The 281,390-nt window shown below is 40.2% G+C and overlaps 24 protein-coding genes, 1 long non-coding RNA gene and 2 pseudogenes across 52 annotated transcripts in view; 13 read left to right on the forward strand and 14 right to left on the reverse strand.

Annotated features, from left to right (window-relative positions):
* Positions 1-4,328: 4,328 nt before the first annotated feature.
* LOC106933252 (uncharacterized) lies at positions 4,329-26,013 on the forward strand. Of its 2 annotated transcripts, XM_088012443.1 has the most exons (11): positions 4,329-4,534; positions 4,975-5,095; positions 7,141-7,340; positions 7,725-7,845; positions 9,307-9,506; positions 17,022-17,142; positions 19,239-19,438; positions 19,550-19,670; positions 22,416-22,615; positions 23,270-23,397; positions 25,106-26,013. In XM_088012443.1, exons 1-11 carry the CDS (start codon positions 4,462-4,464, stop codon positions 25,202-25,204), a joined length of 1,584 nt encoding a protein of 527 aa, XP_087868569.1. In that variant the 5' UTR covers positions 4,329-4,461; the 3' UTR covers positions 25,205-26,013. The 2 variants fall into 2 exon arrangements, with proteins under 2 accessions (XP_087868569.1, XP_087868574.1); XM_088012448.1 differs by lacking the exons at positions 17,022-17,142; positions 19,239-19,438; positions 19,550-19,670; ... (1 more) ...; positions 23,270-23,397; positions 25,106-26,013 and adding exons at positions 9,699-9,819; positions 9,946-10,154; positions 10,638-10,765; positions 12,472-13,380 and having other exon boundaries at positions 4,337-4,534.
* Positions 26,014-28,173: 2,160 nt separating this feature from the next.
* On the forward strand, positions 28,174-32,551 carry LOC106933253 (trace amine-associated receptor 4-like). Its single transcript, XM_015012387.2, has 2 exons — positions 28,174-31,471; positions 31,576-32,551. The coding sequence occupies exons 1-2, from the start codon at positions 31,305-31,307 to the stop codon at positions 32,381-32,383; spliced, it is 975 nt and encodes a 324-aa protein (XP_014867873.2). The 5' UTR covers positions 28,174-31,304; the 3' UTR covers positions 32,384-32,551.
* An 8,363-nt stretch (positions 32,552-40,914) lies between these two features.
* LOC106912735 (trace amine-associated receptor 13c-like) lies at positions 40,915-43,944 on the forward strand. 2 transcript variants are annotated; one of them, XM_088012455.1, is made up of 2 exons: positions 40,915-42,314; positions 42,376-43,944. In XM_088012455.1, exons 1-2 carry the CDS (start codon positions 42,118-42,120, stop codon positions 43,184-43,186), a joined length of 1,008 nt encoding a protein of 335 aa, XP_087868581.1. In that variant the 5' UTR covers positions 40,915-42,117; the 3' UTR covers positions 43,187-43,944. The 2 variants fall into 2 exon arrangements, with proteins under 2 accessions (XP_087868581.1, XP_014835016.2); XM_014979530.2 differs by having other exon boundaries at positions 42,110-42,281.
* A 1,285-nt stretch (positions 43,945-45,229) lies between these two features.
* On the forward strand, positions 45,230-46,711 carry LOC106912733 (trace amine-associated receptor 13c-like). Of its 2 annotated transcripts, XM_088003928.1 has the most exons (3): positions 45,487-45,495; positions 45,598-45,761; positions 45,904-46,711. In XM_088003928.1, exons 1-3 carry the CDS (start codon positions 45,487-45,489, stop codon positions 46,709-46,711), a joined length of 981 nt encoding a protein of 326 aa, XP_087860054.1. The 2 variants fall into 2 exon arrangements, with proteins under 2 accessions (XP_014835014.2, XP_087860054.1); XM_014979528.2 differs by having other exon boundaries at positions 45,230-45,761.
* Positions 46,712-50,444: 3,733 nt separating this feature from the next.
* On the reverse strand, positions 50,445-51,561 carry LOC106912734 (trace amine-associated receptor 8a-like). Its single transcript, XM_014979529.2, has 2 exons — positions 51,389-51,561; positions 50,445-51,255 (listed from the first exon to the last, which is right to left on the reverse strand). Exons 1-2 carry the CDS (start codon positions 51,559-51,561, stop codon positions 50,445-50,447), a joined length of 984 nt encoding a protein of 327 aa, XP_014835015.2.
* A 1,390-nt stretch (positions 51,562-52,951) lies between these two features.
* LOC148160542 (trace amine-associated receptor 13c-like) lies at positions 52,952-54,081 on the reverse strand. Of its 4 annotated transcripts, none has more exons than XM_088003931.1 (2): positions 53,968-54,081; positions 52,952-53,759 (listed from the first exon to the last, which is right to left on the reverse strand). In XM_088003931.1, the coding sequence occupies exons 1-2, from the start codon at positions 54,048-54,050 to the stop codon at positions 52,952-52,954; spliced, it is 891 nt and encodes a 296-aa protein (XP_087860057.1). In that variant the 5' UTR covers positions 54,051-54,081. The 4 variants fall into 4 exon arrangements, with proteins under 4 accessions (XP_087860057.1, XP_087860056.1, XP_087860058.1 ...); XM_088003930.1 differs by having other exon boundaries at positions 53,878-54,081; XM_088003932.1 differs by having other exon boundaries at positions 52,952-53,765; positions 54,001-54,050.
* A 2,977-nt stretch (positions 54,082-57,058) lies between these two features.
* On the reverse strand, positions 57,059-58,748 carry LOC148160543 (trace amine-associated receptor 13c-like). Of its 3 annotated transcripts, none has more exons than XM_088003935.1 (2): positions 58,699-58,748; positions 57,059-58,461 (listed from the first exon to the last, which is right to left on the reverse strand). In XM_088003935.1, the coding sequence occupies exons 1-2, from the start codon at positions 58,746-58,748 to the stop codon at positions 57,648-57,650; spliced, it is 864 nt and encodes a 287-aa protein (XP_087860061.1). In that variant the 3' UTR covers positions 57,059-57,647. The 3 variants fall into 3 exon arrangements, with proteins under 3 accessions (XP_087860061.1, XP_087860060.1, XP_087860059.1); XM_088003934.1 differs by having other exon boundaries at positions 57,059-58,455; positions 58,666-58,748; XM_088003933.1 differs by having other exon boundaries at positions 57,059-58,455; positions 58,576-58,748.
* A 4,791-nt stretch (positions 58,749-63,539) lies between these two features.
* Positions 63,540-64,704, reverse strand: LOC148160544 (trace amine-associated receptor 13c-like). The gene is made up of 2 exons (XM_088003936.1): positions 64,457-64,704; positions 63,540-64,338 (listed from the first exon to the last, which is right to left on the reverse strand). The coding sequence occupies exons 1-2, from the start codon at positions 64,627-64,629 to the stop codon at positions 63,540-63,542; spliced, it is 972 nt and encodes a 323-aa protein (XP_087860062.1). The 5' UTR covers positions 64,630-64,704.
* A 3,008-nt stretch (positions 64,705-67,712) lies between these two features.
* LOC106913047 (trace amine-associated receptor 13c-like) lies at positions 67,713-68,874 on the reverse strand. Of its 2 annotated transcripts, none has more exons than XM_088003938.1 (2): positions 68,717-68,874; positions 67,713-68,508 (listed from the first exon to the last, which is right to left on the reverse strand). In XM_088003938.1, exons 1-2 carry the CDS (start codon positions 68,797-68,799, stop codon positions 67,713-67,715), a joined length of 879 nt encoding a protein of 292 aa, XP_087860064.1. In that variant the 5' UTR covers positions 68,800-68,874. The 2 variants fall into 2 exon arrangements, with proteins under 2 accessions (XP_087860064.1, XP_087860063.1); XM_088003937.1 differs by having other exon boundaries at positions 68,627-68,874.
* A 3,594-nt stretch (positions 68,875-72,468) lies between these two features.
* Positions 72,469-73,580, reverse strand: LOC106930965 (trace amine-associated receptor 8b-like). The gene is made up of 2 exons (XM_015008843.2): positions 73,373-73,580; positions 72,469-73,267 (listed from the first exon to the last, which is right to left on the reverse strand). The coding sequence occupies exons 1-2, from the start codon at positions 73,540-73,542 to the stop codon at positions 72,469-72,471; spliced, it is 969 nt and encodes a 322-aa protein (XP_014864329.2). The 5' UTR covers positions 73,543-73,580.
* A 1,609-nt stretch (positions 73,581-75,189) lies between these two features.
* Positions 75,190-76,780, forward strand: LOC106930958 (trace amine-associated receptor 13c-like). Its single transcript, XM_015008835.2, has 2 exons — positions 75,190-75,870; positions 75,970-76,780. The coding sequence occupies exons 1-2, from the start codon at positions 75,698-75,700 to the stop codon at positions 76,778-76,780; spliced, it is 984 nt and encodes a 327-aa protein (XP_014864321.2). The 5' UTR covers positions 75,190-75,697.
* Positions 76,781-77,995: 1,215 nt separating this feature from the next.
* Positions 77,996-89,031, reverse strand: LOC148160545 (uncharacterized). The gene is made up of 6 exons (XR_015765268.1): positions 86,562-89,031; positions 82,894-82,963; positions 82,431-82,502; positions 79,675-79,746; positions 78,884-78,945; positions 77,996-78,249 (listed from the first exon to the last, which is right to left on the reverse strand). It is a non-coding gene; the product is annotated as an uncharacterized LOC148160545 (long non-coding RNA).
* A 2,452-nt stretch (positions 89,032-91,483) lies between these two features.
* Positions 91,484-96,779, forward strand: LOC106930959 (uncharacterized; annotated as a pseudogene). Its single transcript, XR_015762369.1, has 11 exons — positions 91,484-92,339; positions 92,998-93,225; positions 93,309-93,392; positions 93,599-93,839; positions 94,285-94,441; positions 95,202-95,289; positions 95,379-95,382; positions 95,817-95,971; positions 96,062-96,307; positions 96,399-96,561; positions 96,687-96,779. The product of XR_015762369.1 is annotated as an uncharacterized LOC106930959 (transcript).
* A 2,968-nt stretch (positions 96,780-99,747) lies between these two features.
* Positions 99,748-101,331, reverse strand: LOC106930967 (trace amine-associated receptor 6-like). 2 transcript variants are annotated; one of them, XM_088003939.1, is made up of 2 exons: positions 100,944-101,331; positions 99,748-100,692 (listed from the first exon to the last, which is right to left on the reverse strand). In XM_088003939.1, the coding sequence occupies exons 1-2, from the start codon at positions 101,011-101,013 to the stop codon at positions 99,881-99,883; spliced, it is 882 nt and encodes a 293-aa protein (XP_087860065.1). In that variant the 5' UTR covers positions 101,014-101,331; the 3' UTR covers positions 99,748-99,880. The 2 variants fall into 2 exon arrangements, with proteins under 2 accessions (XP_087860065.1, XP_014864331.2); XM_015008845.2 differs by having other exon boundaries at positions 99,748-100,691; positions 100,850-101,331.
* Positions 101,332-102,040: 709 nt separating this feature from the next.
* Positions 102,041-103,439, forward strand: LOC106930960 (trace amine-associated receptor 13c-like; annotated as a pseudogene).
* Positions 103,440-106,613: 3,174 nt separating this feature from the next.
* LOC106930961 (trace amine-associated receptor 13c-like) lies at positions 106,614-107,959 on the reverse strand. Its single transcript, XM_015008838.2, has 2 exons — positions 107,662-107,959; positions 106,614-107,427 (listed from the first exon to the last, which is right to left on the reverse strand). Exons 1-2 carry the CDS (start codon positions 107,823-107,825, stop codon positions 106,614-106,616), a joined length of 978 nt encoding a protein of 325 aa, XP_014864324.2. The 5' UTR covers positions 107,826-107,959.
* On the forward strand, positions 107,576-110,634 carry LOC106930968 (trace amine-associated receptor 8a-like). 2 transcript variants are annotated; one of them, XM_088003940.1, is made up of 2 exons: positions 107,576-107,625; positions 109,818-110,634. In XM_088003940.1, exons 1-2 carry the CDS (start codon positions 107,603-107,605, stop codon positions 110,632-110,634), a joined length of 840 nt encoding a protein of 279 aa, XP_087860066.1. In that variant the 5' UTR covers positions 107,576-107,602. The 2 variants fall into 2 exon arrangements, with proteins under 2 accessions (XP_087860066.1, XP_014864332.2); XM_015008846.2 differs by lacking the exon at positions 107,576-107,625 and adding an exon at positions 109,471-109,637.
* Positions 110,635-112,647: 2,013 nt separating this feature from the next.
* Positions 112,648-114,423, reverse strand: LOC106930966 (trace amine-associated receptor 13c-like). 2 transcript variants are annotated; one of them, XM_088003941.1, is made up of 2 exons: positions 114,364-114,423; positions 112,648-114,143 (listed from the first exon to the last, which is right to left on the reverse strand). In XM_088003941.1, exons 1-2 carry the CDS (start codon positions 114,418-114,420, stop codon positions 113,331-113,333), a joined length of 870 nt encoding a protein of 289 aa, XP_087860067.1. In that variant the 5' UTR covers positions 114,421-114,423; the 3' UTR covers positions 112,648-113,330. The 2 variants fall into 2 exon arrangements, with proteins under 2 accessions (XP_087860067.1, XP_014864330.2); XM_015008844.2 differs by having other exon boundaries at positions 112,648-114,147; positions 114,257-114,423.
* Positions 114,424-118,328: 3,905 nt separating this feature from the next.
* On the forward strand, positions 118,329-119,502 carry LOC106930964 (trace amine-associated receptor 13c-like). The gene is made up of 2 exons (XM_015008842.2): positions 118,329-118,501; positions 118,680-119,502. The coding sequence occupies exons 1-2, from the start codon at positions 118,329-118,331 to the stop codon at positions 119,500-119,502; spliced, it is 996 nt and encodes a 331-aa protein (XP_014864328.2).
* Positions 119,503-131,817: 12,315 nt separating this feature from the next.
* Positions 131,818-134,652, forward strand: LOC148160546 (trace amine-associated receptor 13c-like). 6 transcript variants are annotated; one of them, XM_088003947.1, is made up of 3 exons: positions 131,818-131,828; positions 133,409-133,567; positions 133,833-134,652. In XM_088003947.1, exons 1-3 carry the CDS (start codon positions 131,818-131,820, stop codon positions 134,650-134,652), a joined length of 990 nt encoding a protein of 329 aa, XP_087860073.1. The 6 variants fall into 6 exon arrangements, with proteins under 6 accessions (XP_087860073.1, XP_087860074.1, XP_087860068.1 ...); XM_088003948.1 differs by having other exon boundaries at positions 133,409-133,473; positions 133,832-134,652; XM_088003942.1 differs by lacking the exon at positions 131,818-131,828 and having other exon boundaries at positions 133,314-133,567.
* A 2,574-nt stretch (positions 134,653-137,226) lies between these two features.
* LOC106930963 (trace amine-associated receptor 13c-like) lies at positions 137,227-138,611 on the forward strand. Of its 4 annotated transcripts, none has more exons than XM_015008841.2 (2): positions 137,227-137,526; positions 137,792-138,611. In XM_015008841.2, the coding sequence occupies exons 1-2, from the start codon at positions 137,354-137,356 to the stop codon at positions 138,609-138,611; spliced, it is 993 nt and encodes a 330-aa protein (XP_014864327.2). In that variant the 5' UTR covers positions 137,227-137,353. The 4 variants fall into 4 exon arrangements, with proteins under 4 accessions (XP_014864327.2, XP_087860075.1, XP_087860076.1 ...); XM_088003949.1 differs by having other exon boundaries at positions 137,227-137,457; XM_088003950.1 differs by having other exon boundaries at positions 137,227-137,432; positions 137,791-138,611.
* Positions 138,612-139,240: 629 nt separating this feature from the next.
* Positions 139,241-146,717, forward strand: LOC106930972 (uncharacterized). The gene is made up of 10 exons (XM_015008854.2): positions 139,241-139,923; positions 141,899-142,332; positions 142,409-142,543; positions 142,650-142,858; positions 143,220-143,378; positions 143,889-143,976; positions 144,236-144,441; positions 144,545-144,631; positions 144,937-145,024; positions 145,918-146,717. The coding sequence occupies exons 2-10, from the start codon at positions 141,912-141,914 to the stop codon at positions 146,178-146,180; spliced, it is 1,656 nt and encodes a 551-aa protein (XP_014864340.2). The 5' UTR covers positions 139,241-139,923; positions 141,899-141,911; the 3' UTR covers positions 146,181-146,717.
* Positions 146,210-174,135, reverse strand: fer1l6 (fer-1 like family member 6). Its single transcript, XM_015008852.2, has 46 exons — positions 174,025-174,135; positions 171,222-171,313; positions 170,749-170,851; positions 169,887-169,941; positions 169,640-169,771; positions 168,990-169,052; positions 168,773-168,851; positions 168,497-168,653; positions 168,189-168,375; positions 167,583-167,684; positions 167,388-167,478; positions 167,152-167,269; positions 166,821-167,052; positions 166,378-166,483; positions 165,962-166,184; positions 165,432-165,552; positions 164,457-164,557; positions 163,541-163,643; positions 162,536-162,655; positions 162,296-162,448; positions 162,011-162,182; positions 161,278-161,399; positions 160,960-161,094; positions 160,731-160,880; positions 159,535-159,642; positions 159,392-159,454; positions 159,130-159,228; positions 158,562-158,787; positions 157,552-157,682; positions 157,348-157,467; positions 157,215-157,260; positions 155,432-155,476; positions 154,874-154,971; positions 154,323-154,451; positions 154,093-154,233; positions 153,893-154,020; positions 153,647-153,817; positions 152,703-152,857; positions 151,495-151,637; positions 149,697-149,785; positions 149,515-149,613; positions 148,962-149,082; positions 148,720-148,840; positions 148,490-148,647; positions 148,285-148,385; positions 146,210-147,261 (listed from the first exon to the last, which is right to left on the reverse strand). The coding sequence occupies exons 1-46, from the start codon at positions 174,039-174,041 to the stop codon at positions 147,081-147,083; spliced, it is 5,607 nt and encodes a 1,868-aa protein (XP_014864338.2). The 5' UTR covers positions 174,042-174,135; the 3' UTR covers positions 146,210-147,080.
* A 2,073-nt stretch (positions 174,136-176,208) lies between these two features.
* On the reverse strand, positions 176,209-184,129 carry prkag3b (protein kinase, AMP-activated, gamma 3b non-catalytic subunit). 6 transcript variants are annotated; one of them, XM_088012477.1, is made up of 12 exons: positions 183,670-184,124; positions 183,521-183,602; positions 182,918-182,976; positions 182,780-182,825; positions 182,255-182,309; positions 181,663-181,789; positions 181,406-181,571; positions 180,928-180,965; positions 180,694-180,840; positions 179,687-179,780; positions 179,133-179,289; positions 176,209-176,603 (listed from the first exon to the last, which is right to left on the reverse strand). In XM_088012477.1, the coding sequence occupies exons 1-12, from the start codon at positions 183,790-183,792 to the stop codon at positions 176,543-176,545; spliced, it is 1,155 nt and encodes a 384-aa protein (XP_087868603.1). In that variant the 5' UTR covers positions 183,793-184,124; the 3' UTR covers positions 176,209-176,542. The 6 variants fall into 6 exon arrangements, with proteins under 6 accessions (XP_087868603.1, XP_087868599.1, XP_087868607.1 ...); XM_088012473.1 differs by lacking the exon at positions 176,209-176,603 and adding an exon at positions 177,598-179,011 and having other exon boundaries at positions 183,670-184,129; XM_088012481.1 differs by lacking the exon at positions 176,209-176,603 and adding an exon at positions 177,598-179,011 and having other exon boundaries at positions 179,133-179,244; positions 183,670-184,128.
* A 5,648-nt stretch (positions 184,130-189,777) lies between these two features.
* On the reverse strand, positions 189,778-206,318 carry ttll4 (tubulin tyrosine ligase-like family, member 4). 2 transcript variants are annotated; one of them, XM_015008849.2, is made up of 20 exons: positions 206,026-206,318; positions 204,210-205,117; positions 202,595-203,160; positions 202,439-202,515; positions 201,442-201,508; positions 197,515-197,633; positions 197,328-197,438; positions 197,155-197,231; positions 196,871-197,065; positions 196,651-196,733; positions 196,445-196,573; positions 196,243-196,365; positions 195,779-195,877; positions 194,650-194,784; positions 194,433-194,570; positions 194,196-194,292; positions 193,786-193,996; positions 193,440-193,507; positions 192,458-192,528; positions 189,778-191,786 (listed from the first exon to the last, which is right to left on the reverse strand). In XM_015008849.2, the coding sequence occupies exons 2-20, from the start codon at positions 204,762-204,764 to the stop codon at positions 191,609-191,611; spliced, it is 3,099 nt and encodes a 1,032-aa protein (XP_014864335.2). In that variant the 5' UTR covers positions 204,765-205,117; positions 206,026-206,318; the 3' UTR covers positions 189,778-191,608. The 2 variants fall into 2 exon arrangements, with proteins under 2 accessions (XP_014864335.2, XP_014864336.2); XM_015008850.2 differs by lacking the exon at positions 206,026-206,318 and adding an exon at positions 205,455-206,007.
* Positions 206,319-207,045: 727 nt separating this feature from the next.
* Positions 207,046-221,766, forward strand: LOC106930973 (uncharacterized). Its single transcript, XM_015008856.2, has 8 exons — positions 207,046-208,577; positions 209,571-209,825; positions 211,727-211,963; positions 214,271-214,441; positions 215,001-215,132; positions 215,904-216,067; positions 218,735-218,992; positions 219,082-221,766. Exons 1-8 carry the CDS (start codon positions 208,328-208,330, stop codon positions 219,256-219,258), a joined length of 1,644 nt encoding a protein of 547 aa, XP_014864342.1. The 5' UTR covers positions 207,046-208,327; the 3' UTR covers positions 219,259-221,766.
* An 18,906-nt stretch (positions 221,767-240,672) lies between these two features.
* kalrna (kalirin RhoGEF kinase a) overlaps positions 240,673-281,390 on the reverse strand; it is a 77,985-nt gene continuing 37,267 nt past the window's right edge. Inside the window, exons 27-53 of the mRNA XM_088012494.1 lie at positions 265,484-265,684; positions 265,251-265,324; positions 263,015-263,164; positions 262,533-262,628; positions 260,867-260,979; positions 260,695-260,761; positions 260,513-260,616; positions 260,366-260,435; positions 260,206-260,292; positions 259,883-259,975; positions 259,465-259,515; positions 259,270-259,347; positions 259,003-259,188; positions 258,639-258,810; positions 257,769-257,977; positions 256,165-256,439; positions 250,663-250,828; positions 249,931-249,993; positions 249,180-249,207; positions 247,886-248,048; positions 247,628-247,749; positions 247,144-247,530; positions 246,081-246,159; positions 245,936-245,987; positions 245,125-245,273; positions 244,817-244,955; positions 240,673-244,729 (exon numbers count right to left, since the gene is read on the reverse strand). Coding sequence (XP_087868620.1) covers positions 244,172-244,729; positions 244,817-244,955; positions 245,125-245,273; positions 245,936-245,987; positions 246,081-246,159; positions 247,144-247,530; positions 247,628-247,749; positions 247,886-248,048; positions 249,180-249,207; positions 249,931-249,993; positions 250,663-250,828; positions 256,165-256,439; positions 257,769-257,977; positions 258,639-258,810; positions 259,003-259,188; positions 259,270-259,347; positions 259,465-259,515; positions 259,883-259,975; positions 260,206-260,292; positions 260,366-260,435; positions 260,513-260,616; positions 260,695-260,761; positions 260,867-260,979; positions 262,533-262,628; positions 263,015-263,164; positions 265,251-265,324; positions 265,484-265,684 — 3,932 coding nt within the window. The 3' untranslated portion in view covers positions 240,673-244,171. The remainder of the gene's footprint in view (positions 244,730-244,816; positions 244,956-245,124; positions 245,274-245,935; positions 245,988-246,080; positions 246,160-247,143; positions 247,531-247,627; positions 247,750-247,885; positions 248,049-249,179; positions 249,208-249,930; positions 249,994-250,662; positions 250,829-256,164; positions 256,440-257,768; positions 257,978-258,638; positions 258,811-259,002; positions 259,189-259,269; positions 259,348-259,464; positions 259,516-259,882; positions 259,976-260,205; positions 260,293-260,365; positions 260,436-260,512; positions 260,617-260,694; positions 260,762-260,866; positions 260,980-262,532; positions 262,629-263,014; positions 263,165-265,250; positions 265,325-265,483; positions 265,685-281,390) is intronic.

The following is a 281,390-nucleotide window of genomic DNA, read 5'->3' on the forward strand; positions in this document are numbered from 1 at the left end:
TCAGCAGTGCAAAGAACTGACCAAGGAGTTTCTGCCCTTATGCCTTTTGGCAAACTCTAGTCCAGCCTTGATCTGAGTTTTCTTCAGACCAAGAGAGACAAAAAGTGACTTTCTTATTGTCTCTCTCCCATAAAGCTTTGACTGGTGAAGCTTTGACGGTTGTCTGCAGAGTCACTCCATTGTAGCTGCTGAAGCTTGAAACTCCTTTAGTGTAGTCATGGCAAGCTGGTGTCTTCTCTCTCTGGTCTCCTTCATGGTCTCTCAGGGGACATTCTGATCTAGGCACCAGATTACTTCAATGCTGATGATGGCCTAACTGAACTCCAGGGGAGGTTCACTGTAGGCTGCATTCACACCAGTCCTGTTTAGTCTAGAAAGCCCGGTTTGTTTGTAGGTGTGAATGTATCATCTAACTCTGATGAGGACAAAAAAGGCTAAATGCGTTGTGCCTGAAACCATTGGTCTGGGTTCAGTTGAAGTAAAGTTTGGTGCGGTTAGAAAGCATATGTGAACACCAACTGGACCGGAGAACGCTCGGTGTCGTCTTTAGAGGTTTTTGTATCGCTTCCTCCAGTGGTTCTTGGTGCATTGCTTCTCAAGCATTTTAATGAGTTCACATATTACTCTTGTGCTGCACTCAACAAGTACATTGTATTACAAGAATTTTCTCATTCTATTTTTGGCCGTGGTTGATTTTACTGTATAGTCTCTGGTTACTCAGGTTTATGACGACCACTCGGTTAGTGTCAGGGCAGCTTGGTTAGTCACCACGCAAGGTTGTGTGGTGCAGAGGACATTTTGTGATAAAAAATACAAAGCAATATAGTAAAGTCAAACATATGGCACTCAATGTGCACAGGGCAAATAAGGATAGTTTGAGTTTCAAATTTTACTCAGAAAGTTCCGCTTGAAAGCTGGTTGTGGATTAGTGTTCTACCTTTACAGCAACCTATGATGTTTTCTGTTTTATTAATCCTAAGAATTGAACTTAAAGTGCATCCTTAATTTGAGTTTTTTTCCCAGGTTAGCCATGGAACCAACAGGGCAGCTCACTTTGAAGCCGTTCACTAATACAACAAATTGTTCTTATCCGTTTTATTTGGACAAGCTGCTTTTTAATGGAAGATAAAGAGAAAGACAAAGGCATTAATTTTCTTGTGTGAGGTTACATAAAGTGGCCGTGAGATTTGGAAAACTGCAGGAGGTGCAATCATAAATCTGTGGTAGTCCAATTTGCAGCACAAGATCACTTCCCTTTGTAGCATATCTGTGTAACCAGTATACTATATTTCTAGATAATTAAAAATAGATCATGACCAACAAAGTCAATGGGCTAGTTCTTAGAAGTCTAGATACGGCTCAGGAAGGAGTAGACAGACTAGAAGTTGCAGATGTGAGTGCCTTGTATTCACAGTGATTAATTATTTACATTACAATAAGAAGGGAAAAAAAAACATTTAAATGGCCATATTAAAATAAAAGGAAATAATACAAAGAAAAATTAAATTAACAAAAAAACAAATCAGTTCCACAGTTCCAGTAACAAGCCACACCATTCAGTTCATAAAACCCCCCTGAACTGAGGCGGTTCAACAGGGTCAGGTGAGTTTAGAGCGCCTGTTACAGTTCATATGCTGACAAAAGTCAGATCAGAGTGGAAACAATTTTGTTCATGGGCTGCAGGAAGCCTCCCACCAGCCTGGTGGGGAAACCAAATCTCAACACCATAGGTGAAATCCTTTAGGCTCTTGGACCTGATTCTTCAGCTCGCCATCGAACCTGGCCTGTACAATAAAGCAGGACCAGTCTCAAATATATATATATAATCAAACATTCCAGTGTGCACACAAAAAATATGATCGGCACTCATTGCACTATGAATAATCCTAATCAATGCATTTCCAAGTACAAATTTTCTAGATAAATCTTATTCATAAAAAGTCAATAAATATGTTCCATACAAACAACAAACAATGCAAAAATCATCAAGATAAGCAAATACTTTTATTTAAGGCATCTCATTATTCTCCAATTTGTTTGTTCAGAGTCGCAATAGAGCATCCGAATTGATATCAACTAACGCCAAGTCTTCATAAAATGACTCACCAATTCCGCAGTTCATAAGGCATGCAAGCGGTTTTGTGTTTCTTTATCCCTCAGCTCACGATCGGAGACTCCTAAAGTTAGTACAATTTTATCAGCATCATACAAGATTAAAGAAAAACAGAATGTTGCGCTTAACCGACCAGCAGCTCTGCTCTCCCAAACTTGTTCTAATCCTCCATGCTTTTTGCTCCAGCTAATATACCCAACAAATGAGCTGACGGTGGTGCATGTGACTCAGACGCTCAACAATGATTGGCTGCTTAGTAAATCTCGCAAGAATTGCAGTTATATAATCAAACTACCGCGAGATTTTGGAGGGCAATAGTAGCGAACCAGAAAATGGAACTCAACATTTCACTTGGGTTACACCTTCATTCCCAAAATGTCTGTAGGCACCACTGGTGTGAACCATAAACTTCCTTAATTAATAAGATAAAAGTCACATTTTTTGCACTTAAACTGTTTTGGCCTAATTTTCATGCCTACTCTATCGCTGTCGGCCAGAGATGGTACGGCTGCCCAGGTTTCTCCCTCACATCCCTGCCAACACACTTCTTATGTACACTTCCCTAATCTTATTAAATTAAACATGCATATTGTGTTGCCTCATGAGTCCAGAAGAGATACTTCGCTTTTCATGTAATATTACAGTCTAGGATACTCATAATCATGAAAGTGTTCTATGCTCTGAGAGGGAGGAGGTCGGTGTTGGCTTGACTGCTTTTTGTTCACATTGCTGTTTACATTATTAAAAAAAGGAAAACATGTATCAAACCTACCTACCCCACCAGGGACAAGGGTGTAAGAAAATGAATGGGTATATTTTCTTGGGCTTTTCCAATATATATATATTAAAAAAAGTCAAATTATTTTTGATCACGACTGATTTTGTAACAACAATCAACAGAGTAAAACGGCCAGAAACTGACACCTTGTACCTCCTGTTGAATTTTAGTCCATTCTTTTTTTATATACTTTATTTTTATTCGTTTTTAAACAACACATACATTCAGAACATGAGGGCTAGGGCAATTAGCAGATAGTCATACTGGTGACCATTACAATGCAGACATTTCATTGTATGAAGTTACACAAAATAAATACAGAAGAAAGCTCCCAGGTGTCTGTCCGAGTGATATAGAATCACAAACATCAACTGTTACCCACTTTTGGTTATAAAATAACCCCATTTTTCCCAAAGTCTCTCTCCTTTCTCCTTCTGGAGACGTATTGTAAATGTCAACATTTCCATATTGTATATCAAGTTTATGATATTCACAAGAAGCTTCAGAGTAGGGGTTCTAGGTTGGAGCCAACATTTAGTAATCACCTTCTTGCTTGCAATCAGAAATATCTTCAACAAGTATGTGTCCTTATTATCGAGTCCTTCAGGGAGTAAGTATTCCAAGGTACATAGCAGGAAATGAAAGGGCTAAAGTTATACCCAGAATTTCATAGATCACTCGATTAACATCCTTCCAGAAGGTTTTCAATTGTGGACAGTCCCAAAAGATATGAAAACAGTCTGCAGAGACCACACCACACTCCCTCCAGCAAGAGAACTGAGAATCACCCAGCTTCGATTTCTGCTTTGGTGTAATAAAAAATCTGATTAGATTCTTCCAGCCGAAATCGCGCCATGTTAAAGATTTTGTGGTGGACAGAATATTCCTCCAAATCCGCAGCCAGACCTCAGGTAAAATTAGTTTTAGTCCATTCTTGATGTTTTCTGGGGACAGATTTAAGGAGCTTTTTACAGCCGCCTTGTTGTCACAAACTTTGTACCTTATTGTGGACTCAGAGAAAAACTTCACCAGCCACTGAACAGGTTTCAACTCGGCTCTGTAGAGAATCCCTGAGGAGGAGGAGGAGAGGTTCCTTGCTGTTGTTGGGGAACTTTGGATAGGTCATCTTTGCTGACAGAGAAAGACAATTACTTCAAGCTCGTTTATTTGTCTTTTTTATCGACCTGTCTGCTAGTTAGGTAGATTTCACCTCAGTCTATGTGACGACACTGACCTGAAGTTCGCTGACTGTTTAGGGCCACAGCAACAATAACCTGAAAATGGGGCTTTCTGAACATTTAAAGCAAAGTTTGCAAGATTCACACGCTATCACTGCAAAACCTCCTCACTATCTCAGCGATCTAAAGTTCTTACTGGGGATGAAAACAACATGACGAGACAGGAAAAGGAGTCACCCACACAAACCAAAGACACCACCGTGCATCGTAGTGCGAGCAAACTCTTTACAGTCTACCACTAACAAACCATCACTGAATGATCACAGCGGAGTGTCTGTAGAGGTTTAATATATTTATTCTTTGCTACGGAGGAAGAAGATAGCACTGCTAAGATGTCACGCCTGAACTTGAACATTTTTATCTTCAATTTATTTTTTCTGACCCCAGCATTTGTCTTCAGTTATGGTAAGAAATTTACCTAATAGTTGAGGTTTGTTCACATCTTTTAAACATCTGCCTTAGATAGAAAACCTTTCAGATGAATTTCAGTAATATACAGAGCTTTATGAACTGACTCATAACTAGGATTAATTGAATATATGTGATTGAATTGAAATTACATTTTTTGATAAAGTGCCTCAAGACAACATTTGTTGTGAATAGACGCTATATAAATATACTGAATTGAATTGAAGTTGCTGAAATGTCAATGTGATCTGACGTTCCACTGGGACTTCAGGAAACTTTTTTTTTTAAACTTCTTGTTTCTTTAGAAAAAAACAAAATGCATGACGTCTTTTAATTTCAGATTGTTACTGCTGTATTAACATATTTATTCTAATATATTTGTAGATGTTGACTGACTGTAGTTCCCAGGACAAACCCGTTTCTTTTTCAACCCTCAGATTTTAAGGTGATCCAGCCGGAGGTTCAGCTTGTGAACCCAGACCAAACGGCTTCAATCAGCTGTGAACATGACTCTCGTGGATCTAAACTTATGGATGTTCGACTGTACAGAATCTCACAGTGAGTGTTATGGTGATTGCTGCTGGAACCACGCGTTGAATCAGATCATTTTTCATTTTTTATTAGACCTGAAGAGGCTGAAAATGGCTGCCGTTTATTTGTCACAGAGGGAAGAAGTCAGTCCTTAAATATGTTAGTTTCTATTTTTCAACACAACTTCAGTTGTGTTGAAAAATGAATCCACTGCCCAGACAGAGCGTTTTGTGAACCAGCCTGTTTGTGCCTCCTGTTCCACTGTGGGTTCAAACCACAGCTGCATATCATCATCATTTTCTTACCAACCGTCTCATGAGTAATTTAATCTAGATTTCCTGCTAGTATATCTCCACTAGTTACTGTTTTTTTATGTTCTTTTACACACGTTTTTCCAGCTGTTCTTCACTTTTTAATCTATTTTACTCAGGGCAGTCTTAAAAACAGAGTTGGATTAGTTTCCTTGTTGAAGGATTGTAAAAGTGTAGAGTCTGTTACTCAGATGGCAACCCACACACACACTCATGGGAAAACTGCCATAAGCATAGATGGACATAAACAGACTTTAATGAGATTCAACTGTACATCTAAAATGTACATATTGAGCGAAACTGCATTGCAAATTAGTAAAGCCAAGCGCAAAATGAATGATTGTGATTCTATTCCTGTGAATTTGTGATGAACAAACTGTCAAAACAAAAAGTTATTTTTCCCCAAGGAATGCAGCCCTGTTTGTGTTTTATATGGTTGCAGTTGTGAAGTATTGGCAAAATGTTACTGCAAATTTGTCAAAGACAGTTTTAGCTTCATATTGTCAGAATGCTGCTGGTGTATCTGAAGAGAGTGTCCCTTCTGGTCCCCATTCAGCTAAAGGCTGACATAATGTCACAATTAATGTGTTGCAACTAAACCAGAGTTTTAATTGTATTAATTGACCAAATGAAGCTCCATTCAGTAGACTGTAAAATTGATTCCATGTAGCGAGAATGCTGCAGACAGCAGAGTTTAGATATTGTTTTAATAAACTGCTTCTTACTTTAATTATCCTATCCAGTGGACGAGGCTCCGTGTCTCTCTCCACTCCTGTCAGACATTCTGCACATCTGAACCCCAACACATTATATTCACATGTCTAAACTGTTGTTGTTTTTGGCAGCCATTTTAGTTTCAGTCTTTTTTGCAAGAGTTTTTGCTTCTGAGGACGTGGAGAGGAACTGGAGGGACGTTTTCAAAAGGGCGCAGATGTTGAAACAATGTGGTGTGTCTGACTGTCCGCTCTTAAAACAGAGGTTAATTTTAATGTTAATATCAAAATTACTGTGTTTTTATACACAGTTATTCTGTTAAATAACTTTTAGCATATCAATTGAATTGAACTGTTGAACTTGTCAAATTTAACAGTGGGGGGATTTTTAGGTCTCGCCATGAAAGTTGTGGTGGCTTTAATGTTTCCTGTGTTTCCGTTATGTTTTACTGCAAATTCTGTATTTTACTAGACGGTTCACACGTTCTACACGTAAGACTAACGCACATGAGCTAATGAAGTGAGGATAAAGTACAACCAAGCAAACTTTAGTCAGAGTTTAGAGTCCACATGTGCCAGGAGATGCCATCCCAATGTTATTGCTTGTGTCTACATCCTCATGGCAGGATGATATGAGTCAACGCTCCCTGCCTGATCTTTGTCACCTCATTAGTTTTCTGCTTCCTGCTTTGGATAGTTGTTTCATTAACACACGTTCTGTTTCTACTGACTTTCATTCCTCCTCTCACATGTGTGCATCTTTCATGCTTTCTCATAGTCTCTAATCAAAATATAATTTCTAAAACGGATGCATTATCTGTAACAGCTGATCTTCTTTGATTTTTATTTTTTGTGGGAATTTATTCATTAGTTCCTCTTAAATATGTGAAGACTTAACATATTTCCACTCCTTAAAACGTGTTGTATTTCCTCATTTTGTCTTCATGGGTTGCATGAAAAACGTTTGCATTCAAATTAAAGTGCAGATGAATACTTTGCTCCAAATTTGTCAGATCTCTCAGTATTTGATTTATGCTTTGACTTTTAGGAATGGGAAAGAAGAGATGCTGTGTCAGAAGGGAGCTCCCTGTAAGGATGTCAACCTGATTCTGAGTTCTACCAAGTCTGTTTTCACTTTACAAAACATTGGACCAGAAGCAATAAGAGCTGCCTATCAGTGTGAGATAACAGTGGAGTATAACGGTGTGGATTACACCAGGAGAGGAACAAAGACCACACTGGTATATGGTATGTAACCCAAAGCAAAATAAATACAGAACGTGTTCCTTTGAAAATACTTTATTACTTAACAATCCCAACATAATACTTTAGCAATGGCTCATGGAAAAATAATTTATTATCCACCTTTGCTTAAGGAAAATCATTTAATTGTTTAGATTTATGATTGTAGCACAATCATTAACATTCTTTGAAATAAATGAAAGTAATTATTTAGATTTCTGCCCTGAAGTGTCATCTCAGCAAACAGAGCAATGAAGGATGAAACTTCTTCTTTGTTGTAAGGAGTCAGTTTTCATACTGTTTTGGTATAAATCAGTTTCATTCTATCAAAATGAACCAGCGGGTCGTACCTGGCTCTGTGTTTCTTTACCAATCCTTTTTAACCTTCAGATTTTAAGGTGATCCAGCCGGAGGTTCAGCTTGTGAAACCAGACCAAACGGCTTCAATCAGCTGTGAACTTGACTCATATGGATCTAAGCTTCAGGATGTTCGACTGTTCAGAAGTTCAGAGTGAGTGTTCTCCTAATGGCTGCTGGAATCACGCATTGAGTCAGATTATTTTTAATTTGTTTTAGACCTGAAATCAGTGCTGTTTATTTGTCACAGCACTGACAAACAGTGCTGTGACAAATTGTGTTGAAAAATGAATCCACTCACCAGAGAGAGTTGTGAACTTAACATTATACTCTCTAAAAATGTTTTTGGCTGTAGTTCATCTTATAGACCTATTTACATTAATCTCACTTCACTCAATGTGGTTTAGTGATAACTTGTTTTTTGTGTTCAATTAACTTAAAATTTACAAATCTAACAAACCTAAATTATCTCAATTAACTTAAATAATCTTTTACTTTGACTTTACTTGAAACAACTGAGTTCAATGCCAGTTTTGTTTCCTACGTCTGACCAACTCAATAAGATTTACAGCTTATCTCTTTAAGTGTGTTTAACATTACAAATTTGTCAACACAAACTTTTAAGTTGTTCCAAATTGAAAAACTACAATATCCAAAGCTAAATTATCACTCGCATTGTACTTAAAATACAACTTGAATTTAAATAATTTTAAATGCATGTTTTAACATGTTACTTTAGTTTTTCAAAGTTCCTGTACACTGAAAAAGAGAAAATAGTTTATCCAACTTTATTAAGTTGCTTTAACTTAATAAATAAGACAGGAAATACACAAGCATAAGATCATCAGGCTGGAAGGGAACCTGCCACTGCCACGTCGAGGACTAAGGCCTCCTTATACCCTTGTTCCTCCACCCAACAGCATCCTGGTTGATACAGGATCTGTCCCTGGTGAAGCTTGCATCACGACATCAGACAGGTTACGAATGCGGCATTGAACTTAATTGTTTCAAATTCACTTTTGAGAATATTCTTTCAAATGTGTATTTTTAGAGTACAGTTATTAGAGTGCACTCTCAAAAGTTCAATGCAGTGTTGATTTTTTTATCGACCTGTCTGCTAGTTAGGTAGATTTCACCTCAGTCTATGTGACGACACTGACCTGAAGTTCGCTGACTGTTTAGTGCCACAAGCAACAATAACCTGAAAATGGGGCTTTCTGAACATTTAAAGCAAAGTTTGCAAGATTCACACGCTATCACTGCAAAACCTCCTCACTATCTCAGCGATCTAAAGTTCTTACTGGGGATGAAAACAACATGATGAGACAGGAAAAGGAGTCACCCACACAAACCAAAGACACCACCGTGCATCGTGGTGCGAGCAAACTCTTTACAGTCTACCACTAACAACCCATCACTGAATGATCACAGCGGAGTCTAAATATGTGAAGACTTAACATATTTACACTCCTAAAAATGTGTGTTGTATTTCCTCATTTTTTCTTCATGGGTTGCATGAAAAACTTTTGCATTCAAATTAAAGTGCAAATAAATATTTTGCTCCGAATTTGTCAGATAAGTTCATTCAGTATCTGATTTATACTTTAACTTTTAGGAATGAAAAAGAAGAGATGCTGTGTCATAAGGGAGCTTCCTGTAAGGATGTCAACCTGACTCTGAGTTCTACCAAGTTTGTTTTCACGTTAAAAAACATTGGACCAGAAGCAATAAGAGCTGCCTATCAGTGTGAGATAACAGTGGAGTATGACGGTGTGAATTACACCAGGAGAGGAACAAACACCACACTGGTATATGGTATGTAACCCAAAGCAAAATAAATACAGAACGTGTTCCTTTGAAACAGAGCAATGCAGTATGAAACTTCTTCTTTGTTGTAAGGAGTCAGTCTTCATACTGTTTTGGCATAAATCAGTTTCATTCTATCAAAATGAACCAGCGGGTGGTACCTGGCTCTGCGTTTCCTTACCGATCCTTTTTAACCCTCAGCTTCTAAGGTGATCCAGCCGGAGGTTCAGCTTGTGAACCCAGACCAAACGGCTTCTATCAGCTGTGAACCGAAGGCAGAGGGATCCACCATTCAGAAAGCACGACTGTATAGGATTTCAGAGTGAGTGTCCTGGCGATGGCTTCTACATTTATTTATCAATAAAGACCAGCAGTCATTTGCTATATTAATAGACATTTATCTGTGCATGTAGTTGACTAAATATTTCATTTATGTTTCAACTTTTAGAGATAACTCAGAACAGATGGTCTGCCAGAAGAGCAGAGCAGATTCCTGCTCGCCTGTCTCCACACATCAGCGGAATCCCAACAAAATTGTTTTCACTTTTCAAGACGTTGGACCAGAAGAAATGAAATTTACCTATCAGTGTGAAATAATAGTTAAAGAAAATGATGTGGTTTACATTGAAAGAGGAAAACTAAAAAAACTACAGAAAAGTAAGTATTTACAAATGCAGAAATATTCATGTTGCACACGTGACGAAAAAAAAATCTAAATCAAATAATCTCTCACAAGCTAATGGAGCAAAACCTGATAAAACACTGAAGTTTCTCATGTGGCAAAATAGACTGAGTTCCTTATAAATACAGTCATATTCAATAAATCAGAATATATGTGCGCATGAGACCCAATTGGTCAGATTAAAAGTACCTTCTGAAAGTAACTATTAAGAAGGCATTAAACGAGCCCACATGAGAAGAATGAGGAGGAAGTCATTCTTCTCACAATATGATTCCTTCTCACAGAAAGGAGCTGCACAATTTGAAATGATTGGTTCTTGAACTAAAATGTAGTAACTAAAATAATGTGTTGTTACTAGTAATGGGACCACATAGTAGATCTGTGTCTGTACAGTTAGAATATTCCAAGATGAATTCATTTCTAAGGTCTACTTTCACGTTTGTGTTGTTTGTAATCAGGTGAAATGGACTGTTCTCCTTTTGATAAGTCTGAGCTGGGATGGATTCTGATTGGCCTGCTGGCCCTGATGTTCCTGTACAGCTGTATAATCACCTGCCTCTACATCAAACGGACAGCCACCATCTGGGTAACCGATTTACTGCTTTTACTCATTTTAAAGTTTACAGAAACTTTTTCATGAAGGAAGAATTTATAGCAAACATTCCAGCATGGAGACTATCAATAATATTTATAATTTAGGGGAAAAAATCTATTAATACATTTAATTTATTTCCAAAAAATACACATAAAAATCAAATTCTTAACCTTATGAGGAAAGTGTTGCATTAAATAGCTCCACTGCTTTGTTTTCAAACTAGTTATGTCTCCACATTCAGCCTCTATCTCTAGATGCGCTTGGTGTGATGCTGATGCATTTTCATTTTCAGCGCTGCTGTGGGAGGAATTTCAAACGCAGAGCCCCTTCAGAACAGAAGGGTTGGGTTGCGTGTTGTAACAGCTCCCACTGTTGGCTGTCAGAGAGGAGGAAATTATTTATTTCACACTTTTCACCTTCCACCTTTCACACCATGAAAAAAAATTGAAACAATAGAAAATGTAGCTGAAAACCAAGCAGAGGTGATTTGAAACAGATAAAAACAACACGTCACGCTCCACTTTGAGCTTCTCGTAGAGTCACGCTGTACCAACATGACGCATGTTGGAACACCGTTATCTTTGCTGTCACTTCTCAGCAGACTTGTGATTTCACTGTAAAAACGTCTAAATATGAAATTATTCCTCTGAAACAAAATGCATAGAGTTTGAAAAAAAAAAAAAACAGGAAATAGAAATAGGGCAAGACTGGAAGAAATGAATCGGTGAATAAATCTCTAAACCACACCTGGTGCTAGAAATAAAGACAAAGGAAGTTTGTGGTTAGACAGACTCTGGTGTTTATCAAGGTTTCTAACTGGGTCCAGTTACACTGAAAGGTCTGAGTGACTGAAAATACATCAGGCTGATGCTTGCTAACGTCTGCAAGAAAAACTTGATTGGGTTTATGTATTCATGAAATTCAATAATCTATTTCAGAAGCTACCACTGAGCTGTTTCTAAGGAAAAGAACATAAAGAAGATTTGTGTTATTAAAAGAGATGGCTCATGTTTTATACAGTCAAGTTCACCGTTGCTACAATTTAGATTTGAAATAATTTAAATTTAACCAAACAGGTGAATGTTCAGTTCCACACTACCAGCTGCATGATGTGAAAATAGGCTCAGATCAAGGATGTAGAAAAGCTGAATCATCAGCTGGTTGTTTGAGGGCCACACATCAACTCAGCTAAGAAATGTGAACTCTGACCCAGCAGAGGATATGTGGGTCGAACAACAGCTGGAATCAACACAAACTGCTCTGTCCATTTAGACTTAAACTAATCTAAAGAATAATAAACTAAAAAAGAAAAAAATGATAAACTATTATTTAAAAAGAGACATTTCTATGATGAGGGTTGATGCCTTGAATATTTAGCTCATTAAATGTTTTGCTTTATCATAACTTCTGGTTTCTCTCTAGAGTTGAAATAAACAGAAGCTAATATTTAACCCTGTTATTGATAAGCTTGGTCTTAACTGTTTGCAACTACAGTGATCCTCCATTTTTATTCATTGTATTAATATTTTTGACTCTTGAATAATGGTTTATTCATCTTTTCTTTCCCTCCTTTAAATGATGCAATAAGCAGAAATTGTTCTTGAGAAATGAGAAAAGAAACTAATTTCAAATCTGACTAATTCAGTCTCAACACAGACTGAATTAAACTCCCTAAATAAATCTCGTTTTTGTTCCAGAGAAGCACCAAAGCTTGTGAGAACTCCACCTATGTGGTAATGAAGCCTCCAACCCACAAGGGGCAGCATGAAGACATTTACCAAAAGATGTCGTCTTAGGCTGAGTGATTGAAGAGTAAACACCTCACATGAACAGGCATTGATAAACCCTCAGTACAGCTTTAATAACGGTGTTCTACCGAACGGAACCAGCAGGAGCAGCCACAGACTGCCTGAAGAGATTGTTCACATTCACACCAGAAGAAGCTACCTGGTCACGATGACCATCATGACAAACTGTTTAGTAATAAATGTCAGGTATATACATTTGAGAGAAGCTTTCAGAGAGTTTTATGTTTGGATGGAAAATCTGACTTGAAGCTGTTCAAGTCAGAACAGCTTGACTATGAGCCAGTTTTTATTATTTTTTTCCTTTGTTGCTGGGTTAAGAAATTGCAGATTCAGTTTACCCACACACATTACGACCTTTAATATCACTGGTACTAAAGCTATTTTATGTCTTAGTTTTTTTTTTTACTCATTTGTGTTGGTCTCTAAATTCCCTTCGAGTCAGTTTGATGGAGCTTCAGCTGCTCCTTTAAATATCAGGCTTCAGGTTTTACAGAGTTCAAATGATTTTAAAGTTTTTCATTAAACTCTGAACGAATTTAATGGATGTAAATATTAAACACAAATCAAAAAGGAATTATGAAAATAAATCCCCAAAATCTTTCGCCATGCTTGCCTACCTCTAGTGGACAGAGAAAAAACTGCATGCATCAAGATTTATTAGATTGCTTTGTCTTGATTTTATTTTTAAATCACTTTTATTGAAACGGATATTATTTGTAAGTGTTTTATGTTTTTATTGTTAAGTTATATGCTTGTGATCTATCTTTGTCTTTCTCAATAAAAAAAATACGTAAATAATTCCCAGCAGTATACTGAGGTTTTCCTAATTTGAGTCCCACGTTTTGATGTAATGAACATAATAGTCACAGATGATACTCCAAAAAAACAAAATCCTCCGGGTTTTTCTTCTTCTTCACCCTTGTTTCTTTTTCCCCCATATTTAAATGGTTTGGCACGAAGCCACACAAAGGCCCAATTATTGTCAGATGTGTGGAATGAAAAAGGCCCTGGTTTAGAGAGGAAGAACGTTTTCTCATTGGGCCAGGTTTGCTCGGAGAGATTTTTACTCCATAGTAAATAAAATAATTTGGAAACAGGAAGGAGAACAGCAGGAATCGTTTTCTGCCAAACCAACACTGGACAGAAGATGGCAACATTTTGAAAAACCGAAGGGATGAGGTCAATATTTTTCACAAAGCATTTGGTTTAAAATAGAGCGATGGAGTTTTAGTAGGAGTAAAACGCAAGAAACAAAACAAGAAATAAGTACAAATAAAACATTAGTAACTCCTCCACATCACAGGGAATACAACAAAATTAAATCATGAAGTGTTACAATGTCTGCAAAAAACAAATGGATATTTGAAAAAAACACAATGTGCAGAGATTACTGTGCAGAATGTGCTTTAGTGAACATAGCATGTAAAGAGCTCAGCTTTTTTATGCCAACATGTTTGAAATATGCAACACTGGAAGAAATAATATCCTCCAAAGTCACTTCTGCATATGTCCATTTCCTACTTGGGTTACAGACAGACCAGGCTACTGTTGTGTGTGTGTGCGTGGTTCATTACCGAAGAACTGCACTCGCAGTCAATCCACAAAGTTCAGATCAGAATATTTAATGTAAAAGGGAGATTTTGACTTTCATAGAAAAATAAACTTGTGGAAGTATTATTATCCAAATGGATAAAATAAAACATTTCTTGTTATCTCTCGTGTTTATTTTCATCTATTAGAGAGTAATAAACAACTCCAATAACACAGATTGGTCCCCTGCCTTCCCATCTTTTCAATAAGAGTCACAGGCCTGCCATTCCCTTAGTCTGTGACGTCTTTCAGTTGAGAAATGGTTTGTTTTCCTTCAACAAACATCTCTCGTTTTAGAAGGATCAGAGGTTTTATGCTATGTTGAGGATGGGCCATCTTGTCACATTTCATTTTTAAGGCCTTTCCTGTTTACCCACATATTTATGTACTCAGATCCACACGATGGAGCCCTGCCCTGAATAAAATCCATGCTGTTCTGGGAGAGTGCAGTCAAATGAGATAGTGATGATTTAGAGCAGGGGTCCTCAGATCCAGGTCTGGGACAAATAATCAGGTCATTATCACCACTCTGGAGAACGTGACTGCACTGAGGAGGTGATTTAGCCATGTGACTGAGGTGCGTTGAACCAGGAACCCAGCTAAAAGTTGCAGGACACGGGGCCACCTCCACCTTGCTGACATGCGAGATGAAGTGGAGCTCTGCCATTACTGATCTGCAACTTAAACCAAGAAAACAATTTGTACACCTGAAACGGTTTCTCATTTCTTCATGCTTCAACATTTACCTTACTAAGAATCAAAAGGTGTTGGTTGCCAATCTAAAATTTTAACAACTTGCCACGATTTGTGATGATGGATTTTAGTTTTGTCAACATGTGAAGGCGACTGCAGACGTAGCTGCCAAGAACACGGCAGCATTCGGCCCCTCTAACAAATGACAGGCTGGCGAACGGCTGTTGGAGCTTTTGTGTAGACGCAGTCATGTCCTGTTTAGAAGAAAAACCGTTGAGGATGTCGGCTGAAGAACCAGTTACATTCCTATGTGGCACCAGTTCAAACAAAGAAGGAATGATAATGTATGTGGAAGATCCAGCTAAGGGTGTGACAGACGTCTGTCAAGAGGCATCAAGGCCACAAAGAAGTCCCAGACAAAAGTACAGGACTGATGCAGACCGCAGCTGACTGTCAAACACGGGATCTGACGCTTCTGAGGTGCAAAGTCATGATAGAGGGGTGTGAGCTCTGGAGTATTTTTACTGTGTCAAGGGTTTGAATAATTTTGGGCTTACTTGTTTCTTCCCATCTCTGCTGGACATGTGTAGCAAATTAAAGTGCCTCTGTGTGTGTGTGTGTGTGTGTGTGTGTGTGTGTGTGCGTGTGCGTGTGCATAGTTCATTACCAAAGAACTACAGCACTCACAGTAAATCCACAAAGTTCAGACCATAATATTTAATGTAAAAGGGAGATTTTAACTTTCATAGAAAAATAAACTTGTGAAAGTATTATTATCCAAATGGATAAAATAAAACATTTCTTGTTATCTCTCTTGTTTATTTTCATCTATTAAAGAGAGAGTAATAACTCCAAGAATACAGATTGGTCCCCTGCCTTCCCATCTTTTCAATAAGAGTCACAGGCCTGCCATTCCCTTAGTCTGTGACGTCTTTCAGTTGAGAAATGGTTTGTTTTTCTCCAAATCCGCAGCCAGACCTCAGGTAAAATTAGTTTTAGTCCATTCTTGATGTTTTCTGGGGACAGATTTAAGGAGCTTTTTACAGCCGCCTGGTTGTCACAAACTTTGTACCTTATTGTGGACTCAGAGAAAAACTTCACCAGCCACTGAACAGGTTTCAACTCGCCTCTGTAGAGAATCCCTGAGGAGGAGGAGGAGGACAGGTTCCTGGCTGTTGCTGGGGAACTTTGGATAGGTAATCTTTGCTGACAGAGAAAGACAATTACTTCAAGCTCGTTTATTTGTCTTTTTTATCGACCTGTCTGCTAGTTGGGTAGATTTCACCTCAGTCTATGTGACGACACTGACCTGAAGTTCGCTGACTGTTTAGGGCCACAGCAACAATAACCTGAAAATGGGGCTTTCTGAACATTTAAAGCAAAGTTTGCAAGATTCACACGCTATCACTGCAAATCCTCCTCACTATCTCAGCGATCTAAAGTTCTTACTGGGAATGAAAACATGTCGAGACAGGAAAAGGGAGTCACCCACACAAACCAAAGACACCACCGTGCATCGTAGTGCGAGCAAACTCTTTACAGTCTACCACTAACAACCCATCACTGAATGATCACAGCGGAGTGTCTGTAGAGGTTTAATATATTTATTCTTTGCTACAGAGGAAGAAGATAGCACTGCGAAGATGTCACACCTGAACTTGAACATTTTTATCTTCAATTTATTTTTTCTGACCCCAGCATTTGTCTTCAGTTATGGTAAGAAATTTACCTAATAGTTGAGGTTTTTTCACATCTTTTAAACATCTGCCTTAGATAGAAAACCTTTCAGATGAATTTCAGTAATATACAGAGCTTTATGAACTGACTCATAACTAGGATTAATTGAATATATGTGATTGAATTGAAATTACATTTTTTGATAAAGTGCCTCAAGACAACATTTGTTGTGAATAGACGCTATATAAATATACTGAATTGAATTGAAGTTGCTGAAATGTCAATGTGACCTGATGTTCCACTGGGACTTCAGGAAACTTTTTTTTTTAAACTTCTTGTTTCTTTAGAAAAAAACTAAATGCATGACGTCTTTTAATTTCAGATTTTTACTGCTGTATTAACATATTTATTCTAATATATTTGTAGATGTTAACTGACTGTAGTTCCCAGGACAAACCCGTTTCTTTTTCAACCCTCAGATTTTAAGGTGATCCAGCCGGAGGTTCAGCTTGTGAACCCAGACCAAACGGCTTCAATCAGCTGTGAACATGACTCTCGTGGATCTAAACTTATGGATGTTCGACTGTACAGAATCTCACAGTGAGTGTTATAGTGATTGCTGCTGGAACCACGCGTTGAATCAGATTATTTTTCATTTTTTATTAGACCTGAAGAGGCTGAAAATGGCTGCCGTTTATTTGTCACAGAGGGAAGAAGTCAGTCCTTAAATATGTTAGTTTATAGTTTATATTTAGAAACAATGTGGTGTGTTTGACTGTCCGCTCTTAAAACAGAGGTTAATTTTAATGTTAATATCAAAATTACTGTGTTTTTGTACACAGTTACTGTGTTAAATAACTTTAGCATATCAATTGAATTGAACTGTTGAACTTGTCAAATTTAACAGTGGGGGGGTTTTTAGGTCTCACCATGAAAGTTGTGGTGGCTTTAATGTTTCCTGTGTTTCCGTTATGTTTTACTGCCAATTAGGGCTGAAACGATTCCTCGAATGATTCGAGTACCTCGATTACTAAAATTCCTCGAGGAAAATTTACCTGCCTCAAAGCTTCGTTAATTTATGTTTTTTTAGTTAGCGCACCGTGTTCCGGCCGGGACTTCATTTGCGTTGCGCGGAGCTCTCACTTCCGCCTCTGAGTTGTTGACAAAAGCTAAGTCTCAGCGGCATAAAGTCCAATCTTCAAGATTGGCCCGTGGGGATTTTATTGATTGATGATAATGCCCGACTTTTTAGCGTTTTTGGGGAACCAATAAGCATCCTTAAAATGACTGGGGGAATGCCTGGAGTACGGCAGCATTTCTCCTCCGGGGCTGCTGGTTGAAATCGAACGGCGGGAAGAGCGCTGAGGTGAGCGGATAGCCTGAACAGGGCGGGCGGCTGAGTAGCTGATGCTTACCGTGTAAATGTAGCTTTACCGACGAACCGCACAATACATTTCATATCCCGGTCTGAAGAAACGGGTGGCGGAGCGCATCGTACATGGCTGGTAGATGAGTTTCTGAGTGTGACCAGTGAAGGTGTCGTAAATATCCCGTATTGCTTCCCCCCGTGTTCGTCCCCCGGTCTAACGGTTCGTCAGTCCGCTGGTCCATTTCCTCCCCTCCACCCCATGTTCGTTCATTCGCCCTCTCCTCCCACTCCAGGCGACATTTCCTGTATTTTCAAACCCAAAGCGTGACAGGTTAGGTGGCAAGGTGAGTTTAATTAATCTATTAAACTCACTGAAGATGAATACATAAACTAAAAGCTGGATTGTAGACATTTTTTATAAGCATATTTGTGAGCCTGCCTCTTTGTTATTAAATTCAATATAATTTCAGATTTTTCTATAACTTTTCTTCTGGTTAACTTAGAAAGTGAGCTATTATTGTTACAGGTTAGTTTTCTAAACTACAAAAAAGCAACTGTTAGGGATGCTCAAATATGAACAATTGGACTGATATTGATATCTGATAGTAACATTGGTATTATGCCAGATTTACCAATATTTCATTTTATAATTTTTTTTTTATCCGATTACTCGATTAATCGTAAGAATAATCGATAGATTACTCGATTACTAAAATATTCGTTTACAACAGCCCTACTGCCAATTCTGTATTTTACTAGACGGTTCACACGTTCTACACGTAAGACTAACGCACATGAGCTAATGAAGTGAGGATAACCAAGCAAACTTTAGTCAGAATTTAGAGTCCACATGTGCCAGGAGATGCCATCCCAATGTTATTGCTTGTGTCTACATCCTCATGGCAGGATGATATGAGTCGACGCTCCCTGCCTGATCTTTGTCCCCTCATTAGTTTTCTGCTTCCTGCTTTGGATGGTTGTTTCATTAACACACGTTCTGTTTCTACTGACTTTCATTCCTCCTCTCACATGTGTGCATCTTTCATGCTTTCTCATCGTCTCTAATCAAAATATAATTTCTAAAACAGATGCATTATCTGTAACAGCTGATCTTCTTTGATTTTTATTTTTTGTGGGAATTTATTCCTTAATTCCTCTTAAATATGTGAAGACTTAACATATTTCCACTCCTTAAAATGTGTTGTATTTCCTCATTTTTCTTTATGGGTTGCATGAAAAACGTTTGTATTCAAATTAAAGTGCAAATAAATACTTTGCTCCAAATTTGTCAGATCTCTCAGTATCTGATTTATACTTTAACTTTTAGGAATGAGAAAGAAGAGATGCTGTGTCAGACGGGAGCTTCCTGTAAGGATGTCAACCTGACTCTGAGTTCTACCAAGTTTGTTTTCACTTTACAAAACATTGGACCAGAAGCAATAAGAGCTGCCTATCAGTGTGAGATAACAGTGGAGTATGACGATGTGGATTACACCAGGAGAGGAACAAAGACCACACTGGTATATGGTATGTAACCCAAAGCAAAATAAATACAGAACGTGTTCCTTTGAAAATATTTTATTACTTAACAATCCCAACATAATACTTTAGCAATGGCTAATCCTTTTTAACCTTCAGATTTTAAGGTGATCCAGCCGGAGGTTCAGCTTGTGAAACCAGACCAAACAGCTTCAATCAGCTGTGAACTTGACTCATATGGATCTAAGCTTCAGGATGTTCGACTGTTCAGAAGTTCAGAGTGAGTGTTCTCCTAATGGCTGCTGGAATCACGCATTGAGTCAGATTATTTTTAATTTGTTTTAGACCTGAAATCAGTGCTGTTTATTTGTCACAGCACTGACAAACAGTGCTGTGACAAATTGTGTTGAAAAATGAATCCACTCACCAGAGAGAGTTGTGAACTTAACATTATACTCTCTAAAAATGTTTTTGGCTGTAGTTCATCTTATAGACCTATTTACATTAATCTCACTTCACTCAATGTGGTTTAGTGATAACTTGTTTTTTGTGTTCAATTAACTTAAAATTTACAAATCTAACAAACCTAAATTATCTCAATTAACTTAAATAATCTTTTACTTTGACTTTACTTGAAACAACTGAGTTCAATGCCAGTTTTGTTTCCTACGTCTGACCAACTCAATAAGATTTACAGCTTATCTCTTTAAGTGTGTTTAACATTACAAATTTGTCAACACAAACTTTTAAGTTGTTCCAAATTGAAAAACTACAATATCCAAAGCTAAATTATCACTCGCATTGTACTTAAAATACAACTTGAATTTAAATAATTTTAAATGCATGTTTTAACATGTTACTTTAGTTTTTCAAAGTTCCTGTACACTGAAAAAGAGAAAATAGTTTATCCAACTTTATTAAGTTGCTTTAACTTAATAAATAAGACAGGAAATACACAAGCATAAGATCATCAGGCTGGAAGGGAACCTGCCACTGCCACGTCGAGGACTAAGGCCTCCTTATACCCTTGTTCCTCCACCCAACAGCATCCTGGTTGATACAGAATCTGTCCCTGGTGAAGCTTGCATCACGACATCAGACAGGTTACGAATGCGGCATTGAACTTAATTGTTTCAAATTCACTTTTGAAAATATTCTTTCAAATAAATATTTTTGTAGTACAGTTATTAGAGTGCACTCTCAAAAGTTCAATGCAGTGTTCGTAGCCTTTCTGCTGTCATGACGTAAGCTTCACCAGGGGCAGATCCTGTACCCGCCAGGTGCTCTGGTGGCACAGTGGTTAAGCACAGCTCACATAAGGAAACCTTAGTCTTCCATGTGGCTGTCGTAAGTTTGATTCGAGCCTGATGACCTTTGCTGCATGTCTTCTCTCTCTGCCATCACCCACTTTCCTGTCTGACTACTCTCAAATAAAGGGTGCCTGAGCAGCCTATATCTGCTGCTCAAATAAAGGCAGCAAACATTGCGGTTACATGTTTTTGCGGTTAAAACATGTAACCACAAAGAAGCGGTTACATGTTTTACAGTCATCTGAAGTCATCTCGGTGGTTGCCAGGCAACCATCAATTGCCTCTAAGTATAAGCTAAAGTACCTCTCTTATGGAAGTTGGTCCACATGGGAGGGCGAGCACACAAAGGTGTAGTGTTTTTATTTTACAGCAAAAATGTACAAAGGATGATACAAAGAGATTGTATGTTAGTTTCCTTCTTTATTTGAAGTAAACTAAATGATTTGAGAAAGACTGACTTAAATTTGTCATTTTAAACACTTAATGATTCAGTTAAAAAAAAAAAAAAATTAAGTCGGATTAAATTAATTTAATTACTTGTTGCCAATTGGAGCAATTCAATTAAGTTGGTTCAACTAATTAATTTCTTTTTACAGTGCAGTCCACAATACTTGTAATCATGAAAGTGTTCTGTGCTCTGAGAGGGAGGCAGTCTCTCTTTTTCTTTTTGGTTCACATTGCTGTTTACATTATAAAAAAAGAGAAAACGTTTACAACGTATATTTGTTTTTCTTGGGCTTTTCCAATATTAAAAAAAGTCAACTTATTTTGATCACGATTGTAAAAACAATCAAAAGGGTAAAACAGCCAAAAACTGACACCTTGTACCTCCTGTTGAGTTTTAGTCCATTCTTGATGTTTTACTTAAGGAGCTTTTTACAGCCGCCTGGTTGTCACAAACTTTGTACCTTATTGTGGACTCAGAGAAAAACTTCACCAGCCACTGAACAGGTTTCAGCTCGGCTCTGTAGAGAATCCCTGAGGAGGAGGAGGAGGAGGGGGAGGAGGAGAAGAGGTTCCTGGCTGTTGCTGGGAAACTTTGGATATTCTGAAACCTTCATAACAGTGGAACTTCTCACTGATATTTTCTATACATTCCAGTGTGTTATGATTTAAAGCGATGATGACCGCATTCTTTTCTTTGTAGGTTATCATTGCTGACAGAGAAAGACAGTTACTTCAAGCTCGTTTATTTGTCTTTTGTATCGACCTGTCTGCTAGTTAGGTAGATTTCACCTCAGTCTATGTGACGACACTGACATGAAGTTCGCTGACTGTTTAGTGCCACAAGCAACAATAACCAGAAAATGGGGCTTTGTGAACATTTAAAGCAAAGTTTGCAAGATTCACACGCTATCACTGCAAATCCTCCTCACTATCTCAGCGATCTAAAGTTCTTACTGGGAATGAAAACAACATGATGAGACAGGAAAGGGAGTCACCCACACAAACCAAAGACACCACCGTGCATCGTGGTGCCAGCAAACTCTTTACAGTCTACCACTAACAACCCATCACTGAATGATCACAGCGGAGTCTAAATATGTGAAGACTTAACATATTTACACTCCTAAAAATGTGTGTTGTATTTCCTCATTTTGTCTTCATGGGTTGCATGAAAAACTTTTGCATTCAAATTAAAGTGCAAATAAATATTTTGCTCCGAATTTGTCAGATAAGTTCATTCAGTATCTGATTTATACTTTAACTTTTAGGAATGAGAAAGAAGAGATGCTGTGTCAGAAGGGAGCTTCCTGTAAGGATGTCGACCTGATTCTGAGTTCTACCAAGTTTGTTTTCACGTTAAAAAACATTGGACCAGAAGCAATAAGAGCTACCTATCAGTGTGAGATAACAGTGGAGTATGACGGTGTGAATTACACCAGGAGAGGAACAAAGACCACACTGGTATATGGTATGTAACCCAAAGCAAAAGATATACACATCACAGATAAAAACTTTTATTTTTGTAGTTAAAACAGAAAGTGTTCCTTTGGAAATAGTCTTATAACAGACATAAATGCTTTGTACATCTGTGTGTAATTAATCTATATAACATGTCTCACTTAGTAATAAAAATCCTGACATAATTGGACTTCTTAATATTCTAATTTATTCAATGAATCTGTACCTTCAGCAGAAACACAAGAAAGAGAAGGAAAGAAAACTTCAGCTGCTGTACAGATGTTACTCTGAATGTGGTTTTATTTAAATGTGTATAATTTGATACCGATTTTCTTATTTGCATATATTTGCAGAGCATCCACTCTTACCACCTACCGTAGCCAGCGTCACCATTTTCATTAGCTAATCTCTGCCTGCATTAGGTAGCAGAGCTCTGACAGCAGTCAGCGAGGAGGAAGTCATTCTTCTCACAATATGATTCCTTCTCACAGAAAGGAGCTGCACAATTTGAAATGATTGGTTCTTGAACTAAATGTAGTAACTAAAATAATGTGTTGTTACTAGTAATGGGACCACATAGTAGATCTGTGTCTGTACAGTTAGAATATTCCAAGATGAATTCATTTCTAAGGTCTACTTTCACGTTTGTGTTGTTTGTAATCAGGTGAAATGGACTGTTCTCCTCTTGATAAGTCTGAGCTGGGATGGATTCTGATTGGCCTGCTGGCCCTGATGTTCCTGTACAGCTGTATAATCACCTGCCTCTACATCAAACGGACAGCCACCATCTGGGTAACCGATTTACTGCTTTTACTCATTTTAAAGTTTACAGAAACTTTTTCATCAAGGAAGAATTTATAGCAAACATTCCAGCATGGAGACTATCAATAATATTTATAATTTAGGGGAAAAAAAATCTACTAATACATTTATTTCCAAAAAATACACATAAAAATCAAATTCTTAACCTTATGAGGAAAGTGTTGCATTAAATAGCTCCACTGCTTTGTTTTCAAACTAGTTATGTCTCCACATTCAGCCTCTATCTCTAGATGCGCTTGGTGTGATGCTGATGCATTTTCATTTTCAGCGCTGCTGTGGGAGGAATTTCAAACGCAGAGCCCCTTCAGAACAGAAGGGTTGGGTTGCGTGTTGTAACAGTTCCCACTGTTGGCTGTCAGAGAGGAGGAAATTATTTATTTCACACTTTTCACCTTCCACCTTTCACACCATGAAAATAAATTGAAACAATAGAAAATGTAGCTGAAAACCAAGCAGAGGTGATTTGAAACAGATAAAAACAACACGTCACGCTCCACTTTGAGCTTCTCGTAGCGTCACGCTGTACCAACATGACGCATGTTGGAACACCGTTATCTTTGCTGTCACTTCTCAGCAGACTTGTGATTTCACTGTAAAAACGTCTAAATATGAAATTATTCCTCTGAAACAAAATGCATAGAGTTTGACAAAAAAAAAAACAGGAAATAGAAATAGGGCAAGACTGGAAGAAATGAATCGGTGAATAAATCTCTAAACCACACCTGGTGCTAGAAATAAAGACAAAGGAAGTTTGTGGTTAGACAGACTCTGGTGTTTATCAAGGTTTCTAACTGGGCCCAGTTACACTGAAAGGTCTGAGTGACTGAAAATACATCAGGCTGATGCTTGCTAACGTCTGGAAGAAAAACTTGATTGGGTTTATGTATTCATGAAATTCAATAATCTATTTCAGAAGCTACCACTGAGCTGTTTCTAAGGAAAAGAACCTAAAGAAGATTTGTGTTATTAAAAGAGATGGCTCATGTTTTATACAGTCAAGTTCACCGTTGCTACAATTTAGATTTGAAATAATTTAAATTTAACCAAACAGGTGAATGTTCAGTTCCACACTACCAGCTGCATGATGTGAAAATAGGCTCAGATCAAGGATGTAGAAAAGCTGAATCATCAGCTGGTTGTTTGAGGGCCACACATCAACTCAGCTAAGAAATGTGAACTCTGACCCAGCAGAGGATATTTGGGTCGAACAACAGCTGGAATCAACACAAACTGCTGTGTCCATTTAGACTTAAACTAATCTAAAGAATAATAAATAAAAAAGGAAAAAAATGATAAACTATTATTTAAAAAGAGACATTTCTATGATGAGGGTTGATGCCTTGAATATTTAGCTCATTAAATGTTTTGCTTTATCATAACTTCTGGTTTCTCTCTAGAGTTGAAATAAACAGAAGCTAATATTTAACCCTGTTATTGATAAGCTTGGTCTTAACTGTTTGCAACTACAGTGATCCTCCATTTTTATTCATTGTATTAATATTTTTGACTCTTGAATAATGGTTTATTCATCTTTTCTTTCCCTCCTTTAAATGATGCAATAAGCAGAAATCGTCCTTGAGAAACGAGAAAAGAAACTAATTTCAAATCTGACTAATTCAGTCTTAACACAGACTGAATTAAACTGCCTAAATTAATGTCGTTTGTGTTTTTGGTCCAGAGAAGCACCAAAGCTTGTGAGAACTCCACCTATGTGGTAATGAAGCCTCCAACCCACAAGGGGCAGCATGAAGACATTTACCAAAAGATGTCGTCTTAGGCTGAGTGATTGAAGAGTAAACACCTCACATGAACAGGCATTGATAAACCCTCAGTACAGCTTTAATAACGGTGTTCTACCGAACGGAACCAGCAGGAGGAGCCACAGACTGCCTGAAGAGATTGTTCACATTCACACCAGAAGAAGCTACCTGGTCACGATGACCATCATAACAAACTGTTTAGTAATAAATGTCAGGTATATACATTTGAGAGAAGCTTTCAGAGAGTTTTATGTTTGGATGGAAAATCTGACTTGAAGCTGTTCAAGTCAGAACAGCTTGACTATGAGCCAGTTTTTATTATTTTTTTCCTTTGTTGCTGGGTTAAGAAATTGCAGATTCAGTTTACCCACACACATTACGACCTTTAATATCACTGGTACTAAAGCTATTTTATGTCTTAGTTTTTTTTTTTTACTCATTTGTGTTGGTCTCTAAATTCCCTTCGAGTCAGTTTGATGGAGCTTCAGCTGCTCCTTTAAATATCAGGCTTCAGGTTTTACAGAGTTCAAATGATTTTAAAGTTTTTCATTAAACTGAACGAATTTAATGGATGTAAATATTAAACACAAATCAAAAAGGAATTATGAAAATAAATCCCCAAAATCTTTCGCCATGCTTGCCTACCTCTAGTGGACAGAGAAAAAACTGCATGCATCAAGATTTATTAGATTGCTTTGTCTTGATTTTATTTTTAAATCACTTTTATTGAAACAGATATTATTTGTAAGTGTTTTATGTTTTTATTGTTAAGTTATATGCTTGTGATCTATCTTTGTCTTTCTCAATAAAAAAAATACATAAATAATTCCCAGCAGTATACTGAGGTTTTCCTAATTTGAGTCCCACGTTTTGATGTAATGAACATAATAGTCACAGATGATACTCCAAAAAAACAAAATCCTCAGGGTTTTTCTTCTTCTTCTTCACCCTTGTTTCTTTTCCCCCCATATTTAAATGGTTTGGCACGAAGCCACACAAAGGCCCAATTATTGTCAGATGTGTGGAATGAAAACGGCCCTGGTTTAGAGAGGAAGAACGTTTTCTCATTGGGCCAGGTTTGCTCGGAGAGATTTTTACTCCATAGTAAATAAAATAATTTGGAAACAGGAAGGAGAACAGCAGGAATCGTTTTCTGCCAAACCGACACTGGACAGAAGATGGCAACATTTTGCAAAAACCGAAGGGTTGAGGTCAATATTTTTCACAAACATTTGCTTTAAAATGGAGCGATGGAGTTTTAGTAGAAGGAGTAAAACGCAAGAAACAAAACAAGAAATAAGTACAAATAAAACATTAGTAACTCCTCCACATCACAGGGAATACAACAAAATTAAATCATGAAGTGTTACAATGTCTGCAAAAAACAAATGGATATTTGAAAAAAACATAATGTGCAGAGATTACTGTGTAGAATGTGCTTTAGTGAACATAGCATGTAAAGATCTCAGCTTTTTTATGCCAACATGTTTGAAATATGCAACACTGGAAGAAATAATATCCTCCAAACTCACTTCTGCATATGTCCATTTCCTACTTGGGTTACACACGGACCAGACTACTGTTGTGTGTGTGTGTGTGTGTGTGTGTGTGTGCGTGTGTGTGTGTGTGTGTGTGTGTGTGTGTGTGTGTGCGTGGTTCATTACCACTCGCAGTAAATCCACAAAGTTCAGATCAGAATATTTAATGTAAAAGGGAGATTTTGACTTTCATAGAAAAATAAACTTGTGGAAGTATTATTATCCAAATGGACAAAATAAAAAAATTCTTGTTATCTCTCTTGTTTATTTTCATCTACTAAAGAGAGTAATAACTCCAATAACACAGATGGGTCCCCTGCCTTCCCATCTTTTCAATAAGAGTCACAGGCCTGCCATTCCCTTAGTCTGTGACGTCTTTCAGTTGAGAAATGGTTTGTTTTCCTTCAACAAACATCTCTCGTTTTAGAAGGATCAGAGGTTTTATGCTATGTTGAGGATGGGCCATCTTGTCACATTTCATTTTTATTTTCATTTTTCATTTTTAAGGCCTTTCCTGTTTACCCACATATTCCAGTACACAGATCCACACGATGGAGCCCTGCCCTGAATAAAATCCATGCTGTTCTGGGAGAGTGCAGTCAAATGAGATAGTGATGATTTAGAGCAGGGGTCCTCAGATCCAGGTCTGGGACAAATAATCAGGTCATTATCACCACTCTGGAGAACGTGACTGCACTGAGGAGGTGATTTAGCCATGTGACTGAGGTGTGTTGAACCAGGAACCCAGCTAAAAGTTGCAGGACACGGGGCCACCTCCACCTTGCTGACATGCGAGATGAAGTGGAGCTCTGCCATTACTGATCTGCAACTTAAACCAAGAAAACAATTTGTACACCTGAAACGGTTTCTCATTTCTTCATGCTTCAACACTTACCTTACTAAGAATCAAAAGGTGTTGGTTGCAAATCAAAACTTTTAACAACTTGCCACGATTTGTGATGATGGATTTTAGTTTTGTCAACATGTGAAGGCGACTGCAGACGTAGCTGCCAAGAACACGGCAGCATTTGGCCCCTCTAACAAATGACAGGCTGGCGAACGGCTGTTGGAGCTTTTGTGTAGACGCAGTCATGTCCTGTTTAGAAGAAAAACCGTTGAGGATGTCGGCTGAAGAACCAGTTACATTCCTATGTGGCACCAGTTCAAACAAAGAAGGAATGATAATGTATGTGGAAGATCCAGCTAAGGGTGTGACAGACGTCTGTCAAGAGGCATCAAGGCCACAAAGAAGTCCCAGACAAAAGTACAGGACTGATGCAGACCGCAGCTGACTGTCAAACACGGGATCTGACGCTTCTGAGGTGCAAAGTCATGATGGAGGGGTGTGAGGCACACCATGTTGAACGCCTACAGAAATCACAAATACAAGTCGCTGTGTGCCGAGTTCTGACCCAAACTGATTCATTTTTTATAGTTTTATTACCCCGTGTCATTTCCTGCCAGAAACAAACTTCCCGATTGACTGTAAATAACATTAAGAATAACTCTGTCAGGGGTTTGAATAATTTTGGGCTTAATTGTTTCTTCCCATCTCTGCTTGACATGTGTAGCAAATTAAAGTGCCTCTCAAAAGGCACAACTTTTAATCCTTAAAGCCATTGTTCAAAGTTTTTATGCATAACATTTCAATCAATGAAAAATTATCATGAAATTATGACTTTGGTTATTTTATTTAATTTTTTTTCACAAGTAATGAGACGTTCATCCTGTTCAAAAGCATCAAACCAGAAAACCAGTGGTGGGTTTTAACTGAAAGATTACAAAACAAGCCAAATTAAATTAGTGCTTCTGAATTTAGCAGGTAAAGTTCACCTAGGGGAAGCTAAGTGTGCTAAACATTTTAAAGTTAGCCAAATCGCTAAATGGAAAAATAGCTCTGATGTTAGTGAATGCATGCCTACCACTGCAAAAAAAACCCAACAATATGTTCAAGTACCTCAGAGTTTTAAATTCATGATTTGTTCAACCACCGTGACGTGGTGACACCGTTTTTGTGCCAAAGTTGCCTTGTGGATTTTTTTCGTTATTTTCCTGATTGATGCGTATTTACAGTGAAATCATTCTGAAACTTTCAAGTGTCTCGTCAAGCTGTGGTTTTAGTTAAACGATGTAAACTAGCGAACGTCTGGATAATCCCGCATGGACATGAGCTTTATTTCAAGTTAGTCAGAACTGCTGTAAATGGTTGATGTAGCTTTGGGATTCTGATTCCTTTTCCCCTAAGAAATGTCTGTTTCTCACTTGAATGGTACATGATATATGTGATGGTCCATAAAAATGCATCTATCAAAGTCCCTTTATTTTACCTCGCACAAAACTTCAGACTTTTGAGACCATTGTGTTTGAGACCCACATCACATGTCTCTCTGGGAATCTAATACTTCACCTTTGTGGTGTTTACATAGTTCCAGGTGTTATCACAAGGACAAACCAGACCTTTGAGTTTCTGACCAAGCTTAAGAAAGAGAAAATATTGTCTTTCGGTAATCTGATCATTGCCGCCGGATAAGAAGAGCAAGAAAGTACAAACTTTGTGAACCTTCCGACTTATTGAAAACATAACAGATCGCATTGTGTTTCTTTTCACACCGTTTGCATCATGAGTTGATGTGTGGCACTGACATCATGTGTTTACCGTGGAAGCCAAGATTAGCTTGCCGACACCTCTGATTGGAAGGATTCCACTGAGACGATGGTTTAACACAGGAAGGTGTGAATCGTGGACAGGAGAAACTCATCGGAGAGCCATTAACCTCATGTATGTTTGTTTTGTTTGGCTTCTAATGAAAGTGTTCCCCTGAGCCCAGACAATGGACCTGAGTTTAAAATGTGTGTGTGTGTGTGTGTGTGTGTTGTGTGAAAAGAAAACCAGTGCAGTAAAACATATTAAGTTTTTATTGGTATAATACTCACATACTTGTAAAACTTTCAGCATATGTTCAAATCCTCCTTTTTCTTTTTGGTTTCATTCCTTTTTATGTCCACCAAGTAAAACTCTTTTCCTGCTTTTTTTTATGTGAATCAGGTATCAGTCAGAGGCTGCCTTTTTACTTTTACTGAATAAAACGTGCAAGTTAAGCGCAACATGGTGTATGAATAAAGCATGGAGTGTCTGCGGTTTCCTGTCCTAATTTCAGAGCAAGTTCAAAGTTTGTCTTTTGAGACAGGAACTCTTTACCTGCTCTGACTACAGTTCTTCAAGGTTTTTGAACAAACAAGAAACACGCAGACAGACAGGCTCCTGCAAGTAGAAAAGACAATAGCAGCAGGGCCTGAACAGCATGTTCCGACTGATGGGATCAACTGGCACATTAACAACGCCTTAATGCGAAGAGAATCGGACCTATTCAGACTTTTCACATCCTGTGAAAACTCACAAGCCACGAAAATCTGAAGGAGAGCAAAGCCGCTGTTGTAACAAGAGGTTCAATAAAAGCCATGTGGGGGACATAGCAGACCAAATCTGAACCTCTGGACCTACACAGTACATACACAGTGACCCTGAGTGCTCTACCCATATTAGTCAGTGAATGCAAAAAGTGGCAGCATTGTGCTGGGGGATGCTTTCCCTCAGCAAGCAGGCCAGACTTTAAATGGACAGAACCTGGTGGAGGCTGCCAAAGGAATGAGCCTGAGCCAAAAGGTCAGCAAGTGTAAGCTTACAGCCAGAGAACCGCCATCTTCAAGTTCAGAGAGGACATAATAATGTGCAACATTAGAGATTGTAGTTTTTAGTCACTCTCACCAACCTCCTGCAGAGAAAAGCAGTTAAACTGCCCACAAAGGATGATTAGTTTGTACGTTTTAGAAATGTGTGTCAACTGTCGTCCAGAAGGGGTTGCTGCAGCTTCATTCACTCCCCTAAAGGATTTTTGTATTTTATACATGGGCCTCACACTCTTCAGATTTGTATTTCAAAAAAGAAAATGTTGAAAAGCCACCCATCAGTTCCCTCACACTTTAAAAATATGTATGTACTTTACGTTGATCAATGAGATAAAACCCAGATTAAACACTAGGAAGTTTGGGGTTGTGTGCCTGTGTATGTACTATTGTTAGCTGAGCCTTTGTTTTCCTACATGATGGTTTGAACACATGGTTTTCTGTTAACCGACTTTTCTATGATCATACATATAATTTACATATAATACATATAATTATATGTACATATAATTTTTTTTACCTAACCTTGTATGGCAAATTTAATTAGCTGTTGAAATTTCTTTCTCATTCCATGATCGTATCTGTCATACTGTATTGTCAGTTTGACATCTAATAGATGAGAAAAGACCACTTGGTTTGGAAGAGTTACATGTCACTCCAACACTGCCTAGAAAAAAGTATTGGAAAGAAGCCAGATAACCTAGAGTGGAAGCTGTTGAAGCTAGACATAAAAAAATAAAAAAAACAATCAAGAAATGACTCTACATCTCTATGGAGCATGTTAAACAGCTGAGGCGTGGAGACAGGAGAAGAGGGTGGAGATAACCTTACAGGTTGTCAAAAAACAAAAAAAAAAACTGAGGTCTCCACAGTTTAGAGTCGCTTTCCACCAGAGATGATGCAGGAAGCTGAACTCTGCTTCCCAGAGTTCTTCAACTCCTCCTGCAAGAGGCTGACGCTTCCTCACTTTGAGGTTGTACTCATGTACATTGTGCTGTCCTCTATCGCTGTCCTAACAGCCTTTCTAAACTTGCTGGTCATCATCTCTATCTCACATTTCAGGTGCTCACCCAGCAGTTTTTAAGAATGTCTACATTCACCAGCCTTTGTAATTAATGTTAAGTCACATGGATGTCTAAAAGTATTGTTGTGCTCTTCTTCCACAGGCAGCTGCACACTCCCACCAACCTCCTGCTCCTCTCGTTGGCCATCTCAGACTTTTCTGTGGGCCTCCTGTTGTTTTTTCAAACTGCTCTCATAGACGGCTGCTGGCTTCTCGGTGACATTATGTGCACGGTGTATCAGTATCTAGCGTATGTTATCACCTCCACATCGATAGGAACCATGGTGCTCATATCTTTTGACCGATATGTAGCCATTTGTTACCCCCTGCATTACTCCACCAAAATCACACAAGGCAGAGTCAAGGTCTGCATCTTCCTGTGCTGGATGTGTTCTTGGGTATTTCAAAGTCTGATTCTGATTGAGAACCTGAAGCAGCCAGGTAAGTATAACTCCTGCATCGGAGAGTGCGCCTTTGTCATTAGCTACATCGCAGGATATGCTGATCTTGCATTTTCCTTCATTGTTCCCATCAGCGTTATTGTGGTTTTGTATCTCAGAGTGTTTGTGGTAGCCGTGTCTCAGTCTCGAGCCACGCGCTCTCACGTCGCAGCCGTCAGCCTCCGACACTCTGTGGCGGCTAAAACTTCCCAGGTGAAGGCAGCAAAGACTCTTGGTCTTGTGGTGCTGGTGTTCCTGCTGTGCATGTGTCCATATTACTGCGTTGCTCTCTCGGGGGAAGGCAGCGCTATGAGTGCTTCATCCGCCGCGTTTGTCATATGTTTGTTCTTCTTTAACTCTTGCTTAAACCCAATCATCTATGCCTTTTTCTACCCCTGGTTCAGAAAATCAATTAAGCTCATATTTACTCTTCAGATATTCCACCATGACTCCTGTGACACCAGCATGTAGTCGCTTGCCTGTAAAAGACACTTAATGTTTGTAGATGGGCAACTCAGTTGAAGACGTTGAGCTCTGTAAAATGGAAATAAGCTTTTTTTTCTTTTCATACAAAGTTTAATTATGCTGTTTTAGTGTTCTGTGCACATTATACCATAAAATAAAGAAACTGTAGTTTGATCCTTTTTTTTTTTGTCATTTCCATATCAGGTTCAACGTCACTTAATTTACTTTCATTTAAGTTACAAAAGGGTTGAGATGGTTTAGAAAAGTTCTTCTCTGCCAACTTCCAGACAAATGATTGAAAGGACTATTCGCGATCAAACCAGGGATGGAGTGAAGACCAGTTCTTCTGAAGAACAGGTCTTGGTCTTCTGTTCCAAGCATTTGGTCTAAACAGTGTTTAGAACTTTGACAAATATTTCAGGACTTTGCTTCACCTACACCACAAAATGCAGAAATTAATGGAAAGAGAGATAATTACTCAACCAAAGCTACTTCTTGGTATCAAACTAACAATTGTTATAATAAACTAATACTTAGGTAATTAAATGCAGCCACACATTGATACATATTTTCTAAACTTAATTAATCAGTTTATACCCGCACAATAATTGTGTGATACATAAAAAAATCACTGAGCGAGTAGGATAATAAAGATTTGTCATATTTAAATAAAACCTTTTTCATATGATTTTCTGAATAAGATCAGGGGCATCGCCAGGAATCTTGTTCTCTGTGACAAAAAATTAAATTGGGCCCCCCCTTTGCAGCTGCTGTTACAATTTCTTGAGTCTTTTTGACCCATAATAAGCGTCACAATTTTAAGGCTTGCAACTATCTTGCTTTCTTTGGTCCGACACTCATTTGCGTAACTACACATTATTCAGGTGGATGCGAAAACATAAATCGCATCCACCTGATGCGATTCATGTTTGTATATTAAAGGTTTAATATAACAAAAACAACCTGGTGAGAAACGTAACCCCAGAAAATATTACTGGTTGCTATGGCGATATCAAAAATGATTAACTTTTCCTGAAGTTTTCCAACTGTGAATGGTATCTCTGCTACAGAAATCCAAAGATTTGTTGCTTCTTTCATCAAAATGACACCAAAATAGTGTATCTTTGGAGATGTTATGCTTTCTACATTGGCACCATCAATTAGGGACATCAGGTGTCATTTCTTGCATTTCAAGCAGCACAAAATTTTAACATAAAACAAAAACATAAACCGGTGGAGTGGAGTTTTAAATAAACATGCTCTACAAGCCTCTCTGGGCTGAAACATCTGCTGGGAAAGCAGTGTTTGAGACACTTGAACTGAATGTAAACAGTGCAAGGAAGAAGGGAAGGGGAAAGAGAGAGGGGGAAGAAGAGAAAAGAGGGAGGAAAAATCTGAAGCTTCTACACAAGCACATGTTTCAACAGCATTCATGTCATTGTAGTAATAATACCTGTTTTATGCTCCACTAAGAATATTTTACACTAATTTCAAGTTCAATATAGCATAACATCCAAATTACTGTTAATTCTGAATTACTATACTGTTGATAGTATCACTTTTGAGAGGGCCAACAAAATTATAGAACACACAAATAAATGATCATTGACATTTATTCACTTTCACACAGGGGTGAAAGTCGTTTTAAATTCTTGGGGGTACTATGACAAAAAAAAGAATAAATAAATAAAAAAATCATATATATATGCATACATTATTATGCACAGAAAGGTAGCGAGCATTTTACTTACACACACACACACACACACACATTTGTTTTGCTATCTTTGTGGGGACTTTCCATTGACTTCCATTCATTTCTACAGCCTAAACCTTACCTTTACGCTTTTCCTAACCCTAACCATCACATACCTAACCCTAACCAAAACTCAATTCATACCTTAGCCCTAAATCTGACCCCTGACCCAAAAACAGGGTTTCCCCTCGTGGGGACCGGACCAGGCTCCGGTCCCCACGAGGAGCAATTGGTCCCCACAACGTAGTATATGTCAGGAAAATCGTCCCCACAAGGTATTACAAATAAACGCACGTGCACACACACACACACACACACACACACACACACACACACACACACACACACACACAGTTACTAAGGCATGCTACTCTGTGTTACTGACATCGTGGAGATTCTTTCACACCTTTACATCCTGGAATAGCACCTGACCCAAACTCTTGTCCGAGTTGTTTTTGAAATCTGCCTTTGAAATACAATCATGAAGCCCTTTAATCCCCAAGGCTCCTGAATGAAGCAGTACAAGAACTTGTGGGTTCTGGGTTTCTTATGTTTGGTAAAATAGTCACAGCATTAAATTGTCTGCGAAAATTAATAAAAAATAAATATAATAAGTCACAGACTGTTCCTAGCACTGTGCAATGATTAATACATGAATAATCCTAATGAATTAATTGTAATTAAAAATAATAGTGGATAAAAGGCTTCAGAACATTTATACCACAGCAGGTATGGAAAACCACAAAAGCAAAAATTAAATCATATACAAATCTATTAATCTCTCCATGTTAAATAAATAAATAAAAAGTATAATGTTTTATTTAAATATGTATGTCAGCTTGAGTCATGCAGAGCTGAGCTGATCATTTCCATAGCAACAATCAGAAGCAAGACTTGCTCCAGAAGTCCAGTGAGCTCACTGATGATGTCATAGACGTACATCACAGTAGATGAAAGAAGTTCTAAAGCTTGAATTCTGTAATCTCTAAGCATCAGTCAGGATCCGGACATTTCTTGGAGTTTCAGATTTGGATACAGCAACAATGTTTGGTTTTGCGACGGCGATTGTTCCCCTGATATTCCCAGTTGGTTGGGGCATTGGATATGCCGTGACCACCGGGATGAAGAAGGTATGTGATCATTTCTTTCCTGGGAAGGATGGCAAAGAAGAAAAGAATCAGACTGAAGAGGAAGATCTATTTTGGACAGGATTTTCATCCAGGTCAACAAAACAAACCGACCCGGCTGGGGAGGTTTGTCCTGAAAAGACTTTGGATGTTGGGACCTCGGACTCCATCTCGTCCTCTGTACAAGACAGTACAGAGGACGACTGTACTGTCTCTGGACAAACTGACCCGGCTGGGGAGGTTTGTCCAGAGACGATGGTACACCATGGGGGTGAGACAACAGTCGCAGAAAAATCTGACCCGGCTGGGGAAGATTTGTCTGCGGCTGATCTCGCAGCCAAAGCTCTGGGTAAAGAGACAGCCAAAGCTTTGGTTTCCCTGGTCCCAACCTTAAAGAACAGTCCTCTGAAGGGGACGTTCACAGGGACCCTTGAAATACAAAGTTCCCCGGATGGGGAACTTTGTATTTCTGATGGCAACAGAGCTGCTCCTTTGCCAAGACAAACAAGTCTGAATTTAAAGATTTCCGTTGGAGTCGAGGTTTCAAGTTCCCCTATTTCAGTAGATGGCATTGGCTCGGATCTCCCAGATGTAGGGAGGACAGCATCTGCAGGACCCGGACAAGCTGAGGATAACTTTTTCAAGTTCTCCAATGAGCTCCAGAACAGCTGGGTGAACGTTGCTTTCCAGAGCGTCCTGAACCTGAGCGTCACCAAGCGGTGTCTCGCTCAGGAAAGGATTTTTCTGGAGGCATCGTCCATCCCCAGCTGTGGGAGGCTCATACACTCAGCTGTCCGTCAGCCCGGCAAACATTTTTGTCAACAAGACCTTTCCCCTGTTCTGATGGAGCTGACGGAGAGGAAGCTACCGTCAGATGTGGGGAAGGACTATGATATAAAAAGTTTGCTGGAGTCTGTTCTGGTCTGGTTGGACTCGTTTGGCGGCGACACAGATAGAGAGATGTATGACAACGACTTCTGCTCTAACTGTGGAGCCACTTCCCTCAGGCTCCTGAACAACGGCGCCATGATTGCTCTTCCACCGATACTATTTTCAACCAGTATATCCATACTGCTGGAGTACTGGTTGGATTTAGCATGCAAGCGCCGTTGTTCAGGCTGCGGGTCACCCTGGCAGAAAAAACACTGTCTGACCGATAACAAGGTCCTGGTGTTTTTTCTGCACAGGGTGACCAGGAGGTACCAAACAAGAGCCACTCAGACCATCGAGGTCCCTGCAGAATGTGGGACGGAGACGTACCACCTGTCCTCCGTCATCTGTGGGGATCCGAAGATGACGGAGTTCTACTGCTACTTAAATAAGGGAGAACAAACCATGAAGGCAGAAAACGAGCATGTCTTCACTGCAGACAGTGACTGCAGTGAAGACATGTACAAGAACGGCTTCATTTATATTTATGAAAAGAACTGAGAACACCAGAGGTTAATTTCTCCAGCGCCTCCTCTGGAAGATGGTGAAGGGCCCTTTGGAGTGGAGTGTTAAGGAAGATTTTTTTGAATTAATTAATTTTGGAAAAAGTTTGGCTCTCTCTCTTCCTCTTAGATCCCGGCTCCTCTCGCGACGGCCACGTGTAGTCACTCAGAAGAAAACAGCAATGCGTGTTGACGTCACAGAATTGCAGTTTAATCCAATAGAAAAGGCATAAAATTACAACAGAAACTGCAGAACAACAGAGACATGCATTTGTTTACCTGACAGAAATGGAAAGAAGAAGAAGGAAAGAAAGAAAAGCAAAGAGGTCCAAAGACGTCTTTGGAGAATTGCAAGAGCAAATCTGATCTGTTACTCTGTATTGGAAAGTTTTATCTTCTTTTCTTTAATTTATTCAAATAAGGCATATCTTTGCTCATCCAATCCAGGAGCTATCTCTGACCCTTTGTCTGAAGCCAGAAACTCCTGCTGTGTTTACAGCTTTTCACAGATGAGTATGAAAAGCTACAACTTCTCCTGTATTGTTTTCCACACAGACAAAAGGCAGTTCAAACGAACCTAGCAAACCATCTGCTGTAACAACAGGTAAAATAAAGGTCAAAAAGCCAGAATACATTACTGATTTTAAAACTACAATTAGGCCATTTGAATCAAGACATGTTAGGTCTTAAAACTAGATTATTTTAAATTTATTTTCTCAACAGGAGCTAAAAATATTAACATCGGAAGAAGAAAAACATCCTAGAAGACCTAATTAGTAACCATTTTGAGGCTGGAGAAATGTGACTGGGACCAAACATGTCTGATTTAAATTTAAGGGGCAAAAGGTAAAAAGATTTGACAGGTTTCCTGTTTGCAGGTTTCTCTCCGGGCACTCCGGCTTCCTGCCACAGTTTGAAATCTCCACTGAAATGATCCAGTAGGCAGAAGTGGACCCGTGGAGGCATCCACCTATGCCTACTCTATATATATATGGTCTTCACCTTCCAGGCCTTCTCCAGTTCCTCTCTGAGGCCCTGGTATTTCTCCAGTTTCTCATGCTCCTTTTTCCTGATGTTGTGGTCACTTGGTATTGCTACATCCACCACAACGGCTTTCCTCTGTTCTTTATCCACCACCACAATGTCCGGTTGGTTCGCCATTACCATCTTGTCTGTCTGGATCTGGAAGTCCCACAGGATCTTGGCTCGGTCATTCTCCACCACCTTTGGGGGTGTCCCCCATTTTGACCTCGGGGCTTCCAGTCCATATTCTGCACAGATGTTCCTGTACACTATGCCCGCCACTTGGTTATGTCGTTCCATGTACGCTTTCCCTGCCAGCATCTTGCACCCTGCTGTTATGTGCTGGACTGTCTCAGAGGCCTCCTTGCACAACCTACACCTTGGGTCTTGTCTGGTGTGGTAGATCTGAGCCTCTATTGCTCTGGTGTTTAGGGCCTGTTCCTGTGCAGCCAGGATGAGGGCCTCTGTGCTGTCCTTGAGTCCAGCTTTCTCCAGCCATTGGTAGGATTTCCTGATATCAGCCACTTCAGTTATTTGTCGGTGGTACATCCCATGTAGGGGCTTGTCCTCCCATGATGGTTCCTCCATCTTCTGTTCCCCATTGTCTGAGACATTCGCTGAGCACATCGTCCGTTGAGGCTTTGTCCTTGATGTATTTATGGATCTTGGATGTTTCATCCTGGACAGTGGCTCTCACACTCACTAGTCCTCTGCCTCCTGATGATGATGATATCATCAGGAGGCAAGTATCTCATCATCTATCTCAATGTGAGATATATATTTATATATATATATATATATATATATATATATATATATATATATGTATATTTTAAACTCCTGCTCTGCTCGTTATTTTGTAATGGAAACGCACAGAATTGCGTAACACCTTATTGAAACAATAATCACTGAGATTACTATTATTGTTGGGTCATTAATATGAGCACGTTTTGTTGATTTTTTTTCCTTATCATTTAATAAAGTTGCGAATGTTTTCATAAGCCAGTCAGAGGAGGACGTGCTGAGCATCCTGGCAGCGTTCAGTTTGTCACCCACCGCTAGGGTTGCCACCTTTCAGAAATAAAAATAAGGGACGCCCACCACGGCACATGTTGCCCTACTCTCATGGGGTACTGCAGGGGCCATTAGGCGGGATGGCTGCTGCGGTGATAGATAATATTTTATGGCAATGTTTTGTTTTTAAAAAGTAATCCAAAAAACAATCATTCATACATAGAGTACTCCAAAATTGTACTCCAATCAGAGTAACACTCCTTAAGCACATTTAATTAAGCAATTGTAAAAAGTATTTGGTAAAGTGCTCAAGTACTGAGTGACTGATAATTATACCTAATTTAATAATCAAATGTGTCCTCAAACAGGGCTCCAAAAGCATATGTGAAATTTCTGGTACTGTAAAGAGTATGACTGAAATATTTATACAAATAAGGAGAGTTAGGTTTGGAGGCTGGTTCTAGACCAAATTTACCACTATGGGTAGTCAGTGCTTTTTCATGGGGACACTTAAAAAAAAAAAAGAAACAAACAAAAAAAAAAAAATTTCAACATTTGATATATTAAGTGAGCCAAAGAGCAACTTGTGTCTGCAGAGATCCAGGCTGCAGATCCCTGGCAGATGGAAAATCTGATCCTCTCTCAATATAACAGCTTAAAGTGCAGCACTGGAATATTTAATTAAATGTTACAGTTAAATTGTGAATGTTAAAAAAAATCCACCACTGAGTATTAACATAAGACATTTATTGAGTATAATTTCTTCTGTACCCCGTTGGCCCCCATCTAGAACCGCCCATTGGCAGCAGGTCTGTGTCTGAGATTAATAATACATTAAATAACCACTGAACACTAAATTAATATGTCAACATTACTTAATAAAACAAACAGAAAGCCCTAACAAATCTTTTTAAAGTAGGAAATATTTACATATTTACTGTTAATCTCTCAGTATGGTTTGTTCTCTAAATGACCATTTATATTATTTTGGCTGATTCGATTATACATTAAATAAGCAAATAATCAACTCATAACAGTCGATTAAAAGCACAATAAGAAACTTAATAATAAAATGTTCTACCATATGAGCCTCAGGAGATGACTGATGGATGAAGAGATGCTGATTTCTGTTTTTTTAGGTTCTGTCGGATCTGCAGATCCTCCCTTGATCTATTCTGTGTGGTAGCACACTGTGCCAGGACTACACACTTCTTTTGTTTTTTAAAATGACTGTATTCATCCAGTGGCGCAACTACACAATATTCAGGTGGATGCGAAAACATAAATCGGCGCCCCCCCCCCCAATGGAAGGAACGTCAGGGTGAAGGAGCGACGCTCCCCCCCCCCCCCCGTCCCCCGAGGCGACGCTACATGAAGTGTAAAACTCGCTACATGTACCTCGTTATGTGCGAGAGGTGAAGGAGCCCAATGTCATAATCGGCGCGTCGCCCCCTCCAGACGGGGTTTTGGCGCCCCCTCTGGTGCTGCGCCCCTATGCGTTGCATAGGCTGCATACCCACTTTTTGCGCCTCTGCCGACACTGATACTAGCACAATATTTACTGCTCATGAATTTTACATGCAACAGTAAAATTCAGTATGCCCGTAGGTTGCTTAATTTTTTTTTATTAGTTCATTAGTTTAGTAACAGTCACAGGCAACGTGCAAAATATACATGAAACAATCCAGACTTCTCAAAAAATGCTAGTTGCATTTTATTCAAGCTGCAGTATGTAACTTTAATAAAATATATGTTTTCTCCATATTTGATAAAGTTGTCACCATGTTGTGATAGTTTGATATGAGACAGATAATCTCCACCTCCTCCCTGAGCTGCTATTGCTAACTAAAGTAATGCACCATTCCCACCAAAAACAACCAATCAGAACCAGTAGGAGGGTCTTAGCGCTGTCAATCATCCTCATTCACTCACTGCTAAATGTGCTAATGGTGGAGAAACAACCTGTAACTTACTGTTACAGGAAAAGTGTTTATTTGCCTGTTAGTTCTGTTGATTGTTTTCACAAAAAAAGAGAAAATGATTGTTTTATATATTCTATGCATTGTTGGTAGTATCATGTTTTCATAAAGAAATCTTGGCTTTTTGTGAGCTTTAATAATTATTTGCAAGTTAAATGTCTCAGTTTATAGTAGTTTAGTATTAGACAAGTGTAATAAAGGCTAATAAAGAAAATTTAGCTCGTCAGAATATATTATAATAATCAAGACATTATCCATAACAGAGTTAACATATTGGAGTTAACCAGAAAGTTTCTCTGGTAACCCCCCATAACCCCTAAAATTAGTATGTAGCTAATGTTAACATGTTTTCAATAACATAGATGAATAAAAATGATAGGAAATGAACCTGTTTTTTAATTAACTTCTTGAAATGCCAAATGTATCTGCATATATAGAATCACCCACATGCTTACGTTTGATAAATGGAATCAACTGCAATTGAAATTGTGTTTTTCTTTTTAAAGTTAAGTAAGTAAAGATGACATTTGTAGTGCAATTGGTGCAATCCCTGTGGACGCTGGACTACGTCACGTGTCGCCCACATTATGGGCCGTGTCTGACATGCTAGTCTGTAGTACGGTGGCCCTCAGGGACTTATGCTGGCCCCTTGGTTCTTCGCTGCAGAATCTTTGATGAGCCATCTCATACTGTCAGAGCTCTGGTGGAGCCAGCTGCACATTGACACAAACAAAACAACCCAACTACTCATTTGGGCTTTTCTGCCTGTAGTAACATCTGGCTGGTGATCACGTGACTCGTGTGATGCAAAAAAAAAAAAAAAAAAAAAAATAAGTGTTTCCATTGCAGTTGTGAAATACATCTATTTCAATATGCCCGAAAAACCACCTCATCCTAGAGCAGAAACATTTAGTCATTTAACACCATTTCACTTTTAAATTGAGCAAATTTATTTTCATAATTTCAATTTGCATAATTCTGTGGTTAATGGAAGTGCAACTACTGGCTGGCTGCTGCATCTGAGAGGCACGTTAAATGAGATGTTGTCTCTTTTTTTTTTTTTTCTCTTATCATGTACTTTATATTTTTATATTCACTGGAATTTTCCCTGTAGCCAATCAATCAAATCAATCAGTCAAATTTTATTTGTATAGCACATTTCAGCAGCAAGGCATTTCGAAGTGCTTTACGTCATAAAGCCAATGAAGAGATAAAAAGGAAAATGAATTTTATGTAAGAAAAATAGAAAAAACAGTTCATTAGAAAACATGGGAAGATGAACATGCTTCATCCTCCCAATCAATAATTCATTAGAATAATTGTAAAACTCTCAAAGCATCATTTCCATGGGGAGCAGCATGAGGAGGAGGAGGATAAAAAGCTGGAGCTGCTGCTCTCGTCGACAGCGATGGAGGAAACTGAACTCTGTTTTCCACGAATGTTCAACTCCTCCTGCAGGAGGCCAAAGCGTCCCTACTTTGAGGTCATGCTGGTTTACACTGCGCTGTCTTTTATCTCCGTCCTCACTGTAATTCTGAACCTGCTGGTCATTATCGCCATTTCTCACTTCAGGTGGGACACTTTCCAGGTTTTGTCATGTTGTGCGTTTTCAATTTGGTAGCTGATGTCTCAGTTAACATCACGTTCCTCTGGTCTTTCTCCACAGGCAGCTGCACACTCCCACCAATGTCCTCCTCCTCTCTCTGGCTGTGTCAGATTTCCTCGTCGGTCTCCTCATGTTCTTTCAGATTATTCTCATAAACGGCTGCTGGTTCCTCGGTGACATAATCTGTGTTTTGTATCAGTATCTGGCTTATACGATCACTGCAGCCTCAATAACAACCATGGTACTGATATCTGTTGACCGTTATGTGGCCATTTGTTACCCTTTGCAGTACTCCACTAGAATGACACAAAAACTAGTGAAGCTCTGTGTGTGTGTGTGTTGGTCTGGCTCAGTGATCTTTCAGTGTGTGATCCTGAAGGACGACCTGCAGCAGCCGGGCAGGTATAACTCCTGTTACGGCGAATGTATCATTGTCATCAACTACGTTGTGGGATTTGTTGATATGACCTTTAACCTGATTCTCCCCATCACTGTTATTGTGGTTCTGTATGTGAGAATATTCACGGTGGCGGCAGCTCAGGCTCGGGCGATACGCTCTCGGGTCGCGGCCCCTGCGCTGCACGGCCCCCTCACCAGAATGAAATCTGAGTTGAAGGCAGCCAGGACGCTCGGTGTAGTCGTTGTCGTGTTTCTTCTGTGCATGTGCCCGTACTTTTGTGTTGCCATCACAGGGCAGGACCAGTTGCTCAACGCGTCATCGGCAACTTTTGTCATATATTTGATTTACTTTAACTCCTGCTTAAACCCTATTATCTATGCCTTTTTTTACCCCTGGTTCAGAAAATCAATCAAACTCATTGTAACACTTGGGATCCTGCTGCCTGACTCGTGTGACATCAATGTGATATAGAGAGGTAGTGACAGCTGAAAAGATAAGATCAGGTAAAGTTTAAACTCCACAGTTTCTACGTGAGTTTAATGAATTAGCCTCGACTGTTTATCTTAGTTAGCAAAATCTTCTGAAGCCGCCCATATGCATGCAGCGATGCACATTCAAACAGCCAAACCCCTTTGGTGAAGGTTAGAAACTAAAATTACAATAATGTTTTTAAAGGTACACCGTGTCTCTTACCGTACTTCTGTGTAAAATTTACAGGGTTACCCCTTTTTTAAACTCTAAAAAACCAAGAGAGATTTCTGAGCTTTCAGCAGATCCAATATGGATGAAATATTATCACATTTATCGAATAATAGAATCTTTATTAAAAATATATATATATATATTAATCTAGTTTAAAAGGTTTTAAATGTTTTTACAAATTTGATCAAATATCCCTTGGTGTATTTTTTCTGTTTAGTTAAATGAAATATCCTAAAAACACTACGTATGTGTATGCTTGTATGTCGCCATCACGTCTGTTCAAACAGAGGACATACTGAATGGGAAAGACAAAACTTTGATTAGAAAAAAAATCTCACTCCATGCTGTTTTAAAAATATGTGGCCTACTGTTGTTGAGAATCACAGTGGATGGTTTGAAAAGATTTTTGCTCGAGTCGTACAGTAAGATTCTGTAACTTAGAACGCTGCCTGAATAGTTTTTAATTGGTTGTTTTTAGTTCACATATAAATGTTAAGTGAGTAATTATTAAAGTCTTTTTAACTCTTGTTGTGTCTCCAGTCTCCACATTTATTTACTGAACTCCACAGAATGTTCAAGGCCTTTGAGATTTTTTTTGTATCCATCCCCTGACTTATACTTTTCATTAACCTTTTCTCTGATTATCTTGGAAGTGTTCATACTGCAATGGTTGCTAGGAATACTGATGAACCAGTGAATGGACCATCCAGACTTTATACTACAGTCACTGGAGACACACTCACTGCACTCAACTCAAATCAAATTAAATCAAATCAAAAATACTTCTTTGATCCCAAAGAGAAGTTAAATGAGGTTGTAACTCATATTAATTTAAATTCTTCAAAGAGTTTTAGTAGATAGTGATGGCTGTTGGTGGGAAAGATATAAGGTCTACAGTGCAAGGAAACACACACTGTGCTTCTAGGTTTTCCACTTTGTAACTTTTTCTTGCACAAGTGCTACTTTACTTCTTCTTTTCCTCTGTTTTTTATTGAGCTATTTCTCTTTATCATGTTTAATCAATTTTATTTTAGAATTGTATTCAAAGTAGGCAGAACTGAGCAGACTAAAATCTCATTATCTAAGAATAATTTTTAAAACAATGCATCGAACATGTTCCGTTTATCCCGTGGACGTGTGCTAACCTGTTCAAAAGGTCATTGCAGAGCACAGAACTGACCAGTCTAAAAGTTCAGCGTTTACTGTTCTGTGGTGTCGCTCGCAACCGTTCTATGGGGTGTTGGACTGAGTAGCTTGTATGATGAGTTCAGCAGACACCCAGTTGCACCAGGCGTATGATCATTTCTGCTGCCGCTGGTCTGGTGGAACTGAGCAGAGAAGGTGAGCGGGAGGAGTCCTCTGTGGGGCGGAGCTCAGCGAGGGCCTGAAGCTCTAAGGTACAGCGTTGGGTAAACAGGTGGCGCTTTGTAAGAGCAAGCGTTTAGACAAGCCTGAATGGCTGCCACAGGTTTACTCAAACACACATGAATGGATCAAAACTTTTTTTTTTCTTATGAGGGAATTATAACATGATATAAAGCTAAATAAAAAAAAAAGCTGATAAGAAAACTGAACTAGAACAGCTGAACATCATTACAGACAATTCAGAATCCCCGTGGCTGAAGTTCGTTGTGAACCCAATCAGCCTGAATGCTGAATGTTCACACCCATGCAGTCAGATTGTTGGAGCTTCTTGATTGGTGTTTCACTCAAGTCAAATTTAAATCAAGTAAAACGTTTTGAAAATATTTATTATAGTCACATTTTCTTACATCTCAAAAAGACGGACTTTTAACAGGGTTCAGCTTTCAGAGTTACTATACCTGTCACTGCTCTGCATGTCGACAAAGATCTCCTGGGTCATCCAGTACTGGATCGTTGTTTGTCAGTGGATGAGTGTGTGTCTCAATTTCTTGCTTTATAGTTTTTAACAGTTTACAGTAACTGTGATTAAATACGGGTCAAATTCTTCATCGCTCAACTGATCAGTTTTTTTTTTATTTTCTGTTTCCACAAGTGAGTATCTTCATAAATCCAGACAGCCGATATGTTGTTGTCATGAGGTCACCATGGAGACAGTACAGTAGGGGTAGCATTTGACCGGAGACCAATACCTTAAAGGTGTGCCACAGAGTTTAACAGGTTATATAAACTGGAGTTTGGTCTGAAAGTCATCAGAGATGGAAGGAGCTGAACTCTGCTTCCCAGAGCTCCTCAACACCTCCTGCAGTAAACCAAACTATTCTCCCTCTGATATGATGTTCTTTTCTATTATTGTTTGTCTTTTTTCTTTTCTCACAATGATTCTGAACTTGCTGGTCATCATTGCCATCATGCACTTCAGGTAAACATTTGTTTGAATGTAAACCTAAACATTTCTTGAAAAATCACAGCAGAGGGCCGTGATTGTGAATGGAATTAAATATGTGACAGATTTTGATGAAATGAGAGAAGTCTTTATGTGTTTGTGTTTTTAATCTTTCCAGGCAGCTTCACACCTCCACAAACGTTCTCCTTCTCTCTCTGGCTTTCTCAGATTTCATCATGGGTTTCCTGTTATTCTTTCAAATTTTCTTGAATGGCTGCTGGTATCTTGGCAATATCATGTGTGCTTTGATTACTGCTTTAGGTTTTATTGTTGCATCTACCTCAGTGCAAACTATGGTCCTCATTTCAATTGACCGCTACGTAGCCATATGTGATCCTTTACATTATCCCACTAAGGTCACTCTAAAACGAACCCAAGTGTCTGTTTCTGTGTGTTGGACTTGTTCTCTTGTTTATTCCACTGTGATTTTAAAGGAGGATCTGCAACAACCAGGCAGATTTAATTCCTGTGTTGGAGAGTGTACATTTGAGATAGGCCTCACAGGATTTATTGTTGATCTCTTATTTGCTTTTCTTCTTCCTGTTATTGTCATCATTATTCTGTATGTTACAGTCTTTGTGGTGGCTGTGTCTCAGATTCGGACCATGCGCTCTCACGTTGCAGCCGTCTCACATCAGCGTTCAGGAAAACCGAAGAAATCTGAAATAAAAGCCGCCAGGACTCTTGGGGTTGTTATAGTTGTGTTTCTGCTGTGCCTTTGTCCGTATTTTTGTGTCTCAGTTCTGAGCCCAGAGAGTATATTCAGTAGTTTATCAGGTGCTTATCTCCTAATACTATACTATGTTAATTCCTGTCTAAACCCTCTGATCTATGCATTATTCTACCCCTGGTTTAGAAAATCTATCAAAATTATTGTTACACTTAAAATTCTCAAGTCTGGCTCCTCAGATGCAAACTTACTGTAAACTTCAATAATGTATATTACTTTGTTAAAGTATAACTACTCATTTTGACACATATGACCTTAATCTTCAATGTATTTCAATGTAATGTTCGTAACAGTGCTGACATATGAAGAGACAGTTAATGTCATGTTTCTGGCCCGTCTGCCTGCTATGTTTGTCCCCGCAGTTCCCACCTCTCATCAAGCTCATCTGGTTCACCTGCATGCTGAGTGCAATCAGGCTCATGTTTCCCACTTGTGCACAGCAGTTATATTCAGCTCTCAGGCAGGCAGACGGTGCCAGATTTTTGAAAGCCTCAGAGTGAGTAGATATCCAGCATTTCTTCCTGACCTGACCCCGTTCTGAACTCTTTTCTGCCCCTTGGATTTGCCTGCCTTGTCTAGCCCACGTCGGATTCTCCACTGGCTTCTGTTTTCTGGACACGACCCTGTTTCTGTCCTCTGACCTCTGTCTCCTGCCTCGCCCTTTGGATTTTGTCTGCTAGAAGTTGCCTGAACGTGCTGGACCCTTTTTCTGTGCCCTGACCACCGCTCTCTGCCTGACCCTCAGACTAGTTTTACTCTGTCCTGCCTGCTCCTAGCTCCGTCCCTCCTTGGAGCTGCCACTGGTTGCCAGCCTTGGTGCTACCTGGACCACTCATCCTCCACAAACGCTAAGTAGGTTAGTGGTTCTTTTCTGTTCAGCTTTGGCCTCTCCCCCAAGTATACAACCCTCTAACCTTCCTCTCTGTCCTCAGAGGTTCCTGTTCCTTTGCTGGTGGCTGCCTGTCCCTTACCCCGAACTTCAATAAAGAACTTATTATTTTGTACTTTGTGTCTGACTGAAATTTCGGGTCCTCAGTTCTGATCATTACAGTTAAGGTTTTGGTGACCGGACTGAATCTTTATAGCACTTTTCTTGATATGTCAAATTTATAAAGATATCATTAATTTTAGCAGTCTTTTGTCAACTGTCAAATAGTGACTAAACTATACTTAGATCTATTTAAAAAATATAACAAACCAGGAACTTCTTAGGTTGCATAATAGAAAAATAAAATCTTCAGGAGTGCTGTCTGTGGTCGCTCTCGAAGGAATGCTCAGACGTCGCTCTATGAAGTGCATTATCTCGTGACAAACCTCAAAATTGCTTATTGGCATCATGTCTTTTTCCATCATGTTATAATTTTGTGCCCTCTGCTTTTCTGTCATCACATTCTCGCCTTCACAGCACATCAGTCATTTTTGGTTGAGAAATTTAAACTGCTCCGTCATGGAGCTCGGCTGAATCAGCACTATGAAGGTAAAACTTAAGGAGCTTGTTGAGTGTTTCAATTTTGAAAACAGAACCACATCTAGTGCATCTTGCATCCCACACTGGATGCTGCTTGGACCATTTCTTTTTCCCGTTCTGGTATGGTCCCGCCATCTTTATTCTTGTATCAAATGGCTCTGCTTAAGAATGACCAGTGGTGCCCTCTGTTGGATAGCAGCTAAACTACAACACTAAAAGAAGCTCTTACCATGACACCCAGTTTTTATAGTTATTGTTACATTTTCTACATTCATAACTCGATTGCTTAAAATGTAAACACCATCAGATTACCAAGTGACACAGTGTCTGATATAACAGAGAAAATACTGATCAGGTCGGATACATGAGGCTGAATTAAAACTGGCATATTGTTTTAACTATGATTGCGGTGCTTTTGCTTTGCAGTGTAACTTTTCTCATCCCTTTTAATCTTCAGTTTAAAATTTTCCAATGATTCCGAACCTCTTTGCTACTCACATCCTGTAATGTATCATCCTCATCATGCAAAACATATTTTTTAATATGGCAGCATATTAAAAAACTTATTTTTTTTAATATGGCAGGATACACTGCAAGATTGAAAACAGTCTGGCAGTAGCTTAACTTTTTTCTGTATTGTTGTTATTGATAGTTAGCCACAAACATGATCGTCACAATGAACATATTTGTTTAATTTCTTTAGTTGTTAATGTTCTATTTCAGAGCGTATTGTTTTGAGTTTTCCTTCCTGACATTTTGAGGTGTCCTTGGTCAACAGGATGTTCACAATATTTTGATCCGCTTTGTATTCTTTTTAAATATTAGACACAACTGACAAAGACTTTTTACTGCAGTCTAGCTTAATTTACTTTTTTCAAAAAGTTTTAAGTTCTTTTCTTATTGTTTCAGCTCATAGCTCTGTTGTTTCTCTTTCAGTTATCCAGGTAGCTAATTCTAAGGTCTGCAAACATTTTAACTGAAGGCCTGCTTGCATGATGAGACTTTTCAAGTTTTGCTGCAGAAGGAAACAATTAACGGATCATACTCTAGCACTGGTAATGCAGTTTCATTTATCATATCGCTGATCTGTAAGTGACTCGTCTTAACACAAAACTAGCGGCTCTGAACTAAAGCAGCCCAACCCAAAGCAATTTTGTTGTATAGAAACAAAGTTGGGGAATTATCAGGTGAGATGAATTATGACCATAGATGTTTGGACTTTTTGTTTCAGTTATGTTTCTGTTTTGCTCCTTTCTTCATTGCTTATTTCCTCATATCTTACCATTTTGTGTCATCCCTTCTCACTGTTATTCTCACTGTTTGTTTCTTTAGATGAAAGTTTATTTCTGTTTTTGTTTGTTTGTATTAGGTTCAGGTTTATTTCCCCTCTTTTCATTCTCTTTGCTTTCACCTTCCCTCTGCCTGCCAGCTCTTGTCTATCATCTTATCTCTCAGCTGCATTCACTCACCTCTGATTAGCCCCTGTCATTTCCATACTCCTTCCTCAGTAAATATACAGCTTACTCAGTTCATCGTTCAATTCACTTCAGTTTATTTATACAGCCCCAAATCACAACAAATATCATCTTGAGGCACTTTACAGCAGAAGTCATTTTACATTCTAGTTTATTGTAGTTATTAAAGAATATGTTCAGCTTATTCATATTAGTTTAAGACATTCCCATCTAAGGAAACCCAGCAGAGCATTTATTCAATGACTTGCAGCTTTCTCTCCTCCTGGATGACACTGTAGCCACAATCGCTTGCATTCTGTCGTTGACTTTACAGCGATTCTTCACACCAAGCATGCATGCAGCGACAGTGGAGAGGAAAAACTCCCCTTTCACAGGAAGAAACCTCCAGCAGAACCAACGTGGCTCAGTACATGCAGCCGACTGGAGGTTTGAGAGAGCAGAGCAGAGCCGTGTTTGTGTTGCCTTTCTTCTGGTCTTCGCTTCACGTCTCTTGTCTTTCGTTCTGCAAGTCATTCTGCTGCTCTCATTAAACAGTCTGTGCACGGTGCTCACCCTGAAATAATTATGTGCACTTAATGGTGTACTCATTTCTAATAGGATATTTTTTCACACAAATAATTTATATGTATGGGCATTTTTCTATTAAAAATCAAATCTGTATACAGGCTTGAACTAGAGATACTGTAATAACTTTGTGTTCATTAACTGTTCAAATACACATCGAATAAAACCAGGTTGGACTAAAATTAGCTGAGATTTAGTCATTCAGCTCCTCAGTTTAAACAATGTTCACACGATGAGTCAATATGAATATCTTCTACCTAACGTTGGTCCAAAGTGCAAAATGTTGCCTCTCCCAGTAAAGAGTGACCACAGAGAAGCTTAGGTTGGGCCAGCATCCAACATGACAACAGCAATACCTCAGATGTTTTAATTGTTCTGTTTTCCTCCAATAAAATACGTCTTTAGATCAGAGGCTAATTTCTTTACATCACAAAAGCGTCAGATGAGTCAGACTTCAATATCTGCAGTGTAAGAATCAGTTTGACTGATTTCCTAAACCAGGGATAAAACAGGGCGTAGATCAGAGGGTTCAGGGTGGAATTAAAGTAAAACAGAAGAAAAGTCACAGATGAAGCACTGACCGCTGCATCTTCTGCCATAAGAATAACACAGAAATATGGGCAGGTGCACATCAGAAACACAACGACGACAACCCCAAGTGTTATGGCTGCCTTCATTTCAGACTTCTTAGCTGTGACTTTCACTGAGCCCTGGAGTGAAACCGCTGCAACGTGAGACTGCATGGCTCGAGCCTGAGACACGACCACTACAAAGACTCTGACATACAGAATGAGGATGGCAGAAACTGGACCGATGAAAGACAACAAAAGATCCACTATTCCTCCAACATAATCTAGGACAACTACACACTCTCCAAAGCAGGAATTATACCTGCCTGGTTTTTGCAGGCTGTCTTTCAGGAGAAGGCTGTGACAAAGAAAAGCAATCATCCAACACAGTGAAACGCACATCTTCGCTCGTTCTGTAGTGACTTTGCTGGAGTAGTGCAGGGGGTAACAGATGGCCACGTAACGATCAACTGAAATGAGCACCATGGTTCCTATTGAGGCAGCAGTGATGGCATAGTCCAAAACAACATAGAAGGCACACATGATGTCCCCAAGATACCAGCAGCCATCTATCAGCACTATCTGGAATGAAATGAGGAATCCCACCAGGCAGTCTGAGACAGCCAGAGAGAGCAGCAGGATGTTGGTGGGGCTGTGGAGCTTCCTGCAGAAATGAGAAAACAACCCACTTGTAATCTAATACAGCTACGTTTGTAATTTCAAACAAATAAGGTCAGAGTGACACATCCACAATCTATTGTTTGAAACTGTTTTTGAAAGGCAAAGTCTGTCATTACTTAAAGTGGGAGATGGAGATGATGACCAGCAGGTTGAGTGTCACAGTGAGGAAAGAGATGAATGACAGAGCAATGTAAATCAACAACGATACTGAGGGAGGATGCATGGTCTTGCTGCACGATGCATTGAGGTGCTGTGGAAAGCAAAGCTCAGCTTCTTCAGAGTCTTTCATTGTTAGACAGCAGAACAGAAGCTACTGAAGTCTGTCTTATGAAAATATTAGACAAATCATCTCTCTCTCTCTCTCCGGCGCAATGTACCAGAGGCGGGACTTAAACAGTGTGTTACTCAGATTCTACTGTGCAATGAATTTATGCAAATTAGACAGGCCTATTCTCTGTTTTCAAATCACTTCTTAGAAGTCAACTTGTTACCTTGTCACTCTGCTCTTTGACTGCATTTGAGATACTTTATTTAGTTTTTTTGTGTTTTATCTGTATGGCTGCTCTTATCCCTGACTTATGTTTCTTAATGGCCATACTTATAAAGATTTCCTGTCTAAATGCAGACTATTGACTCATTTTGGTCTTTTTAAAATACATGGCACTTTGATTCTGTGTGACGTTTGAAATATCTTTATATATGAAGCTGGATTGTATTATACAGCACATACAATTTCACATCCACATTTTGTGGGAACCGTTTGGGGATGATGCCCCCTGAAATAATAGCAGGGTTCTTTTAATCAGCTGCTGTTTGAACTGATAAAATATGCTGGTGAAAACCCCAGCTAGCTGGTCCTCACAGTCCCTCACATTCTCTGCCCTCAGCATTCTCCGTACAGTGATGGTCTGGCTATGGAGGGATGACCGCTGCAGTATCTGGGCTCTGCTGGTGATTCAGCCGTGAGAGGTCATCGACTCCGACACTTCTTTAAACACCTTTTTGTTGTGAGTCTTTTCATCTAGCTCTCTCTTAATGTTGCCGTACGCCACCAAGCACAAAGAAAAAGCATTGGACCACGGTGTGGGTTTCGGTGTTGCCATTATTGTTTTTAAAAACTTCAAAATGGGTTGAGTCCCTCCTCTGAGTTCTTATTAACAAATTTGCCACATTAACAAATGGCAAATTTGTGACTGTTGCAACCAGTAACTCCAGTAAGCAATCAGTGACAGTCTTCTGATGTTGGGTTTTCAGGTCATCATGGTACACTTGGAAACACAGAGCTCGAGAAGCACAGGTGGAAAAAGATCATTCCAGTCCAGTTTCTTGATTCTTGTATGGTTGATTATTTTTATTGGCTTTATATTTTACCTTTAATAATGTTCAGATAAATGCACCTTAATATGTAGTATAGCTTCCTGTTTTTGATAAGGATCTTAGCCAGTCATAACTCAATGCTATATTTAGCAATCCCTGCATGTTTTAGGATCCTGAAATAGTTTATACAGAATTAAAAGGCTCTCTGGACACAATGAAATCTGTGCTGACACAAAAGGTAGAAAAAAAATGATCCACAATTGTGTAATAATTCCAATAACAATGATCCATTAAAAAAAAGGTGTTGTCCCTTGAAAGATTTATTTCCATCCATGACCTCTATGAAAAGATTAGGATTCTCTTTACATTATGATGGTTTCACACGACTCTGGCTTCAATATCTGCAGAGTAATAATCAGTTTGACTGATTTCCTAAACCAGGGATAAAACAGGGCGTAGATCAGAGGGTTCAGGGTGGAATTAAAATAAAACAGAATAAAGGTAGCGGATGAAGCACTCACTGCATCTTCTGCAATTAGTGAAACACAGAAATATGGGCAGGTGCACATCAGAAACACAACGACGACAACCCCAAGTGTTACTGCTGCCTTCATTTCAGACTTCTTAACTGTGACTTTCACTGAGCCCTGGAGTGAGACCGCTGCAACGTGAGACTGCATGGCTCGAGCCTGAAATACAACCACTACAAAGACTCTCGCATACAGAATAATGATCACAGTGAAAGGACAAATAAAGGATGTCAAAAGGTCAAAAACTCCCCCAATATAATCTAGAAAAACGACACATTCTCCAGAGCAGGAATTATACCTGCCTGGGTGCTGCAGGTTGTCCCTCAACAGAACACAATGATAAAGAATGGAGCACATCCAAAACAGTGAAACACACATCTTCGCTCGTTCAGTGGTGACTTTGCCGGAGTAGTGCAGAGGGTGACAGATGGCCACGTAACGATCAATGGATATGAGCACCATGGTTCCTATTGAGGCAGTAGTGATAATATAATCCAAAATTAAGTAAATGGCACACATGATGTCCCCAAAATACCAGCAGCCGTCTATCAGCTCTATCTGGAAGGAAATGATGAATCCCACCAGGCAGTCTGAGACAGCCAGAGAGAGCAGCAGGATGTTGGTGGGGCTGTGGAGCCTCCTGCAGAAATGAGAAAACAACACCACACTGTTAGTGTCTGTAAAGTTTGCCACACATAAATTCATACAAAATCATCTTTACAAATGTTTCCCTTTCAAGAGAGGCCAAAACTGTTTACTTGAAGTGACAGATGGAGGTGATGACCAGCAGGTTAGAAAATACTGTAAGTAGAGAGATGGAAGATAATGTTAAGTGAATAATCAGGGACACAGAGGGGGGCAGCATGGTCTTTCTGCAGGATGTATTGAGCAGCTGGGGAAAGCAAAGTTCAGCTTCATCAACAGTTTTCATAATTAGACAGAGGAGGAGACAAGAAGCTGTTCAGTTCGTTTCAAGCCTCAATCACTTTGCCAAACAACTGTCTTATATATATTCACCTCTCTGTCCTCTGTTGATGTGAAGGTGGGGCTTAATAAATATTCATGCTCCTGTTCTGTAGCTTTTATAAAAATTAATTATATCTGTAACTTATTTTATGCTTTGCAAAAATACTGCATAATGTGTGTATTGGTTCTAATTAGTTGTACATTTGATGCAGGTAAAATATATCTAACCTACCTGTTCTGAGTGTCAAACCTGTAACACGTTTTATGATAAAATTAGATGCTTTTTTATGAGAATTTCACTGATTCTCTCGGTGGCTTACAATAAAAAGGTCCTGAATGAAGATGCCAAGAGCAGCTTTTTCTTATCAAACTAAAATGATGTGGATTCTTTTTGCTGCTATCATTTTAAAAACATAATATGTTTCCTGAGGTCAAAGGTCAAACAGCCGCCCACATTTACAAAATCAAAATAAAAAAATCAATCGCATGCTAACATTTGCATTTGTACTGCTTTTGTTTTGGAGATATTAACAAAAGGTCCCAGAGGTCAGAGGTTAACCAGCCCTCCCACATTTATCCAGATCAAGTTAAATTGATGTCAATCAATTGTGCTACAATTTTGAGCTGGTTTGTGCTTCAAGTTTTTGTTTTGCTCCTATCTCTGAAAATTTTGTTATGTGTCAGCAGCATGTCATCGAGAGCGGCCAGAGGGGTTGCCGGCGATTTTTAATGTTGACTTTGTTCAAACCCCAGTAGTCAATGAAGGATTGGGACCCCCATCCGTCGTTTTAAAGAGGAAACCAGAAACCTTCGGGGAGGTGGTGAGTCTAAAAAACTTGTTAAAGAGCCTTGGTGTTCAACTTTTCCATGGTTGCATTTTTCTTGGGGGATAGGAAGAACAGATAGGGGGATGTGAGGATAGGGAAGATGGAGTCTCCCCTCACAGTACAGTAAAACCTGTACTGATCAACTTAGACCCATCTTCACTCACATCTTTAAGAAATCTCTCAAACTTTGAGAAGTTCCCACCCTCTTGGACTGCTCCACCATCATCCTAGGTCCCAAGAAAAACCCATTACAGGATCAAATGGCAACAGATTGAATGTGCTGTGATGTCTGTGGTCATGAAATCCTTTTAGCACCTGGTTCTGAAACATCTAGAGGACATCACAGGCCCCCTGAAGTCTGCGTACTGGTCAGACAGGTTGGCATGCGATGCACTTAACCTGACTCTACTCTTCATCCTGGACCACCTCGATCATCCAGGGACACAAACCAGGATCATGTTTGTGGACTTCGGCTGTGCCTTCAACACCATCAACCTCCACCAGAAGCTCATCCAGCTCACAGTGCCAGCCTCCACCTGCCATTGGATCACCAAAATCCTCACTCAGTGGCAGCAACATTTGAGGCTGGGAAGCATCTAATCCAGCTCACCAACGATCAGCATCAGTGGCCTCCAGGGGTGTGTTCTGCCCCCTCTCCTATTCTGCCTGTATACAAATGACTGCACATCAATGGACAACACCATGTACGCTGTGGATCACTTCTCGTTCTTAGGAACTACACTTACTTGTGACCCGAGATTGTCGTCGCGCATTGCCTCCATCTAAAAGAAGGTTCAGCAGAGATTACAACTCCTGCTGCCACTTAAGAAGTTCAACCTTCCACAGAAGATGCTGGTCATCTTCTACACTGCCATATTACAGTCTGTCCTGTCTTCATCCATTCTGTGTGGCTTGGCTCATCCACAAAACAGGACAGGTACCAACTGCTGCAACATACCACTAGGTCTGTGGAGACGATAATCGGGGCTGACCTTTCCCTCTATTCATGACCTCTATATGTTGAGGACCAGCAAAAGGGCAGCAAAAGTTATTTAGTCTCTCAACCTGTCATGATTTATGGTGAGGAAGAAGCTGAGGACCCAGGTTGAAATGATGAATATGATGATTTTAATGATGATACAAAAGCACAAAGTCCAAAATGGAGGTGATGCACAGAGTGAACGGAAGGCTAAGCTCAGAACCGGTAGCAATTGGTAAAACAAAAGACAAGGCTAGACGCGACAAGACGACTGACGAGACGGTAAGACAAGGACCACAGGTGGGTATAAATACACAGGGAGACAATCAGGAGAAACAAGGGGGACAATCAAAGGGTAGACGGGACGACCCAGAGACTCCACAGAACACAGAAACCAAAATAAACACACAGAAAAACCCAAATCACTACACAACCTCATGTCTACAACTACAGAGCCCTAATGGCAAAAACTAGAAGACAGACAGTTTCAGTACCCTGACCGTCTCTCTGCTGAACACAATTTATACCTCATATGTCTTGACTATAAGAAAAAAGGCTGCTCAAAGTCTTGTAAATAATAATGTCCTTTCTTCTTCCCCTGGCTGTTCCTTACTAAGTGCTTTTTGTTTATGTTGTAGTTTAAGATTTGTGACTGTACCTTGATTACGATTGAACTGATTATGAAATTCCTTGTTTGTACCCACAAACGTGCCGAATAAAATTCATTCTGATTCTGATATACTGACATATTATCATTCTGTGCAGCAAAAATGATGCACTCTAACGTCTCTTACTGATGAAGTTACGCACTAATTGAGACAACACATTTACACTCCAGTGTAATTATTTGTCTACATTTTTAATGCGTCTGTGAATAATAGAATTTGACATGTTAAAATCCCAGCCTAAAACACATGTAAAAATAATTCATATGTGTGTAAAAGTCATGTATCTGTGTTGTGAATGTAAGCATGTGTTTGTGAGTTAAAGTGGAACTGCACACAAACACATTTTATGTCATTGGATTTTACTGCAATCCCTAAATGTATCACACCAACAGAAAATATGCACGACCTTTGGTCTATTGGTTGGATGTAACAATTTATTGGACATTTGGACAGATTTTAAGACAAAACTGAGTTTGTGCTATTCCAATAAATTCTCTCACTAGCGCATTATTCTACTTTTAGTTTCCATGTCACCAATTTAAAGATTCAAATAAATTTTACAAGATTTATGACAAGACTATCAGTGTGAAGTGTAACATTTAGCTTATATGTTTGTGTTTGCACATTTCAAAGCAATATAGAACAAAATGTAACCAGATATTGTTAGCAAGTTAGGTTAAATTTGTACGCAGGTAAGAATGTTTTATTACTTGTTAAAGTTAAACAATATTTTATAAGATAAAAAAAATGTAAAAAAAAGTTGAGTCCTGCCAATAAGCTAAATATAAATAGAACTTTTTTTTTTTTTTTTTTTTTTGCCATAGGCTGGTATCAGTTTTTATGACAATATTTCTGATATGTTTTACGATTCATAAATGTTTATGTAAATTTATATAGTATTAAATCTGTAACAGGATTTGTTGATCAATGTAATCTGTGCTGTTGCCACAAAGGACATGGACAATCCAGACACATCTGAGACGAGACCAGAGCAGTTTCAACACTTATCATGTAAATTCTCTTCAAGGATTTATTTACATCCAGAGTTTCTTGGCCAATTAAAAAGAGTTGTGTTACTTAAATTCTCTTTACATCATGATGGTTTCACATGACTCTGGCTTCAATATCTGCAGAGTAAAAATCAGTTTGACTGATTTCCTAAACCAGGGATAAAACAGGGCGTAGATCAGAGGGTTCAGGGTGGAATTAAAATAAAACAAAAGGAAAGCCACGGATGAAGCACTGACTGCATCTTCTGCAATTAGTGAAACACAAAAATATGGGCAGGTGCACATCAGAAACACAACGACGACAACCCCAAGTGTTACTGCTGCCTTCATTTCAGATTTTCTAACTGTGACTTTTACTGAGCCCTGGAGTGAGACCGCTGCAACGTGAGACTGCATGGCTCGAGCCTGAGACACAACCACTACAAAGACTCTGACATACAGAATAATGATCACAGTGAAAGGACAAATAAAGGATGTCAAAAGGTCAAAAACTCCCCCAATATAATCTAGAAACACGACACATTCTCCAGAGCAGGAATTATACCTGCCTGGGTGTTGCAGATTGTCCCTCAACAGAACACAATGATAAAGAATGGAGCACATCCAAAACAGTGAAACACACATCTTCGCTCGTTCAGTGGTGACTTTGCCGGAGTAGTGCAGAGGGTGACAGATGGCCACGTAACGATCAATGGATATGAGCACCATGGTTCCTATTGAGGCAGTAGTGATAATATAATCCAAAATAAAGTAAATGGCACACATGATGTCCCCAAGATACCAGCAGCCATCTGTCAGCACTATCTGGAATGAAATGAGGAATCCCACCAGGCAGTCTGAGACAGCCAGAGAGAGCAGCAGGATGTTGGTGGGGCTGTGGAGCCTCCTGCAGAAATGAGAAAACAACACCACACTGTTAGTGTCTGTAAAGTTTGCCACACACACACATTCATACAAAATCATCTTTACAAATGTTTCCCTTTCAAGAGAGGCCAAAACTGTTTACTTGAAGTGACAGATGGAGATGATGACCAGCAGGTTAGAAAATACTGTAAGTAGAGAGATGGAAGATAATGTTAAGTGAATAACCAGGGACACAGAGGGGGGCAGCATGGTCTTTCTGCAGGATGTATTGAGCAGCTGGGGAAAGCAAAGTTCAGCTTCATCAACAGTTTTCATAATTAGACAGAGGAGGAGACAAGAAGCTGTTCAGTTCGTTTCAAGCAACTGTCTTATATATATATATTCAGATCTCTGTCCTCTGTCTGTTTGGAGGTGAGGCATGTTGTGCAGACAAACTCCCTCAGGAATTGCTGTTCACCACGTTAGAGAACTCCTGTAATAAACCAATAGTTATAATAAAATAGTAGTAGTAGCATTCTGTGTAGTTATTGGTATTTATTTAAAGTTTTCTCTGGAAAACCAATACATTAATAGTTGATATTAGTTCAATATATGGAAGCGAAACCAACACAGACTGAATGGCATCATTCACTGCCTTCGCTGCCTTTGCTACAGCTACAGACATGCTGCAGTTCTAAAACAGCACTGGAAATCAACGCCGTCGTTCACATCTTCTCCTTCTGTTTGCTGGTTCACCCATTAAAAAAAATCTACCGGAGAGAATCCAGTCCAGACTGCTCTGAGTCCTGAAGGCCGATGCAGAGCAGCTCTGTGTGATTCTGCAGCACCTCTTCAACCGTAGCCTGGTAAATCTGCTCGACTCAAACAAGTAGAAGCCATGGCTAGAACTTGTTAGTTTCTTCAGAACAGGAAGATCGCAGTCCCAAAGGCCCATGAGATCATGACAATGGATGTCAAACGCATTGAAAGTCTCAGTTCACAGCCAGGACAAAATGTAGTGAAGCTGGCCGGGCAGAGGACAAGATGACGTTTAAAGAAGTACAGTGAAGAGACGGCAGGCCTCCCGTCTTTGACTCTGCAAAGTTTCTTCAAGCAGCAACAGAGTCTGAAAGACAGAATCTTTACAACGGTTAGCAAAGTGCAGGCCAGTGTCACAGCCAGCAGAAAAGAGACTGACAGCAGACTGCTAAAGCAAATGTCAGTCCTTAACCCTGACAAGTGGGACAATGATGATCCCAGACATGGAGAAGATGAGGTCAAGGCTTTGTGCCTTCTCCCACGTGTTCATCTGAATGAACACGAGCAGGGGCGGATCTACTGGGGTGGCAACATGGGTGGCACTTGCCACCCCTGTTGCCACCCCAGCTAGCGACAATGGATTCAATAAATAGTTATGGCAAATCGGACATTAAGCGCATAAAACTCGTTTTTCCGACAACATCGAATGCAACACAATGTAACCTGACACCCACTGCTAAGTAGTGGGAAGTGCGAGAGAAGGACAGAGCGCGAGGCAGCAGCATTGATGGATATTACTGGACTGGACATTAGTGATTTATCGTAAGTCACACTTGCGCCATTCCTGTCCATTGAGTCAGGAATATCGGTGGTCAGGAAAATACTACAATTACGCAAAGAATCAGAACAACGGACGCAATGTTTAGCAGTTAATTCAACCATAGATAATGGTAATAAGGGCTTCAGATTTCATAGGTGAGGAAAAAGTTTTAATTTAAAGAAAATATTGAACAAGTGAGCAGTGGGTCAGTTATACTAGCCTAACTGTTGTTAGTGTGCTATTGATAACCTTAGCGTGTGCTGCGCAGTTCGGTGTGTTTTGGTTCCGTTAGCACTAAATAACTCGCCAAGTCATCTGTAGAGCAGCTGTTTAAATCAGTTAATCAACCGCCGCTGTGTTCAGACGAAAACTTATTAATAATCACAATATAGACATTAAGTCTGACAACATAACATAACAGACCGGATGTTCTGTTTTAGTGTTTTTGCTACTTTTTTGTGTGGGAAATGTTTGTTTTTGGTGTTGATTCCCCTGATCGGTAATCTCTGCTCTGTCTGCTCGTTGACCTGTCTAGTTTGGTTCTTCACCTGTTTATCAGCTTTATTGTACCTTTATTGTGGCGCTCTGCAGCCGCTGTAATTCCTAAAAACAACCGACAAAAACTGAGCTAATCCCCTGTGTTCACAAAACGTGGTGATATTTATGGGTGCGTTCACACTGCAGCCTGAAGTGACTCAATTCCAATTTTTTTTGACATAATGCGACCTGTATCCGCTCTTTTCATGGCAGTGTGAACAGCACAGGTCGGATTCTTTTTCGAATGTGACCCATATCCGAAAATGCGACCTAACGTCCAGGTCGCATTCATCCAAACTGAACGTCACTGTTTCTCAACAAATCTCACTATTCTGCGTCCTGATATGCGCAAGTGGGAAGAAAAACAACAACCATGACGGATTATATGAGGATGAAGTTGTTAATATGCAGCTCCGGCCGGACAACAACTTCAAATATGTAAGCTAAGCTCCACCGTTAGCCTCCATGTTTAGGGCAGTTGGCAGAACACTGAGAACGCTGACTATTGCGCCCTCTACTGCGCATGCGGGACACTTTCAGGTCATACAGGTCGCATTTACTGGCAGTGTGAACGGCCCTGGCAAAAAAATCAGAATTGAGTCACTTCAGGCTGCAGTGTGAACGCACCCTCTAACAGTCATCAAACTACGGCGCCTACAACATATTTAAAATAAAATGTTTGACCAATATAAATAGAAATTCGCCCCTTCTTGCATTTTGACAGAACTAACAGAAACTAAACTGTTTATAGATTTGTATCATGGAGAATTTATCAAACATCAGTTTTCTAATCTTTATTTTAAGTCGTATTTAATAGATATATCTAATAACAAATGATGGCGCTACTAATATTTTCGTGACAGATTTCTCCTTGTCCTGTATTGGGATAAAATGGTTTTCTGAACACAATGAATCACATAGCGACCAATAGGCGCTGTCCAGTCCAGTAATACATATCAATTAGCAGGAGTATGAAAGACGTAAAAATAATTAACTATACTACATTAAGAAATTGTAATTAAGCCTCAGTGCTGCATGAAGCTCATTTTGAAACAATGCAAGTTAAACATATATATATATATATATATATATATATATATATATATATATATATATATATATATATATATATATATATATATATATATATATATATATACTGCCACCCCTGAATATATCCCTGCCCCCCTCTTGCCACCCCATAAATATTTTCCTAGATCTGCTTTGGATTCATTGAGTACAAGGCAAGTGGAGGAACAAGCTTCCCTAACAAGATGAAGAAATTGCTAAATGTCCGTAACGCCCTGATTTCATGCCCAATTTCTACTAATGTGGCTTAAATTAAAGCTTAGAAAATTGCTGATGTTTTGATATGTAAAATATGTATTCTCCCCGCATATAAATAAATCTATAAACAGTTTGGTTTCTGCCAGCTCTGTCAAGATGAAAAAGAGGACTAAGCAAATTTCTCCTTTTTATTGGTCAATATTTACATTTTAAACAATGGCTGCTGTTAATATTAGCTAGCTAACCACGACTCATGTGTGTTGTGAACTATTTCATCCTATTTCATGATTGTTACAAACATCTGCATGTTCTACAAACAAACAAACCAATTAGTCCAGTTTTTGTCATTTATTGCAGTTATAAAAGTTACAGCGTCTGCAGTCTGACACAGTAAAGTGAGCATAGCGCTGAGGAGGTGAACAATGTGTTTACTGTCTCTTTCCAGCCACCCGTTGCCATAGCAGCGACTGACGGCTCCACAAGCCGACACAGCAGAGATTATGTTAAAAGTGGAACATTCAGTCTGTTATGACTTTATGTTTTCAGGCTTGATATGTTATTGTGATTATTAACTGATTAGCTAGTTTAAAACACCTGCTCTCCTGATCATTGTTTTGGATATTAATGAATATTTTGATTGATATTTGATTGACTTCCTAAGATCGGCCAGTCGATTGCGACCACCTGGTTAGACGCTCCAGGTGAACGTTTAAAATATTCACAAGTAGATGTGAGTTTTGCCAATGGCAAAATTAAGCCCAAGTCCAGGTGTCAGTGGAAAAGGCTTCTTTGGTATAAGAGCAGTTTTCGCATTTGGCATCTTTAAAAATGAATCTTTTGAAGGAAGCCAGAGAAAAGCTTAGCAAACAAACTGAAATAAATAAATAAATATATACAGTATTTCACCAGGAAACCATGTCTTATAAGACCATTTTTACAGAGTGCAAAGTGATGCAGCACAAACTCAAATGAGGATATAAAACTTACTAAACAGCACAACATGTTTTTCTACTTTTGAACGTTTTTTTCTTTTTACATTTCACAAATGGTTTTGTTGATAAAGTACAAAACAATATGTAACCATGACATTTACAGCGTGGTTAACTAAAACTAGCCATAATAGACACTTTAACTATGTTGACAGTTTATTAACTTGTCCGGCGGATGAACACTTGGAGGCGTATTTGTGCATATAAAACTGTGCAGTCAGTCAGCACTACATTCAACCAACATGCCATGTGTGGAGTTTTTGTCAGCTGGTGAATCTGATCTGTACTGAAAAGAACCTTAACACTCTTTCAACATTTATCACATCACACACACCTCAGTTATTCTCCCCTAAAAACCTGCTGCTGCTTACATGAGAAAACAGATTCGTCAACGTTTCAGTTCAAAACTGCGTTTAATCACACTTGTGCAAGTTTGTGAATAAGTTTATTGTTTATATCTCCAACTTATTTTGTAACACCTCGATCTGGTGAAGACGGGTATTGAGGGAGGGGTTTGGATATTTTGGGATTTGGATATTGACTTTTATTTTTACAGAGTTCAGGTCATATTTTTCTGAAATTGGTTCATCTATGTTCAGTTAGTTGGTAAAAGACAAAATCTTATATGTATTCCTACGGTGGAAGCACACACTTTTATTAAACTCATTATTTTATTGGGCCTTTAGTAGGAAAAGAGTTCCTCTGTATGCATTTACATCTGTATCTCATTGTGCTTCAAACCACATTTGTGTTAGAAGAACCAGTTTTCAGGATCTGCAGTGTAAGAATCAGTTTGACTGATTTCCTGAACCAGGGATAAAACAGGGCGTAGATCAGAGGGTTCAGGGTGGAATTAAAACAAAACACTAGGAAAGCCACAGATGAAGTACTGACCCTAGCATCCTCAGCCATGAGTGTGACACAGAAATATGGGCAGGTGCATATCAGAAACACAACTACGACAACCCCAAGTGTTACTGCTGCCTTGATTTCAGACTTCTTAGCTGTGACTTTCACAGAGACCGCTGCGATGTGAGACTGCATGGCTCGAGCCTGAGACACAACCACCACAAAGACTCTGACATACAGAATGACGATCACGGCGACAGGACCGACGAAGGACATCAGAAGATCAAGTAACCCTCCAACATAATCAACACCAACTACACACTCTCCAGAGCAGGAGTTGTACCTGCCTGGCTTTTGCAGGTTACTTCTCAGCAGGAAGCTTTGAACCAGAGCAGAAGAAATCCAACAAATGACAGCACAAATTGTTGCTCTCTCTGCTCTGACTTTGCCGGAGTAGTGCAGAGGGTGACAGATGGCCACGTAACGATCAATGGATATGAGCACCATGGTTCCTATTGAGGCAGTAGTGATAATATAATACAAAATAATGTAAATGGCACACATGATGTCCCCAAGATACCAGCAGCCGTCGACCAGCTCTATCTGCAATGAAATGATGAATCCCACCAGGCAGTCTGAGACAGCCAGAGAGAGCAGCAGGATGTTGGTGGGGCTGTGGAGCCTCCTGCAGAAATGAGAAAACAACACCACACTGTTAGTGTCTGTAAAGTTTGCCACACATAAATTCATACAAAATCATCTTTACAAATGTTTCCCTTTCAAGACAGGCCAAAACTGTTTACTTGAAGTGACAGATGGAGATGATGACCAGCAGGTTAGAAAATACTGTAAGTAGAGAGATGGAAGATAATGTTAAGTGAATAACCAGGGACACAGAGGGGGGCAGCAGGGTCTTTCTGCAGGATGTATTGAGCAGCTGGGGAAAGCAAAGTTCAGCTTCATCAACAGTTTTCATAATTAGACAGAGGAGGAGACAAGAAGCTGTTCAGTTCGTTTCAAGCCTCAATCACTTTGCCAAACAACTGTCTTATATATATTCAGCTCTCTGTCCTCTGTCTGTTTGGAGGTGAGGCATGTTGTGCAGACAAACTCCCTCAGGAATTGCTGTTCACCACGTTAGAGAACTCCTGTAATAAACCAACAAATAAAATAGTAGAAGTAGCATTCTGTGTAGTTATTGGTATTTATTTAAAGTCTTTCTCTGGAAAACCAATACATTAATAGTTGATATTAGTTCAATATATGGAAGCGAGACCAAACAGACTGAATGGCATCATTCACTGCCTTCGCTGCCTTTGCTACAGCTACAGACATGCTGCAGTTCTAAAACAGCACTGGAAATCAACGCCGTCGTTCACATCTTCTCCTTCTGTTTGCTGGTTCACCCATTAAAAAAAATCTACCGGAGAGAATCCAGTCCAGACTGCTCTGAGTCCTGAAGGCCGATGCAGAGCAGCTCTGTGTGATTCTGCAGCACCTCTTCAACCGTAGCCTGGTAAATCTGCTCGACTCAAACAAGTAAGAAGCCGTGGCTAGAACTTGTTAGTTTCTTCAGAACAGGAAGATCGCAGTCCCAAAGGCCCATGAGATCATGACAATGGATGTCAAACGCATTGAAAGTGTCAGTTCACAGCCAGGACAAAATGTAGTGAAGCTGGCCAGGCAGAGGACAAGATGACGTTTAAAGAAGTACAGTGAAGAGACGGCAGGCCTCCCGTCTTTGACTCTGCAAAGTTTCTTCAAGCAGCAACAGAGTCTGAAAGACAGAATCTTTACAACGGTTAGCAAAGTGCAGGCCAGTGTCACAGCCAGCAGAAAAGAGACTGACAGCAGACTGCTAAAGCAAATGTCAGTCCTTAACCCTGACAAGTGGGACAATGATGATCCCAGACATGGAGAAGATGAGGTAAAGGCTTTGTGCCTTCTCCCATGTGTTCATCTGAATGAACACGAGGCCCGCTTTGGATTCATTGAGTACAAGGCAAGTGGAGGAACAAGCTTCCCTAACAAGATGAAGAAATTACTAAATGTCCGTAGCGCCCTGATTTCATGCCCAATTTCTACTAATGTGGCTTAAAGTAAAGCTTAGAAAATTGCTGATGTTTTGATATGTAAAATATGTATTCTCCCCGCATATAAATAAATCTATAAACAGTTTGGTTTCTGCCAGCTCTGTCAAGATGAAAAAGAGGACTAAGCAAATTTCTCCTTTTTATTGGTCAATATTTAAATTTTAAACAATGGCTGCTGTAAATATTAGCTTGCTAACCACGACTCATGTGTGTTGTGAACTATTTCATCCTATTTCATGATTGTTACAAACATCTGCATGTTCTACAAACAAACAAACCAGGCAATTAGTCCAGTTTTTGTCATTTATTGCAGTTATAAAAGTTACAGCGTCTGCAGTCTGACACAGTAAAGTGAGCATAGCGCTGAGGAGGTGAACAATGTGTTTACTGTCTCTTTCCAGCCACCCGTTGCCATAGCAGCGACTGACGGCTCCACAAGCCGACACAGCAGAGATTATGTTAAAAGTGGAACATTCAGTCTGTTATGACTTTAGGTTTTCAGGCTTGATATGTTATTGTGATTATTGAGAGGTAGGTCCCTGATTAGCTAGTTTAAAACAACTGCTCTACTGATGAGCTGTCGGAGTGGGCCTGTGGGTTGCGCATTTAAATTTCTATTTTTACATTTTTCCGAAAACAATAACTACAGTGACTATTATTACTTTGTTGGATCATTACTTGGAACGTGTTTTGTTTGTCGTTAGTGAAGTTATCAGTGTTTCGGATATTAACGAATATTTTCATTTGTGCATCAAACGAGAGGAGCTAGCGTAGAGATCGACTTCCTGAGATCGGCCAGTCGATCGCGATCACCTGGTTAGACGCTCCAGGTGAACGTTTAAAATATTCACAGGTAGATGTGAGTTTTGCCAATTGGGAAAATTAAGCCCACGTCCAGGTGTCAGTGGAAAAGGCTTCTTTGGTATAAGAGCAGTTTTTGCATCTGGCATCTTTAAAAATGAAAATGAATCTTTTGAAGGTAGCTAGAGAAAAGTTTAGCAAACAAACTGGAAAAAAAAAAAAAAAAAAAAAAAAAAATTATATATATATATATATATATATATATATATATATATATATATATATATATATATATCACCAGGAAATCATGTCTTATAAGACCATTTTTACAGAGTGCAAAGTGATACACCACTAACCCACATGAGGATATATAACTCTTACTAAACAGCACAATATGTTTTTCTACTTTTGAAAGTTTTTTTTCTTTTTACATTTCACAAATGGTTTTGTTAATAAAGTACAAAACAATATGTAACCATGGCATTTACAGTGTGGTTAACTAAAACTAGCCATAATAGACACTTTAACTATGTTGACAGTTTATTAACCTTTCCGGCGGATGAACACTTGGAGGCGTATTTGTGCATATAAAACTGTGCAGTCAGTCAGCACTACATTCAACCAACATGCCATGTGTGGAGTTTTTGTCAGCTGGTGAATCTGATCTGTACTGAAAAGAACCTTAACACTCTTTCAACATTTATCACATCACACACACCTCAGTTATTCTCCCCTAAAAACCTGCTGCTGCTTACATGAGAAAACAGATTCGTCAACGTTTCAGTTCAAAACTCCATTTAATCACACTTGTGCAAGTTTGTGAATAAGTTTATTCTTCATATCTCCAGCTTATTTTATAACACCTCGATCTGGTGAAGACGGGCATTGAGGGAGGGGTTTGGATATTTTGGGATTTGAATCTTGACTTTTAATTTTACAGAGTTCAGGTCATATTTTTCTGAAATTGGTTCATCTATGTTCAGTTAGTTGGTAAAAGACAAAATCTTTGATGTATTCCTACGGTGGAAGCACACACTTTTATTAAACTCATTATTTTATTGGGCCTTTAATAGAAAATTTAATTTAATAGAAAATTAAATTAATATCAGGAAGAGTTCCTCTGTATCTGCATCTTTGCACATTTACATCTGTATCTCGTTGTGCTTCAAACCACATTTGTGTTAGAAGAACCAGTTTTCAGGATCTGCAGTGTAAGAATCAGTTTGACTGATTTCCTGAACCAGGGATAAAACAGGGCGTAGATCAGAGGGTTCAGGGTGGAATTAAAATAAAACAGGAGGACAGCCACGGATGAAGCACTGACCCCATCATCAGCCAGGAGTGCAACACAGAAATATGGGCAGGTGCATATCAGAAACACGACTACGACAACCCCAAGTGTTACTGCTGCCTTGATTTCAGATTTCTTAGCTGTGACGCTCACAGAGACCGCTGCGATGTGAGACTGCATGGCTCGAGCCTGAGACACAACCACTACAAAGACTCTGACATACAGAATAATGATCACGGCGACAGGACCGACGAAGGACATCAGAAGGTCAAAGATCCCTCCAACATAATCAACACCAACTACACACTCTCCAGAGCAGGAGTTGTACCTGCCTGGCTTTTGCAGGTTACTTCTCAGCAGGAAGCTTTGAAACAGAGCAGAAGAAATCCAACAAATGACAGCACAAATTTTTGCTCTCTCTGCTGTGACTTTGCCGGAGTAGTGCAGAGGGTGACAGATGGCCACGTAACGATCAATGGATATGAGCACCATGGTTCCTATTGAGGCAGTAGTGATAATATAATCCAAAGTAAAGTAAATGGCACACATGATGTCCCCAAGATACCAGCAGCCGTCGACCAGCTCTATCTGGAAGGAAATGAGGAATCCCACCAGGCAGTCTGAGACAGCCAGAGAGAGCAGCAGGATGTTGGTGGGGCTGTGGAGCCTCCTGCAGAAATGAGAAAACAACACCACACTGTTAGTGTCTGTAAAGTTTGCCACACATACATTCATACAAAATCATCTTTACAAATGTTTCCCTTTCAAGAGAGGCCAAAACTGTTTACCTGAAGTGACAGATGGAGGTGATGACCAGCAGGTTAGAAAATACTGTAAGTAGAGAGATGGAAGATAATGTTAAGTGAATAACCAGGGACACAGAGGGGGGCAGCAGGGTCTTTCTGCAGGATGTATTGAGCAGCTGGGGAAAGCAAAGTTCAGCTTCATCAACAGTTTTCATAATTAGACAGAGGAGGAGACAAGAAGCTGTTCAGTTCGTTTCAAGCCTCAATCACTTTGCCAAACAACTGTCTTATATATATTCACCTCTCTGTCCTCTGTCTGTTTGGAGGTGAGGCATGTTGTGCAGACAAACTCCCTCAGGAATTGCTGTTCACCACGTTAGAGAACTCCTGTAATAAACCAATAGTTATAATAAAATAGTAGTAGTAGTAGCATTCTGTGTAGTTATTGGTATTTATTTAAAGTTTTCTCTGGAAAACCAATACATTAATAGTTGATATATGGTCAAACAAGGTCTGCGTCAGGTGCTGGGGGAACCAGAGCACCTTGATGACAAATGGGCTACTGGAACAAGACGGAAATGGGCGAGAGGTGAAAACCTGGATCTGTTGGAATGCTACTACTCAAGTAACCCTAGTCAGAGGGGCTACATGCAAAGAATGAGGGAAAAATGGTTAGTTCGACATCCCCAGTCTACAATGACTGCTAAACAGTCAGACTGCTAAACGGCAACTGCTATCACAACTTGAGATTGACGAGGTACAACTCAAATGCTACGGCAAGGGGAAGGAGCCTGGATGTCAGTACAGGGGCGAGTTAACTACAACTACCCCAGAGACTGTGTATTCAGCCCCAGTAATGAACGAACCATCAAAGCTGAACGAGGCAGCAGCTGACCTGAGAGAGAGAATCATGGCCCGAATGAACACCAGACAACCCCGACGCCAACTACAGCGGCTGAGTGAAGTACCATCAGAAAGTCTCATTGAAGATGTGAATGCAGCATTGAGAACTATCCCTACCAACACCACAACAGAAACAGGCTAAGATCAAGATAACAAGGAGGGAAGTGAGCCAACTGTCAGAGCTGTGCAATGAAAAGATAAGTACCTAAGAACACATGGATAAATACATGAGCACGGCACAGAAGGGCATCGGCATAAATAGCAGAGGAGCCAAACACCAACTCCTTGTAGACCACACAGTCGCCCGAGACTGAAAAACCCGACACACCAACCTGTGCACTGCTTGGATTAATTACAAGAAAGCCTATGACTCAATGCCACATACCTGGATCATTGAATGCTTAGAGATGTACAACATGAATAGGACTCTAAGAGCCTTCATTGCAAACTCGATGGGGCTATGGAAAACCACCCTTGAAGCCAACTGCAAACCACTTGCAGAAGTGTCCATCAAATGTGGCATATACCAAGGAGATGCTCTGTCCCCACTGCTGTTCTGCATAGGCCTGAACCCCCTCAGCCAAATCATCAACAAGACTGGCTACAGATACCGACTCAAGAATGGGGCCACAATCAGTCACCTCCTCTACATGGATGACATCAAGCTGTACGCCAAGAGCGAGTGAGACATCGCCTTACTGATCCACACCACCAGGATCTACAGCACTGACATTGGGATGTCATTCGGACTAGAGAAGTGTGGTCGGATGGTTACAAAGAGAGGGAAGGTCGTCCGCACAGAAGGGGTCTCACTCCCAGAAGGAACAATAGCAGACATAGAGCACAGTTACAAGTACCTGGGAATACCACAAGCAAATGGCAACCTCGATGAGGTCACAAGGAAAGGAGCCACAGCCAAATACCTCCAACGAATAAAGCAAGTCCTGAGAAGCCAGCTCAATGGCAAGAACAAGATCCGTGCAATAAACAGCTATGCCTTACCAGTAATCAGATACCCTGCCGGAATAATTAGCTGGCCAATGGAAGAGATAAAGGCCACGGATGTTAAGACTCGGAAGCTACTAACCATGCATGGAGGGTTCCACCCCAAATCCAGCACCCTGAGACTGTACACAAGCCATAAGGAAGGAGGCAGAGGACTAGTGAGTGTGAGAGCCACTGTCCAGGATGAAACATCCAAGATCCATAAATACATCAAGGACAAAGCCTCAACGGACGATGTGCTCAGCGAATGTCTCAGGCAATGGGGAACAGAGGACGAGGTGCTGGAGGAACCATCATGGGAAGACAAGCCCCTACATGGGATGTACCACCGACAAATAACTGAAGTGGATGATGTCAGGAAATCCTCCCAATGGCTGGAAAAAGCTGGACTCAAGGACAGCACGGAGGCCCTCATCCTGGCCACCCAGGAACAGGCCCTAAACACCAGAGCAATAGAGGCTCAGATCTACCACACCAGACAAGACCCAAGGTGTAGGTTGTGCAAGGAGGCCTCTGAGACAGTCCAGCACATAACAGCAGGGTGCAAGATGCTGGCAGGGAAAGCGTACATGGAACGACATAACCAAGTGGCGAGCATAGTGTACAGGAACATCTGTGCCGAATATGGACTGGAAGCCCCGAGGTCAAAGTGGGGAACACCCCCAAAGGTGGTGGAGAATGACCAAGCTAAGATCCTGTGGGACTTCCAGATCCAGACAGACAAGATGGTAATGGCGAACCAACCGGACATTGTGGTGGTGGATAAAGAACAGAGGAAAGCCGTTGTGGTGAATGTAGCAATACCAAGTGACTACAACATCAGGAAAAAGGAGAAACTGGAGAAATACCAGGGCCTCAGAGAGGAACTGGAGAAGGCCTGGAAGGTGAAGACCACAGTGGTGCCTGTGGTCATCGGGGCCCTCGGGGCAGTCACCCCCAAACTGGAGCAGTGGCTCAAACAGATCCCAGGAACAACATCAGACATCTCAGACCAGAAATGTGCAGTTCTAGGCACAGCCAAGATACTGCGCAGAACCCTCAAGCTCCCAGGCCTCTGGTTGAGGACCCGAGCTCAGAGGATGAAAAACGAGACCACCCGCGGAGGGTGAGAAGGGAATTTTTATTTTTATTTTTATATTATATTTCACCAAGAAACCATGTCTTATAAGACCATTTTTACAGAGTGGAAAGTGATACACCACTAACCCACATGAGGATATATAACTCTTACTAAACAGCACAATATGTTTTCTACTTTTGAAAGTTTTTTTTCTTTTTACATTTCACAAATGGTTTTGTTGATAAAATACAAAACAATATGTAACCATGACATTTACAGCGTGGCTAACTAAAACTAGCCATAATAGACACTTTAACTATGTTGACAGTTTATTAACCTTTCCGGCGGATGAACACTTGGAGGCGTATTTGTGCATATAAAACTGTGCAGTCAGTCAGCACTACATTCAACCAACATGCCATGTGTGGAGTTTTTGTCAGCTGGTGAATCTGATCTGTACTGAAAAGAACCTTAACACTCTTTCAACATTCATCACATCACACACACCTCAGTTATTCTCCCCTAAAAACCTGCTGCTGCTTACATGAGAAAACGTCAACGTTTCAGTTCAAAACTCCATTTAATCACACTTGTGCAAGTTTGTGAATAAGTTTATTCTTCATATCTCCAGCTTATTTTGTAACACCTCGATCTGGTGAAGACGGGTATTGAGGGAGGGGTTCGGATATTTTGGGATTTGAATCTTGACTTTTATTTTTATACAGTTCAGGTCATATTTTTCTGAAATTGGTTCATCTATGTTCAGTTAGTTGGTAAAAGACAAAATCTTCAATGTATTCCTACGGTGGAAGCACACACTTTTATTAAACTCATTATTTTATTGGGCCTTTAGTAGGAAGTCTCAATATCAGGAAGAGTTCCTCTGTATACATTTACATCTGTATCTCATTGTGCTTCAAACCACATTTGTGTTAGAAGAACCAGTTTTCAGGATCTGCAGTGTAAGAATCAGTTTGACTGATTTCCTGAACCAGGGATAAAACAGGGCGTAGATCAGAGGGTTCAGGGTGGAATTAAAATAAAACACTAGGAAAGCCACAGATGAAGCGCTGACTCCAGCGTCCTCCGCCAGGAGTGCGACACAGTAATATGGGCAGGTGCATATCAGAAACACAACTACCACAACCCCGAGGATAACAGCTGCCTTGATTTCAGATTTCTTAGCTGTGACTTTCACAGAGACTGCTGCGATGTGAGACTGCATGGCTCGAGCCTGAGACACAACCACCACAAAGACTCTGACATACAGAATGACGATCACGGCGACAGGACCGACGAAGGACAGCAGAAGGTCAAGGATCCCTCCAACATAATCAACACTAACTGCACACTCTCCAGAGCAGGAGTTGTACCTGCCTGGTTTTTGCAGGTTATTTCTCAGCAGGAAGCTGTGGAACAGAACAGAAGAAATCCAACAAATGGCAGCACAAATTTTTGCTCTCTCTGCTGTGACTTTACTGGGGTAGTGCAGGGGGTGACAGATGGCCACGTAACGGTCGACAGAAATAAGCACCATGGTTCCCACTGAGGCGGATGTAATTGCATAGTCTGAAACAAAGTAAATGGCACACATGATGTCCCCAAGATACCAGCAGCCGTCGACCAGCTCTATCTGGAATGAAATGAGGAATCCCACCAGGCAGTCTGAGACAGCCAGAGAGAGCAGCAGGATGTTGGTGGGGCTGTGGAGCCTCCTGCAGAAATGAGAAAACAACACATATATATTAGTAACATCTGACAATTTAAAGAGAAGTTTGTTACATGTTAATATTTACATAATTCAGTTTCTTTTTAATTACTTAAAGTGGCAGACAGAAATGATGACCAGTAAGTTTAAAATCACAGTAAGAAGAGCGATCAAGGATAGCGCAACATAAATAAGCATGGACAGAGAGGGAGGACGCGCGGCCTTCCTGCAGGATGAGTTGAGGTGTGGATAGCATAGTTCATTTTCTTCAACAGCTTGCATTTTCCAAAAATACAAAGGGAGATGAGGAGCCGCTCAACTCTGCCAGCTTTCTATCAGAAACTAATTTAAATGTCTCTAGTCCTGCAGTGATATGGAGGCTGGACCTGAATATTTAGTCTTTACCCAATGGGAGGAGTTATCAAATGTCAATTAAGCAAACGATTCTGATTTCTTTATTTCGTAGCATTTTATATTGTCTTTTTCAGACTGTAGTCTCGTAAGACCCCATTATAGAGGTAAAAGGACAAGATCTCAAGGAAGATTGATAACAGGAATTAAAAATTACACCAAATTTTTCAGAAAGTTAAAAGCTTGGACGTAAACATTTGGCTTTGTGAAACAGCTGATTGAGATGTTATTTAATGTTTTTTTTTTTTTTTATCAGAACGCAAGCAGACATATCCAATCCCGACCTCACACTCTTGATCTTGTACTGACAGTTGATTGTGTCACTTTTCTTTTTCTAAGTACATGATCTTTATCAAACAGAATCGGTTCCATTTTTAGTTTCCTCGATATCACAGAGCAAAAAGACATTCTTGTGCCTGATAGTAGTGCTTCATTTTGTGTTGAATGCTTTAATAAACAAAGCCTTTAGCACATATATCAAATCTATTCTATTCTGTCACATAGAATAGATTTGATTACACGTGTTCTCAACAGACTGATGGTGTAATGGCAGTTCTGGGGTTTCTAATAGTAGAATGAGAGGCATCCCTACATCCAGTGGGTGGCGCAGGTTGCTACAATCGATAGTCGCCACACAGGCACATCCGCTAGAGGGAAACAAACGCACCGAGTATAACACTTTCATTCTGTTGGTTGAGAGGTTGCCAGGCGACTGTGCCAAAAGGCAGTTCCATGTTTCCTAAGCGAGCAGAGACTAAGTCTGAGCGCGAGGAGAAAGTTTGAGTACAATCATTACAAGTTTTGAGAAGAAAGACATGAAGTACTGCTTTCAAAATGAAAATGTAAGCAAAAGTATTAAAAATTTTGAGAACAAAACATCCGTAATCCTGCTCTGACTGAAAATGTGCTCTTGGATTATGGCATAAAAATTCCCCCGTAGTTATTGTGCCTTTTAATATAAGAAATAGAAGGCAAACTTACAAAGGAACAAAACTGGGAATGAACAGGGAGATGATGGTGGGTGTAATGGAGCACAAAGGAAGGAGTCAGTGGTGAATAATAAGTTCAGCTGGATCAGAGTTTTTCAGCCCTGGTCCTCCTGCCCTGCATGTTTTAGCCATTCTCCTGCTTCAGCAGACATGATTTCAAATGATGGCGGATTTACAGGATTTTGCTGAATTGCAGTCATCTGAATGGTCTGTGTTCAAAACACAACAGAAACAACAAGTAAAATGAAGTATGAAGTCTCTGTAAACAAAATTATCTTTCAAACGGGATAGTTGAGACCAAAATACCAGACTTGACTTTTATCATTCAGTTTTTGGTAAAAAGAGAGAGAAACGAGAAAAATGAGAAATGAAGCAAATTAAAATGAAAATGAGTCTCTTTTATGATTAATTGATTTATAGTTCATTGTGACAGGTGATCCCGAAAACTCACAGGGAGAGATTAAGAGGGAGTAGTTTACTATTTGAATCAGACCAGATGCAAAGTTTCTTCACCCTCCGGCGGTCCCAGGAGCGGTGGAATGGACCCTGTGTGAGCTTTAACTAATTTCTTTCACTTTCTTTGTATGTGTGAATTATGTAGGTTTTTGCTAGTTGCCTCGTTTGGAAAATTTAAATAAAAATTGATGTGTTCAATATATATTTTTTATCACTTTTTTAGTGACTGAATGTATACAGTCACAAACATGTCAGCTCCAATTGTAAATGAATGTCTTCAAAGTCTTGATGCAGTGAGAAGTTTCTACAGGTTAGTCAAATTGGGTGAAACAAATCCTTCCAGAGGTGAACTCACTTACTGCGAACTCATTTTTTAAAATGAACAACATCAAGACTAGGTCAGCTCCCAATAACAGCAGCACTGGAGCCATCTGCTGGGGAACCGTCCTGTGTGTGTGTGGTGAGGAGACCCCATGGGTCCGCTCAGCAGGCTCACCCTCCATCCACTCCGGTACTTCAGAGGATGATAAAGACAGAGCGCCAGCCAGAAGCTTGGCATAGCTTTCCTCCCGTCTGTGATCATGCGACACCTCGAGGAGGCTGAACTCTGCTTCCCACAGCTCCTCAACTCCTCCTGCAGGAAGATCGCGCTTCCTCATTCAACCTCAGCGCTCATGTACTGCTTACTATCCTGTGTGTCTTGGCTCACTGTGACCCTTAACCTGCTGGTCATCATCTCTATCTCCCACTTCAAGTAATTAGATGTTTGAACAGTATAGAAAGTCGTGAGAGGTTGTTTTCTTTGCTGAATAATATTTCTTCTTTGAATGTTGACGTTGTTGTTCTCCTCCAGGCAGCTCCACACGCCCACCAACATCCTCCTCCTCTCCTTGGCTGTCTCAGATTTCTTGGTGGGTTTCCTCATAGTCTTTCAGATCCTCCTCATTGACGGCTGCTGGTATCTTGGCGACTTCATGTGTGTTCTGTATTACGTCATTGATTATGTTATCACGTCTGCATCAGTAGAGAACATGGTGCTCATATCAGTGGACTGCTATGTAGCTGTTTGTAACCCTTTCCAGTATCCCACCACAGTCACACAGAAAAGAGTGTGTGTGTGCGTTTCGTTGTGCTGGATGTTTTCTGCCGTCTGTGTCTTTATAGTTTTCAAAGAAAATCTGGGACAGCCAGGCAGGTTTAATTCATGCGTTGGGGAGTGCGTGGTTGGATTTGACGAAGCTGCTGGAATAATAGACGTCTTGTTTTTCTTCATCGGCCCCGTCACCATCATCATCATCCTGTACGTGAGAGTGTTTGTGGTGGCCGTGTCTCAGGCTCGGGCCATGCGCGCTCGTGTTGCAGCCATCTCCCTCCAGGGTTCAGTCAGAGGTAACGTTAAGAGGTCTGAACTCAAATCAGCCAGGACGCTTGGGGTTGTTGCAGCTGCTTTTCTGATATGCATATGTCCATACTTTTTCCTCTCAGTTACCGGTGGGGAGACCCAGTTTAGCGCTTCATCCTTTGCTTTTTTTCTGTTTTATCTTAACTCCTGTTTAAACCCATTGATCTATGTCTTATTCTTTCCCTGGTTTAGGAAAACTATTAAACTAATTTTCACCCTGCAGATACTGAAGGCCGGATCCTCTCAGGCCAACATCATGTAGAGAGTGAGGTTACAGACTTACCACCTGGACATGTTCTGATCTGTCGATGCATTTCCCCACTGGTCATTGTCATCTCCATTCCCTCGTTTCGATATTCCAAATTCAATGTATAATTAATTTATGAATCATTCAACTCCAACTAGCCACAATTTGACCATACATTTTCAACATAATTTCTTAAGCGAGTCCTCAAACTTGAATTTCTTTTTTTATCTGTATATTTTAACCATCACAGTCATTGCAGGACCTTGTTTCCTTTACCTTTAAGTAATCCATCCTGGATTTGTTGTGTGGCTATCAATTTATCTGTGGTTCATATCGAAGCCATACGCTCACATCAAAGTTGATTGTCTTCAGCTGTCTCTTGTTTCCTTTTGATTACTCTCTGGTGTAACTAACCCCCACCTGTGTCTGTGTTTGTCAAAAGTCGTGTCTGTTGTCAGTCACAAGCCAGTTGCTACCAGCATTTGAGCTCCTTGCCTCTGCTCACCTGTGCTGCCTGGAATTGTGTATCTTGTCATTTCATCATTAAATCGTCATTTCTCTCACTTCAACCTGGGTCCACCGCGTCTACCTCACCACCTCAACCACCGCTAATCATGACAGACTCAGGTTGCCTTTGTCCAAAACGAAAGTAGTGTGTATTTAAACTTTAGCTTTTAAATATCTCTCCAGTCATAACATTTCTCCATCCTGTAAAAAAAGAAAAAGCGATGTATACAAATAAGGAGATGTATGCATATGAGTGTAGAGTATGTAAACATCTAAACACATAAATGGTGTTCCAAAATGAACACAACTTGAGCTAACACATGTTCAAACCCTGCAGTGCATCTTATCCCATTACTATCATATTTAAGGTTTAGTTGGGGGTCATCAATCTGATGACGGATTTAAAAATCAAATGCATCTAAAATGTAAAATAACACAAAAGTAGAGAGAAGTAGCTTGATACACACACACACACACACACACACACACACACACACCTATACGGGTTTATATGTATTAGCAGGACAATTTTTTCAAACCAGTTTTTTGCAACATTAAACGGACACCCCTTTCCACTTATGCTAGAAAGACGTAGTAAGTTGTCAAAAATCTTGTTTGAGCTACAGAACATAGATCTCACTTAAAAATTTAGATACACACATCAGAACTCAAAATATGAGAACCTGATGCAATGCTGTATTAAAAGGACAAAAGATAATGAGGTGCTTGGCTCCGCCCATGACACCAACAGTAATTATCAGGGCCAATTTTATTTATCAGGACCACAGCATACACATACAAAAAACATACAATTTATGTGCATTAAGAAGTCCAAACATGGAAATATGGACTATAACTGGTCCATATTTCTGTGCAGTGCATCTGTCATCCCATGAGATGTCTGAATCATCTAGGGAATCAGGAACATACTCCTCTTCTGATGATGTCACCTCACTTGAACTTTGTTCTGGACAGACCTGTTGATTAAAAACATATTTTGTATACATTGAAAGCATTTCAGCAAGAATATTTCGGTAACACTTTATTTGAAGGGGGGTGAATAAGACTGTCATGACACTGTCATAAACATGACAACACATGTCATGAACATGAATAAGCCTTCATGAATATTTATGACTGTTGTCATAAAGCGTCATTCGGTAAATTATGACACTTTTAATACAAAGTTGACATTATTCAAAATGTCTTTGTTATGACAACTTGACATTAACTAAGAAATCATTACTGTTTAAACTTACCTTTAATAACATGAAGATACCTAATTTTTAAAGTGTAATCAGTAATTCTTTGATAACAAATTTATATCAGTATATGAATACTGAATGATTGTTTCTAAAAAAAAATTAAAATAAACAATGTCTACCTAATGTATGAACCTGTCAAGTTGAGTATTACACAGGATCCATGTGTCTGTGTGCATCTAAATTTAACTTTCATTCTTTTCTACCTCTAATTTCAAAACTCAGTCTTCCACATTTCTACATCTTACATGATAAGTATTATACAAGACCTGTGTGTTTGAAGAGTACTTCATATTATTTTAGTGACTTTATATAAGAATCTAAGTTGGTTGTTGGAGAGCAAAATTACCTCAGGAGGGTTGGTTGAACAGGATCCGCATACATCCATGTCACCAACCTGACACAGTTCATCTTTGGAAATTTGAAATGTAAAGAACACTCAATAAATGTGAGTTTGTTGAAAATGTAGAAAACAGTCCTCCCTATTTCTGCACCTTACATTTTGAGTATTACACAGGACCTGTGTGTATGTGCGTTTCTAAGTGTAATTTTCTATCTTTTCTACTAGTAATGTCAAAACTCAGTTTTCCAAATTTCTGCAACTTACATGATGAGCATTACAAAAGACCTGTGTGTATGTGCCCTCCTAAATGTGACTTTCATTCTTCTTTACTTGTAATTTCAATACTCAGTCCTCCCTATTCCTGCACCTTACATTTTGAGTATTACACAGGACTTGTGTGTATGTGCGCTTCTAAAAGTAATTTTCATTCTTTTCTACCTGTAATTTCAAAACTCAGTTTTTGAAATTTCTGCAACATACCTGATGAGCATTACACAAGACCTTTTTGTATGCATGCTTCTCAATGTACCTTTCATTCTTCTGTACTAGTAATTTCAAAACTCAGTCCTCCTTATTCCTGCACCTTACATTTTGAGTATTACACAGGACCTGTGTGTATGTGCGCTTCTAAATGTAGCTTTCATTCTTTTATATGTGTAATTTCAAACCTCAGTTCCCCCCTTTTATGCAGCTTACATATCAAGTGTTACACAAGACTTGTGTGTTTGAACAGTACTTAATATCATATCAAAAACTCTATTTTAGAAAATAAGTTGGTCGTTGGAGACCAAAATTACCTCATGAGGGTTGGTTGAACAGGATCCGCATGAATTCACGTCACCAACCTGACACGGTTCATCTTTGGAAATCTGAAATGTAAAGAACACTTACTGAATATGAGTTTGTTCCCAATTTAGAAAACAGTCCTCCCTATTCCTGCCCATTACATTTTGAGTATTACACAGGACCTGTGTGTATGAGCGCTTCTTTATGCAACTTTCATTCTTCTGTACTTGTAATTTCAAAACGTAGTCCTCCTTATTCCTTCCCCTTACATTTTGAGTATTACACAGGACCTGTGTGTATGAGCGCTTCTAAATGTAACTTTCATTCTTTTGTACATGTAATTTCAAAACTCAGTCCTCCCTTTTTATGTGGCTTACATATCAAGTATTACACAAGACCTGTGTGTTTGAACCGTACTTAACAGTCATCCCCAACCACAGGACCGCGGAGTAGTACGAGTCTGTGGACCAATTGGTACTGGGTCGCACAAGAAAAATATTTACATGTTACGTATTGTCTGAGTCTGGAGGATCCATTATTTTGAAAACCCTTTAACTGGATTCTCTCGGTTACGTCTTGTGCGGCAACATTGAGCCCACAATGAGTAAGAAAGCGATGTCTTTGGAAAGTTTCTTTGGAAAAGCGGAGAAAGACCACAGACAGGAGAGTGGATTTATCCTGAACCTGTAGGTGACTCCCATGTTCCAAGCCCACTCTGCATAATATGCACTGGCTTACTAATGAGGCAATGAAGCTTCAAACTGCTTTGCCATTACACACCAAGCACCCTCTGCATTGGGTGTCATCGTTTCCCAGGTGGGATCATCTCATTGCAGAGAAACAAGCTCAGGACTCCCATTAATTTATAGTTGTGAGTTAAAATTTTCATGAAAATAAATGTTCGTTTTTGTGGCATATTCAAATCTTATTTTGAAGGGATGTGTGAACGTTGCCAGAGCGACCAGAGTCTGAGAGCATTATGGCAGTTATCGAGACGAGAGAAATAGAGCTTGTAAGTCTTAAGTCTGGTTCACACGGCATGATTTTAGGATTCAGACGATTTTCCAAACTTCTGTGACCACAGAGCTGATAAAAGTACAACAGGTTCGTGTGTCCAGCCACATAACAGGAGCAAATCTTGCCATGTGAGCAGGCTTTAGTACAAAATAATGTCACGTTAATTTAATGGATAGCTGAAAAGTTACCGGGTTTATCAACTGTGGTAGCAATTTTGCTCCAACTCCACTCCTCATCATTTCTATGGATATTCTTTGTACGAAATGCTGAATAAACATTCATGCCATTTCCACATATCTTCGATGTCCACCGGACTCATTTGTGCATGTCTGCTCAGCTCTTTGGGATTCCCCTCCATGAGCTACGTCACCGCGCTTTCTGATTGGCTACCTGTCAAGTTCAACAGGTTGAGTTCTAGCTCCCAATCAAGTAAAAACCCTACAAGTTGCTAGAATATGCCTGATTTTAGATCAGAGCAGTCCCAATGTTCCAACGACTGGATGCGATCATGCCACAGATGGCAGGATGAACAGTTACAATTATCGTGAGCAACGTTCTAAGATTGCTGTAAGGGGAAATTAAGGGTAAAAAAAGAACCCGAGCCTCAGAAAAATTGCCAAGTCTTGACCGGTCCGCGGTGATAAAAAGGTTGGGGACCACTGGTACTCAATATAATTTCAAAGACTTTATCTTAGAAAATAAGTTGGTCGTTGGAGACCAAAATTACCTCTGGAGGGTTGGTTGAAATCTGAAATGTAAAGAACACTCACTAAATGTGAGTTTGTTCCCAATGTAGAAAGCAGTCCTCCCTATTCCTGCAGCTTACATATTGAGTATTACACAGGACCTGTGTGTATGCGTGCTTCTCAATGTAACTTTCATTCTTCTGTACTTGTAATTTCAAAACTCAGTCCTCCCTATTCCTGCACATTACATTTTGAGTATTACACAGGACCTGTGTGTATGCATGCTTTTCAATGTAACTTTCATTCTGCTGTACTTGTAATTTCAAAACTCAGTCCTCCCTATTCCTGCACCTTACATTTTGAGTATTACACAGGACCTGTGTGTATGCATGCTTTTCAATGTAACTTTCATTCTGCTGTACTTGTAATTTCAAAACTCAGTCCTCCCTATTCCTGCACCTTACATTTTGAGTATTACACAGGACCTGTGTGTATGCGTGCTTCTCAATGTAACTTTCATTCTTCTGTACTTGTAATTTCAAAACTCAGTCCTCCTTATTCCTGCACCTTACATTTTGAGTATTACACAGAACCTGTGTGTATGCGTGCTTCTCAATGTAACTTTCATTCTTCTGTACTTGTAATTTCAAAACTCAGTCCTCCTTATTCCTGCACCTTACATTTTGAGTATTACACAGGACCTGTGTGTATGTGCGCTTCTCAATGTAACTTTCAGTCTTCTATACTTGTAATTTCAAAAGCCAGTCCTCCACTTTTATGCAGCCAACATATGTAGGATTATACAACACATGTGTGTTTGAACAGTACTTCATATCATTTCAATTACTTTATTTTAGAGAAAAAGTTGGTCGTTGGAGACCAAAATGTGCACTTCTAAATGTAATTTTCATTCTTCTATACTTGTAATTTGAAAACTCAGTCCTCCCTTTTTATGCAACCAACAAATCTAGTACTACACAACACCTATGTGTTTGTACTCTACGTAATGTCATTTCAATTACTTTAATTTAGAGAATAAGTTGGTCATTGGAGACCAAAATTACCTCAGGAGGGTTGGTTGAACAGAATCCACATGCATCCATGTCACCAGCCTGACACAGTTCATCTTTGGAAATCTGAAATGTAAAGAACACTCACTAAATGTTTGTTCCCAATATAGAAAACAGTCCTCCCTATTCCTGCACCTTACATTTTGAGTATTACACAGAACCTGTGTGTATGCGTGCTTCTCAATGTAACTTTCATTCTTCTGTACTTGTAATTTCAAAACTCAGTCCTCCTTATTCCTGCACCTTACATTTTGAGTATTACACAGGACCTGTGTGTATGTGCGCTTCTAAATGTGATTTTCATTCTTCTATACTTGTAATTTCAAAACGCAGTCCTCCCTTTTTATGCAGCTAACATATCTAATATTACACAACACATGTGTGTTTGAACAATACTTAATATCATTTCAATTACTTTATTTTAGAGAGTAAGTTGGTCATTGGAGACCAAAATTACCTCTGGAGGGTTGGTTGAACAGGATCCGCATGCGTCCACATCACCAACCTGACAGTTCATCTTTGGAAATCTGAAATGAAGGGATGTACACTGAATGAGTCCATACTTCTCAATAGAAAAATGAAGTCCACCTACTGTATGTGCTTGTCCACTTCTTGTTTTCAACTATAATGAAACCCTGTACTACAACTTGACATATCCTTCAAATATGTCTTCAGTGCTACTTGAATGATTTTTGATAGTATTTTCACACTTATAAGCACCTTTCTTCTCCATGGCCAGTCAAAATCACCATAATTATAAGTGATTTCTTCCCCTGGACCAATATATTTGAGTGCAAATAAACAGATGAGGTCTTCCATCCACTCTTTTAACTTTCATTTTGCTGTTTGGGTTCATCTGATCATTTACCAGCCTCCCCAATCATCCATCCTCTCTGGCAACATCAACACTAAAATATTAAGTATGAAAATAAGAATAATTATACCATGCAAGGGAAAGGATTTTGCATATTTGGTGTTTGCATGTCAGAAGGATATTCCTCTACCAACTAAAACTACTTTTACTGATGAAGCTGAAAATGTTTACATCACTGTATTTAGATGTAAAATAAAAACACAACAACCTTGAAACAGTCGCATACCAAAGCTTTTGTCCATTGAAGTTGAAATCAAACATAAGAACCTCGAGTGTATCATGGTAAACTTTCAGTCGGTTTTCTTGTTCCTTTCTACTTATGACTTCTCTGTACTCAATAAGGAAATCTGCTTTTTGAACACACCCCAACCTGTAGGTACACATAATAAGTAGGATAAACTTTAAACAATGCAGATATATCAAATAGTAGCAATTGAAATTAACATTTTTCAAAATCAGTTAATTGATCTAATTGGATGTCTTTCTGTGGTTACTTAAACATTTTTTGTCAACTGAATGCAACTCATTATTTTGTACTTGTAATTTCAAAACTCAGTCCTCCATATATTTGTTGAGGACAGTTACAAGTACCTGGGAATACCACAAGCAAATGGCAACCTTGATGAGGTCACAAGGACAGGAGCCACAGCCAAATACCTCCAACGAATAAGGCAGGTCCTGAGAAGCCAGCTCAATGGCAAGAACAAGATCCATGCAATAAACACCTATGCCTTACCAGTAATCAGATACCCTGGTGGAATAATTAGCTGGCCAATGGAAGAGATAAAGGCCACGGATATTAAGACTTGGAAGCTACTAACCATGCATGGAGGGTTCCACCCCAAATCAAGCACCCTGAGACTGTACACAAGCCGTAAGGAAGGAGGCAGAGGACTAGCAAGTGTGAGAGCCACTGTCCAGGATGAAACATCCAAGATCCATAAATACATCAAGGACAAAGCCTCAACAGACGATGTGCTCAGCGAATGTCTCAGGCAATGGGGAACAGAGGACGAGGTGCTAGAGGTACCATCATGGGAGGACAAGCCCCTACATGGGATGTACCACCGACAAATAACTGAAGTGGCTGATATCAGGAAATCCTACCAATGGCTGGAAAAAGCTGGACTCAAGGACAGCACAGAGGCCCTCATCCTGGCTGCCCAGGAACAGGCCCTAAACACCAGAGCAATAGAGGCTCAGATCTACCACACCAGACAAGACCCAAGGTGTAGGTTGTGCAAGGAGGCCCCTGAGACAGTCCAGGACATAACAGCAGGGTGCAAGATGCTGGCAGGGAAAGCATACATGTAACGACATAACCAAGTGGCGAGCATAGTGTACAGAAACATCTGTGCAGAATATGGACTGGAAGCCCCAAGATCGAAGTGGGGAACACCCCCAAAGGTGGTGGAGAATGACCGAGCTAAGATCTTGCGGGACTTCCAGAACCAGATAGACAAGATGGTAATGGAGAACCAACCGGACATTGTGGTGGTGGATAAAGAACAGAGGAAAGTTGTTGTGGTGGATGTAGCAATACCAAGTGACTACAACATCAGGAAAAAGGAGCATGAGAAACTGGAGAAATACCAGGGCCTCAGAGAGGAACTGGAAAAGACCTGGAAGGTGAAGACCACAGTGGTGCCTGTGGTCATCGGGGCCCTCGGGGCAGTCACCCCCAAACTGGAGCAGTGGCTAAAACAGATCCCAGGAACAACATCAGACAGGTCAGTCCAGAAATGTCCAGTTCTAGGCACAGCCAAGATACTGCGCAGAACCCTCAAGCTCCCAGGTCTCTGGTAGAGGACCCAAGCTCAGAGGATGAAAGAGACCACCCACGGACGATGAGAAGGATATATATATATATATATATATATCCATGTTTTCATGGATATATATATGGATATATGTGCCTTACCAGTAATCAGATACCCTGCCGGAATAATTAGCTGGCCAATGGAAGAGATGAAGGCCACAGATGTTAAGACTTGGAAGCTACTAACCATGCATGGAGGGTTCCACCCCAAATCCAGCACCCTGAGACTGTACACAAGCCGTAAGGAAGGAGGCAGAGGACTAGTGAGTGTGAGAACCACTGTCCAGGATGAAACATCCAAGATCCATAAATACATCAGGGAAAAAGCCTCAACGGACGATGTGCTCAGCGAATGTCTCAGGCAATGGGGAACAGAGGACGAGGTGCTGGAGGAACCATCATGGGAGGACAGGCCCCTACATGGGATGTACCACCGACAAATAACTGAAGTGGCTGATATCAGGAAATCCTACCAATGGCTGGAAAAAGCTGGACTCAAGGACAGCACAGAGGCCCTCATCCTGGCTGCCCAGGAACAGGCCCTAAACACCAGGGCAATAGAGGCTCAGATCTACCACACCAGACAAGACCCAAGGTGTAGGTTGTGCAAGGAGGCCTCTGAGACAGTCCAGCACATAACAGCAGGGTGCAAGATGCTGGCAGGGAAAGCATACATGGAACGACATAACCAAGTGGCGGGCATAGTGTACAGAAACATCTGTTCAGACTGGAAGCCCCGAGATCGAAGTGTGGAACACCCCCAAAGGTGGTGGAGAATGACCGAGCTAAGATCCTGTGGGACTTCCAGATCCAGACAGACAAGATGGTAATGGCGAACCAACCGGACATTGTAGCGGTGGATAAAGAACAGAGGAAAGCCGTTGTGGTGGATGTAGCAATACCAAGTGACTACAACATCAGGAAAAAGGAGCATGAGAAACTGGAGAAATACCAGGGCCTCAGAGAGGAACTGGAAAAGACCTGGAAGGTGAAGACCACAGTGGTGCCAGTGGTCATCGGGGCCCTCGGGGCAGTCACCCCCAAACTGGAGCAGTGGCTAAAACAGATCCCAGGAACAACATCAGACATCTCAGTCCAGAAATGTGCAGTTCTAGGCACAGCCAAGATACTGCGCAGAACCCTCAAGCTCCCAGGCCTCTGGTAGAGGACCCAAGCTCAGAGGATGAAAGAGAGGGTGAGAAGGGAATTTTTTTTTTAAAATTTTATATACATACGCTTCTATTGTATTTTGAGCAGTTGCTTGTCTCCTTCGGAATAAGAAAGATGTTCTGATTATAATGATCATCGATCATGATCTATGCTAATAATGTGCAGTATAAAAATAGTTTAAAAGTGAAAAAGTAAAACAAAAGAAAAAAAATGATCATTTAATAAACTCTGGAATCCTGTGCATAATATAGTCACAACTCACCTTTAAATGAATTGAGGTATTTTACATCAAATCCTTCATCTTCACCTAAGGAGCAATAACTGGAATCATGTTTGCTCTCTGAGACCTTGTTGTTGACATCTCCTGCAAAGATCAGAGAATACAACATGATACTGTACACCAGGGGTGTCAAACTCCAGGCCTCGAGGGCCAGGGTACTGCAACTTTTAGATGTTTGTCTGGTCTAAAACACCTTAAGTATATGACTGAATTAGCTTCTCAGTGCAATCAAGTTGATGACCACCCCATTTTATCCAGCCATGTGGCATCAGAAACACATCTAAAAGTTGCTGGACACCAGCCCTTAAGACCTTGAGTTTGACACCCCTGCTGTACACAATATGATTTGATGTTATTGTATGTGAAAATGTACTGAAGTACACAGTACTACATAATTGACTTTCTATTGACAGATTCTCAAAATCTTCAAATATTAAAACATTATCTTAATACTAATGATTATTACCTAGGATCATTTGTGCCTGTGAAATAATATCACTCACTGATATACAGAAAATGACCAAATACAGTTTTATCTAATTCTGGAGTGAGCCACCTTCCCTTTAAACTCTGGTACACTGACTAACATGGTTGGTAATTACTAGCTAAAATGCTGCAAATCAAATGCTTTGGTGTATCCAAGCATCAAGTAACCTACAACATTCAGCAAAATTACAAAACTATATGTACTTAAATGTCTTAAGAGATTCTGTATGAGTCTTACCTCTTTCTCCACGCAAAACAAATGAAACAAGTTCAATTAATACTAATGGCTTGCACCTGGACTTGACGGATTGTACCACGTTGACAGAGGAGGAGGGGTACAACAAAAGGATTATTCCATTTTGTTTCTGAAGCACACAAGGTCTGATTTTTTTCAGGAACAAGAAAATTTTGAGTAATATTTTGTAACTTTCATTCAATATTTCAAAGTTAAATAGTTTATCATACATTTTTCTTTAATTAAGAGGCAACAGTTAGATGGTATCTCCCACCAGCAATGTTGTCACTTCCTTTAATCATTTCTGTTCAATCAATTAATCATGTTTATTTGTATAGCACATTTCAGCAGCAGGGCAGTTCAAAACACTTTATATCATAAAAACAAAAACTGTTGTCTAATGGCAGACACAACACCTGCAGAAAAAGATTGGCTGATGTACCTGCCAATAGACAATTTAGACTACCTAGACAATCTGCATGTATGCAGAGTAGAGACATTGAGATAACGACAAAATATCAATCTTTAAATTTTTGTCTTAACAGTAACATAAATAATCATGATATTTTTGGCACTTTAAATATTTTTTAAATAAACGATTTTTATTTTTATATTTCTAATTCTGTATTACTCCATGACTGGTTATCCCTTCTTTCAAATTCAAAAATACTTCATTGATCCTTGGTCTTCACAGTATATTAGCAGTTCCCAAAGGTGTGCTTCTCTGTATCAAGAGGTCTGATCTATCTCCAGGTATTTGTTTGAGCCAGTCTTCCAGTTTAGGGGTCATTACCCCAAGGGTTTCAGTGACCACAAGCACTACTGTTGCTTTCACCTTCCACATTTTTTGTAATCTCCTAAGACCCAAACTCTCACATGGAGTGCATTATTAATTCATCTATGGGCTGATTGGGACCTAATGATTCCAAAAACAAAGAATTATTGTTTTACATGATATGTGGACAACATTTTTCTCAGAAAAATACTTATTCATTTTAAATCACCATGTTTAGCACCATGGTAAATATATGCAGTTGCTAACTTTTGTAAACTTACACAACAAAAGAAACACTGAACATCTTGAGTCTAACCTGTAATGTGTTATAATCTTCCACCACCACCAAGTCATAAAATAATGGCCTAACATGTGGACACCAGACCCCATCTAGAGCAAAATTTAGTATTGTGGACTAGACAGCCCAAAATAAGTCAACCACTCAAGTTCTAGGAGGATGATGGGGTTTTTTAGCCTTTGGTATTTCTCTAGTTTTTTTCTGTACCTTCTGTTCATTCAGGATAGCTACATCATAACAACTGCTTTGCTCTGCTGCTCAATGATCACCATGTTCAGTTGGTTTGCTTTTCCCATTTTGTCTTCCTGTATATGGAAGGCCCACAGGATCTTAGCTTGTTCGTTTTCTACCACTTTGTGTGGCATTTCCCATTTTAACGAGGTGTGTTCAAGGTTATATTCCCTTCAGATGTTTCTTCACACTATACTGGGTACTTGGTTGTGGCGGTTGTGGTTCTGTCATTGGACTTGCCTTACTATTTGTACAGTGGCTTTCTAAAGTATCCATAGCCCTTGAACTTGAATTTCCAGTTTTGTCACAACTGGAAATATATTTTCACAGAATTTTATGGGAAAGACAAACACAAAGTGGTATATACTTGTGAAGTAGAAACAAAACTAAACATGATTCATAACAGTTTTTACAAATAAAAGCTAAAAAGTGCTGTGTGCAAAAGTGTTCAGCCCCCTTTCCTTGAATGCAGCCAATTGCCTTCAGAAGTTGCCTGATGACTGCAAATGGTAAAAAAATTCAACTCCTCTATGACTGCCTCAAAAGTTGGCTAAGAGAATATTGGGGAACAAACAGCATCATGAAGTCCACGGAACACACCAGACAGGTCAGGGATAAAGTTGTGGAGAAGCTTAAAGCAGGCTTAGGCCATCTCACAGAGTACTGTTCCACGAATCATCTGGAAATGGAAAGAGCAAATCACACAGCTGTGAACCTACCAAGAAAAGGCCATCCACCTAAACTTACAGGCTGAACAAGAAGAGCACTGATCAGAGATACAGCCAAGAGGTTCATGGTGGCTCTGGATGAAATGCAGAGATATTTCTGAAATGCAGTATAGTATAACTATTAGTCATGCACTGCAAAAATGTGGTTTTATGGAAGAGTGGCAATAGAAAAGCCATTGTATAAAGAAAACTATAAGAAGTCCCATTTGCAGTTTGCCAGAAGCCATATTGGGATACAGCAAAAACGATAAGACAAGACCAAAATTTAACTTTCTGGGAAAAATGCAGAGCACTATTTGTAGTGGAGAACAAACACTGCACATAACTCTGAACACACCTTCCCCACTGACAAAAATGGTGGTGGCAGCATCATGCACTGAGGGTGCTTCTTTTCTTCAGGGACAGGGAAGATTGTTAGAGTTGATTGTAAGATGGATTGAGCCAAATACAGGGAAATCTTGGAAGAAAACCTGAACACTCCTGAACCTGGAGTCTGCAAAAGACTTGAGGCTGGGGCAGAGGTTCACCTTCCAGCAGGACAATTACCCTAAACATAAAGCCAGATCTACAATGGAATGGTATAAATAAAAACATATTTCTGTGTTAGAATGGCAAAGTCAAAGTCTAGATATAAACTCAGTGGAGAATCTTTGGCAAGATCTGAAAACTGCTGTCAAGTCAATTTTATTTGTATAGCACATTTCAGCTGCAAGGCAGTTCAAAGTGCTTTACATCAAAGGACTAAAAAGTGATAAAATTAACATACATTTACCGTAAAAAAAGAAAAACATAGAAATTAAATTCAAAGTAAAATCAAAATTAAAATCATATACATTAATTATATTGATACATGTACCAATGATTAAGATTTAGAAACAACTGTAAATTGTTGTTTTTTTGGGGGTGGGGGTGGGGGGGTGTTGCCTTGATTTAAAGGAATTCAGCTGTGTTGCAGTTTTCTGTAAGTTTATTCAAGATTTATGGTGCACTGAAGCTAAGTTCTGCTTCAAAATGCTTGGTTTTGGTTCTGAGGATGCAGAGCAGACCAGAATCAACAAACTGTTAGCAGTAGTTTGGTGAAAAAAATGGCTCTCTTATGGTTTATATTTATTTTAATCCACACACTTATTCCACACACGTATTATTCATAATATTTTAAATAAAAAATATTTGATCAAAAATATATATTAATTTCTGTATATTTTTAGGTGCCACATACACCTTTTGTCCAATGTAAGGTGGACAAAAGGACAAAAGGTTGGGTTTAGGCATCCAACTAACCTTTATAAAATATTCAGTCTTATAGCACAGAGTAATCATATTTCCAACTCATCCCCAGTGTAAGAGTTGGCAATTTACACACAATTCATGTGTGTAAACAGCGACGTGAATTAGAAAGACACTGTAGTAATTAGCGGGACCTTCCGGCAGACAACCAATCAGAACAAGAGCTTGTGTGAATATTCATAAGGTCCTGCTATTACACAGAGTTGCCACCGGGGGCACTGTGGCGATACACAAATTATACACAAAATCTGGTTTATGTGTATTAAACGGACATCTCGTTTTTTTTGCATTTTTGGGGTTATTGGACCAATAGAAACCTTTCTACGCTTTTAGATTTTTGTCAAAATTAGCAGGACACCGCCCCTGTCCCGTTAATTAAAAATGTCCTGCTAGTGTTGCGTGTATTCTGACGAAATGTCCTGCTAAACCACATATACCAACACACACACACACACACACACACACACACACGCACACACACACACGCAGACAGAACCTGAGAACTGCCTTGTTGTGAAAATGAAGGTAGTGCATGTTTGTCTGACATGTTTCCTAATGTTTGGTTTTGTTATGATTGCAAGCTTTCTTGATGTTGTGCATGAATGATTTGACCACACCTGAACTGTTCATCAGGTTTTCTTTGTCGGGTAAAAATGATCATAGACAGTAAGTCTGTCCACCACATTCCTGCCCTGCAGCATTCCAGACTGCATGTCTCATAAATTATGCTCAAGGCTTTGATGTTCCTGTTCTATGGAGCAAAATACATCAGCATTATTAACGCTATACCATATGACGAAATATCAGAACAAGTCTGCCCAAAAGTGGTTTTTATAAGGTAGCAGTCCTCATAAGATCACACATCTTATGAGGACTGTTCTGTTCTCGTCATCAGCAGAATTCAAGCGTCGCTTTCTGCTAATCCAGCTGACAGTACACAACCATCAGACCTGCGCACACAAAGAGGCATTATGAAACTTGACACCCAACATTGTCCCAGGGTAATCCTCTCCCCCAACTAAAAGTCTCTCTTAATTGCAGAGCGTTTTTGAAAGTGGAGCGTCTCCTGCCAAGAGCCAGTTTGAGAAAACACAAAAAAAGTTCAAACTATTTAAAATACTTTCGTTAAAAAAAAATAAAATCATGTCAGCATGGCACACAGAATAGTTTGAGTGAGATCCAACAGATTTACTTCATTACGTGTTTCGCTGTCATGCTCCGTTTGACATATAAAACTTTAGTAGAATCTGCCTTTGGTTCATATTAAATATAATGGAATTTAAAAATAGTGAACAAACTTTGGATGACACGTAATTTCCAGGTGTGTTTGCTGTGATTTGTTTCAGATCCACAGACATGTTGTGCTTTAAGCTCTGCCTGATTGGATTCAGCATGCTGACGGGTAAGAAGGCCTAGCTTCCTACATGTGGTGTCTATTTTAGATTTACAGTAAAAAAAAAAAGAATAACTTGCAATATGCAATTTTGTTTTATTCAATCCATGAATAAAACAAAAAGAATAAATAAATATATTTTTTGCACTTAGAACATGAATATTTTCCCTCTGGGATGGATAAACTATTTTGAATGACATGTTTAAAAGGTTTTTGTCTGCATTATTAGCTGCAGCTGGAAGTCACCAGGCTTTTACCAGCTCTGCAGAGATGAACATCTCATCTTGCCCCATCACCTACTACGGTCAGAAATATGAGAAAGTATATGTGAGTAATGCTTCTTTTGATATTTCCCACATATTGTTGCTCATTCCATGACATCAACCAGCCAGGACTATTTTAAACCCCGTCAATATTGTTTCCTTCAATCTGAATAAAAAGCTTTTATAACAATTGGAATGTTTTTTTGTTAAAGAACCCACGGAGTGGCAGAAGCTAACAAACTAGTCTAAGCTTTTGATTTGATAGTTCAGCACATTGTGCATCACTTTAAAGCAAGACACCAAACCTGGCGTTAATTTGTGTGAATGTATTTCCCAAACATTTACACAAAAATAAAATCACAGATTTTAGGCTACTGCAAGTCTTGTTTGACATAAAGAAACAACTCAAGATAAACGTAAATGCTTCAAATAACCAACATTTGTATACAGTGAAATCATGTGTGACGTTTTTCTTATTTCAAGAAACCTCCTGAAATATTCAATACAGTATTAACTACTGAAAAAGTGCTGAATTTATAATCCACACACTTACATTTTAAAGATTATCTATGAGTGCACGAGGATTAGGACCTCCGGGAAACAATAAAAAAATAAAATAAAAACATCTGACTTTTTTCTCAGAATTCTAACTCCAATACGTTTATCATAATCAATCATTTTAGTAGAGTTTTACACTCATCGTTTCTCCTCCTGCTGGACAGGTGGGCTTCGAGGCAGACAGATTTGCAGTTTGCTTTAAGGGTTTATACCAACCTGGCATCCAAAATGACTGCATTCTGATGTCCGGTGGAACGGCCGACAGGGGCGGCCTGTCTGTGCTCAGCAGAGAAATACCAACTGGATCCGGAGTTCACAAGCTTCTTCCAAACCTGAAATATGCTGGAAAATGTGTGAATGTAATCCCACTGACGGACAGTCAGCAGTCTCAGGTGAGTATGTCACTGCCAGGTGTAAGCTTTAGATCAAGACGCTCTGTTAAAGCAATTCTCTTCAGCTAAATGTGTGTTGCCAGGTTGAACAGGTGGAACTGGGAAACTTTGGGGCACAATCAATCCTGGCAATCAAGACATATTCTGGATACACCGATGTTAACGTGGTACGTTGGTGTTCTTACGCAGCGAAAATCAGAAAACCGGACACGTTAAGATATGAGTTTATCAGTAAAATATCAATATTAATTCCTGATTTTCCTGAATGTCTTTTGTTTATTTAAAATAAGTTGTTTTATTAGAACAGAGAGAACTCGGAGGCCAACCTGCAGACGGTTTGATCTTGTTCACACACTTTTCTGGTATTTTGCAGGTGGCTGATGCTCAGGTTAACGGACTCACCGTTTCCAAACAGACTTTCCAGACCTCTGAAACAAACATAGTCTGTCCCTGACCGCTGTGGCTACTCTCTGCTGAGGTCCTCGTCTCTCCCAGGCCTCCATGTGCTGGGAATTTTTAAGGAAAGACGACGTAAAGATCTGAGTTTTCTGGACCGCGTCGTCCTGCAGCTGGACAGGGAAGGTGCTCAGATTTCCTTAGGCAGCAAAGTTAAGGTGAGCAACGAGGAAATTCCTTTGTTTTCTGTCTGCATATTCGGGAAGCACACATATATTGTAAAGAAGTGCCGCTATATTTAAACGATGAAAAAGAGGCAATTTTTTCAAAGATGCTAGTATTAAAGGTTTTTTTTTATTAATGTGCATGGGCTTGTCTTCCTGTAACATCTTGTAGATCTTTGGAAAAATCACATAGAGAAACTTGAGCAGTTAATAAAAAGACAAACTTTCAAATCTTTCAAGTTTTCCCGCATTTCTGGGGAATTTTTTTTTTTTTTTTTTTGTGGAAAACTGTTCCTTCTTGATTTGGATGCTGTACAGCTAGACTGATTTTTTTTAATGTTTTAATTAAATTTGAACTGAAAGACAGTTGGTATCTAAAAGAGCAAATAACTAAATGAGGGGATCTGTCCTCTCTCTCTGCTCCTCTCTCGTTGTTAAGGTAAATGATGACTTCCTGACAGTACATGCAATGCCCCAGATGGTCCACAGTGTGGCGCTCACCAAGAGCCACGCTGGTGTGACTGCGAAGTTGGAAGCCTCCAACTACACAGTGTCTGTTGTCTTTGATGGCCACACTGCAATGATTCATCTAACAGGTAAAGCATCATGGCTGAAGGCTGATTTACTGATTTGTTTCTGTTCTGTTTTCATTCGTCAGAGAACAAACACCCAACAAAGCACAGAACATAAATCAGACTGAGCAGTGAATCAGAGAAACAATTGTTTGATTAAACACAAAAGAAAGAAACAAGTAGAATTAAATGTATGTAGAATAAATATATTTAAAATGTAAAATATAATAGTTTTTTTTTAATCTGCCATCTATGTAGCTGTTAAATTTGAATTATTATATCCATATTAAAAGAATGCTTAAGAATTTTAACAGAAAAACAGACAATAATTTTCTGTAAAAGTTAACCAGCAATAACCAGCTGACCATAAATCTTTAATCAAACAGAAAAAAAAAAAAAGTTGCAGAACCTGCATGTTTGACTGTTAATGTTCAATCTTTTGATTAAAGTTTTGTATGGAAAAGGTATTGAGTTATTCTCATAGTTGAGAAATCAGTTTTAAATTCTGTAAACAAATTCCTTACTTTGATGTTGTAAAATTACAACCAGTGCAGAATGGTGTGAAATAATCGAAGAGTACATTAAAAGCACCTTTTTAATAATTTAATACTTTTCAGAGGAAAGGTTTGGATGACTTGACACACGCTGAAGAGGTTTCATCAACCCAAACTAATTCTGCTTCCTTCTGATCATGATCTGACTGATGATTTCAGCTTTAAAAACACAGAGTTCTCCTTTAAGCTGCTGCAGCTCTGCTCTCTCATAACTCTCTCCTGCTCTCCAGGATCAAGTGAAGCTCCTGTGCAGGGTTTATGTGGCGATTCAAGCTCAGCTGTAAACGAGCAAAAATCGTCTGAATACAGCGACACAGAGTAAGGACTCATTCATGATATTTATAGGGATATCGGGGAAAGGGACACATTTCAGTCTGTTGAGCATTCAGACACACTGTGTTTTTAAGGAGCGTGACAATGTGTGGCTCCTCAGAACTCAGCTTCATTCATCAGCTTTTGTTGTCTGATTGAATTACTGCACTGTAACCACTGTCTTCTAGTATGAAGGCAACAGCCTGATATTAAGGTCAAATTCAGACCTGCGGCCGGTTTATCCATTGTGTATTTTGATCTAAGGTTGAAAACATAAAAAACAATATATTATTATTATTATTTTTTTGAATCTAGTTCAAAAATGAACAATAATAATTAAAAATAATACTAACACTTTGTAATTTTGTAGTTTGGGTTGTCAGTTGAAAACACAGCATTGATCTACAAATGAAGCAAATCACTTCAGACACTTTTGTCCTTGCCTTGCATAAATAAAATAGATGTAAAATGGCTCATTTGTTACAGGAAATACAAAGAGCAATAACAATATTTATGTTCCTGTGAACATGTAGGCAAACAACAGCCAAATCATCTACAAGAACGCCATCATGACTCAGAATATGTCCATGTTTGGACTGATCACCCGGCATGACAAGGTGCACATGGACTTCTCCTGCTATTACAGCCAGCCAGACGTGAAGACACTGAGCGTCCGATTCAGACAGAGGTCTGTGCTGCATGTCTGACTCCAGGGGTCTCGCCCTGTGCTTTTCACTGAAAACAGAAGCCTTTAACTTGTGAGTTGTCTGAATTCCAGCTCTGTGATCCAGCACATTTCTTCTGGTGAATGGAAATACAATCTGACCATGGAGGCCTACACCAGCCGCGACCGCACAAAACCCATTGATTCTGACGCAGACATTGACCTGAACCAGAGACTCTGGGTGGAGCTGAAGACATACGGACTGGAGGAAGACAGGGTTGCTGTGGTGACGGACTCCTGCTGGGCAACGGATCGACCTTCGCCAGCTGGAGGCCTAAGATACAATCTCATTATCAACGGGTGAGACACACAGTGATGCTCACAGGACTAAACTGAATCAACGTTGATCCCACCCAACCCCTGACTTCTCGGTTCCCTGTTTGTCGAGCAGCTGTCCTAATCCCAAAGACCCAACAGTGGCGGTGGAAGGAAATGGGCTGGGAACATCCACCGTTTTTTCTTTCAACACTTTCCAGTTTACTGGCAGTAGTGGTAATGTTTTCTTGCACTGCAAAGTAGAGCTGTGTGTCAGGCAAGGGGACAACTGCATCCAGGTAAGCTTTGCACATAAATAGACTTCATAACATGCATTCTCGTCAATGCAGATGCTGTTTTTAGTTTTAGTTAGATGCTGGATATTAAACGTCTGATGCCAATCTTAAATCCATCTTTTATTTAGAGGTGCGCTCAGACCGCGAGAGGCCGCAGATCTGCCCGGCCAGAATATGAGACCGTAAACCTCGCCTTCATCTCAGTGGCCTGGACTTATTAGGTAAGGGAATCCCTAACTTAGCCTTTTCTCACATTTAACCAAAGCAGATCAGTCCAAGTCTACTTATTATAAACGCAGATAACAGAAATTAAACTGATTTTATCATTGATACAGTTCTTAAACGTGACAAGACAAAACGCTAGGCATAAAATTACTGATAGGACATGTCACTCAGAAAAGGAGTAAGTAAAAAATATATATTTATGGTGGGGGAATATTTATTTTATAGACATTCTTCAATCGAATTAAGTTGGTTTAAATTTCAATAATGAGATTTATGCCACATTTCCTCCTCAGGAAACGTTACAAAACATTTGGCTCAGTTCAGTTATATTCAAGTAAATCTTCTCAGTCCATTACAATCCAGACCAGTTCCAATAATAATCCCATCATAATAATGATCCAACTCAAACTAAAGCATTTGACAGTGAGTCAAATTGTGTTTAAAATCAATGCATTCATGACTCCATCAATTTACAATAATATTTATTGTTTAAACTTCCACAGTAAAATGGTATCTACAAAAGTTTGGTTTTATTATTTCACCAGCTGTTCATTTTATGGCTTGTAATTGGTTAATTAATTAAAATAAAAGTTCCTAAAGTATTTTTAAAACAAGGGCAACTGATCAAAGTCAGGATAAAAATAGAACATTTAATGTCATCACTTCAGAGCATCTTGGAATATTTTACTGATGATTTAAATTGTGTTTGATGAAAGTCAGTCAGGATAGTTTTTTTTTCTATCCATCTTAATGAAAATCTGACTGCTGCTGACTAATTATTTACTGCATTATTTTGAAACACATAATTAATTTTCCTTCACCTGATCTGTAGAGTAAAAATGACGTAATGCATTTGATCTTTTAATATAGATACATCAAGACAAGGGCAGCTGTAACTAACATTTGTTTATCTTTGTGGGACTTCATGGAGAAACAGACTGACAGCCTCAGTCCTGATGGGATTTGATACAATGAAGAATCCACCAGGGGCTCATAACAACCGTCTGCTGAAACGTGGAACAGACTCTTTCCTTTTAGTTATGAAAGACTCGCATGTTTTTGGGAAGTGTCTCATATAGTCTGGTGGAGGAGAAATTATTTTCAATAACTGATAGGACAGTAATTATGACATTTTTAGCAAACAGCTCTGCTTAGGAGGACCGTGAAGCGTTTTCTGCTTCGTCATCTTGACTCTGCTGCACCAATTTAGCTTCAGCCTTCCATTTTGTCTGCTGCCATGCAGAAGTAGAGCAAACATCTGAAGTGAGACTCACTGCAGAGACATTTGGTGAGACATTTTTGAGTTTTGATCCAACATTACAGGAAAAGAAGATAAGTGAAGCAATTTCTAACGAGTCACACATCAGGTCTGTGAAGTTATTTGGGGGAAACCACAGATAAATTGACATTAAAGCCCCAAAGACCTTAAAGATTCCATGAGGTGCTCTAAAATGCTTTGCAAAACATGGATGTGTTCCATACGATCCCATAAAGGAAGCTTGAGGGGTGAAAGTCCCCCTCTTCGATATCTCCTTGACTCCGTGAAGGGTCCCTGGCTACTAATTTTTGTTGTGCAACGAGGCACAATTGAAGCTTAGTCATGGTGGTTTTGGTTTATTGCATAAATACTCTCAGCAGTCCGGCTGCATTGATCTGAGACATCTTTTGTTAGCATGATATGTGGAACGTGCAGCAAATGTAATCTGTGGCACTTTTTCTGGGCTTCAGACCCAGAGCATCCAGACATGATGGGGTTGATTGTGCCATCAGGTGATCATGCACTGGACTTATTAGGTTGTTCTGCAGCTCAAAATTGGCATTGCTGGGGGACATTTATCATCTACTCTATTATTATTATTATTATTAGGTTTTTAATCTCCAAATATTTGACAAGCCATGTTTTCTGTCTTTGTATCTATATGCCCCATATTGTGTTGGATGCATTTTGTACTTACAAAAGGCAGGTGAGTAAGTACTTAATGAAAAGTAAAACACCTAAATGATCAAATCTGAACCAAGTTTTGATCATATATGTCAGGCTGTTTATGAATATTTGTATTAAATGCCTGAAACTTTTTTTTTATTTTACAAAGAAAACTGAACCTATTTCTAGCCTTAACACATTTATTGTTCTGGACCCAGTTTCAGGCATTAACCTTTGATTTAACCACTAAGCATATGATGTAATCATGGCAAACACCTTCACACAGACGGATGTGGTAGTTATGCTGTTGATCACTGTTGTATTCAGCTCAAGAGATCGACCACAGGCATTTATCCATATCTTACATTTGTTTAGACTCTGTTTGGGTTTTGAAAATGGAATAAACTCTAAATGGTCTGGATAAAGTGTTTCTAAAGTGGATGTTCTGACAATGCTGAACCATTTTCACCAAATCTCTATGAGCCTTTATTTGCAAGCAAGATGTTAGCGGTCAAGCTAGCATCGCTGACCTGCTTCCACTAGCAGAATGTTTTTAATTCTGTAGCAGCAGCAGCAGAGAGCAAGAGGGGAGGATGAGCAGATTATCTGTTACAATTTCAACAAATATGTAAAAATATTTTTTTAAACAGTTACATACTGCAGTTTTAATGTCTTTAAAGGCTTTTTAATGCTGTGCAGAAACCATGATGAAACATGTTTTTTTCTTTATGAAAACACTGCAAAAAATGAAACCAGGTTCAATAATTATTTCAAGTTATTTTTTTGTCTCGAATAGTTTCTATGGTAAACAATAACCACACAAATATGTTTGGATTTACTGCATTGTATTGAGAGCGAGGCCAGGAAAACAAAAAACTGATCAAATATTAAGAATCTATCGACACTGATGTGCGAATGCAAATGTGCAGGTTTGTGAGTGGGACTGGTGGAATGCAGCTGTCATCTGAAAAGCTTTGAGTGATCAGTGAGACAAGACAAACACTATGAACATTTAGTTCAGTCCCCAAAACCATGACTCTTTCCCTTCCACTTCACACGTCAGCACTATGTGGTTGTCTATTGCACAAAATCTCCAAAAACATTGAAGATTAAGGTAGTAATGCGTCAAAACCAGGAGTTGTAGTGTTACAGTGTACTATTCATGATTTAGCTTTACAGTAAGTTTGCATTTGAGGAGCCAGACTTGAGAATTTCAAGTGTAACAATAATTTTGACAGATTTTCTAAACCAGGGGTAGAATAATGCATAGATCAGAGGGTTTAGACAGGAATTCAAGTAGTACAACGATATAATGTAGATGCCTGATATACTATTAAATAAGCTGTCTTCGGTCAAAAGTGAGACACAAAAATACGGACAAAGGCACAGCAGAAACACAACTATAACAACCCCAAGAGTCCTGGCGGCTTTTATTTCAGATTTCTTCGGTTTTCCTGAACGCTGATGTGAGACGGCTGCAACATGAGAGCGCATGGCCCGAATCTGAGACACGGCCACCACAAAGACTGTAACATACAGAATAATGATGACAATAACAGGAAGAAGAAAAGTTAATAGGAGATCAACAATCAGTCCAGTGAGACCGACATCAAATGTACACAATCCAACACAGGAATTAAATCTGCCTGGTTGTTGCAGATCCTCCTTTAAAATCACAGTGGAATAAACAAGAGAACAAGTCCAACACACAGAAACAGACACTTGGGTTCGTTTTAGAGTGACCTTAGTGGGATAATGTAAAGGATCACAGATGGCTACGTAGCGGTCAATTGAAATGAGGACCATGTTTCCGACTGAGGAAGATGCAACAATAAAACCTAAGACGACGTGCAAAACACACATGATGTTGCCAAGATACCAGCAGCCGTCTATCTTGAAAACCAGAAAGAACAGAAGGAAACCCATGATGAAATCTGAGAAAGCCAGAGACACAATTAGGACATTTGTGGAGGTGTGAAGCTGCCTGGAAAGATTAAAAACACAAACAAATTATTTTCATATTTGAACACAAACTGTTAGCATTACATAATTCATAATAAAATATAATCACTGTCTCTTTCTTCTGCACCATACTGCTTTTTTTAATACATCATTTAGTTTTACTTTCAAATAAATGTTTACCTGAAGTGCATGATGGCGATGATGACCAGCAAGTTCAGAATCATTGTGAGAAAAGAAATAAAAGCGAGAATAATGGAGAGAAGCAGCACGTCGGAGGGTGAATGCTTTGTTTTACTGCAGGAGGTGTTGAGGAGCTCTGGGAAGCAGAGTTCAGCTCCTTCCATCTCTGATGACTTTCAGATCAAACTCCAGTTTATATAACCTGTTGAGCTTTGTGGCACACCTTCCTGAACTCCACTCCACCAGGGGCAGCAAGGGATTTTTCTAACTTCTTCACTGTAAAAAAAAAAAAAGAGGGTTAATCTACACATCAACATCAAATGCAGTAAAAGCTCTATGTCCAGTCAAAACGATTGTTTAGAAAATGATAATTCCACCAACTAAACAAAAAAAAATCTCTTTAAAAATTATAAATCAATTCCATCTGAGGGGCCACCATATTTAATATTTATATGCACCCTTTAGCTAAGGTTATATATATATATATATATATATATATATATATATATATATATATATATATATATATAAATATAAAATAACGATCAGATACCATAACTATGCAGAAACCATTACTGTGACCCCATTCTTGTTTCTTTTGCCCATTTACCTCATCACATTCACCCCAAAAAGCTCTGAGGATGGTCTACGCTGCACTGATAAAGGATGAGTGGTGTCATAAAATACTGTACTTCTCAATTTCCAAAATCCATATTTTTCTCTCCATTGCTCTCCCACTTCGTCTTCCTTCAAAGCATAACATTTTAAACTTAGACTCTTATCAAACATACCATGATGATGTTAGTGATTTTTAAAGTTTTGAATGGGCTTCCTCACCACCATTAGGTCATTTTATTCATGAAAGGAATAGTAGACTGAACACCAGAGCACAAACCAGAGGAGACTGCAGCATAACTGAGGTGCAGAACACAGATTAGCCAGAAGGTGGCGTCTATATTTCTTAGGACAAAGGATGAAATTTGTGAATAAGTGTGAATTTGTCAACTTCTTTCTTCATTTCTTTCAATAATTTACAGTCATAACCCTTAAATGGGGATGAAATTCTTCTTTCTTCAACTGTTTGTTTCTTTCTCTCAGCTTGTTTATGCTGGTGCATCACAACTTTGGACAGTTTCTCTGAGCAAGTCTATCACTGTGGATATGGGATAAGAAAGGAGTGGCAGCTGATCGGAGACCAGTACCTTAAAGGTGTGCCACAGAGTTTAACAGGTTATATAAACTGGAGTTTGGTCTGAAAGTCATCAGAGATGGAAGGAGCTGAACTCTGCTTCCCAGAGCTCCTCAACACCTCCTGCAGTAAACCAAACTATTCTCCCTCTCATTTGAAGTTCTTTTTTATTATTGTTTATGTTCTTTCTTTTCTCACAATGATTGTTAACTTGCTGGTCATCATTGCCATCATGCACTTCAGGTAAACATTTATTCCAGTTGTCTCTTCTCCAGCCCTCTAGGCCCGGTGTGCCGCAACCTTTGGGTGTCTCTCTGCTTCAGCACACCTGGCTCCACTTTCACCTCATTAGCAGAGCTCTGACTGCATGCATGAGGTAGTCTAACCATTTAATTCAATGTGAAGCACAAGACACATCTAAAGTTTGCAGGACATGGGTCCTTGAGGAATGCAAAACTAAATGATGAATATAAAACTAAATGGTGTCTAAAAGAAAACAATGGTTTAGAAGATAATTGTCAATGTAACACATCAGAATGAATTGCAGCTAGTCGTTTGTGTACAAATATGAAAATAATTTGTTTGTGCTTTTAATCTTTCCAGGCAGCTTCACACCTCCACAAATGTCCTAATTGTGTCTCTGGCTTTCTCAGATTTCATCATGGGTTTCCTTCTGTTCTTTCTGGTTTTCAAGATAGACGGCTGCTGGTATCTTGGCAACATCATGTGTGTTTTGCACGTCGTCTTAGGTTTTATTGTTGCGTCTTCCTCGGTCGGAAACATGGTCCTCATTTCAATTGATCGCTACGTAGCCATCTGTGATCCTTTACATTATCCCACTAAGGTCACTCTAAAACGAACCCAAGTGTCTGTTTCTGTGTGTTGGACTTGTTCTCTTGTTTATTCCACTGTGATTTTAAAGGAGGATCTGCAACAACCAGGCAGATTTAATTCCTGTGTTGGAGAGTGTACATTTGAGATAGGCCTCACAGGATTTATTGTTGATCTCTTATTTGCTTTTCTTCTTCCTGTTATTGTCATCATTATTCTGTATGTTACAGTCTTTGTGGTGGCCGTGTCTCAGATTCGGGCCATGCGCTCTCACGTTGCAGCCGTCTCACATCAGCGTTCAGGAAAACCGAAGAAATCTGAAATAAAAGCCGCCAGGACTCTTGGGGTTGTTATAGTTGTGTTTCTGCTGTGCCTTTGTCCGTATTTTTGTGTCTCACTTTTGACCGAAGACAGCTTATTTAATAGTATATTATATCGTTGTACTACTTGAATTCCTGTCTAAACCCTCTGATCTATGCATTATTCTACCCCTGGTTTAGAAAATCTGTCAGAATTATTGTTACACTTAAAATTCTCAAGTCTGGCTCCTCAAATGCAAACTTACTGTAAAATGACTCCTTGACCTTTTGACACATTGCAACCTCAAAATGTGGGGCATTATTTTGGACTGGTAGTTAAACAGAAGTTGATTCAGATCTGTGAAGTGGAAGGTAAATAATACATGGTTTTGTTGACTGGATTCAATCTCTATTGTGCCTTTCTTTACATCATCTGCTCTAAGCACTTTGCACTAATTAATCATCCACATATATCTAACGTGTCACATAAGCGCAGACAGATTCATACATGCAGAGATTACATATATAATGCATTTTGCTGCAGCTGCTTCTTTCTCTTTCTTCTCCTGGCAGTCCCACTGGGCTTTGGTTGCTTGTAGAGCTTTCCATTTTCTGCCAACATGACCACAATAATGATCATAAATGATGATAATAAAGTATTTTTTTAAATTCTGAGTGACATTTTCTCACACTTCCACTCACTGATACAACTTTAATACTGCTGTTATGGAAGAAAATATGAAAAGAAGACAATATGCACACAATGGAACAATATCAGCAAAACAACAGTACCTACCTCGTTTTTCCATAAAAGAAAAGCTTTTTTTAAATTGTGCCATAAATTAAGTCATAGTTTCTTTTTTATTGTACAGTTGTTATTGGAAGGGGTTCTGCTTTGGGAAGCAAAAATGTGTCACAACGTAATGACCACATGAGTTCAGATAGATTATTTATTAAAATTTGAATGTTAAAAGTTCTTTATTTAAAATACATACAAAATTCAGAAAATGTATAAAGTCTAACAGACAGTAAAACAAGGCAAATGTTATTTTTTAACAACACAATCAACTTTTGTTCCATTTTCTTACACCCTCATGGGGTCTGGAGGAATGCTGGTGCCAATGTCCTGCTCTCAACGGGCGAGAGGCGGGGAAACCCTGGACAGGTCGCAAGTCCATCACAGGGCAACACGGAGACAGACAGGACAAACAACCAGCCACACACACTCACACATTTATACAGACCAATTAACCTGACAGTCATGTCTTTGTACTGAGGGAGGAAGCCGGAGTACCCGGAGAGAACCCACACATGCACAGAGAGAACATGCAAACTTCATGCATAAAGACCCCGGGCCAGGAATCGAACCCAGGACCTTCTTGCTGCAGGGCAACAGTGCTGTATCTTTTAGTTCAGTTATCAGTTCTGTTCACTGAGTTGGCAGACAACAATAAAGCTGTGAAGGATCAGAAGAGATCCGTACATCCTGGAGAAAGCTGAAGTCCATCAGTTTTTGCAGCACGATGCTGCATGTCCTCCACAGCTCTCCCTCTATTCCAGAGCTGAAAAGTTTCGTAGTCTCAGAGATTTTGAAAAGACTTGGGGTACATACTGGTTTAGCAGATTTTTGTTTCAAAACTCAAAACATGACACATAGCCAACTGAACTCGTCAAGCTTCTGATGGTTTATGACAGTATGAGGGTTTTTAAAGATAAATAACCGCACCACGAAGAAAATACTCTCAGAATTCAGAAAAAACAGTTTTTCTGTTCCGCTTGCCAAATAAATGAAAGTTTTCCCTTCTAGAATATGTTAAAGTGTAACTAAACCCCTTGTGAAAGCATGACCCCTCCCCTGACAAATTTTGAAAAGTTTCAGCAAAGTGGGCGGAGCCAAGAGACATCGAGAGTCTGGGCTTCCTGATGACCGAAGGGGCTGCGTTGGGATGGTGGTCAGGAAGAACTAAAGCACTGTTACTTATTTATAAACCGTGTTTCTGTATTTAGCAACTGTTTTTTGTTGTTTTTTTTGGATGGGGGGGGTTTATCAAAAAACAAATCAATAACAAATCAATAACAAACAATAAATCTAGCAACTTTTTCCTGTGTTTTAGTACAGATTGAAGCTGAGAACCAGTTTTTGTAGAGAAGTGGCTCCCACTAGTTCAGTTCCTTGGAATCGTTAAGCTGCTTGCTTAGTGGCAGCTTATCGGTTCCAGTAACTTGATGGAATTGCGTGCTGACCTCTGTATTTAGCTTTAGAAAATATCCAACATGGTGTCGCAGCAGAAGCACTCCAAAATATTGTTAAAATTCACAAAAAAACGATACTAGATGGTTCAAACATGCAACATGTTCAGAACTTTAATCACAATAAAAGGAGGACACATCCTCAAACAGTTGACCACACATCATGCAGCCAATTTGTACAAACATTTCATACATTGCTTAGAGCGTCGCTGCACAGTTCCACCAGGTATTTACTAATGGCTGCTGCCACTAGTCTGAAGGAGCTGAGTGGGGCAGTCATGAGGGAGGAGGCAGCAGCTTGGTTTGGGGACTGCAACTCCAAGGAGGAGCTTCATCAGGAAGGCAGCTCACCTGGAGGCAAAGCATTTTGCACCCCGGATAGTTACCATGGGAGATTAAAGGATTTCTCAAATATGTGTGTAAGAATGGGGGAATAACATTTTAACATGATAAAAAACAAAAAGAAAAAGTTGATTTTACATAATACTGCCCCCTTAAGCTTGCAAAGATATTCCAGCTGGAAATATTAAAAAATAAAAGCACTTCTCGTTTCTTACATTTATGAAAGTTTAACGTTCTTTCAAATGCTACATCCACCATGTCACGTCCTTCGTGTTGTAATTTACGCTTTAAATGTGAACTTAAAAAGAGATTATCCTAAATAAAAAACAAAGCTCAGGTGTGATGAGGTAAATCTTACACTTGGTCAATTTTCAAAATAACATAAAGCATGTTTTAGTTTTTTTTTTTGATGGTAAATTAAATGTTAAATGACTAACAAAATTATTTATTAAAATTGATAGATTGAAAGAAAATTTTGAAATGTTAACTCAGTGATTTAGGTCAGGACAAAGAGGTACAGGTTTGGACCTAGACTTGACAAAAAAAAAAAGAAGAAATGACTTGTGAACATTTCTGGTCAGCGTGTCCCTCACACACCTGTAGACTCCAGGATCTCTTGGGAACAGACTTTCAACCCAAACTGCCTTTACAGCCGCCTCCAGCTGCTGCAGATGGAAGCAACGTTTCTCCAGCAGGGAGTCAGGAGAACAACTGGGCAAACAAGAACAACGAAATGACAGACACACACGTACACACACATGTAGACACATATCGGCCACAGGTCAGAGTCTGACTTCAGTTTTGAAGCATTTGTTGCTCCACATAAATGATTTAGCCATTCCTTTGTATGTCTTCACAGCAGGCTGGCATCAGACGATCCAGACTGTAAGATCTGAAGTGTAACAATAACTCTAATAGCTTTTCTGAGCCAGGAATAGAAAAATGCATAAATCAGAGGGTTAAGGCAGGAATTAAAATAAAACAGACTCAAGACAAAGGCAGTGGATACAGTATTGAGGATAGCATCTTGATTAGTAAGTACAACACAGTAATATGGGCACAGGCACACCAGAAACACAACCACAACGACGCCTAGAGTCACAGCTGCTTTTATCTCTGATTTGTGAATCCTGACTCTGGCAGATCGCTGCTGTGTGGCAGCTGGAGCAGGAGACCTCATGGCCTGAACCTGAGTCACAACCACCACAAACACTCTCACGTACAGAACTACGATGACAGCAACAGGGATGATTAGGATAAAAATAAGATCCACAATCTGTTCATGTAAACCAGAAAGAATCACACACTCCCCTGAGCAGGAGTTAAATCTGCCTGGCTTGAAATTATTCCTCAACAACACGATGGCATAGAGCAGACAACTGATCCAGAACAGTGAAACACACACCTGGACTCGTTTCTGGGTGATTTTGGTGCGATAATGGAGAGGATTACAAATAGCTACATAGCGGTCAACTGATATGAGCACCATGTTTCCTACGGACATAGAGGTGACAATTATGTCCAAAACATAATAAAGAATACACACAAAGTCACCAAAATACCAGCAGCCATCCGCGGTCATCATCTGAAACAAAAGAAGAAGCCCCACACAGACGTCTGAGGCAGCCAGAGACAGGAGAATGAAGTTGGTGGGATTGTGGAGCTGCCTGGAAAAGTAGAGAAAACCTGTCACTTTAGCCAAGATTGTTGTAAAAGTTGTTGATCCCACAATAAATCAGCTAAAACCACAACAAACCCCAAAGCGTTAATATTACACACAGTCCCCAATATTTGATTTTCCTATGTGAACTCATTATGCTCTTAGTTGTTTTAATATAAACAATGTTTTTCTTTTCCCTTTCACAGTTTTCTACATTTAAGCTGGTAAAGTCAAATGTCACCTGAAATGAGAGATGGAAATGATAACCAGCAGATTCAGGGCTACAGTGATGAGAGAAATGAAGCACAACAGAAGGGAAATGAGCAAAGTTTCAGAGTGAGACTGTTTTAGCTTTTTGCAGGAAGAGTTGAGAAGTTTTGGAAAGCAGAGTTCCTCTTCTTCCATCACGAGAAAAGAAACATCAGCGAAGCTCTGAGAGCTTCAGCTCAAATACTCATGTTTTAACCGGGACTTTAAGCCACACCTCCTTTGTGTTTTTTTTTCTCTTCCTTAATGTATGTGAATTAAAGCATCCCATAAATTTAAATATATATATATATATATATTTAAAAGTATAATTATTTAAAGCCTTTCTGATTTACTGACATTTCTATTAATTACTAATGTCTGAGGTTGTGGACAATGTTTTTGGTTCTGGTAAACTTGACTAAACTGTGAACTTATTAATAAACAAACATATAAATGTCTATTATAATATATATATGAAAGGCCAACCTAATTTAATGGAAAGTGAAATGATGTAGCTTTCGTCCAACCACACAGATCTGGATGCAGCTGCATTCAAAATGAGGCAAGAAAATCAGCAACTTTACACGTTACTCTTTATTATTTATGTTATTCCCTCAGAAATGGTATAACTGAAGGATGGAAAAGTCAAACTTCTGTGCTTCTGTTGAACATTTAACTCCATAATGAAATATCTTTTTCTCAGTGCCTTATCCGCTAGCCTGGATCCAAAACCATGCCAGCATAGCAACACTGACACATTCAATGTTTCTTTTTTTTCTTCCTCTGTTTTATCAGGATGTTTCATTCCAACACAGATATTCTCCAGCTTCACATTTTGGGCCCCTGTTTCATCACATTGCACTGCCATTAGTGTCTTTGGTTCTGCACCAGATGCTGTTTTAATAAAATCAATTTAAACCAAATACATGTTTAGCTTTGATGTAAAGGAACTCTGTGTATCAGCATTTTTGTAATTTTCCATGTTTGCAGATCCTTATCTCCAGTATGTTGGGGTCAACAGTGACAGAACTCTGGGTTGCCGGTTCGAATCCCCGCTGTGTTTTTTCCCAGTCGTTGTGCCATTGGGCCGCCATGCACCAGACTGTCAGACTGCCACAACGCACCTGGATCAAATAACTGGCTCATTACGAGGTCAAGCTTGACTCATCGAAAACCTGCAGCGCAGTGGGGTTGGAAATGGGGCTGGAATGATTCAGGGAATTTTAAATTCCTTTAAACAAATGAGCTCAAGACTTTGTTAAATAATATGTTATTACTTAGTGCACTGTGTTCCGGTTAGTGATGCTGGTATTTGCCAGTACCAGTGTTAAGTACTTGTACTTGTAAAAGAAGTCGATTCTCCCAATCGATACCACTTTTATGATGGACTTTCATGCTGCGCTGTGTTGACTAAACACTAACTCTAAAAAGTCTAAAAAGGATTTTTCATACTCTAAGCTTGAGACTGAAATGAAGATTAGCAGAAGAGGAAATGTTTACTAATGCTTCAATTCAAGTTTTCTCTAAATCTTTCACATTGTAGGGGGGGCATTCCCAAACATCTAGTTGGTTTAGGTGATCACTTTTTTGTAAATTGCCTTGCAACAATATATGTTTGGGATTGAAAATGTATAGATAAAGTGAATTTAAACTGAATTAAAGTTCAGATGCAATGCAGTTTACATCACAGGTTTAATCAGAACACCTTTGAGACCTGATGTGCCTAGCAACACAGCAACAAACACAAGAAAGACTTGCCACAGATAAATAGTCTTTATGGCACAGAAGAACAGTTCCTTCCGTGATGGAGGACGATGAGCTTTGCTTTCCACAATTTACCAACTTGTCCTGCAGAAAACTAAACCGTTCTCAATTTGAAAAAGTTTTGGTTTCCTTTATGTTATGCTTTATTTCTGTGATCACTGTGTCTCTCAACCTGCTGGTCATCATCTCCATTTCTCACTTCAGGTAAACTAGTTTGTCATGGTGGCTGCAGTACAGGCGCAGCAAATTTGGCCTCACGGCATGCATGCAGCAAAACTGTTTAGCAATGCACATGATCAATTTTCCACCTGTTTTCATTATATTCTGAAGTACATTTAAAGTTTCACTCTTGCATTTTATGAGTGATATCTTCTTCCTCCTCAGGCAGCTTCACACCTCCACCAACCTGGTCCTCCTCTCTCTGGCTGTGTCTGACTTTTCTGTGGGATTCCTAATTCTATTTCAGCTCATGCTCATAGATGGATGCTGGTACCTAAATGACACAATGTGTGTTTTATACTATATTTTAGATGTAGTTGTTACCTCTGCCTCAGTAGGAAACATGGTGCTGGTTTCAATTGACCGCTATGTGGCAATATGTGACCCTCTACACTATTCTCTAAAAGTCACTCCGAAAAGAGCCCGTGTGTGTATTTCATTGTGTTGGATCTGTTCTCTCAGTTATGTCATCATAGCACTAAGGACGAATTTTAAACAGCCTGGAAGGTTTAATTCCTGCTTTGGAGAGTGTGTGATAAACGTTGGCTTTACTGAACAAGTCGCAGATCTTTTTGTAACCTTCATTATTCCCATTACTGTCATCGTAGTCCTGTATGTGCGAGTGTTCCTGGTGGCTGCGGCTCAGGTTCAGGCCATGCGCTCCCATATTGCAGCCGTCACACATCAACACTCAAGGAAAATAATTGTTAAGGACTCAGAGATGAAAGCAGCCAAGATTCTCGGAGTTGTCGTTGTTGCGTTTCTGATATGTCTGTGTCCATATTTCTGTGTTACACTTGTGGGACAGGACACCCTACTAAATACGTTGTCTTCTGCATTTGTAATATGCTTGTTTTATTTTAACTCTTGTCTAAACCCTCTCATCTATGCCTTTTTCTACCCCTGGTTTAGGAACTCCATAAAATATATTATTTCACTTCAGATACTGAAACCTGGATCCTGTGATGCCAATATACTTTGAGCTGACAGTAAATATTATCAAATATATATAGCTTCTTGATTGTGCTATAAAATGACACCATTTGCCTGGAAAATACAGGCACATAGTGTCTGGCCCTTTAAAATTATAGCAATAATATTTCTGTATTGGACTCTAAAGCATCAGTAATAATAAAAAAAACATGTGTATATTGATGTGGCTGAAAATTTAGTGCAAGCATTTGTTATTCTAGTGTAAAAACCTGTAGATTTCTATCTAATGTGACCGAAATTACCAGTAAGAAAACACCATGCCGATAATTATTTAGATGTATTACTCTTGCAATCATTTTTTTATTTTTATTTTAAAGACTTTTACAGTGTTTCTTTGGGAACAGTGTTTGTGACACTAACAGTTGCCACAAACTGCACAATATTGTCAGTTGTTTTCAGTCCAGGCTCAAACTGCTCAACTACATGGTTCAATATTTCAAAGCTCATAAGTCATATTCTAAAACTGTCCATCTGTTCATGACAAGTGGCCTTTGACCTGGAACTACAAAGAAGAAGAAAAACCTGAAGTGTGGATTCGTTTGCCCCAGGAGATAATGCTCAACAAGAACAAACAAGCTTCCTTGGCCATTCTGCATAGAGAAAATACAACTTCAACTTTACTATAGTCAAAGTGAAGTTGATTGTTAACTACACACTATGTTCACAAACATATTGAAGTATGCTAATGTGAAAAAGATGAGTGAACCTTGAAAATAAATATTCAAACAGAAATGCTTGGGAAAAATATATTTTTGTGTAGCTTTCAGGATATCAATTCTTATATTCAGATATCAATATATTATATTCCTTGTTGCACATAATTACAATAAGTCAATTTAATTATTCTTGAGAAGCATTACACTAAGTGACTTGTAAATTGGACTCATGTTTCTGCGTCAGTGTGACCAGAATACCAAACAGGCTTCATTTTTGTGCAACCATACGATTACTGACCAGGAGCTGGTCATGAGGTGTTAATCGGTTCTCGCTACTCCCTGTGTGCTACAGGAGGCACTAAACTCCTTTAGGTTAAGACTTGATCCGATTGCTGCATGACTGAAAAATCAGCTGAAAATGATATGGGCCAAAAACTAAAAATAAAAACAGCAGTGAATGCCTAGCTGAAATAATTTAAAGAAGGTAACTGTCTGATTCCTTTCCCCAATTAAAACTCAGTTTCCATGTATTTTTATTGGAGTTTTTACCCAAAAATGTCTACATTCACCACAATCAGCACAGTTGAGGCAAATGCAGCAGGACAAATCAACATAACACACGCGCACAAAAATAAATAAAAATAAGTTGCCAATCAAAATCCCTCCTCGCCACCCCACAAGAGCTGCCATTTTTTAAAATACATTTGTTTAAACTGTCACTACGTCATTACAGTTTGTCAAAAATATTGAGCTCTTTTGTCTTCTCCTACTGCTAACCAGAAACAACCAATCAGAGCCAGGAGGAGGGTCTTAGCGATGTCAATCATCCTCCATGTGGCGCTGTTCAGCCCCACCTCTCCTTACTTTCTCTGTACTATGCTGCAACTAGCACAGTCTGTCATGAATGCTAAGGCTACTTAGCATAGCCACCAATTACAAGGAAGAAAAGTTGTTTCTCTGCCTTAAACACACTGAGCAGCAAGCACATGAGGTTGATTGACAGCGCCAAAACCTTCCTCTGGCTCTAATTGGTTGTTTTTGGTCAGGAGCGATGCATTTCCTCTTTCTAGCTAATGCAGGAAGTGGACGAGATTCTTCTTTTCACAGATTATTTGTCTCATATTATACTGTTACGACATGGTAACAGTTTTAACAAATATGTAAAAAAAAATCCACATATTTTTAATAAAAGTTACATAAAGCCGACACATCTTTAATCTTCCATGGTGAGAAAACTTGTTTTGTTTTCTCTACTATGAGACAATGTGTTAATGATTTCAAATCTCCAAAAATAAAAAATATAGGATCTCACTTGATCACAACCCCCCAGAGTCTCAGATTTTACATTAAAACCATCAGTTCAGAAAGTACAAATGTTCCCTTTGTAGAGTCATGATAAACTTAGACCACTCCATCAATTATTCATTTCTTTATTAAGAAATGCTAAAGTATTTTGTCACTGGAAAATTCAAAAATAATTACAGGTCAATACAAACATGGCTGATGAACATCTCAACCCAAACTTAAAGGAGCATTTTGTAAACACAAATGTGTGCGTGCCTATACTTATGTATGCAATGTTTCTGTATATGAATATTCAATAGTAGATGTTGGGAGACAGAGACAGACAAGAATGGACAGCGTGCACACACACACACACACACACACACACACACACACACACACACACACACACACACACACACACACACACGGGTGGAGATAAGCAGAACATCCTGCAGCTGTTGGCTTCATTGCCTCTTTGAACTTATCTACATCTATAAAATGCTATAAATTACCTTATAATGATGTTCTTCTAAAATGCAGAAAGAATACTTTCTACTTATTTACCATTAACACAGATTCACTGCGTGGAGTTTTAAGTTCATTTGTAAAAAAAAAAAAAAAAAGGAGAAGGTTTATGATAAATCATTCACAATAATCTGTTATATGTTTGTCATTTACTTAATTGTGTGCAAAATTGCATATGGTGACCAAGAATAACTCAGTCAGGCTGCTCCTCGTGTTATCAAAGTATGTTGGCACCAGAAGAGCCGGACCTTAGCACTTCAAGTGTAAATATAATTCTCATAGCTTTTCTAAACCAGGGATAAAAGAAGGCATAAATCAGAGGGTTCAGACAGGAGTTAAAATAAAACAGACATAGAAGAAAGGTCATGGTAGAAGTGTTCAGTAGTGAACTTTTACCAATTAGTGTGACACAGTAATATGGGCAGATACAGAAAACAAATGCGACTACAACAACCCCGAGAATACCAGCTGCCTTTAGCTCAGATTTCTTCACATTTGTCTTCCTGGGATGTTTTTGTTTAACAGCAACAATATGAGAGCGCATGGCCTGAACCTGAGACAGAGCGACCACAAACACTCTTACATATAGCACCACTAAAACAGTAATGGAAATAATAAAGGTCAAAATAAGATCTGCGACATTTTCAACGAAGCCAATTTCAACCACACACTCTCCAGAGCATGAATTAAATTTTCCTGGCTGTTGAAAGTTATCCCTTAACAGAACCAGGATGTAGACCACAGAACAGATCCAGCACAGAGAAACACAAATTTGAACTCTTTTTGTGGTAACCTTGGTAGAATAGCGCAGAGGATCACAGATGGCCAAATAACGGTCAAGCGAAATGAGCACCATGGTGCCTACTGATGCAGAGGTTAAAACTCCACTGAATACATAGTAGAGAACACACAGGACGTCACCAAGAACCCAGCAGCCGTTTATAACCATGATCTGAAAAAACATGAAAAGGCCCACAAGAAAATCGGAGACGGCCAGGGAGAGCAGTAAGAAATTGGTGGGGGTATGGAGCTTCCTGGAAGAGGAACATCAACAAATTCATTATTATTATTATTATTGTTACAATGTTTTTACAATACTGCCCATTACAGAAAGCAGCCTGATGACCCACAGCGTAGAACTACCTGAAATGTGAAATAGAGATGATGACTAAAAGGTTAAGAGCAGTAGTAACCAGAGACATGAAGGACAATCCAAAGTAAATCAAAGTGTTTACTGAGTGAAGAGACACTTTCTTTTTACAGGAAGAGTTGAATGCTTCTGGAAAGCAGAGCTCAGATGCATCCATCGTCTGCAAATTAAAAGAAGAGCAACTGAGACTTCCTTTAAGACACTGCACTCTGGAAGCTGAGGCCCCGCCTTTGTTGTTATGTTGCTAAGGACATGAGGGGTTTATTGAACACCTCCATCTTTGGTGATAGACAGGTTCTCCAAACTGCATTGTTTTATTTTACACAGTTAGAAACAACGAATGCAAAACGATCGTCATTCGTCATCATCTTAAGACCAACATTAAATTAAGATTTAACGATGAAACCTACCACCAGTGTTTGCATAGACAAGCCAGACGTTACTGACAATGTAATATTGCCAGACAAAAAACTTCAACTTGCCAAGTTGTGTAACCATTGATCCAGGACTGTAAAGGAATCAGCCCACATTGGTTCTAGCTGGAGGGGCTCAGAGAGGCATTCTTCTCCTGGTTGAGAAGAGCCAGTTGAGGTGACTCGGACTGGTCAGGTTTCTTCCTGGACGGCCCCTTGGTGAGGTGTTCTGGGATGAGACCCAGAGGAAGACCCAGGTCATGTCTTTCAGCTGGGCTGAGAATGCCTTGGGATTCCCTCTGAAACAAATAATTGGGGAGAAGGAAGTCTGGACCTAGGCTTAGGCTAGGTCCAGACTTAGGCTCCCAACTTAGGCTGCTGCCCAGCGACCAAACCTCTGATAAGTGGATGGATAGATGGCTGGTTCCAGCAGCAGGAAGAGGAGGAGTTTCAAGAAGGAGACTTTGATGTCATGGGGACCTTACAAGACCATGACTAGGACAAACAGGAACTCTTTCCCCGCCATTGCTCATGAGGGCGATATTGGAGAGGACTTCTTTCAGAGATCTTCCCTGCCTTTCCTCTGAGGGAGAAGATGTGAAGACTGAAACTTTCTTTGAAACTAAGAAACAGTTTCATTAATGAAATGCTGAGGCACATTCCTTGTCTGCATGCTACACACACACACACGCGCACACACACACACATGGCTCATTGGCCATCTAAGTAAACTCATGGAGAGGATGGAAATATTACATTTTAGACACTTCAATACATCTTCACATATCTGGCACCAGAACCTCTGAACAGATGAACAGGTTGGCCTGTATCATGTACTCTATGAAGGATATTGTTTTGTATTAGTTGTAGATCAAAGTTTATAGTCATTTGTAAAGTTCTAGACGTCTCTGAGACCAAAGGTTTTGGTTAAAGTTGACTGACAAATCCGTATCCAGTTTCACAACATGAAAGGATATCAATCCCTCTGTTTTAGGTTGTTTTCTATAAATTTTAAACAATAATCTACGGTTAGAGAGGTTAGGATTAAGGAACTCTAATAAGAGCTCATCTTTAAGCTTGTTTAGCAATAAGAAAGAAAGAAAGAAAGAAAGAGACTGGTCAGAGATGGCATCCATTGGAGTGTTTCAAAATAAAATAAGAACCAAAACTTGAGCAAAAATATTTGGACTTTCCTCCAAATCATTCTGATTATCACCAACTTTTGCCACAATGTTCTGTTCTGTCCTCATGTATTCCAAGCTGTATCAGAAAGTTTAAAGCTGTGGCAGAAAGCAAAGTAGCTAAACAAACTTGTTATTATTGCATCATGTTTTTAATTCATTGCTTTGTTTCTCCTCCAGTTCCCACATCTGACTTCGCCGATGTCATCAGCTGACACTAAGGAAAACACGTGTGAACACTTCCCTCACTACAGACGTTCACAGTCAGTCACCCGACTAATGAGCTTCACACCTGAAGGTGTTGAGAGCCCAGTGGAGCTCGTAATGATACAATGTGTTTGTTTTCATGGTAGGAGTAAGAAGTTATTTTACACTGGAAAAAGCTAAACATCATTAAAAGTTTTCAGTATAATCTCTGTTGTCGTCATTGTCACAAACACGTCAACGTATGCATCAAAACCAAGTCGGATCAAATTATTACATTTGTTTAAACTCATTTTCAACTTCAATTTTCAGCTCTTTTTATGCCACGTAGAGGTAACAGCATTAAATAATGAGTGCAGAAATATTCATATTCAGATAAAAATCATAGTGGTATGGAATGGCATGGCAGCCTCGCTGAAGTCTGACTGACCAATGCAGCAGCTGGTACAATAGCTGTGTTTCCATTGACCACATAAATGCACAATATGACATTTCAAGATTAAATTTGATTAATAGAAATTCTGCAATTTTGAAAAAAAATTCTTGATTTTTGACCTAACGTTTTGGGACAGGGGTACGGTTTTTTTGGCCTCATCAAAATGGATTTATTTCGCAAACTGCAAAGGAAACTTTTTTTTTGCATCACACGAGTCACATGATCAACTACTGGATGTTGCCACTGGCACAAATCATGAATAAACTTATTAATGTGTAATTTTAATTGCACTTCTTATTTAATGGAAACATCTGTGTCTCACATCGGTGTCTCCAAACTGTGAGCCTCAGACTTCACACTAATCTATTCTGCAGGAAATAGAATATATGCATATTATTTAATGCCACGTTCCAGTCCACACTTCATGTCAGTAGCTGATGAAAATGCTCCTTTTGTTTTTTTACAACATCCACATTTTACCACCACTCTGCGGAAGCACCCCACGTCAAGCATGAAGGAAGAAAAACGCCCTGCAACCTTCAAAATAAGCTACTCCCAGAGTATTTATTTTATTTTCAGACAGTTTTGTTTCTGTTTGGAGGTTCATTTCTACTGTACTTGGAAAACTTTGAAGCAGTTGATGAACATATACTTAGAGGTTGGCTGTAAGATGTCTACTCTGTATTTTGTCACTGATTCTTTCTGGATTATGAAGCTCAACTTTCAAATTTATTACGCTTCACGAGTGACACATGTTAACACTTCTTTCCTCAGTCTCATGGTCATCAGACATTTACACACACGGTTTTTAAATTTGTTGCAAATATCAATCTGAAAACTGTAACACAGATATTTAATTAGTCTCCATCACAATAAAATATGGTCTCTATATTGACTAAGAGAATTAGTCAATACAGAATATACAATGTTCAGATTTTTATTTTGATTAATGTTTGTTATTTTCCTGCTGCTTCTTGATTATTTTTTACTTTTTGTGGGTCTTTCCCACCAAATCACAAATACATTGTAAATTTTGATTTTAATATGAAATAATTAAAGGGGCAGTAAATGCAGTAAATCCAGTCACAGTGCCATTACAATTCACAATAAAGTACAGTAATATATTAACTTCAGACGTTAAAAAAAATGATGTATATATTAAACACCACTTTAAAAAATTTTACTTCCTAATTGAACATCTTGAAATTAATTAATTTAATTTAACATCCCTACATTTCTCCTTCAGGAAGTCACCACAACATGGCTCCTTTATTAACCCTTTAACAAAATTTTTAGCAGCATTGCACTGAGAAGTAGCTCCTGTAATGAGCTCAGCAGATGAGCAGTTCCACCAGGTGTTTGCTAATTGCTGCTGGCTAGTCTGAAGGAGCTGAGAGGGGGCGTTGCAGGGAGAACTGTTCTATGAGGCAGAAGCTCAGAAAATGCAGTGCTAAGGAGGAGCTGTGCCTTGATAGAGGAGTTAGGTCCACAGATGCACAGTTGAATGGTTGCCAGGGGAGATTAAAGGATTTCTAAAACTTTCCAAAGCATCATGTGTAGCTTTAAAAGCATTGAGGTGAAACTCCAGGTATCTTTTTGATGAGAAGGTAACATCATAACATAATGCAAATCTCAAAGTCGATTTTACATAATACTGGCCCTTTAATATATTTGCACAGGATTGTAAAAAGCTCATGCTAGTCCTAACGAATTGTGTACAACACACAGAAAAAAACATGTTTCCCAGGCAATCCAGAAGGAGGGGTTTTAAGGTCCAGAGTTATAAGAGCTGGAGTCTGAGGCTTGCAGAGGTTAGCAGCTTTCCTGTCTAATGATGGAAACCCTGGAGGGAACAGAGCTGTGTGTTCCACAGCTAAACTCCTCCTGCAGGAAGCCAACACACTCTCGTTCCTCAGTGATGCTGATTTATGTTCTGCTTTCTTCCATCTCCCTCATCACTGTGGCCCTTAACCTTCTGGTCATCATTTCCATTTCCCATTTCAGGCACTTACACTGATCTAAAATTATTTGTTTGTATAAGAAACTGATTCAGTAATGGTGTGTTTCATGGTCTAACAATAAGTTTTGCTGTCGCTATTAATCTCTTTTTTTTTTCAAGCATACTGGGTGTGAGTCCTTGCTGGGTGGACGGATGTATCCTGAAGTTCTCCTCTCTCCACAGGCAGCTCCACACCCCCACCAACCTCCTCCTCCTCTCTCTGGCGGTGTCTGACCTCCTGGTGGGCCTCCTGCTGATGCCGGTTGAAATCATCTACATAGAAGCCTGCTGGTTTCTTGGGGACATCCTGTGCACTCTCTATTACATTATAGACTACATCATTACCTCTGCTTCTGTTGCGAATATGGTTCTCATTGCACTTGACCGGTACGTAGCTATCTGCGACCCCCTGCTTTACCCCACCAAGGTCACTAAGAGCACAGCGCAGGTCTGTGTGAGTCTGTGCTGGATCGGCTCAGTTTTTTACAGGCTTCTTCTTCTACACGATCATTTGGTAAAACCTGGAGCGTCCGTCTCCTGCTTCGGAGAGTGTGTGGTTGTCATTAGTAACGTTGCAGGGACAATTGACATGATTTTCACCTTCATCATGCCCATCACTGTCATCATATGTCTGTATTTCAAAGTGTTTGTCGTTGCTTTGTCCCAGGCTCGAATGCTGCGTTCCCAAATTACAGCTGCAGCAGCCAAACCTGGCCTTTTGGGTGTGAGGAGAAATGAGATGAAAGCGGCCAGAACGCTCGGTATTGTCGTAGTTGTGTTTCTGATTTGTTTCTGTCCGTACTTTTTTCCAGCCCTGGAAGGCACGGACACCCCGGTGAACGCTTCATCCGCAGCCTTTGAGATTTGGCTGGCACATTTCAACTCCTGCTTGAACCCTGTCATATATGCCTTCTTCTATCCTTGGTTCAGAAAATCTATTAAGCTCATTGTCTCTCTTCAGATACTAAAGCCTGGCTCCTCTGATATCAAAATAATGAAGCATTAAATGAAGTAGTGTTTTAACTGTGTACTCTTGATTATTAGTTTAAAAAAAACACACATTTTTATTTATGATGAAAAAGATTCAAGAGGGATTTCTTCTTCTGCTTTTGAGCGAAAAAATAATAAGTTAATAAAACAGCAATTAAACTTGTCTCCCTGTTTCAGCATATGCTTGGCTGTGCAATAGACTTTAGTTTTGACATCAGTCTGAATCCCGGCCTGGAGATTCAAACCCAGGAGTTTGCATATCCTCTCTGTGCTTGTGTGGGTTCTCTCCAGCTTCCTCCCTCAGTCCAAAACATGACTGTCAGGTCAATTGATCTCTCTAAATTCTCTTTAGGTGTGTGTGTGTGTGTGTCCCATTTTTTTGTATTATATTTGTATGTATTATATTGTATATTTCACCCTTTTCTTGTCTTCTACTGATTGGCTGCTGAACCAGTTGATAAAAGCAAATGTGAGGACAGATTTAATCACAGAATAATAGAAAACTATCATCGTCTTTTTATCTTTAATCTTTAATTAGTGGAGGAAGTGCAATCTTTGATCAGCCTCTTGGCTGTCAGCTTCTTCTCAGTGACATCGAGGTTTTCGTAACCCTGAATCTGCTCCACTGGTTCCCCTTTAATCTAATCAAAGTTCATTGAATCACTAATCTGGTAAAAACCAGCCACTCTGCACTACTCTTTGATTCATCCGGAGAGTCTGGACTGTGTTGAGGTTTGAAATTTTACCCAGCTGCTAACATTTGTCCGAGACATGCAATGCACCAGATCCACACTAAGAAGTTTACCGGAAGTTTCCTGGGCTGCAAACGTGTTATTGAGAAAATCTATTACCAAGCACTGTTAGATGAAATCACTCAACCAGGTTCATTCGCATATTGTGCACAATACAAAGAGCATATAAGACAATAAATTGTGAAACATTTTCGATTGAAAACTCTTTCAGGCAGAGACAACATGAGTTTTATACCAAGGATGAGGGAGAGACGTTCTGGTTCTCATGCAGCTAGCATTTAGCTAGCTAACTAGCATTTAGAATGAAGACAATATAACCAGCAAATATTACCTTACAACAATTTGTCCACCTCAAAAGAAAGAAGAGCCGAGCCAAATGAGGCGGCTGTTAATGTTAATTCAGTATTTGGAAGTGTGGCCAACATGGACTGAACTTCCTCCGCTGCCATTGCTAAAACTACAGGCAGACTATGATTCTCAAATAACACAGAAAATCAAGGTCATTGTTCAAACTTCTCCTTCTGTTCGCTGATTGGTCCAGTAGAAATTCTACCAGAGGAAATCCAGGTGAAGGGGAAGAAGCCCAGACTGAGCTGGAAGTGGAGTAGAGTTGGAAGCAGAACATTAAAACAATGACCAGGATATGAAATCACCTGAACAGATGATCTCTACATTGTAGTCCTCATCTCTATATGACGACACCATAGATCCACAGTGGAGCTGTCTACAAACTCCAGATGCTGATGTAAAATTCCAGTTCCAATAATCCACTGGTTTCCAGTATCTCTGACCCTTCTTCTCCAGTCTGCCACTCCAACAATTACTTCCTGCTACCAGTCTGACTTCATCGGACAGCGCTGGAAGAAACAACATTTACATGTTGGGTTACAAAAAGCAAAGACAGATTGATTTAGGATGTGTTGACAGGATCCTGCTGATCGTGTTTATTTGATCTTCTCTTAGAGGCAGAGCTATCATGGATGGTTCTGATCAAAGCTTCTTTATGTTGGAATGGCCTAGTTAAAGCCCAGACCTAAACGTTATTTAGGCTCTGTAGTAAGAACTGAAATTATTATTCACCTTTTCTATCCTTTTATATTTTATGTCTTTACTGAGACAAACCAAAGTTAAATTCATTGGTTTTACGTGAAAAGTTGTCAAATCCAACTGATTCTGATTGCAGAGTGATCATCATTATGTGCCTCAGCGGCCTGAGATGGGTTCCAGACATTCGCTTAACAACCGTCTTCCTCCAGAATGAGTCTGACCCTCCAGCAGTATGAACAAGACCCCATCTGAGCAGATCACTAAAAGACAATCTACAAAAAAACAGAAAAACTGAATGCATCAGTCTAAAATCAAACCTTAAATTCATAAACTCTCTGCCACCAAGTCACTAAACTGGTTCTGCTAAACTTAAGATCACTATCAGCAAGAGGAGTATTAGTTACTGACTTCATCACTGAGCAGAATATTGATGCTGTGTTCCTGACAGAAACATGGTTGGATATCAACCATGTTTCTGGTTGATAGAAACCAGAAACATGGTTTCTATCAACCATGTTTCTGTCAGGTGTCAATTGGTGCAATAATTGATTATCGCACCAATTGACACTGGTGCAATAATCTGCACCAATTCAATAATCTGTACTAATTGAATCAGCCCCTCCTAATTACAATTTTTAAGTGCGAATAGAAAACATAAAATCTGAGGAGGGGTTGCTACAATATATCAGGATTCATAAAAACTTTAAGAAAATTGATTTAGGTCATTTTAACTTGTAAATTCCTGGCAATTGAGGTAAAAGGCCATAAATGAGCTCTGATGCTAACTCTATACAAAATCCCATCATATGTGGAAAACAGGGGTCTCAAACTCAATTTACCCAGGGGATGCAGGAGGCGGAGTCTGGGTGAGGCTGGGCCGCATAAAGGATTCCACAAAAAACATTTTAAAAATATCCTCAAACGTCATCAACATTTAATTATTTATCCAATACACGAACTTCAGGCTTTGGCTTTGACAAAGACATGATGAGGGTGTGACAAAATTTAGTTTATTACACTTGGCGTCGCTCTTGTTCTACGTTTCACAGAAATCTTTAGCCAGCTAGCAAAGTCTCGACGCGTGACGTCAGTACCGCTTCTAGTTGTCACAACAGAGCGGCGGATGACGAGCAGATGAGCACTGATGTTGTCAGGCACGTGCAGAGGGCGGGGAGGTTAAAGAGGCTTGAGCATCTGCCCCTTTTGCTCTTTGCCCCCATGTGCCCTTTTGGTGCAATTTTTTATTTTTTATTTAATTTAATTTCCGAAGCCCTCTTCTGACACATAATAATATGTACTAAAATTATTATTATTATTATTATTATTATTATTATTATTATTATTATTATTATTATTATTATTATTATTATTATTATTATTGTTGTTGTTTTTGTACAACATAATAAGCCTTCCGGTCACCTTGTTACCTTTGACCTTTTGCCCGTGACGCATGACGCAGTTGCCTCTCGCGCAGTTAGATAAGGCGGCTAACTGGAGCTCAACGTAGCGAACGTTCCAGATTACAGATCAGTTTTTGGTGAATTAAAAAAAAAACGTTTTTGGTGAATAAAGTGGAGTAGACTTGCTGCTTGTCAGATGACGGAAAACGTTGAACGTATCGTTTCTGCTTCAGCGGTTTAAGCAGAGAGGTAATGAAATACAACAGACACTGACAGGCCTCTGCTTTTCTCTGAAGAACCACTGAGCGGGAGGAGACAGCCAGGTGAGGAAAAACTGTTCTTATCTATCGATTCAGTATTTTACCATACAGACATTAGGCTGCTGTTGTGCTATTAGCGAGCTGCTAGCTAGCGACTCTGCTAGCAAAGCAAGATAACTGAAAAGCGTCTTCCCTGTGTAGTTAATGATAGCAGTTATTCAGTATCGCTTATGAAATAGGGACACATCGCCCGTCCAAAACCGATCATCTCCATAATGGATAAATGTCTTATAACGTCCTTGGCTGCATTTATTCTAGCGTTAGGTAAATGTATCTTGAAGGAGAATAGAATAGAATTTAGAATTAAAAATAACTCGCCCTGAACTACCAAGATAGATATTATGCATGTAATATTCAATCAAACTGCTCCTGTCCATTAAAAGTGTGTCATTAATAAAGGGGATAAAACTCAATTCAGACATTAAGTAAGTTTAGAGTCTGGTTTGCAGAGTATGCAGCTAAATTTGTTTCACAATTATTCAATGAAAAAAAAAACTAACCTCAGTTAAGTAAATTGTTATCAAAACATTTGGAATTGTAATCATTTATTTTTTTAAACTAAAAGTTTTGTTTAAAAAAACTTTTTTAAAATTAACTCATTTTTGTCTCTTGAACTTAAAATGTTATTTGTAAAACATTAACTTTTATTTGCACACATCAGGGATGTTTAGGCCCTGCCCCCATGTGAGAATTGCAAGCAAAACTTTGAATCACAAACAAAAACTTTGAATAGCAAGAAAAGATTTGTGACATGTGCAAAAATGTTTTTTACTAATAATTTTTTTCACTTCACGAGACAAAAATTTGTGATTTTAATTTAAATAAGTGTTTTAAGCCAAACTTTTTTTTTGTTTAAAAAAAAATACAATTAAATGTTTTGATCACAATTTTATTTAATTGAGGTTAGTTTTTTTACAGAATAATTGTGAAACAAATTGAACCCCAAAGCAGAGGTCTCATTTTCTCTGAAATTAATATTATGTTGTGCAACGAACTGAAAAACATATTGGTTTAAACACAAGGGTAAATAATTGGTAGTGTGGTTTAGTATAGTGTTCTGATCATAATTCATTATATTTTGCTTTTTTCAATTCAAAGATGCCACATAAAGAAAGACGTCAGAAACAAAAATGAAAGAATCTGCTACAAGCAGCCAAAGGTGGTGGATTGTTGACCAACTGGGTCAGAACGAGGACTGTAGGTAAGAACATAGAAATAAAGGTTCTTACCATGATTAACATGCAGTTTTTGCTAGTGAACAATATATTTAATATTACAAAGCAGCTGTTATGTTTTTATTATGTTAAGATGTAATAACTCTACTTGTATATCTCACTGTGACAGCTGACCCTACTGTCACACAGACCTGAATGGTGATCTTTTTTTTTTGTTTATCCTTAACATTAGTTTAGATATTAATTAGTGAATTAGATTTTTATTTTTAAAAATAATTTTCATTAGTCTGACTTTTGAGATAACTATTTGCAGTGCAGACATTTAGTTAACTTCATTTGTCAGTTTTTTATATTTTTGTTAAATGCAATAAATTAATTTATTTGTTTTGAGTTACCAGTTTCCTTTGGAGCTGCTGCTGGAGGATCACAGAAGAGCTCCAGCTAATTGTCGTCCTTATATGGCTGGCAAACCTCCTCAGCAGGTCATTCCATCTGTTTGCCAGGGGACGAGGAAATTTGGTTTTCTTCAATTTAATTTGACCATTTCTTTAATGTTTCTTCTATTTGGTAGTTTCATTCTAATGTTTGTTTTGTTTAAAGATTTGGTATTGTATTGATTAGTATTTGTTTAAGTTTTTGTATGTTTAATTACCCGTTGTGTGTCAGCAGTGGTCTGATCAGCCACTGTTTAAGTTCCCCTCATGTCTTGTTTGTTAGGTCAGTTTTGTGCTTGAGTTCTTTGTGTTACCACCTGAGTTGTAGTTTGTTATGCTGACCTCAGTTTTTGGGCCCAATTCTTCATTGTTTAATTATTTTTTAACTTTTTTGTAATAATATTAAGATTATTTTTAGATTCCATTCATCGTCTCTCTGGCTGGTCAATGTAAGAACCCTCACACTCACCATCTGTAATTTATCATTGTTTATTGAGCTCCTGCCCATTTACTGGTCTCTGCACGACCCTGGATGTTGTTTAACCTGGGGGAAGCCGGGGCACCCGGAGTGAACCCACACTAACACAGAGAGACATTTCCCACTGTGCAGTCCTTCTTTTTAATATTATAATGTCCAATTAACAATAACAGCAGCTCTTTTTCCAGTTCCTGTTGTTTCCAATTCTACAGGAACCTTTCCTGTTACGTCTTCAGATTTTTCAGTGGCTGAAGATGAGTACTGACGTTGTTGAACGTGGGGGAAGCCGGAGCGCCCGGAGTGAACCCACACCTACACGGAGAGACATTTCCCACCGTGCAGTCCTTCTTTTTAATATTAAAATGTCCAATTCCCGTTCCCACCAATCAGCCACCCCCTTTTAAATCAAATTTACTAGAGATATAAGCTGATGTCTACTCTGGATGGACTTCAGATCTGTCTTTGAACTGGCGGAGACACGATGGTGTTAAAGTCTTTTTGATTCGCCTCCAGAAGAAATCTTTTTCTTGGGCCTCTCTTGTTCATAGTCATTGTTCTGCTCTGCTGACTCTTCAGCTGCTTGAAGTTCAGATTCCTGAGGTGGTGTTTGGATTACATCTTCCATTAATGTAACCTCTGTCTGTGGAGGTGATGGTCTCTGTTTTTCCCTTAGGTCATTCTACCCTTCTGTGGAAACTGTTTCTTTTCGATTGCTGCCTGTGGTTTACTGATAATTGTGTCATTTGAATGAATCTCATTTTTAATGTTAGCTGTTGGATCTCCAACTATTTCTGGTACTGAAATCTCTTGTTCACTATATGCTACAGAAACATTTTCTTGACTGAGGGTTTCCAAAGTAGAGGCAGCTTTCATTGCTGACTCTACTGTCCTGATCTGCAGATCTCTTGAACAGCTTGCTCTGCTGTTCCTGATGCTCATTTAGTTGGGTTTCAGAGGGCTGTTCTCTGAGCAATGGAAAGAGCTCAGTTTGGGTCGAAATTGTTTTATGATCCGGTTTTACATGACTGCTGGTTTCCATCACATCTCTCTCAGTTTGGGTCGAAATTGTTCGAAGGTCTGGTTTTACCTGACTGCTGGTTTCCAACACATTGATCTCAGTTTGGGTCGAAATTGTTTTATGATCCGGTTTTACCTGACTGCTGGTTTCCATCACATACATCTCAGTTTGGGTAGATATCATTCGACTGACCGTTTTTTCCTGATAACTGGTTGCCTGTACAGCCATGTCTGTTTGTACTGAATCAGATTGATGACGAACTGTTCTCCGCTCTGTGTGTTCTCTTATGTCTCTCTGAATTTGAAGAGAAAACACTGAATTGCTGCTTTGTCTTCTCTCTGAGACTCCATTCCTCATCGTATCTTTCTGATGTCTATGTTGAGCATTTAGTTTCTGATTTATACCAAACATCTCGTCGAGCTGTTTCATTAAATATTTCTGGACTCTCGTATACTCCAATTCAGACTCCTCAAATTTGGCAAGACATGTACACTTTTCTTTACTCGCTGTTTGATTATCAGGAACCTCAGTTAAATTTTCTCTTTGATTATTGTCCCTGGGCTTAGCCATAGATGGACATTTCTCCCTGTTTTTATCCAGAGTTTCCTGCGGTTTGAAGACAAAGTCCTTTTTGGTGACTGGCTGTGCTGTAGAAATCCCAGCGTTCTTGGAATAACTTTCCTTTTTCAAGGAAGCCGCCTCGTCACGTTCCTTTGCTGGCATTGAAACGTTTTGGGTTTTGATATTTTCAGGAAAAAAAACGTACATTTATGTGAGGCTCTGAGTTGGAGAGCATTTTCCAAAATGTCTTCATTCTGCTGCTGGGCAAACCTGCCTGATCACTTTGTTTTTCAGGCAGAGGACCGTTATTGTTGACATCGTTTTCAGTAAAAAATGTTAGATCAATACAAGCGTCTGACTCAGGGAAAGATTTCCAAAGCAGTGGCTTCTTCTTGATGCACTTTGTCTTTTGTCTTTGTTGTTCCCGTTTTCCTTCTGTGATTCTGTGATGGATTTGTTTTCGATGACCGGCTTTGTTGCAGAATTCACAGGTTCCTCTTTACAACGTTTCTTCTCCTTGGACTTACTCTCAGGTGGCTGTCTGTCCCCTTTTTGATCCACTGTCTCCAGTGGTTTGGTGATCGATTCATTTTCAGTCATGTTCCCAGCTGTGTCTCGTTTCTTTGATTCCATGTGATATGACATGTTGGATGCAGTCAACTGATGACTTTTAGAAATATTCAGAACAGTGACGTGCGTTCAGGGGAGGCACATTCTGTTCTCTGAAGGTGAATAAAACTTGGAAATTGGTTTAATGTCCTGGTTTTCTGTCAGTGAGCTGATTAGTTAATGCATTCATGGTGTTTTCTGAATGGAGTCTGTCTACCTTCTTTCTAATCTCCCATTGATACATGTTGTTGCATCCATTTTATTAAGAAAGTTATTTGGTTTATCAGCAACATGTTTAGTCTGACACATCTGTTTATTATTATTTTTTAAAATGTATGGAAACACCTTCCCCTTCAACAGCCAATAATGACTCACCGGGGCAAAAATCTAGTCTTGCCAGAAAGACTAAGCACTACTTCTAAAATGCTCTTTTTGTTCCACGTTATTTAATTTTTTCCTAAATATCCATCCATCCATTTTCTGCTGCTTATCTGGGGTCGGGTCGCGGGGGCAGCAGCTTCAGAAGGGAGGCCCAGACTTCCCTCTCCCCAGCCACTTCTTCCAGCTCCTCTGGGGGAATCCCAAGGCGAATTAGAAATAAAAATCTTACAATGGATGGAGATGAGCACTGATGTTCTCAGGCACGTGCAGAGGGCGGGGAGGTTAAAGGGGCTTGAGCACCTGCCCCTTTTGCTCCTTATCCCCAAGTGCCCTTTTGGTAAATTTTTTATTTATTTATTATTATTTCGTAAGCCCTCTGACACATAATTATTTTGTTTTTTGTTGTATTTTTTTAAGAAAAACAACATAATGAGCCCCTCCGGTCAGCTTGTTACCTTTGACCTTTTGCCCATGACGCAGTTGCCTCTCGCACAGTGAGATAAGGTGGCTAACTTCAGAGCTCAACATAGCGAACATTGCAGATTACAGGACAGTTTTTGGTGAATTTAAAAAAAATGTTTGTGGTGAATAAAGTGGAGCAGACTGGCTACACGAGTTTTAAAGTCCCATCACTGTCTCCCTGTAGCTCAATCAATAGACTTTAAAATGCTGTTGTTAGTTTATAAATCACTAAACGGGTTGGCGCCATACATTAAAGATCTCTTGTCGTACCAACCGTCTAGACCCCTCAGGTCTTCTGGTTCTGGTCTGCTCTGCATCCCCAGAACCAAATGAAGAGAAGCAGCATTCAGCTTCTATGCACCACAAATTTGGAACAAACTCCCAGAAAACTGTAAAACAGCTGAAACACTGGGTGCCTTTAAATCTCAACTTAAAAACCCCTGTTTTGAGTTGTTTATGGCTAAATTAAGTGGGATTTTAATGTTTTTATCTTTATTTTTCATCTCTTTATCTATTTTTTCTTATTTATTCATCTTCTTTACTGTTTATGACTCTGTGTTTAGTTTTTAAAGATGTAAAGCCCCCCAGGGAGGGCGCAGGTGCCATCCCCCCTTCTTGAAAGTGTCCCAATTGATGGCGTTTCAACTAAAGTCCTAATGGTAGAAAAGGGGTAGGGGCTTTAAAGTTTAATGTTTTTTATCTTTATTTTTTATTTATTTATTTATTTATCTTTCTTTATTTTATTTATTTATTTATTATACTTTCTCTTTTTACTGTTTATTCTATGTTACATGACTGTTTTGTTTTTAATAATGTAAAGCACTTTGAAATGCCTTGCTACTGAAATGTGCTGTACAAATAAAATTTGATTGATACATGTTAGATAACGGAAACGTTGAACGTTGTGTCATTTCTGCTTCAGCAGGGAGTAGCGGTTTAAGCAGAGAGGTGTTTATTCTAGAGGCATTTATTCAACCGTTAGGTAAATGTATCTTGAAGGAGAATAGCACTTAAATAAAAGTCCAACAAGGATATTCATTTAGAATTAAAAATAACTCACTCTGAACTATCATGACAGATATAATGCATGTAATATTCAATCAAGCTGCTCCTGTCCAATAAAAGTGTGTCATTAATAAAGGGGATAATGAAATGAAATTAACTGTATACTCTGGTTCACAGAGTATGCAGCTAAATTTGTTTCACAATTATTCAATGGAAAAAAAACCCCAAAAAAAACTAACCGTTAAGTAAATTGTTATCAAAACATTTGGAATTGTAATGATTTATTTTTTGAAACTAAAAGTTTTGTTTAAAAAAACTTCTTTTTAAATTAAATATCTCATTTTTTGTCTCAGGAACACACGTCAGGAATCTTTTGTTGCGATATTTAGGCCCTGCCCCCCATGTGAGAATCGCAAGCAAAACTTTGAATCACAAACAAAAACTTTGAATAGCAAGAAAAGATTTGTGACATGTGCAAAAAAAGTTTTTTACTAATAATTTTTTTCACTTCATGAGACAAAAAATTGTGATTTTAATTTAAATAAGTGTTTTAAGCCAAACTTTTTTTGTTTTAAAAAATGTTACAATTAAAAATGTTTTGATCACAATTTTATTTAATTGAGGTTAGTTTTTTTACAGAATAATTGTGAAACAAATTGAACCCCAAAGCAGAGGTCTCATTTTCTCTTAAATTAATATTATGTTGTGCAACGAACTGAAAAACATATTGGTTTAAACACAAGGGTAAATAATTGGTAGTGTGGTTTAGTATAGTGTTCTGATCATAATTCATTATATTTTGCTTTTTTCAGTTCAAAGATGCCACATAAAGAAAGACGTCAGAAACAAAAAAGAAAGGACCTGCTACAAGCAGCCAAAGGTGGTGGATTGTAGGGCCGTATAAATAAATCGATTCGGCGATATATATCAATATTTTCCGCCCTCGGAAAGTATCGGTTTTTCATCCGCGAGTATCGATCCGTTAAACCATGGGAGTCCATAGCCTTATAGCTCTTTATAAGTCTTGTTTGTTACGACGCTGCAGCAAGACTCGACCTCTCAGTCTCACTTTCAACTTGAGCTTAAAGTGCACATTATAAACTACACACCAGTTTTTAAATTGTGTTAATAGGCCAAGTATAACCGGAGTTATGCTAAAATGAGTAAACCATATTTTTCCGAATGTCAGAGAAATGTCAAGCGCCACCATTCCCCGACTTTTCCGATTATGTGAGAGGGAATAAGCTTCCAAATGTACAAAACTAAACGAAACATTAGATTCCCGTGTTTTTGGAAATGTAAAATCTTCAATAAATAACGATGGGCTGTATTTTGTTGCTGAGAAACGAAGTAAAGTTGCGCAAGTAATCGTGAAAGATAAGAGGAACGGAGAAGCGGTGCGAACGGAGCAGCTGCAAAAGCAGTGAGATCGCGAATTAATGCAAATTTCGACTGGTAGCATTCACTTCGTAATTAGTTTTTAGCTTAGCGGTTTCTGTTCTGTATATAAAGGATTGCCTGAAGAATGAACAAGGGTTGATAACATCCGGGCGCGAAGCGGCGCTTTGTTTTGAGCAGGAAGACGAAGAGGAAAAACCCCCAGCCGGAATCCGCGGCGCAGTGAGGATTTCCATGATAATAATTCTTGTTAGCAACAGACAAAGAGTATCAGAGACTGAGAGTACTATGAGATCCTGGCAGTCTGAGAGGCAGCTATTCAGAGATCCAAGCAGGGGAATAGCGGCGCTGCGTAGCTGCAGGGAGTCGATCACTACGTGGTGAGGCGGAGCCACTGCTTTAGCAGTTAGAAGAAAGCAGCTAACAGCCACGGCTAACTCCGGGAGCCAAGGTAGAAAAGCCTTTTTCCCCATAGTCCAAAAGACTGCATTTGTGGCTGCATTTCTACTCCAAAATGCAGCCACAGTGTCCAAAAGAAAAAACATAAGTGCAATCATTTGCATATTGAGACTCTACATAGGCTGATAATCTCCCCACTATGCTCCTGGATTACCGTTTAAACTTTTGAGTTTTATGTCAAATCCACATGAATTAAATGACAGAAACTAATTCTCTCACTGCGTCTTTGATTCATTTTGTCCAGCTGCAGACTGTTAAACTGTCCAATCAGAGTCAGGTATTGTGTAGTTGGTGCTTTTTATTAGTTTTCAGTTAACTAAATTCAAGTCTATGGAACACAAAATGTCACTAAAATCACTCTGTCCTTCTGAAATCTTTCAGAAAATCGTAAAAATCCACTGAATCGTAGCAAATTGTATTGCTCAACAAATATTGTGATACATATCGTATTGTGACCAGAATATCATATATCGTATTGTAAAATTATTGTATCGCTACACCCCTATTGGATTGTTGACCAACTGGGTCAGAACGAGGACTGTAGGTAAGAACAAAGAAATAAAGGTTCTTACCATGATCAACATGCAGTTTTTGGAAGAGAACAATATATTTAATATTACATGGCAGCTGTTATGTTTTTATTATAAAATGTAATAACTCCAGTTGTATATCTCACCATTTGTAATTTATCTTTGTTTATTAAACTCTGAAAGATGTGTGACTTCTTAATATTCTGTCTTAAAATGTGGCTAAATGTGCCCTTTTTGAGCCCCTGCACCTCTGCACGGCCCTGATCATTTATAATTTTAACTCTAGTGAATATTAGTGTTTGATGAAAGTGGAGTCCTACCTGAGCTGCAGAGACACAGAAGCAGCATCAGAGCTGTTTGGTCCATGTTTCCTCTGAATGTGGAGTGAAACTTCCTCTCTTGATATGACCAGGATGTGGCTCCAGACTCTGAAGACTTCCTACTTTAAGCTTTTTTATCTGCTACTTTTTTTCTGTCATTTTATTTCAGATTTAGCCTTTGGTCATCAGAGCAGAAAGGCTTCATAGAGGCAGAGAGGGAAATCTAAACATTAATCTGGATGTTCAGCCTCTGTGTGCTGGCGTGAGCATTCTGAGTGATGCTAATCTGGATTGAAGCTTCAGCAACATTATCAGCTTTGTTGCAACATAACGAGGTTTTTCAAGGTAAATCTAAACTTTAGATCTTCAACTGGAAAAAGTTGTTTATTTCAAAGAACTGACATATTTTAGGCCCATATAACTCAAAACATATTAGAATATTAAAAACTACCAGCTCCTTTATGTTGCTACAACATCCATTCATATCATAAAACACTGAATGAAGAGACATGAAAATCTAAAATATTAGCTGAACCTCTGCAGCTCTGATCTAAAATTCGAGCCCAGTTCAGCCACATTTTTAAAGACCAACCAGGTTTTCTGGCATAACTAATTGTTCCCTTGCACTAATTTCATTTTTTATCTTCATAATTTTACTTGGCACATGTTATTTGCATGTTTATCATATTGGGATAGTGTCACAGTTTCCATCTGCTTTTGCTGGCTGCCACCAATAACTGCAGACAATGGAGAGTAGCAGGAGAAAGTAGCAGATAGAGGAGAAGTGGTCATTTTGTCCTCCAGGAGGATTTCTGGTCCTCTATGGGGCTTCGAAGAACTGGACTGTAGGCAGTTTGGAAGATTCACAAAATGTGCCACCTAGTGGAGGAGTGCATGACTGGCATGAGAGCATTCACAATGGCCATGGGAAGCCAGTGCAAGACCTCCCATGATGGCTACAAGGCTGGAGTGGCTCTGAGCTGTGAGGACCACCAATGTCTTTTCCATGTGTATTTCTCTTCTGTTTTGTTTATGTTGCTCTTAAATAAGTACCCAGCAGTTAGAGGTATTTAATTTTTTCCCCCTTTCTCATTAGATCCTTCCATTTGGTGCCATGCTTGTTTTCATGTTTGCATGTTACCTTGCCTGTATGCCGTTTTCTGTTGTAATCACCAGAATTTGTCGAATTCCCTTTGTCCCGCTAAACCTTTGTGAGACTTGTGTTCTCTTGTTTGTGCTTTGGTGCAACATTGCCAAAACACATGTAAGAAAGAAAATCAAGTAACACAAGTATTTCTTGATGTGCACATTTTTAACCTCCTGAAACATGTGAAAGTATTCTTTACTACTACATTTAGAGTAAAAACAAAAATCAAGTTAAGGCTTAAAAAGGAATACAATTAAAATAGTTCTTTTGCAATTGTTTGTTGTGTGTGTAATTACGTCATACACTGTACTGAGAAGTGGGAGGAGGAAACTAAACAGGTTCTATAAAGCAGCATTTAGTCAGACGGTCAGCAGACCACAGAAGCAGCTCAGCTGCTGTTTTCTCTCTGACGATGGAGGCTTTGAGTGAAGCTGGGCTGTGCTTTCCACAGCTAATCAACACTTCCTGCAGAAGGCCCCGGCACTTTCCTTCTGAGAACATTTTGCTTTACATTATGCTGTCCTGCGTGTCTTTACTGACTGTGACTCTCAACTTGCTGGTCATCGTCTCTATCTCCAACTTCAGGCATTATCATAAACTGAAATAGTGAATTACTGTGTATATTGTTTCCTGCTCATTGTGTTGTCATCAGTTGGCTGGGTAGTTAATTTATGCACACAACATTTTGGCCATTCCTCCTTTCTATAGCATTATACATAGTTTTGCTCTAAAAGGGCATTTCATTGAATTGTGGAGTATGTATATTTGAAATTTATGAAAATATACAACTGTACATTCTGTATCACTTGTTGAAGTTATTGTGCTGACCTTTGCTTTTCTTTTCTTCCAGGCAGCTCCACACTCCCACCAACCTGTTCCTCCTTTCTCTTGCTGTCTCAGACTTCCTTGTTGGGCTGCTGCTGATGCCCATTAGAATCCTGCTGACTGGAGGCTGCTGGCTTTTGGGAAGCCTCATGTGTGCTCTCTTTAACTACACCTCTTTTCTCCTTACATCTGCCTCAGTAGGAAACATGGTGCTCATATCAGTTGACCGATATATAGCCATCTGTGACCCTTTGAGTTACCATGTTAAAGTGACACAAAGCAGAGTTCAAATCTGTATCTGTCTGTGTTGGGGCTGCTCTGCGTTTTACAATAGTGTGATTATGAAGGACCATTTGAAAGATCCAGACAGATTTAACTCCTGTTATGGGGAGTGTGTACTTTTGATTGATATTCTTGCAGGAACATTTGATGTCGTACTCACCTTTTTTGCTCCTATTACAGTTATTCTAGTTCTGTACATGAGAGTGTTTGTGGTGGCTGTGTCTCAGGCTCGAGCCATGAGGTCTCAAACTGCAGCTGTCAGTATACAAGGCTCAGTTCGCATAACTGCTAAGAAGTCTGAGAGAAAAGCAGCTACAGCTCTTGGTGTTGTTGTCATTGTGTTTATACTTAGCTTCTGTCCTTATTTCTATCCGGCTTTTGCAGGACAGGAATTGTTGTCCAGTGACCTCCTTTCAAATTTTGGGATCTGGTTATTTTATTTTAACTCATGCCTGAATCCACTTATCTATGCTCTTTTCTATCCCTGGTTTAGGAAGTCTATTAAATACATTCTAACTCTACAGATATTGGAACCTGCCTCCTGTGACATTAACATTCTGTAGATGTATTCAAAATTCAATTCAATTCAAAAATACTTTATTACTTCCAAAGGGAAAATAAATGTTGTTTTGGCTGATTAATTTAAATTCTTCAAAGACTTATTGAAGATGGTGATGGCTGTTGGCTGGAAAGATCTCCTGCAGCAGTCTGCACTGCAGGAGATCTGATGAAGCCTCTGACTGAAGATGCTCTGTCTTCCCAAGACAGTCTTATAAATAGGATGGTCAAGATTATCTATAATTTTTTTGATCCTATAAAGAATCCTTCTTTGCATTATCATCTTCAGAGTTTCCACAGTCGTCACCAGAACCAGAACAGAACTGGCCTTCTTTATCAGGTTGTTGAGCCTTTATAAATCCCTGTATCTGATGCTGCTGCCCCAACAGACGACAGCAGCTACAGCATCTTGGTACAAACCCTGAATGATCTCATCATCCTCAACAAGTCCAGTCTGCTCTGTTCCTTCTTATAGTTGCTTCACTGCTGCATCTCCAGTCCAGTCTGTTGTCCAGATGAACACCGAGGTATTTATATTCCTCGATCTCCTCCACTTCTTCTCCCATGATGGAAATATGCTTTGATCAAACTCTGTTTCTCCTGAAATCGACAATCATCTCCTTTGTTTTGTTCACATTCAAGATGAGATGATTGTTCCCTCCATGACACAAAGCGCTCCACCAGCTCTCTGTACTCAGCCTCTTGTTCATCTCTGATAAACCCGACAGCTGCAGAGTCATCTGAGTGTTTCTGTAGATGGCAGAAGTCAGACTTGTGCTGGACGTCTGAGGTGTAGAGAGAGAAAAGGAGTGATGAGAGTACAGAGCCCTGTGACGCTGTACTCTGCACATGTATGAGCTGCAAATGTGAAAAAAATTTGTTACATGTTATATTTGTTACAATATTTTTGTGTGTTTAGTTAGATGATACATTTCCTTCCTTTATTTGCTGTCAGTAACTTAAGCCAAGAATACCTCAAGCTGCGCTCTACAGTACTTCTTAAAGCTCTCTGTCCAAAACCTTTCAGTCAGGTGTCCGACTTATAATTTCTAGAATAAAACAAGCATAAGTCATGAAAAAATAATTTTTGACTTTTCACTTCTAATAATTTGTGCTTGTGGAAGAGGCTCAGACTAAGTACCTTAATGAATTAAAAGCAGCGATTTATAAAACAGACGGGGTCATTGTGCTATTAAATGCAGTTGATGATGATTGTCAGTATTGACTGGCAGAAGCTCGATGTTTAACAAGAAGGCATGAGAATAAAATGAAGCTTGAGGTACTCTGCACAGAAGGTAATCACTGCAGGTCAAATGCACGCAAACATCATTGCTCAATGAAAGCAAGTGGCCGGCTTTTAAACCCTGGGTGATTAATAGGATGGAAGCATGGAAATGGAAAAGTCAGAAACCAAAAGACAAACATTTACACCAACCTAACACAAACAACAATAGATGGTACCAATACACATTTACATAAGTACAAACTACAGCTAAACAATTTTGAGGTCAATTAAAAGAATAAATCTAACTTAGCATAGCTCTTCTAAGGATTACCTCTCTCAGTCTCAGTGCTATGCTCCAAGAGCTTCCTGAACGACAGCGGGAAAATGTTTCTGTTTTGCGTCGCATCCTGCTAAGAACATTTAACCAGGAAGAGGCGAATGCTTGTTGCAATACACAGTTCATTTCTTAAACTCATCAGCTAAACGAACAGAAATTTAAGGCAACATAAGTTGACATTTTTAACTGCATTCTCTATACTGGAAGGATAGCCTGTCTCTGCTTTCAAGAATGTCTCCAAACATCTGAAGACAAGGAGAATAAAGAACTGAAGTAACAAATAATCTAATTTAGTCTGTAACCCCGGTATATATTTATGCCATACCTGATTAACTTTTCCATATTTTGTCACGTTACATCACAAACATAAAAACATTTCACGGAAATTTAATGTGAATTTAATTTGCAGCTGGAATTGCAGGTTTTAATTTTTAAGTATTGACTCAGGGGGACTGAATCCTTTCGCACAACGCACTTTTCAGTTTGTAATAGTAAAAAATATTTTGAGTTTTATTTAACTTTCATTCTACTTCACACTTGTGTATTAATGTTTTACCCTTTGAACTTAGGAAAACTTCAAAGGGTATGGATACTTTTGCAAGCCACTGTAGTAAATACTCTGTCAACATCTAACATTTCATATGGGCTTAGCAATTTTTCTATCATGTTTCCTTATCAGATTCTTTCTTTTGGTACCATGCATGTTTCCCGTTAAATCTCCTGCATAACGTTCTTTCTGTGTACCATTTTGGTGAAATCACCAGTTTTGTTTTGTTTTTTTCAGTTCCTTGTGTCACTTTTCTTCATTTACTAGTTCTGTTGTAAATGCTAAATTCAAAGGGAGACTTCTGTTCTCCTGTTTGTACTTGGCTCCACCTCCAATTATTTCCTGATGTAGAAATCCGCTTCACCTCAAACAAAGCACATTTATTAACTTAATACATTGCAGGCAGTTCAAGGAGTAATCAAATTAGTTAGTTTTTCTTTCTGGTTGCTTGCATTGTCTGTAGCGATTGCATCAGTCACTATATTTAGAAAGGGGAGGACAGAAATAGAGGAAAAGTGATCTGGTTCTATAAAGCAGCATTTAGTCAGACGGTCAGCAGACCACAGAAGCAGCTCAGCTGCTGTTTTCTCTCTGACGATGGAGGCTTTGAGTGAAGCTGGGCTGTGCTTTCCACAGCTAATCAACACTTCCTGCAGAAGACCCCGGCACTTTCCTTCTGAGAACATTTTGCTTTACATTATGCTGTCCTGCGTGTCTTTACTGACTGTGACTCTCAACTTGCTGGTCATCGTCTCTATCTCCAACTTCAGGCATTATCATAAACTGAAATAGTGAATTACTGTGTATATTGTTTCCTGCTCATTGTGTTGTCATCAGTTGGCTGGGTAGTTAATTTATGCACACAACATTTTGGCCATTCCTCCTTTCTATAGCATTATACATAGTTTTGCTCTAAAAGGGCATTTCATTGAATTGTGGAGTATGTATATTTGAAATCTATGAAAATATACAACTGTACATTCTGTATCACTTGTTGAAGTTATTGTGCTGACCTTTGCTTTTCTTTTCTTCCAGGCAGCTCCACACTCCCACCAACCTGTTCCTCCTTTCTCTTGCTGTCTCAGACTTCCTTGTTGGGCTGCTGCTGATGCCCATTAGAATCCTGCTGACTGGAGGCTGCTGGCTTTTGGGAAGCCTCATGTGTGCTCTCTTTAACTACACCTCTTTTCTCCTTACATCTGCCTCAGTAGGAAACATGGTGCTCATATCAGTTGACCGATATATAGCCATCTGTGACCCTTTGAGTTACCATGTTAAAGTGACACAAAGCAGAGTTCAAATCTGTATCTGTCTGTGTTGGGGCTGCTCTGCGTTTTACAATAGTGTGATTATGAAGGACCATTTGAAAGATCCAGACAGATTTAACTCCTGTTATGGGGAGTGTGTACTTTTGATTGATATTCTTGTAGGAACATTTGATGTCGTACTCACCTTTTTTGCTCCTATTACACTTATTCTAGTTCTGTACATGAGAGTGTTTGTGGTGGCTGTGTCTCAGGCTCGAGCCATGAGGTCTCAAACTGCAGCTGTCAGTATACAAGGCTCAGTTCGCATAACTGCTAAGAAGTCTGAGAGAAAAGCAGCTACAGCTCTTGGTGTTGTTGTCATTGTGTTTATTCTTAGCTTCTGTCCTTATTTCTATCCAACTTTGGCAGGAGCGAATTTTTCATACAATGAATTTCTTTTAGCATTTAGTATCTGGTTATTTTATTTTAATTCATGCCTGAATCCACTTATCTACGCTTTTTTCTATCCCTGGTTTAGGAAGTCTATTAAATTCATTGTAACTCTACAAATCTTGCAGCCCAGCTCCTGTGACATTAACATACTGTAGATATATGAGCTGCAAATTAGCTGACAAAATGTTGCTGTTCATCTTTTTGAATGAATTAAAGGAGAAATTACAAAACACGCTAACAGTAAGTTATATCCAAATTCACTTTAGACATTTTGGACAGATCGTCTATGTAGAAAATGTATGATACTTTTAAAAAATTGTTTCATTTTGTTGTTGCATAGTGTTGTAGTTGGCAGCTCTGTTGCCTTGCAGCAAGAAGGTTCTAGGTTTGATTGCCAGCCCAGGGTCTTTCTGCATGGAGCTTGCATGGTTGTTTGTCAACCTGTCCAGCGTGTACACTGCCTCTAGCACGAACTGTTACTTTTTTTTGTGTGTGTGTATGAAAAACATAAAGAAAGTACAATGTGCCATAAGGGGATCAGGACTGTTGTGCAATAAGGATTGCAGAAATGTTTGACATATGTAACCATTATAAGTTATGGTCATTAAATTTTTTTATGAAAGTATTAATAGCTTAAGAGATTTTTATTTTTTGTCAAACAAGTCAAAGCACCATGTGATTATCAGGAATCATTAGCCATCCACAATCAGTCTCTCTCAGGAAATATTCCTAATGCTGTGTTTGTCGTGATTTCAGGGAGTTTTAGGGCCCACAGGTATGGAGAGCCATTTCAGCCAAAACTAACACAGGTGGATTCAAGGACAGACAGTCCTAGGATTTCTGGGTATGTTTGATGAGGGAATGACAGAAAGAGATGCTCACATTTCAGACTCAGACTGAGGTATTACTCCTTTTTCTCAGAGTGACATGTGTCTGTTTGTCTAGTAGCCGTTGCACTGCAGCTCAGTAGATTTTTTCTTGTCATGTTTCTAGTTCCACTCTGAAGTAGGCGGCATGGATATAAGTAAAGAGGTTTTATTTTGTTTTTTCTGGTGGACTGGGTTTCTGAAGGAGCAGCAGCTGATTGGTTAATGTGGGTTTGTAAATAACAGGCTGAGTCTGAAAAGAGGAAGAGGGTGAGTGGCGCTTTACCAGCTTGAGATGAGGGAAATGATCCACAGGGAGGCGAGGAGTAGATGTTACAATCTTGGTCCACGCTTCTTACCAGCTGGTGGCGGTAGTGCACCATTCGGTTGTTGCCACATACTTACATACCACAAGAAGAAAAAGAAGAAAAAAAAACAAGCGAGAAGAAGAATCTTTTGCACAACAGCTGATGCATGGCTATATCATTTTTTTAAAAAGCTGTCTTTCATTTATTTACAATGTTTTTAGACTAAATAAATGTTAGTGTAAGGCAGTGATTGATTAGAAGCGATAGAGCCTCTTGGTGTGAGAATATTGACGGTAAGTAAAGCTGTCGCCATTAGAAACAGAGGAAGCTTATTTAGCTGTGAGGAGCTCTAACGTAAAGGAATTTGAAAAGAAGCTTCATTTTATACATTACTTAATTTCAAAATTGCAAATATGTTTGCAGTCTGAGACTTTAAACATATTTACGACTGCAAACTTATTTATGGATACGGTCAAACGACCTTATCCGTAAATAAGTTTGCAGCTGCAAAGGCATCAATAGTACCTTTATAAAATAAGCGCAGACAGTCTCCTTTGTAACGGTGTGTTTCCTTACTGGATGGAGACGCTTCCGGGACGCAGAAATTGAACATTTCTCACCGAATTGAAACGAGCAGCTCTCTCCATGTCAACACGCCTTTCAGAAGCCTGTTAACTATCATGTTGAATATCGAAAAACGCCGGCTGCAATTATCCAAAAGCACAAATAATAAAGTTGTCAAGTATGTAAGGTGAATAATAACTTTCTCTCAATGTCTATTATTCAGAATTTCTTCATTCTGTAACAAACTACAGTCCCTTCCTGCCTGGATTTCTTTATCGTAGTTGTGTTTTTGCCTTCAGCTATTAAATTAGGTTATTTATTTGATTATCGCGCAAAAACAGATTTTGTTGGGATTCAAATTGGAGACATCGGGGGTCATTTGGAATAACGTTTTATCGATAATGCTACTGCTAAATAAGCTTTTGTAATTAAATTGCAACAAGTCTAATCCCTTTGTGGTTCATCCTACTGTATTTCAAGTACTGATAGAAATATTCTGTTAAAACTCAACGGGATGCCATTCAGATTCTGACCGCCAGATGGCATTAAAGACCTTAACTACATTTGGAGCAGGAGCAGTTTTAGGTCATTTGACCACAATTTTAAAAAGCAATCTAAGTAAATAAAAATGTATTTTTAGAGCATTTTTCATTGCAAGGTGCTTTAAAAAGCAAAAATAAAACTAATGTATATGATAACAATTACAAAGACCCTTCTTCTTCTTCTTCTTCTTCTTCTTCTTCTACTTCTTCTTCTTCTTCTGACTGAAGTTATCTGAATCAGTCATCCTTACATGTAATAATTTGCTCATAAGTTTGTAATTTAATGATGAGCGAGGAAGCACCAATAAATGAACTAGTGATTAAAATCAGCGAACAATTTATTGATTTCCTCTGACTATTGAGCAGAAGATCAAACACCTAAAAAATTAGATTTATTTCAGTTCAGTAAATACATTATAACTTTTTACTACATTTAAAAAGTAAAAGTTTTACTTTGATTAGAGTTGCTGGTTGGGAACAAATACCTTGTATTTTGAAATAATCTTAATTTGACGTTGGTTACACTTTGCTCCCAATAGAAAGGCATTTTGAATATAGATGGTTATTTGGTTATTTAAAAGAGAAATTAAAACACCTACTGAGTTCTATAGAATAGTGATATCAATATTTTATATCAGGAGGATTGTGTGCAAATTTATCACAATTTTCAATCAATCTTTTTTTTTGTAAAAAGGGGTGTTTTGGATAAGAACCATGCTCATTTATCCTCAGAAGGAGATACTTTCTCACTTAGTGGAATCATTTCTAGATTTCTGAAATCTGCATATTTGTTTTCCACCGTATAAGTAGTGGGGATGCACCGATAAATTCGTCCTGATTTCTTAATTTTGGTTGCTCGGCAGTCAAGCTAATACTTATTACATTGTTATTGATCTAATCTACCTCCATGAAGTTCTGAAAATCAGCCTCTGTCCCCTTTTGCTCTGCTGTAATAGAGGGCTGACCGGCTGACCTGCCCACCAGGTCACAACGAAAAATCTGTATTGGCTTTTTAAAGATTTGTAATCAGCCAGAAAACTGCAGCCCCGATGAGTAGACGGCCACCAAGATTACCTCAGTCATTATTTTACTTTACATGCATTCATATTATTTAACCGATGTAAATATTTTCTTTCTCCTCTAAACTGCTGTTTACATGCAGGTAGCTCTTTCAGATGGATGTGAGCATAGCCGTGTCTCTGATCCGGGGTCAGATGGGCACGGTGGTGGAGCGAGCAGTGAACACGGCGGTGGAGACGGTGCTGGCCGAGATGCTCAAAGTGGTTGGAGTGAAGTTCGAGGAGCTGAAGGCTCAGGTGGTGGTGATGAAGAGGGACGTGATGGCGCTGCAGAGGGAGAAGGCCCTGAAGGAGAAGGAGAACGACAACATCCGAGCCAAGCTGCGCTACACCGAGCTGAAGCTCAAGTACTACAGGCAGGGAGTGGAGGAGGAGCTGCAGCAGAGGGCGTCGGCCTCCGCTCTGATCCACATCCAGCCGCCCACCTTCACCCGCGTGCAGAGGGGCAAGGCAGAGCTGCCCGTGCCCCGTCCAGCTCACAGATCTGCGGAGGAAGTACTGTTTAGCAGCAGCCAAGGTGTGAAAGTGCGAGGCGTGTACGTTTTGCCTCGGCGCCTTCGGAGTCTCATCGCTGGCTTCTGTTTTGTTCCCAGAATGCACCTCGTCAGACAGCACAAGCAGACGAGCAGTCAGAGTTTGCGGTCCTTCGGATGCGACAAGCTCCGACTCATTGGACCTGCTGCTTCCACTCACACTCACCGGGGGCGAGTCTGTGGACAGCAGCGCAGGTACAGGCAGGCCTGGCACGATAACAAATTTTGCTGGATGATAAATTGTAAGTTCATCTAATGGTCAGACGGGTTCCGGACTAAAACCTCTTTGCTTCTCATGCAGTTTTATTTCATCACTCGGTGCATGATGGACCTCAGAGGGAGGATGTGGACCAGGTGGAATGGACCATCACTATGCAGCCTCCAGCAGAACGATGTGCCGAGGCTCCTGATTCCATTAGGACCCTGACGCTGTTGTCAGGGCAACAGCCAGCGCCTGTCACACTGTCCCCAGATGTTGACAGCTCCGTGCTGCCCCCTTCTGCTCCAGAGGTGACAGCACACATCCAGTAATTAGCTCATGTTTTGTTTTAAGCTGGACAGGAAAAGGTTTACCTTGGATTGAAACCAGATATTTACATCTTTAAGAAAAGATGTGGCCTTTTTTCAAATGTTGCTAATCAGGTTTGTATCAGTATATCAACCTGATTATATATATAATGATTCATAGAGGAAAGGTGCCACAAAATCCCTTATTCAGTGTTGCAGGTGCGCTTTGTTTCACCTGAGTCTGTTCTGCTCGGAACATTGTATTTGATCATACTTCTAAATTACAGTATATTATTCACAGAAATACTTAAGGATTCAAATTAGAATCTTGAAATATTCCTGAGATGTTGCCGATTGTCTTCAGGTGAAGCAGGAGGTCCAGCCGTCGCAAAAAGAAGAGGAGGATGAAGAGGAGGAGGAGGAAGTGATCTGTATTAAGGAGGAGCCAGCAGAGGAACAGGAAGTGATGGCCACCCTGCTGCTGGACTGCCAGGCACAGCGCGGTCCAGCCCCACAGCCAGAGGTGACCAGTAGTCTCTGCTCACCTGTTCACTGTTGTGGAGGAAATACTTTCCAAATCCAAATTTCATTTACATTCTGCGGCCGTAGCGCCGGCTGTGTTAGAAATCATCCTGCTTTTGTTTTTAGGTTGACACAGTCATGCTTTGGGATTCCGTGATCACAAATTTCCTGTAACTTAACAACATGTAGCGCTGTTTGTGGGAACACTCCCATCACCCCCTCCAACTGCTTACAAAGCTGTGGGAAGGTGATGGGAGGGGATTATGGGATGTGGGTAGAGGGACTAACTCCAATTCAAAGTTTGCCCCCTTGTGGTAACACTGTGTACTCCAGTAGAAAGTACATTTGGAAATAAATACCAATAATCACGTTCATACCTGGTGATGATGATGTCGCCATCTGAGATCAGTGCCGCCACATTAACACACAGACGTCCTCAGATGCGGTCCTTCGTCACCAGAGTGAAAAACAGTCAACAGGATGTAGATTCTCTTTCTTTCTGCTCCTGCAGACCCAAAGGCTGGTGGCCGAGCCAACACGACCGTCAGCAGGTCAGATCCACCTTGGGTCCGATTTCAGCCCAGCTGGATCCTGCATCTGTGAGTAGATCTGTGTGTGTGTGTGTGTGTGTGTGTGTGTGTGTGTGTGTGTGTGTGTGTGTGTGTGTGTGAGTTTTGATTAGATTAAATGTATTTATTGTCACTGCACAGTAAGCAATACAACAAAAATAATAGCACCGCTTTGCTTAGGGTATTTATAAACAGTCAGAACACAAAAGACTAGACAGAAGTATGATCTGTAAAAAAAAAAATAATAATCTTCCATAATGGGATGAACATGTTGTGTGTTCCCTCTCAGATGCTCTGCCTCAGTTGGCCGGCTCCCTGTCCTCCGCTGCAGCCTTGCAGCCCGGCGTTCTGTCCCGCCAGGCGGTGCGGCCCTGGACCAAAGACCTGAGTCTGTACGAAGAATACAAACTGCGGCGGAACGAGCTGCGGAGGAGAAACCTGAACAGGCGGCGGGAGCTGGAGAAAAGCTTGCCTCAGCCGCTGCTGGCAGACCTGGTCAGTTAGCTTTTCAATCCTGGGACAAATATGTGTTTTGTTTTGTTTTTTTTAATGCTCTGGAAACGTCGTACCGGCTTATGATGAGGACGTGTCGTTGAAGGTGCGTGAGCGGCGAGAGAAGACCAGGCTCAGGGTAGCCAGGTGGAGAGCCAAGAGGAAACTCCAGGCCTGTCTTAGCCAGACTCAGGTTAGTCCAAACCGGCTTCTTAAACTGTGACACATCAGCTGTCCTGCACACAAACAAACTTCTCAATATGAATTTGTTTATAGCATTTCCAGATTTGGATGTGTGCGTCCCTAACATTTATTTGATTTTTATCAAACTTTAAAAGCCCCATCAAAGCACATGCTCTCTTGATTTGCAGTATTGTGTAGAAGAAAAAAAAAGAGCAAAAACATTTATTGCTGCGGCAGTGCTAATTTTTTTTTTTCTCTCAACAGGAAATACAAATCAAGATGCAATAATAATTCCATGTTTTGTTTCTTTGTCAGGCTCCAGGGGGCGCTGCAGTTCTCTCTCAGGCTGGTGTTTCTGTCAGCAGGCAGTATCAGCAGCATCAGCAGCACAGCGCCCCTCGTGGTAAGATGAGACATGATTACACTTTTATTGCAGATGCAGCAGACTATTTCCAATAGGGCTGTATTAATGCTTTTTACGCTTCTACATCCACTTAGATCAGGATTTTAAATATTTGGCAATATGTACTGACATAACAAATGAACAAATCAGTCCTCTTAGGGTTTGTGATTTTTTTTTTGCAATTAAAATCAATGTTTTTGTGGGACTACAAATATTTGCAAAGAATTTTGCCATATTTTTTTCCTCATTAAACCCCTTTCAAAATCTACACACAGAGAGAAGAAAAAGAAAAAAAATAGGAGATAGATTGGACACACAAAGTATTTTTCTTCACTAAAAAACTTAAATAGCTCAATTTGTGTTTCTCTCCACATCAGCCAGGGACTATTACATGACATCAAGTAGGGAAAAGTATGTCTGTGTAAAAATGAATAAAGCAGATTTCATCTGGCGACTTTTTTTCCATCCCATTAGATGGAACATGACTTAAAAACCCTCTAAGCTCTTTCTTTAAATACATGTCCATGCATGACAGTTAGCAGTTAAATGTTACCTGTGACAGTAAGTCAGAGATGAACTGAGAGATTATATTAACATATCATTCACGGATTGTAACTACAACAAAACTCTCAAACAACCTTTTGCCTCTTCCTGACAGCATAAACAAAGTTTTATGCTGTCAGGCAGATCTTGAGTCAAGTAGAATGGCTCGCTTGAACATAGTTCTAACATATAGTAGATATAAATTTAGTGAGCAAATTACTAATGGCAGAAAAGTGATCGCTAAGTGCTGCACCACTTTGGCTCCATGAGGAGCAGAAGCAGTTTGGTGACATTTGTCTGCAGGACTGTTCTCTGAGAATTGTGTCCTGGTGACACGTCTTGCGTTTCAGCATCCAACAGCCAGCAGAGACAGAACTCAGCATCTCCTCACACCAGCAGCTTCCTCAGCGCCGCGTCTGGAAACTCCGTTCCCGCCATCCTGCCGGCACAATCAGGGAGCCCCGCACGCTCCCTGATCGTGCGGGGCCCCACTGTGGCCCCGCACGATCACACTGTGACATCATCATCATCTTCATCATCTTTCTCCTCCTATGATCACGTCAGCCAGTCACCGCGGGCCACGTCACTGACAGATGTTCATATGTCACAGTGAACTTCATGTAGAACACAGCAGAGTCAGCATGCTAGCATGGAGTTTATTTTAGAGCAAAAAAAGCACCTTAACCACGTACAAAAGCACAGGTTGTGAAACGCTTCCCTACAGGCACAATCTGTGATTCAAAGCATGTTAAATAATGCATTAAATGAACATGTTTCTAATCTGTTTTTTTTTTTGTTTTTTTTTTACAATACAGTGAATCATGGGATGCATTATTCAAAGTATCACTAATGTTACTCTGCATCAGGGATGCTCAACTCCAGTCCTCCAGAGCTACCAGGATGCAACTTTCAGATGCATCCCTGCTCCAACACACCTGAATCAAATGAATGTCTCGTTACCAGGCCTGTTCAGAGCCGAGTGACTGCTGGTGAGGGAATTCAGCCATTTGATCGAGGTCTGTTGGAGTTTAGGATGCATCCAAACGTTGCAGGACGGTGGCTCCAGAGGACTGGACCTGAGCACTCCTGCTCTACATGCTTAGTGTTGATAATAAAAAAGTTAATTCCAATAAATATTGTTTTCCTCAAACTGTGTTCTCTGTGTTCATTTCAAAAGCTTTCCCAGTGCCAACCAGTGTTGTTGTTGTTGTTATTCACCGCAATGTGGAGTTGGTTTGTACAAAACATGGAGTCGGAACACAAAAAGCAGGGCTCGTTCATTTTACCTGAGCAGAACGTCCAGCAAAAGGTTTTCACTTTTCTTCCATGACGGCTCCTTGTCATGATACTCTGAAGGTCCTGTCCTGTCCTGGCCTGAGTTGTTTGCTAAACTACATCAACAGTCAAGCAGGTTTTTTTGTTTTTTTTGCCTCTGGGTGTTTGAGACATCAGTTTACATTTTTACATCACACAAATCAGACTGACGGGGCTGAATATGTAAATGTATTTCCCGTTATCCGTTGATAATCTTCTGAGAGATGGCTCCTGGCAGCGTGTAGAACAGCAGGGCCAGGAACAGCACAGTGATCAGCAGGACCAGGGCGATGATGATGTACTTCTTGTAGTTGCGCCACACCAGGTGGAAAAAACACTTGAAAGGGTTGACAAACCAGGAGAAGGACGTGTCGGGGCGGCTGGAGGACAAACACACTCGGTTTAGTGGTCAGTGTTTCTGACTGTGCTCCTCTCTGTTGTCTACAGCAGATGTAGAAACGGCAGCGAGGTTTGATTTTTCTACCGCTGAGTCTCAATGAAATGGACGGACATCAAACAGTTCACCGGATGCCGACTGACGGTCACAAATGAAGCCGGTGGTTTCAAAGCACAAAAGTGTGGCAGAGAAAGTTTCAAAACTATTTTAAGCAATTAGGCTTTGCAATGCTCAAGTCTGAGTTACTTGATTCTAATTTACTCTGTACTCATTTATAATTTATTTATAGATTAACATATTTGCATGTGCATGCCTTTTACCTATTTACATTGAGTCATGTCATATTACCTCTTCAATCTTAGGCATATAAATGTACATTATAAACTATTTTTCTTATGGTTATTATTGTATAATTAATATTTGATACCTTAGATGGAGTAGCGTGTCAACAAATAGGCTATTCCCCCTTGGGGATCAATAAAGTCTATTCTATTCTATAAAAGCAGCAGAGGTTGGTTGTTGTAGATTACAAGTAATCCAGTACATAATCATAAATATTCCAATGGAAGGAAAATTGATTTCTTTCTTGCTTGTTGAAGACATTTCACCTCATCCAAAATGTTTCTTAAGTTCTAATAATTTTAATGAGCATCTTGTTAATTATTATTATTATTATTATATTTCAGTCCTGAGTGGATCACTGAAGCAACTGGTTTGTGGTCAGTTTTGCTGAACCATCCATCAGTCAGTCCAACTTAAGGTCACCTGAAGGTCAGCTTCAGCAGCACCTGACCAAGTTCAACTCGGGGTTGGTAGTTTGAGTGTTTCCAATCTTGTATCCTTCAGATAAAAAACTAAACTTGTACGTTTGTAGCTGTTTTTGTATTTAAATGTCACATGGACTTTTACAGGCAAAAATTAAACTATTAAGTATTTTTTTTCGTTTTGCCAAATTCTCAAATCCAGTTTTGTGGAACAAGCACACAACCTTCATCATCACTCTTACTTTGGTTTGGGCAGCGGCTCCGGCTCCTTCCGCGCTTTCCCAACAGGATTCTTCTCAGCCTCTTCAGCTGTCACCAGGTGGAACTCTGCCTCCACTTTTCCCTGCAGGATTTCCAAGTCAATGGTGAGCAGTTCTGGACTGTCTGTTGTTTTCTGTGGTTGTGTGTGTGTGTGTGTGTGTGTGTGTGTGTGGGGGTGGGGGGTACCGTGAGCTCTCCAGACTTGCTGAAAGGCCACCAGCCTCGAGCTCTCTTCTGCTGGAAGATGGAGATTCTGTCTGTCACTTCCGTCAACATGTCAGCCTTACACGACTTGGCTGTTTTTGCTCCACGGGGAAATGCATGGAGGTCCAACTCCAGCGTGCCTGAATGCACACAACCAAACACATGAGACACACACACACACACACAGACACACACACACACGTCATACCCACCTAGGAAGTCATCAGAGGAGAGCGTTTCAAAGTCCCAGACCTGCAGGATGAGGATGGCAGGAAGCTTCTGCTCCGTTTTGTCCAGAGAGAAGATGTGCTCCCTCTTCTTCACCACCACCACCTGCGGAAGAAACCAGGTCCAGACCTCTAGAACCCCACAACTCCTGGTATAAAACATCATCATCCGTGTCCCGTCATGGTTCGTTATGTGTGTGTGTGTGTGTGTGTGTGTGTGTGTGTACCTTTTCAGCAGGCAGGTAGCTAAAGGGGAACACAAAGCGCCAGTTGAAGTTTCCCTCTCCGGTCAGAGAGTTATAGTGGACATCGGTTTCCTGGCGGTCATCTTCCAGACCTTTCAGCCAGCTACACAGAAAGAGAGAGAAGCTGGGCTCAGGATCAGTAGTTCTACAAGAAAACTAACAATTTGTTATAAATTAGAAAAAAAAAATACATGAAGCCATGTATGAAAAAGAGCAGAATTCTGAATTTAAATTTTTTTTTCAAAGTCTGTCCTCCTACCAATGTGTGTGGTTGACACGTGTAAAGTGCAATAAAGGAACATTCAAAGTTCTAAAAACTTGACAGCTGATGACCCCAACCCGACTGAGGGAGATCACAGCTTCAGGATTTTCATGTATTTTTCACCAGAGGGAGAAGAAATGTCCTTAAGTTCATCAGCTTCCTTTTATAGCAGAATATTTTTGTAGAAACCACATTGCTCAACAGGGATTATAAATCTTTAGGAAACAAAGTGTGCAAAATAAAGTGATGCAGGGGGAGATGGTGTGTTTGTACCCTTTGATGTAGATGTCGCTGGACTGTTGACCGGTCAGGAAGTTAGTGTCTTCCAGAATCACATCTTCTGTATTCCAGATGATGATTCGCAGTTCGTACCTGTTAACAGATCAACGGGTTAACCTTCCCCATCCCCAACCCCCTCTGACCAGGCCTGCTGTTAGAAAACAGTCAAAGCTCACCCTTTTGGTTTTCTTGGAGAAATGTCCACTGGCGGTCCTGGATGTGGTAAGTCCATTGGGAACATGTCCACCCACATCTGGACCTGACCCTGCACACACAAACACACACAGAGAGCTTCGTTTGCTGCACACGTGAAAGTTTTTATGACCAAGTCACAGAACTTCAACTGGTTTTAACTATGAGCTTTAACTAGGCCTTCTTTTTTGAGCCACAGAGAGGTGGACTTCCTTTCGATCATCGTCCTGCTTCATAACCTGAGGCTGCCTGACCCTGTGATCACAGAGATTCTACTGAAGGACTTGCTGCTATGGCTCAGTGGTTTAAGGAAAGTCCTCCAAGTCTAGACAAAGCAAAGTTTCCCCAGACCGATGATGGCAATGATGATTGGCATAAAGTGCTCCGCCGGCTCTCTACTCAGCTTCTCGTCTGTCTCTGATACATCTGATGACTGCAGAGTCATCCGAGTAGTTCTGCAGATAAAGAGACTGTGCATTGTACTGAAAGTCTGGAGTGAAAAGGAGTGGGGAAAGTACAGAACCCTGTGGTGCTCCGGTGCCACTGGCTATCTGGTCAGACAACAACTGAGGTCTGTTTATCAGTTATCCATTGATCCAGGGGACTGCAGGGTCTTTTCTGGGTTTCTGATTCAGTAAATAAGGATGAGTTGTGTTGAATTTACAGGAGAAAAAACTCCATTATGGATAAGCTTTCATAGGTACTGAAATAAGAGCAAATGTCCTACACAGCAATAGACCCTTCTCCTGTAGTAGCAGATAGTTGTTATAATAGCAACAAGACTGGCTGACGTGGTCTGGAGCTGCTGCCTTATTCCAGTTTCAAACATCCATTTCTTTCTGTAATATTATAAAGAGTGGAATTTATAGAAGCTGCAGTCCTTTTTTTCATTCTAGTTGCAAAGATTCTCACATAAATTACCCATTTAAACATGTTTATTGAACATTTTTCAGCAACCAGTCAATTACAGTCATACTTGGTTTTAGACCACAGCTCCATTTGACTCAGTAGATCAGATCATTACGACGTCCCAATCAGGAGCAAAACGATTGACTTGACCTCTCTAGTTGACTTTATGTTAAAGTTTCTTCTTCTGACGTTTTGTTTCTTTTGAAGTGCCACGGGGCTCCGACGTTTTTGGTCCCATCATTTTCCCTTTCCGCGCCAAGCATGTCTACATTACATAAATTACACTCAGATTTACTTATAACTGCACCAACTGAAACCACAAGTATTTATTTTCTGTTTAATAAACCGTCTCTCTTAATCTGAACAAATGTCTGATGGCCTAAACAGTGATGGTCGATTCATGACGTCCAAGTTGAGAAGCACATTAGTACAGAAATGATACATAGCTTTTCATAAATGCACTCTTCTGTCTCAGTTGAAATCCGCCCCCCCCCCCCAACACACACACTTTTCAAGCCAATCTAACTTGTCCACTGTACTTTAAACTATTGGTGCTAGTGAGACAGCAGGACTATTGCTGACTGAATATTTTCATCTTTTTGAATAGAATCTTTTTATTTGTTTTCTCATGTGCAGCAGCTAGTTTTTCATAAAGTGAATAGGAAATGTTTATTTCGATTTTTTTTTTTTCACATTTTGTCATATCACTACCACAAATCGCTGTATTTCATATGATAGACCAAAACAAAGTAGGGAGTAATTGTGAAGTGGAAGGAAAATGGTGGTTGCAATATAAAAACATGTTGAAAAGTGATGGGAATATCAAGCACCCGCATTATAAAAAAAAAAAAAAACTCATTTGATTTGACGTACCTGATCCATTCCAGGCCGGGCTTTGTTGTACAGAGTTCTGGTCTCGATGTGTTCTGGTACTAGTTTGCATCCCACAGCTGGGATCTCTGCCCAGCGGTGCAGGACCTTCAGAGACAGGTGCTCGTACGACTCCACCGGCTCGTCTACGGCGTGGAGAAATGCAAACCGATTACTTGCACAGAGTGGCAGCAGATCTATCGTCCTTTACAACATAGTTTAATACCAAAAGTATTCACTCATTCATCCAAATGACGGAATTCAGCAATTCTAATCGCTTCAACGTCTGGAAGCAGGATGCTTCTAAAAATATTTTGGAAATGACTGCATTGAGCTCAGGAGCTGAGTGAGTTCCAGCATGTGGCATCATGGACTTTGTTGCTACCAAATAACCAGCATTTGGGGTGTTATTACAAGGTGATTGGAAACTTGCCCAGAGTCTTAACCACAACTCAACAGAACAAATGTGTTACGAATTAGAGAAGACTATGAATCGGGCTATTTTCTCCAACAGCTACATTTAAAACTACTTGTGGAAGAATGGTACAAATTCCCATAAACACATTTGTGGCCCATTTGCAAAGTTCCAAAGCAAACTTTTGACAATACAGTGCATCAGAGCAATACTGGTGAAAGATGAAATGCTGGTAAATATTGTGCACAACACCAGCATGCCTAATGAAGAGGGCTTTGTTATGCTAGGTGTGATTGTTTCTTGTGGACTTTTCTTCATAATGTCTTAGATTGAGACATTTGTTCCCTCTGATTCTGGATGCTGTGTAGCTGGTAGGATTTTTCCTCTTCCTTTTAACCTACAGACAGCTGTATGGTGCATAACCGTGGCAACGGTACTCGTAGAAGTATTGTTTGTACAACCAGAAGAAGATGATTAGAATCCAAAAAGCTCAAAAACAGTCAAATCTGAACTCTGACCCCAAATCCCAAAGCTGAGCTAAAACAGAGGCTGCAGTAGTTTAATCCATCTCTTCTATCCATCATCATGGCTGAGGCTCATATCCAACATGAAAAAAACACATTAAAATGAAGACTTTGAAGGTACTTGGATTTTATGAGTGACAACATTTAACCTTCCTTTGGGATGAATAAAGAATTTTTGAATTGAATGAAGACAGCACAGCATTTGTGCAAGTTCACCGATGACGTTCTAAGTCCATCTCAAAACATCCAGAACTTGTGTGAGTTGTCGTTACCGTCGTGCATGTAGAGAGTCTTCCCTGTGAAGACTTTGTCAGCCACGGTGATGCGTCCTGGACTGAAATGAGGACCGTCCACTCCGTTGTCTCTGCACATTTTTGCCAGCAGCTCTGACGGCTTCAGGCAGTCTCTCCAGGCGTTGTAACCCCCTCTGTGGTCAAAGAGAGGCGCTCAGTCACTCACAGCAAGACTTAATTCGGTGACTTGAAAAGGCTTTCATTCATCTTGAACATCCGCCACATACCGGGGATTTTTACGTGACAGGCCAACACAAGGTAGAACTTTGGGATACATTTTAAAAGTAGCTTAAACGTGACATGCCTTTTGTATTCAGTCAATTTCTAAAACCATCTTTCATTTTAATCACAGCTGAAAGTCTTTCAGATTTTTTTTTTAGAGCTTATCATATTTATACATCTAATCACTGAAATGTTTGCCAATTCTTTGCAAAACAGCTGTGGTTGTTAACTGAAGGGTCATTGCAACACGTGCATGTGCTTTTGGTCCTAACCGCCTCATTTTGCTCTGGCTGTTTGTTTAGTCACATTGCTGTACTGGAAAGTGAATGTCCATTCCAGTCTGACACCTGCTGCAGCGTCTAACAGGTTTTCTTCCTTTTATTCCTTTCTTCTCATCACTCTCTTTTATGACTTCCTTCTTTTATCTCCACCAGAAATATCAGATTTATTAAGTGTGTGACTAATGGTTGTCCTGTCCATGTGTTCTCCTACCTGAGCTGTGCATCTGTGCAGCTCCTCCAGAGTCACCATGGATCTCCTGGTTGCTCTCTGGTTAATGTTCTCCCTGCCTGGCCTGTCAGATTAGGTGGACAGCTACATCTCCGTATTTGTACCGTACTCTACGGGGCTCTAGGTAACGCTCTGACCTAAACTCCGCCCCCCACCCCGAACTGAACACCTAGGAAAGCACCTGAACTTACAGACTGTACTCGCTAGGCAGTCCACATGTAGCTCTGTGCCTGCTGTAAAAGCGGTTCTCCAGATCAATGCGAGTCTCTCCAATCAGGTCGTCGCCTCCCACCAGGTCATAGTCATAAATGAGCAACGACAGCAGAGACTCCTGAGGAAACGTGGCCTGCATTTCAAAGGACCTGGAGGAGAGAGCCGTCTGAGAACACGAATCCCAACTGGACAACGTTCAGACGTTCAACAGATCAGTCGCGTACCGTCCAAAAACAGGGTTCAGCTGTTTTGGTATGTAGTTATCTCTGTCTTTGATTTCATTTTTCCCAAGGCGAAGAAAAATGTAAGGGTCGGCCTTCCCATCTGGGTCGGCTGGATGCAGGTTGGACGCCTGGGAAGACGGCAGGGATCTAAAGCTTTATGTCATTTAAAAAAACAAAGAGCAGAACGGAGCTGGACTCACAGAGACGACGTAAACCCGGATGAGAACTTGGACTGAAGTGTTTGGGGGGATTCCTCTGTTCACCCTGTAGTGACCTGTGTCCACGACGTCTTCCCCGTCCTCCTCGTCTTCATCACTTAGCTTATAGAGGCAGAATCGACCCTAAATGAGCGGAATAAAAAAGAAATAAATGACTAGATTAACATGTATTTTAATCCATGTCTCGTAGCAGCACCTGTAGAGGAACTCACCTTGAACTTCCCAACAAATCTCTCATCAGACGTTCCCTCGTCCTCATTGGCCTTCCCCCTGAACAGCTCGTATGTGCTGACCCAATCATCAAATGGACCAAACTCTGCCTCCAGCTCCTTACTGTACAGCTGCACAGGCCAGATCACAACCACAAAGGGTAAGAAAGAAACCTACGGTTTTATGTTTCAGGACCTGAAATCTACTATTAAACACAAACCAACAGACAGAGGAACAGTTTTTACCCAGCATTCAACATTCCCCTGTTGAATGCTGCCAAGTGGTCAATTTTCCATTATTTTTTAATCAATGTTTCATTGTCACAATGACAATAAAGAATAAATAATGAGCATGGTACATCCATTGCTTTGAGGTGTGTATGTGCTGCTCAGAGACATGCACTATGCATTCAAATTCCAAGGAACAAAAAACTTTTGTTTCTGTTGATGACCTAGTATTGTGTTAAAAAGTTTTCTTTTGTATATTGTAAGTTCATTGGTATTCTAAGCATAAACTAAAGACCAACTTGGTGCTTATGTCCTTGGTGTTTTACCTGGAGTGTTGCGATTTTAGTAGGTAAGACATAGCTGAGCTCCAGTGTCTCCTTTCCTTTCTGTTTCTTCTTCTTGTCTCCATCTGATTGGCTGCTGACTGTGGCAGAGCACACAGGATGTGTTCGGTGACAAACACTGACGCAGAACACAGCAACAAACACAACGACGTGCACACACATGCATAAAGCCTCGTTCACAGACCTGCCAGTCATGTGTCAGAGTTTATACAATCCACCGCGGCTCTTCAAGTGGAAGAACAAACCAGTTTGTTTTTTTTAAACTGGTTTTTGTGGGCACAAAACTACAAATACCATGCAGATTGTTCAGTGACAGAACCACATCCAGTACATTCACATTCATAGTGCAACGGCCGAAGGCCTTGGGTGTCTACATGTGTCTGCAGCTGTACCATGGAAACCACAAAGATTCAGTCAGTCCCCAAATCCTGCAGATGTCATTCAGTGACCAAGCAGAAGATTTCTCCCCAGGAAGTGAACAAAGCCAGATGCTGGATGTGCATGACAAGAACTCCTCCAACTGCATGTCTAAGTCCTTACCCAGAGAGTCTACTCCATCGCTGAGCAAGCTGTGGTATGGTGAAGCTGCAATGCACAACAGTGTGGGTCAGGGGACCTCATCAGATATCATGAGGTTAAAAATGTGATATTCTAAATGAAACTGTGTCATTGAAGAAATGCTTCCATTCATTTTTTTTTGTTATTCTTAAATGATCCAAAAGATGTAGCCTCTAGTCTCTTGGCTGCCGCTGAGGAAATGAGCTTGTGAAGCAGTAAAACGTCATTTAAAGCTGCAGGATGGAACTTTTATCATTATATTTACATATTTGCTGAAACTGACAGTTTCTTATTAAATTATGTTTTACTATTTGGTGTACTATGTTCTGACCGGATAATTATTTGTGTTATGCAAGCCGTTGATGAATGCTAAGTGCTAATAGCAGCTGTGGAGAGAGAAGAGGAAGAACAGAAAGAACCTTTGCCAAGAAAGAGACAAAAAGTGTCAAAAGTGTTGGATCACTTTAAGCTAAATAGAAAAGATGACACACTCTAGTACTTGATGCTCCGCCCCTGGATCGCCTCAGCAGGAAACATCCACTACATGCATGGAGATTGTTCGTGACGTTTTTGTTCCCTTTGCAAACACGAACATGGGTCTGCCACAAGGTCTCTTCCACATGGGATGTGTTTGGAAAACTTCCAGCTCAGGAGGGAGAAACCGAAACCTCCTGAGCAGAAGTCTGTCGAGGAGCAACAGCTCTACCCCAAACTCCTTCTGAATGACCCAATCATCACCCTGCCTCTAACTCCTAAGGGAAGGTTCAGCCACCAAATGGGGAAAGCTCATTTCAGGTACTTGTATCTGGAACATTTTCCTTTGGAGTCAGAACATTAAAGGGACAGAATTGTGTAAAATTACCTTTTCTTAGCTTTATATCATGTTATAATATGATTCTCTCATTAAAAACATACCTGGAGTGTTGATTTGATTCTTTCATGCATGTTTTAGAAATCCTTGAACCTCCCATTTGGGTTTGTAAAACTCTTGGGGGAATCAAGCACCGCTTTCCACATGTAGCTCCTCCTGGGAACTGCAGCTTCCAAGGCAAGCTTCCACCTTACAGAGCCCACCTCCCTCCCAACTCACCCACTCAGCTCCTTCAAACTAGCAGCAGCAGCGATTAGCAACCACCGGGTGGAACCGTACATCTGCAGGGCTCATTATGTGAACCTCATTCCAGTGCGCCCACAAACGCTTGTAAACACTAAATAGAGCGATGTTAATGTGATGATTGCTGAGAACGGAGTGTCAGAAAGAGCAGGGGTAATTTTCTTAAAGAGACAGTGACCCAATTTCAAGCTGTTAAATTGCAAAGTCAAAATTTTTTAAGTTATGTTTTAGCATTTGTTTAGGTCACAGCTACTTGATAGTGCTATAAAACTATACCATATGGCTGGAAAACACATAATCCTGCCCCCTTAGTAAATTAACGTGATTAATTGATTGACACATTTTTTTTAGTATTAAAAATGATCTGTGTGGTACAGGCAAACCTTCGTCTGTTACACAGTGTTCCCTTCAGTGTTGCCCACAGCAGGAGAGAGAATTGTTTGTGAGTGATGGTAACAGTCAGAAGACCAGTGGACCAAAGCATCTGCATGATGTCAAAATGGCCTAACACATTTCTGGAGAGATCAGTCAACCAAACAGTACATGCTTCTTATATGAGCCACCTAAGAGCTTTCCTTAACAGGAGAATTTAAATATTTTGGACCTGGCAACATAAAACAAAGATACTGAGAGTGGATGAGAATTTCTTACCTTTGTCAAACACACTAGGTAGTTGGAAGCTGTCCTTCTGTTTAGCCTGGAATAAACACAGGCAGCTCAAATGGACATCTCTTAAAATGATTAGATTATGATGTTTCTGCACAAACCTGGCGGTCAGAGTCACCTGTTTGTTCACAGAAGCATAGTATTTGGACCACCAGTCAATGACGGACTCTGCAGACTCGTCAGCGATGGTTCGCCTCCTCCTCTTAGTGGACCGGTGGATGCTCTTTGAGCTCCTCTCCTATTTGAAAAATATTCAGAAAGGATCGATTTTGGAGCTGGCGCAAGTAATGTGACCACTTGTTCTTTTGCATGTGAATTTCACCTTTTTCTTCTTGGGTTGTGGCCTTGGTGTGGGCGGAGCTGGAAGCGGAGCTTCATCCTCCACAGTTATGAGGAAGTCCTGGTTAGTTAGGGTCACAGTTGAACGGGTCTCCATAGCTTCCTGAGACAGCCCTGTCAACCACAGCTCAGTTCACGTCTATTTCTACACCACTAACTTACAACAAATGCCATCTCAACACACTTAATGCAAGCAGTTATATTGGTCGACTCAATTCAAATCAGTCTAGTCCATGCAGTCAAGCACAATGGTTCTCACTGTGGTTCAGTTCAGCTCCAAAGCCTTAGAAATGGCTTCATAAGCCTTTGTAGGCTGATAGGCTTTACTGGCCGTTTCTCAGCTGCTCTTTAATGTCTTTAGACTGAATCATGATGCTTTGGTTGTTTAGATTTTTTTAAGTCATTTGGTTTTGCTGCTCCTCTTTAAGTCTCTGTCCAGGCGTCTGGTCAGAAAGCCGTGCAGAGAGATGTTTGGATATTGTTCCTACTCAATATGATGGATAGAATAAACTTCCTCGTTCTCTCTCTGGGTTTACTTAAACTAAAACCAGACCGAATGGGTTCTCTTAGAATCAATGAATGAATGAGTGAATGAACTTATGAACCTTGTTTTGAATGAAAGCTGAACTGAAAATAACACCAAAACTACAGGAGCAGCATTTATCTAAATCTTTTTGGCCCTTTTCTGATCAAATTTGGGTCATTTTTGGTCCTGTTGAAAAAGTTGAGCAATCATTGTCATTTCCATAATTGTCTTATTTTTATATACCTTTGCAGTCCTTTTTGACTAATTGTGATTTTTTTTTAATCGTCTACTCAGTCATGGAGTTTTCTTTGTTTTTATTTTGCATCTTGTCATTAAATGTAAAATCCAAGTTCTTTATCTTTAAAGTGTTACACATGGTGGCCTTTTATCATTGATGGGAAACGATAACGAATGAACTGCCTTGACAGCTAATAAAAACAGTGCACAAAGTTATAAACAATCATTACCCTTAATGCTGTGTGGCTCTGGTGTCAGGGAGGGTCTTGGGGTGTGTGTGACCTCAGGTGGTTTGTGTAACTGAACTGTGTGAGGGGGAGCGGGAGGGGGAGTGTACTTGAAGGCCTTGAGGTTGTTGATGATGTGGTTTCCAACCAGTGTGCTGCGGCCAAAGGCCCGCCAGTCAACGACGGTGATGCTGAGAGGAGGATGGAGGTGTTCGTTTTCTGGCAACTCCTGCCGCACAACAGAGTGGACAAAGAAATTTAAAGTGCTCAGTAAATGTGTCCTGTGGACAACTGTACTGTACAGACATCCTGACTGGAGGACCATATCTGCACTGCCGTGCACCAGATGGGAACACAGCCCATCTACAGGAGCCACAGTTCTGCTTGGGTTGTAATGGATCAAATTCCTATTTCACTCAGTGACATTAACTTGCTAATTTATACTTGAAAGTGATTTTGTAATTGGAACGTTTTGACATATTGCCCAACATGATGTGTTCCTCCCCGACCAGCTGAAGCTCTCCTGCTGTGCTGACGTAGCTTATATGTGTTCCAGGCGTGTTGATCTTACCAGCTCTATGGCATCTAACAGTGTGGTGAAGTTTGGGTTGGATTTGTACTTCTGGATGACTGAGGAGCGCAGAGTTTTACCCGCACACTCTATGAACACCTGGAGAAGACGAACATCTTAAAGTCAATTTTTTCTCAAAAAGCGTATTCGTTAGAAAAAATGTTGTTATACATTTAGGAAATACACTAAATGCTAAAATTATGACAGCAATGAAATATCTATGTAATTCTGATTCCCTTAAAAGTAAGAGAATTTCTCAGACCTGTGGCCGATCGACAGACAGGAGCTGAACCCTCTTTAGCTCCCTCAGCCCCCAGAACAAAACCTAATGGGAAACATCAACATCTGTTTTAAAAGGACATCCTGAAGATCCTCTCAACCCCCTTGTGATTAAAGCAGACAAACCTCCAGCCTGTAGGTGCTGAGAACTGGCCTGATGTTGGCAGGAACAGTATAAATGCCTCCTTCCTGTTCTTCTAACTCTGGCAGACTCATCTGGCCAGACTTTGAAATCTAGAAGATGGAAAAATTCATTCTGGATTAGCGTGATCACAATGATGTGAGCCAGTTACCTCTGTTGAAGTTTTAAACAGCTAAAGAGGTGTTTTTTTTTTTTTTTGTTTTTGTTTTTTTTTAAGTTCTGTCTACAGCTACATTTCCATTAACCTTAAAATTGTGCAAATTTAAATTACAAAAAAAAAAAATTGCTTAAAGGAAACAACAATTTTAGAAAAAAATACATTTGTTGATCAAATGTAGCACTGGGATGAGGTGATTTTTTTTTTGGGTTGCATTGAAATAGATGTGACACTAGTCACATCTGATTGACTTATGTGATGTCATATCACATGTTACTACTGGTGAAAACGACAAAGAAGACCAGAAGTAGTAGCACGATGGTTTTTCTGACAACGTGCAGCTGGCTCCACCAGAGCTCTCACAGCATTGCACAGTTCATAAAAAATTGTGTGTCGTTCTCACGCGTTGAATCCATAACTCTGAAAAAATTACAGACTACAATTTCCCCAAAACGTCGCATGTGTAGCTGCTCCCATGTATAAGGAGTTTGTCGCTCCAACACCTGAGTAAGACGCCGGCGTCTCCTCAGATGGCTGACAGGAAGAGCTCTACAGCACCATGACTGAATTATGAACACATCGACAGGTGAGTGTTTACATCCATCTTTGCCATGATGTTTAATGACTTATCACATGAACAAGCTTATTCACGTGTGATTTTAGTTTATTGCAATTGCAAATTAGTTGTGTTTTATCAGCATTAGCGGGAATGCAGAAAAAAGTTTACGCACATTTGTAATGGAAGCCCAGCTTATGAGACGCCAGACAAAGTTCCAGAGTGGAATTTTGTCACCGTCTGGAGTCGCTGACCCTTATTGTATCCGCTTGGGACAACTACCAGTCTCTTCTAAACATTTCTCTTGATCAGAAAAAAAGACAGTCAGATGTTTGGCTAATCATGGTGAGAAAACTAAAGGAGTGCCGCTCATTGCTGTTATCAAAGGTTCATGGAAATGAGACTCTGCATCACTATTATCACCGTTTCACACACCTTTGGCCATGAAAGTGACCCGAGAGGCTAACCTGCAGCAGTTCAAATGCAGCCAGCAGGTCTCCTCCTGACTGGCTGCCACAGTGAAGTGGGCTGTACTGCAGAAGAGGCGGGGTGTAGGGCTCAGAGGCCAAGCGCACCTCAGGGACTGCCACCGTGGCTCCCAGGTACTCTGCTTTTCCCTGCACAGAGGAGGGAGGGGTTCAGAGATGGCAGAAACTAAGAGACTCGTCTGAATCACGTGTCTTGCGGTGGGATTACCAGAGCGTCATCATCGTAGACCTCGACAACAACGTGAGGAGGCTCCTCCTGGATGTGCTGCAGGTCTCCACTTAACAGAACGGAGCTCATTGGCAAACAATGGTTCCATGTAGGACTGAGAGTCTGACTGATGATCTGACAACACACACAAAACAGGAAGACCGAGGTCAGACGCGAAGAGCAGAAATACCGCAACAGGTTTGTTTAGAACAAACTAAGCTCTTCAGTTTGGTTTGATTTTAAAGTGTTGTAAGTCAGGTTGCCATGAAAACCCCAGTCAGGTGAGCCGGGTCCAACAATACGTAAACACACACTTACATTGGTGGTTTGGCTGTGTGAGAGAAACGTGACTCGCGCAAATGGGTCGGACAGCCCCGTGTTGTCTGCGGCGATCAGACCTCGAGCCTGATACATGTGGCACCGCAGCTGGAACTTGTGCTCTGCAGAAACAAACACAGCAGGTCCAACCACAAGCTCTGCCATGCGCCGACATTCACCTGACAAACGTGAATGTCGGCGATCACGTCGAGCCAAAGTCACCAAAAGAGCAATAATCAAATGATGCAGAAATCAATCGATGCTGACAGTGGTTTTAAGATAATAGACATTCATATCTTAGTTTTTCCTTGCTCGTCGGAGGTCACGCCATGAGTAAGAGTTTATTCAGCACAAATTAAGGTTAAAATTAAAGTTTCAAACATGATGTGTGGAAGTGACATCCGTGGCGCACGGTGTGTACGAGTGGAGGATTGAAGTGAAGGTGTTGGAATGTGTGATTAAAAGACAGCTATTTGTTGAGCAGAGAGGAGTTAGTTGGTAATCAGTGGTTTGAAAGCCTCACTAGGTCCTCAGTTTAAATTGATAAAGGAAAGTGGAAACTCCAGCCTAAACCGAAGGTTCAGAGAATGCCAGCGAGGTTTCTGGCATTCTCTGTGTTTTTCTCTAAGCTTCCTTAATGGGACCAAGAACTCTGACTTCTGTCTGCTACATTCAGCTAGAAGAAATTCTGATCTACTATTAAACAATGGACATACTGGTGCTTCTTCCTCACCCATGCAAAGCAGGTAAGAAGGAGGGCTGTTGGTGTCGGCGCCCTCTGTGTCTCGACTGTATCCTGCAGGCAGGTCATCCAGCATATGGCTGGAGTCGGAGCAAGCTCCAAACCACAGGTACACGTCCAGCTTGGCTTGGACCGACAATGCTGCAGGTCGCTTCCCTGGAGGCTGCACACACAAGCACACACTCAGATACAGAACATTTGGGGGTTTGGTTGTCCCCCCCCCCCTACCAGTTGTGCAACATTTAAAGGAGCAGTGTGCACTATGCATGTTCTTACCTTCAGAAACAGTGTTACTATCTTCCCACAGAGAATTCCTCTGGCCTCCCGGTTGCTGGAGTAAAGCAGGTCTCTGGTTCGAAGTCTGGCGTATGCAACACGTTTGTTATTGCTTAGCAACCACACAAACATGTCTGGGACCGTGTGTTGGGGCTGCAATGTGAGGATGTGTATGTGATCAAGAAAAGTTAGGACACCATGGTAAACATATCAGTCAGACGCTGTTAAAACTTTTCTCACCTCCTCCACGAGGAAGCGTAGCTTTTGCGCTAGCTTAGTTGCTTCTTGTAGCATTTCTTTCACTCCTCTTGCTGCTGTTTTCCTCTCTCCCAGCATCTCGGCCTCTCCTACCATACTCTCCTGCAACACGCATGCATGTATGTGCTGTGCTCTGCTAATGCTTTGCCAAAACACTTTGCTGGAGAACACAGAGTAAGTCCATACTCACCTGTTGTCCAATAAAACATTTCTTTAGAGCCATTAAAGTCATACTTATTTAGTCTGACCGCAACAGAAGAACAAATTAATAGACCCTTTATTTTGCTCTGAACTCCTGTGCAGGTGCCAAAAGGCCCAGTGTAAATGGCCTTGGTAAACGTAAGGCATGGAGGATATCCTGAAAGATCTACAGAGAGCCAGCATAAAGTAACCTTTTTATTGATTATTGTAGCTGGAGACAGTGTTGAGTAGTTGGTCAAATAAATTGGCACTTCAGTTGATTTTCTGCAACACACGTTTTTGAAAACAATATTGGAAAATGGTTTGAAAATGACCAACTATTTGAACTCGAGCAGAGACATACCACATCCAATATTCATGTTACCGTACCGCGACTAACAGCTCTGGAAAAAATTTAAAAGGCCACTGCAGATTTCTTTCTGAAATCAGCACCTCTACATGCATAATAGTTTATTTATTGCCTCTACCAGGAGGGGGCACTCAACTGAGCCTGCTATCTGCACACTAGAGAAACTACTCTCTAACTGGGCTGCAAAAGTAATTAAGCAATCAATACTCTGAGTGTATTCTAAATGAAATATTTAACAGAAGAAAATAAAAACAAGACTTGAATAAATCTGTAAGAGGGGGAGTGACTGTTTTCCATGACCATATATGTGTTAAATCCTAATCATTGATCAGATATTAAATTAAAAAGGTATGATTCTGGCATCAGTTGATTAAAACTCAAAGATTTTCCATTGATATCTAGATGAACCTTCCCCCGGCAGGCGCTGCCAGCCTCACCAGCTCTTGTTTGCACATGGTCAGACGTTTCTTGTCCAGGATTGTCAGGTAGCTGCTCTTCAGCTCTGCCTTCAGTTTGGCCTCCGCAGTGGCAATAAAATTCCTGTAAAACGCACAACGCATCTTAAAGAACAGAACAAAACTCCTCCTCCACGATGATACTAGAAACCAATGAAAAAAAAAACAAATAAACTTTTGGTTGTGACAGCTGTAGGTGGTTTGATTGTTGATTAACTGAATGAATGTTGCAAGAAAAGCGCCTGGTTGTCGCGTTTTAATTAGTGGTGGAGCAACAGCAGTAAGCAGTGAAGGAAAAAAACAACAATGATGGTGAACAAAGATTTGGTTGAGCTTAGAGTTACATTAACCCAAATCATTGCCATACACTGGTAATGACTAGGGTTGAAAAATGCAGTATAGCATAAATGAATTGATGTCATTACAAAAGTCCTAAAGTGGGTAAAAATACAAACTTATCTGGTGATGCTTTGCCCAGGAGTAAATTGAAAGGCTGGAAGTGGATTTAATGTTATAATGTGGCAATAAAATGTGTATCAAACTTGTTCCTCTCCTCACGGTCATTTCCGTACTAAAGAAAGTCAGTATTTTCACACAGTGGTTCCATTATAATTTGAGGTGACGTCTTTGGACACGACTGTAAAAAACATCACCAACATCTGATCTTTTTTTTTTTTTTTCTTTGAATACCTGCCAGGTGTGGAAATTTGCAAGTTATAAACTGAAATCTCTGAGCATAATTTTAGAAACATTTAGATTTAGTAGAGATTATGCTGAACAATAAATGAATAGGCAAACTCTGTTATCCCAACATGGTGGATAAACATAATGAAATGATTCGTTGCTGCAAGCCTCAGATGCTCGGCTGCTGGAGCAGCGAGAGCTCTGCCGGATTTACCTGGCATCCAAACAAAAATCTCTGAGCGCGGCCCTTAAAGCTGCCTCAGCCGCTGGGTCCAACTTCTTATGCAGGTCGGCAGCAACACACACACCCTCCTCCTGTGGGGCACAACGACAGAGAATAATCACAACAAGTAGACTGCTGAATTTAAAGCACTGCAGGTTCCAGAAATTGATCATCCTTCCAGAACAGTTGATGCACCTGCTTCTTTATTTTGGGTGTATTTATGAAGTTAAGATACGTGTAAAAACAAATACATGTTTATTATTTGGGTTGGATTTTTGTTATTAAAACCTGCAGTCCCACAGATTGGTTTATCTTTGAGCCACTAAAGTCATGCATCTTCAGTATGACAAAAAAGAAATAAAGAAACCTCTCTCATGTGTATCATGATAAACAACATGATACACATGAGAGAGGTTGTGTGTGTGTGTGTGTTTAAGCATTTCTCGTGTTGTAAGGAAATTTTTTCCAGCAGATAGTACGTTAGCAGGAGCCACTGCTCCTTATTAGGCCTAAATCTTGGGTCCCATAAGGAGTAGTCATGTTTTTTGGCTCAGCAGTTAGGTTTCCACATACAGGGAAGTTCAGTTTTCAGTTGGGGTGATCCCAACACAAGGAACATGATAGCGACGGCAGCAACTAAAGCTGAAAACTTTTTGACTTTCTTCTGTCGTGTCGCACGTCTACATGCATGAACTCAACATTTCGTGTGTGAATTTTGCGGGTTGCTTGGCTGGAGAAAAGCAAACGATTGTTGTTGCATCGCCTCCCTTGTGTAAAGCGTGGTTTGAGTTTAGGTCTGGTTTAGGTTTAGGGTTTACGGCTAGTAGTTAGGGTTAGAGTAAGGATCAGGGCTGGGCCGTAGAAATGAATGAAAAAATGAATGGAAGTCAAAGCAAAGTCCTTGTGAAGCTAGAAAAACGTCCTGTGTGTGTGGAGGCGTGCGCGTGTGTATGTGTTTCCACTTACAAACAGCACAGCGATATTTTCCAGCATGTTGGAGTTGTAGAGCCGGTAGGTTCTGTCCTCCCAGGAGCTCACAACACTAGCACAGGGCTTCTTCTTCTCCAGGGGCAAATACATGTAGTGCCTGAACAGAACCACACACAGGCATGAAGCAGAGCTGAGATGAACGTCTGATTGATGTGCAGTCCACTGAATACATATTCTACAGTTTGTTTTGGTAACAATAACAAATGATGGTCAGCCATAAATCAACTGGCAAAACTCGATTCTTATTTGTCCTCTTGATCAGTTTTTCACTGTGTCAAGGATGAAGGAAAATCTTGAGAAAACGATTTTCTAATTCTTTAAGAGACCCGTGTTTACAAGAGGGGAGATTGAAATTGTAGAAGAAGCGAATAAGTCTGTTCATATGATTTAAGCAGGAACCCCAGTTGAAGCTCACTTAAGAAGCAGTCTGTTAAGTTTTCAAGCAGTGTGGATGAACTGCAGAGGACAATCTCAGCTGTTGAGCAGCATATTCAAATGAAACCCACCTGTTTCCCTCGACGATGAGTGGTTTCTCCGGAGGTGTAGCGGATTTCGAGGCTCCGCATGAATCAGAGGGATCTCTGGGGAGGAGGGGTGAGGACGGGACGGTGAGGGAGGAGCCAAAAATGTCACTGCTGTCCGGGAGGTCCAGCACCTTCCTCCTCCGAGTCACTGCAGGACTGGCAGCACTTGGCTGGACCGAAGACTCCAAGACATTGCCATGGTTACCTGAAACAAGACGCACAAGTAAAGAAGGGACCTATTGCTGACCCATCATGTCAGTGCTCACCCCGACAGTGTTACAACTGAGAAATAATCAACTGAATACCAGGTTGTTTTGTTTTTGCCCCAACTATATATTACAATGGAGAGAAAAAAAAGACTTTCATTTTGTTTTCTGAGAGGTTTTGTTGTGACTCACCGAGGGAGAACTCAAAGCTGATGGGTTTGTCTCCAATCTTACGGTCGATCATGGTGGCCTCAAACAAAGCACCAAAGAGCAGGAAGGTCTCATCATCTTCAGCTGGCTGGACATAGAACCAGAAGTACTTGCTCAGTTTAAGTAACAATATTTACACTGATGCATGATGAAGTAAATCTAAGCAAGACGAAAGATTATGCATGCCTAATTTCATTTTTTTTTCTTTAATGAGGGTCAAAATGTAAGTTTTGACCCTCATTAACTGCCTTTTTACCTAAGAGGTCTTATAAAAGGTTTTTAAGCTATTGGACCTGGTCCACTCAATATGGAGCTTCATCAATTAACTGTCAGTAATTAATTGCAGTACTGCTTTAGTACAATTTCATTTTGCTGCTTTTAAATAAGTATCTTTTTTGGAACAAGCTAAAGGTTTTTTTTCTCACCACCGGAGGAGGATCAACAGGCAGGACCTCGGCTGCTCCTGCTTTTCCTTTGTCGTCATCAGCTGCCCCTGCACCTCCTCCTGCTCCGCCTCCAGCAGAAGACTTAGCATCCTTCCCACCAGCTTTTCCTGCTTTTGCGTCTTTGACAGGTTTAATCATCCGACTGAGTTTGGAGTCTGAGCCTGTGCCCCCAGACAGGATCTCTACTGTCAGTTCTAAGTAGACCCTGCCCCTAAAATCACAAGCACACAGTCCAGGGCATATAAATCAGGTAAAAGACGGCACTTTCTTTTAGTTGCAATATGAAGCAGTATCATATCTTTCTATGAACCTGAAGGAGACTCCCTCGCCGATGCCCTCATTGAGTTCCCCTGTGTCATCGCCCAAAGAGAAGTTTCGAGCTGATCCGTACAGATTAATCCAAGCAGGACCGAAAGTTGGTAAAAACCCTAAGAACATGAAATAAACAGGGAAAATAAACAGGGAGAAAAAAAAACCTTATCATGATTAAACACTTACATTTCCTTTCAACCTTCAGACCTGATCTAGACCTTCATTTCTTCTCACCTTTGTCTCCATCTTGTTCATTGGAGATGCGCCTCAGGTCAAAGTAATGGGTTCCTATGGCAACATCATTCATGCTCCCCTCATCCCAGACCTTAAAGGAAAATTAATATAAGATTCTAGGAAATTTCTACCTGCATACACTGAAATTCTTTTTTCCAGAACTGTAAATCAGTCAGCGGTATCGAGCTTTCAGACCTGGATCTTTAATCTCTGACACAGGGGAGGAAACATCTCAGTGAAGACAATCTGCTCGTTCCACACGGGGTCCGCCGAAGATTTCTGGGTGGATGTGCGACCCTGAGACAAACGCGACTGTAGTTGATCACTGTTTTTCATTGAGACATGAGTACACCATGACTGCAACCGTCCTTCATCCTGAAGCCATGCTTTACAAATAATATTGTAAAACAAGAAGCTGCTACTTCCTGAACTCAACTGGTTCGTTTTGAAGCACCTGCAACTATGAGCTGCGTGTAGATTAGTTATGGGATTAAATGTGGTGACTTTCTACTTGTGTTGACCCTGTTTCATTGAGTCAAAGCATCTACGCTGTGACGTTGACTGGGAACTGACTGTCTGCAGACAGAAACCTTTAAAACCTTTTCTTCCACTAATCTGAGGTCTGGTAGCCAAGGTAACGGCTGACCTCAGAAGCCTGAACCGTCTCTGCTGAGGCCTTTCAACAAAGAGAAGCAGTGGCTCTGAGCCCAACTCCCCCAATCGTGGATCTTAACTCACACTCACGTCTCAATTCAAGATGGCTACAGCTGAACTTTTAAACGGAAGCGACATTCAGCTCACCACTTGTTTGAAGAAGCTGACGACAACATATGGATCAATGAGTGCTGTGTTGTCTCCTATAAAGGCCTTCGTGACGTTGGCCATGATGCTGGAGTTGTTCCGGGGCAGGCCTTCGGCTCGGTACACCTTCACACAGAAACGGGCCCAGGGCCGTTCAGAGGGAAGCCCCTCTGGGATCAGGAGGTTCCTGATGACGGACAACGTTATTCCAAACCAGTCAAACAACACAGTTAATCTGCAAAGGCAGCATCTAGCATTCGGCCCGCAGTGTGTTTAACACTGCACATTAATTCAGAGGTGCTTCATACTTTTCTATCTGTTCTTCAGCATCACTTGCTTTTTGTCCCGGCTGCACGGCGTCACCTTTAGCTGAGACGCTGATGTCACATTTAACGTATCCTTTTACACCAGTGCTAATGTCGCCAGGATTGGTCAACATTGCCCACTTATTGACAAACTGGTGACCTGGGAGAGCAAGGCACAATTATTCAGTTTATCTCTCTACTTTCCATCAGAAGGAACCAATGAGGAAGCGTTGTGACGCTCTGCTACGGACTTTCACTAAGTCATAAAACATGACAGACCCGGCTGTTTGTAGACTGTCCAAACGTCCAGTTTAAAGGACCCCACGCAGAACGTCTTCAGCATCTTTGAGTGAACGACCTGCAGAGGACCAAAAAAAACAAAAACAAAAAAAAAAAACACCACAAAATTAACCTATAAATGCAGCAATAAGAGCTGCACCCAAAATAAATCAGCATTAAAGTGGGAAGTTGCATGTACTCTCATGTTATTACCAACCGTCAGCTTGATGACTTTGTCTAAGAAGATCTCTTTATGGGCAAAGAAATCAAAGACGAAATACTGATGGAGAGAGGAGAAACGAGATGAAGCAAAAACAGTTTAAATTATAAAGTAAAACTGCTAATGACTTACTTACAGCCCTTATGAAGTTTTTCTAGCAGCTTTTTAAAACATCTCTTTCTTAACTTTAAAAAGAGAAAATGAACATGTCCACTCATGTACGTGAATAAATATACCAGCAGGGCCGTAAAAAAAAAAAAAAGTTGACATACCAACAGACGAGACAAAATGACAAGAAAAAAAAAAGACAGAGTTCAGCTTTCAAAATGCAAACATTAAGTAGAGATCTTAAATTGTTTGAGATAACGAAGTCTTCAGGATAGTACTAATCCTCTGACCAATCAACATTCAGCATGCGAGGACACACAATGAAATAAAGACTCTTTCTGGTAGCTAAATGTATTTAATGTAAGTGTCAGGATTGCAGTGATGTAATCTAACCAGTAACATAGTTGGCCAGCTGTGTTGCATTAATGTGTCGCTTGTGTTGGCAGATTATGAACCAACATGGACGCTCAATCTGACCGACTGCTCGCCCCACACAGTGTCTGGAAACTTGCTTTTCAGCTCTAGCTGTTTCATTTCACCTCATTGTAAAATGGAGCGTTTGTTCCTTCCTTGACGGACGTCTGTTTCTTCTCATCTCCAATCTCAATCACCACACTGGGGTCTATGTTTTCCCCCACAAGCTGTCTGGCTTCTGTGATATTAATGCCTATCTGCGAAACAGAACAAGAATAAGTCATTCGTCAGGGTCCAGGTAAGACGGAGTTGATCTGTTTTAATCGAACAGGTTTGCTTTTTCTGTTCTGTTTAGGCCGCTGTTGTTGTCACCTGGAAGCTCTCAGGTTTTCCTTCGCTGTCCTGAATGCGAGTTTGAAGTTTGGCTCTGTGGAAATCCACATGAATGTCAAATTCATTGCAAAACCTGTTTTGTCATCTTGCGGACAAACAGGGAAAACAGACGGAACAGAAAACATTCATCCTATCTGAGTTCTCACAGTGAAGAAGTAAACTAGGTAAATGGCTTCCGATTTACACGCCATCTTTCAAAACCTGTGAGTAATAATTAGAAAAATATATAATCACGCTTCTATGTTGTTAGTACTCTCCAAAGAGGTTCTTCCAATTTGCTTTCTCAGTCATCTTATAACGCTGGAGTCGCTGGTATCACCTCTGCAGCAGGATGTGTCTTTTATCTTGTTACAATATATAACATATGTAAGTGAGGCATCACTGTCAATGATTTGATCAGCTTAGCTGCTGCAACTTTTTAAAAAATGAAGTTGAGGAGGGTTTTCTGTACAGTAACGTTCAACCTGGGGGCAATTTGGAGGTGTGTGTGCTTCTCCACTGGTATGCTCCAGCGGTGAACCTGCAGCATACCAACGTGGAAGGCACATGAATGTGAAGATTTTGTTGTCGTGTCAGTTTACAGATACAGACATAGTCCAAATGCCGCTTTTGACCAAAACAATATCTTTTTTTATAGCTTCTGTGTGAATTATTTGAAACATTTCATTTCATTTCATGAACCTGACAATAACTTCCACTTTTGCTTTCTTTCTGCTAGTTGTAACAGGATGCATGATGCTTTGAAATCCTTTTTGACTCCTCCATAACTGAACAGTATATTACATAATAGATACACTCAGATATTGTACTCATCAGTTCCACAGTTTGATAACAGTGGTACCTCTTTGTGTTTGGTTTTATTGCTCTTCGAATGAGAGGCTGGTCTTCTGGGGTTTCCCCTTCCTGTACGAGAGATGCTTCTGAGGAAACCTCGACCTCACTGTCTGCACACACACACACACACACACACACACACACACACACACACACACACACACACACACACACACACACACACACACACGGACACACAAAACAATTAGGACCACAGTACTCAGAAGCTCTCAGTACTGAAATACCTTTTTGTTCCATATCAGGAAACATTACAGTTCAGTTTCACGGGAATGGCAGTAACAATCTGTTTTCCTAGAAAACTGAAATCACCCATAGCAACCAGGACTGCACACAGTCTCAGCCCGGTACTGACACATGCTTGTTTGACCAGGGTTCGTCTCACTCCCATGATGACAAGGGACAACTCCTCTGCTTATGATCACAGCTGAGACTCAGTGATGTTTGTTTTCCATGCCTTACCCACGGCTCCTTTGTTTGCCAGGACCAGGTCAGTGCCGTCTTTCTTCTTCTTCTTCTTCACTTTCAGGCCAAATATCTTCTTTTCCTTCCTGCTAAAGGAACAGCAAGTTTGGCATGCAATCAGTCTCTCTTTATGGATTATTTTGCAACTGAGCTATAAAGCATTAAGAAAAAGATCCCAAACGTTTGGTGAAAAACAGTAGCTTAAAATACGGACAAGCTGTTATGAACTGAAAACGCCTGTGTGAAAGTAACTGGTAATAAAATGCTCTCTTTGGAAATCAGTAACGACAAAACCTATTGCACCTAACCTAAATATATTTTCTGTGGATATAACTTTGTTTATTGTTTTATTACACTATATGTTCAATAAAGTTAAACTCAAAGTGGATATTTGATTTTTGCTTTAAAATTGAAACTATTCAAGCAGAACATAGGCAAATTTGAATTTTTATGGCCAAAACCAGAAACCGATATTTCAGTTTGTTTTGATTTCCTTATGGTGTTTCAAATAGTCCAGATTTTATTTATTTATTTTTTTCATTTTTCGAGACAGGTTCCAAATTCTGTGAATGTATGGGATGCACTGTTTGTTCTGTCCATCCCATGTGTGTTTTCACCACAAAGAATAATTAGCTGTGGATAGGATTAAAAAAAACCTTTGTTGCACTTTCATATCACAATGCGAGCCTGATGCAAAAAAAAAAAAAGAAAAAAAGTCCAATTACTGAGGCCATCAGGTGAAGCCTGTATGTTTCTAGTACAAGTTCAGGTTCTGAGTCCAAATACAATAAAACATGAAATATGGAAAGAAAAAGCAAACAAAAATTTCTACTTAATGGACAAAAAAGAAAACAAGTGGTATCCCACATATACATCTTGTATTTTATATATATGTCAGATAAGTCAGTTAAGCATAATTTCTAAAAATCCAACATGTTCCTGCCAGCATATCTTTCTTGTGATGCACGTAGATCTACGAACTAATTATATGAAATATGAACTTCAGGGACTCACCCTTGCTGAGTTGCAGGACTGCCCAATAGATCCATTTAGCTGATATCTACAGAGGTTTCTAGCAGGAAGGTTTTTCACTTTATGTATAGTCTTACTTCTAATTCTTCTCCAAAGATTACTCTACACTCTACTGTTTCCTCCTTTGCAAATCAGAAGTAAGACACAATAACCTATCTGCTGTCAGTTGTTGTGACTTTTGTCCACAACAGAACCGTCTTTCCAGAAGATATTCCTCACCTGACGTCTTCCGCTATAAGCTTCCTTAGTTCTCAGACGTCCTGAAGCAATTTACAAATTTTTCTTATTGCTTCATATGCAAAAGTAAAACTGATCGCTATGGAGCCTTAAATATACTGGCTATTCACTGTGAGACGATATTTCTGTGTCTAACCAGCTGTGGTTTCTGTTAATCGGGCTGTCACGAATACTGTGTGGTTTGTGATTGGTGAAAGGGAGCAGCCCTTCTCTTGTTAGCCTCCTACACACACTGTCCATATATAAATACTTCTACATATTTAATGTGCCGAACTGGTTCGACTCTAGCATGGCAGTACATTCAGAGTTCAACTATTTAAACACTCGGGATGCCTCATTCAATATTCAGTTCTCTAGTATGAAATGTTATTATACATTATGTTATCTCTGCAAAAGAAATAGATTTAATTTGACAAAATTGACTCATTAAGCAAAATATGTAGACAAGATACATTTTCTAGCTGAGGACCAGTTGAGGGTGTTCACATCAGGCCCCAAAGCAAAGCTTTCCTTTCTGCAAACAGCATGAGGCTTAAGCTCACAGCCTCTTTCTGATTGTAAATGGACATCATGCATCGACATGCATGATGTGTAGATGATATGATTCCTGAATGATTTTATTCATTTTAAGTGAGAATAAATGAAGGGGATCCTAATCTATTCATCACCAGTAATTTTATTTATTATTTCACCCAACTGTTTAAAATGTCTTTCTCTCTGTTTTCATTGTTTAGTTTTATTACGTCTTAGATTTCATATTACGGTCCCAGAGGTTTCCTATTTTTAGTCAATTTGTAAGAATCTCAAAACTTGTTTTTTTTTTTTAATTTGTCATAATAGTTTCTCCAAACAAAACAAGAAAAACTGTTTGTTAGTTTTAAAGAAACGTGTAAGTATTTATATTTGATTGTACTTCTTTACAGAAACCGTTACAGGCAGTTTTTTTTTACATAATTTTTTACATAATTGCTTCCAGGGTTTCACAAGAATATTTCAACACCTTCCTGACCCATATAAAAGCTTTTGTCATTTTTTTTAAAGAAGCCATGAACAAATGTACAACTTTAAGCCTTTATTATATTTAAATGTAAGACTGAACAGGGAATCTGAGCTCATTAAAGACTCAACAGCTCAAATGGCTGATTAAATCTAAGACTTTTAAAGCCAGACCTTCAGACATACATGCAAGAAAAATGGGATGACATAACTTTAGATATGTGGAATTTCTTTGGAAATTCTCAAATATCCCATAAGCGTTGTGGGACAGATTGAACTACAAAACATCAAATGTCTCCATTATGTTCTGCAATGTTTCTGTTAGGCAAGCTTGAATTTGAGACGTAAATGGGGAAATCTAAAGAAATGTAAATAAATATCAAAATAAAATTCCAAACAGTACAATAAAATACATTTTGGCTAAGTAGAAAATAAACATCATAAATCTAAAACAGCTTAGTGTAAAACCTAAAGCAACTTTTGCTTACATGCCCAATTAATTGCAAATGTTGATTACTGAGAGCCAATCTCCTACCTTGGTTTGGGATCCATTGGTTCTCTCAGGACAGATTATGTGAAGGTTTTCAGACCTGCTCCAGTTTGACATAAAGTTTAACTGAAAAACAGATCAGCTGATTGGCTGAAGTATTTGTTCAGGGAATGATGATGCTGATGATGTGAAACTGAAGGAACATGCGGTTGGCCCGGCACTCTGCATTTCAGGTTCTTTCTTTTCTTTTGTTGGAGCTCGGGGCAGAGCTGTTGGTCAAATCGTCGTTTAAACGGTCATTTCTCATCATAAAGACTCAACTCGTGAGAATTTAAAGAGATTTTATTGTTCCACAAGCTCTTCAATAACAACAAAGCTCATCAACTGCCATCTGTTTAACAGACTTAACAGATGATAGGAGTGTTTACCCTGTGTCTGTGTGTGCGTGTGTGTAGGTAGACTGGTATTCTTGTGACCAGGATGTTTGAAACTGGCAGAGCTAACAACTCCACCCCAGGTAAACAGAACAGCTTGCAGCCTGCAGGCAGAGATCATGAGCAGCCGGGTGGATCAGAGTCGCCTCAAACTGAAAAATCTTCTCCTTATGTACACTGTGGACATCCAACAGACATACAGCTGCTTTTCTTGAAGAGCCAAAGTTGCTTTGAGATTGATTTGAGAGTTGGTGTATTTATATATGCCGATTTAAGTCATACTGATGTCTGTGTTTTAATTTATTTGTGTGATAGCAACGCTGGCATGAAGAAAATAAACCCTAATTTCCAGTCCTGCAGCAAAAATGATCAGATTCAAACATGACTTTAACTTAAATGATTAAACCCTTAGATCATGGGTTAGGGTCACTTATTTTCTACTCATCTGAGGCAGAAAAAGAGTAGATGGATTTTTATTGACACGAGAAGATTAACACCAAGTCAAAAGGCTACAATTTTTTTGCTAACAAAGCTGTACTCTCAAAGATGTACCCGTCTTTTCTTATTTATTGATTGATAGCATAATTAACTAATTTTTTCATTTAAGGTTCCCCATCCTTTTGAATCGGTTGGAATGGACCTCATAAAAAAAAACTGGCTCAAAGTCAGGACACCAAATACGTGTCCTGAATAGTCATCATTGACTATTTCACCAAGTGGCCACAGGCTCACACACTGAAGACAAAGTCTGCTCCAGAAGTGACAGATTGCATTATAACGGGTCCCCAAAGTGGGTCCTCGAGGGCCGCCATCCTGCATGTTTTAGTTCTCTCCCTGGTTTAGCACACCTGGATCAAATGATGGCTCGTTAGAAGGCCTAAGAGGAACATTGACATGCTGGAAAGGTTGTTACTACCAGCAGGGAGAGAACTAAAACGTGCAGGATGCCGGCCCTCGAGGACCCACTTTGGACACCCATGCATTAAAACATTTGTGCATCAGTTTGAAGCCACAAAGATAATTTTGTAGCGAAGTTGTAGATGGCCACCCAAATACCTGGGATGAGAACCCAGATGCTGTGCTATTTGGACTTAGAACAAAGAAGCAAATAATTAAGAAGCAAATAAAGTAGGGCTCTGGTCAATCAGAGATGCATGATGCATTTAAGGGAAAAGATGCCCTTCTATCAAGAGAGAGCACCTACAAGTTATTGTACTTGGACATGAAGCAAACTGGTCCTGATATGGAACAGGTAAGAGAGGTACGACGACAATGGTTCAAATGTTAATGCTGTAGCAGTATTTTGCTAGCCTGGTCATTGCCTTCCTCCACTATTCCGCTTGACTCAAACCTTGCAGCACAGGCTGGGCTTTCTCCCATTGACTTGGATTCCCCTGGTAGAATTAGAATAACAATAACATGTATAAATAAATGTATACATATGTAGCTGTTGCCGTTGAGCTGTGGTTAATTATAGGTACCTAAATAATTTCTAATACGTTGAAAGCAGTAATTGACTTTGTGGTTCTTAGGAATCATGTTTTAATTTGCAGAATATGTGAGCATGAATGATGTGTCGAATCAGTGACAAATATTTTCAAACCAGCAGTGTTTCTGTTTTCACTCATAAACAATGGAAAATGAACTATGAACACACATGAAGAATCAATTGGTCCGTCAAACTAATTTTCCTCAACATTATTCCAATATTTGCTTAATTTAATTCCACTTCCTGAAACCTTTAGTTTAGCTGAAAGACATATATCATAAATGATGTGGTACTTAGAAACCAAAACACGGTTATACATTTATTTTTCACAGTGATAAGACTGTAAGTACATCTCAGTATAAGCATCATCACAGTTCCAACATTCAATCTTTGAATAAGAAATAATTGTTTTCTGTCACAATGTCGCACCCACCATTAATGTGTCTCAATTCAAAGGCAGTTTAATGTGTTTTCGTGTCTTCAGTTTCACTTTTCCCGCGTTTCTTCTGTTCGCCATCAGGAGGTTTTATCTGAGAAAGGGACAACCTTCAACGTGGTGTCAAAGTCCAACTTGTCTGTCCTCACTTTACACATCCCTCCCGTTGGCTGCTGTTCAGCTCTACTTTGTTATCGTCCCGTTTTACATCGTCCGCTGCCATCTTGTTTTCTTCAGACTTGAAAGGTTGGCCACTTGTAAATATCTGAAAGTTGCAGTGAGAAAACAAATGAGTAGCATAAAATCTAGAAATCTTAAGGTAACTCACTTTGAATTCAGACTAATGTCCATTGAAGTTAAACTAATGTTTGTCATGACAGAAGTTGGAGATATTGTGCACTGTAGCTGAATCAGACCCTTCAGACTTTGTTGTCTACAAAGTTATGTTGTTTTCAGATACGAAAAAATAAAATAAAAGTGTGGTGTTCAGTTTCTGAGTTATCAGATCAAAGGAACATTTTCCTCTTGGTTTTAAACGTGCAGCCGGTTGATGTCATCAGAGAAGAACTTGGATCCCACCTGAAGCTCTGTTAGCGTCAGCGCTGAAGGTTTGACCTCACTCTGATTTCTGCAGTCTCCCTTTTACTCTACAGAGTCCCAGTGAAAATCACTGCTAGTATTGTTGACACATAGCATTATCCTGTCACTATTTAAATAAATAATGAACAATTGAAGAATATTAATGAGTGCTGAGTGGCCACTGTAGATCTACCAAACCCTAGTATTAGTAATTGAGCTTGTTCTCCTCAAAGTTTGAAAAATAAAGTAAAGCTATTGCACAAATGAAATGTACATTGTCTGTTACATCAGCAGGGTCTTCTTCAGAATTGGACATTGATTTCATACAGCTGTGCAAAAGGAAGCGTCAGCCTTTTTACTTGCAATGCTTTGTAAGCTTAAAAATAAAGATAAAAGCAGGTCCAAACACCAAGAAACTTTTACAAACAACACATGACACAAAATGCAGAATCAGTTGTGAAAAGATCTCAACTGTTTTTCCCTAGACAGAATTTCACTATTGCGGTGTTTTCATTAAATAAAATATCCAATTAAAATCCCACGTGACTAAATTTGTAAATGCAATAAGTCATTAAAAAAACACATCACACCATTATTCTCCTACCACTTCCTGTCATCTTCTTCGTGTTTTCCACTGGTAGTAACATCCAGTTCTGAACATGACTTGTGATGGGAAAAAAAAGTGTTTCCATTGCAGTTTTGAAATATACACTAATTTTGATACAGCCAAAGAACCACCTCATGCTAGCGGCAAAACTTTTTATCAAAAAACATGAGTTTTTTTTTTTTTTTTAAACTGCGGTTATTTTTGTAATTCCACTTTGCACAATTATAAGGTCAATAAAAACACAGTTAGTATCTTAGTAAGGCCCACTAATCACGTGGCAAAGTAGATCTAAACTCTTGATAGAGTTGATATGTAGTGCTAGGTTATGGGCAGAATTCATACTTTAGTCCTATGTGTCCTAATAACATTCTTCCAGTTGGCCTGTCATTCCTGCTTATGCAACTTTTGCAAATCTAAATTATGGCAAACAAAGCCGTTTTCAGCCTCTTTTATTATTCTGTCATGAGCAGAACAATAACGGACTGACTGAGTCTTGTGGAGTCTGATATGGTTTTCAGTAGCCAAACTTTCTGTCAATATTGTTCACTCCTTAGAAGTGTGTCAGTTTTCTTAGATGTTTATCACTGTTTGGAAAAAGTTTGGAAATTCATTTCAGTAACACTTGATTTGAACGGCTGTGCCTAAAACTGACATGACACTGTTACACTAAAAGTTGCATTAAAAGTGTCAAGTTAAAATATTATTTTACCAAATGACACTTTGTGACAATAGTCATGAACATTAACAAGGACTCCTTCATATTCCTGAAAAGTCATGTCAGTCTTATGCACACCCCTTCAAATAAAGTCTTACCTTGATTTGATTGGTGGGCAGCAACAACTACTTGTCAAAGACCAGTGATCCATTTCCTTCTTGCTGTTGTGTGTGAGAACCAGGAGCTGGTCAGCAAACTGAAGAAAAAAAACAACCTTTGCTTTTATAACATGACTTATGCTGACTTGGGATTAGCTAATTGATGCATTTGATTAACTGCAAATGATAAGTTACCCTACTTCATTGTTTTGTCATTACTGTTGCTTGTGTATTTTATTCCCACATAGTTTTTTTTTTTTTTTTTTTTTTTTGCAATGTTGCTTGATTTTTCTGTTAAAATTAGATATGCAATGTGTTGCTTTTAATGATTTGGTAAATTTGTCGTGGTTTTAACACCTGCCAAAGTGTCAACTACTAATTTAAGAAGGCAGGGTTACTTCTTCACAATCTAAACTCAGTCAATGCATTCACCAGACCACAGGCTACATGCATGGCAAAATCCAGCCCTGCTATGACTACATGACCATTGCCGAAGCGTCTCCTATTAATAATTTTAAAACTTCGTACATCACTGGGGATACTTTGTTACTATGTCCATTACTGATGTCATGGAAATGAAGAAGTGTCCCTAGACTTGCCTGATAAGATGTGGAGGTGAGGCACGACAATGGATTAAAACCTCTTTGCTTAGAACAAGAGGAAGGTATGCAAACCTACATGTGATAAAAAACTGTTTTCTTGTTATTATTGATTTGGGGGACATCAACAGGCAGTGCTAAGCTTCAGATTCAAGCTCAGACAACCAGCCACTGACAGCTTAGATGGGAATCTTACCTGGGAAATGCTGGCTGGAACTTTGGGAGAAGGAAGTGATGACACTGGCTCGAAAAAGGAGAGATGGACTTTGAAGGTAAGGGTGTCAACGGTTCATGTGAGACTGGAGAGACTGCTTGGTGAGACATTTTGTACAAATGCAACAAAAATGTCTGGGCTGTTTGGGTAGATGTTGAAAAATGGGCAAACGTAGAAGAATGGAAGACGTTAGATGGATGATTCCATCCGTCTAACGTGAAGGAAGTGAAGGATGCAGGCACATACATGTTGACATGGCTCCAAGATAAGGTCCTCCCAATGAGGTGGAGTAAAAATAATTTAGGAAAGAGTTTTGTTGGTTGGAAGGAAAACAAGAAGAAGGCTAAGAAGAGATTCCATGGGATAAGCCAGGGATTGATAAAGAAAAAGGAAGTCCCTTGTTGTGTTCAAACAAAGATCAGTTGTGTCAGAAGGAGCAGGAGGCTTTTGAAATTGGAAGGCAGGAAGGTAAATAGGCATAGTAAGGCCTGGAGGATGATGGAAGGGTTGTTGTTAGGAGTACAGAGCATCAATACCTGCAGGAGTGAGAACCAGGGCTTGCAGAATATCAGACAGAGAGACAATCCCTCTCACCACATCTTCTCTGTCGACCAAAACTAGTCGATGAACCTGAAAGGAAAATATGAAACCATTTGGTTATAATCTTTTCAGTCACAAGTTAAGTGTGCAAGCTGGCTTTCTGCATAGTCTGGATTCATGACACCTTTTTTCAGCCGCCCTTTTCAAGACAGCAGATTATCTTGCTACTACTTTACTCAACCCCAGCACCTTCCTTTGTCACATCAACTCTCTGCAGCCACTACATCTGTAATCCTTCTCCCAGGGTCGTCCTTTTTTCCTTTTCCCTGGCAGTTATACAGACAACATCCTTTGTATGGAATATCCAGGCTCGTCCCTCACCTTTGTCTGTAAAACCAGTCCACTTCAGCTGTCATTTTAATACACCCATTTCTAACTCTGTCCACTTTGGTGACTCCCAATTAAAATCCAAAACCTCCAAATCCCACAACCCCCATACTCCCCCTCCTGGCTTTCTGATGAACAACCACTTGCTTTCAACTCTCACTACAGATAACAATATAGTTTCTTAATATGCCAGTTCACACAGACTATATTAAGCCCACCAAACCTGTCTAACATTGACTACCTGATATCACACACCGTCTTGCTGTTCTTTCCTCTCTCTTTGGCTGGGACCTCAAAGTTTTACTGGGGTGTTGGGGGTGTTAGGGTTAGGGACTTGGCTCTTAAAATAGAGGAGCCACTCGCTTCTCTATTTTAAGAGGAGTGAGTGGTTATGTGAGTGAGCTCTACAACTGTCTGAATAGATGCGCCACCTATTCAGACAGGCGGCGCATCTGTCTGCTTCGCATAAACCAGATTTCTTTTGCATATTTACAACTTGAGGGAAGACTGTTTTTTATCAGTTTGATGTCATCTTGCTAGTGAAATCAGAATGTGTGACTCGTTTAAGTTACCTTCAGTAACACCTAAGTTCTGCTGCGGCAGATTTGGGAATTACCTCAGCTTTAGCTATGCGGTCGATGATGGTCTCCAGTGTTTCGTGTGGATAACATTTAAGGACTCCTTCAACCCAGCAGGATCGTGAGGCGAGGGCCTCTTTCATTGTCATGTTTAAATTGTTGTAGTTTTTTTGGGCAGCGAGGTTCTTGAGGGGAGAAAAATAAAGTCACAAAGCTTAGTTTCCTGTTGAATACTTAAAGAAAAAGGAGGCTGACTTTTTAAATTCACTTACAATGACATCAAATCTGGAGTACAGTGCCACAACTTTACCTGAAACCGGGGGTAGAAAAAACACAGATGAAAAAGTATTTGAAATTTTACCAACTGAAATATTTGAAATCATTAAACAAATATTAACATCAGAGGAAGATAATGCGATTAAGTCTTATAGTAAAGTCAGTCAAACAAGGCATCATGATCTGGGAATCTTGATGCTGTTGTGCAGCAAGTGTACATCACTTACTGTTATTAATGAAACTATGGATTGCAGATTGTCTGCAGCACAGTGCATGAGCTCAAGCTCACTTGGACAATGATCCTAAGAACATGAACAAGTCCACCTGTAAAAGTTTACCAACTTAAGCTGAATTGAGAGGTTGTGGCATGCTGGTTAATGCTGGAAAACCCTCAAATGTGAAGTAGCACTGGTGTGGATTCACCAGGATTGTGTTGTGCCGTTAAGCCCAAATGTTAACATTGTTTTGGTATACCTTGTTCATTAACCACAGGCAGGGCTGACACTCTTCTTTCCACAAAAATAGCCAGAGCTTCATAGACAGAGGCAGATTCCTGGATTGTTGCAATCTCCTTAAAGGTACCAATCGGCACCTCGTTGATCTGCTTTTGAAGAAACCTGGGTTTAGGAATCATGGATCCCTAGAAGAGTAGACTCATTAATTTGACGAAGCACGGGCATTTCTAGAGCACAGAGTGCAATCTGGAATTACAAACATGAGTCCTTCCTTACAAAGATGTGAAGGAATTTGAGGATCCGCTTGTGAGTCAGGATGTGGAGGACATTCCCAGAAGCTGGGTCAATAACTGGGAGCCGGTGGATCTTATTCTTTAGCAGGGAGTAGATGGCATCAAACAAACTGAAGAGACAAAAATAATTTATTTAGGCAAATCATCATAAGTAACAGAAACATCAGTCGTTGTGTAATTGAAGGATATAATGTGCTACATTTTATAAAAGTGAGTTACTGAAATGTTATTGGAAATGAATGAGCCGTATTTCATATGGTTGCTATTTTAATTGTGTCCACTAGATGTCAGTAATGTTACGTCCCCTCCAGGATCCCGTTAACCAGACTTTTCGGTTTGTTCTCAGCTGAATGAGAAACAGCTGTAAATCTGTAGACTAATGAAACTATTTCATGTGAAACATTCATTTATGAAAGACAATATTATCACAGTGAAGTGAAGTTTTAAGACGTGTTTTTCTTTTACATTCATTTCTTTGTAAAATCTGGGAAAATAGAATTTAAATAGTTGTGCATTGTAGAAATAAAAAAAAAATAAACTAAGGCAGGAAATTAAAAGAACAAGTGTGCCTTTACCTGGATGCAGGTTTGATGCTGATGAGTCTGTTGACTGAATACTGGAGATATATTTCTGTACCAAAAAAAAAAAAAAAAACACACACAAAGAGAAGCAATTTTTAAACAAAAGTTTTGTGAGATTGTTCTTTTCAATCAAGTTCACTTATTTTCTTTAGCTTCATAAAGACAATACAATATAATCAATGCAGTGATCTCACTTATAAGCACACATTGCATTAATTATGGGATGGTAGCAGAACAGACTGGGATGGCCAGATTTCATCATCATCATAGAACATTAATCAGTAATTATTCTGAGCAAAGTTCTTATAATAACTCAATAAATCCTCAGATCATTTACCTGCGACTACACCCTCACCCTCATTCCAGCCAATAGCACACAGTTAAAAAAGAATCAAAGCTAGCCAGAAAAGGTTATGTGAGTCTGGTCAATAAGAGACATCTAGATGTTTCACAGAAGATCCATAAATGGATCCAGATGTTGAGTAGAAGTTATAAACTAGCAGGGTATTCTGTCCAGACCTCTCCATGTCTCTATTTTGTGTTCTTCCAGTTCGTAGATCTGAACCTGCAGACAGAACATGCATCCATTAGTCCTGCCACAGAGAAACTTCAGTCAGACTACAAATCACTCAGTGGGAGTTTAATTCTGAAGCTCACCAAGGGAGACTTGTAGTAACGATGAAGGATGTTAATAAAGTCCGTAATGGTTAGCATACCTGCACAGACAAACAGGATTTCTATAGTTACCAGACATGAAATTACACGTTGCAAAAATTTGGACATTTACATGATGAGGAAAAAAAATCACAGCGTGCATCAGTAATGTTTCCCTTCCATGGTTAGTTTGTGGGTCAAACACCGAAATGTCAAAGACTTTTCTGAGGTGGGTTAGGTTAGAGGCTCTCTGGTCTGGCCCAGTCCCTTTCTTATTGCTGAATCATGAACTCTGACCTTCATTGAGGCAAGTGAGACTCCTGACGCTTCGGTAAGTGTTTTGGGGTCTGTTGGATGAATCGCAGACGTCTTGGAGTCATTTTAGTTGGCCAAACACAACTGATAGGCCCCAAGAGAGCGGAACGGTGCGGTGGGTTAAAGTCACTCCACTTATTAAATGTCACCTCAAGGCGGGTAAAAGGTTGACACAGGATTGTGGAACCATGGAGCAGCAAATGGTTCCGGCAACTTCTTCACACAGAGTGGACACTTAGACTGAACCAGTTCAGGAATCATGAATAAATACTGAGATGTTCCTGTTCCCACCTACAAAACACTGCAGCTTGCTGTCCCACAGCGGCGCCGCCCGCACTCCGTTCGCCACCAGAGCAAAGAAAGCCTTCTTCACCTGAGTGAGACAAAAACTCGATTAATAAAATCCAAACCCATATGAAAGCAATTTGTGCTGTTTGCACCTGCAGCGTTGTGTCAAAGATGACCAGTTTGGAGCTCCTGGGCATGGCATCGTAGCAACTGTGACTCTTCATGAAATTCATGTAAATGTAGGTGTCAGGATCTGCTCCTGCAGGGGGCGCCATGGGGTACGTGGCATATGTACAGACACCTGTGAAAAAAAAAACAAACAAAAAAAAAACACAACGTGAGCTTGTAACAAAACTGAGAGCCCTTGAGAGGGCAGTAAATTCTCATGTGGGGTTTATAGAATGTAGGTGCGTGTCAAGCTGCAGGGTGGTTGTAATGATTCCCATCGCCCGTGTTTTACAGAAATTCCTCAGAGTGCAGGAATGTTCTGTCAGTGCAACATTAACTCTTTGCTACAAACAGTTTGGCTACAGAAGTGCTGCTGAGAGTGGAGCAGTTGTAGATAGAAATGATGCCCATAAACAGTCATAATGCAGCAGAGATGTGACTGGAAAGGAACGACCTCTTCCATCGGATGTTGGACCGCCGTGTAAGGCACAGATTGTCCAGAACAATCACCGTCTTCAAGCACATGGTGATTCGTGAGTGTGCTTTGGCCCAGGCTGCCTTGGGTCAAAGGTCGATGATTGATTTTTGTAATTGTATCATCAGAGCTGCAGCATTCTGTCCAGGACACTTGTGAAGAGAGGGGCTGGGCAGTCCACTGGTCACCCCCTTGACTGGGAGATGGACTGTCCAGACATTTGATTAGGAGACACAGAAACTGCACACTGACTCATGAGCGCTACACTTAGCCTCAGTGATGTCTGTTTGTCAGCAAGACACAATTAGCTAATCTTGTTCTTTTCATTTTGTGGATATTTTAGAACATTGCAACACATAAATTTACTTTGTAATGGATAGCAAATATTTTCAATCTTATATGAGTTATATATTTTTATACACGACTTAAAACATCATTTGAGTCCTAAAAGTTGCTCTGTTAAGAGAGATCAAGCAAATTTAAAAGTCAAATCAGCATCTTCTGTTTTTTTTGTTTTTTTAAAGGATTAGATACCTCTGCTCCTCACCGAGAGAACTTCTTCTTCCTCATACTCATCCATCTCAAACAAGGGGACCTGGAAGAGGGAACATGTAGCATTTACATTAGGCCTCTAGGAAGGCACACTTACATGGAGGAAAACTACTCTACTTGTTTTGTTTCTCTTTGTTTGACCTTAGGAGTCACAGTTTCTGTTCACCAAGAAAAACTCACTGCAACCTTTAAAAAATAGGAGATCAGAGATCTCTATGTTCCTGCCACTCTCCTTGGAACTGGTGATAGTTGCTGTGATTAACTTGATTTTCTTGTTATACGACTCATGAATCAACACTTTGTCACAATTATAAACCAGGATGTACTTAGATAAGAAGACATTTTTAGCTCAAGGTTTTTACTTCATAAGTAACTGAAATGCTGAATTACTGGAATCTCAATGTTCTCTGTAACGCAGCCTGGGAAATGAGCTGAGACATCCAGGGGAGTAAAATTACCCAAAATGTCAAGGAAATCTTGAATTCTTCGACTTTTATCACAGTCGTTCAGTGAATGGTTAAATAAAATAAGTAACTGCCATGCTTTATTTGATAGATGATAGATGTGTATTGAGTTCCGGTAAGAACGGCATTATAGAAATGGCAGAACAACATGGCGTCTGTTATGTGACAGAAACAAACATGACTGCATGTAGACGAAGCTATCATTACTCACATCATAGTGAAGCATGCATACCAATAAATGTTTTTTTATTGATACAACAAGCGATAAAAAACTAATCCTGCTGTAGAAAGAAAAAAACACACTGTTTTCAAAATATATAAAATAACATAATAATCTGAAAAGTGTGGCATGTCTTCAGAAGTCATCCCAACGACGAGAAGTAGCTCCTGCAATAAACTCAGCAGTTCCACAAGTTGCTTGCTAATTGCTGCTGGCTAGTCTGAAGGATCTGAGAAGAGGAGTGAAGGGGGAGGGCTGTTCTGTGAAGCGTAAGCTTGGTAGCTTGGAATCTGCAGCTCTGAGGCGGAGCTAGGTCCACCCAGGTGTTTTGCACAGCCGAATGGTTGCCATGGAGATTGAAGGATTTCTCAAACATGTATGAGCGAATCAAAGCAACACTCTAGGTAAGTTTTCGGTGAGGGAATAACATTGACATGATGTAAAGCTAAAAAGAAAATGCCGATTTAAAAAATAAATAAATGAATAAATAAATACCAGTCACTGAATACCTCACCCTCATACTGAAACATGGCAATGGCAGCATCATGTGGTGGGATGTTTTACCTCAGGAAGGCCGGTGAAGGCGATCCATGTTGATGGGAAGATGAATGGATCTAAAGTCAGAACTAAAACCTGTCAGAGGCTGCAAAAGACCTGAGAGCGAAGGGAGGAGTCGCCTTCCAGGAAGACCTCAACCATTTGTAAAGAATTCTAATAGTTTTGAATTAGCAGCCGTGCATTAGTCTGTGTTTTTCTGTTTCATATCATCCCACATTACATGTGGTCGTAACGTGATAAGATGAGAGAAGTTCCAAAGGGAAGAATGTCCTTTGCAGTACATCACATCCTGAGTGACTGTCCACTTTAGGGCCAACATTAAAACCTTTTCATGTCTGTTGCTGGTCATCAACTGGTCAACTGGTTCCTACAGTTTGGCCTGAGTGTGTTTATCTCCACATGTTGCACTTGAGTTGACAAACTTTACTCACCATGCAGATAGAAGGTGAGGAAGGAACATTTGGGACTGGACCTGTAATAGTAGCCGGCGTGTTTTCCTTTACAGCTTCTCAGTTACAGAGCCGTGTCCAAACATGGATGCCAACATTCCCCAACAAATCACCAAGGAGACTCACCTCTGCAAAGGAATCCATGGCCAGGAAGACCGGGGGGTCTGCCTCTGTGGAGACAATGTGATCGGTGAAGGAGCATCAGATCGCACACAGCAGGCTGCACAGAGAGGCCAGAGATGCCTGGCGACCGTGTTAGACCATGAAGTAATGAAGACAAAAGTGTAAAGAGAAGGTGAAGGCAGCCAGGAGAAGGAACAGGAAGAATGGAGCAAAGAGTTTGGTGAGGACCTCCTGTCCTCCGGACAGCTGGGTCCGAGTGCCTGGGAGAGACTGGGGTCTAAATCTGGACTGAGGGGTGGGAGACCTGTGGCATTTACAGAGGGGGAGGGAGGGGAAGTGGGAGTGTGTAAGCAGGGGCTGACAGAGATTCTACATGCTTGTTTAATTGCAAATCAGATGGGACATCTTCATCTGTCAGCGGGAATCGTTTGCTTGTTGTAAGTTAAACCATTGAAATGCATCTGAATGAACAGGATGTGGCTTTAAACAGAGGACAGGCTGGTGGACGGGTGGGTGGTCCCATCAGGAACGCTGGTGGCACAGAGATCACACACACACACACACACACACACACGCACACACACACACACACACACACACACACACGCACACACACGGATGTTTGTGTTGCTATCTTTGTGGGGACTTTCCATTGACTTCCATTCATTTCTACAGCCTAAACCTTACCTTTACCCTTTTCCTAACCCTAACCATCACATACCTAACCCTAACCAAAACTCAATTCATACCTTAGCCCTAACTCTGACCCCTGACCCAAAAACAGGGTTTCCCCTCGTGGGGACCAGGCTCCGGTCCCCACGAGGAGCAATTGGTCCCCACAACGTAGTATATGTCAGGAAAATCGTCCCCACAAGGTATTACAAACAAACGCACGCACACACACACACACACACACACGTTTTGGGTTTGTTTGCCTAAATGGACAGAAGCAGCTCATTGAGCTGGAGGTGTAATGTGCAGAATGTCTCCAGGTACACAGCCGCTCTAAACAGAGGAATTTATTAAACTGTCATGTCTCTATTGTCACAAGTCTGGAATTGGAAATAATTGTTTAATTTTTTTATCATCACAACACACAAATCTTAGCAAAACCTCCATAGAGTGGTTGCAAGTTGTTCAGAATGCTGCTGCTGCCTGGCTTGTGACAAAATTCCCCAAGTTTCCACACGTTACTCCGATCTTGACGAAGCTACGCTGTTTACTTTGGTATGAAATTTAAGATTATTGTATTGATTTGGAGAACTCTTCATGGACAGGAATCAGGTTGCATCAGTGGGTCCCTGACTGGTCCCTTTGATCAGGGCCTGCTGATGGTTCCCTGTCCTGTGCAAGGCAGTTTTTACCTCCACAGCTGGACACTGAAGTTTAGAGGACTTTTCTAATGTTATCAAGCTAAAGTGAGGTGAATAATTAAGTATTTGTTTCAGGTGTTGATGCATCTTCCCAAGCAGAAAGATTTAGAACTTTTTTATTTTTTAAATAGAAATGGCAATAAACTCAATGACTTGACCAGCAGTCAACATCTCGGTCCATTTCAAAGTGTTCTAATATGAATCCCAGGTTTTGCTTTCTGTCAGCAGAATATTGTTCTGCCTCAAATAACCAAATCTGAGGAGCTGTAGCTAAGTTTTGAGTGATTATATCTTTACAAGAAATAAACAAGCAGAAAAGATGATTAAAGCAGAGATGGATGAGCAACCAGAGCAAGAGACCAAGACAGATTTGCATCTTTGCATGTTTCTGCTGGTCTAAACAGAAATCTTCCAGGGGATAAATAAGGTGCTTTGCTGTAAGCTTGGGAATTTGTGCAGCCATTTTTTTCTGCACAATGGATATAGTTGCAGTTAAAATAGCTTTTGTAAAAAAAAAAGATATTTAAAAAAAAAAAAAACATAAATCTGTTGCAAACGGTGGTGTATCACTTAACCAGATATTCACCTTCTCTGTATAAAAAAACACATAACCTTTTTTTATTTCTTGCCATCTGGCAATAAGTTGGGCTAAATGTTTCTGTTTTAGGTCATTTAGGATTACAAACATAATTTCTGTTTGCTAAATGGCCTCTGATTAATGAGACAGACTGTATTCTACAAAATAAACTTCTAAATATGAGGGGAAAAAAGTTGAAGCTGAACGTAAACTGCTATCTGTGCAGAGAATGAGTTGTTCTCTTGCAGCAGCTCAGTGCTGCTATAAATAGTTAATGCTCAGTGTAACCTGAACGTCTCGCACAGCAGGGGCCTTAAAGCTGCACCGCAACCGTTTCAGTTTCTTTTATGGTGGAACTGGTTTAGAATGAACTCGGTTCAGAGGTTACAACGCATTCATTATTTTTAATTAAATCATATCAAAAAGTAGATCTCAGACATGCCGTTGTTTTCTGGTTTCAATCTAAACAAGCTGCTCACATCTCAGCTTGGTTAGATTGAAGAGCCTGTAACTTTCTCGGGTCACTTCCTGTTTGCAGTTCATTTCAGCTTTAGTCTTTTCAAACTGCAGCAGCTGATGAGCAAAAGCCTCAGCAGTCCAACAAGCTTCAGAGTTTCAAACAGTTTACAGCTGAAGTCCATCTCCTCTGATGAAAATCCACCACCATTCCTCCTGAGACGTGGCAGAAAGACGCTCCCGTCACTGCACGGCTTGCTCGGCGTTTGGTGTGAGGTCAGGGCTTCTGGACAACAGCAACGACGACATCGCTCCGAGAAAAGCATCGAGGACAGACGGAAATTCTGCAGGAATTACAAGAAGACGGCTCTGTAACGAGTTCTCCCTTGCAGAGATGAAAAGGTCTCTGGGTTTACAGCAGCAAATACAGAGCGGGACTGAAACGTTGTCCCGCTGATGCACGGATCGTCTGGTGATCGCCTCCACTCTCACCAGCCTGGTGCACCACGGTGTCGCGTGGATAAGTGATGACAAACTGGCTCAAAGATCACTGATCGTTAGGAGTCCCAGTCAGAACATTCCTCAGTTCACCGAGAACAGAAGCCAGTGAACTGATCAACGAGACGAGAACAGAACATCCGTCTGGGCTTGTTCCTCAGGTTAACAAGGTTGGGGATGATGAAGTTCAAATTACAAGAAGGTCATTTTGTATTTTTTTTACGGGAGTGTTCAAATCAAATATTTCTTTTAGTCTTACAACGCCAAAATCTAAACAAAACAGAATGCTAGATTCCGGTGCAATAGATATTTTAAAAATGTTTAAATAAATGCTCCACATATTACAATTGTATGTCAAATAACTTTTATTTGCTCCATGTCAACCTGAGCATTTAAAACATCCTTGAACAAAGACCGGTGGATTAAAAAGATCCAGAGGTGCTTCTGTGAATGCAAACAACAGAGAACGCCTCAGTATGGGGACACTGCTGTCACACAGAGGCTTAAGGCATGTTCAGTAAACCAGCAGCAGCTTCTCTGCAGACAGCTGGGGATGGACATGTTTTCAATGGGATTTATTACACAAGTCAGACTTTACAAAGTACCTGCAAGCAGAGTTCCTAACCAAGTCAAATGTTTACAGTAAAATAGCCGTTTCTCTCATAAATATGCTCCGCCTTATAACTTTTATTCTATTTTGTTCTGAGGAAGTCAAGGACGCCACACTTGTCAAATGAAACGTGTGGTCCTGGTCCCAGCCTGGGGAAGCACCGACTTTACCCATCAGATTTCAGCAAGCAGTTTCAAAATAAGCAAGTAACTATTAATTAAGCAACAATTCACTCATGTTTCATCGTCTTTCTAATCTTTCTGTAATGACACACAAGGCACAACTCTAAGGCATGTGATGTTAGCACTCTGCTCCATAAAAACCTGTCAAAACCGTTGCTGCTCTGTGCAGCAGGACCCCTGGTGGTCGTTATGCGCAGCTACACATCAACGTCAAATCACAGTCTAATCACTGCCAATTGGTTTTTGTTGTGAGATGACTGATGTCAAACTATGCATATTAAACACTGTTCTACTGAAGAGACCAGTGAAAAGAGGAACATTAGTTTAGCAGCTGTGTACAAACAGGGTTAAAAAACAAACTTCTGGAAAATACTATATATTAAATCGGCAAACGCAATACAGAAACACAGAGCGCTTTTCAGCTTTGTGCATCCTTGATTTTGTGGCAGGAAGCCCACTTCTTGTCTTTTGCATTGGAAAATCCCAGCTGCCTCCCACAGCAGCCGGGTAATGACCCTGAAATACTTGAACTACAGCATTTACTTGCTCTCATCACCATAACAGAGGTAGAACGTTAGTCCGACTGAAACCTGTTAAGAAGAAATACATGAAGCTCAAACAAACTTCCACTCAAGCAACTTGGAAACATGCGAGATGAAAACAGCTTCGGTTAGGCTTCAGCTGAGAGCAGCCCTTCAAGAAGCCTTGGACACTTTGATTCTGTGTTGTGAACAGGACCCTGCAGCCTGACTCCTGGGGAGGCAGTGAGGATCAGCACCGCATCAGCCTGGAGGGAAAAAAAGGTTCAGCTGGTGTGATGCATGCAGCAGCTCAGAGTTATCACAGTGAATTCTTGTTCTGAGCCGACAGAGCTGCACAGAACCTCAACGCAGCCTGATGAGCTCGTTTCCATGCCGACTGAAATAAATCTCGCATTACATCCCGTTCTGCTATCAAAGTTCCTCCGTAGCCGCAAACCCAGCACTGCAACAGACTGAGACCGTGGCAACCTGACAGGCCCGGGCGAGTCGGAGAGGTGCAGACAGAAGGGACACATCAGGGCCTCTGGGTGTGTCCAGCTTTCAGGACAGGACACAAAAGCTGACACGACGACCTTTCATCACCAGAGCAAACGGGGGCAGGGGCCACTCTTTGGGGGTCCCCTGGAAAAATGTCCAAAAAAAAAATTAAGTAAAAGCTTCTCTGCTTCAATTTAGCAGAAATTTCAAGATCGATTTTCTAAAGGCCACAGAAGCAGCTGCTGTTTGTCCCTCTGACGGTCCAGTTAAAGTAAACCTGAACAGAGTCCTTTGTTCTTTTAGCTCCAGAGAGTTTGGAGGACTCTGTGGTACCCAGTTTCTGTGTCAGTTCTGGTCCCAGATATCATCAGAAGGAGGAAAAGTGCTGAGGCAGCAGGTTCTGAATGGGGGTGGGCTGAGGGCTGGAACAGGCACTGCTGCACACACTGGACCCTGTACTCTGGGAGCTGAGCAGGCTGGAGACAGACGGCGACTCTGGGTCTGAACAGTCGCCATCAGAGGCGTTATGATGGCTGACCACCACCCTGAAACACAACACACACACACAAAGAGACAACTCAGGACTGTCTGCAAGTCAAACACGTACAGGAAAGGATTAGGGCCACCGGAGAAAAGAAAAAGAATAATTCTGACTTTTTAATTTTGACTTTAATCTTTCAAAACCAAAAGTCAGAATTCTGAGACTCAAGTCGGCTTGTTTTCCACTCTGTGGCCCTAATCCACTTCCATAAACATGACTCTGTCAGATTACATAATTAATAACTGCTGGTTTTACGGAGAGCTTTTATTTCACAGGTATGTCTGAGTACCAATGTATGTAGGTAATTTTGCACATTAATGCAAAATTGAGTGTAAGGAAAAAGGGCAGCATCTCAAGGCTGCATGGATAACTGCAGCCTTGAGATGCATCATGGAGGTCTAGACGCTGACTGTGTCCTCTATGAGGGTCACCATCAGACCTGGTCAATGTCAGAAACATGCTGGAAATGTTTCTACCAGTAAAGCAAATATTAAACTGCATGTCTAAAGTCATAATGGACGAATCAGGAAGACAATAACTGAAGTGAGTCAGTTTTTGTTTTCATCTCCGAAAGGTTAAATGTCAGTGTTCTAATTTTGAAAATATTTTTTGACAACTTCATGGTAGAGGAGCTGCATTGCTTGGATTGGTTTCCATGGCGCTGTGGCCGTTTACCTGGATCTGGATGGACTCGCCACACCTGGTTTCTGGGCTTCCGTCCTCGACTTGCAGCGACTCTTGGACCACTGCACACAAACAACCAAAAAAGAGACGGACGTTTAACATCTGCAGCTCTCAGCGAGGCTTCTTCCCTCTTGGTTCCACCTTCTCAGTTTCTGTTTGTCTGCTATATTCTGATACTACAGCACTGTTTAAAAAAAATAAAATTAAAATAAAAAATGAAGGAAAGAAAAGACAAACCTGCAGCTCAGTCATTGTGGCTTCAGATCTATAGAGCCCAACTAAATACAGCAACTTGAATAAAAAATGTTCTTTTACATATTTGTTGAAACTGACACTTTGTAGTAAGAGTATGGTATAAGACAGACAATCTGTGAAAAGATGGAGCTCCTCTGCTTTCTCCCAGTTCTCCCAGTGACATTGGTCACAACATTCTACAGCTTTAAGGAAGCTTTCTGTGAAGATCAATTATTATTAGTATTAATGTTGGGACCAATGTCACCATATGTGAGAGGGCAGCTGGTGTTACACCGCTCTGCAGCAAAACAGCATTTCATTAATTCAAAACAATGAAAATAGCCTTGTGTTTTTTTTTGATAATGAAAAACAAAACAAAACTGGTCTTCTTCCCTCAGCAGCATCATCTACACTAAGGAGTACAGTGTTGTCAGTCTGGTGTGTTTATGTTTACTGGACAGGATTTCTTTTTTCTAACTAGATTCCTGATCAGGGCCTCTGTGTGAACAACTGCATGGTTTCTCTGTGGGTCTCTAAGTTAGACGATGATAAATTTGGTGAGAAAAAAAAAAAAAAAATCAATCATCAAATATTTGTACCGAAAATCAAATTTTGTGATCATGTGTTTAAGGCCCATGCTTCTCTCTTCTATTTCCTCTTCCTGAAAGCAGCTGTTCTGCCTGGATAACCTAACGGGGATGCAATGGCCACTGGCAGGGCCGGCCCGGGAGCTTCTCACCATGTGAGCGGAGTCACTGCTCCCCAGATGGATTCCTTTCTGACAGAGAAGCCTCAGAAAACTGATGCCTGCACACAACACACAAAAAAAACAATTTCACCAGGTTACGTCGCTGCTAAAAAATAACTTTTTTTCCCCATGCAAGTACTTTAGTTAGACCATGGAGAGAAACACAATGCTCACTGTGTCTGGGCCGCCACTTTATAAAACATTCTAAAAACAAGACTGCAGGTTTTCTCATCTAGCAAGACAGATGCAGCTCAAACAATTCTAATCGAATGTTTCTTCACCGTAGAGCACTAAGCGTCCTGCCGGAAAACGGAGCTTATTTTGCCTGGGCTCTCACATTTGGTCCGGTCATTGCAGTGCTTCTGCTCCCACTGATCCAGCAGAATGTTGAGGTATCTGGGACACTCAAAGAAGCGAAGGTAGCGTGATGAAGACTGCGATGGGAAAATGCGCTCAAACTCTCCTCGTCGATTCAATTCGTCTTCGCTCTCGGCCAGCACGCGGACATCCTCAGGAGTCAAAATGTCCAACACTGATGATAGGAAGTCCTTTATGAGGAAGGAGACGACAAACAAGTTAAAAACTTATTTTTGTCTTTGTGAGGAGAGAAAACAGAAAAACTAGCAACATTGTGCATGTAGTTTCTTTCAAATGTTCTCTAGTAAAAGCACTTATTGAAAGCAGGTGATGTTATTTTATCAGTAGACTCACCTGCTGTAACAGAGCTGTGTGCTTGTGTTTGTTTACCTGGTCAGCATAGCGCTGTGCAAGGAAAAAGGCTCGTTTTACTTTCTCATCAGCAGACAGATCAGATTTGCTCTTTCCTTTGTTCCCTCCATGCAAACTATAAAACAGAGACACTAATTTTAATCTTATTCCTGAGAATTGCATAAAAAAACAAGAAGGTAACCAAGGCAGTCCCTTTTTTCATCTCAAATACAGAATCCCAGCGATAGGAACCGAGGTGTAGAAGCTCCTCCCTACCTGCTGGTGGAGCTGGAGGCACTGCTGCAGGAGGACACCACTTCTTCTCTCGGGGGAATCCTGAAGCCGGCCAAGTTTAAGAGGTCTCTGATCATCTGGCCTTTAATGGAAACATCCAGGGCAGAGTTGGAGTGGAGGCTGGAGGACAGAGAGCAGAGCTACAGACGCGCCTCTACAGCCTTTCATCTGACAGCAGGTGCAGCGGTCTGCGTGTCACCTGGGTGATATGTTGACCTCCAGGATCCAGGGTTTGAGGTTCTCGTCCAGCATGATGTCGAAGCCAAACAGCTCGTGGCAGCTGTGAGGCGTTTTCACGTGCATCTTCAGCAGGGTGTTCACATATGGCTCAGAACTGAGAAGCAAACACAGAAATGAAGAAACTTGTTTGATTCTAGCATCGTTTTAGCTTCCCACACAAACACGGTGTTTGGTCTATGAACAAGTCTGGGACAGATACTGTGGCTTTGACTGATGAAGCCAAAGTGATGTTAGAACAATGCTCTGTGTAGGACCTGGACTGCATTTCTAGTTCAAAGTGTAAAAGTGTTTGACAAGTCAGAACTCACTGGCTGAGGTTCTTTAAAAACAGTTTTCAGATACAGTTGTGTTCAGAATAATGACAATGTGTTAAAAAAAACATATTTGGCTGATTCTTTATGAGTTTATTCATTCTTCTTCATTTGGAACAGAAGGTTTTATCATTCTCTGCATTCTTTGTGTTTCCCCCTTCATCAACATTAAAAGCTATGTTCAACTCCTGAATTTCACTCTGACGTTCTCTAAACCAACATGTCCTACATAAGATGCCCTTCTCCTTATACACGAACCGCCTGCTTGAGTTCTGTTTGCTCCCACAATAAATGAGCCCTGGGTTTATTTGGAACACACTCTGTGCAAACCATGATTCAACTATGCTGAATCAGCATGATGCACATCGTCATTGTCGGTTTCCTGTTGCTCTACTATACCTACTGCTAAATTATTAGCCATGTAGAAATGTCACTTCTTCTAAATCTGATCTAGTTAGGGTGGATGGAATACACTTGTTTTAAACACAACTAAAAACTAAACCTTGTTTTTATTGATGTGTGATGTTAAATGTTCTTTTTATTCATTAAACAATTTAGAGTCTAACGTGGAAACAAATTTGATCTTTGAAACATCTGCTAACTTTGTGAAAATTTTGTAGTCTCCCCCCTCCCCCCCAAAACATTGTCATTCTCATAAATCCTATAAAATGTATTGCATCCTGAGCTGAATGTGTCATTAGACCTCGATAAGTGTGTTTGTGACAGATCACCAGGATCTGTAAAGAAAGTTCCCAGTAAATGGAACAGTGAACTTACGCTATAATAGTTTTGATCACAATGTCTTTAATCTTCTCCCATAACAGGTCGGTGTTGATGCCTTTAGAGCCAAGGAAGTGCCACAGAGCCTTCAAAGCCCTGAAAAGACGCAACAGAAAAACATTTGACTTTAATATTAACAAAATGGAAAAGAAGCTGTGTTTTATTGGCTGAACGTCACAGCAGATCAGGAAAACACAGAGCAGGGATCATGTTGCTAAATGACGCGATGACAATGTTTTTTGACACTTCTTCATCAAAACGTGTACAGCACCATTTCTGAGCTCTGGCATCTTTGCGATTATTAAAATATTCATCGTACGCGAGAATCGAGGGCAGAGAGAATCCAGCCAACAGGACACATGTGTAACTGACATGCAGAATTTTTATGCACAACTTACAAAAAAAATAAAAAATCCCACCAAATGCTTCATTCAAGTATCCTCTGTGATTGTGATGCGTACCATTTGTGTCCCTGGCAGGCCTTGTCATCACTGTTTGTCTGGTACTCAGAGTTCTTCTTGTTCACGCTGTAGTTGGTCAGGTGCATGAACTTGTTGTTTAGGGTCTTCATGGAAGATGAATACCTGCAGAGAAACAGAACCTCTGCCTCAGTGGGGATCAGTGCCAGTCCACATAACCCCACAGGATGTTGTTCATTCTCACTTGCAGCTGGCGAAGCGGACCAGTCCGTCAGAGAACAGGTAAATTCGGAGCGGCTCGTAGGATGTCACGTAGACGTAGATCCGCAAGTCAAACTTGTTCCCGCCAATGAGGTAGGGTTTGTGAAGGTACCTGCAGATAAGGAAGCAGAGGAAAATGTTTCCATACACATACTGACAGTGAGCTTTGGTCAGATCTGTGCTGCTTACTTCTGCACCAGCAGTGGTCTCCTGCGGGGCAGCTGACTCCATTTGTGGATGACCTGGATCCCCGTTCCTCTGGCTGATGCAGGCTGGGAGACAAAAGAACAAGATTAAGGAAAAAGAACAAGTTTTTCAAGCTACACTTGATGAAGCTACACTTTTTTATAAAAAAAATAAATAAATGAAAGATATAGTTCACATAAAATCAGAAAGGTGCAGAACGTACAGGTTTGATGATCCACTTCTTCTTGGAGCCACTATCTTCCCATGCCTTCCGCAGCAGTTTGATATCCTGAGGAAGAATGAACGTCTTTGGGAAAAAGTTAAACTCCTGCTTGCCAAAGCGATGCTGCATCTTGGACAGATTCCTCCAAAGTCGGTCCTTCCTGCCAATCTGAAAGGTTCCTGGAAAGTGGTTCAACTGCAAAAAAATAAAAAAAGAACCACCACACGTTCAATCTGGAAACTGCAGGAACGTTGGCTGGAGTGTGTGCGTATGCAGATACTCGCCTTCTGGTGCTCGCCGATGGCCTTAAAGCCAGGAGATTTCATGTGGTGTCCCCAGCAGCCCAGCCAGTTGTTGCTCTCTGGATTAACAACACAATTCACTCACAAAGCGTGACTAAACAGATTCCCATCTCACTGTCTGAAAAGTGTTCAGGTTTTGGTGTGTGATGACTCACTCTTGGTGGCTTTGAAGTGTGACCTAGCGATGGTGTGCTTGACGATGTTGGGGGTAACGGAGCTCATCTTCCATTTGAGTAGGCGTCTCTGTTCGGCAGGCAGCAGCTCCACTGCAGAACACCAGACATAAGATCAGCTGGTAAAGAGCATCTACTGGTTCTAAATTACAGAGGAGTCACTCCTGACCTTTCTCACTGGCTGTGCTGAAGTAGAGTGTGGGGCGCATGAGGGGAAAAAGGCTGGGTACAAGCGCCGGTCGCTCCTCTCGATCATCCTCTGCCCCCAACACCATCGGCTCTTCAATACTGAACAGGAAGGGATGATAGGAGAAATAAGAAGAGTTGAGCAGGTTGAAGATTCACAGGTTTGTCTGACTGCTCTCCACAGAAAGACTAAAGAATCCAACCATAATTCCAAAAAAGTTTGGATGTGATCAAAGGAAAACTGAAGAGGTAATAAAAGGAAAAAAAAAATCCACTGACTTTGCAGGAATGCTGAAAAACACTCACAACAGATTCACTCATCTGCCCTCACACTCACATGAACTTGAGACTTCCCGTTCTTACGCCATAAAGTCCCACTCTTTACAGCAACACAGCTTCAGCTCTTGTAGGAAGGCTATCCACAGGGCCGAGGAGAGGAGGGAGATGATGGGAGTTTTTGACCAATCAACATTTGTAAGATCAGAGAGTGATGCTGGATAAGAAGATCCTGCTCTAATTCACTCCAGATCGGGAATTTATGCAAGACTAGTCAGATTCTTCTACATGAAACTCATTCATCCATGTCTTTATGGACCTTGGTCTGCAAACCTGAGCACAGCCATGTTGGAATAGAGAAGGACATCCCTAAATTGTTACTGGTCTGTATGCCTATGTGGGTTTTACACAACTGTGACCATGGACATGATCACAACACTTGAATTTAGTGTTTTGGATGGTTCACCCAGGACTTCTGGCAACAGTGTTAACACAGAGTTATTTTTAAACGAGTGGCATCGCTGACGATGATTACATTTCTGTTTTCTGAGAATTGTTGCTTCATTTTTGTGGGATAATCCAGGACTCCAGCAGAAGGACAACACATCAATGACAATATATATCACAATAGACGTGATCAATATCAATAGATAATACCATTGACAGAATATTTTATTTCACTGAAATCTAATCCAGAACCACACAGCATTCTGGGAGATGTAGGCTTAATCTCTCACAACCAGAAAAGCAAGGTGTGTGACATCAACTAACTCAGTCTTTGGTTACCTAGCAACAACCTGTTGGTTGCACAGCAGCTTAAGGTTTCCCCCACCGTGCCTCAAAACAGCATAAAAATAAACAATAGCATGTGGATAAAACAGGAAAGGTCACATCACCAGCTTGGTGTTATTTCAAATATTAAAAGAAAGTAAAAAAAAAAAAAAAAACACTAATCAATAATTATCTATACCGACTTATATTATGATGCGTTTTTCAGCGCTAGGGAGGAAGACGAGCTATCTAACAGAGAAAAGTGGAAGAAAATGTGACCAAAACCAACAGAAACCATGAATTGTAATTGTAGATTTCCAGTGATCCACAGAGAGACAGCAGTGTAACTCAGAGCTTCAGAAAAACCTCTGATTCGATATGTGCAGCCAAAGAAGAACAAACAGCACACTGGATAGCATTATCTAACATTATAAAATGCAGATTTATCAACGGGCTCAAAACAGTGGAGCTTGTAATTAACACAGCAAACCACAACGTGAGCAGATTAAAGAGTAATGCAGCCACAGGCGAACTCAGTGACATTTAACTAACACTATCAGGTCACAGATTCATTTTGTAACACAAGGTGCTCTACATGCGCGTAACATGATGCCAGGTAGGATTAGGTGGCAGAGGCCTTTACACACAAAGGACAGCAATTCTGATCTGACCTACAGTCATTTAGTGGAGTATTAATACCGGCTAAACTTCATTTCTTTAAGAACAACTACAGCTCAGAGATACTCACATGACAGTCATAGAAGACGAGATGAGATTTCCAGATTCAGCTAAACTTCTGACAGGTTACTTTGGAATTACAGACAGGCTTCTAGCTATATGGAATATAAACAGGTGGAGCTCTCAGGTGGAGATGTGGAGAGTTCAGGGTGTCAGTGAGCTCAGTGAATGAGCTGAGGAACAAACCAGTTGGGGAAGGAAACAATAGTGCTCCTGATCTGGGTTGTTTTAGCAGAGAATCAGCTGTCCAGAGACAATACAGCAGAGCTTTCCACCATCATCTGCTGCTTTCAGCCTGTCCAACAACAAACTGAGAGGACAACAGGGAGACCAGATCAGCTGGGCAGATGTTTGAGGGCCAGGAGGACCAATCAGCTTCCTTTCTAAGTGACGGCAAAAGGAAGATGCTGAATATTTTGCTTGTTTCTGAAGAAACAAAAACCTTTGTGAGCACATATGAATTTGAATTTATTATCAGGGATCAGGACCTTTAAACTTTTTCAGATGTTTGTCACATTTCAAGCAAAGTATTTTAATGAGATAAAATATATTCATGTCTTTCATCGTCTGTAAATGGTTCCCTTTCAGGATTCCTTATGTTCATTAACTCTGACCAGATTACCTGTTCAGCTAAAGAGAAGCATCCCCACAGAATGCTGCTGCCACCATCTGGCATGTGTCACCATGGGGACGACGTGTTCAGAGTAAAGTGGAGAGTCGTTCTTTTTAAAAAATACTCAAGTGTTTTACTTTCAGGCCTAAAAGCTCCGCTTGGGCTCATCTGAGCAGAGTAAACAACTAACAGGACTTTTTATTGTTGTCTTCTTGTCACTCTTCCAGTAAGGCCAGACCTGTGGCGTGCATGACCAATCATTTTCCTGACTACAGATTCTTTAAAAACCTAACCCTAATCCTGCTACATGCTTCTCCACACCGTTCTGCCTGACCGGTCTGCTGGGGTTCTTGGTTGTCATGACGCTGGTTGCTCTCTAAAAGGCAGAGAGCTGTTCATCTGAAGCCGAACAGCTGACTGCTGGTGGTTTTGGCACGTTCGTATTTGCACACACCTTTCATAACACGGCGCGGACCACCTGGGCGACACCCTTCCTCTATCTGCATACATCCCGGCTCTACCAGCTACACTCTCCCTCCCTGAATCCTCAGTTTTCGGCCGACGTCACAGACAGAGCGGCACAATTTTCTGCAGGCAGCCTCCTTCGTGAACGACGACATTACAGTTTCCATCCAGGAGTTATTAACCATGTACAAGTTACTTAGTGAAGAATCTTAAAAATGTACATAATTCCTCATCGCACAAGATAAATGTTCCTCAAAGGTATCCATGTCTCCTGTGAATGCAGAAACCGGATAGTGGAAGTAGACTAGTTGAAAAGGAATATCAACGTTGCTGTCTGAGTGCATAAAGCACAGCAACAAACTTCTGACCTAGCAGACAATACTTCATACAGAGCTCTGTAGAAATAGTTTAACCAGGGACTGGAGTCAAGTTTCCAATTTTCATCATGCATCTGCGTCAATGAGAACCGATTTCAATACTTTGTATGAAGTACGTTAGGGCCATAAGGGTCTAACACACCTGTTAGGGAGCATGGTGTCAGTTAAGTATTGGTTAGGGTTGGGAATATACTAGTAATGGTTAGGGTTATAGTTAGGATAAGGGCCTGAAAGCAATAGTCTTCAGTGTATTATAAGCCTGGCGATTCACCAGGCTTTACTTGTCCCCCCACCAGGCTAAGCATTGCTTATTTATTTAAGGTTTTTTTTAATATATGCATTTTTTAAGAATTTACAGTTGGTGTTCAGGTATTAATCTTCCAAAACCACACAGCTATCAAATGATATTTCAAGTTTCCTGTCAACTTTAAAAAAAATTTAACTCAAAAACACGGTGGCCCGCTGGATGAATTGCTGCCCTAGTGCCCATCCACCAGGCTTAGCAAGTTTTCTGGGAAAAACCTTGGTCTTTACAAAGCACTCAGAACAAGAGAAGTACTAGGATGTGTGTGTGTGTGTGTGTGTGTGTGTGTGTGTGTGTGTGTGTGTGTGTGTGTGTGTGTGTGTGTGTGTGTGTGTGTGTGTGTGTGTGTGTGAGTGCATGCGTTACCTAGAGATGCAAGGAATTGATGTATCAGAAGAAGAAGAACGAATGATGGAATAACATTCTGAATCATCTGAAAATGGAAACAGAGAAAATTATTATGTCTCATCTCCATATTGTCCAGAGTTCCAGTTGAGTAGAAAATCTGGATTTACCATCAGTAAACCTCATCATGCAGGTTCAGCCCACGGAAGAGCTTTCGTGCTCGCCTTGTAGTCAGGCATCACGCTGGCTTTATATTACCTTTAGCATTATTTTTCTGGTTACACGATGCATCCAACCATACCAAATGCTTTGTCTACTTCGTCAGCCAGAGTCAGTGAGCGTGGCCGCGTAGTTTCTGTGACGCTTATTAAAAATTCAACAGACACGAAATGGAAGAGCTACTAAAGCCACATTAGCAGCATTGAATTAAATCTCCCGTTTGTTGCTCATTTCTGCACAGTGTAGCGGATTTAACTCATCATAGGGCCGGTCCAAGGCTGTATGAGGCCTGGAGCAGAATTTGACTTGGGGGCCTTTCTAGCTCCTAAAAACATCAGCACTAAGATTTTAGTGAAATCTGGGAGAAGGGAGTAGTTTAATTGGTCAACCTAAAAATCAATCACTTACAACTGCAGTTTAGTAATTTGTATTTGTGAACAAACAGAGCTTAAACTTAAAGATTAAACTCATAGCATCAGATTGTAGCTATGGTAACAAAACAATCTAACTATGAATATTGTTCTTTGAACTTTTACAAAGTACACATGCCAGCTCTTTAAAATCTTACATTTAAATGTTAATTTAAAATCTTTTAATTTATGTTATGCTGAAGTGCAATTAATATAATTACCCAGTAATATTTTTTACATTTCCTGTCTACTTAACATCTTTTAATACAAAAACACGGTGGACCGCCTCGGCACCCTGACCACCGGGCTTAGTAAGTTTTCTTGGGGAAACCCTGCTTAACTGTCTAAACAATAAATCAGGTAATAAAATATACTTTTAATGAACTCACCATCATCACTGAAGGCATTTTCCAGCTCATCTGGAAGCTCCTCCTCCATTCCATCCACCTGCATCACACACTCCAAGCTGGAAGAACAAGGCGAGAATGAGACACTCCAAGTTAAGTGGATCAAAACAAAAACAATGATTAAAACCATTGACTCACCTCATCAGCTGCTCCTCTGTCACTGATGAGGATGAGTACAGAGACTGAGTTGAAGTGGAGGAAGGCTGTCCTTCCTTGGTGAGGTGAATGGCTGATATCTGATTGGTCACTGAGCCCACCAAAGCTCCAGCAAGACATGGAGTTACACCTTCACCAGCATGGAGCCCTGTGGGCTGCAGACGTTGACCGCCACACTGCACAGCTGGCACATCGCTGCAGGGAGATGAATCCAGTTCTCTGCATGTAGGTAGCTGGGGCAACGGTGCGCTGTGGGATTTGCGGTTTGCAGCTGTAACCAGAACACCCGCAGGACCACCTTTAACTAGCCGCTGATTCCTTGAAGGCGACCGTGTTGCACGGCCATTTTGGGTCTTAGTGTGTTTTGTTGGCATCTTCGCTGAATGGCTCCTTCGTGGAGAGTTCAGCTGCCACTTTGTGCTTCTCGTTTCTTGCTTTGTGCCCTTGTGTCCAGAGGTATTCTTCCGTAACTTTGTTCCCTGATGTTTGGACAGCTTCAAGCACAGGTGAGGCACTGGTGGTGAAGAGGAACAGTCTGTAGTCTTAGGCTGAGGAATAAAACAGAAAAAGTGTCACCAGATAAACACAGTCACAAAACATGTGACACGGAAGTATTTATACTGCTTAAGCTTTTTGTATTTCATTGAGATTTTAAAAGCTAGACTTGAGTAGAATCTAAGTGTGTGGGATGAAATCTCAGTGTAATGCAGCTGCTCTATGAAGCCCTCAGAGGACCACAGCAGACAGGTCAGGAACATTTCCGGCTTACATGCAAAAAAAAAAAAAAAAAAAAAAAATGGATGTGCCAGCATCATGCTGTGGGAAAGATTTTCTCCATCTGGGTCAAAAACATGGGTATGAGGTGATGGCAGGAGAAAAGTAAAGGGCAAGAAAACTATTATAGGCTGATATTCATCTTGAAAGACAACAACCCCAAACATTCAGCCAGAGTTGCAATGATATGGTTAAAATCTGAACATTTTTATGTTCTGATTTAAACCCACTTCAGTGGTGCCTGGATCAAATGAAAGCTCACTAGAAGCCCTAAGAAGAACACCGACATGCTGAAACGGTTGTTACTACAACCAGAGAGAACTAAAACGTGCAGGACGCCGACTCCTGAGGACTGACTTTGGGCACTATTGGCCTAGTCAAAGGCTAGACCTTTAATTAATAAGGGAGTGAATTATGCTTGCCACATTTTTATTAAAAAAATAAAGAAAACTAAAGAGTCTTCCTTGCATAAAATACAAAATAAAAATAGATAAATTGATATTTCTAACATGACAAAATATGAATTGAAATTTTGGAGCTGTATGCACTAATGTTTCAATGCTTGTTATTCATTTCCTGGATAATTGACATGTGCAGCCATGGCAGACAGTCTGCATGGATTCCTGAGTGATAAAGTGGATGTAATCTCCGGTTGTGTTGCCGCCATAAAACTGCTGCTCTGTTGGTTGAACAGCGCAGGATGAGCAGTAATAATGGAGAACAGGAACACCACTGGAGCACTACTGGCCCGTGTTGTATATTTTCTATAAACCTGCTGTATATCTGCTGCTCTGGCCTCAGTGCAGGAGATGAACCCACTCACCATCAGCTTGGCGCTTTGTGGCACAGCGGCATGTCCTCTGATGAACAGGTCTTCATGACAACCTGGTGAAGACTCCAGTGGCACATGGTCAGTGGAATCCTGACTAGGTACCAATGCGGCTCCGTCTCCAGACTGAAGGGGCTGGGCTGGTAAACAGCCCTCAGTGACTCCTCTCAGCTGGACCTCCTGTACCATGATCCTGGCATTAGGTCGATTCAGTTCTGACGCTGCCAGGTTCTGATTTGGTCTCCGAGTCCGGTTCTGGTGTTCTGGCTGCTTTGCTGACTTATCTGACGCAAGGTGGTGAGTCCTGGTGTTAGAACCATTTCCACTGCCTGTCTTCCACACAGGGCACACAGATGACATCATGGATGAAGCACCGGTAGATGGCAGATGTTTGTCCAGGCTGGTAGCTTTGGGGAGCTCCGGTGGAGTGTGCCTGAAAGACGATTTAAAGGTTGCACCTGAAACCAAGGCAGCAGTGGGGGCATTATGTGTGTTGGAGCATGGCCTGAGATTCCCTCCGCCCCACGGCGATGACTGGTTGGTGGGCATGGCGGCGTGTTGCAAAGCGCCTCCAGATGTTCTAGTTGCCGTCAGAAGCACAGGTAGATGCCAAGGACTCCCTGCGCAGACTCTTCTTCAGCTGAAAGAACTTGGCAACGTCAGCTCCAACTTGACGAACAAGTTCTTGATGAATCTTCACCGACGGCACTCATCACTGGCACCAAAATGTCACCCAGGATTCAGGGCAACGTCTGAGCTCTCACACAGGCTGAATTAAGACAAATCTTCTCAAATCCTGTCAGGAGTGTTCGACTGCAGACTGGAAGTGGTGTGCTGGGTGTCAATAATTGACAGGTGAGCTTATAGAAGCCAGGGAGGCACTTAGCTGCACAGCTTCTGCCCTGAAACAATCCAAAGGATAAGAAAGTAGTACGAAACGATGCAGATGAAATGGACACATGAACTATGAATAGATAACTTTCACTGAAAAAACACATAGAAACTACTGAATATAATTAGACAGAGGATTTGAGCTCCAATGTCCATTGTTTAACAACCTACCAATGTAAACAGTGTAATTAACCTCTTTTCTTCAAATTGTGGCGAAAAGAATTAGAATGGCGTCTTCCTCTGCCACATCAACAATCTGTATATTCTCCATTACATCGAGGAATCTTTGCTTTTAGTCAACCATTCCTTCTGATTTTTATCTCCAAGCTGCTCCTGTGATTTCCTCACCTCTAATCATGCAACTCTTTATCCTCCTCGACAGGAATCCTCACTTTCTTTATTTTACCACTAACTCCAAAACACGTCGTGTACCTTCCCTTTCCCCCCTTGTAGTATGGGTCCTAATGCAGAGACCACCCTAGGGCTCTTCTGCCTCTCCACTGCCTGTTGCAGATGGTTGAGCCCGGTTCCTAAAGTCTATGATCCCGTCTACCATGTTCAGACCTCCCGTTTGTCTCTCAGCTGTCACCCACTCGTGTCCAGGGAGGGAACACTCTCACGTGCGTCCTCACCGCTAGTTTCAAATGAGCTAGTAAACAATATTTCCCACGTTGAAATATCACAAGCCCACGTCAGAGAGGCCTTACCTCTTAATAAAATAAATTAAGAAGACGACTCAACCACCGAGTCATTATCAGTTACCAGAGCAGCTTCGATATCTGGGTGTGTTTTTACCGCTTCGCCGGGAAGTTAGCTTAGCAACAATTTAACGCAGACACGAGATACTCCAATTATTGCGAGGGTTCTCAAAAATATAAAACAACAGCGTTTCAGGTGGTTAACAAAATCCCTTCCTTACCGACTTCATGTCCAGCGGTGTTTCCCAGCATTTCGGTTCGTTTCTTTGGCAGGAGGTAAATAGCTGGAGTTCGCTTAACAACAGAAAAGAGCTGTGAGTGCAGCACCGCAGCCAAAGATCGTTTATTGCGCTTAAAAAAAAAAAAAAACACCCGCTCCTGCTTCGTTCTGAAATATTACAATACTGCCACCCACTGGTAAAGAGTGGTAATTTGAAAGCCTAAATGAAAAACAAAAAAAATGTGGAAGTTTAATTTTGTTTTAAAATGCAAAATAGGACATTTAAATAAACCCCTCAGATCAAGGCGCAACTATAGTCTACCAGAAGGCATAGGGGAGACTCCATTGCAAGTAGGAATAAATTCCTTGGTCTGAAGAGACCAATGGAGCTTTTTGGCCTTCAAACACGATGCTGTTCTGTAGTGGACACATAACCAAACATCGAAGACTTTTTTTCTGCTTTTGTAATTCTTAGATTTCACCACTAGATGGCATTGCTGCATATGAACATTCCCCATTTTAACGTTCCCGTTTTTTCTTGCTCGTTGTCTTTATCTCACTATCTTAGTTTTTTTTTTTAATCTATCATCTTCTTCCTCTTGTACCCAGATTTCATTCCGCAAATCTTTGTTTCACGTTCTCATATTTTTAGCTTTATTTAGTTCTTGTCACAATTTTAATTTAAAGCATCCTTTCCCTTTTATCCCCCTTTTTTCATATGAACTTTTTACCTTCCTTTCACTGAGATGTGTTTCCTGTTTGTTCTCTTGTTTCCTTCCATCGTGTGTGTCTTTTCCTCCTTGATTATTTTCCTTTTCCTCTGTCTCTTTAGTTTACTCTTAACAATGACGGCACAAAAGCATCCAAGCACACTTGGTTTATTTTTCCTCATTCCATAATTTAATCACCGTGTTTGCTTTGCCATGTCTTCCAAACATCATGGAAGCCATTCCTTTGACACAACAACATCTGGAAAATGAAGTGTGATGACTTTCAGTTTTGACACACTGTAGTCTATTAATGCTATTTCCTGAAAAACTAGTAATTATTTGTTCTTGTGTGTTTCTGTCTGCCAGCCTCTGCTGCTAAGCCTCTGTCATTCTTCATTCTGTGGATATTTTTATTATATTTATTTTCCCATTTTCCCCATATTTCAGGTAATGATACTTAATTCTTCACCCATCTCCCTTTCCTCCCCATCTTTCCTGTCTTTGCACATCTTCATGTCACTTGGGTTACTTAACTCATGTTTTAACCTATTTTCCAGCCCTCTGTCTAACCCTTCCTCCTCTTTCCTCTTCCTCCCTCCCTCTGACTTTTTCATCGTGTTATCTCATCATTCCTCCTTCCCATCTTTGTCGCATGTCAAACCTCACAGACAGAGGAGGAGAGAAGCGTGTGTATGTGTGTGTGTGTATGTGTTTTTGAAAGAGAGGGACAGAGAGAGAGAGAGAGAGCTAAAGAGAGAAGCAGTAAAAGATAGACTAACTGTGAGCAGTAGAGGCAGCTGTGGACAACCTGCAGGACAGACAACTCTCCTTTGTAAAAGCCGAGGACTTGCTGACTTCTTCTGAACCAGCTCTGATCCCGAAGCTTCTCCGAGTCCAAAGAAAGATCAGGAGGGACAGAACCAGTGGACCAAAGCAAAAAAGTTTTCATTTTGACAATCTGGGATCTCTTTTTCTTTTAAGCAACAAGAACAAAACAGCGTTGAAGGGGAAAAGAGGAACAATTCAGCGAGAGGATGCTGCTGTCTGTTGCAACTGTTCCAAACCAAAGACAACACAACTGAGAGACGAAATCTGGTCACAAACTACAAAACATTTTTTTTTCTCCCAAGAATGAATAAAAGCTAAGAACAGAAGGCTTAAACAAAGACACAGCAGGAGAAGGACAGTTACTGCCACCCAACCATGCTGTTGGGCATTTGTCCTTCAGGTTCAGATCTGATGAAATAAAGACAAAAATAAAACAAGAGAGAGGCAAAGGAAGCATTTCAACTTAGAAGAGAATCCAAATCCATTTCTCATCTGAGATTTTCTTAATAATATATAAAAAAACAAGAAGAAAGTAAAAGGACAGAATTCAGAAGCTGAAGGAACAGAAAGTGAAAAGACAAAACATAAAGAAGAAAAGAGAAGACTCCACAACAAGTGAAGAAAATTCCTCTGGAACTGGAATGTTTAAGAAGAAATAGTAAAAAAAAAATGCAGAAATGACAGAAGCAAAGCATTAGTGTAGAAACAAAGCAACAATAAAGAAGAAAACCCATTAAGGACAAACAGGAACAGCTGAGGCTGACCATGCAGCTCCTCACGCTCCTCGCTGCTCTCTCCTCCATCCTCCACCCTGCTCCCTCTCTGGCCCCTGCGGGCAGCGTGGCCCTCAGCCGGCTGGACCGCTGGGTCCGCTCGGGGCTCCAGGTGCTGCAGTGGGACCAGCTGGACCGCTGCCTCCGCATGTCCTCCATGTCTGAGGCAGACTGCAGACGGCTCAGCCACCTGCCGCTGTCCTCTGTGGCCGTGTACATGTCGGAGCAGCGCAGTGCTGCAGGTAGGACCAGATGGAAGCATCGCACTGTACCAGACAGCTGGCATCGTTCAAACAACAGCTGCTCACTTTTACAGCCGACTGTGTTTTATTGGGCTTTTGTGTGCGGTACTGGTTTACCGTATTGCCATTACGGTAAACCAGTTATTAGTTTTAAAAGTTTGTTTCAGAAATGATCAACGAACTTCATTTCATTGCAGTTAATATATTAACTTCAATTGAAAACACTCTTGTCAGTCTGAGAAGCAAGACTGTTTGGCAGTAGTTCTATTTGTGTTAACAGAGGAAAATTATCCTTAATCCTCCATAATGGATGTACAAGAAACTGCAGCTGAAAATAGCGGAGATGAAAAATTGGTGACAGAACCAGCATTCTGTTTCCAGATTGAGTTTGGTGCACTGATAGTGGAGCACAGATCTTGAGATGACCCTGCGACTGAAATGTGAAGTATTTAACAATGTACTTGAACACAGTGGTATGGTTTTTTTGGGGGTTTTTTTTTTCATTTATGTCAATTGCTTTCTCTTTTCGCTTTTTTGTTTTTTTTAAAATAAAAAGCAACTTTTAAAAAAAAAAATTGTAAAACTGTAAAGTTAAAAACTACGTTTATGTCTGTGCAAAACGATATTTGGACAACAAAATAATTAAAAGACAACACTTTTGAATAAAAAATAGTTGATACAAATGTATGGTTTAATGTTGGCCAATGAAATTTGAGAAGCCTTTTTTTTATCTCCACTGTTATGCTTGTATTTATTTTTGGAAAGCTGTACTCTTTTTATTTTAAAGCAGCAGGTGCAGCAGCTATCTGGACCACGGGCCAGGATCTGCGTATACTCCCATGAGATAGTAACAGATGCATTAAGAATTCAAATGCATATATTCACATCATATTTATCTAATCTTTATGGATGGTGGCGATGTCATGCACAGTGAACCTCAGTCTGATTTGTCTGCTGCTTTTAAAGATCAGTAGCAACGTTCTGCTCTTCCAGGTCCCTCAAACAAAGTCCTGGCCATCCTGCCAGACTTTTCCAGCGGCACGCTGAGCTCCAAGCTGAGGGGAAGCTTCAGTGTTGGGCGGATGCTGAACAGACATCACCAGCCCCTCTACAGTTCCTCTGCCCACGATGTTGTTCTGGTTCTGGATCCATCACCAGGGGAGAACTTTGGACACCCTGTGGTTCTCTTTTATGTGGACATGAATGTGACAAAGAAGAAATGTTCCCACCTGGATGGAATTTACTTGGGTGAGTGTTGAATATCCTGGTCTTCTTCTCTGAGGATGTTTTTGTTTTCTGCATGTGAACCCAGCATCTGCTATATTGTTAATTTCTGCTTTAGTTGAACAGTTAGACCGACTGTTCAATTAAAGCTGTGACAGAATTTAACTTGTGGTTCAGTACAATGGCCTGCAAAAAGTTTTTTTCTCCCCCCCCCCCCCCCCCCTCACATCTGGTCACATTAAATTAAAAAAATGTATTGTGTTTTATTGGTCTTTTGTGTGCTAGAGCAACACAAAGCTTTGCATAACTTCAAAGTGGAAGGAAACTACAAAAGGTTTTCAAATATTTTTCCAAATCAAAATCTTAAACTTGTGTATTTGTGGTCAGTCACTCAGTGGTGGTAGGAGTTTGTCTCGTATTCGGTGGGTTGCCGGTTTGAGCCCCTGCTCTGTCCATTTCTGTGCTTGTGTAAAGACAACTTCACACACTTGGCCTGCTGATGGTGGTAGGAAGGACAGACGGTTCTGCAGCTTGACACTGTGTGTGAACGTGAATGAGAATGGCTGATTCCACTGTTATGTGTCCTCGAGTGTCCACAAACACATTATAAATGAAGTCCGATGTCAGTACTGTAGAAGCTAACCGCCTGGTGGCTAGCTAATTCAGTCATTTAATTTAGGTGGGTTGGACTGCATCTAGAAGTTGTCTGTCCAAAAACACAATCACTTCCAGTTTAGACCCTAAAACCATATGTCATGGCTTCATAGATCTGTGGTTGGGCTTTTTTCATAATTCAACTTTTTTTTTTTCTAGTGACGCCTGTAAGGGTTCTTTATATATATTTCATCATATACATTTAAGCTGAGAGGTGAGCCTTCAGTATTCAGCCACAAAAAGCCAGTTTATAAAGATCGGACTGTAGACCTTGTGAAGGAGGTAAATGAATATTTTGATTGAACAGCAGAGCACTCAAAGCACCTGAAAGGTGTAAGTGTAGCTGTGATTCTTCCAGCATGATATTCATTTATTGCTAATTTTGCAAAACTACACACTTTGTGTACGTAGTATGAATAAATTCACAATCAAAATGAAAAGCCCTGCTTCAGTCGCATGAAAAAGAAAGTAGAAGTTCAATGCAGACACTCCTCCCAGAAAGATTTATCACACTATTACATATAGTAGTCATTCAGATTATTTTTAAATAAGTTTCCTGACATTTCTGGGCTCAGTTGTTTCCATAGAAACCAGCTGATCTGGTTGCTACGGAAGAAAACTTGAGAGTCAACAGAAGACGAAGTAAGGATCCATTCCTGTAGAAGATATCTGAAGGGACACAGAGGTGTGTCAAAGTTTCTGAGCTCCTGCTGGGAGAAAAGTTAAGGCCAGATGTTAAGGTCACTTTGCCCCAGTGTCACACGAACACACTTCTGTCAATTATTCATATCTGCTCATGTTGCAAAGTACCTCCTGCTGGGTCGGCTGCGGTGAATGGGTTTGCATGACTTTCTCAATATTTGACAGACCTCCACATAAATTTACTTAAAAAAGATAGAACTATAAGCAAGAAAATAATTTTATGCTGATGAAATTCACATTCAAACCTTTCCACTTTTTTTTTTTTTTTTTTTTTTTTGTAAATTACAACCACAAATTTCTGCAATTTAAATGTTTTTAAAAACAAAAATCTGAAACCCGTGCCATGCATTTGTATGCTATAATGGGCCAGAATGTTCCAGTTTGGCCAAAGATGCCAAAGACACAGCATACTGGATGGATTTCTAAGAACAGTTCCACACTCTTGTAACCCTTCTATCAAGGATAGATCCCTGTCACTCAAATCTTTTGGAAGGTTCAAATCATATTTATTTGACTGCAGGAAACAGTGAGAAGCTTTTAAGTCTGGTAGACGTTTCCCCCACCTGTAGGAGACGAGTGTTTGACTCTGGCTTTGAAGGGTCGCTGCCAGAACCAGCTGAAGCGCCGTCAGACCGGTCCACAGAGGCTGTTTGGCAGCAGACGGGTGGCAGGTGGGACTCTGGGTGGAGGCACCGCTGGCAGCCGGCTGCTGGAACGAGCCATCGGAGGTTTCTGCGAGGTTCACTTTCTGCCACTGGTGGTTGCCATCGGAGACAGCAGTTGGACGCAGAGACTCAAATGCGTTGGTAGGTCTGCACTCTGCCATTTAGCCAACACATTTCAAATGGCTTTTTTCTGCTTAGTTTCTCTGTTCCTTGTTATGTTTTTTTTTTGTTCATATGAGCTTTCATAATTTTTTTTTTCTGTTTTATCTAGTCTAACATTCTGCAACCAAATTCCATTTGTTGTCTTTTCTAAAACGTTGCTCCTGGTTTTGGTAAAGTGCCGTTACTTTCTGCTGGGCTCTGGATCACCTTGTTCCTTCGTCACATTGAAAAAGTTCCCTCATCTACATCACATGTTCTCAAAACCAACCGAGCCCTGGGAAGTGAAGTACAAGTTCAGTTTCAATATGCATGCTGTAATCAGCATGCCATCACTTTGCTTCGTTTTGTCCCAAAGTAACAAAAAGGGTCAGAATCAGTGTAACACAGACTTGTTTGTGTTTGTCAAACTATACATATGCAGCAAAAACACAGTGTGCATATAATAAAATAATCCTCAAGTTGTAAATGTTGCAAACTAAGTGTACAAAAACAGCCAACAGATTCGACTGTGTCTGACTTTCACATAATGGATAAAACCAGAACCTGCCTGTTCCAGACTTGCTGCAGCGTTTGGGATCACGGTCCTGCTGATGACAGTTAAAGTCAAGCTTCAGCTCTTGGACAAATTTGTTTGGCTCAAGAATTTTTTTCAGATACAGAGGAATTCATGTAATTCGTTTGAATTTTATTCCCACGAATGTTAACATTTCCTCTGCTAGTCCAGCAGAGGCTGAGATGGAGCTCATTAATTTTTCGCAGTTCCTCTGAGCCTTACACAATCTGACATCAGGGAGATTTTCCTCGGATGTGTCTGCCCATTCAGTTTGACCTCTGTTTTATTTTAGACGTGGATGTTCAACCCCTTTAGACCGACGAGAAGCACCAGCTGCTTTCATTACTGATGTCTTTCTGCCCTGGTATTAATACAGAACTGACAAAACTTCGGCTTTTGTTTTGACCTCTCACTTCACGCTGATGAGGTTCTGCTAATCAAGTGCATTTAAATAAAGATGCTACTTTCTCTCTTAAATTCAAATGATTCAGATGGGTGGAGCTGAGTTTTCCCACATGTTGTCCATATAGCTTCATTCTGGATTAATACATAATTTCTGTGTGAAATAGGTGCTGTTCGTACACTTGAGGTTAGATTTTATAGCTAAACTATAACTTTAAAGTAAGCAAAGAGAATAAAAACTAACGTTTGATTTCGATATGATCTCTGTTTTATCCACAGCGATGTATTATTAATAGATCTTAAGATGTTACAATGACCAAATCCACATGAGGTCAATGTAGGGAAACATTTAAGAAACCAGCAGCCATTTTATCAAACTGCTGGTCTCTATGTTTTGCTTTTCACTCTTTAGCTTAAACTCTTCCAAGTTACTGTAGTTTTTCAAATATATTTTTTATTTTATTTTCTGCAGTTACTTTCTGTGCTCTTAAAGTTTTGCATATTTGTTTCTTATTTTTTGTATTTTCGTGTATTTTTCCAGTCTCTAACTTACTTTGAATGGTAAGTCAAAGTAAGTTTGACTTACCATTCAAGTAAGTAACTGTGTGTATATTTAGATTTGTTATTATTCAACTTTTTTTTTTTTTTAGGAAAACATTTTTTAGGAATGTTTGTGTCAACATGTAACAACACAACATTTATAACACAATAGCACTTATTGTTAAATAGAAAGCACAAAATTATACTTTGATGGAATCATTTCACTTTATATGATATATTATAAAACAAGTTAGCTACTGGCTCCCAAAACAGTGGTAAAACCAGTTGGAGTTGTTAATAAACAAGCATTGAAGGTGTGGGATGAAAAAAAAAGAAAAAAAAAAGACTATGAACATCGCCAGATATTCCAAAAAGCATGAACAACTAAGTTAAGGCAACAATGTAAAATATCAATATTCTGACTTGGCAACCTGCCAGTAGGTGGAAATTAGCCACCTGGCTACAATCTCATGTATTTATGTGTAAATGTCCATTAATACATATGGTCCCAGTTGTAAAACGTAAACTTGAACTTGAACTAGTTGATCTGCTAGTCACTACTAGCTTCAGAATAGCTTCAGGTGTAACCGAGTCCAACCAAACCAACTTCCAGGTAACGAAGGCTTTTGAGAACAACTTCTGGGTACCGAGAACTTCCAGTATGCAATCAAACAAACAAAAAACAACACACAGCTAGTATGTTGCAAAGATCAGGGTGTGTTTTGGCACTTGACAGCCTTTCCCTGTGGTGGTTCTCCTGTTCTGATCTTTTCCTCTTTCTCCTCCGACAGACAGCGCGGAGTTTGCCAGGTGTCCCCAGCAGCTTCCCATGAGCTCTCCCAGTCTGCCTGTGTCAAGCTGTGAGCTCAATAAAAACACCAGGCGCTGCCACCAGCAGCCGCTGGCCACACACCTGTCCTGTCGCCTCTATCAGACCTGTGACCATGCCGTGCTCATCTCAGGTTGGACCGTTCATACGTTTCTTCTGTCTCACACGATTAAAACATCTTTAGACACAATCGGAAATAACTTCAACAACTTCTGGGTACTGAAGTAGTTCGAGTTTTGGTGAAGTTTTGATGAATTTTTAACTTATTTCAGCATTTTGGGCACAAACACGGGGTAGAGACAAAGTCAAGATACAAAGACAACTTTCACTGAGAGACACATTAAAAAGTACCCATGCAGTTCCACTCAAAAAACGTCTGGCATCCAACACCGTCTGGGGTTTCGCCCCCTTTCTTGGATTCTGTCTGGGAAACATTCAACTGGGCCAGTCAGTGGACAGAAGGAGAAATTCGGAACGACGATGTTGCTAGTTGATAGGTACTTTAGATAAGTCGATACTTATCTAAAGTACCTCAAAGGACTGTTTCACACAAAACAAAACCTGAAACGGACTCCAGAGGCAAATTGGATTCTGCTCATTTTCCTCAATGTCATAAACATGTTATTTACTGGAGAAGTGTAGCTCTAACCATCTGCCTGTATGTTTATGTATCTATATGTGTGTCTATACAGGTGGTTGGCAGCCTCAGATGACATTTCAGCATCACGCTCAGAATCTTGAGAAGTTCTACAAAATGCTCAGAAACAATGGTTTCCATAAAAATCACATCAACACTTTCTTCGCCAGCAGTGGACAGCTTCTAGGTAGGAAATGAACAAGCTCTAGGATACAGAAAGCTACAGTATGTCAAAGTATATGCAGAGACCCAGAATCCTGTAATTAAACATTTAATGGTTGTAGAACCAGTCAGGAATTACAGGAAAAGTTGTGCAGCACAAAAAAAGGGACAAATAATACTTTATCACAAAATAGTAATAATAGAAATAAGTAAAGTGACAATCTGATGAAGTAGGGTTTTGCCTTTTCTTGGAAGCATTCGTGATCAATAATAATTTCAATCCTGATTTCAGTGACTGGACAATTTCTACACATCTTATGTTTTCAGGAAGCTCTTTCAGAACCTGGAAACAGACAGTATACATGTTTATACTGCAGACAACATTTTCTTGATCTGGAAGCACTTTTGACTTGACAATTTTGGCCCACATCAGAAGATGACATGACAAAAAAAAAAAATTCCTGAACAAAAGTCTACAAAAAAATAAATCAGGAATAGGGTAACAGAGCTACTCCAACCTCCTGTAGCTATGGGCGTTGTAATTCTAGAAAACTATTCTGGAATCATATGTTAAAATACTAGAACTCATGCAAATCAAGTTTATTTGCGCAGGACATTTCAGCAACGAAGCAGTTCAAAAACAGAAGATGTTTTTTCCTTTCACCCTGTCTGGATGGACACAGGAAGAATCTCCGATAAAGATTCTACCAAATGCAATAAATTGCACAATACACAGCAAAACCTCATAAACTGTATCAGAGCTGAACCTCTTCTTTCTTTTCTATGCGCACTGAAGACGTAGAGGGCGTTTACTCCGCAACAGAGAAGGCAGTGATCCGTAACCATGTGTCATACATTTGCCGGAAGCAGCATTGTGCCGACACTCTGGTTCTGTACCTGAACTCACCGACACGCACCGATGGGACCATGCTGCTGTGGGACGCCAACCTGAATGGCATCGTAAGAGAAACACGGAAACAACACACACACATTGCTCGCTATAGTGAGGGAGGATTGTGAGCAGCCAATGGTTGCTGCCTATAAAAAAAACAAAACAAAACAAAAAAAAAACATTAGAGGCAGGCACATAAATATTAATGTAAATGTAGAGCCACTTTGACTCTCTTCATTGAACGATTTGGCTGCTTCAGATAGCAAACAGACTGATCTGCTATGGGACGCTGTGGGCTGTCCAAGTTTCAACCTGCTTTGACATCCCCTGATGTACATGTACTGACAGCTGAATGCAAGGACATGATCTTATTACTGCAACATATTACTGCCTATTACTTTGCTGCTGATTATTGTGTTCTGTTATTAAATAAGCTCCCAAATCGAAAATGAAGCAGCCCCCCAGCTTTTTAAGAAAGATCATGTCAGGGGTGGTGTGTGGAGGTGGTGAGGAGAGACGCAGAGGCCCAGGTTGTAGAAGAAAATGATGAATTTAGTGAACAGAGCTCAAGCACAGTTCAACACGACTGTGCCTGTGCCTTTACTGTGCCTGTGTTGGACTGAGTTAGCACACAGCTAATTACCGGTAGCAACTGAAAAACAGAGGACTGAATAAAAAAGCTAAGCCAACACAAGACTTTACAGTTCAACTGTGATGGCAGGCAGACAAACGAAGGATCTGACGAGGAACACAGACAACAGGTGGGACTAAATACACAGGGAGGCTAATCAAGGAATGAGACACAGCTGGGAAGCTGAACACAGAAAAACCTTAAAGTAAATACATAGAAACACGGATCATGACAGATCAGCCTCTGCAGGTGATTGTAAAGTTCTTTATTACAGTAGCTTCCATCAGATGCAATAGATCTTATGGAGCACTGTGAAAACTGAAGGCACCCATACAGACATATTGTCATAAAAGAACATGGGATTGTAATACAAATGAAATAATAATAATAATAATAATAATAATAATAATAATAATAATAATTATTATTATTATTATTATTATTATTATTATTATTATTATTATTTTAAAAAATGTACTACATTGAATTCAGGGGAATGTAATATAGAGATATATTTTTTTAAAGGGACGGTATTATTATCTAAAAAATTTTTTTTTACTCAATCAGCTCCTTCAGACTAGCCAGCAGCAGTTAGCAAACACTTGGTGGGACTGAGCATCTGCTGAGTCATTATAGGAGCTACTTCTAAGTGAAACATTGGTAAAAAAAAATGTTGTTGAAGGGTTAATAGAGGAGCCATGTTGTGATGACATGTTTCAGAAAGAGCAGGAGTTTTTAAAGACACAGAGGCCCAACTTAAAAACGTTAAATTACAAAGTCAAATTTATTTTAAGTCATATTTGATACATATAGCACTTCTATAACAACTGAAAGTAACATAGTTACTTGGTTGTGGTATAAAGTGGCACAATGTACCAGGGAAATACAAACTATCCAACATCTTAATCCTGCTGACTAGCTGTTTTCTAGCAGTTCATGTCAGAACTAATTATTTCAAGATTTTATAAGGCACACCCCCTTCCTGGCTCTTACATCCCTGCACGAAGTTCAAAGAAACTTATTGAAAACATCAAAATTCCATTAATTCAAAAGGAGACAAAGCTCTTTTAAATAGCCAACATAATTTAAAATGTCATTTTTCATTCATTCCATTCCAGCTTTATTTATAAAGAACTTTAAAAACAACACAGTTGACCAAAGTGTTGTCCGCCACAACCAGAATGACAATAGCTGTAAAAACCTACACTCCAAGCCGAGTTAAAAGCCAGTGAGGAAAACAAATAAATAAAAAATCAAGCTTTAAGAGAAGACTTAAAAACACAAAGAGACTCAGTATGTCTGATATGTGATGTTAACCCGTACCACAGTTCTGGGGCAGTAACAGAGTATGAGCCGTCACCTCTCAACTTTCTCTTTGATTTCGACTAACATCGACCGATACGACCTAAGAGACACTGAGGGAACAAACAGCTGGAGCAGGTCAGGCAGACACATGCAGAGATTTCAAAATGTTAAAATCAATCCTAAAATGTTCTGGAAGTCAGAGAGGAGATGCTAAAACAGGAGCAACGTGCTCTCACTTCAGCATTTAAAACCACCTGGAGTCTAGAAAGTGACTTGTGACTGAGGCCAACATAAAGCTCAATTTAGCATGATCTAAGCAAATTCAGATAAAAGCATGAATATACATTTCAAAGTGAAGTAGAGAAAGAAAAGGTTTTACTTTGGCTATGTTTCTCAGATAAAAAAAAAAAAAAAGAAGCTGGATTTGACATCTGAGCTGACCTGTGCATCAAATCTAAGACTGTACTCCGGCCTTACACTGAGGTTTACTGCAACAGGTGTCATATAATTTAAAACAGTTTACAGTCTGTTGCAGACAGGACATTTATTTTTGCATCTAAGGTGATCAACTTTATACCAGACCTGAACAGGAAAATTGTCTTGTCATTCAAATAAGAGCTCTGGTCAAATATTCCCCTCTCTATGGACTCTGACACGTCAAACCCACATTTACTTTTGTACTTCTTGTTTTTAGTCATTAATCTGAAACGTCAACCTAATGCCACTGACAGAGCTTGGTGCAGTGCAGAGGTTTCAGTTTTGCTGCTTTGATGGCTGTTCCTGTCCTCTTCCTGAGCAGGCTGACCTGAAGGAGCGCTACTCGGTGAGCGAACTGCTGGCTGACCTGGCTGGCTGCAGGGCCTCTCGGGTTCTCCTGTTTGTGGATCAGAGCTACAGCGGGGTCTTGTCCAAAAGGCTAAGGAGTTCCCAGAAACACCATAACGTGGTGTTGATCCAGCATCAGTCCCACCAGACCCACAGGCTGTTCCCGGGATGGGATGATAACAGCTGGTCTTCTATCAGTGCTGCCACTTGCCTGTTAGACCACCTGGAGAAGGCAAGTTTTCGTGCATTTGCTTTATTTTTTTGTTTTGTTTTCTCTGGCATTCCACTGATCTGCTCTTAAACCGGTGCTGTTATTGTCAGGTCGATGGGATGTCTCGGCTCTTGGAGCCGTGGGCCGGCCTGTTAAACGTGACGCTGGCAGGAGCTCCGTGTAATGCGACGCCCCCTCTGACAGACAGTGAGATGCAGCGAGAGTATCAGGGCTGCCAGAACCTGCCGACTGCTCTGTGGTATCAGAAGCATGGGAGGACCAACTGAGAGACACCAACAGACTTATCCAAACAAGACAGGCCTGGAGGTTTTATCTCCAGTGTATGTTTGCCACTATATGTGTGTGTCTCTATGTGTATTTTGGCTTGGGAAGCTTATGCTTGTTAAAACTTCAGTTTAACTGTGTTAGACACTGCTGTGTGTTTATTTTATGACATAAGTCTACTCATCTCAGTGGGACGCCCTGAACACCATGTGATCTGTGTGTGTGTGTGTGTGTGTGTGTGTGTGTGTGTGTGTGAGTGTGTGTTCACGAGTTCAGCAAAAGGACAGCCTATCTCAAGGGCCAGCACCAGCTTACATTATGGTCAGAGTGTGTGTTTGTGTACAACACGTCTCCTGGGCACTTTAACATTTTAGATCCAATCATCGTCCTATTTTTGTCCTAACACCGGTGTCCTTTCATGATCTTATTTTAATCTGCCCTGAACTCAACAGTTTTTTTTCCCTTCTCCTCTGAATCCTGTTCACATCTTTTTAAATCTAACTTTTAAATTGTTGTGTCAGCTGACCACTATGCCTTTCTTCTGATTGCTCAGAACCTCTTCTTTTAAAAAGACAGACACAGTAAAAAAAAAACAAAAAAAAAACTAAAATATATGTATTTACATAGTGACTGTGGACAATTCATATAACAAAAGACATTATTAGTTTTATTCTTTATAGAGGTTTATAGTATTACTCTTGTTATTCCACCAAATATTGATTTCTGAGCTTTTTTTTCCTCCAGAGCTGTATATTTATTGGTATTTACACCAAAAAACAACTTCCACACAATAACATGAACATTTTGAATTAAATATTAGTCTGACTCATGTGAGTTCAGCGAAATGAGTATCTAGAAGTCACAGGTATTTATTGGCTCTGATAGCATAAATAATAACATCAGGTATACAAGCTAAACATCAGTAACATGTGATCTGGGCTGTAGACTGAACACTAAGGCTCTGTCTACACAGCATGTTTTGACACTCAGTAATTTACTTGATTTGTTTTCTGAAATCTGATTTTATTTGCATGGTACTGCATGATGTGACCACAGTCAGACTTCTTAGAGCCCCAAATGCACAGATGAAGAATGTTGACCTTCAAACAGCAGCAGAAGTCATAAAGTATGGAAGCGTCTATTCTAATCTGACAGAATTGGTCTCAAATACTCACTGAAGCTCTCATTTCCATACAGTTGAAACTGGACGTTTACATACATCAAAAAAAAAAAGACTTTTTTTTTTCCTGAAGTTAAATCAGACAACACTTCTCTTTATTTGAACAAGTAAAATGTCAGAAAAAATAAAATAATTAAGGGGAAAACAAAAAATGTCATAATAATAATAATCAAACTTTTAAAAAAATGTCAGTATTTGGTAGCGCTACCTATGGAAATCCTTTTTAGACCACTTCTGGACGTCTCCTCATTGCTTAGAGAGAAAGTAGTGACTCTGTATGTAAACGTCTTACTCTTTCTCTCATTTTTGTGGCATTTAGCAAATCCAAATAATTTTGATTATTCTAACTGATCTAAAACTAGAGAAGCTTGGTCTGATTTAATTTCAGTGAGAAGAAAGTTGTATGTGTCTTTCTATGTGGCTTGTGTTTGATTTTAACTGTACATGTTTCTTTCATTACATAGAAAAAAAAATTAAAAAGTGTAAAAGAGAGCAGGTCACTTTAACGAAGCAAATCAGTCTGAATCCATTGTGTGTTTGTTTTCTTTGGCTGGGCTGCGCTGAAACTAATTTTATTGTGTTTCTGTTTGATGACCGGAATGGCTGGTTCTGATTCTGCCAGTTTGACTGGCAGAATCAGGGATTACTGAAACAACCAACTTGTGGTTTCATTTTAAAAACAGTGTTTAAGAATTATGGCAGATGGGATTTCATCTCACCGAGGACAATAGCTGTGTTTTGAACTGAACATCAACTAAAAACTTGTTTACAGTTAGTCTGACTTTTGGAGAAGTGTTCAACATTCAAAACAAGTTTAAAAATGGGCAAAAGTTTCAAACCACACATTTCATGGAATCAGAACATCAAGTCTGAAGAGACAGAGAAACAACAAACTAGATGGCTGAAGAGCAACGGCAGTCCCTCCTGCAAAACAGAGTAACCACTGCATTTAATCAAATCATATGAATGTGCCTGCTAAAATCCCATAGTCCGATCACCTTGGACCTGTTCTGTGCCCTAACAGGATGTGTAATGTTCTGTCCAGTGATGTTCGTCTAAATGTCAACAGTAATCATAAAGCACATCCTCTTGTACTGTCTTTTCTTCTCGCTGTGTCACACAGAGCTGTTGTAGAAATGTAACAATTTGATGTTCAATCAGAAGATAGAAGCTGATGAAAGTAACAACTTCTGAAGCGAGAAACTGAGTTCCAGATTGTTGTCGTTTGTGTGATGACCAGTACAGTGTGTGACGTGTAATTTAGCTGAAATGTTTCCAGTTGCATGCAGTGAATCACAAAGTAAAATCAATAAAGTACTTCAAAGTGAGAGCTCTTGTCTACTTTGCATTCTTGAACAAATAACCTCTTGAACACGTCAAGAGGATATGACCATTCTATGCATGGCTAACACGTGGCAGTGAGCACATACCACAACTCAGTGTGCTGCGTATAGAGAAGCTGCGGATTACAACTGGTGACTTTCCCCTGGTTGACCACAAACGAGTTCTAATATAACCTCTATAATAAAGATTGTATTATCCCTTCAAAGCATTGAATTCAGGGATCCCACAGTCAGGTGGATCAAATCCAGCATCTATACATTGTGGACAATCAACTATTAGTGGTGATCTAACTAAAACCCAAAGCCATTAAGAACAAAAGTAACTCAGGCATAAAGAGGCAAGTAGGGTCACAGGGAGTGTAGAGGTCACCAACAGATAAACTCATAAACAGAAGTCAGAGAGCCTCATGGAAATGGTTTCTGTGGCCCATCAGCTACATATCAGACTTCCATCACCAGAGGCTAGGATACAGCAGGATAAGCCAACCATCATCAAGCTATAGAGATTTGGAAATGTAGTTTCTGGAGCGATTAGTCATACTTCTTTGTCTGGAAATCCAGTGAATGAGTCTGGATTCAGTAGTTGGTAATTGCCTCACTGCAGTGTGTGAAATGTAAAGTTTGGTGGTGAGGGTATTATGATGTGGGCTGCTAATGAGAAATTGTGCTTAGTGCCTCAGTGCCAGTGAAAGGAGCTCTTAATGCTTTAGCCTGCCAAGGCACTAAAACCCTGCTGCCATCACTGCACCCTCAGGGTAGATTTACTCCAAACAGTAACCTTTGATCCCAGCCCTTTTAGTTCAACCAGGATGTTTTTACCAAAACAAGTAACATTATCAGCTTGACCTGCAATGTTGGGGGAGAGATGTTCAAACTTAGATTTTTCTTCCGTAATTCACATTAATTGAGTGATTTATGATTTAGTGATTTGTACCAATTCACAGCAAACGTCATCTCAGGGTACTTTACAAAAGAAACAGATCCTATTTGTTTCCAGTTATGTAATTAAATAAATTTAACACAGTCCAGTCATATAGGCAGATTCCAATTTCAGCTACGTACAGTGGACACCCATCTAGAAGTTGTCGATTGGTTAAAAGTTAATAATGTATGAAGTTATTCCCTCATCCTGAGCAAACAAGTGGTGACACTAGTTGCGTTTCCATAAACATAAACTTGTGCAAATATACTACCAAAATAAATTATCTCAATGTAATCAAATGTTATCAAAATCATGTTTTTGATTTTAAAAAAAGTGTTTTTGCTCTAATGAGCAAAAACACGTCTATTTGATAGGTGTATTTTGGACGTATCAAAATAGATGTAGTTTGCAAAACTGCAATGGAAATATTTTTTTTCATATCTCAAGGGTCAACAGCCACATGTTTCTACTGGCAGAAGAATACAAGAGGAAGTAGTAGAAGGCTGATGGGTTGTTTTGTTTTGTTTTTGTTGTTTTATGGACAACGTCCAGCTGGATCCACCAGAGCTCTCGCTGCATCACATATAGTTCATAAAAAGTTGTGTGTCATTCAAACATGTTGAATCCAGAGCTCTGTTGTAAAATCGCTAACCTCTATCTCCCCAAAACCCACGCACACACACGCACGCACACGCACACACACACACACACACACACACACACACACACACTGACTTAGCTTTTATTGTGAATAACTTTATGATCTCTCTTTCATCGACTTGAAAACCGGCTCAGAGTACATCTACTTTGCTGTGTTTTCAATCGTAGATGAAGACACAAAGAAGATATAGCCTCTGCTTCCTCAGTCCACCAGTCCATCCTGGCAGATATCCACTCAGGTTCTGGCCCTGCTTTCGTCCTGTTATAGGGGAGTTTTCCTGTCCATTGTCATCACATGCATACTCAGTAAAATGGACTGATGCAATGCCAACAACACAATGCAAGCAACCATCCACTGTCGCCACATGTTCGCCTAGGAGGAGTGAATGTTGCAGGTTTACTGACCCAATGCAATCTGCTGGGTTTACCTAGGCAGAAAACATTTTAACCAGTTTGAATAATAAACTGAAGTTGACTGTATTGTTTAAATATTAGGATAACCATTTGGAGTAAAGTTCCTTGAGACTTGGCTCTATATAAATAAACTGAACTGAACAAGTGTCGAAAATACACAAAATCCTGAAAGAGGTGCATAGTGCTGAGACAAGACCTTTTAACGGAGGACAGTGCTGGGAAGTCATAACTACTTTTTTAACACAACTACTGTATGTTGATCCTGACAGGACTGAAGGCTTCACATCAGCTTGTGTCCAGTTCTAGTGTCATCCTAAGAGCAGTTGTTGGTCCGTGTCTCTGCTTGCAGGTCGACACTTTTCTGCTGTTCCCCCTACACAGCTGCAGAGAACCCAGAAATAAGACAAACAAATCAAAACAATACAGTGAATAATTATTTATATGTGTAGTGTGACCAATCATTTCACTCGGAGTTCTCCATACTAGCAAAATGACTAAGTTCCATTTCTGACACCTTGCTTAAAGAGTATTAAAATAAGAGCAGGTGGGGGAGTCGATAGGTCACTCGTAATGTTTTATGACACCAGCACTTTTTTTAAGAACAAAGTTGAGCTGTATAAAATCCTGCCTGCGGAGTTGAGCCAACTTTTGCATGAATTAATAAACACACAAGTGTGTTACTGTCTGGACTGCCAGACAGAAGGAGCCAGGGAGGGTCAGAAATAGAGGCTACAGACAGAGAGGACAGGAGGCAGAACAGGTTGGTGCAAAAGAGACAGATGGAGGAAAACAGAGAGATGGATGAGAGAGAGAGTACAGAGTGCACTGCAAGGGAAGGAGGGAAAGTAAAGAGGGGGGGCAAGAGGTGAAGAGCAGAGAAGTTGTCCTGGGGCTTCTCTAAATTATGTGTGATCACTTAAAGTCTATAAATACATCTACAACATTGTAAGCATACAGGAAATCTGTTTTTTCTCTTCCTTTTGGAAGACTAATGAGGAAACAGATCGGAAGGTAACATAGTGCTCACAACCGTGTTGAAATTCTACCTTTGTTTTATGGAATAAAGCAAGATAATGATAAATTATTTCAAAACTCAAACAAGGCAGCTATCCCATAAAGTATAAAAGAAAAACAGTAATACTTTGTTTGAAGGGATGTGCATAAGACTGACATGACGCTGTCATAATAAGCATGAAGGATTTTTCATGAATGTTTATGACTGTTGTCATGGAGTGTCATTTGGTTAATGATGACACTTGTAATACAAATTTGCATTAAAAGTTGCATTAAAGAGTCATTATTAACCGAATGACACTTCATGACAACGTTCATGAAAACTCGGTCATGTTTATAACAGTGTCATGTCAGTCTTGTGCACACACCTTCAAATAGTGTCACTGTTTTTTAAATTGTTTTATACTGTTTTGTATTTGTGTATATGTATTAATCAATTCTGTATTGTAACCAGGTTGCTGTGCGCTGCAGACTTCTGCCCAGATCCCCCTTGAAAATGAGATCTGGATCTCAATGGGGTTTACCTGGTTAAATAAGGGGATTAAAAAAAGTATTATTAGAAAAACAAACTAATTTGTTAAAAATGAAAACAATCAAAAAGTGTTTAAACTTGGTCAGTTTGTGCAATTTTAATATTCTACAAGCTGTGAACATCTGACATTGGTATTCCAGGTGCTAGGACTGGACTGTTAGTACAGGGTCACACAATGATACACACAGTGGTGCCTCAGATGCTGGAAGCATCATAATATCAGATGAAAGACAAGAGTAAAGTGGGGAAAACATGGAATTCTCAAAACTGAGAGAGTCATGACAGTATTTAACAATGTCATCATGGTATGATTTTCTAAAATCTTGCAGGCCTACCCAGTGTAGCGCAAGTAAAGACACTTAACCTCATCCGGATGCCTGGTTGATGTGCAGTCATCTTAAAATAAACCATCAACGGTGCAGAGGTTCATTGTGTTCATTTGAATCTACATTCCAAGTGTTTTTTTTTTTTGGGGGGGGGGGGGGGTGGAAACAGTGAACACTGTGTGCTTCACAATGAACATGATCTCCCACAGTCTTAGCAACAACTCCAAACGCTGGGCACACTGACAGTCCCCTTAGCAAAGCTTACCGCCTTTTATGCAATGGCAGAATCGTAAAGCAGAGAAGGTTGAACTCTTGCTGCCTCATAGTTTACGTCTTTCCCAGAGTTGTGAATGCATTTTTCAGAAACAACATTCTGAACCAGTCTGGCTGCAGTACTGACCTATGCACTGTGTACTCAATTCTGAATCCAAAAAAGCCACTAAAAGCACCCAGTGATGTTTCACACCTCAGGATGTGTTACCAGACAAGAAAGGGGAAAAAAAGTGACCCCCTGGTTGCCTTCTGGCTTGGTTTTCCAAATGCCAGAATGTCTAATAAGTGTTAAGGGAAAACAAAACTGCTCAAAGTGGTTGAATGTTTTCCATTTTTTTGAAATGCGTTGCACATATGTTGTGCAAAAATTACACATAAAATAAAACCCTTAAAAAATGTGTACTTTTTCTTCATTTTCCTTAATGTCATAAACATTTAAGATTTAGATGTAGAAGTTTAAGAATAATTTTTTTTTTATTGAATTTTCTGTTTTTCAAACTCACCTAACTAAGCAGACAGCCTCGTGATTGGACGTCAGCCACTGCCTACTTGGTGTTAGAAACTGTGTGTATTCTGACACCACAGACTAAATGGATGGAGCTTGTGTTTACATGATAGTGTCAATCAGAAGATGAATGGCTTCTGCTCAGTCTTCACTGCACATGCCTGCAGGGGAAAGTCTGTTTCTGCAGTGCGGGAGGAAGTAACAGCAACAGCACACTATCACTCATAAGTGTGTGTGTGTGTGTGTGTGTGTGTGTGTGTGTGTGTGTGTGTGTGTGTGTGTGTGTGTGTGTGTGCTCTTACCAATACCATGGAGTTACCTTTTGTTTAGTGCCTGTGTGTGACAGGAAGTTTTTATACCCAGTTCTTATATCAAAGGACTGCATGCTTCAATAGCCAATTGGCTCACAGTGTGAGTGTTGTTTTATGTATGTGTGTGTGTGTGTGTGTGGGGTGTGTGTGTGTGTGTGTGTGTGTGTGTGTGTGTGTGTGTGTAGGAGGGCTGCTGACTGTGAGAAAGATACTAGAAGGGTCACACAACAACACCCTCGGGAGTTTTGATCTAAAGATAACCAATTTGCCATCATTTAGGAGGTACACATTCATTCAGGCCTAACACACACACACGCACACACTCACTCCTTACCTTCCTCTCTCTATGATCCGTCGTCTGTGAAGCACCAGGATCTGGTCAGCACCAATAGTGACAAAACATGATGAACCTAACAGCACTGAGCAGATGAAAAATGGTCACATTAATGCACATTAATGAATCATTCTTAGTTAGTACCACTTTTAGCTATGGCACTGCTTTGAACATTTAGTCACAGTATGATTATCTGACTGTGACAACATCATCTCCATTCATTTCAAACAAATGAAATGAATGGTTAGAGGAGTCGTACAGGATCTGAACTTACCTGTAAGCCTGGATACATTTATAAAACAATAATAGCACTACAGTAACCACACACCAGAGCTTTAGCTGTTTTTTTTAATATTGTTGTTTTAATTATTCAAGAAACAATAAAAAAAAGTTTCTTGAAATGCTGTTAAAGCCGACAGAATGGTGCATTATGTATTTTCCATTTTATGCCAGGGTGAAAAAAACTATCACCTTCAGTTGTTATAAAAATGCTGCTTATGTCAAAACAACTTAAAAGAAATTTGAATTTATATTAGAGATGTGCAATATGGCTTAAATTTCACAATATGTATTGTGATGGGTGGCAGTAACGAATTATATCACGATATGTTTTTGGTATAAGATTTATAATAGAAATGAAAAAAAAATCACCTCCTAATTGAGTGGAATGTAAATATATGTGTTAAAACCTTTTTTAGGTGTTTTTCTGGAGGTTATTTGTACGTAATGTGTGTAACTGTTTTAAACAGAAGTTGAAATTGGCCTCTGTGTCTTTAAGAAATTCCCACACTTTTCACAGGCTGTATGTGTTGTCCACCATATTTGTTTACAATCAGTTCATTCAGTCAGAAAACAAGGAACAATGATCACTGCTCCTGCTTCTGCTGCTCCCGGTGGAGAATATACTACTAGGATCAGTAACGTCTCTTAAATTAAAGGTCCCAGTGACAATGAAATATCGTGGTGAAAAACAGAGTGATTCCTCAGTCATCAACAGAAACATCTTTCACTTGTGTTTGTTCTGTTACACACAGTTCAGCACTTTGTTGTGGACTGGAGAACTCTGAATGAACTTGTCTGTAAATTATTAAGGTTCATTTTTATGACCGCTCTCTGATGAGCTCCTGATTACAGACATACTCTGTGATCTCACTGTCACTCAGCTCTGGATTACAAAATCTAATATATTAAATTTTGACTGGAAGTTAAATGTTGAAAAAATAAATAAATAAATAAAAATGTGTAAAGCTGTTTACTTTCAGAAGCTTTCTTTGCATCATCAGCGTGTTCTCAAAGTAATGCACACTAGGGAGCTGAAAGAAGTAGGGTCATCTCACCTTTATCCCCATTAGGCTTTGTGCACAGTAATTTGTTTAAAACCTCAGAAAAAAAAGAAAAAGACAGATCTGCTGTTCCTCTCTGAACTGATAAGCATCACTTTTCGCTTTGGCTGAACAACCATGGTGCTTTAATATCATACAAAGCTATCTTTGGACAGCCTGCATCAATATTTGATGGAAACCCTCGGTCACAGGAAGAAATATCTCTCCCTGGAGACAGCAGATGTCCAGAGTGGTTTTATTTCACTTTTTCAGCAAGAAAGAAAGAAAAAAAAAAACATATATTGTGTTTTTACAGGCAGTGTAAAAGCATTGTAAACATCCATGTGTGCAATGTAGTCTGGGTCAGAAAAGTTGAATACTGAAGGCCATGAAATCTAAATATATATATATATATATATATATATATATATATATATATATATATATATATATATATATATATATATATATATATATATATATATATATTTTTTTTTTTTTTTTTTTTTTTTTTTTTTTGAAAATGACTTTGAAAATGAGAAGCATTTATGATAATCCAGTTTTATTCTGGAAGTCTAGAAATGTGAAAACTGAAAAACCATAAAAACAGTCTTAGTACTTTAATTTTTTATGAGGTTAGTGGTGGTTTTACTACAACACATCTGTGCCTCATATTATCACATTTGATTAACAATAACTGTTTTATCAACAGAAGTAAAACTCATCACTGTTGGTTACATCCTATGGCGTCTCATTACAGAGTCAGATTCAATAAAGTAAGAGAAGAAAACAATCACATTTCGGTTAATAACTGGGTAAGCTGTATTGACTGTACTGGGATCGTCTTCAGATACATACATGTCATCTTTAAATGAAAAGAGAGAAAAAAAATCCAATATCATAATGAAGAAGAGATTGATTTAAAGTCTGACAGTTTGACAGGCCCTTTCATTTTGTAGATATTTCAATTTAATTAAAACAAAGTAGGTTGAGCTCACAAAGTGTCCTGATCTCAAGAACAAACTCCATCTGTTGCTTCTATTGAGAGCTTAGGGAGCTGATGGATCATCGAACTGCAAGAGTATAACGTGATTAAATTAGAGGAGGATAAATAACTGAATAAGAAATTAATTAGCGTCAATGAACATCATCATAAAGAAGCACTCATATTCATAATTTAGAGAGCCACATGATCTTTTGTGTATGTCTATTCTCAGTAAAAAATAAAAAAAAAAATAAAAACTTTGACGATGGCTAAGTTTAGTAACCCAAAGTTGCAAAATAATATAGAAATCATTAGAAAGATGCTTTCAGATAGTTTCTATCTGACCAAATTATTTTACTGCTGAGGATTCATGAGTAACAGAAAGGGTTACTGTATTAACGTCTGAACTCAGGGAATAACAGGGTGGCATTTTTTAAAATTTAGCCAATATGCTTCACATGTGAGGTTGGCACTACCTGCCAGTGGGCCCCAAACAAGAAGTCTGGAACTTATATGGGAGTCAGTTCAGTGGGAAATGAACTGACTCACCTCTGCATTGTGCACAGTGTAAATACTGCAAAAATGATTGTGTGTCAATAATTTGTGTCTAATTTGTAGTTTAAGAATTGATAGTAAGAGGGCTATTTTTTCTGAAGCCGAATAGCATTTATCATCTCTATCGATGTCTAAATTAAATGAAAAGCGTATAAATTAGACATTAAATGTAAAATGTCAATGCAGAACTCGGTCCCAGTGTTTCCTCTCAGCAACGTCAACTGCCGCACTTTCCAACGTGAACAGTTTTAGTTCATGCTGCTACCGGTGCCTGATAGGATTTGCTACAAAAACCTGTTTTCACAAGATGTGCTGTGCCTTATGGACTAGACCTGTTGTATGTTCCTCTCCAGGAAACTGGGCTTGTTGATAAATTGACACCACTTTACCCTACAGTGGACAACATACTTTCCCCTCACCTGTACCTCAATCCATTACATGGATATTTTTACACTACTAAGACATCTCTTGGTATACGAGCAGGGAGCGCTCTCCCTTCTTCTGTCTGCTTTTGTGCAAAGAACACAAACATCCAGCTTTACCAGACCACTGTAAACCACAAAAGCCAGAGTTAATGGACAAAAACAGGAGCCGCTTCACTTCTGGCGTATTTTAACGGCTGATAGCATCTGAGTCTTTCAAGTGTGTTTCAATATCACTCTAACTAATGAATAACCAGACATGTGCTTCTCTTACTTTTGTTGACTTGTCATAATGCATTACCTCATATCCTCCAATCAGCTTTTCATTTAATCTCTCCATCCCCCTCTTTGTGTCGGCTCTAATCCCACTTTCCTTTCAACACATTTTCCGTTTCCTTTCATCTCCTCTACTAACAAAAAGTTGTTCTGCTTCCTTTCAGCCCTGCGTCACGGCTCTGACTGTAGTCACTGTCACAGTCATCGCTCTCATACTAAGATCTCAGTGAGATTTGAAATACTCTGTCCCAATGTTTGAATTAATATAGCTGTTGTAATGCTTGATTTATTTTTTGTTGTTGTAATACAAGTAGGAACACAAGGCACCAGACCACTTGTCCAAAAGCTGGTGCCCAAGTTCCTTAGCAACGATAGACTATTTATTGTGGTCACAGAGTATTTACAACATCATGAATCCATATGGATTAAAGCCTTTCAGACAGAGGAAGATAAATATGTAAACATGCTTCTTCTGACCTGCTTGCAAGACGAACAAAGGTAAATCTCTACTAAATCATGCTTAGTACGCCTGTTAATTACAGTGGACATTTTTGGAAGAACAAAACATATTGCTGCCAATCTGTGCGTGTTTGTGCGACTAACGACCTGACTGGTGTGCACCCCGCCTCTCGCCCGATGACCGTTAGCACTCCTGGTGGCTAACATTTAAAAATTATATAGAGCAAGCCACACATCAGATTGTTCCTCCAACTACTGACACAACATAAGATGTGCATGTGTAAGGCACCACTGATTGCAGAACAAATGCAATCTGTTATGTTTCAAAAAACTATCTTTACTGGCACAAGCTGACTAAACGTTTTTGTGTTCTCATATCTATAGACAGACATGTCCCATTTCTACCATTTCTACAGATAACAACACAGAGATAATGTTCCAGCAATCAATATGAGCTCTGGAGCAAAGTATCACTGATCCTTTTTTAATTAGTGCACCTGGATTAAATGGTGGCAAGTTAGAAGGCCTAAGAAGAACATTTACATGCTGAAAAGGTTGTTACTACCACCAGGGAGAGAACTAAAACATGCAGGATGCCGGCCCTCCAGGACTGACTTTGGGGACCACTGCTGTAAGGCATTGTTGGGGAGCGAAACAGCGGCAAATAACAAAAACAAATCACCACACCAGAATCAGTTCATGTGCTTTTCTCGGGCCAGTGTTAGAGGGTTCTTAGCACACCTGCATTCGGCACAAGTTCACACGGCTTACAAAGAACAGTGTATTTATACTAGAGCCTGTCTGTTGTATATGTGTGTGGAGTTCCCAACCAGTCCTCAGGTCTTTATAGACAAAGGTTTCTTGGTTTGCTTCATTTTAGAGTCCAATGAAGGTTTCCTGGAATCATCCACAGCCGGAACGTTTCAAGAGTTGACGGTTTAATTGGTTTTTGCAAATGTTTCTCCATATCTTTTCAATCTGAATTTCTTCCTGACTTTTCAGGCAAGGATCATTTACTAAATCACAAGAACGCATTTTCTCCAGGTCAGCGACCTAGTACATTTCCTTCTGATAAAATCATGCTTTAGTGCAAAACAGCTATTTTATGTTATTAACAAATAACATAATTCTTACTCTTGAGCAGCATGTAGCAGAGCAACATCTCCTAAAGGGGTGGGGGCTTGAGCCCCACCTCCCAATGTCCTGTGGCATGTGTTGGACACCTTTAAGGCTTGGTTTATGGTGGAATTTTTCTGCCATATTTCAAGAGCACACATTTTCGGTCTGAAAGTAGAATTTCATGTCTTTTGTTCTCAAAACTTTTAATACTTTTGCTTACATTTTCAGTTTGAAAGCAGAATTTTGTGTCTTTCTTCTCAAAACCTGTAATGCTTATACTCAAAACTTGTGCTCTCTGTCAAATATTCACTGTTTTCTCAAACCTTTCTCTTTGCACTCAAAACATGTCTCTGCTCGGATCAAATCTCCGCTTGCACATTCACTAGAAGGAAACAAACGCACCCAATATAACACTTACACGCTATTCGCTGAGAGGTTGCCAGGCGACGGTACTTTTTTGTTCCAAGCACGAGCACAAAATGATTTGCATGTGAGCAGAGAGGTTTGCAAGTATTAATGAAAAAAATATAATAAATTATTGAAGGAACATCATTTTGTGTAGACTGCAAAAAAGTGTGGGCTTTGTTGGTCCGCCAACTGGATAACAATGGCACAAGAAGAAGAAGAAGAAGAAGCGGGTAGGTGCAAGTCCGTGACTGTAACATATGACAAACATGGCGAAGCAAACAGAACCGATACGTTCACCGCCACACTGTAAATCTAATGTTTGGCAACGCGAAGGATTTTACAAGAGAAACGGACACCTTCATAATGCAAACACAATTTGGAAAATGTGCTAAGCTGCTGTCCAATACACTGGAATCATGGCTAACCTTATAACTCACTGGAATCACCGTGGATACGACTGTCAGTCAGTTCACCGTCTTCAGAGGCAGCTTGAACTGCTGAATTTATTTTCAATGCAATGAATTTCAAATCATCCCGTCACTGTTGAAAAGTGCCCCGGGTAACATGGTGTCAATTGCTGCCTCCACAAATCATATTAGGTAACCCACCACATGTTGAAGTAAAAGCTTGGGAAACTGCCGTAAGAGTAACGCAGACTAAACTTTACTTTCAATATGTTTCATTAACAGGACTCACACTGTTTGACAAAGCAGTGAAAATTGGGATTTCATTTTAGAGCAACAGCTTTAAAGGGAGAGGCCCCAGTTCTACCAGTACAAGTAGTTCAGAGTGGAATGGCAGCTCATATTAGGGAAGTCACCCTTGACTGACTTCATGGTTGTTGCATGTGGAACATCAAGAGAAGATCCTCTGGCTGTATCTGCAAAGACCAGCTGCAGCTGCAGTATTGCTGAATCGGCACAATTTCAAAAGGTTTTGCAGAGTTTCTATTTTCTACAAGTACATGAGGCATTAGAATAGGGATTTCAGCAAAATGCACAGCTACGTTATTTTTAGATCATCATACTGAGTCAATTTTAGCAACAACACACTTTTCACATTTGGTAATACATCAGACATTAAAAATCATTCTACCTTTCTACATATCTTTTTCTAAGGAGTTAGACTTTCTTATAATTTTTTCTTTGTTTTTTTGTTGTTTTTTTTTGTTTTTGTTTTGTGGTTTCATAAACCACTGTCACCGCACCCCATGGCATTTCCTCGCTGTCTAACCGTAACATTTGTTGTGCTCCTCTGGAGCATCGTGCTAAGATCCTGGGGTCCCATGGAGAGCTTTACATTACTGGTGAGCTTGTTGAGCAGATGTTGTTAGTGGTCGTTGAAAAGAACCGTGTCCTGAGGAACGACACAGACGCTTCACCTCGGAGAAGACTGACACACCTGAATGGGAAAGGAAGAAAATAGAAAAACAGTTGACATTTATTCAAGCTAAAACCAGCGATTGCTTTGCTTCTCACTGATGTATTACACAGTAGTAGGTCTATTCTACAAGCAGGTTTGTCTCACACTATTTGCCAACTGAAACATACTTAAGATTAGATAAAAACGCACTGAAAACACTCTCTGCATCTCATGTTGATGTATGCTCTCGAGCGAGCATACATCAACATAAATATTGCACTGCTTAATTCATCCTATACTATATAATGCATGTTGCCCCGGGTCACAGACTGCACACAGACCGTGAAGCTATTCATTTTCCCACGTCTCCTGCAAGTTTCTACATTATAGACTCATCTCCTTTGCGTCGCTGTCAGCTTCTCTTTTTCTTCAACATTGCATTTTTTTTTACTGTGAGCATAATTCTATTTGCTGCTCTGTGATCCACAGTGTGGCAGATCACAAAGCAATAATCTCATAATATTTGATTCAAGCAGGTCAAAAATGTTTGTTTGGTTACGCATCATTTTCTGTGTCCTTATAGATGGTTCATAATTACACATAGTTGGGAGTCGTGGATAACATTTTTGTCTGTTGCTCTCATGCACTCTTTACCCTCATCTATTTGTCCTCATATTTTCATGCCCTCTTTTAATGTCTTCTGTAAGCCATGTCCTATGTTACTAGCCCTTTAAAATCATGATAGACATTTGATAACTTCTACAGTCAGAGGTGTGAGCAGCGTGTACATGAGCCTGATTAAAACCTTGATTGGTTGTCTCTGACCTGGAGAGGGGAACATTTCTGCAGGTGGCTGCAGGATCACAGGAACAAGGTAGAAATGCTACATTTTCTTTTCCACAGATTAACTCATTTTATACTGTTAGAACATCGTGACAGTTTTAGCAAATTTGCAAAAACAAAAAATAAACATCCAGGGATAGCAGCCTAAGAAGGGAAAAAACATACATTCATAAAAAAAGAGATCCTGCTGCAGCTTCTCAGAAGAAGTGAAGACCATAAAGATCATTTGTGCATGCAGGTAAGTTACCCAGTATTTCTGCACACATAATGTATGTCAGTTGAAAATCTGCACCATTAAATTCAACCAGTTTAATCTCAGAAACTTTCAAATTTAACTCAACAGAAACTTGATTACTAAAAGTGATGGGTCCGTGGTTCTATTAGTTCCACCCCCTGCTTTGCTTAATCTCAATCACTAGGTAGTTTACCTAGTGATCCTCTTCCTCTCTCCTCTTTGAATAAACTATGACGGTCAGATCTGAGAGGCACGCTGCTCAGAGCTGATAGGAGTGTGGATGTTCACACAGGGCAGCTCTAGAAGAAAACCTGGTAGACTGGGGTAGATATTCATCTTTAAGCAGGACGGCGGGAATCTAGGCAAAGCTACAATATAATGGTTAAAATCGAAGCATGACAATGTTGCTCACTAATGCATTCACTAGATGCAACTGAGAATCGGACTAAAACATCACTCTTCATAAACACTTCATTCCTTCTGACTAAGTTTTAGGTGTTTGGCAAAAAAACCACTGATTTACGTCTCTCAATGTCCAGTGATGGTAAAGATATAGCAGAAAAATGTTGCTGCTGTGAATGCAGCCAAAACTGGTTCTTCAAAAATATTAACTTTAGGGAATGAGTACAAAAGCACATCTCATTTTCCTTCCACTTCGTGATTATACTTTATTTTGATCTATCGGGCAAAACTTGCAAAATACACTGAGGCTATTGGATATAATTAGGCAGACAATTTTTCAGGGAGTACATACTTAGGCAAGGCACTACAAGTGAAAAGTTTTTAAAATTTCCTGTCAAGAAAGGACACAAATATAAAGGACATGTTATGAGTAAAAGCACAATGCAGCAGCTTTAAAAACGGCGCTAAGCTACACCTGCAAACACAGCTGACGTCATTACGAATGCTGACGTTGCTTTTATATGTTTCAGCACAATTAATTCAAGAAACCAACATTAACAGTTGCAACGTGATGTGGTGTGTTTGCAGTGTTTGCTTTTATTTTGTGTGAAAATACTGTGAAATATTGATATGTAATGTCATCAATTACCAGAAGACACCAACTAACTAAATAACTAACTGAACATTCAGTACTAAATCCTGTAGAAAATTAGGACACCATGTGTGGATCAGAGCCAGGTGAAGAAATGCAATGAATATGTTAGTTGAGTTTTATGACTTCCTCTTCATACGGCCTAATGAGAGAGTCTGAATGTGGTTAAAGGAAGGAACATGTGTGCACATGTTGATCAAACAGTCTCCCTGCTGTGTAATTGCATGACCTCGTAATCATCAACAGTCTCCTCATATCTACAAGCAGGTGTGTGTGTGTGTGTGTGTGTGTGTGTGTGTGTGTGTGTGTGTGTGTGTGTGTGTGTGTGTGTGTGTGTGTGTGTGTGTGTGTGTGTGTGTGTTACGGACCATTGTTTGTTTTTTATTGACATTTTTTGGCAAATCAAAACAGAGTTACATCTGCTAAGATAAATGAAGTACTCTCATATACATGAACTTACACACACACACACACACGCACACACACGCACACACACCTACACACACACACACATTGTATGTCTTTCTATCTTCACAAAGACTTTGAATTGAGTTCCGTTCATTTTCCATTCATCTCTACAGCCTGTCTCTGATCCCTTTACCACAACAGATGCCGTGCTCACTTTGGGGGTCCGAGTTGAATTAGCAGAAAGCAGTTAGCACAGGAGTTCAGAACGAGGAACAGTCTAGGTATGGGGGGTAAAATCCCCCCCATGTCTGGGGGTTTGTACATGAGCACAAAGGGGACAAATACAAATACTGGGCTCTTTGTGTTTGGAGTTAGTGACAGTCATGGTTGAAACCCTACCGTTGATTCAACATGTAAGTGATCAACCACTTTCAATATCACTTTCAATGTGGATTCAGTATTTAGGCCTAACTATATTTCAACGTCTCATGTTTCACTCATATTTTGCCATCTACACGGTGATAATGGCTGCAACACCCTGAGATCCGGAGGTCCACCGATGGACATTTAAATCAATTTAACTTAATTCTAAATACATTCTAAAACTTTCAGTGGCAGATAAGCTGCTTTTTGGTGACTGCAATAAAAATGAATTCAAGCTAAAATGTCCTGTAGCCTGTAGGTTTTCTGCTTTTGTGCAGTTGTCATGATTGAATTTTGACAGTCGCTCTTCCTTTTACTTGGGCATGACCAATTGGACAGGAGGATTACGGACAAACAGTCTAACTCTAACCCTATCCCTTACACGTTATTTTTTCTAACCCTAACCAAGGCCTCTTCTTATTGTTTAAGACTTTTCTGAAAAGTCTCAAGCATATGATGCATGTTCTCGTTTTTTTTTGTTTTTTTTTGAAGGAATCTTGTAAGATGATCGATGCCCATCCACCACCTGATGTAGAGTTTAGGCCAGAAGCACTGCAGAAGAGTTTCAAATGAAATATGAAACACGGGCAAGATGCTGCTATGACATGAAGCCATCAGAGGTTGGATTAGAGATGGATGAGAAAACACTTAGTTTTCAGCGAGGAGCAGAAAAGCCGCTGATCAGATGCTTTACTGCTGTATCAGTGAAAAATTATCCTCTGTCACCGATAGAGGATAATTTTAATAATGTCAGAGCAGCTGACCAATATTATAAGACCATTCAGATCATCTGAAACGAAAGAGGAATGAGGGGCGCATTGTAACATTTCCCACTAAACATGGCGTTCTGTTTGACTAAGCTAATTGTTCTCCCTCTCCAACTATGATACATATATTTTTTTCATGACCATCAAAAATAATCCTGCATCAGTTCATCTGCTTCTTTGTTCATACCTGTCTGTATGTAAGATGCAAACTGCTGGGTTTCCTTACATACAAACTTTTTAAACTACTTTCAGTAATTAACTGAGCTTAAAATGCTGTTTAATACTTTGGATTAAAAGGAACACAAATATTGCCAGGTCACTATAACAGTGCAAGGAATAATAAAGGTGCAAGTGGGCAAGGACTAAGAGTTTGGCTGATGAGACAATGCTTTGATCTGATTCCTCTTACTTCTCTCATCTTGGTAAATGTGCCATCCCTCAGGTCATGGTCACACCAAAACATTGACTTTGTTGTCCTTAAATTGCTTTGCAACCACTTTGGCTGTAAGCTTACGGTTAAACCCTATTTGGAAGAGCAATCTGTGCCCAAGCTTCACCTTCCTGGCTTATGTCTTTAGGTGTTGCTTCAATATTTCCACATCACGTTCCTTCTTCATGATGTCGTGTGTTTTATGTTTCCTCCTGCAGCAAAACAGCCCGACAACATGATACAGCCACTCCATTCCAAGTGCCTCCGTTTGTCTACCAAAAAAAGGGAGAAGGAAAAAGGACATGACTCCAGAGTTCAAGATCTTTGTCCCTGTTTGTATTTTTAAACTGCAGTCTGACTTTTTTTTTTTTTTTTTTTTTACATTTCTTTTGGAGAAATAACTTCCTCATCTCTGAGCGACTCTTTCATTGGGATTGTCTTTCCAAAGTCTTCACCAGAAAAAACAAAGTCTTTGGCTTTTGTCAGTCCGCACATTTCAGATAAAAAGATATTCATATGTATAAGTTTCCAAAGCCACAAGACCATCATCTGGACTTTCCCTTAGTAATCTTTCTGCATGTAAGCTTTTGATTATGAAGATATTAATAGATACATCTCTGACATTCTTTCTCTCGCTATTGTGGAGTTTAGTACATCGGGAAGAAAGGTCGATTCTAACTGACCTAACCCAAGATGAGCTTGCTCAAAAAAAGGTAAATGTGTCATTTGAAATGGTGTAGCTTGTATACTTCAGGGGAGATGTACATGGAGACAGGTTTTATCATATTTCAGCAGAATTCTTGCCATTTTAATAGGGTGTATTTATTAGACTGTACAGCGTACTGTACTTTCAGACAAGTTATACAAATGTAATATTGCTGCTACTAATAATCATAATCCCCACTAGGTACTAGAAGAACAACAGAAAACTCTTTTGAATTGTGCTTTGCTTCTCTGTAAATTTTTTAAACTCTGGACTTAAAATGGAGACACAATTAATTTAGCTTCATCTTTTTTTTTTTGATATTGCTGACTTAAAACTCAAAGATGTAAAGAGTTATAGTGCCACCTGGTGGAAAACCATTCAAGCAGTTTTAAGCACCATTTCGACAATGAAATCCAGCAGACATGTGTAAATACATACAAACAGGCAGGTTGTTTATTCATAAAGAGTAACAAACCAGCAGGTTGTTTACAGCAGGAAGCCTGTACAGAATACGCTGCATCACACCGCGGCATAAAGCATCTGCATGGTTCTCCACGAAGCTCAGTATGAACACAGCATTTAACAGAGCTCAGCCAGCACAGTCCCGCATGGCGCAACAAGTCATGAAAGATGCATTGTGGGATAGTGGAGTCGTCACTCGTTTGGTTTTCTGGAGAAGTTCAGCTGAGGTTTAGTCAACCAACAGGTCCAATTAAGAAATGACTGAAAGTAAAAGTCCGGAGCAGGGATTCAGATTTGTCTTGTGATTTTACACAAAGAAGAAACATGGAAACAAGTTGACCTACCGAACGTTGATTATTGAAAATGACTAAAATACTCTTGGCTGGGTTTAACCTTTTATCTCATCAAGTCACCGAGTGCCAGTATACGACAGAGGAATGGCCCAGGCTCTTCTAGAGCAGACGAGTGTGTTGTGTGTTGCAGGACATTACCAGAACTATGGCTTCAACACTTTCAGTCATTTCAGGAAAAACAGACCCCATTTATTTCTTCCTATTTCTCCTTCTGGTCCTATTTTAGTGACCCTCAAGTGATCAAAGATACAAGCTGATAAGACGACATTCTACTATTTTATTGGGTGGTAAATGCACTTTGATGCAGTGGAGTAAAAGCATTGCTCTGCCTGAAGTTCCTATTAGAGTTTTTTTTTTTGTTTTGTTCCTTTGTGATGTCTTTTTGGTACTGTTTAGAAGATGAACATGACATTTTATGTATTTACTGCACGTGGTTAATCGTAGTTTGTTGGATTTCGGAATTAAAAAATGGTACTAATGGATTGCAGCAAAGTGCTTGGCAGTCATTCAATTGTGAGTTAAATACATGTTTTTTTCTTTCTTTCTTTCTTTCTTTCTTTTTTTTTTTTTTTTACAAACATTCAGTTTTACGCCTAGAATATTCTCATTACCTTAACATAGGCATAAGATAATACAGATGCCTTACACCTATATTAATGTAATGGCTATAACCTGCATTACTCTGCGCTACCAACCAATAGCTATAATAACTAATCACAAATACTCTATGAATAGTTCATTTAAAAATTGGTCAGTGTGTCCCTCTATTTTATGTAAAGATAGAAAAAAATAAAACAAGATGTATTGGCTGTCTAATGTGATGTGTCCATTGTTGTATCCCAACGCTGCTTCTGATTGGTTAATCTGCACCTCATAGTGGCTCCTTCCCCAGGAACTGTCAGCTGACATCTGACACAAAAGAAACCAAATAGCCAGAAAGTTCTGTTTTCTCCAACTCAACAAGAAAATGGATCACCTTGTCAGACTATATTTCCATCACTTGCTTCTCTAAATTTGTTCATATTTAGTCTGAGACCTCTGCGGAAAATGTTTTTAATTTCCTCCTGTGCCTTAGACTTCACCTGGTTTCGAATCCACAATACGGAACCGTAAACATGTCCAAAAGTGCTGTGCCAGAAACCAGATTGTGTCCAAACTGGTTTTACCTCCAGAGAGATAAAACCTCTCTCCTGGTTTCTCCCTCTGACCATCAAAGTCAGACGGGTCACATAATATTTTGAGTGGTCAATTTCATAAAACTTTACTTTTTATCTTTATTTACTATTTCTAGAGTAGAACTAGCACTGCATCTTTGTTTTATGTTTGTAGGAATTCTGAATTTTTTATTTATTTTTGGGCCACTGATTTTTTTTTTCTCTCTGAATTCTGAGATTTTTTTTTCTGAGCTACTGAAAAAAAAAATCTGATATATATATATATATATTTTTTCCCCCAGTGGCCCTAATCCTCTTCCGTATGTTTGGCTGTCAACATTTTCAATCAGTTTTAATCTGAGTACAGCAGAATCTCCTTGCTTTTAGTGTGTTGGAATTTGTTTAGTTGGAAAAACAGAACTCATCCTTCTTATGGCTATTTCACACATTATGATGTTGATTTATTTATTTAAATAAATTGTTGGGTGTATTATATCAACACTGCTCTGGTGAAGCCCACACACTTTATGCGGGGCGTGACAAAAGGTGTCTTCTCTTTTCACGAAGACTTTTCTCGCTGACTGGATCCCTGGACTACGGCGCTCTTTAAACCAGAGATCCCAACCCTGGTCTTCGGGTTTAGCCGTTTCCCTGCTGCTGCACACCTGGTTCAAATGACGTGACTGATTAACAGGCTTCAGCAGCAGCTGACGGCATGCTGAAGAGGTAATGTAATTATTTAAATCAGCTGTGCTGGAGTGGAGAAACATCTTAGACACGCAGGACAGCGGGTGGTTAAAATCACCCATAGGCGTGGGCTTCCTTTGTTGCAGCTTTCAGTATCATTGGGTTGTTTTGGGCAGTGACTAAAAAGAAATGGAGATTATTATATTATATCAGCGGTAGATGCTCTACTGAGTGAGTAACAGTGCTAAACAGATTTGGCTGAAATCTGCCAGTGTTTTCAGAAACCTGAGCAGGTTTTATTACAGCTGCACTAATAAACACAGACGGTTACCAACACAACCTTCTTGATGGTCGCTATATTACAGCTGCTTCTTAAGCCTGGCACACTGAACGCTTACTAAGGCTGCTGATGTAGGGACAGTGGTCTATGACGGCGCAATACTTACAGAACACATTCTCTAATTTATACATTCATCATTAAATTGGAGCGGAAAAGTAAACATCTGTCTTCGAGATTGGCCAAGCAGTGACATCATCACAAGTCCAGGCAGGATGTTTGCCACAGTGGCTGGGTCAGGCTGGAAATGTACAATGGAGCTCACTTCTCTACACGTTCACTGGATCACCGAGACACTAACTTCCTGAAACAGACACGCTTACAATCTGATTTTAAAGACATCCCAGGTGGTTTTACATGCAGATGATCCCTGATAGTTTTGCTGTTCTGTAAACTACACACATGTCTCCTTAAACAGTAATACGGACAGAGGTGCCATGTTTCCTTTAGTTTTGCTGATTATCAGTGCGAATTCCAGCAGTTCAGGGCCAGACGTCTGCAGCTGAGCATCGGCTGTTTGGGAGAACAAGTGGTCTCTGTTATCTTTACACAGTGTCAAACAGAACAAGAACATTCAAAACTACACTTGAAGGTACAGTTTTACACTGGTGCAAAAGGATCAACTGTGAATCTAACTGTAGTAGTTGTGTGGTTTTCACCATATTGGGGATCACAGCAGGTTCTATTAATACAGATCCGGCGTTTCTGCTGGACCTGCTTTCGTTCAAGTTGAATAATTATTACAAAATAAACGTGTGCGTTACATTGGTCGGTCTGTTCAAATCAATTCATAAGTCTTTAATACAGAAAAGGGACATTTACAAAGAGTCCAGGTGATGATTATGTTCCATCCGACAGGAAAATAACTCTGGTTCAGTCTTCTTCTAATCATTCAAACACAAAGGATTATAGAGCCTGTATACGGGCCCGAAGAAATCTGGGGTGCAGTAAGTTTGGAGGTTGGATCTCAGTTAACATTTACATCCATTCTGTCAAATAATAATAATAACAATAATAATAATTAAAAAAACAGCGAGCTTAAACCAATTCAACACAAGCACATCTAAAGAATTCGAAAACATTTCCAAAAGTAATGTTTGACAATGAGCTCTGCTTTCCATCCCAGCAGGGTGGATGAAGAGCTGCGTGTTCTCGATCAGCAGTGTGCTCTGATGAACACGTATTACACACCAACCACAGAGCTGCTAAGGCTCGGCATTGTTCAACGTTTAGATAAACCGTGTTGCAACATGTAGGGAAACCACAGACTCCAAAAGACCTCTCCTTTTCACTGCCATATTGAATTTGGATTTAAAATGTATTGTTAGTATTGATCTTGTGGACCCCAAGACTCTTTTAACAGCCAATGTTTGGAAGTTATGCCAGAAAGACGTTTGTCCATCGTAATCATGTTGAAACTCTTTGTGGACTTTAAATGGAATCCTGTCTTTTAGTCCGAGGATTCTAAGATGGAGCTTTTTGACAAAACCACTAGAAAAAGGTTTGCAATAAAGCAAATAATGACTATGTAGAAGCACATCATGCCCATCAAGCATAGTGGAGGATCTGTGATGCTGCGGGCCTGTTGTCCCCCAAAGGCCCTAGAATCCTTGTTCAAGTGCATGGTGACATTACCTCTTTGAAATGTAATAACAATTTGCGAATGCCTGCAAAGTACGGAAATATAAAAGGGTCATCATTGGAACTTTCAGCAAGATAATGCAAACCCCCCCCCCCAAAAAAAAACATGTATTTATTATTGCTAAACTTCACCCAATTGGATTAATATAATGATATATAATAATTGTTCATTGTGAGATCATGCCACTACATTTTTCAGTAGTTTTTGTTCACGTCTTTGCCAGAGAAACGGATGAAAGTGCAGGATGCTTGTCGGCTTTGTCAAAGTTTTCTGTAAGATGTGAACAATTTACATGAAAAATAACTTTAGCTTCTCTTCTATAAATGCAGCCTGTAAATCTTGGTGTAAATACGAACATTGTGGCTAAGAAGCGATGGCTCCTGTTTAGTGATTCCGGAGTGTTTTCATCTCTTTCTACATGGCTGAGATGATTTCTTTGGGTTATAGTGGATGTATTTTAAAGCAAACAAACAAAAATAATAAATAAATTAACAAGTTGTGGAATAAATAACTGTTCTGAGCCACAAATAGTTTTACAAACAGTGACCCACCCAGATTCAAGAAGATTGTAAGTTGGACCAAATGGGAACGTTTTTTTTTTTTTTTACTCATAAGTCCATAAGACAGTAAAGTAGTAAAGACATTTCAGTGTTGGTGTTCACAGATGGACGAACTGTTCATGGTTCTCTCCATCACAGTGTGTTGCCCATAGTGCTGCTCACCAAACCTTTGATGTTGGTGATGGGACGGACATCGTGTAACTGTCTTCTCCGATCGATGAATGTGGCCAACCTCGACCTGTCCAGGGGCGTCTTGGAGTACTCACCTCCCTGAGCGCCCCCCCGGCCCACCCACGGGTGTTGTAAACATGAAGTGGCACTAGGCCTCTTCCTGGGATCCTCCTGCAGCACCGAAGACACAAAATCCCTGGCCGCCTGACTTACATGACGGAAGTATTCATCCGGGAAGCAGAAGTCCAGGCGGCAAATGTTTACACACGTTTCCTCTGGCGACTCATCCAGAAATGGGGATACGCCACTGAGCATCACGTAGGCCAGCACGCCCATGCTCCACACGTCTGTCGAAACAGAGACCGGCGTACCTCGAATGAGCTCTGGGGCGGCAAACTCTGGGTTTCCAAGACAGAGGTGGACATATCGGCGGCTAGCAGAGAGCTGGACAGCGTCACCAAGGTCGATGAGCTTGACAGATGGAGCCGGAGCTCTAAGATCCACCATGATGTTCTCAGGCTGCAACAGGGAGAGATAACAATCAGCCCAAAATGACATTAAAGCTTTTTTTTCCCTTCTTGTTTACCCTAGACTATAAGTTACTACCTTGAGATCCAGATGTGCCACTCTGCAGGTGTGAAGGTGCTGGAGAGCCTCCAAAGTTTCTCTGATAAAATATGCTACTTTCTCTTCCATCAGCTCATCGTGGGCAACGAGATACTCAAGCAAACGTCCATCTTCTAGCCTTATACATGCAATATCAGACAAAAAAAAAAGCCATTTTAGCTAAGATGCCCAAACATGAACATAAAACCACAAAATATTTCTGCTAAACAATGAGTGTTTAGCAGAATACTAAAGCTGTGACTTTTAAAACAACTTTAGTCTTGTTTGGACAGTGCCACAAAACTCACAGCTCCAGGATGAGCATCAGAGAGGTAGGAGACTCATAAGTGTCCAGCAGCGCCACCAGCTGGTGATTCTGGACATGTCGGAGAATGTCTGCTTCATGAGCTACCTGCTCTTTCTTCTGCATCTTCTTATTCACAAACTTAACAGCAACCTGGACAGAAAGAAGAAGAAGAAGAAAAAGACGTTTCTCAGTGAAAAGACGGTCACAGTGAAAGTCCAGGCAAAAACTCACACAAGTTATTTGTTAAATGTCCAACTATTGCATAGTCATGTCATTTTTTTCAACCTTCTTTTACAGCATCTTGTAGCAAATTTTAGATGATGCGGGAAGAGAGGAAAGGCAATGATGGAGACAATGAGAGGAAGCAAAAATATATAGAAAAACTCAAACAAGTAAAACAAATAGTTCAAAGTATTTGTGATCAAATCTAAAATTATGACAAATAATATGAAATGCTACATATTATAAAGCTATTAAGACTTTTTGCAAAAGATGCAACACCAATGCCAGTAATGCACACAAGACATACTCATCTGTGTAACAACAAACACATTCAAACATCATGTCAGGTGGGAATTGGTCCTTTTTTTCTTGTTCTCCTGTAAACACGACAGCCTCCAGTTTTTCCCCAGCTGTTGTTACATGTCTGATCTTTTCCACACAGAGTCCCAGTTGTTAAAGATAAGATTATATGAATGAGATAAATATCACAAAAATATAAAACATCAGATCATTGTTATTCTTTTGAGCAAAAAACAACTGTGCCTCAAGGCAGAACGAAATAACATTAATCCTCACATGTTGCGTCCTACCTCTTTCTTTGTTGATTTGTTCAAACATTTTCTCACGACTGAAAAGCGCCCCCTTGTGGAAAAAGCAGAGATCTGCCATTAAAACTCTGAGAATGGTTCACACTGAATGTTATCTGGCGATTCGACAAGAGGCACGATGCTTCACCTTCCAATCTCGCTGATCTCAGTGAAGACTGACTCAAAACTGTCTTTCCAATGAATCCCTGTTCCATCGCACCCAGAGGCTGAGCAGGAGAGAGAGAGGCAGACACACAAGAGGAACAGAAACATATTTTATTCTAGACATTTTCATGTTATGTTGTGTGGAAAACTTGGAAATCCTATTGAACCCATCTGGGTGGACGGGTTAAAGGATTGCCTTTTTGTTTCGAGATTTTATTGCAAAAATAAATAAATAAATAAATAAATAAATAAATAACTTTATGAATTTATTTATTTGTTTGTTTTTATTCAGTATTTTGTCAGCAGGTTGTCTGAAACCTAATATAAAATCCTAAAGGGTCTATTATGTTTCTCATGTTTTTGGCTGCTTTTCTAGTTGTGTTTCCATTCCAGATGTGCAAAAGTTTCTTGGTATTCTGTTAATATAGAAAAAAAAAAAACACAATTTTGCTTTCATGGAATAAGAAAGGCGATTAAAGCCACATGTGAATAAACTTGTTAACGCAATTAGTAATTAAGAAACATTATCCTCCTGCCACTTCCTGTTGTTTTCTCTGTGGTTTTGCCTGTGGTAACATCTGGCTGCTGATCACATGAGTAGTGTGATGCAACAAAAAAAAAGTGTTTCCATAATTTTCATACGGCTGAAAATCCACCTCCGAGGACAAAATCATTAGGAAAAAATGTTGTTGTTGTTTTTTAATTGTCGTCCCTCTATTAAGCAAATTTGTTTTCATAACTCCAATTTGTGCAGATATATGCTCAATGGAAACGGCTACAGCTAGATCAAGTTAAAATCTGCACAGTTGTTAGACTGCAGATTTGAACACTTTCTAAGACTTAACATGATTAAAGTTCATTGAGAACTTTCACATCACTTTATCTTGAATGAATCTATGGTGCATTCCAATGAATGAATGAATAAGTCAGTCAATCAATGAATCAAGTTTTTTTGCATAGCACAGTTCAGCAGCAATACAGTTCAAAATCAGTAAAAAAACAAAAAACAAAAAAAAACATGGAGTGTGTGAGTGTGTGCTCCTTACTGCAGCTGCCCAGTGTGACCATATTTGAGGGTTGTGATGGAGGGCCAACCCCCCAGCGGTTGGAGGCTCGAACTCTGAATTGATAGTGGCCTCCAGGAATAAGATTATCGATCTGGACACACTCCTCCCTGCAGCTGGCCGCCTGCTGCCACAGGAACGAGTCTGTGGGAGGGAAGAAGGGGAGAGAAGAGGAAGAAGTACTTAGTCTTCTTGGAACGTCAAAGAGCTTCTTTTGATTCAACAGTTTCCACAGACCTTCCTGCCGGTACTCTACTTCGTAACTGGTGATGGCGCAGTGAGCAGATGAAGCTGGAGGAGGCCAGTGGACCAGCACCGTGGTGCTGCACGCCTCCTGAGCCAGAGGCCTCCCCGGGGCTGCTGGGATACCTTCAGTTTAAAACGATGAAACAGAAAAGCATTGGAGCTGCAGCAGAAGCATAGGAGGGGGGGGGGGGCTACCAGTGGTGAAAAACAAGAGAGGCACCTTGAACTTTAATGGACGCAGAGGAAGAAGCAGAGCCATGATCATTAACAGCAACACAGGTGTAGATCCCCGTATCCTGAGGCATTAAGTTGCAGATCTTCATCAGGATGTCACCAGTGTCCCTTGAAAGGAAAGAAACAAAAAAAAAATGACTGAAGAGGAAGCAAAACCAAACAAACAAACAAACAAAAACACTGAGGAATGAAGCTGAAAAAGGAAAAAGAAAGGCTTTTTGTTTTCACCTGTGGTCTGTTTTACCTGATATCAATGGTGAAGCGGTTGTTACTGGTGACCGGGTTCTGGTCGGGGCCCTTCACGGTTACCGTGGGTTTGGGTCGTCCACAGACTTTACAGCAGAGGACGACTGTCTCCCCAAATGCACACACCACATCTGACAGCGGTACCAGGAACTCCGGGGCCACTGCACACAGCAAACACATCACGGCCGTTTCCTCCTCAGAGCACCCAAAGGCGACTCTGAGGCACAGATCCCAGGTTTAGCTTCTACGGAATCAGAGCCGTTGTCAACTATTCACGGTCGCGTCTTTCTAAATGCACAATGAATGATTGTATTCATGTTCCTCAGCTTCAGGTCTTTCAGTTCCTGAGTCTGTTTGCATCTACACCAGTGGTGCTATTTTGTGTTCATATTTTTCTTTTTTTTTTTTTATTGTAACCTTGTGCTACATTTTGTTTGTTTCTCTTGAATGTGTAATATTTACAGAAATTGTTTGATTGCAGTTGCATAAAAATAAAAAAAATCAAGTTACAGGTACAATCATTTTTACCCAGGTCTGTTTTACTAGTTTATATATTTATTTTATTTTATTTTTTTACCTTCTACCTTTACAAACCTTCCAGGATTCTGCTGAGAAACATCCCCACAGCATGATTCGGCCTCCACCATGCTTCACATGGGTGAAGCTGGTTGGGGTTGTTTGCCCAGGGCGCCAGACAGGCAGAGAGCGCCTCTGGTGAGACTACCAGCACCATGCAGCTGGACCTCTGTTGAATTAGGTCAGCCTCTTTAAAGGGGTGAATATTTATCCAGTTACTTAGTTCAAGTTAAATATTTTTACTTAATTGGCTTTTTTTTTTAGTTGTTATAGAAATCAGTTTCCTTTGATATTAAAGAGTTTTTGTAAATTGTTTGGCAAAAAAGAAGTTTTTTTATATCATGATTGCTTTGTGAAAACAATAAAGGGTTAAAACGTCCAATGGGGTGAATACTCTTTACAGCCACTGTATCTGTTGTGGTTGTTCCTTTTATATGTGATAATTTATAACAGCTGTTTAGACTTTGACCATTAATGAGCTCTATGAAAGACCTACCAAATTCAACTTTTAACTCTTGGGTGGTGTTTATATGATTCCAATTGGAGGTTTTCTTTAACACTTTTAACCTACCTAACTCTAGGTATTTTTTTATAGTTATAAAAAGAAATAAAGTGTGTGAGGGTAGAGGGTATGGCTTATGGTGTGACAATAAAAGGTAAAGATGACAGCTTCCCTTAAGACACCGCCGGATCGTGTGAATTCGTTTGTGTCTCACCTTCCTGGATGAAGTTTGGGTTAAGAAGCTGGAAAGCAACAACAAAAAAGATACCAGTTAGGTTGCAAACATTAAGCAAGTTTATTTGTGCAGCCCATCTCGGCAACAAGGCAACTCAAAGTATTTTACACAATGGAAACATAAAACAACAAACACACAGTAAACTGTAAGCGGCAAAGACTAAAGGAAAGTGATGAAAAGTTGGAATCTGGGTTACGGCTAATGGATGAGTTGGGTTGTCGATTAGTTCTTGTAGTAATTTTGGAAACCTGGCCATTCTTGGGAAGTTTCACCACAGTTGGTGCTCTGACTCCAGTTAGCCTTACAAATGGTTCTGTAACCCGTTGCAGACCGATGGATGTTAATGACCAATGTAACCTATGAGTTGATTCTACAGGCCTGGAAGTGATCAGCCCTGGGTGTGGCTAATGACATTCTTCCCAGACAATGTCGTTAATCGCAGCTAATTCATGATTTAACAAGGAACAGAAAGATAATCTGATTTTTTTCCTAGGATCAGACTGGCTTAGATAACTTCTTTGCTCTTAATAGATAAAATCAAAATTTGAACATTTCTTTTGTATTTCCTCGGTTTTTTTTTTATATATATATATCTGAAAATAACCCGAGGATCATCAGTTGGATGATCTGAAACATTGAAACATGACAGAAACAGAAGCAATCTCCAAGGTTGGGGGAAGGGATTTTAATAGCACTGCATCTAACTTTATGCTAGTTAGGCAGCGAATACCTCCATGCCCGTCTTTGGGTCAAGGTCTTCCTCACTTTCTGACTCGTCAGAGGTGTGCAGGTCCTGGTGGACAGCAGAGGAACAGGACAAGAACAACAGGGGAAAAGGAGGGAGAGGTTTGTGTGAGTAGGAGAGAAAAGGCCGAGCGAATTAAGGCTGGCACTGGAGAAGACAAAGAGGCTGATAAATTCTAACGGCTTGGTGGGCTGAAGCAAAAATATGCAGAAGATTAATAAAGAAAATCAACAAATATTAAGATGCAAAAAATGATTACATTTAAAAGCCATGAAGGGCATTCACTTGTAATGTTTCTTTATAGATTTCAAATCATTTCCAATTATGCTGTCATTTATTCTTATATCTAAAATATACTTTATTTTTGACAGAAGCACGGCTGCCACTTTGCACCATCACCAGCAGGCGACACAGGCAAAGTGTCCTGCCCAAAGGCACAGTGGCAGAGGCAGGTGAAGCAGGAACTTAGGTTTAATCCCACAGTCCAAAAACGTGGGATTGACTCCCATTTTTTATTTATTTTTTTTTTAATTGGCTTGTTTCCATTAAGCAAATGCACAATAAAGGTGATGTGCTGCTTTGCATCAGGCAGCACCGGCCTACTGGCTCCTGCTGCTATCAGGTTTAAGATCAGTTTCATAAAACGTCTGGATGGAAGGAGTTAATAGCACATACACACCACATCAGCCACTGGAGCCGCTGGCCAGCTGTACTCACTTTAGCCTTGTGGCTGGGGCTTGGCAGGGCTAGCGGGAGGGGGGAGACTGCGCCATCTTTGGGTTTGCGGAGGAGGCTGTTCTCCTGACTCCTGAACCCCAGAAAGGAGCTGTCCCTGGATTCAGCACGTTTCCTAGCGCGTAGCGTGTTCCATGACAAAGACTTCCTGTGCAGTGCATGAAGGACAAACATCAAGCAGCCAGTCACGCAGTAACTTAGCAGTGTCCAGCTCAGCCATTCTGTGGATGCAACAGGAGCTGTCGGGTCAGAATAATGGAGGTGAACAGGATAAATCCAGAGGCATTGAAAGCTATCTGTCGCTCTGGGTTCATTTCCCTGTGTGGAGATGAATAATTGTCTTTAGAATTAGTTGTTTTAGGGTTTCCCTAAATTTACAGAAGAGGATTCCACGACAAAAGAAACAAGCATTTCAATCAAATTCAACACAATCTTTTGGATTTTTTTTCCAGATTCCGCTCCCCACCCCTCTAAAAAAATAAAATAAAATCTACTCTGTTCCGCCTAAAAGACAGAACAGGAATTTAGTGTGTTCTTTATTTGTATGAAGGTCCTGTCAGTGTTATTCTCTATGTGAAGCTGTAGCCATGGACATGGAAACTGAGGGAGTCATTAGAGCAACACCACTTTCCTTCAGTAAACAGCTTCAGTGCCCTGTGGGAAGTCGGCCATATTAACTAGACATGAGGACATGGTTGATTTTGCTTCTCACAAGAATCGTCATGTCACTTACCTCTTGCAGTTTTTAAGCAACCATTTTAAAATCATTCATTTGTTGTTTCATATCAACTTAAACCAAATTAAGCTTCTGTTGTTGATGGAAAACCATCAAGGCCCTCAAGCGCATCCATGTTTGTCAATTTAAAAAAAAAGGTGAATTCAATTTTTATTATAGCATCCATTGAAATTCTTTTTTTTTTTTATCTGAATCATTTCCATTATTTAATTATTTATAAATTAACCACCTTATTGTTGAATGTTGGCATATACAGGAATATCCAGTTTTCATCCTATCAGAACTCCATCTGGGCGGTTTCTAGGCAGACCCTCTGGGATTTTATAGTGAGCCTTTCAATGCAAATTCTTCAGCAGACTACAGTAAAACCAGCCAATCAGAGCATTTCTCAAAGTGGGTGGGCTTTGTGATGCTATAGTTTATGAAGGGTTCGCCCAGCTGAAGGATCCACCAATCAGAGCTCTGCATATATTTGAACATAAAGTGAACTGGTTAACTGAGACGTCAGTTCCAGTGAGGGGCTGTTTCAGCTGAACAGCTTCCATTATACGGTTCATGAGAATATAATCTGTGAGCATGCAGTTGTAAGTAGAGGACCTGTCGTAAAAATACTTCTTATTTAGAGGACATAAAAATCAATCAACTGATATTTTGTTCTGACCATGAGTGTAATCTTTCATCAAACTGTTGCAATGTGGCCAACCAGGTGCTCAGCTCCTTGCACCCGTGTCTTGGACCTAATGTCACTCCAATGTCAAAATCATCCATCTGCTTTTGCAGATCAAACCATTTCTGGTAAGTTGATGTGCAATGTTCAGTCTTTGATCACCAGATCTTTGACGTCCTAGCTGATGTCTCAAGACAGCAGTGGTGGCAGCATCTTGACACCCCGGGTTTGCAAGAACAGGCTTGCAAGCTTCCATTTTTTCCCTCCACATGCAACAATGACCATCATAGTCAACACTTTAATTTTATTTAATCAGACGACGGGGCATGTCTCCAGACTGTCTCTGTTCCTACATGCAGTTACAAATTGTAATGTTGCTTTTTATGTTGCTGTTGGAGGAAATTCTTCCTCTGACTTTTCAGCCCATGTCGGTAACGAGATGTACATCTGAAGCTTTGAATTAAAATGAGCCACAGATGAGATCCAATCTAACTTCTAAGCTGAAAATACCTTTCAGACCGTTGTCACCTGGATTCTCCCACATTAATAAAACTTCTGAAATTAAGTAAAAAAATATTCTGGCATCGAACAAAGACTTTGGTAATCCTGACTGATCTAAAACAGCAAACGGTCAGTCTGATTTAATGTTAGAAATAAACTGTGGCATGACCTTATACAGCAGGATCCTCAAATCCAGTCATAGAGGGTCGGTGCTATGACTGGAGCCGAGTCATAGCACCCGAGTCAAACAATCAGCAGGACTCTGGAGAACTTGGCTGCACAGTGAGCTGGTCAATCAGCCATTTGTCTCAGGTATGTTGGACTAGAGACGCACCTAAAGGTTGTAGGGACTCGAGGCCTGAATTTGAGGAGCCCCTGCATTCAGGATATCCATGTTCCTAAACACAAAAACGTGGCTGCATGAAAACAGTTCCTCAAAGGATAAATTCAAAATTTCCTTTTCCATTTCCTCAAGTTCTCTCTGTGATGTTAAGATGTACGACAAAAGAAGAAAAACTGAAAGTGAGCAACGAATTTCTCAAACCTACCTCCATGCTCCAGACCAAAGCGTTTGCTTTTCCAGACGTTAAGGCATCGGCTACTTTTACTCTACTTTATAAATAAAAAAAATTGTGGTATATTGCGTCTTGCACGTCGAGTTTTCTGACCACACTTTTTGCAAACTAGTTCAAGCTCAATCAGAATGGATGGTGAACATCTTCATTAGTTTGTGTCATTAACTGAAATGGCAATGGAGTCTGGGGATACAAACATGCATTCGTTTTATCTCAGATAGTCAATATAAAATTTGACTTCTGATTGGAAAACTAATTTAAAATTATGACTGACAGTTTAATGAAAAAAAAAACTTGTAATCCATTGGCACTGGAATGGGGGTGTTGTTCCAGATGTCAATGTGGTAAAAAAATATTAAAGGTGTGGTGTCAAGTTTCAAATAGATGCAAAAGCTAATCTGGAAATAGCTGGAATGCAAAGTCAGTCAGGTGAGTCAGTCAACAGACAGAATTTATAAAGTTCGACAAGAATTTAGTCTTTATAGGTCTCGATGTGGATGCTTTAAATTTTTATAATGCATTTAAAACCACCTTCCCCAGCAAAGGTCGTACAAACCCTTAGTTTTGCTCCATCAGAAACTTGGACAGAATACACAAAACACTTCCAGTGCGCTGCACCTGTTCAGAAACCTGCCATCTTTGTTACCTTTCAGTCATAAAACACCTGATTCAGATGTTGAGTGTTCTGGGGAGACGCAGGCAGCTCTGACTTCTCAGTGGCATATTGTTGTTCATGCATGGCCTGGCTCTGCTGGAGGTCTCGTAGTTAAAAGGGAGTCGTCTCTCTCCACTGTCATCACATGCTTGCTCAGAAGGAAGGATGAGGTTTAAAAGTCACCGACTCAACGCGATCAGGTCCTCGGATGGAATTGGGCATTCCGTAATTCGATCTAAACCCAACCAATCAAATCTGAACTGGATTCCTTAAATTGGATCCATTTGTAATGTGGCTTGAAATAACTTTGTTTCAAACTGAATTAAACTAAATCTCAAGATTTTAAAATGTGAAATGAAGCACAGACAGCGGGAAAAAACTGTTTTTTTTGCTTTTTTTTTTAAAAAAAAGATGCACTGCAGTTTCTTTTGGTCTCGAAGATTTCAAATCTTTTTGGTGAAATAAATACAATCCAAGGTTCCGTCTGTTTTGTTTTTTTCATGCTTCAGTCTGAGGGTTGCTTTTTATGTGGAGTGTCAAACCGTGAAGGTTAGTAACAACTCAAAGACAAACTGAATCAAAAAGAACACTACGACAAAAAGGAGTAAACGGTGCAGACGATCACACTTCACACTTCTATCTGGAAATAAAGCCAAGATGGCTGCGGCTCAATTCATCCCCATGCATTTCACACCTGCGAAACGATTTTGCTAAAATGCACTTTATCTCAGTTTATTGTTCAGTCTAGCTAAAGTATTTTTGGAAATTATGGGAACAATCAATTGATTTTGAAATCTTTGACTCAAACCCTTATTGTTCTACTCTGGCTCTTATCATTCATCCCAGATTACTTTGAGTACACATTAAATATTATAAACTCTGATCTAACCAAACTAGGTGGATAATACCGAGTTATGAAACCATATTTCCCCGCAGTAAACTACTGAAGTGGTAGAATATTGAAAATGACTGGAAATGTTTGGTTTGGATCAAATGCTTCCCTGGCAGGTGTGAACCGATTCCTGAAACATCCCGTAGCAGGCGGCTCCATTCAGTATCTGAGAAAGTCAGGTGCAGAATTACCTAAAGATATAGAGGTATGAAAGGACGTAGAGATGAAATGACCAGCAGCCACCAGGATCTATGCTTTTCATACACAGGAATGCTAGTAGCAGTAAAACCATGCTATACCTACGTAATGTCTACTGAACTGCAGGTGCTTTGCTCTCATGTTAACAAATGGTGTACTTAGTGTGTGTAGAAATGCAGGCAGATATTCAGTTTGCTCTTGTAATTTATTTACAAATATTAAAAACTACATACCATCTTCATTCTAAAGCAGAACAAAACATGTCCACCTTCACGCTTCTGCTCTAACTCATGCTTATATCCAAAAGGTTTATTTTACATATTTAAAAAAACATCTAAAATCCTCAGACTACGGACAGAACAAAGCTGAGCGCTGCCGTTAAGTCAAACATATTGCACAGCCTGACTTCATTCATATTTTTTATCTTCATAAATAGTGCAAATGGCATTTTTTTTTAAACAGGAATGTTCTAGAGCCTCAGTCAGATATAACAGTATGAACTTTGTACAGTGAACAAAATCAACACAAAGCAGGAAACAAATCCGACTTTGTCTAAGAAATAAAATAATAATTAACAAGAAAGAAAAAAACAAGAATCAACACAAAATGTATACAGATTGCCACAGACAACAAAATAAATATTCTCCTCTACGGAGAACAGAATCCACCTGAAGATGACCAGGTGAGTTTTATTCTGTCAAAGAAACGGTAAACACGAGAAGTACAAAAGAAAAACAGAAGCAGGTTGTTAGAACTGAAAAAAAAAAAAAAAAAAAAGTCCGGTTTTAGCTCCACATGGACCCCCGAGTCAGAGTCGGCTACATGTTCTACCCGGTCTACTCCTGTGGGATCAGTGTGTGTTTTAGCTCGCTTTCAGGCCACAACAAGTGGATTTCCCTTCAGCAGACTGGCAGTCAGTTAGATTGGAGGGGAGTCGGGTGGAGTGGGAGGAGGGCGGGAGGCGGTACCTTAGTGCTCTGTAGAGCAGTGACTCGGTGGGAATCCTTCTGTGTCCTGTCAGAGCAGGAAGCAGCAGGAGGGGTGAGGGATTAGGAGATGAGGGCACAGGCAGTGAGGAGTTAAGGAGCCCACTCAGGAAAACAACACAAACACAAGCAGGCAGATGGAGCTTCCACACCGCTCATCCAGTCCAGTCGTCCGTCTGTCTGCCAAACAAGTGATGCTGGAGGGTTCGGGGGGGGGGGGGGGGGGGGAGGTTTGGAGGGGTGAAGGGCAGGGGGAGGGAAGGGGGGGACTTACTTGATGTTGTTGGCATCTGCCACAGCGGCTGGGAAGGAGGAAGTGGAGAAAGAGTCTTTTATGGACTTTGTGGGCGGGCCCAGGACGTGTCCCGGCAACCAGCCCTCGGCCTCGGGTGACTGGCTGTCGGCCGGCCGAGAAACGAGGTACATGTTCTGCTGATTGATGCTCAGGACATGGACCACGTCTCCTCTGCTGACACTTATCTCGTTCTCTTTGAGTGCAGAGTAGTCCTGAGTGACCCGCATGGTGGAGAAGCCGTTACAGTCATCATGCTGAGGAGGAGAGGAGGGGGAGGTTAGGGATGTCAACATGTCTTCTCACATTCAAGCTCAACTAAAATGTGCATCTACCCACACGAACAAGCCAGATATCAACTGGAGGATAATACCATTCAGACTCAAGGTGAGGCTTTCATATTAGTAACCCGAGTGGAAACTAATAGGGCTCCTAATAAGTAAACAAACAAACTGTACCAACAGTCGAGCATGGTGGTGACAGCATCATGCTGTGTGATTGTTGTGCTGCTAGTGGTTCTGATAAAGTAGATAAAGTAATGCAGATAGAGGACCGTCTCCAAATTACCTGACTGCACTTGAAATTGACGGCAACTTGTACACTAGGCAACTGTCTCAAACGGAAAAGCATCGTTTGGAACGGATAAAGCCGGCATTGTCCTGCAGGATTGGATATTAATGGAAGTGTTGTGTATGTTTTAAGTCCACGTTCACACAGCAGGTCCAGATGCTCAATTCCAATTCATAACAACAGACTAATAGAAAGCACTCTGCATGCACAGAAGAAAAACTTATAAATCACACAGCAGCGTTCCGTTTATGGAAATAATAACAGACCCCACAGTCTATGGATTGATTAATTATTCAGCAATAAGAGCTGAATTGTAATAAAATCATCAGACAAAGAGAAGATAATGAAAAGAAAGTCCAACTAATAGAACATCTTGTGGCTTTTGGGCTGTAACTTCTGGAGAGAAGTCTGTTTGGAAGTGGTGATGTGACTTCTGTCATAATTTTTCATAATTAAAATTTTCAGCTGTCATTTACATCCAGATTTACTGTGTCTGATTTCTGCTGCGAGATCTTCAATGACGTGAAAGTCAGATTAAATGCGACATGAGGGAAAAGATCAGAATTGGCCATTCAGACTGCCGTGAAAAAGTTGGATGTAGATTCCATAAGGACAAAAAGATAAATTAAAAATTTGGACTAGGGTTGCATTTGCCTGCTGTGTGAATGAACCCCAAGAGGAACTGGATGTGTTTTAGGGACTTCTACTGTTCCCTCACCGAGAACAACACAGGGATTTTTTATTTTTATTTTTTTTTACTTAGTTCAACTTAAGTTTTTCTTTTCTGCATCCGACTCCAGTGAGTCACAGCCAAGCTGTTGGAGAAGCAGCTAATAAAGTCAGAGCATAGTGTGCTAGATATTCCACTACCCACTGGACTGCAGCCTAGATATTAAGCTTGGCTTTTAGGTCAGCTGACGTACAAAGTGTGTGTTGTGTTTACTCAAGTTTCAGAATGAAAGGCGCACCAAAAATACCCGAATAAAAGAGCACGCTGCAAGAATGTGGGAACTCACACTGGATTCAAAGGAAGCGGAGCTGCCATTGGAGGTAGACACTTTTAAAGGGCTCTTCTCACCGAAGTCCAGCCGGCCGTCCAGAGCTGAGGACGGCCGGCTGTGGGAGGATGATGATGGCCGGTTTCCTGACGATGAGGGCCGTCTGATCAGAGAGGAGCCAGTGTCTTTGCTTTGACACTGCTGGTACACAATGGGAGACTGCAGAGCTGCAAACACACACAAAAGGTCAGAGTTGATGGTTTCTGTTGAGCTGCCACTGGATAACGTGGGACAGTGGAAAATGCCTCTTCCACATCGTTTAGTTGCTTTAACAGCTTGGTTCCCTTTGCATACAATATTGATGTAGCCTATGTACAGAGAGTGGGGTAATCGTTTTCTGGCCTTTCGTTATGATGCCATTTTCCCACAACGAGTTCATCTCTGAAGGGACAAATGGACGCAAAGCAGGCTTCTCTTTGTTTTGCCGTCCTCTTTATGAGGACAGCTGGCTCTTTAAGCACATTGTTGACGTTGTAGGTTCCATTTTCAGCCAGACTTTCTGGGGTGTGAGGGTTTGGCGCTCTGGATAATGTGTCAGATAGATGGATTGAAGTTTCATTTCATGTCATTTATAATGAACAGTCAGTGGACCACCCAACCTGCTAGCACATGTCTGTTTCTGTTAGCGTAGCAGCTAATACATAAGGATAACTTTAACTGAAACCAGATGTGATGAATACAGATGTTAATGTTGAGTCATGTGCCCTGATCATCCGTGTGACAACGGGAACCAATAACATCTCTGGCTAAGGATTAGTTAAAGGATTAGTGTTTTGCATTGTGTTGGTGTGTGTGTGTGTGTGTGTGTGTGTGTGTGTGTGTCCGCACCTGACAGGAAGTCATTCTGAGCATCCAGGATGTTCTGGATGTGTTGGATCCAGACCTGCTTGGTGTCGACGTTGGCGGCCTGCAGAGTGAAGCGCTCCGATGAGCCGCGAGAGAACATGACGAATTTGCAGGCGTCGTTGTCGACAGTTTCCTCCAGACCCAGGTTGGTCACCTGTGGGGGAGATCCGGTAACAACAGTTATGCCGATCATTCAGCAGCCACTTTATATGTTTGAATGAATGAAAAAATGAATATCTATCCATCCATCGCACGTGTTCAGTCATCTTGAAGTAAAACGCTGTGAACGTCTCCAAGTCTGGCATCAGTCAATGGAACATCTGCCGCACCGACATCATCTACCCACCTTAATGCACTTTTTGAACTGGTAGCCAGGTGTGGATGAGCCTTTCCTGAGCAGTTCACTGAAGATGACGATTTGCTCAAAGAGGAACACTCTGCGTTCTTTGGATCGCGACAAGACTCCAGCATCTTGCTCCGTCACAAAGAAGGTTTCCTGCTGCAGCAGTTTGCCCTGATTGGCCAGATTTCCCTGCAGAGACAACCAGGGTGGCTTTAAGAGCTGAAGTTTCAGAAGGAGTCTAGTCGGTGGAATGTTGGCACAACAACACACCTCATATCCCTGAAGCCGGCCCAGATTCATCATGTCGTTGCAGAGCTTAGGAACCTCAGACATCAACTCCACAGCTTTCTGTCATGAGAGAGAGAAAACAGTCCTGCGATCTCAGGAAAAATACACAAACATTCCAGATACAGGCTGGACTCTACACACAAAGTATTCTCTCTCTGCATGATTGATTTGGATTACCTCAATTTGCTTACAGTCCATGCCAGCCTTAGAGCTGTATTTCAGGTAGTCCTAAGAAGAAACATTAGCGCCCAGTTAACAGTGACTCAAACAGGTCGCTTATCAAGCTACAGTGCCTAGAAAAAGCGTTCATACCAACTTCAACGTATTTTAGGTTTTAGGACAACACAAAGAGTGCAGATAATGAAGAGGAAGAAAATGGGGTTTATTTTAGAAATGTAAGCATGACTGCAGAGTGTGTTGCAAGTACAGAGAACAGACAGTTTGTCTTTGTAACGTGTGTGTTAAACACAAACACACCCGTTTCGTGTTTGTAAAGGGTATGAATGCATTTCCATGCTCTTCACACTGCGCCTGCAGGATCCGGAACATTAAATAGAGAAAGCAACATTTGCCAGGTCACAAATGTGTTTGGTACCTTTAGGAGCAGCTGATATTTGGTAATTCTCTGGATGGGTTTAATGAGGAAATCACTGATGCTCAGTTTGGACTGAATGTCCTGCTGGATCCCCTGAAAAGCAGAACGACACCATCACAGAGATCTAGTGTTTGGTCAGATGCTTCTGACAATATATTAATCACAGAAATGATCCTGGGACAAGAACAAGTTAAAAAATGAAGATGTTAACAATGACTGACATGACTCACTAATAAAAGAACTGAAAATCATGAGGGAATCATGTATGTTAAGACAGACAGGTAATGATGATAATATAAAAAAAAACAAAAAAAACTACGTACCTCAAAGAATTTGTCATACTCTGCAACGATGTACTCCGATTTGGGTTTATTCTGACAGTAAACCACATACATGTGCAGTCTTCTCTCCTGCAACACAAACATGAGGTCTTCACACAGTTCAACGCAGGAACGTTAGACATCCTTTTCCGTTTTTACTCACATGCTTGATGAAAAGTTCTGGGAGGAGCCCGTTGTCCTCAACACACTTCTCAAGCTCTCCGACAAAGAACCTGAGGCACACCAGAGGAACGTCAGCAGCAGATACAGACGACCCCTCAATGCTTCCAGCCCCATCTGGGAGACTTACTCTCTGTGCCAGTCATAGATGCGGTGGATGTTCCCAAATACTATTTTCTCTTTTCCCTGCATGTCCTCTGGAACGCCCTTCTCTTCTATCCGCTTCATGAATCCCTGCAGGGAGACAGCAAATGACGGTGACGCCACTGCATTCTGCTTCGCCTGACCGGCAGCCTGGTCTGGAATCCTTACCTCCACCACGATTCCCAGGTCTTTGACGTAGTCCTTCTCTGTCTGAATGAGCTCGTTCAGGACAAACCTGAACACACAAACCACAGCGTGGACACGTCAGTCACATAATTATCATCTGCAGCGACGCTACGGGTCACAGCAACGCAGAAGAAAGTCGGCCGAGAGTACTCACGTCCGGTGTCTCATAGCTTTGGCTTTCTGGTCCTGTTCGGAGTTCCGTGCCTGAACCGGTGTGTGTTGTTCAGGTGGAGACGGAGGGGTGAAGCCTGGGTACGGTTCCACCGTCTGAACAGGAAAACGAGCAACGTTATTCATGCACGGGGCTACAAAGTCAGCCTTCTGTAAGCTGAAGAACATTTCTAGGTTTAAAGAGACTAAAGTCCCAGCAAGATCTAGATGAAACTCGTCCAGATGTTTATGTTTAGTCGCACTGATTACAGCAACAGTGTCTTTCACAGGTCTGTCTAAAAATAATAAAAAAATCATTCAGACATCTGCAGCTGGTCCAGAACGCTGCTGCATCCAGGCAGGGTGGTCAGGGGGGCTGATGTTTCCGAACAGCAGGGGGCAGTGGCGGTGAAGGGATCTCTTCTGCAATCAGCTGGTAGGTCAACGCCGTCAGCTGATTGCTGAACAGAGAGCAGTGTTGCAGCCAACTTTAAACAAATGTCCTCCAGGAAAACAAGCCACTGTGCCTCGATCAAACATCCCACAGCATCGACTGCAGCCATGTTTTACTTATGACACACAGAATTACATTGCATTTGAAATGTGCAGATTAAACTTTTCTAGCAACAAACAAACTACAGAAAATAAAGTCAGAGTAACAATCGCACAGTTATTTTGGTTGGAAACTTTTTTTTTCTTTATCTGAGGATGCATGACGTTCGGACAGAGCTCATGGTAATGCACAGCAGTCCACAGAAGGATCATGGTTGAATGAAGAACTCCAGCCTGCCACAAGACTGAAGTGAAACTACACTGACTAGGAGAATCACAGTGGAAGACGATATAAACAAACTCAGAGGAATCGGCGGCCGATTCCAACCCAGCTAACAGACACTGAGTTTGCTCCTTTACCATTTCATACTTGGTTTTTATTTTTAAGAGTCGTACAAAGTTTTCATCATATACAATAGTATTAATATACATTTAAGTTAAGGAACTATGGCGATTATCATACTTGTGACTAGAATTTATTGTCACCTTCGCATGTCTACAGAGAAGCTGTGTAAAGAAAGGTTGGTGGCTTTTTGGCTGGCTGTGAGATCAATCGGTTCCCTTCATTAGGACTCCGAAGGGCAATTCATTTACAAGTAGTGGTGACGGCCAACACATTCACACAAGATTTTACGTGACAAGAAGACTGAGCCAAGACAAACGTTACAAAATGAAAAGCTTGGGCTAAAAATTACTTGAACTTCAGTAATACGAAAGTGACCTTAAATCAGGGCATTAAATCTACATTTAAAAAAAAAAACAAAAACAAAAATAAAACGACTGTCTGTGGGGATAAGAGTTTTAATCTGTTTGTTCTACAGCCATGAAGACCAGATCTCCTTCCTGAAGGGAGAAGATTGAAGTGAGACTGCAGAGGATGACTGGAATCCACCAAGACTTTTTGAGGGAGGGGGGCTTTTGGCACTGATCTGGGCTTTAATGGGTCCATAAAGCTCCTCAACTCCCAGATGTGAGGTGAGCTTCATGACAGATTCCATCAGACCTCACGAGTCTAAGATTGCTCCTTGTTCTAAAACTAAATATGGCAAGTTATTTCGTGGGCATTTGTTCTCCTGCTTTTGACTGAAGATAAGTCTGTCCTCTAGCTGGTGACTCACCATCTTGGTTTTAACCAACTTCTCTATGGCGCTAACCAGCTCTGCAGCGCTGGGGACGTCAGAGGACGACTGCAGAGATGTTAGCAAGGATGAAGACTTTGTGAGGAAGACAGAAGGAGCAGCAGGTTAGATTGGAAGGAAAGGAGGAAAACCAAGAGAACCCAGTTAAAGTTATATTCCATCACAACAATACTGAAAACAAGGGAGAAGAAAAGCAAAGCTGAAAAGAAAATCTATGTAAAAACTCATTTAAAATCTCCAGATGTGGATTTTTTTTATTTTAGATGCATCAAAAGATGTGATCACTTTTTAAGTCAATAATGGAAATGTAAGAAATAGAGTGTAAATGAAGATTCCAAATAAAATAATGTAAAATCTGTGAAAAATAAATTGAGGTTTAAGATTTTACTGGACAAAATGTTGGTGTGAATTCAAAGCTGAGGTGAATAAACTCTCAGAGAAGCCAAAACCTCCTCTTGTACCTTTTCTTCAGAAGCTGAGGGGTCCTTCATGATCTCCATGGGTGGAGGGAGAGGAAGGTGGGGCTCATCGTCTGGCTCTGGCTCCTCCTCCCCACCACTCTGTATCCCAGGAGACTGCTTCGATGGAGGGTTCCCATCCTTGATTCCTCTCTGGTACAGGAGACATGGAACAGCTAATGAAGGATCTCCATCTTATTGATTAGTGAACAGCAGTAGATCATTACGGCTCGACGGTGGAAGCTAATGTAGCTAATTAAACCATGTGAGAAAATTAGAAATCTAAAAAAAAAAAAGAAATCACAGAAGCATTGTGATTGTTCAGATACATACTACAATTTTATAGCACAATCAATAACTATGTTAACTTCAGTTGTTATAAAAATGTATATAGCAAATATAACTAAAAAGAAATACGACTTTATAATTTAACGCCTTGAAATTGGGCCTCTGTTACTTTAAAAACTCTCTGTAGCTCCGCCTTCAGGAAGTCATCACAACATGGCTCCTCTATTAACCCTTTAACAAAGTTTCTACCAGTGTCCGCAGAGGCAATAGGGTTACCAATTACAGCTGTCTAGTCTGAAGGAGTTGACTGGAGGAGTCACAGGGCGTGTTTGGGAGGGGAAGGGTTCCATCTGTAAGATGGAAACTTGGAAACTGAAGCTCCAAGGAGGAGCTTCATCTCGAAGGCGGAGCTAGGTCCACCCAGGTGTTTGGCACAGCTGGGAGATTAAAGGATTTCTCAAATATGCATGAAAGAACCAAGGCAACACTCCAGGTATGTTTTGATGATTATAACATGATGCAAAGCTCAACAAAGTTGATTGTACATGGTACTGCCCCTTTATGTAGGTTTAAAAAAAGCAGCTGCTCATGAAAGCATCTTAAAACAATTTGACATGTCTAAGTTTTTGTTGGCTCCAGTGGCGTTTACGTGACAGCTGCTTGACAAGAAGGACAGAAAGGCTCAGTATTATTCCTTTTAGGAAAATTGCTTTTGGTAAAATAAGCTGCTACTCAGTGGAATCTCACTCTGATGATTATGAGAAATTTGAACAAATATAACACATTTAAGATACACTTAATGAAATAACTAAAAAAAAAAAAGCTCTCAACACTTTATGCACCATCCCTTTAATAAATGAATAATAAAAATCTAATATCACAATGCCATGAAGAAAATTTATTTTTTCAGCTTGTGTTCATTGACATTGCCAAAGCTCTGCAGATGTCCGACATCTGGACAGTAGAGTGTGACATGTTGACTTTTATATATTCTTTAATGCACAGCGGCAAAGTAAAGCTGTGCATCCGACTCTGAATCATTGAACTCAATTATTGTTGCCCTAATGCTGTAATAAGTGAACCTCATCAGCATGCAGTAGCTCCAGTAAGTGAATGGATCTGTGCTGCAGACACAGATCTGCTGATGCCCCGTTTGTCGCTCAGCTTACAGGGAAATATGATGTGTTCACATCTTTGTTTGCATGTAAACCAGGAAGTTGAGATGTGATGACCCAGGTCAGATTTTAAAGCCAGAGGGGAGTGGTTGTGTTTACTGATGTCAGCTTTAATTGGAACCAGCGAGAACTGACGGTAAGCACCAGTTACAACTGGGTCTGGACACGGAGAAAAGATGCCAACTCGTCTTTTGTGTGACTTGGGGAGCTGGCACTGAACAGCTGACAGAAATTATTTAAAGTTTGTCCAGGGCTATTTTATTTTTTCCCCCTCTCTCTGCGTTTTGGTTTTAACGCAAACTTTGATTATGTCAAACTTTTCTAGGGCTGACCTACAAAGAGGCTGATGATCAGCAACGAGTCGAAGCGTGACTACAGATGCCCAACTACATTTTTTCCATATATCAGTATCAAGGAAACGTACTGGAGGCCTGTGACTCTGTGTGCAAGTGTGTGTGTGTTTGTGTGACAAGCAAATATAATCTCTCCCTCACAAAAAGAGGAACTTTCTTCGTTTACTTTCCATGATGTAAATGTAAATTGAGTTATTATATAGCTTTACAACACAAACACGCATTTATCTTTACACTCTGGAGTCAGTCAAAACAAAAACAACTTTTGAAGAACAAAAGCAGGATAACAGGGATTATTATTTCATTTAGAGACTTTTGTTCATTTTAGTTTTTAACCTTCGTTTCTCCATAAAGTTAAAATGTTTACAGTAAATCTAATATTTTCTTTAACAGCAGGTTCAAGCCTCAGGCCTCTCTGCTTACCTCTTCATTGTCCTCCTTTCCTGGCTGACTGCGCTCATTCGCCTTTCCACCACCATCTCTCCCAGGACCAAGTTCTGGAGAAACAGAAGGGCATGTTTTTCTACAGCGATAAAAGCAGCCAATACGTGCATCAACAGGCCAACATTTGTCTGGAAAAATCCATGTTGTAGCATCAGAACGGAAACGTTTCAGCTTCGCCCCGTTTCCTTCTGTAGACAACTGAGGAGTCCCACCTGGCTTCTTCTGCTTAGTGCTGGGCGGTTTCTTGCCGGAGCTGATCCTGCGGCCTGAACTGGGCAGCCACTTCCACTTCTGGTTTCCAGAACGTTTGGGAACGTTTGGAGAACTGGACTGAATGGAGTTGAGGGACGGCTGCGGCTGCAGGTTCGCTACAGACTCGGTCTTCCTGTCAGAGCTGCTCACATGGTAGTTATCTGAAAACATACACAAAGAAAGAAAAGAAAAAGAAATCAGATTTTTCACATGGGGCAAGTGATGAAATTATAAAATGTTTTAGACATGGAGAAAAAAAAACCAGACAATTAAGCCACCATGTTTAATATTTTATATATTTGTTGATACTGTTTTCCAGCACTGCTTAGGTAATTGTTGGTCATATGTTGAGCTCGTCCAGCTGCATCTCTCTGCCTGACTTGATGCTGGACAGAGATGCAGTCAGGATCCAAAAGGGTTTGAACATTTTAGACCAAGTCGCTGGATCTATGCTTTTGCCTCCATCTTCATTTCTGAGGCAGCAGGTTTATCATCACAGTTTCCAGTAAAACCAGTGCTGCCAGTAGCCACCAGCATTTGTGAGGGCAAAAATAATTTTCAATAGGGGTTACAACCAACCATGGCCTTGAGAAAAATGCTCATCAGACCTGAACAAGCAGCAGGTATGTCAGAGGGAGGGGTCACTGAATGCACCGTTGCACAGCATCCTACTGCAGAACCTACATCACATCCCACTGTCCAGAGACTGACCGAAAACGTCCTACTGAGAGCCGGTTAAAGCCATACAAGCCAAGTTAAAAGGGACCATTAGTTGGCAAATTCTTCTCTTATGTAATATGAAGAAAAAAAAACATCTCCTACGCCTGCATGAACAATAGTCTACGGTCTAAAATCAGCAGCAGCGCAATGTCTCAAAGCTTGTTGAACCTGTCCAGTCACAAGTCAACTTACACTTTCACTTTTCATGGTTTAGGATGGAGACTTCTGGTTTGGAGTGAAGATGAAAGTAAAAAGACTTGCATTTCAGTTTGCTGTGCGCAACAAGAGCTGGGGCACAAGACGTACTCATTTCCAACATCTTCTACAATGAAAGGCCAAAGTTGGTCTAATATTAATCTTTAACAGAAGCTGATCGCTCACCATAAGACACTTTAATGGCGCCACAGTGAGCTCAGAATCAGTCATTTGGTTATTCAATCAGTTGGATACAGACATTTGACTAAACCAATCATTTGATCCCTTACATTTTTGTAATAAATATTTTTAAAATGTACATATGAAAAATGTCTATATATTCTTGAATGTCAGATGTCATTCTGTGTAAAAGTATTATTTCCTTATTTTTATTGCTTGTTGCTCTACAACAATGAAATGTACATAGTGGCATTGAAAGTTATTTGCAGTTTTACACATTTCTTTTGTTTTGATCTCAAACAACAACAAAAAAATCCATGATAAACAAATTTAAAAACAAAAGTTTTCAAATGACGATTCGATTCATTAGCACAAAAAGATCTCCTGACCAACTATTTCAAAAGATGTGACCACATATTGGAATAAATACATTTTTAATAATTTTCCCACAGCACCGCATGTGTATGTGGATAAAGAAATTGCAGCTTTATAAAAAAAAAAACAAAAAAAAAAAACAGACATGGGAACATCATGCTCTGTTTAACAGAGTGCTCATCTGTTACCATCAGATGAGCGCTCTGATTTTAGTCAGCTGTCAGACAAAAACATTTCCTGTTGCAAAAACTAAAAACCTACTTCAGTCATTCAGGTTTTGCCGTTTTTAGCAGCTGGTCTTCATGTCCGATGGAGATAAAATAACTCCCATGCTTCTGTTGCGGTGACTCATTACTGAGCTGCGACAGGCTCACTTTTTCCCCCTCCCATTCTAATTGCGTCCACATGAATCACATTAAACTAACTACTAGATGCGATTCCATTTTTCTGTGTGTGGAAAAGGTTTGAATGTTTCAGTTCAGATGAACTTTGTGGTTCCAGTCAGTAACTGGTGAGCCCATCTGACAGTGTGGCCGTCAGCAGCGGTCATGTGCGGTGGATCAGCTGCCCTCTCACACAGCTGCTAGCAAAGCGCTGCAGCTGCTGCGATGTGTGCAGGAATAAAATGGTTCAGGCTCAGGTGGGAGTTCTGGACCATGAACCACGGAGCCTCCTGTGACAAAGTGGTTCAGTTTATTTCAGTTGATGTTCACCACTTGTCCCTTATATTTTGTCATTCACTTATTTTTATAGTTGGTTATAATAATTAATGTAAACATTGCAATTTTGCTTTACTTACTATCCCGGGTTTGTTTGTGTTAGCATTATGTTGCAGGATCTATCTCTGTTTAGGTTGGTTATTATTTCTGGATTGTGGGTTGAATTTGTTTCAAGGTGTATTTATTTTTTCTTTGTACTCACCATCACTTGTCCTTATAGATCTGCAGGAGTGTGGGAGGGGCCAACCCAGTACTTCCTGATTAAGTGGCTGGATGATGTCATTGATTACCTTATTGGGTTCTACCAATTAGAGGGTTTTTCTTTTGTGTATTGCTTTGTTTGTTTTTCTTTAAAAATAATCTTTTGAGTTATTTTGAATTATGTGACTTATTTTGCAGATAATTTCATTAGGTAGGAGTTTGTAAATTGATTTGTAGTTTTGGTGTTTCTTTGTTTAGAATTTGTTTGTTTGACCTGTTCCTTGGTGGCTGTGTCCAATCAAGCACAGGTGTGGTGCCAAATGTGTATAAAACCAGTGAGTTTTTGAATGCTGGGAGAGAAGTCTGAGAAAGGACTGAATAAAAAAGTATAACTGGAAGAAACTGAAACCGTGGCTGGTCCTGATTTTCTGCTCACTTCTGACCCTTGAGCCTAACCTACTTTACCTCCTAATGTCAGATGGATTTAAAATGAAGGATCAACGCAAAGACAAAAATTAAAAAAATTTAAAAAGCAGCAGTTTGTTTACCATGAGGGTTTTTAAGATAATGGGAAACGTAAATAGGCGCTGGAAACTCAAACTGTCTCTGAATTTAGAACAGGATTAACATCCTGCTGCGGATAATTTGCAAAGAAAATATGTGGAGATTTTAGATCTAACAAATACCTGTTGTCTAAAGATTATTACTGGAAAAAATACTCCAGGAAAAAAATAAGTTATTATAGCTCATAGATCCAAAAATAGTTTTTTTTTTCCCTCCTGGTTGTCTATGGAGAAAAGGACGACCATTAATGTTCCAGAATGAATGGAGAAGTTGATGTTAATCCCCTAGAAAACAGCAGGAGCAGCAGGAGTGAGAGCCAGCTGTTCTTTTGGTTTTGACTTTCTCCACAGAATAATTTGGATGTGCTAATGCTGGTGGCAGCATGACTACAACTGATCATTCTAGTCTTAAACAAATGAGCCAATACAGGGATAAATACCAACTAACTTGGATGGTTTAAAGCTACCTTTCAGATAGAAGAGGTTATCTAAACTTGTCATTTCACAAACTCTCCCCATCACCATGGAGATCTCAGGGATCCATCCTAGGACCTACTCCATTTCCTGTTCATATAAAAACCATCTACAGCAGCTTTATGCTCATCCATTCACCTCTATGCAGATGTGGAGACAAGCCCCTTCCATCAATGTTAGATGTATAGGATGATAAATGTCACCCAGTTTAGTTTGCCAGTCCCTACTAAAACATTACAACCTCACCATGATGCTGCCACCTCTGTACTTCACAGTTGCAACAATATTCACAGGCTTCCCACTTTTTCCTTTTCACTTGTCAGACAGGACATGTCTCCATGAATTCAGGTCTTCATTCACTTCTTCCATGAATGGCCCATGTTGGTACAGAACTTATCTTACTGACTCACCAGCATCTTCACAAGGCGTTTTGCTTTGTTCAAATCTCACACCCCAACACATTTATCTCGGGGACACAGATGGCATCTCCTTCCTGGGCAGTACGATGACTGGACATCCTGGCCATTTACTCTCATATCATTATTTGAAGAAACAAATCTGGTAACATCAGGCATCCAGAGTTACACCCAAGCATAAACCAGAACTTTGTGGGTATACAATTCTCCTTCTGATATCTTGGCTGTTTTTTTCTTTTTTGTTGTTCCCCCCAACTGCCCCTCCACCCCCCCAAAAAAAAAATCACAATATAAAGTGTGTTTAAGTTGTTGCCTTAAAATACATCTAGTGTTATCTTTATTCCCATTTAACTCAAAAGTCTTTACAGAAACATACAAAGCCATGACATCATCTGGACTTTTCCAGGTTCTTAAAAGGCATTGTGATTTTAGCCTATGTATATTTCTGAAATTAAAGAAAAAATAATTCTCAGTTATTTGTCAAATAATATTGGAAATCATGATTAACCCCCAACCAAGAACAACTACATATACGTTAAATGCATTTTGTTGCTCAGAATTGTAACACTAACCATGCGAGTCGTAGATTTTGGTCTTTGCTGCAGTAAACATCAGAATGTATCAGTAAACCTACAAGCTGCCATGTTTATGTTCCTACTCTCAGGCTTTATTTGATTCTTTATTCGTCTAACTGAGGTTTGTCTTCCAGTTACTGGGTCGCATTTCTCATTTATTGAGTCCATCCTGTCCCCTCCTGTGAGGCAAAGGAAGATATGGTTGCTGGTGTGTTTACTTTATCGGACTGTGTCAGCAGTGAAGCCCAGATAAAACTATTCTAAACATTAGCTGTGCTGCACAGTGCTAAGGAGGTTTTCCACCGACTCCGACAACACAGAACCACACGGCACAAACGGTTTACATATTATATGCAATTTCATCTGTAGAAACAATCAATTGGGAACAAATGCATCAGTTCAATGTTCATGCCAGTGGAGACGTTTTCATTCAGCTGGAGGACCAGGAGCCTAAAACTCCTCAGCCTTATAAATATGAGAAGATGCTAAACACTCCTGACACAAAATGCTGCTGCAGACATAGCCGTGTGTTGGTAAGAGAGAAGGCAGGTCAGAGGTCACCTCATCACCTGGGAGTGTTCTTTTGTGCTTTCAGCACAATAAGAGCCAGTCACCGAGAGGCTGTGGCAGCTGGCCGACCACAGAAACCCATCAAAACCTCACGAGTCACACCATAACTGAGAACCGTCATGATGTCATCGTCTTCTCCCACAGGCAGAAGTGATACTGCAGAATGCTATAGTCAGCTACTGGAAGAGACACACACCAACGCAGGGAGACGTTTCCCGTTTCCCCTCATTCTTTGGATGACATCTGAAAAGCTATTTTGCAAAGAGTGAATAGAAACAATAGCCTTATAATCAGACATACATTTATAAAATCATCATCTCTGCACCTGTGGTCTTTGTGCCAAATGTCCCACGCTGCAGATGCACCAGAATGGAATAATTACAGAAGTAAAGAAACCTGAACTTCATTTCCACAAAGAGCATGGGAGAAAAGTAAACTGGATCCACCTCATTAGGAAGGAAAAAAAAGTTCCAATATTTGACAGAATTTTATGTGGAAAAACCAACACAAAGTAAAACAGAATTGTAAATGGATGAATTTATACATCGCTTTCCAGTCATACCGAGTCACATCTACCCACAACAACACTGCACAACATAACTGTTGAACAGTGTTGTCGAGTTGCATAGGTTTTATTTAATATCCCTAAATCTAGTGTACAACAAATGCAGTTCTGTTTATGAACTGAAGCTTGTTGACGTTCAGTTTATCACATGCTGTGTGGCAAAAAGCTAACGACACATCACCCAAAAAAACATCCCTACACTGAAACATGGTGGTGGAAGCACGATGCTGTGGGGATGTTTGTGTTTAGCATGCTCAGGGATGCTGATTAAAGTTTATGGATGAAGCTAAAATATCAGGATTTAGTTAATGGTCAATAAAAGTTTATAGCGTGCTACAATGGTCCAGTCAAAGTCCAGACAGCAATTTAACTGATGATCAGTGAGAAGACTGAAAAAAAATAAATAAATGTTTCTTCAAGTTCATATATTTGCATTTCTTGGTTGGCCTATTTGTAAAAAGTAAAGCCCTAAAAATACTTTGCGTGTTTATTAGGCTGAGTGAATTGGCTAAGCTGTATGCCGACTGACCAACTGGTTGAACTGGAATCAGACTAGGAAAAACATTGAACATTATGTAACAGTGTATTGTTTCACCCCCTTAATCTATTGGTTATCACATAGCATCTACAGTGTTCACCAATATCAGTAAGCATTCTGATGAACAGAGATATAATGGAATGGAAACAATCATCGTTAGCAGAGCTCCGTGCCGGGCCTGGTGCTGTGATGTCAGCAGCAGCAGCTTCACTACGACTCCGCACTGACGGTCAGTCAGGTGAGACAACAAGGAAGCTTTTGTTCTGCAGAAACACAGACCATCTACTGTTAAAACTACCATCACTCACTGCCTTTAATCTCTCTCACACACACACTGAAGCAGCAGACTGAACGCAGTAGAACAAGGGTTTTTGTCCACTTCATGCACATCTGTACACACCTGATGTCATTTCATAAGAGCAACACACACTTATAAAATGAGTCTACAGCACAGAGGCACACCTCATTTCCTGTTGTCTCTTGTTTGCCCCAACCGTTGAGAGCAAAGCAGGAAACCGTACCTCCCTGGTGTGGCACGTATCTGACTCAACAGTTTTTAGTTCAAATAACTTCAGAAAGAGTTGGTTGATGCCAATAGATTATGTTCATGTAGAGAAATTCAAATACATTTTCAGGTTCTCTTGTTTCCCCCCCTCATTTGCATAGAACTGGGTAGATTCCAAAGTCCCATTCGCCAATGAATGCATGCTTAGTATTTGCTCATGATACTCAAGAAGCCTCACAAATCAAAGATCAATTAGTTAAGAAACATGTATTGAAGATATAAAACATCACTAATGTCTTTCACCTAAAAAAAAAAAAAAGTTTGAAGGGATGTGATCCTTCTTTACAACCAGAATCTTCCAACAAGATTGTTTTTTCCACATTTAGACAGTTGCCGTCAGACTGCAGTTTTCTGGGGGTTCTTAGTAGGACAACGAAAGGCAGATCTTCTCTCATGTTGAACAGTTCTGGTGTGTTCTTTAGCTTTGAGGCATCATCATTATGACCAGTGAGCTGGAGAACCACACACACCGAATACCATTGCTCATCTATATTATTCCTAATCTTGCATATATCATTGTCTGGCCTTGCATCCTGAACCTGGTTGTATTGGAAGAATATCAGTGTTTAAAATAAAAAAAATGGGTACATGCAAAAAAAAAAAGCTCATGATGTCTCAATAAATCATTCGGGAAGTTAAAGATTGGGTCTAGTTCGGTCTTCCAATTGAACAATGACGATAAGCTCACCAACAAATTAGTTTTGGATTTACCATCACAAAGCCCTGCTCTCAATCTCACAGAACAATTTTAGTTACTTCTGCAGGCAAAATTCCCAAAGCTATTGTGAGAAGCTTGTTATAGAAAAGCATTTGATAAGTCATATTAAAAGGCAATGCTACCAAATATAGAAATGATATGTATGGAAGCATCTAAATTAGACATTTGACATTTAGATACATATTTTTGGGTCCCCTGACTGACATAAGAGGCAAACTGTAGTTTGAGAAATATCTGTACAATGTATGTGTATATATGGTCTCATTAAAAAAAAAAAAAAAAAAAAAAAGTTGTACGCTGCTTCAAGCATCATCAAGGGAATGTCAAACTCTAATCTGAAAAAAGGTGCACCTCCCAGGTGTTCCCGTGGATACGAAGCTGAATAAGATGGCAACCACATGCGACCCAGAGTGGGTGGCTTCATATCTGGTTCCGCCTCACAAACTCTTCCAGTGCTGGCTGGGCTTCCTCCAGCAACCAGGAAGAGAATCAAACCAATTCAGCAGTGATCACACCTGACACACACACACACACTGTAATTCTCACATTCAACTAGATGGAATGGATGTGAGTGAAGAAAAAGTTTCATCATGATTATAAATATAGAATGAGGAAAGAACAAACACCACACTCGTACCGCCTTCCTCCCCACATGCTTTTGTGTCAATGACAGGAAGAGACATTAATCTGGGAAGATGACATTCCTCTCATACCTCCCTCTGCTCTCCGCCTTACAAATCTAGCAACCGAAAGCTCAGTGGATACATGTGATGGAGCGAAGGCAACCTCAGAAAGTACAACTGGAGAAAGAAACACTGAAAGTTATTACAGACTGCAGCTGCAGCATGTTTCTTCTTGCATTCGTTTCTGACAAACTTAAGGCAGGTAAACCAACCATTTGCTTACAAGCCATTTACGGCTCTGATTAGATCTACACATTTATGCATATAACCTCTCCAATCTCTGCTAAAAGAGCATCAACCACATACAGTAGCTTAATTCCAGAATTTAAAGTCAAAACTAAAATTGAGTCAGTTGACTTTCTGTATGGAGATTTAAAGCCCTGAGAAATGAATTGGCCTGATGCATTTAAGTCAACACACAGTGTGAAAAAGACTTGTACTGAAACCTTTGGAGAGAAATGTTCCCAGTCAGAATGGCAACAGGGGTTACACATGAGCTCACACACCATATTTAGCAGAAACATGATTAACAGTGAGACCTACGTGTGACATGACTGCTGATAGGAATCTCTCCCACCGCTGAATAATGACAGGATTTCACCTTTTTAGTAGAACTGGTGAAACAAGGGCTGGGTCAAGTCAAATTGATTTAAACTCCCCGGCTACTTATAGGTATACATGTTCAGCTGCTTAAGACAAACAGTGAGTCAACCAACCACAGGAATGTAGATGTTGTCAAGATGACTAACTGAAGTTCACAGAGCATCAGAATGTAGAAGAAAGGGGATTTAACAGTCTGGACATAATGTAGCACGATGGCTTGTTCCAGATAGACTGGTCTGGAATTCAAAACTGCTTCAGAAATGTTAGACGACAACAGGAAGCTGGGGACAGCGGTGACGGCGGTAGGGGTTTGTCCTGTGGATCGCCGGCTCGATTCCCGGTCTACCCGCCCTCGGCGTTTCTGTCCCTGGGCAAGACACTTCACCCACCAGGCCTGCTCATGTTGGTCAGAAGGGCTGATGGTGCAACATTTGCAGCCTGTCAGCCTGCACCAGGGCAGCTGTGGCTACTATAAAGTAGCTGACCATCATCAGCATGTGGATGAGCCCGTTGAGATGTCAGTTGGAGACATAAAGGGTTTTATACATAAAACAGATTATTATTATTTATTATTATTAACAGACTTCTAATTGCACTGGCTCTCTAAAATGTTACTGACAAATTGGAAAAAAAAAAAAAAAAGTTGAATGATTCAATAAGCCTCAGTGTCAGCAGCAATGTTCACATGTTGGGATCAGATTTTGCCATTACTAAGCAATATTGTCTTGACATATTTTTGGTCAACTTGTCTCAGCTGGCCACGGCTTGAACGTCACAGTCAGAGTTGTTGCAGCAGATTGCTTATGCCTACTTCATGCAGGATAATGCACCACGCCACAAAGCTCAGTCCATCTCCACCTTTTTAATTCAACATCACAGTCAGTTCAGTGTACTCCCATGTACTCCATAGTAACCAGATCTCAATCCAACATGGCCTCTTTGGGATGTGGTGGAATGGGACATGCTAACCATGCTAACAGCTACTGCCACAACTGTGCGACACCAACATATCAGCAATTGACAAAAATCTAAGACAGGCTGGTTCACACATGCACTCACCAAGTCTGGTTGCCAGAGAGTTAATCAGTGTAAAGTTCAGTGCAACAAATTCTGTCTGAATCTTCCTACTAACTTCTGTGAGAAAGCTATGCTCTGCTTGGTGAAGAAAGAGAGAGCAAAGGCAAAGCTGTGAAGGAGAAGTTCTTGTGGTCAGAAATGATACTTTGTGACAGGTCTCAAAAAGTAGCCTTCATGGAAACTCGTATTACAGGAAACAAGTTTCAGATAAAAAAAAAAATAATAAAAAAGGGGGAATTTCCTTCTAAACCTCGAGTCCAAGTCTGCAGCAGGGATCGCGTCCTGGATGATGGAGTATTTAATATTTTACAGGGTTTTTATGGATATACAACAGCTCTGCTGATAAAGCTAAATGATCAAGGCCTTCGTTAAGGAAAGTAAAATAAACTAAATGTGGCCCAGTTCCCAATGTTTGGGTGTGTGATCAGCAGATCTTCGAAAAACATTTTTGTTTGAGTAGCAAAGTCCAATCAGAATCCGATGCTTCCAGGGTTGAACTGCCGCTTACACATCAGTGGATGAGCCACTTTAGTCTGTTGATTTACAAATCAGGAAGACAAAAATATCTGCTTTTGTAAGATTGAAGAGTGAAACAATAACTGAGCATCAGCAAGTGTGACTACTTCTCTAAATTTTTAGCTTTAGCAGTTTGGAAGCAGGAGGAGAGGCGCCATCGATTACACCAGAGAAACAATTGTTGCTCCACATAAATCAGGGAAGGAATTTCAGGGCCATTTCCAAACTCTCAAGTTAATCATTTTACAGTGGGAGAGGTTAGGATGGGAAAAGCATTTAAGACTGTATCGTAATGAGCTACACTCAGAACCTGCAAAAATTGCAAGACCATTCCAAGCCTCCATCACAAAACACATTAAGGAAGGAGTCGGATGTCTCCTCGTCATCACTGTTGTCTATTAAGGACCAAAGCAGTGAGTGGGACAAATAAAACCTGCCACTGTTTGGGCTGGAGGTAGTTTCTGCTCTGTAACGATCAACCTGTGTAAAGGTTAGCTGACCTCCAGCTCAGGGTGTGATGTAGTGATAAGTCACTGGTTGGTCAGGGAGTTGGATAAAACACACCACATGTCATGCATCGCACTCATTCTTTCAACCCAGGAACACATGGAATGTAAAGTTCTCAAAGACAGATCTGATAACCGAGTCATTCTTCAGGTGCCTGCAAATAAAACCGAAAGCATCTCACACCACTGATGCGTTTCACCCTTTAGATCAGCAAGCGTGTCACCAGGTGAGCCAACCTGGCTCAGTTCTTCTCATTATGCAGAGGTTTTGTTTTTAAGGGAAGCTGCAGAGTCTATCGACATCATATGGAGCATTACCATAGAAAAAGACAGATAGTGTGGTATGGACAGATGAGCCAGCAAGGAGATGCTTAGCCAGTAGGGACTCGTTCTTCTCTTGCTGTGTACAGGTAAAAACCATTTGGTCTTCAGATGTAACAAACACTAAAATTTGAGCATGATTGTTCAGTTGGTTAAATTATTATTGCCAAAACTTAATTGTTTTAAGGATCTTTACAAGTGAACTGGTTTTGGGCGTATAGAGACCCGAGTTACATTAAGAACAGTTTCATAGAAACCAGTCAAACCTGTTGATTTACATACCAAGCAGCACTTTACACACATGGCTAACATAAAGGCAAAGTCCACAATCTGTCCTTACATGGAGCAGAGTTGACCTTTGGCTACGATCTGAATAAAAGTGCTTCCATACAAACGTACACACATAGTTGACATCGCTTTAACTGAACAGTTCCACCCAAAGTGAACTAACAAAATTAAACCATTTAGATCCGATTATATTGTATGCTGCCAGAAATCCACTATGATACTATGGAAGAAAATGTGAAGTCATACTTGAACCGGTTTCACATCAAAAGGAGAACAATACACCAGCTTCTAAAAATGGATTTATCTTGTCACACCTCCTCCTTAGTCTTCTGTCCTCAGAGATTTCAGGTTTAACACAAAGCAGAGAGGCTAATTAGAGTAGAATGTGGTGAGGAAAAGATTTAACTTCACCACAAAGGTGCTTCAATTATATTGGTTATAGCTAAACAACACTGTTCCATTTGATTCTCATCTACCTTCTCACTTTGGGATTTCTCCTATAGAGCTGGATTTCTGAAGATGAATTTCATTTGGGCCATTCAGCGAACATTTGTGAAAGATGTCTTTTTATTTTTTTACTCCGTTTTAGAACTGCAGTCCGTCTATGGTTGTAGTTTGGCAACGGCAGCAGAGGAACAAAAGCATTCAGTCTGTGTTGGCCATGCCTCCAAATACTGAGAAATTAAAGTCTGAGAAAGTTTAAACCAGACAAAGACGTCGTGGCCCCTCATTGACAGCCATGTCTCATCAACAGCGCGATTGTTCACAGCGCATGCAAGTTCAATACGTTTCATGGCACCGCTGCTTTCACAAGCTGCTTTCCATACGTCTCACCCAGAAGTTAGTGATGGAGTAAAACAGTGGTCTCGAGCTACAGTCCTGAAGAAACAACTTTTTCTGATGTCTCCATTTGCTTCAGCACACCTGGCTCCAATATGAAGTGATTAGCAGATCTGTGTATAGAGGTCGACTGCAGGCTAGAGAGGCAGTTTCACCATTTGATTCAAGTGGAGGACAAGGGACACAAGTAAAAGTTGCAGGACTTTGGCCTTGAGAGCTGCAGTTTGAGACCACTGTGGTGAAATCAGAACCAATCCTTTAAAACTTCAACAGAATCCACGTCTCCAGCAACGGCCGAGAGATCAAACCCTCTGGAAATGGGCAAGCACTGGAAAAGAGGAGGTTTCAGCTAAAAGCTAATACACACACATTCACACAGATCGGCAGGCAGTGGGGTCTGAGGTGCCTTGGGGCAACATGTGAGAGGAGGAAGTTGGTATGTAGCCATACGTCCAACATGGACGCAGGTCAGAAGTAGCTCTCAGGCTCCCTAGCTTATTTCCATTAATATGTTAAGGTACAAGCATTTGACAGCAGATCAGCACAGCAAGACACTGGACACACATCGAAGCTTGTAATTTTTCCTTTTTTTTTTGCAGGAGCTTGAATGAGTTTAAATGTTTGAATTTCAACATTTGAGCAGAATTAGGTCTAAAGCTCAAGTCACCTTTCTGTTTACTTTACCAACTGTACTGTACTGAGTGTTTCCCAGCTCCTTTACCTCTGAGGGGAGTCAGCGTGCGTTTATGAAAACTGGAGAAGCGTCTACAGAATTAGACAGTACCACTAACACAGGTCAGTCTTTACTGAGCTAAGCACAGCACTGTGGCTGGTGGAACAGGTTCATTCACTTTAATGTTGCATTCATTCACTGAAAATAGTCTATAGGTGGTGTAAAATTATCTTCCTCAAGCACACACATATCCAGAAAAACGTCAGCATTACAGAAAGAAAGGTCCCGTTTCTGTCAGCCAAGTTGTTTGTGACTTTTTTTTAATGACTTGAGCTTCCATAAAAAACAGCTTGGGGCCGCTTTTAGGCCCGCTCTTAGAAAACAATCTTTCCAAATGCAAATGATCCAGAAAGCAAGGGAGGTTCTCACTCCACCTGCCTGAATCACCAGGAGGCTAAAAAAAGCTAGATTAATTCCCACAAAGGAAAGCCTTCAGCTAGAGGAGCTCTTGGTCTGAAATGTCAACAGCTTTGAATATGTTCCGACAGCCATCAAAGTCAGAGGAATTCACTGGTATCGTATTTAATATAGCTACACCTGCAAACGAGCCAGCTAATTCCTTTCATTCTCAATCTTTGTCAGGTTTTCTTTTGTGGCCTCAGAACTATAAACCAAAAAAAAAAAAAAAAAAAAACCAAAGAGCCATAGAAAACTAATCCATCCCAACCAACCCGTTCAGGCATTAAGGTAACGCCATCTTAAACTTAAAGTATTGCTTTGGGTGTGGTGAAGTGTGGCTCTCTCGCTGCACACCGTTTTGTGCATGTCGGAGCCAAACCCGACATCAGCGACACTGAGGCAAACTCCTATTAATCACTTTCCTAATGCGCCAAAACAATTTGATACTTGGGTGTTTTTTGGGCTGTATATGCAGAACTTTTGTCACGTTTGATTTTTTTCAGTCTCGTCATAAAAAACTAATCCCCACAGATTATGAACAGCAGCTTGGCAGCACCTGTCCAGCTGCTGTCTGCAGCTAGAGACTGTGATTGAGGAACTCACTGAAGGTTACTTTAAGAAGTCCAGTAAAGCCAGTTTAAGTGCCTAAGGCTGTGTCACAACACACACGAATGCACGCACACCATGTGGAGGAGCAGGCTGAACTGCGGGAAAACAGATTGCTCAATGCAACATCTGATTCTCCAATAACTGAAAGTGTCTGCCTGTGTTGCGTCTGCGTGACACAGCTTCCCGTTTAACACATTTTCCATTCAAATTTGTCTTCACCGGAGCGATGGCTATTTATAGAAGAAGAAAACAGTTTCATCAGTTTGATCACTTCATTCAGTCACTGTCTCTCACACACACATTATCAAGCTTAAAGCTCTTAGAAAGCTGTTCTACACACAATTCCTCACACACATAAAATAAACTTTAAACACACAGACACGCCAACACACAGACTCCTCTTGTCCCACCTGAGCAGCAGCAGCAGCACCGGTCCAGGAACCATCCACAGCAACGCTGGGCCTGCTGCATCCTTAAGCACACATCCTACATACACACCTTTCTCCTCACACCTGCACACACGCTCCGACTAGTCTGGGTTGATCACAGGTTGATTAGAGATGTGTGTGCACGGCAGGAATGTCCACTCCACACTGCTGTGATCCAGAGAGAGCGAGCGATGGCAGCCGAGGCTGGAGGAGGAGCCTGAAACCTTTCTGCTCCTCCCTCCCGCCTCCGTCCCACTGTCTCAGACACACTTCAGTTCTCTGGAACAGAAGTCACTGTTAATTACTGTAGTGTGTGTGTGCAGAGCAGGGACTGGAGTTAAAACTCTGTGTGTGGTTTCCATTAAGCTCCTCTTCTCAGAACGTTCTTGGCTTGTCCTTTTTGTTGAAGATCTCTACCCTCACACCGTTTGTTAGCTGCAGAAACTATCAAAAGGTAGGAAATACCTTAGAGCTCAGAAACAGAAATGTTTCCTTTTTAACTGAGACTGCTGAACTCCACCAGGATCTCTTGAATCCAAGCAATTCTCCTGCTCTCATGAAGTAGGTTTTGCATTAGTATAAAAATAACTGACACTAAAGTGAGAGGAAGGAGTTAGCTGGGTCTGATTTGACAGATCCAACTAACACTTGGGAAAAAAAAAAACAAAAACAAAAAATTGCTTTAGTGACAATACTTCCATATTTTCCTCATTTTAGCCATTTTATAACAAGGCTAAATTGCAGACTAGGGAAAACACACTTGTTTATCTGCTTGTTTATTTAGAAAATTCAAATACTAGTGTATTTAGCCAATATTTCCTAAAGACTCTAGTCCTTCCTCTGAACTATTATAACTATTATAAATTATATTATAAAGCAACAGTTAAAGAACAGCAACAGCGCCAATCAACCCCCTCATATGTTGTTTTTAGTGACATAATAAAGACTATTGCTCACCTGGCAATGGCTGCTTCCTCGTTGTGTGAAGCTATACCCATTCTGAAGCTAGCTAATGAACTGGTTAATGACTAGCACCAGTAACTCTGTAGCCAACAAACGAGAAGGAGACCATTCCCTTGTGTTACCACTGGAGAAGCTGGAGACTAGCATGTCTAGGTTGGTCACCAACTGGTGGATCATCCAGTCAAATGCTAACGGAAGCCTGTCCGGGGCTAAAGCTAGTTTATCCAGGGCTAAAGCTAGCTTATTCATGGCTAATAGCCACCAGAGGGATGCGAGTGTTCGGCCTCTCCAAAGCTAATGCAAGTGTGAACGCCAGTTGACAAATGATCAGTAGCTGGTTTTGGAATGGATATAACATCCTGCGACGAGGAAGTAGCCACCGTTGCGTGTGCAAGTCTTAATTGTGGCACTAAATCCATGCCATATTTTTAACCCAAAAGTATTTACTAGAGGACATCTTGATAAACCTTACTCTTTGCTCTCTGCATACATACATTATTTACAGCCATGGCTCCACTAACCTACAG

The sequence above is a fragment of the Poecilia mexicana genome, unplaced genomic scaffold (assembly GCF_051168715.1).
Source record: "Poecilia mexicana isolate PSO_F unplaced genomic scaffold, ASM5116871v1 scaffold_2, whole genome shotgun sequence".
NCBI lineage: Eukaryota > Metazoa > Chordata > Actinopteri > Cyprinodontiformes > Poeciliidae > Poecilia > Poecilia mexicana.

Coding starts and splice junctions, on each gene's coding strand:
- LOC106933252 (XM_088012443.1), top strand. CDS start 4,462: ATGTCACGCCTGAACTTGAACATTTTTATCTTCAATTTATTTTTTCTG. Junction 5,096..7,140: donor CGACTGTACAGAATCTCACA/GTGAGTGTTATG, acceptor TTTGACTTTTAG/GAATGGGAAAGAAGAGATGC. Junction 7,341..7,724: donor AAAGACCACACTGGTATATG/GTATGTAACCCA, acceptor TTTAACCTTCAG/ATTTTAAGGTGATCCAGCCG.
- LOC106933253 (XM_015012387.2), top strand. CDS start 31,305: ATGATGCAGGAAGCTGAACTCTGCTTCCCAGAGTTCTTCAACTCCTCC. Junction 31,472..31,575: donor ATCTCTATCTCACATTTCAG/GTGCTCACCCAG, acceptor CTTCTTCCACAG/GCAGCTGCACACTCCCACCA.
- LOC106912735 (XM_088012455.1), top strand. CDS start 42,118: ATGGAGGAAACTGAACTCTGTTTTCCACGAATGTTCAACTCCTCCTGC. Junction 42,315..42,375: donor CAGGTTTTGTCATGTTGTGC/GTTTTCAATTTG, acceptor CTTTCTCCACAG/GCAGCTGCACACTCCCACCA.
- LOC106912733 (XM_088003928.1), top strand. Junction 45,762..45,903: donor ATTGCCATCATGCACTTCAG/GTAAACATTTGT, acceptor TAATCTTTCCAG/GCAGCTTCACACCTCCACAA.
- LOC106912734 (XM_014979529.2), bottom strand. CDS start 51,561: ATGAAAGACTCTGAAGAAGCTGAGCTTTGCTTTCCACAGCACCTCAAT. Junction 51,256..51,388: donor ATCTCCATCTCCCACTTTAA/GTAATGACAGAC, acceptor TCATTTCTGCAG/GAAGCTCCACAGCCCCACCA.
- LOC148160542 (XM_088003930.1), bottom strand. CDS start 54,050: ATGAAAACTGTTGATGAAGCTGAACTTTGCTTTCCCCAGCTGCTCAAT. Junction 53,760..53,877: donor ACCTCCATCTGTCACTTCAA/GTAAACAGTTTT, acceptor TCATTTCTGCAG/GAGGCTCCACAGCCCCACCA.
- LOC148160543 (XM_088003933.1), bottom strand. CDS start 58,748: ATGAAAACTGTTGATGAAGCTGAACTTTGCTTTCCCCAGCTGCTCAAT. Junction 58,456..58,575: donor ATCTCCATCTGTCACTTCAA/GTAAACAGTTTT, acceptor TCATTTCTGCAG/GAGGCTCCACAGCCCCACCA.
- LOC148160544 (XM_088003936.1), bottom strand. CDS start 64,629: ATGAAAACTGTTGATGAAGCTGAACTTTGCTTTCCCCAGCTGCTCAAT. Junction 64,339..64,456: donor ATCTCCATCTGTCACTTCAA/GTAAACAGTTTT, acceptor TCATTTCTGCAG/GAGGCTCCACAGCCCCACCA.
- LOC106913047 (XM_088003937.1), bottom strand. CDS start 68,799: ATGAAAACTGTTGATGAAGCTGAACTTTGCTTTCCCCAGCTGCTCAAT. Junction 68,509..68,626: donor ACCTCCATCTGTCACTTCAG/GTAAACAGTTTT, acceptor TCATTTCTGCAG/GAGGCTCCACAGCCCCACCA.
- LOC106930965 (XM_015008843.2), bottom strand. CDS start 73,542: ATGCAAGCTGTTGAAGAAAATGAACTATGCTATCCACACCTCAACTCA. Junction 73,268..73,372: donor ATTTCTGTCTGCCACTTTAA/GTAATTAAAAAG, acceptor TCATTTCTGCAG/GAGGCTCCACAGCCCCACCA.
- LOC106930958 (XM_015008835.2), top strand. CDS start 75,698: ATGCGACACCTCGAGGAGGCTGAACTCTGCTTCCCACAGCTCCTCAAC. Junction 75,871..75,969: donor ATCTCTATCTCCCACTTCAA/GTAATTAGATGT, acceptor GTTCTCCTCCAG/GCAGCTCCACACGCCCACCA.
- LOC106930967 (XM_015008845.2), bottom strand. CDS start 101,013: ATGGAAGGAGCTGAACTCTGCTTCCCAGAGCTCCTCAACACCTCCTGC. Junction 100,692..100,849: donor ATCGCCATCATGCACTTCAG/GTAAACATTTAT, acceptor TAATCTTTCCAG/GCAGCTTCACACCTCCACAA.
- LOC106930961 (XM_015008838.2), bottom strand. CDS start 107,825: ATGGAAGAAGAGGAACTCTGCTTTCCAAAACTTCTCAACTCTTCCTGC. Junction 107,428..107,661: donor ATTTCCATCTCTCATTTCAG/GTGACATTTGAC, acceptor CTACTTTTCCAG/GCAGCTCCACAATCCCACCA.
- LOC106930968 (XM_015008846.2), top strand. CDS start 109,474: ATGGAGGACGATGAGCTTTGCTTTCCACAATTTACCAACTTGTCCTGC. Junction 109,638..109,817: donor ATCTCCATTTCTCACTTCAG/GTAAACTAGTTT, acceptor CTTCCTCCTCAG/GCAGCTTCACACCTCCACCA.
- LOC106930966 (XM_015008844.2), bottom strand. CDS start 114,420: ATGGATGCATCTGAGCTCTGCTTTCCAGAAGCATTCAACTCTTCCTGT. Junction 114,148..114,256: donor ATCTCTATTTCACATTTCAG/GTAGTTCTACGC, acceptor TTCCTCTTCCAG/GAAGCTCCATACCCCCACCA.
- LOC106930964 (XM_015008842.2), top strand. CDS start 118,329: ATGATGGAAACCCTGGAGGGAACAGAGCTGTGTGTTCCACAGCTAAAC. Junction 118,502..118,679: donor ATTTCCATTTCCCATTTCAG/GCACTTACACTG, acceptor CTCTCTCCACAG/GCAGCTCCACACCCCCACCA.
- LOC148160546 (XM_088003942.1), top strand. CDS start 133,395: ATGGAGGCTTTGAGTGAAGCTGGGCTGTGCTTTCCACAGCTAATCAAC. Junction 133,568..133,832: donor GTCTCTATCTCCAACTTCAG/GCATTATCATAA, acceptor CTTTTCTTCCAG/GCAGCTCCACACTCCCACCA.
- LOC106930963 (XM_015008841.2), top strand. CDS start 137,354: ATGGAGGCTTTGAGTGAAGCTGGGCTGTGCTTTCCACAGCTAATCAAC. Junction 137,527..137,791: donor GTCTCTATCTCCAACTTCAG/GCATTATCATAA, acceptor CTTTTCTTCCAG/GCAGCTCCACACTCCCACCA.
- LOC106930972 (XM_015008854.2), top strand. CDS start 141,912: ATGGATGTGAGCATAGCCGTGTCTCTGATCCGGGGTCAGATGGGCACG. Junction 144,442..144,544: donor AGCCGCTGCTGGCAGACCTG/GTCAGTTAGCTT, acceptor GTGTCGTTGAAG/GTGCGTGAGCGGCGAGAGAA. Junction 145,025..145,917: donor GCAGCACAGCGCCCCTCGTG/GTAAGATGAGAC, acceptor CTTGCGTTTCAG/CATCCAACAGCCAGCAGAGA.
- fer1l6 (XM_015008852.2), bottom strand. Junction 169,942..170,748: donor ATAAAACCAAACACAAAGAG/GTACCACTGTTA, acceptor GGATTTCCACAG/AGCCAAACTTCAAACTCGCA. Junction 166,484..166,820: donor CTGTTGATCCTCCTCCGGTG/GTGAGAAAAAAA, acceptor TTCTATGTCCAG/CCAGCTGAAGATGATGAGAC.
- prkag3b (XM_088012473.1), bottom strand. CDS start 183,792: ATGGCGCCCCCTGCAGGAGCAGATCCTGACACCTACATTTACATGAAT. Junction 183,603..183,669: donor TCTTTGACACAACGCTGCAG/GTGCAAACAGCA, acceptor TGTCTCACTCAG/GTGAAGAAGGCTTTCTTTGC. Junction 182,310..182,779: donor CAAAATAGAGACATGGAGAG/GTCTGGACAGAA, acceptor TTTTTGGTACAG/AAATATATCTCCAGTATTCA.
- ttll4 (XM_015008849.2), bottom strand. CDS start 204,764: ATGCCCACCAACCAGTCATCGCCGTGGGGCGGAGGGAATCTCAGGCCA. Junction 201,509..202,438: donor AAATGCCTTCAGTGATGATG/GTGAGTTCATTA, acceptor TTCCATTTTCAG/ATGATTCAGAATGTTATTCC. Junction 194,785..195,778: donor GTGATCAAAACTATTATAGC/GTAAGTTCACTG, acceptor TTTGCTTCTCAG/TTCTGAGCCATATGTGAACA.
- LOC106930973 (XM_015008856.2), top strand. CDS start 208,328: ATGCAGCTCCTCACGCTCCTCGCTGCTCTCTCCTCCATCCTCCACCCT. Junction 214,442..215,000: donor CCATGCCGTGCTCATCTCAG/GTTGGACCGTTC, acceptor GTGTCTATACAG/GTGGTTGGCAGCCTCAGATG. Junction 216,068..218,734: donor ACGCCAACCTGAATGGCATC/GTAAGAGAAACA, acceptor CTTCCTGAGCAG/GCTGACCTGAAGGAGCGCTA.